Raw genomic sequence first — 282,327 nt, forward strand, 5'->3', positions numbered from 1 at the left:
CTGTGAAAGCAGCCTGGGATGCTGCTCTGCTACCCAGGGAAGTAGCGGGACCCCAGGGAGGATGTGGCTGCTTGGAGGCTTCCAGCGGTCAGGGCTTAGATGTGTTCACGTAGACTACCCACCCCCAAGGAGCCATTGGCTGAGGATTGAAGGTCTGGTGTGAAGCTGACTCAGAGAATCCCCAGGGGGATCCATGTCAAGGCCTGAGTCCTCCATCCCCCATCCTTTCCATGGTGCCTTGGTCTCCAAATAGAATGGACCATTTCCCCCCTTCCTGGAGAAACAAGGGCTCAAATTAGAAATTAAGCTGATATATGAAAAATAAAGTTGCATTTTTTGCACAACTGAGTTTATATGCTGCTTGTGTTTGCTTTACCCTCTGGTATTATTGCTCATGCAGCGATGCATGTTTCAGAAAAAGCTTTACCTTGTTATGGGAACAAATGAGAAGATTAATTCTGAGAAAATTTTGCAAAGAGATATGAACAAATCCTGACAAAGGAAGGGAAGTGAGAAATGTGCTAAGCATAGGGTTTCAGCAGATAATTATGATGCAACATGCCCTAGAGACAGCATCCCAGTAACCTTGTCTCAGGCCCTTGGTCACGCAGACACCTAAGTGAGCACATTTTGACTTCCTCTTTGTGTGCAATTAATTGTAAGCATTAACCATATAAAGCATAAACCATAAAAAACAAACTGTGGTTCCCTGAAAAGCTGTGGTTCTCCTATATAAATATTATTGGTTTTTAGAATTTTGTTTCTTTAGGGAGTAAATCTAAGGAATCACCAACATAAGTTCTCAAATGCCAAATACTTACTTTAACATTTCTGAACTGTTTAATTACCAAACTTTGAAGCTCTAATCAGTAAGGTGTTTAGATACTGAGGGCTTAAAACATACAACACAGAGAAAAATAGCTTCCTTTTCACTTAATATTTTCTTTTTTAAAATTATTTATTTATTTATTTATTTTTTTAAAGATTTTAAAAATCTTTAAAAGAGAGAGGGAACACAAGCAGGGGGAGTGGGAGAGGGAGAAGCAGGCCTCCCGCTGAGCAGGGAGCCCGATGCGGGGCTCGATCCCAGGACTCCGGGATCATGACCCAAGCCGAAGGCAGACGCTTAACGACTGAGCCACCCAGGCGCCCCTTCACTTAATATTTTCAAAGATGGAGTCTGGGAGTTGGGATGATGTATTAAAAGTTATTCTCAAACACAAATGCAGGGCTCTTCTTTTTGCATTTCTTGTTGTCTTAGATGGATTATAGTTCATAAAGCATAGTTTTGCATAGCATAATCTATCTCTGTTTTTCATTTTCAATATTTCTAATTTATTGATTTATTTGAAAAATATTTGTGCAGTGCCTACTATGTATCCAGCACTGGGCTGGGCACTTGAGATACATCAGTGAACCAAAGTGACTAGAGAGTAGCCAGATACATTGTTTCCCCGGGACTACCTCCCTCCCTTTATCTCCCCCTCACCCCTTTATATTTAAGAATAAGTCTGTACACTTACTGTGGGAGTGGTCATTTGATAACCTGACGCGGTTTTACAACCATGACTACAGGACTCCCCTGTGGTCATGTCCCAGGTGAAAGAAGGACTTGGAAGTATTGGCCAGCTTGGAAAGTCAACGAAGTAATCATCGAATGAGCACCCATGTATACAAGGTACAGCATTCACTGCTAATGGTATAAAAAACACAGGCCACGGTCTCTCCCTTACCAAGAACTTTTAAACTATGTTAAGGTACCACACTCACATGAAAATACAAGGCAGGGGGCGCCTGGGTGCCTCAGTTGGTTAAGAGTCTTGATTTCTGCTCAGGTCATGATCTTAGGGTTGTGAGATTGAGCCACCTGGGTGGGGCTCCATGCTGGGTGTGGAGGCTGCTTAAGATTCTCTCTCCCTCTCCCTCTGCCACTCTCCCTGCTCTCTCGTTCTAAAAAAAAAAGAAAGAAAGAAAGAAAGAAAATACAAGGCAGAACATACTAAAGGAAAAAAATAATTAGCCCAGACCTTAAGTGCTATCTAAGTTCACAGGAAGGAAAGAGCAACTTGTCTTTGTCTTGAAGTCAAATGACAACAGCTGTTTCTCCTGTTTCTCTTTCTTCCTGGAAGTTCCATGTCCTCCTCCACCCTCTTGAATGATAGTATCTTAGTCATGGAATCATAATACGCTTCCCATTTAAGATGAAAACATGAAGCTTCACTCATAATTTTCATAATGAATCATCTATGTTTTTGAGGATAACATTTAGTGTGAGAACTGCAGAGACAGGCTCATACCAGCAGGTGGAGGAATTTGCCATTTGAACTTGACATCTCAGGTTATCCAGTGGTTTGGCAAGGTGGTGATTGCAATTTTAATTACTGCTTTATTTCTCTCTTTTTTCCAGATATTTACACACCAAAACACCCTGAAAAAGACCCATAATCCAAAGAAGATAAATCAAAATTGATTATTTTCATCACTCCAGCCAGAGCATAAAGTAGATGGCACTTTCTCCCTTTTAGAATCTTGGATGTAAAATATCAAAATTTAAAGAAATAATTTATTCTGAGACAGAATATTGGAGAAGTCTTAAAATAAAAAAATCACAGGATCTCAACATTTATTTTAAGGATTTTATTTATTTACTTGACAGACTGAGAGAGCACAAGCATGGGGAGCGGCAGGCAGAGGGAGAGGGGGAAGTAGACTCTCCGATGAGCAGGAAGCCTGAGATTCGGGACTCGATCCCAGGACCCTGGGATCATGATCTGAGCCGAAGGTGAGCCGAAGGCAGACTTTTAACCGACTGAGCCATGCTGGCGCCCCCGGGATCTTAACATTCTTATGCTAGGTTTAGAACACACTCAAAGTTGGGTGTGCTAGTGGGATTCCCAGTCAAGCATAAGAGTTTACAGGATTAGAATAGCAGAGTAGAGGGGTCTCCACTGGAGTCTATCCCAGGTTTTCAAGCCCGTGTGGGCATGTCCGAACTGACGAAATAGGCCTGAATGAAGCCAATGTGCCCAGGGGAGGTTGAAGTCATATGGGAGGAAGTGAAGTCATCCCCATTGTGGGGTTTAGGTCTTATGAGCATGTCTAGCAAGCTGTGGGTGGCTGGTGAGGTCTGAGGAGCTTTCTGGGTGACAACTCACCCTAAGGGCATAAGGAATCTGCTGATTAGATTGAGCCGGGAGGAAACCTTCATTGTCAGAAGGGAGCGGTGGGTCTGACTGGGACATTGTGGCCATTTCTTGATTGTGTTCTCTAGTCTAGCTACTTAGAAGCATGTGCTTCCTGGGGACATGGAGGGCTGTTGGTAAAAACTGAATCAGATCCCAGAAACACTGTTTTCCCTTCCAACATGAACAGGTGAGTCATTCTCTTGCACTTCACTCCTGCACAGCTTGGAGGAGGGTCTGGAAGAGCTGCTTGCTCAAGGGGCAGAGGGGTTGCCAGCAGAATTGGGAGCACGTAGAGACACCTTCTGGAGACTCCCAGAAATACAGAACTTGTTATGGTTTGGAAGCAAGACCCAGTGACATTGTGTTGGAGTTAATGGGATGTCCTCTGACTCAGAGGCTTGTAAGAACTGGAGGAATAGGCATTATGGATATACTATTAACCAGGTTCTTAGACTTATAAAACATTTACTAAAAGAATCTTCATAACCATGTCTCTCGTTTGATGTGTACACTCTTTTGCAAAACTCCGTTTCTTGGGTAGTATTTTTACAGCAGTAAAACATACACTGGTTAATAAATCTTAAGTGTGTATCACAATGAAATTTATAAATGAATAACTCATGCAAACTCACCTAGATTGATTTACAGAACATTATGAACAGCCTAGAGACCTCTCTTGGACTACTTCCACTCTCCCTCCCTAAAGGTAATCACCACCCTGATTTCCAATATGACAGATTACTCTTGCCTCTTTTGAACTTTGCATAAATAGAATTATACAGAACATCTATATTCCTTCTTCTTTTTTTAAAACAAAATTCACATTTTATTTAGGTTGAAATAAACTATACAAAATTGATTTTCTTCACCAAAAATAACAGCAATATTTTCTGTATTATTCCTAGATAAACCACAAAACACTTATTTTTGTAGGTTTTCCAGGTTTTGTTTATAAATCAAGATGAGGCAGTAGATACAGTCATGGAAAAAGGCAGAGGAAAACAGACAAATCACTTGTCAGTATCCATGGCCTCTGATCCTGTCTTGACCATGAACAGAGGTATTCAACATATACCTGCTAAAAAGCTTATGAAGCCATAGGTGTTCTACATATACTTGCTAAAGAGCTTATGAAGATGTAGGCTCAACAAAGGAATGTAAACAGCAACAATCCAATGTGGAACAACAGTGGCAGTCTCTCCCATTCACACTTTAACTGTAACTTGTTCCTTTAAGTTTATTTGATAAAGACAAAATCTCTACTGCAATCCTTGCTTGGCAAGCTCACGTGTTTCTCTGTCTGTCTGGTAACTCCCTTAACTGTTCATTACAGATTTTTAACATACTAACACTCCGACTATTCAAAGGTCACTCTGAGCTTCATTGTAACATTTTATAAAATGTACTCCTTCCTCCCATACCTCTTCAAAATCTTTATCTTCTAAGAACTGGTAACTCAATACCTGACAATTGGATCCAGTGACAATAAATGTTTTATCTAAAATGACTTAACTAAAACAATTCCCAAGTGCCATTAGCAGAGATCCCATAGAACTGTAATGTGGCACGTTCAGTGCTATCTTCTGCAACAGGTATGTCTCCAAAGCATGAGAGTTTAAACAGGGGCCATTTAAATAGGCAGATTATCAGTGGCTAATATACTCAATGAGAGGTCGGCAGGTCAAGATATTCAGTGATTAAGTGGCCTACATACACCTGACAGCTTTTCTGTAAGATGTTTTCAAATTTATTACAGATTTTCCCCAAATATCAAACATAAGAGAAAGCCTACTTTAAAAGTCTTTTAGGTATTTTCAATGGTTTCTGAGTTATCTGTAGGAAGCTCTTAGTTGTATAGAGTTTGATATATGTGTCCACCATCAAATCCAGATCATGTTTTATATCAAAATTTATGTTAAGCAAAGCCAAGTTACTTGACCTTTGGTCTGTCAAAGTGTTCCTCAGGTATGCTTTGAGACGCTTTCGCCCATTTTCATAGCGTTCATTCTCAACCTTCATCACAGGAAGAATACATAGGACTTTCAGCAATGCATAAACATTAGGAAAAAACTTAATGTCTGGTAGATGCAGGGCTTCATAAATGGTGGATGGAAGCTCTATATCTTCCCCTCTGTGTTTCTACTTGATTCTCCAGCACTAAAAGAATCTTCGTAACCATGTCTCTCATTTGATGTGTAAGCTCTTTTGCAAAACTCCATTTCTTGGGTAGTATTTTTATAGCAGTAAAACATACACTGGTTAATAAATCTTAAGTGTGTATCACAATGAAATTTATAAGTGAATAACTCATGCAAACTCACCTAGATTGATCTACAGAACATTATGAACAGCCTAGAGACCTCTCTTGGACTACTTCCACTCTCCCTCCCTAAAGGTAATCACCACCCTGATTTCCAATATGACAGATTACTCTTGCCTCTTTTGAACTTTGCATAAATGGAATTATACAGAACATCTATATTCTTTCTGACTTGCTTTACTCAATATTGTGCCTGCAAGTTTCATTTATGTTCTTGCCAAACCTCATGTTTCATTGCTGTATGGTGTTCCATTGTATGAATGTACCACAAGTGCCTTTACCTGTTTTGCTGTTGGTGGACATTTGGGTTGTGTCCAATTTTTGATTATTACGAACAGTGCTGTCATAAAGATATTGGTACATGTTTTTCCTGAACACATGCCCTCATTTCTGTTGGGAATGTAATGGCTGGATCTGATATATAAGTTTTAATGGCATCCTTTTTTCTTCCTGATATAGAAAATGAAGTTTGGCTATAGATGTGCAGTTCTCTTGAAGTAAAGGGATTGAAGTAGTGATGGAAGTAATTTGACCAGAAGGCTAGGAAGAAAGCGTTGGCATTACTTAGACTAGCTAGGTACCGATACTTCTGAATCATTTGTTATCATAAGTTATAATAAATAGTAAGAATGTGACCTATGTCATTGCTCATGACAAATTTAGAAACAATTAGGATAATTTTCCGCTGCTACCTAGAGTATTTTAGGATCTCTCCTACTGGAGGCTAATTTTTATATTAATCTTAGGAAGATGAGCTTAGGAAAGTAATTAAAATTTTTAAAAAATTATTTCTGCCCATCCAATGGAGATGGTTAAAAGTTGGTCGCCGCACTCCCAGTTTGGTGGCATTTACCACTGGAGGCTGAGAAACATTAGTGGGTCTTCTAAACTTTAAAAATTTTTAGTTCATCTGTTTTACATGTTGATCATTGTGTTTCATGAATTTAAGCCATGAAGCCTGAATGGAAGGGAATAGCACTAAGTTTGGGTCCCCAGAGACAAATGTTTTATGCTGTAGGCCTCCCCCAGAATCTCTGTGGCCAAAAATAGCCCTGGAGTTAAAGTTACCCAGTAGCTCTTGGCCCAACACTGCAAATTCTGCATCTAATCTACTAGACTGTCACTTGGATTTGTTGAAAACTAACATTATTTCTACTTGATTTCTAATTATAAAACTAGCATCTGTTTATTCTAGAAAATTAGGATGGCATGTAAAAATATAACAAAAATCTCATAATAATACTTTGTTAATGTTTTGGAATAATTTCTTTCAGTTTTTTTTTTAAAGATTTTATTTATTTTTATTTGAGAGAGAGAGAATGAGAGAGAGGGAGTCCATGAGAGGGGGGAGGGTCAGAGGGAGAAGCAGACTCCCTGCCGAGCAGGGAGCCCGATGCAGGACTCGATCCAGGGACTCCAGGATCATGACCTGAGCCGAAGGCAGTCGCTTAACCAACTGAGACACCCAGGTGCCCTCTTTCAGTTTTTAAATTACCCATTTTTTTACATAGCTCTTTTCTTCAATACATGTTTCTGAGAACTTCCTATGTACTGACGGTGCAAATGAATAGAACCAGAGATCCTGCAATCTCTTACAGGGTCTCTAAGATTTGAGCTTACCCAACAGAATCCAGAACAACTCCAAGATCAGAGATGGCAGGAGCTGGGAAGAGTGACCTCCAGGAGATGGTGCAAGAAAGAGATAATATAGCGGCCCTGAGACAGCTGTCCTTAAAAAGATTTGCTTGCAAGTTTGGCCCTTGTCCAGCATCTGGAAACTTAGAATTCAGGAGTTTTCTCACCATTCCCTAACTGATAAGGATGGTTTACTGTAACCAGCCTAGACTGTTTGTGCAAATGATATGTTTAGGCTGAACACCTCTCTTCTTCCGGGAGTCTGGAATTTTGACACATGGTAGGTCCCTACATGGGGGGCCTCCAATAAAAACCTCGGGTACTAAGTCTAATGAGCTTCCCTGGTAGACAACACTTTGCATGTGTCACCACATGTGGTTGTTGGAAGAATTAATTACATCCTGTGACTCCACTCAGAGAGGTTTCTGGAAGCTTATTCTAGGTTCAGCTGATTCTAGGTTCAGCAGGACTTTGCCCCATGCATCTTTTTCTTTTGCTGATTTTGCTTCGTATCTTTTTGTTGCAGTAAACTGTACCTGTGAGTATAATTATATCCTGTGAGTCCTTCTAGCACATCATTGAACATAAAGGTGGTCTTGGGGACCCCTGATATGGTGACCCACTGGGAAATTAAGTTACCAGATGAGTCATTACCTCTACTTTCATGGTGACCCTTAGGATCAAGCTGAGAATACAACTCCTTGAGTGGGTCTCATCAAATGCGATGCTCTAAAAGTAGAGATTTGGGCAAGATAAATGGTTTAATGTCCCAAGTAACTTATAGCCACAGGAGAGTTGGGGAGACTGAAACTGAGGAATATCGATCTGTTCAATCCACCTCCTCCTCTGCCCTGATCAGTCCTATTGCTAGAGAACAGTCTCACTGGCTTGAAAAAAAAAAAAAATTGCAACTACCAATATAGTTCAATATATCCTCAATACAAATATAGCCAAACATTTAAGGCAGACCAAAAGGATGATAGGCATGGATTCAATAGACAGAAGTGACCCACAGAAGAGAAAGAGTTAATACAGGAATCCGAGGAAATCTAAAAAATAAGGACAAATATGTAATAAAATTGAGAAATTTTTATTTATAGAGTTCTTCTTACTGAGAGCATGGTATGTGTTAGAAGAAATGTGTTGTTTGGGTGCTGGCTTATTCTCAATCAATCCTGGGCAGTTTGGTTTACTTTCGAATCCCCAAATCACTTGGTCTCAAGCACTAGACACTTCTCGCTTAAAATTGGCACTGGTTTATATGGGTAAGAAGCGTCTTTAAAGACTTGGCAGGGAGGGTGGTAATAGAAGAGGATGAGGTCACAGCACAGGAAATACCTTGAAATCGATGATCAGATATCATTGAGACCAAAGACCATCAGACACACTGTGAGAGGGAGTTTCTTTCTGGCTGTTTCTTTCCTTGGGTCCTATTCTGCTTCCATGTTCTTAGAGACCACCCTTTTAGATCAGAGTGGCTTTTCCCATCTCCTCTTTCCCTTGAGACCCCCACCTGCAACCTCTGGGCTGCCCGGAGGAAAAAGAAGTCTCTTAAAATGAAATAAACAAGCAAACCTGTCTGCGCAAAGATGAAACACTCACATTACTGTGCAGAACTGTTTAGCTCCACATTCTCCCAGTCATCCATCCTTGCAGGGCTGGGCTAGGGCTTTCCTTTTACATGATCAGAATTTCCCTTAAAGCATTTTAACAACAACAACAACAACAAAAAAAGCAGGGGGGGGGGAAGCAGTTTCCCCCAGCAGTTGTCTCTGGTGTTCTCAACACCGCCATGGCTGCAGCTTAAGAAATTCTAGTCCTAACTCCCTCCCTGTTGTTCTGCTTCACTAAGAAAAGTAATTTTTGTCATCAAGAATATTAGCAAAACATCCTGAGTGTGGCTGGCCTCTGAAGATCTTCCCGCCTCAGCCTTCATGAGCCAGCATCACCCCCCTGGCAGGGAACCCCCTCTGCCTCCAACGGGGGGTGTTCTGCGAGGTACAGTCCTGAGCGGATACAAAAAGAAGAGGTGGTACCCCACTGGCAGCACCAGGACATAGCTCCCCAGGTATAATTTTGTGCAGGCCCTGGATTTCTGAGCTGGGTGCTGATAGTGGGATGACTCAAGCTCCTTCTCTGTCCTTCCCAGGTATTCATGTGGCTCTGTCCCAGAGGGTGGAGTCTGTTTATTTCAATAAATTCTCTTTGCATCTTGGCCACAGTGATGTTCCACATTCCAGCCCCCTCTGTGCCGATTTGGGGCTCGATACTTTCTAGGTCCTGTCGAATGGTTGACAGGATTTCTTATTTATTTATTTATTTATTTATTTATTTATTTATTTATTTATTTATTTATTTGAGAGAGAGAATGAGATAGAGAGCATGAGAGTGGGGAGGGTCAGAGAGAGAGGCAGACTCCCTGCTGAGCAGGGAGCCCGACATGGGACTTGATCCCGGGACTCCAGGATCATGACCTGAGCCGAAGGCAGTCGCTTAACCGACTGAGCCACCCAGGCACCCTGGTTGACAGGATTTCTAATGCTGTTGAAACTTTTGTATTTCAAGCAGCTTATATGAATATCTTCATGGGAATTTGTAAGAAGCTGTATTGGAGATTATTACCCTGCAATAACCTGGACATTGAAGGCTGGGAGATCTGATTAATGAGGGAAGTGGAGGAGAGACTGAGCGGAGTATGGCTCCTGAGGCAGGAATGGGGTAAGTTACAGATGGTGGAAGCTTTCTGTACTTTGGACACTGTATTCCTGGTGGGGAGGGATGAATGGAAAGGAAAGTGAGAGGTTACCAAAGAGATACCTTGTTTACTTTGGAATTTTGCCTGGAGCTGGCTTTGGTCTTCATCCTCCCAGACACCAGATGGGAAATAGAGCCTAAAGAAGAAATCCTTTTTACACTAGTTTGGTGATCCTCTGAGAGGGCCAAAGCCATGGGCCAGGGTTCAGTGAGACAATCTCTATCAAAATTTCTCCAAGTCTTGGGGCACCTGGGTGGCTCAGTTGGTTAAGCGTCTGCCTTCAGCTCAGGTCATGATCCCAGGGTCCTAGGATCGAGCCCCACAGAGGGAGCCTGCTTCTCCCTCTCCTCTCTGCTTGTGCTCTCTTTCACTATCTCTGTCTCTCTCTCTCTCAAATAAAATCTTTAAAAAAATTTTTCTCCAAGTCCTTCAAAAGAATTAAATTTTATTTTATGGTGGTGAGAACATTTAACATGAGATCTATTCTCTTGACAAATTTTTAAGTGTACAACACAATATTGTTAACTGTAAGTACAATGTTGTATAGCAGATCTCTAGAACTCATTCATGTTGCTTAACTGAAACTTTATGTGCATTGATTAGCAATTCCCCATTCCCCCTCCCCCCAGCCTCTGGCAACTACCATTCTATTCCTTGACTATATGTATTTTAGCATGCTCATTGTTCAATGCAGCATTATTCATAATAGCCAAGGTATGGAAACCTCCTAAGTGACCATCTACAGATGAATGGATAAAGAAAATATGGTATATATACATACAATGGAATATTCTTCAGCCTTAAAAAATAACTGAATTCTGTAATGTGAGACAACATGGATGAACCTTGGGGACGTTATGCTGAGTGAAATATGCCAGTCTCAGAAGAGAGAACACTACATGATTCCACTTATAAGAGGTATCTAAAATAGTCAAATACTTGGAGTGAAACCATTTTCATCTGTTCTAGGAAAAGAAGACTTGTGTCCTTCTGATCCCATACCAGTGTCTGATTCCAGTTGATAACACCTTCATGCCATGTGTGCCGTTCACAGGACCAGAGGGAGCTGAGAAGCTTGACCAATATCAAGAGTTAAAGGAGGGCGCCTGGGTGGCTCAGTTGGTTAAGCGACTGCCTTCGGCTCAGGTCATGATCCCAGGGTCCTGGGATCAAGTCCCACATCGGGCTCCCTGCTCGGCGGGAGGCCTGCTTCTCCCTCTCCCACTCCCCCTGCTTGTGTTCCTGCTCTTGCTGTCTCTGTTTCTGTCAAATAAATAAATAAAATCTTTTAAAAAAAAAAAGAGTTAAAGGAATGTACATAGGTAGATGTGGCTGGTTTGTTCATGTGTACAAGGAACAGCATATAGGAAATAGTTGTTTCCTATTGGAATAATGCTAAAAAAGAAACAGGTCCGTGTCCTGCAAGCATTTATTCACATAAAGTATTTGTCTAACAAAACTTAAAACTCTTTAAATCTATTTTTGAGGACCCACAAAACGCATGTAAATTTAAAACTGGAGTTGTAATTTGTTATTCCACACCCCAAGTGAAACAGCTTTGCATGCAAGAGAGGAAGCTGAACATCCCCCTGGGGGTATGTGTGGATTAGTGCTTCTTTCCTATTGGGAAGTAGAGCAGGATGGTTAGGAGTGAAGGCCCCAGAACCACCATGTGGGGTTTCCAATCCCAGCTCTGTCACCTACCAGCTGTGTGACCTTGGGCAAACTACACAAACTTTATTTGCTTTAGTTTCCTCATTTTTAAATTGGAAGACAACAATAATGCCAACCGCATAGGGATGTTGTGTAGATTATGTGAGTTAATAAATGGAAAGTGTTTAGAATAGTGCTCAGTACATTGAGAGTACAGTAACAATTACTATTATTACCTGCCCTGAGAAACATCGGTGTGAATGATACTCAAGGAATGAAAATCTTGTAAAGTTATTCAAGGCCAAAATCCTTTGCAAACTTCTCCCCCTTCCCCATCCACATTGTAAACATAATAGCAATGCGTGTTTAACTATACACTGACCATTCTGCCTTGCCGGGATCCTAGTGAGGTGGTACAGTAGGCATGTCACGTATTTTTTCACTTAATCCTTACAACCATCTTATCACGTAGGGACTATTATCTCCAGTTTATGACAACTGAAGGCTTACCGAGGTTAATTATCTTGTCTAAGCTCATATTTAATGAAGGGGTGGATGTGGGCGAGGAACCTGGTTTTTATGACTCAAGAGTCCATGTTGAGACAGATTTTCATGGAACACTACATCAAAAAACGAATGATGTAACGTATGGTGATTAACATAACGATAAAACATTTTAAAAAATAAATAAAATTATCTTGAGTTTCAATTATTTACTTATCATTTGCATTTCCCAATTAGAATATCAGGTCTAAGGTGGAGACCTTGTCTGTTTTGTTCGCTGGTATCTCTAGCGTTTCACAGTGTTTAGTGCTTAACGGCTGCCCACTGAGTATGTACTGAGTGAGCGTGTTGTACGTGGTGCGCCCGATGTAGAGCGATCGCGGTGTCCTATAGCCGAGTGGTTAATGAAGAGTGTGGGCTCCGGAGTCAGGCTGGATTCAAATCTTCGCTCTAACACTTGCCTGCTGTGTGACCTTAGGCAAGTTACTTAAGCTCTTTATGCTTTAATTTTCTCACTTCTAAAATGCTAATAATAAAAATGTATAAGTAAGATGAAGATGAAGTAAGCCTTTTGTACATTGCATGGATAACAATGAGGTTCAACATATGACTACCTGATATTATTAGAGTATTTCTCAATTGTAAGAAGCCTTTGTCAGAGACTGTAAAATGCACCACTGACTTCCTATTAGCTCTCATGGAGAAAATCAAAACCAAATACGACATTAAGCGCACACAACTCTAAAAAATCTAATTTATAACATCATACATTTTTTCTCTACAAATACATGCTGTTTCCTTTTTCAGAATGACAATCACACCTGGGGTCGAAAATGCCTATCAAGTACGGCAGTTACATGTAATGTAATGGTAACCCCTGCTGCTGATCTGGACCTTGTTAGCACCTTTGTGATGCTGCAGAATCATTTAAACACATGTCAAAGAATATTGTGGGTTATGTGGGGTTTTGTTAGTTTGTTTGCATTTCCCTTTTGGCTACATTGTGTTGTTGCTGCTAATATAAGTAACTATAAGTAAAGAGCTTTTCTGGGAAGTAGCTGGAAGCTTGTGACAGATTTGGACATCTGAATGATAGTTTTTGACACATCAATGGGTCCCAACAATTGAAACAATTGTAATCGGTTCTCAAAATGTTGGCAATATTCACTGCTTTCAATCACAGCATACAGTGTATGGTTATTAATTTTGTACACACAATTTTTTTCTACGTTGCGTTCTAGTGGAATCTTTAAAAAGACCTCTTAACTGATCACTGTGATGTGAACTGAAGTTTTCCAGCTGCCTGTATACTTGAAACTGATATAACACTGTAGGTTAGCTGTACTGGAATTAAAATTTAAAAATAATAAAAATAAATAAATTTACCACCTACCAGCACAAATAACTTCCCAGAAGTAACAGGCCGATGAAATGATCCATCCCCACATCTTATTCATTTCTCCAATGCACAGGCAGTGCAAACTGTGAGTAAATGCCATCCTCACATTCCCTTCCTCTCGCCTTCTCAAGCCCGGCTGCGCATGAGAATCATGTGGGCAACTTAAAAAAATCCCACGTTCTCAGGCCGAATCCCAGGCCAATTAACTGAGTAGCCTGGTATCACTATTTCTAAGGCTCTTCAGATGATTTCACTGGGCAGTGGGAGGCTGAGAAGCACCTGCCGTACCAGCGGCTGGTGAGTTTCTTTTGACGCATGTGAGATGTGTCTTCATTGCAGAGATGTTAATGTTTGGGGGGGAAAAAAAAAACAAACCATAACAAAAAACCTTTGTATCAGAGAAAGAAGAAAATAGGGTATTATTTTGTTATTATTAGCCTAGCCCCAGGAAGCTTCAGACTACGAAAAATATCATATTGAGTCAGACCCATTTTGTGGAATAATGAACATCCCTTTGTTGTCCTTAAGAGCACCTTTGATATTTCCTACTAGGAAGGTGTCCCAGTGATTATGCTTCCTTTAGTTACTGCCGAAGCCCTGACAAGAGGCTTAAGGATGAAGCCTGACACCTGAGACCTCTGAAGAAAAAGAAAGCACGTGTGGAATGCATCTGACGCTCCTTGTCAATGAGCCTGCACCTGTATCTTGTTCTCTCTTGTCCCCTTGGAGTCCCTGATTTGGAACCCCAAATGCTCCAGGACTGGCCTTCCGAACTTCATCTGATCCAATGGGATCCTCTCTCTACCCATTCCCAAGGCATGGAGGACAGATCTCAGATTCTCTTAACTTGGAGGAAGAGTCCTTTCCACTTGGATGTTAGACAAGCAGCTTACACGCTCTGTGTGTATTGCAGGTGGTAACCGCACTGCATTTCAATACTTGATCTTAGTTGAAATCTTGAAGACATGGAATTTAATAATGGCCTGGAGTTTTGGGTGATCCTCATAAGTCTCTAAGATTGACTGATTGCTTTCTGATAGATATGTGTGATTTTTTTCCTGCAGATCTATCAGGTCTGAGTAAGCCCATCGCTATACTTAGATATTAAAGTTTGCATATTTGCAAAGGCTATTGTATTGCCAACCATGAAACCAGCCTCACAAGAAGCTGCAATTAACCTTCACCTGCTCATCATTTTCAGCCTGCCAACCGATAAGACTGGAGACTTATTCACATCAGACAGCCACACTGCCCACCAGGCAGTTAGGAATATATATTGAGTGGAGTGTTCTTTTCACAGATCCTATGTGGAAATCAGCATTAAAGGAAGCATTAGGATCCTCATTTACCTCAGATAACTTGCTCCTTATAAACTCATTAGCTACTAGGTTAAAAATACTGTCCAGAAACAGAGTGTAGAGTAGTTCATCTTTAATACTTTAATCTTTCCTAAAAAGTAGTTTGTTAGATGATGGCATAACAATAAATCAATACAGCCAATAAATCTATAGTACAGGCATATAGACAGGATAAAGATGGGCCCAGTTAATTAAAGAAGGAAAGAGATGGGCATGATACATAGGCAGAGATAACAAATGAAGGATCTAAATGTAAAATATAAGTTGGAGAGTTTTAGAAAATTGATAAGCCTATTGCATAAAGTAATTTACAGTGATTTAAGCCTCCGTGAGAAAGATCAGATGAATATTTGTAATCTTTTCTGGTTTATTAAAGTTTTAAATATTCTATGTTGCCATCTTAATATCTGGAACATAGATATGATTAAGAATATAGTTTTGCTTTTCAAATAGCTAACCAATTTTCAAATATTTTTCAACATTTTTGAATAATTTTCATTTCCCCCTTTGTGACTCTGTTCAATATCTATTGAAATCTCTATTTCTAAGTTGTAGTTGATTTAGTAATAGTATGGCATTTTGATTATTGTGACTTTGAAAAAGATTTTAGTGTATCATACGAATCAAGTTACTGCTTTTGCTCAGAATGCCCTTGCCTACAGTCTTCCATTAATTTAACGAAAGAATTTAACATTTTGTCAAGTTCCGCAGATAGGCATTGTCTCCCGAAAAGATGATTATATGAATCATTATTGACACTCAGTTGGGATCCTGGTAATAAAAAGGGAGGGGGTGGGATGGTGGCATCATGAACAGACTGCGCACAAACAAATAATCCCCGTGGGTAAGTTTTCATCCCGTGCCCCTGGGCACGCAGCTGGCACAGCCTGGAGCCAGGGCCAGAATTGAGACAGTTACTGCCAGAGGCTGCCCTCAGTCACTATACTTTAGTCCTCTCAGGGTTGTCTGATAATGCAGAGTGTAGAGGTTACTTAATAATTAATAATCACATTTCACGTGTTTTTCATCTCTCTTGCACAAAGCGCTTTTATATGCATGATCTCACGTTGTGCCCCTTTCTTTGTGTGGAATGTATAGAAATGCATAATTGAGCATACTGTCCTTACTAGAGAATTTTAGCCAGAGTGCAAAACCACTGGTTTTTACCTTTATGAAGTTTCTCTCATCACAGTGGTTTTTTTAGCTTTATGCTTTCCTTATTATACACGTTACAAATTGTGGCTATATGTCAAAAGATGGTTTGTAAGTTGTTTAACAGGTAATTAAAATTTTATGTTCGGCCATCCTCATTAGTGGAATGATAGTTTATTATGTTCATTATTAGGGAATTTTAGAAAAAAATATTGGGGGGAAAAAAAGGGCAAGACCAACCCACCAAAATATTAACTTTTTTAGATTTCATGGTGAACATTTATTTTTCCCTGGTGGGAAGGAAGAAAGATGTGAGCAAGACTGATAACCACTGGGGGGTGTAAGAGCTATTTTTAATAGCTTCCTTAATGGGAGCCAGGTTTTCTACTCTCTCCACCATTCTGGACTTCAGCAAAGGGGGAAGTTAAAGTCCATGTTAGAGAGGCTCAAAACAAAATGGAGAGGAAGCAAATTAAAGCCCTTCCACCAACCAAAGGAATATGGGAAGGGAAGCAAAACAGGGTGAGGAGATCAACTCCTAGGTCCCTGACACCCCTCCCTCTGCCTTGGGCTTTATCTCAGAGGATAGCATGGGGGAAATAGGAACAGACTTGGGTGTAGTTGGAGGGAGGCTGTAAGGAGAGTCCTGGTCATGTCCAATATGGTTCCTCACCCTTTCAGAGTGTATGACTCAGTGATTTTTAGTACAATCACAAGGTTATGCAACCATCACTACTAATTCTGTGATAGCTAATTCTGTACCTGAAGCTTTTCTTAGCACAGTTGTGGCAGAGTGCGACAGATAATACATCCAAAAACTAGACTGATCTTTCTGTGCATTTAATTAGGTGCCTCCACTGTTCAGTCTTTTTCAATACCTCAAATTCTGTGTGTATCCAAAATGCTGGTTCTTTGGATGAAGACAAGATTTAGGAAGTCTCAGTTACCTGTGATGTATTATGTCAGACTCAGGTTTCCCTAAACGCCAGCATCAGTGGAAGTAGCTGGCATATATATATATATATATATATATATATATATATATATATATATATATATATATATATTTGAATATATACGCAGGTGTCTTTAGCATCTTCATATAAATTATAAGCTAGTGTGATCTGAGAACTTCTTTAATTACCATAGTTCCTTTGATTCATGATCAAAAATCCTGATTCCTGCTTTCTCACCAGTGAGTTGAAGAGATAAGCAAAAGATTAATGCACACATTAGAGTTAGAAAAAAAGGATCTCACTTCCAGAAAATAGGATGATATCTTGCAAATCACTTCATCATTCCTTGGAGGTGATGCCAGGAATCAGAAGTTCCATTAACTTCAATGCCACGCGACGAGTAGAAAGCGACTCATGTGTTTCCTTAGGTAGAGATCAGAAGGGAAGAAAACTACCAGGGCGAGCAGACCCATGGAGGAAGAAGAAGGAAGTATCAGGGTAGCGGGGTGAGGAAACAGGGATGTGGGGAAACCTGGAGGACACAGAGCACGGCAGCTGCCAGCTCCCTAGTGTGCCGCTCTGAGGTCACAAGCTGGGTCAGGTGCTTGCAGGGGATGGTTTCCTCAAAAAAAAAAAAAAAAAAAAAAGCCACACACACACACACACATACGCGCACACACAACCCCCAGTTCACTTTAAAAGGGTAATGACAAGGGTGCCTGGGTAGCTCAGTCAGTGGAGCATTGGACTCTTGGTTTCAGCTCAGGTCATGATCTTGGGGTCCTGAGACTGAGCCCCAAGTCGGGCTCCACACTCAGTGGGGAGTCTGCTTGAGCATTCTCTCTCTCTCCCTCTCTGCCCCTCCCCCTGTTTGCACATGCTCTCTCTCTAAAATAAATAAACAAATCTTTAAAAAAAAAAGGGTAATGGGCTCTCTCCCTAGGAGTCCAAGATGGTGGAGGACTAGGAGACCTTGGTTTCGTCTCGTCCCAGGAATTCAGCTAGATAACTATTAAATCATTCTGAACACCTGTGAACTCAACTGGAGATCTAAGAAAAGAATAGCTACGACTCTACAAATAGAAAAACTAGGACTTTCTGTAAGGTAGGAGGCGCAGAGAAGTGAATCCAAAGTGATACATAGGAAGCTAAACCGGGGCGCCTGGGTGACTCAGTTGGTTAAGCGACTGCCTTCGGCTCAGGTCATGATCCCGGAATCCCGGGATCGAGTCCCGCATCGGGCTCCCTGCTCGGCAGGGAGTCTGCTTCTCCCTCTGACCCTCCCCCCTCTCATGTGCTCTCTCTCATTCTCTCTCTCTCTCTCAAATAAATAAATAAAATCTTAAAAAAAAAAAAAAAAGGAAGCTAAACCGTGGGAGGAGGGAGCCTCCATCAGCTGGCTACCAGAAGGTGATATAATAGCAGAGTGCAAAACCGGAACTTTGTTGGCTCCAGTGGGGGACGTTCCTGCCTGAAAGGTGCTCAGGTGGTGAAGCAGGGTGGAACCCTCGCTGGGACAGTGTGGTCTCAGGACCCTTGGGGTCACAGAAAGACAGGGGGTGCATGAGTGCGGCAGAGCTCCCAGGTATCGGAGCGGGGAAGCCGGCTCTATTACAAAGCTGTCGTCATCAAGACAGTATGGTACTGGCACAAAAACAGACACATAGATCAATGGAACAGAATAAAGAGCCCAGAAATGGACCCTCAACTCTATGGTCAACTAATCTTTGACAAAGCAGGAAAGAATGCCCAGTGGAAAAAAGACAGTCTCTTCAACAAATGGTGTTGGGAAAATTGGACAGCCACATGCAGAAGAATGAAATTGGACCATTTTCTTACACCATACACAAAAATAGACTCATAATGGATGAAAGACCTAAATGTGAGACAGGAGTCCATCAAAATCCTAGAGGAGAACACAGGCAGCAACCTCTTCGACCTCAGCCGCAGCAACTTCTTCCTAGAAACATTGCCAAAGGCAAGAGAAGCAAGGACAAAAATGAACTATTGGGACTTCATCAAGATAAAAAGCTTTTGCATAGCAAAGGAAACAGTCAACAAAATCAAAAGACAACCAACAGAATGGGAGAAGATATTTGCAAATGACATATCAGATAAAGGGCTAGTATCCAAAATCTATAAAGAACTTATCAACACCCAAGAACACCCAAAGAACAAATAATCCAATCAAGAAATGGGCAGAAGACATGAACAGATATTTCTCCAAGGAAGATATACAAATGGCCAACAGACACATCAAAATAATGCTCAACATCACTCGGCATCAGGGAAATACAAATCAAAACCACAATGAGATACCATCCCACACGAGTCAGAATGGCTAAAATTAACAAGTCAGGAAATGACAGAAGTTGGTGAGGATGTGGAGAAAGGGGAAGGAACCCTTTTACACTGTTGGTGGGAATGCAAGCTGGTGCAGCCACTCTGGAAAACAGTATGGAGATTCTTCAAAAAGTTGAAAATAGGGCTACCCTATGACCCAGCAATTACACTACTAGGTATTTATCCAAACTATACAAACATAGTGATTCGAAGGGGCACCTGCACCCCAATGTTTATAGCAGCAATGTCCACAATAGCCAAACTATAGAAAGAGCCCATCAACAGATGAATGGATAAAGAAGATGTAGTATATATATATAAAGGAATATTACTCAGCCATCAAAAAATGAAATCTTGCCATTTGCAATGACGTGGACAGAACTAATTCAATCAGAGAGAGATATTTATTGTATGATCTCACTCATATGTGGAATTTAAGAAACAAAACAGAGGATCATACAGGAAAAATAAAACAAGACAAAACCAGAGAGGGAGACAAACCATAAGAGACTCTTAATCATAGGATACAAACTGAGGGTTGCTGGGGGTGGGGGTGGGGAGATGGGGTAATTGGGTGATGGACATTAAGGAGGGCATGTGATGTAATGAGCACTGGGTATTATATAAGACTGATGGATCACTGACCTCTACATCTGAAACTAATAATGCATTATGTGTTAATTAATTGAATTTAAATAAAAATAAAATAAAATTTACAGCCCAAAATAAGTAAATGTCAGCAGAAAAAAATTTAAAAAGGGGTAATGATAATATAAAGGTGATCAGTACTGTTGTGATTATTTATTTTTTAGAGATTTTATTTATTTATCAGAGAGAGAGTGCACAAGCAGAGGGGAGGGGCAGAGGGAAATCTGACTCCCTGCTGGGCAGGGAGCAGGGTCCCAGGACCCTGGGATCATGACCTGAGCTGAAGGGAGATGCTTACCCGGCTGAGCCACCCAGGCGTCCCCATTGCGATTATTTAAAAACAATTACATTGTTCAGCCATTCAAAGAAAGGCTGAAGGAACCAGATTTGAAAAAGGCAGTAACACTACACTTTGTAGTACAAGTTCATGGCCTTTTTCAGGAGCAGGTTTGTGAAAGTAAGTTCCTAAGATTTGGAAGGAGACCCAAACAGCATCTAAACTATAGATGTTTCTCACTAAGTTAAGATTCAGGAGGTAGGTACCACCAGGGGATGGTGTCGGTGCTCCCAAGGAAATCAGGTGAGGACCAAGTACTTTCAAGAACTCTGGGGGACTTTCCAGTCACACTTGGCTGAAGACATATTGCGCTGACAAAGATGAATCGTCATCTCAAATAGGCAAAAACTAAGAAATTTTAAAGAGACATATGCGATTCTCCCATAAAAATCTTTTATTGGCACACCAGAAATATCCATTTTTCTAGTACAGTAGCTGTATGCATCTACAATGGCAATTCTGTGTAAACTATGTGTTACAAGTCACTAGAAATCTACTTAGCAGGATGAATTTAATAAAGAACAAGAGTAACTCTGAGTCTACAGCGGCCCAGCCATCGAGTCTCATTGGAGAGCAAATCAAATATCAAACTAGTGTTGCCCTGCAACAGTTTTTCTGTAGCCAAGAAACCAAGATGGACATAAACAGGATAGCACCCATTCAATAAATTAGGTACACGTAACTAGAAAAACACTGTAACCGATAGAGATGAGCTGAATAAAGCACAAAAGGAAATAATTAGCTATTTACATATATTACTTTTTGCCAAAACTTTAGTTAGTTAGCTTTCCCATCCTACCACTTCTCTTTTATCTGTTACTCTTGTTTTTTCATGCGGAATTTCTTGGCTCACTGGCAAGTATTTAGACAACGAATCAGAACCTTTTTTTCCATGTTCTACATTTTCTAAAACTTCATGTCAAACTAGAGAATCTGAAGGGTAACTGTGTAAGTCTATCTCTATAGAGAAGTAATAAGAATTATCGTTCTGCTATCAGTCACAGCAATGACATACAATTTCATTTTCTTCCAAACATTATTTGAACTACTCCAGAAAGTTAGGTTGTGAATGGCAGCAGAGTGGATGGATTTGTCATTTGTAACAGGCACAGATATACATGGAGACAAGTGAGTTTATCCTGAGAATGGGGATGCCGTGGACTGCAAATTAAGATCCCCCATTACTGAAAATGAGTTCTCTCTCTGGTCACTATTTTTTTTTTTTTCCACATTCATATTTAAGGCTTAGTGTCATTGCAGCATTAACAAATAAGAATGCTGACATCATTTCTGCCAAAGGAGGGCTCTGTGATGAATGGCAGCAGGTACCATAATTAAAATAGCATAGCTGAAAAGGCATTGAGTTGGTATGTTTCTGGTGCCATGGCCAGAGTTGGTAGATTTTTAGCATCATTCTTGGGGAACTGAGAGATCTTGCCAATGAGCCTCTTTGCCCCTTGTTTATCTACTTCGTAGTACTTATAATAATTTGTAATTGTCTTATTTTTGGTTTGCTCTCCTTTGAGAACGTAAGCTCCAGAAGGGCGGTAAGCACACCTGTTTGTTCACCACTGTGTCTCCAGTGGCTAGAACAGTGCCTGGTCCATAGTAGGTTCTCAGTTAAAAACTTGTGTTAAATGAATGAACCAAATCATAAACCCCCTGGTCTGCCTCTGTCTAGAGACTTTCTAGTTTGATTCAGTGACCCAGCTCTCCTAATGATCCTGCCTGTGGTGAACCTTTGTGTAGCCATTTGGCTATTATTTTTGTGCATCAATGGATAGTAAAACTTCTCGATGCTGCATTCACTCTGCCCACCTCACAAAGATTAGCTATGCAGGGCTAACACTGCACGAGAGGTAACGGCAAGAACCTTCTAGGAGGTAAACTGCAAGCTCTGAATTCAACTACTTCTTCCCCACCTCTCTCTACGACCTCTTTGTCAGAAAGCTTAAGAAAAAGGTTATCAGGAGAAGATTCTCTTGGCAGTAACAGTTCAGTAAGTCACTAATAACATGATCAGAAAAGAAACAAAATATAACTCACCTACATAAAAAAACTTATGTAAAATAAAAGCAAAATCTGGAAGTGGAAACTAAGTGACAGGGTGGGCGGTCTAGGTCCTTTGTTGGTTAGAGTTGCTGGACTGGACGCAGAAGTGAACGCAGGCATCAGAACAGGAGAGAGGCTGGAAAGGAAGGGGCGAAGCAGCGCTGTGGGGTGTGAGCACGTGGGGACCAGCTTTTCTCTCCTCCTCCCCCTCTGCTTCCAGCTCTCTGGCATCCCACCACATGCTGGCTGAGCTCCTGCTCTCGCTCTCTCAGGCGGAGGTAAGGACGGAGGTAAGGACGGGCAGCTGGCGCCTCCACAGCCCATCCTTAGGCTATTGATGCTCTGCTGGAGTAGAAGTCAGGGACCGGGAGCCCGGTGTGAAGCGTGACCTGGGGGATGAGACTGTGAGTCCTGGAGGCACCGTGGGAACCCTCCCTGCATCTGCCCCTCCCCGGGGGCACAGTGGGTGTGCTCCTGATTCAGCAGGGGACCTGTTACCTTTCTTTAACGTCTATTCTAGTAGATGTTAAAGAAGAATTCTTGTAGAATTCTGCCTGTGCTAAGAGCCTGGGCACCGTGGGGGCTTCCCAAATCTTGATAATATGGTTCTTATCCACCTGCCTCTTTTAAGGATCCTGGGAAGGCTGTGTTCCTTCTGACTGAAGACACAGGCATTGATCTGCAGGTGGCAGAGCCTGTTGGTGAGGGCGCAGTGACAATGCCAAATCCATGGATAGAGAACCGGTGAGCGGAGAACCCTTCTCTTACCACGTGTCCACTACTAGTTACTCCGATTAGGATGAGGCTTCCGTTTGGGGAATGAATAGACGATTGCCAAGTATAAGAAACACGGGCAGGGGTACTGTTCCCCGGTTCCTGTGCAGCCTTGCACCTCGGTGGACAGTTGCATGGATGAGGCCGGAAGTGTCTCCTGCTCTACTGTCCTTCCCCTTCTCGTCCCTGTCTCCCCAGCCCCAGAGTCTTTCTCTAAGGATACTCAGAACATCCTGGAAACCACTGAAGACCATCGAGGACAATATTCTTTGGAAGGGGAAACAGCTGAAAATGGGGAAGACTTTGAAGGAGGTTTTTCTAAGACTCACGTCTATGACAATTTATGGGTTCCTTTCTTCCAATGTAGAGGCTGAACTCTGAGAGATTAGATTTCAGCCTCCCAGAAAACCCCATCTAGTCGCAGGAAGAGAGAAGGGCAGAGGTCACTGGGTTGCAATCACTTTTACTGCACATGCTGATAAACAACAATGGTTTTCTTTTTTTTTTTTTTTTTATAGCTCCCAAGACTATGGTTCTGAACAGAAGAAAAAACACCTGCAGGGTTATGATTCCCACGGTCTGCAGCTGTCTGCCGAATGGTGCGCGGCTGATGAGAGCTCCAGCGGAGAAGGGCAGGGAGAGACCAGCCTAGCAGTGCCCCGCAGGGCGCCCCGCGGCTCTGGTCTTCGCCCCAGCCAGGGCCCCTTGGCCCCGCCTTGCTCCCCTGAGGCCCCTCACGCCTTAGAAACTTTGTGCTGGTTGTTCCCTCTGCCTGGAAAGCTCCACACAGCTCACTGCCTCCAGGGCCCAGCTCACCTGGGACGGTAATAAGGCCCACCCACACGGAGCGCCCTGGCTGAGACGACTGCTGCCTTCCCCACCCCGCACCCCCAATCCCCACCCCCACCCCTGCCCTCGGCCTCGACTCTTTTGCACTTACTGCCTTCTAGCATGTATATCATTAACATGGTCATTGTGCTTATTATTGATCCTATCTCCCATAACTCAAATGCGAGCTCTACGAGGGCACGATTTTTATGTTTTGTTTTCACTGATAAACAACAATGCCTATAATAATTATAATTACAGTGCCTGACATATTAAAGGCACTCAGTGGTTATTTGTTGAATGAATGCATGAGAAGAACCTGTTTGCCTTTTGCAGTAAATTGTAAGTAAGTAGCCCGCAGGCGGGGACTGTTCTCTAGCCCCAGGACCTAACGGATCGGAGGAACAGTGCAGAGAAGATGCTCGGGCTTTCTGGTAACCGTGCTAATACTTCCGTCTCATACCTTCACCTCTGGGGCGCTCACGGAGCTCTGCATAAGTCATTCCTTCTGTTTTCAAGCCAGCTGGTTCAAGGGTTTCATTCCTACTAGGGATGAAACTAGGCCTCAGGGCTGATCAAGAGCAAACCGTGAACTGAGTTCCAATCTCCCACTTGCTGTGAGTGAGACTGTGTCCAAGCTTAACGAAGGGGCTGATGCTGATCTGGGATCATCTCAGTTGTCAACGTTGGTCCCTTTCCCCTCTCCTTTCCTCCGGGTCTCAGTCTGGGCCTTACACGGTTGGCTTCCCTCTCTCAGGGGCTAACGTACCCCCCGCGGGCAGCCTTTGAAGCAGAGCGGGCAGAAGCTGCTGTGAGGCGTGGGGGCACGGCGCTTACCTGCACATTCCTGTTCAGGCTCACCGCCGGGAAGAACAGGCCTTCCACGTTCTCGAAGGCTATGGGACCCTGCTGTTCGTCGTTGATAAAAAAGGTCAAGGTTTTCCTGTTCAAGTCGAGGAGGACCCCGATTGTGGCCCCCTTGGTGATCCCTCCCTCGGTTCTGTGGGAAAAGAAAACAACTGGGTTTCACTTGTCTTCATTCTAGAAGCTCCCCTCTTTCTACTCAATGTACAATCCCTTTTGTACTAACTAGTATTTCTCAGCCTGTTTAAAAATATTGTTCCCCACACCCCAGGAGCGTTTTTAAGTAATATTTTTTTTCCCCTAGTCACCCCTCCTCACATATCATTTTATTACCACAGATATACTCGGTATCTGTTTATGTGTTGTGTGTATATCTGTGTTTTGTAAATAAAAAGTAAGATTTTTTTGCTTACCCCCCACACACTAACTTTCACTCCCGGGAGATATCGCACCCTGTTGAGAATATAGTTTCGACCATCCTGCTCTGCTGTCGTTCACAGTGAACTCATTCCCAGAGGGTCTCTACCTCTGAGCCGTGGAAGTAGAAAACAAATCGTTCAAGTCCAAGAAAAAAACCAGTCGGCTTTGAGCTATGAGCTCCGTCCGCAGCTATGTCGTGCACTTGGCACAAATGGTGGTAATTAAACATCAACTCCAAAATGACTTAATTTGAAAGTCAAAATAAAGAAGCACTTATGCTGAATCGAAAGCATATGCATGAAAAATTGGATGTGGGGCCTTATGCTACCGATTTAATAGAAAAAACTCGTTCCCGAAAGATGTTAATTTTGGGCATGCAGAGTTTAAATTGAGAAGGCTCTCTAAAAAATGACAACATTGGAGAGGATTCTCCCCTGCAAAGCGAAACAATTATATCGTGGAAAATGGAGGAGTGATTTTTAAAGAACCTGCAATGAAATGTCATTTTAAAGCAAATTATGTCTTATGCTTCAATTGATGGTTTCACAAAAGCCATTAACATGGACGATCAGATTTGCCGTACCCCCCAACTCTTCGAGGTCTAGCAATATTGAATTTCATCCTCATCTCAGCAGAGCACAGAAACTGGGTAAGTGTTGTTCTTTCCCCCTGGCATGCAGAATACAGACTGTACATAGTCGTTAAAAGACAGGCTTATAAATCGCATCTGGTTAATTCACAACTTCAACAACGACAGCACAGTTTGCACGCAAGCAGACATGTTCAGCTTTAAGAATGTGTTTCTTTGCATAGTGTGACACTCGTGGTTTTATTTGCTCCTTCACTCCAAACTAAAGAAGCTAGAAGGGAAAAGTGAGCGCGGCACATGGGGGAATGGCATTAGGGATCTGGTGACTGAGGGCTCCTGCAAATGTAAATCACCAAAGACGACCGTTTGTCTACACCTAGTAGCATTTGATATCAGGCTGAAACGGTATGCGTGTTCACTTTAAGTGATAATGAACAACACACACCTGGATGGACGTGCATAGAAAACGTCCAAGGGAATGGGAAGGGGAGGTCCTAGGAATCCTACCGACTAGAGAAGGAGCAGTGATAACCTTCCAGAAAAAGCTGAGACCGTGCTGTCCACCAGCCTACCACTGCCAGCCTCACTTTCCTCTTGATCTGACTGGATAGAGCTGTATTTTTTTTTTTTCTCAAAACACCAAAGAGAGTGTATCTTAGAAAAAATCTTTGAGAATAAGGTGGATGAGGATCCCTGCAAGACACCTCTCAACTTAGGCAAACCAAATGATAAAGGAAGTCTAGGGAAAAAAAATATAATTTGGGTTAAATGATAATTGCCTATATTTTGGTGTTAGAGGCAAACCTGAGGAGATTACTATGTTCTCCTTCCCCAGCAAACTGGATGTTCTGAATTTATATGATAATAAGCGTCCTACAAATTCTAAAGCTATCCAAACTGGCATCTGTAAGATCTAGTTCAATGCATGGCTTCTATCGTGGGCAGTGGTATTGATAATAATCCTAACAAGAACAATGGCTTCTGTTTTCAGCTGCCTCTGATGTGAGGCATTTTCACATATCTTATTTAATCTGGAGAACACTCCTGTCCGGAAAAAATATTATTATCCTAATTGGGTGGATTTGAAGACGAAGGTTCAGAAAAACTAAACAGCTCTCCTGGTAAGTTGTAGGTCTGGATTTTATAATCCTCGGATGTTTTCCTGGGACGGATATGCATGGGGAGTCTCAGTTTCTAGCCACGGTGAAGGGCCTAGGAAAGGGCTCACGTTTCTGGCATTATGCAAAAAAAAAAAAAAAAAAAAAAAAAAAATCCCTCAATCCATCAGTTAACCACTGAGAAAGCCTCAGGTAAGAATAGTAGAACTCCTGTGCCACTTACTGAAGCCCACCTGCCTGGCTGCCTCAATGTTGTCTATTTACTAGGACCTGGAACTCAGGCTCTTGTTTTTTACCAGAAGCCAACGTGAAGAAGGCTCGGTCTGGGGGCTGCCGGGTACCTGTTGGTGTGCGAGTTGTTGTGCATGAACCAGCTCCGGTTATTGTCCACATACATTGCCCAAGCTTTGTCGTCCTTCCCTAACATCACATCCTTCATCACGTCGATGCGAGCCACGCCGAAGGCAGGGTCAGGGTGGTTTTCGTAGCGATCCACGGTTAGCTCCCAGTAGTGGACGCCCTTGGAGAAGCCGGTCTTCCCCAGCACCACCCGGTCATCGTAGCTGCTGCAGGTCACAGTCAGGTTGTCGTTGGAGAAGATGATGTCAGCGTGTGCCGAACCGGGGTCGAAAGCAAACCAGGCCACTGGGAACAAGAGAAGGGAGTGGGGTTACCGAGGCGGATCCGAAGAGCCCTGTGTACCGCAACACACCCCTGCACGGGGGAGGAGTGTCGTGTCCCGTTTTCATGCTGCCATGCAGGAAGGAGGTGTCCGGGGCCACGGGGGGCTGTGAGTGAGCAGACAGGGGCCACGTCCTGGGAGGTGGTACTCTCTGCACCCAGAAGCAGACGGAGGACACAAGACCGATTCAGCAGGGGTTACCTGACTCAGACTGCACTCCCAACCAGGTGATCCGGGAGTGAAGTGGCCTCGATTTTGGAAGGTGCAAGTCCCTTCACCCGGTGACTGGGACAACAGTACACCAGAGACATAAAGGGAGAGGGTGCGCTAAGATGCCTGTGTAACCCTGAGGCGGGGAGGCTAGGATCTACAGTCCTAGATGGAGGAGGGATAAAACACACTGAGTGAAACCAGGAAATAGCCCCTCGGCAGGAATGCTGACATCTAGTCGTTTTGAAAACTTCCTTAGAGCTAGTGGAAGCTCAGAGGCTGCAAAGCTATCGGCAACATGACCTAATTTTCATGAGTGACTGTGACTTTGGACGTGAGACAGGTCGCTTCCTTCATACCTTAAAAATAACAGTTTGCATGTTACTCCTAACGCTAACATGGAACATACTTTGCTGGAGCAGTAGGTATTTTGGACGCTAGGTGAAGACAGAATGACATCTTTGCACACATCGTTACAACCCAAGTTCTAAATGCCGCCTACCAATAACACACTCCGGAGAGATGTCACTGCTGATTTATTGAACCTGTGAGCCACCTCACATGCACTTTGGTCTTTGCTATTTGTAACAGAATAAGGTTATTCCATACCTGCCAACAGCTTTTTAATGTCAACTGTTGTCATTCCAAGTGAAAGGCATGGGAGAGAGAAACAGGAAGCAAAATTGACATTGATAAGAAAACACGTTGCTTTTGATAGACTAATACCAAAAAAGGGCTCAATTTCAAACACTACAAACACTACAACCGTTGGTCTGACTTGTACCTTAACCCACGTTAGCTCTCGTAAAGAGTGCTCTGCATTGACGTATAAGAAAACTGGGGGGAAATGTAATCCTCTTTTAGGTATAAAGTTTAAAAATACGCTTTTCTAAGGAATTGGGGCAGTATTATAACGGGATTTTCATGACAATTAGACAATTTTATTGACATACAATAAGCTGCTGCCGTTTATTTGGTGGAGGATACTGAGCATGCCAATCACACAAGTAGAAGATGACAATCACGATATAGGTGTACTTGCCTAACTGAGAGTAAGGTGCAGACTGCGGCTCAAAGCTGCATCCTATAAAGAGATACTACACATCAAAGCTATGAAGCGGCAACCAGGTGGATAAACAGTATTTGTATACACTTAAAAAGCACCAGCTGAAAAGAGTCACCAGAGGCCTGATTCATGAAAAACCAAAGCCCTTTTTATATTAGTTAACTTTGCTGGGTAAAAATGGTTTCTCTTGCTCTTTCAAAGCGAAAAGTGCATTTTTTTTCCATCTAATAAATCCTCCCCCAGTGGATTCTAAACTACACAGCTTAAGTTTTTATCAGCCCCCAAGCTCAATCTTTTCCACTGAAGTTTCCGTATTAAAGAGAAAGCTTACTGTTTAAAAATGGGAAAAATTCGGGGCTGGAGGAAAGCAAAATAAATAAATAAATAAATAAATAAATAAATAAATAAATAAATAAAATAAAAATAAGAAAAATTCATCCAATTGAGAAGGAGAAATCACTGGATCTTGATAATAATTCTGTTCTATATCACTATTCCATGCACTTCTAACTCTGGTGGTAACCAGAAGACCTTTGTCGTGACTTGGGCCCAAGTTAAATGACACGTATATGTGTGACTGAACATAGAATGTATATGCTAATAAAAACATCTGATAATTTTTAATAATGACATGAATTAAATGTAGTGAAACAAATGACTTCATCTCCTTCTTAGATCATTTTTACTACATCAGTTCTCACCTAAGGGAGGGGAGGGGGCTCTCGTGGAGGTAGGATGGTATCAGGGAGATATTAGAATCACCTGTGGAACTTCTCCATCTCTCCTTCCTCAAGATCTGGATCCCATGAGAAGCTGGGTTGGGTGGTCTTAGAATGTTCAAAGGTGTATAAACTATAGTTTCAAGTGGTGTTGGGGACTGATCTGGAAAATGTATTTTTGATGAGCACTGGGGTATCCCCTAGAGGGGATCATTTAATTTTTTTTTTTAACTCTGTAAGGCCTTTATACACTAATTTCTAAAACAATTGAAGGATAATACACTGAATTAAAAGAACTTTAGAATTAATACAGCAACTTACTATAAAAAAAGGACTAATGATTGAATCAAAAAACAAAACCGAAAGGTATGTCCTTACTTTTGTTTATTTTACTCTGGGATGAATTCACATACAAAAGAATCATTTTCTCCTAACTCATGGCTGATTTTTATGTTTAGCTTCTACCGATTATCACTTTATTCACAGGTTAGAGCGTAGTGAGGACTGAATACAAGGAGTTTTAAAGCTGAATCTCATATCCCGCTTTGGAAATGAATTTATAGAATCTGAAGAGGGCTTTTAAAAATTTTAAATGAATCATGCCTTCTGCAAGTCTTTTTCAAAACAAGCGTTCTGAAATCTTTTTACGCTATTGAAAACATACCACCATACATTTAAGAGTCGATGGTACAACTAGAACAATGCTGTTAAATACAGCCGTCACATCTCCCCCGACCCACATTTCATTTTATTCTTGAGACAATATACATTACAAAGACTATAACAGTATTTCAGTACATTGGACACAAGTGAAAAGAGTTCCATAACAAAGCATGTTTGAAAGCCAGTGGTGCACAGAAAAACAATAAGAAACGTAAAAGCACAAAGAAAAATGTCATTTTAAAGAGAGCTTCAAGTCCCTGCATCCTTTTTGCACTGTCATGCTGTGGCCTTCTTCATTCCAGGATGTGGGATGAGCAAAAAGAATAAAATAAAAAACAAAAGAAACCTTTGGAAATGCGAAATGTGCATCACGTGTATCCACGATTACAATATAGTCCTGAAGAGATCAAATAGGTCTGCATCTTAGATGTTTTAGGATTCTGTTGGCCAGACAGAGTCGACTGCACAGTAACGCATGTCTAGCTTCCCTGAAATCAACCTAAAGCCCTGTCACAACCTGCTTGGCTGTGGGAAACTTGGGGGAAGCCAGCCTTAGCCATGACTTGGATCTTTGGCCCTTAGGCCGGTTAAGGGTTTCTAATTTGGCTAGTGATGGTCCCTCCCCGTGGCTGGAAAAAATCCGCCATGAGCGGGACTGTCCAACCAGTGAGCACAGGCTTTTGCAGAAAATACTTTCATATCTGCTCTCTGCTTTGCCTGCTTTGTGGGATGCATTCTGCTGTTGGTGCGTTTTTACTTTCTTTTTTCAATAAAGATCTCTTGAGTCTATGTTTAATCAGACCACTACGGGCTGGATGCACAGATCCAGTCTCCCAGACACAGCTGGTTTCCTGGATACAGCAGGGTTGCAAACCTCCAGACTGAGGCCACAGCCTCCACTCAGCCAGCGCCTATGCCGTGCTGGGCCACTACGTGGGATGACAGAGCGGGTCATCCTTGGCGGTTCCAGCTGGTGCAAAAAGAACAACTTCACTCGTCACTTTCCAATGCCACTGGACATTGACCACAGCTCGATGGTCGGGCCTTACACCACACAGACAAGAACGCCACAAAGCTCCAGCATCCAAATGCTCCTCATACGGGAAGCGGGCCACAGACAGAGAGACTAGCTCATTGCCCCTCTCCATGCACATGAATGGCAAGAACAAAACAGGTATTTTGGAGATGCCATCAAGGCACAGAGAGATCAAGGGGAAAGATCAGACGAGCTCAGCTCACCCGGTGCATTGAGAGACTGCAAAGAAGAATGCAAGCTCAGCTGGTGGGGTGAGGATCGTAAATCAAAGTAGGATCTCCCGGGAAAGCTGGGTTGTAGATTAAGGGTGGAGGAGAAAGGACTCATTCTACGGAGCGGCAATCTTTCCGAAGGCACTGGAAAAGGGAGTGTCTGTTCTTCTGAATCTGTGTCTAGATGTAAGATCAATGCAAACTAGAGATCAGAAATCTGCTACCTGCCCGAGCACGGTTCCCCAAGACCTGCCTTACCAATGCATTTGCACAAAGCCTCATCCATCCCGCAAGTGCCACAAGGCATTTACAAAACCAAAGTGGCTTGGGGGCCAGGAGGGCATTCTTAGCAGGTCAGGACTCAAGACCAGAGGACATCTCAAACATCACAGACAATTGCTCTCATTTCTCCCAATTTTTTAGTGCTACTGAAGGCATTTTGGAAGGTTTCCTTTTCGTTAAATTTTTTAGAGTTGAATTTAGAAACTTTTAGAGGTAGATTTTATCCATTGATGACCAAGAGTGATACTTTACCCCCTTCAGCTACCTTGGAAGTTATTACCTGCACAACAATGGCTTCTTCAAGGGTTTCTATTTAGGAGATGATGATTTTTTTTTAACCAATTCTTTGCTTTTCCATATTTTTCCCTTTCCTTACTTATATGTATTTTTCCATTTCTGAATGGACGAAATGATTTTTCTATCCTAACACAGTCCACACTTGCTCTTTGAATAGGAGAGGAAGACAGGGCTGAACAAGTGATCAGGGAAGGATCCTTACCTTTGTTTCTGAATTAGGATCAGACCCCAGGGATATCACTTGGACAGCTCTGGTTTTCTAATAATAAACGGTCCGTGGGGCCGTGGTGAGGTGCGTGGGTGGCAAAAATGTCTTTATTTTCAGATACTTGGGTTTGGCATGAAGATCACTAAATTACTAAAATCACTCCTTTCTCTTTTGTCAAACAATAGCTGGTTCTAGGCAGCAGGGTGGTCTGGTCAGAGATGGATGTTTTACCAATCAGGACCTTCTTAGAACACACTGTGACAATAATAATTTAAGAAAGAGAGATGGCATGATAGTAATATTCTATGTCCAAAGCCAAGGAATTATCTTTTCATTGAAAAAATAATTTTGTTTTGGTGGCCAGAGGATGCTCCTGGGAATATTTTTCTCGTTTGAGTCTGTCAGCATGCTTCTCCATGTTGAACATATCCTTGTCCTATCAAAATGCTATTGTGGGCATGTTCAAGCCAAAATAACTGGAGTGTGTGCATGTAACATGATCCTATTTGAAAAGCTCAGAACAAGGCCATTGGCTAGTTTTAACTGAATATTGCTGAGAGTCAGCCCCATTTTAATTTCTGCATTTACAATATTAAAGTTAGCTTTTCAGGCTTTACTTTTATCCTTGGGGAATTTTTTTTAAAGAAAATTAGAAAAAGATCTCAGAGAAAAGGAACTGCTACTTAATGGAGTTAAGGTGTGGTATTCCCAATAATAATATATTCAAAGTTTCTTCTACCTAAACTTCATATAATTTGGATGACATGAAATATGTGGTCATTTCTTCGTTCAAAAATGGCAAATCAGAAATGATTCCTATTATAATTGTCTCAAGGGGGAATTAGTCTTTTAGTTTAACGGGAAATTTGAAACACAACACAGCACCACAAACTGGTACGGGCTTCATTTAGGGAGAGAAGGCCATATACATGTCAGAAAAAGATTTTTTATTAACAAGAATTTGCTTGGAAATGTATTTTTCACCAGGTGGTAGCAATCAATTCATTATATTGAAAATACTTGTTGCTTTAAAAATTAAGGGAAAGGACATACATAGTGAAATGAATTCTAGAGTATATTGAACCTTCAAGTCATCATCTGAAAACCAATGAAGAGATGTATACTGAATCCAGACCCTGGGGAGCATATCTGAGCCATCATGGAACATACTCACCTTTCCTATTCTGAGTACCGAGTTGGTGATGGCACCACTCTGTGGGGCGGGGGCTGAGAGTTAGCTGTGGTTATTCATGGGATTAATAACTCAACACTAAAATAGTTACTGTTTTTTTAGTCTTTTATGTGGATCCATTATTGATGACCCAATTTTCCTTGACTCCTCTCACTTTTGAACTATGCCCTCTTTTCAGGCAAGCTTATTTAATACCCACATTATCCAACCATTTCATCTCCATCTTTTTTTTCCCCCACCACCTATGGCCTCCCATCCCCTTCAGCTGGGCTCTTACCCCATTTTCTCTAAGGAGCTCCTAAAAAAAATTTCTTACCTCATCATGAAAACTTTCCAAATGAATTATGAGAGGGAGAGTGTTTTCCACCTGATCCCAGCCAGACTAAATAAGCAGTGCCCCTTTATGCCCTCCCCCATGGGCACACAGTACAAATGTTGGGTCAGTTGCCTGTAAATCATCTATGTTACTTGATATTATCTTAGATTACAGGAGTCTCAGAGGAAGACGCTTGATCACATCTGAGGAGCACTCATCAGGCTTCCCCTTGAAATATCCTGGGTTGAGGAACTCATTGCCTCTGGGCAGTCCCGTCCAATTTACAGTTATTGCTTATATTCATCTGGATATATTCCCTTTGGGAACTCCACTCGTCAACTGTAGCCTTACTATCTGGGGCCAAGATCACTAGTTCTTCAAGTATTTGACAGCAGTCACCAATCCCCTTTATTATCTTCCCTTTTCTGGGCTAAAAAGAATCTATTTCCAGCCCTGTTTCTATGCTATGAAATTCAAATCTTAACTCTCCTTGTCTTGCCCCACTGGACATATTAAAAAACATGAACCAAAGACACTAAGACAAGATTGGGTATAGTATTCCCACCCCCTGGTTTAGTCAAGTCACACAACTCACAATGAACATACACACAACTACCCATGGATATATTCTATGTTATACCCATATAACATATGGATGCAGGAAGGCTACATCCCACTTCCTCACCTCCCCTTGAAAGCACAACTATTGAGATATTGAGATCTGGAGAAGGCTTCTCAGTCATTAACGTTCTCTGAGCCAAGACAAATAGGAACAGGGTTTATCCCCAACCCCCGACCTCCGCCAAATACATGATACAAAAGCTATGTTTCAGATCATAGCTAATATTTGGGATCACTATTATTAATTTTTAATGTATAGATCACTAGAGAAAGACAAGTAGCACCTTAAAAGATTCTGAATGTCCTGTCATGTTTCATGACATGCAGTGATCCTGTCTGCTGAACAGTTTTGCTGAGTAAAAGCAGCTTATTAAGGAAGACAAATGGGAAGAGTAGTAGAATGCCAGCTGAACACTGGTGTGGTCACTCTAGGCACAGCTGTAACTCTGGGGTGGGGACGGTGCTCATAATGGGAATGTGTCAAGGCACACTTTCCAACAACTTGGTCAATGGCTACCATTTTCCTCTTGCCCTTGACTAGACTGCTTTCCCTTTCCACTCGGGACTGGCTGGATTCTGGAGTCGAGGCCTATGCTTAAAAGAAGCCATCAAAAATAATCAAAACAAAGGTCAGCTGGGGATCACACTTATTATTTACTGACTTTTGGGTTCAAGGTGAAAAAAGGATGTTTAGGTGATGTACTCCTGTTTGGCTAACGGTACATACTTCTTTTATTTGTTTGTTAGTTAACATTTATTGAACAACTACCATGTGCCAGACGTTGTATTAAAACTGAGCAGCTAGGAAACAGGAACTTGGAGAGAGAGCTGACCATACGAAAAAGAATAATTTAGAGAAAATCTTCTAGGGGCAGAATTTCTTGACTGATTCCAACATGTACTGAGTACGAAAGATTTCTGTGGTGTGGTAGAATATTTTGGAAATATTCCTCACCAGTCTGTGAGGTGTTATTTTTGGAATTCAAAGAGAAAAAGCAAACCAACAGGGCTTCCTTCTGACAGCGTATGCTAATGCAGCTTTCTTTGTGACTGGTAGAATTCTTGGTCATCTTTTTGTCTGCTCGGGAATGGCTTTATAACTCAGGCAGCCCTTGGGTGCTGGTCCAGCAAGACAGTTGTATTTCAAAGCCCAGTAAGACAAGATTATGTCAGTAAGAACTGCACAAGCAGCATTAAAGATGAGTTTCAGTTCAATTATAAACCAGTTGTAAAATAATTTGCTTCTGTTGGGAAGATTTTACAGAGACGAATGAAGGAGGCTGAGTCTCCTTAAATGACCTAATAAGTGTCCAAAGGCACAATTACGTCCAACGGGTACATAAGTTACAATGAAAGGTGGAATTTTAAGCTCTCTTAAGTGTGGCATTAACTGCAGTTGAGAAGTGAGAAACAAAGCTGTTTTGCAAAAATTCCTTTTAAGAGAAGAAATAGTCTCTTGAACACCCCTGGGACAGCTGCACACTCTGTCACCAAATCCTCCACTCCAATTTAGAATACCATGGCATTATTTATAAGTAAGTACCATCAGAAGAACTAAAAATTCTTGCATTTCAAATAGATACAACAGATTCCAAAGGACTCATCTGTTCCCCAGAGTGTCAACAGCAAAGCATACTCCCCTGAACCAAAGATAGGGTCTGGATCCAATTCAGTTCTATGGAAAAATTCAGGAAATTCCCTGGGATGTCAAGCATGTTGTCAAAATTAAAAGGAACAGAGTATCCCTCTTTTCTGGGCTCTGAAAACTAGCATGCCTCTCACTTTGGATTTTGTAAAATCTACCCAAATTTGTTCAGGTATGATTTACCTACCTTGAGGATTTTGTCTTGGAAATGCACATTCTTCTAACTAAATAATGTTTTGGGAGCTCTGATGCTCTGAATCAGGAAAAATAAAGCAGAGGCATAGGAAAAATGATCTCTGGTGGACAGTATATTCTTCCCTATATGATCCTTTATCAACTATTTTCTATTAGTGTTGAATTCTCTGTATCATAGGCAGATCTTTAAGACCTATTAAGACCCTTGCAGGAGGCAGGAGGTGTCTTTTCCTGTTTATAGCATTTTCTGAAACAGTTAACAGATTTCAGCAGTAATTTTGAAGAGAGAAACCATACAAGAAATCCAGGGGTACAAATTGAAAAGAACTTGGAGGTTATTTGCTCTAAGTCTATAGTTTTAGAGACAAAAATAAAAACAAAACAAACCCCCCTCCAAACCAAGAAACCCCTCCCAACACTCTCCCCAAACACAACAACAAAATAAAAACTCCTGAAATCCAGAGAGGTTAAGGGACACATCCCAAGTCACACTGCCTGCTGTGGTAGAACAGGATAGGGACCCAGGCAGGATTAATTCCCGGGGGAAAAAATTTTGGAAGTGACAAGGCCATTGCTTCTCTTTTGTGCCTTGGAAATGCATAAAAAGTAAAGTTTATGCCACGGGCTGTGGGCACATTCTGGTGGTCTCAGGGGTGACCAAGGTTTGTGCAGATGAACCTAATATCATTCTTTAAATCCTGAGCCATATTGAGTGAGGGTGAATCTTTTCTTTAAATGGAGCAGTTCTGTGGACTGGGGTGGTAGGGATTGAAAAGCAACGCATCATCCTCCCCTTTGGAATTTTGGTCATGGGGAGTGGTGAGCAGAGGAGTTCCCTGTTGTTCTTCTGAGATTGGATGAGGTTCTTCCCCACCTCCCCCCACAAGGTTACAGCTTCTCTTGGGCGGGGGTGGTTTACTACATCAGGGTTTAAGAGTGCAGTACTTACGTTGCTCCAAAATCACTATAAAATATCTGCAAAGAGATTTTGGACAGATGCATCTGGGGCTATGCTGGGGCCATATTCTGCTTATACCACAGAATATTCTTTGGGTTATTTCTTTCAATGTGTGGGAGAAGGAGCTATCACATTGGAAGGGGTAGTGTGATGCTGATAGTCTAATAGGGGAAAATAAGCATTTTAATTTTATGAATAACATCTTCTATGCCCCCTTTTAGAAAGCATTTTCTAAGATGTAATTTCAAGAATCCTAACCCTTTTATTGTCATTAAGGAAGACAATCCTGAAGTGTTAGGGAGGTGATTCCTGTGGACATTCAACTAAGACGGTGCTTGAGAACATCTTGTCTAAAGCCCGATTCTCCATTTATCACTGTTTACCTGATTCTCCATTTATCACTGTTTACCTTCTCTCCAGTTTCCTCACGGTTGAGATCTGGCGGGCTGAAGCTTTTGCCAATAAAGGGCTCTGTGGTTTCAACCAGAACAGAGCTCCAAGTCCCAGACCTCACTTGGTAGGGTCTTTTAAGGACCTTGCAGATCTGGCTCTGACATTCCTTTTCTTTCCCCAGCAGCCACCTGTCACTGCAAGCCAAGAGCATGTTCTGAGCCCAACAGGGGAGAAGGGCCTCTCTAGGTGAATGCTTACCCTGGGGAGGGAGAGTGGGTGGGTGAGAAAGTGGAGATGCAGAGACAGAAGAAAAGGACAGGACCTGAGTAGGAGCTTAGATTTGAGGCTGGAAAGGACAGCCTCTTCACACCTCCTTCTTAAAGGAAGAATGTTATTTTTTTCACCAAAATTCTAACATGACTCTTTGAAAGTGTTAGAGTCCATTTCTTGCTGGGGTTTCTGGATGAACACATGAGGCAGCTACATAATGCTGCTTCATTTGGACAAGATGTTTTCACCCACTTAGTAAACAGACTTAGGATAGATTTCCCTATTTCCTTCCTTTTAGCTGAGTGCAAATAGCACTCTTCTAATGTCAGCACTGAAGTGCACTGTGCTGGGCAGTGCAGGCTGGAAGGCCAGGGTCTGACATGTCACTTAACCTCGCAAAGGCTCAATCTTCCCAAAGGGAGGATGAGATAATAATTATAATACTTCCTCCTAGAGTGTGGTAGGTGCAATAATGGCTTGCCCCAAAATGTCCATGTCCTATAATCCTTGGAATTTGTTACATTACATGGCAAAAGAAGCTTTGCAAATGTAATAGGGTAAGGATTTTGAGTTGGAGAGATTATCCAGATGGGCCTAAGGTAATTACAAGCGTCCCTATAAAAGGGAACCAGGAGGCCCAGAGTCAGAAAGAGATTGGAAGACACTACATTGCTAGCTTTGCAGATGGAGGAAGGGGTCGTGAGCCAACAATACAGGTGGCTTCTAGAAGCTGCAAAAGGAAAGAGAACAGATTCACCTCTAGAACTACCTGAAGGAATGCAGCCTTGCTGATACCTCACTGTTTGCCTAGTGAAATGCATTTAGGATTCTGACCTCCAGAACTGTAAGGTGATCCATTTGGGTTGTTTTAAGCTACTGAGTTTGTAGTAATTTGTTATAGCAGCGAAAGGAAATTAATACACAGGGTAAATCTGGAATATTGCAGCAACTGAATAGCAACTGCATTAGCCGTGGGCACAGAGGTATAGTCTAAAGTCTTTATAGCTGTTTTAGGGTGAACAGAAAAAATTCCTGGTTTTTCTTTAGGACCTTATGGTGAAACATAGAATGGATAGTTTTTATACAGTTCTTCTACTGGATTTCAGTATCCTTAAAAATATTTGCTGGCTGTCATTTTTCATGGAATCTTTTAGTGGACAACGAAGAAAGTTCTTAGAAGCTTGACACAAAATGAGACCGAGTTTATTGCAATAGTTTTCTGACTGTATTTTGTATTGTGATTCCATAAAGCCTTCTGAGATATACCTAATACCCATTACCAAGGGTTCCAGGTAATATACTGACTTCTAAATGTTAGATGGAAATATTTTTACAATTCATTGTATGCTTTCTTTCTTAATCAGAACACAAGGTCTTAATCAGAACACAAGCCGCACACAACGCTATCTTTTGACTTTTTAGTGTGTGGGGGGGTTCTGTTCTCAGTTTTCCTAGTTACCTTCCCTGCTCACCAGTCTCTCTTCTCTCTTCTAATGTGATGTTCCTAGTCTGCTGTGGTCTTCCCAAGTGGGTCATGAGCTCAGTGGACTCATGCATATAGTAAGAATAAGCAAGAACTGAGGGAGATCAGAGGGCCTGCTGTAAGGACAGCACAGGAGTGTCTACACCTGAACTTTGTCTTCTTTTTTTTTTTTTTTTTTTTTTGCCAGTCAGAGGTCATTGTCACTTCTTGATTGTAAGATGACTATCTAGATTGCAGGGTGGATATCTTAGTTCTAGAGAGGTGAGGTACCATAGTTTTTAGGTGCTCTGAGTCAGGTGCCATGGAGTTCAAGAAGGAGGAGGAGTGGAGCCCATAAGCTCTAGGGCAGGGGCCATGCCTCATTATCTTCATGATCCTGGGCCCAGCACGGTGCCTGACACAACTGAGGTGATCAGTTAATGTTTTTAAATGAATGAGGTTTCGTTATCATAGTCAGCTCAAGGCCGATTTTGAAGTTTTTGCCTTGCATACAGTTATTCCTTGTGTTTGGGTTTCTGTCTGTCCGTCCGTCTGTCTCTCTATACTCTGGGAAGTCTTCCCTCCTTTTTGGATCATATTCATTTTCCCTGCAATATGTTGTAACTTATTACATGTAGCTATTAGATGTAAAGCAATCAGAATATGATTACTATGAAAATATAAACTTAAAAAGCCCTGTTTGGGCGCCTGGGTGGCTCAGATGGTTAAGCGTCTGCCTTCGGCTCAGGTCATGATCCCAGGGTTCTGGGATGGAGTCCCACATCAGGCTCCCGGCTCAGTGGGGAGCCTGCTTCTCCCTCTGACCCTCTCCCCTCTCATGCTGTTTCTCTCTCGCTCGCTCTCTAAAAAATAAATAAAATTAAAAAAAAAAAAGCCCTGTTTTAGGGACACTTTTACTTTTAGGGGGGCTGCTTGTTAGTCAAAATTAAACTCTAAATAGCAGAATTAAGATGATTTTAAAAAATGGAATGATTCATACATTTCTGGTATAAAATCTATCTGGAAAGCAATTGAGAAACACAGATCAAGGGCCTTAAAAGTGTTCATGCTTCTTGGTCTGGTAATTCCAATTCTAAGAATTTGTCCAAGGAAGATAACAAAGATTTGTGTGGGAGAGTACTGAAAAACTCAAAGGTGCCACTCTTCATGTTCTCACTCCCCTGAAGGACTCCCATCTCTGCTAAGATTGTGTGAAGCCATTCCCCTCCCTGAGAGGGGGATCAGAGAGAAACCCTCTCTTTTCAGCCAGCTAATAGTCATAGTGAGTTATTTGAGCCCCAGGAATGTTACCTTTGGTCTATTTCATTTTCTCTCCAGATTAAAGAAAAAGAAAAAGGTAAGTCTGTTTAGATAGGTAGAGGGAAAATAGGGAAAAATAAATAGGAAAATTTCCTATTCTGTTCTCAGCTTCATCTTTTTTTTTTTTTTTAAGATTTTATTTATTTATTTGAGAGAGAGAATGAGAGACAGAGAGCATGAGAGGGAGGAGGGTCAGAGGGAGAAGCAGACTCCCTGCCGAGCAGAGAGCCCGATGCGGGACTCGATCCCGGGACTCCAGGATCATGACCTGAGCCGAAGGCAGTCGCCCAACCAACTGAGCCACCCAGGCGCCCCATGTTCTCAGCTTCATCTTAAAAAAAAAATTCTCTTTCAGGAGTAGAGTCTCCAGACAGAATAAGCTCCAGAACTATGTGGGAAGAAGGCCTTGTTACATAATGGATATTCTTCTGCAGATGGTTTTAAAGACTTGTGACACAGCCATGATGGCTATTAAATGGATTACTTTAAAACTATATACAACTGGGGTTGTGGGCCTCATTTTAAAATTTCATTAAGATTCTTAATTGCTTACAGTTATATTTCTTCTTAAGTTAGGGTAATTTGGTTGACATCGGCAACTGGCTTTATGTGCATGGCTGTCTTAGGTACATTCCCAAGAACTCTGCTTTCGGGGAACTAATCACACTTGAACTCATCTGATAATGCATTTTCCTTTCCTTTTCCCTTTTAATAACACATTCTTTATAATTTCCATTGAATTAAATTATTTTTCATTGTTTCCCTGACTGATTCCCAGATACAAATTATGTCTTCCTGCTAGTCTCCTTTCCTTCCTTCACAGTGGTAATAATAACTTGAAAATATGTAACTAGTTGTGTGTCTATTAAGGCCTGTCTCTCTTCCTAGACTGTGAGCTCATCCAAGCAGGGGGACATCGGCTCACCCCTCTCCACCCACGGTGTAGCACACAGTGAGCCTTTACCAAACACGGCCCAGTAAGTAGATAAACAAACAGAACTGCTTCTGGAAAAAATGATCAGCGTTTATAACAACGTGGACATCTGATCTTCCCTGCATAATGTCACCTTTAAGTCAGCAGATGGTTTTATGATCATTCAAAGAATATAAGTGACAAGTGGTTTAAATCTCGGACTAAATGCATATACATACAAGTGAGACTTGCTATCACGTATGAATTGGACCCTTCTGTAATACAGACATTTGTTTCGAACTTTGGGAAAGGGTTAGCCGTTGCTAAGAAGACCGCAAAACATCTTGTTACAGTAGAAAAGCCGAAATGAACCGCCACGCCATCCCCAAGAGCAGCAAAGAAAACAAACTTCCAGAGCAAACCTTTCCAGGAACTGTAGGAAGGAAGATTAATAGAGTATTATATAAGTTCAGTTAATGTATTAAACCCTGTCAGTGGCATTTTTCTCACTGATTTCTAAAAAAACAAAAAAAAAATATAATTTTTTAATTCTATAGGCTTTCTCTATTGTTACAAGATTGATCAAATCTTTTTTTTTAATTAGCTATTCATTATATATTTTTTCTTGCTTTCTAAACCTTGTCTCACCATGTGAATGTGTTAGAATGAGGGAGGAACAAATAGAACAAACCAAAGTTATGGAGAAAGTATGTGTGTGAACTTTATTTCATCATGAGAAAATCACTTCTGTGCAGTAACAGAGAATACTGATATATCTACACGATGATAAGGTTTTCTTTGTATTTAGATACATACCTTATATTTGTACACAATATATAAAATTCATGGAGGAAATTAATTTCTACAGTACAGTTTCTTTGTTGGAAGAGGACTTGTTCCGTTAGTTTCGTTTAGAAAATGACCCCCAGTTCTGTGACTGTGGTACCAGGGATCGCAGTTCCAATCCTGTAATTTATTAGACACCATAATCTTATGAACAGTGAGAGAAACTGAGAAACTACATCCTCCTGCAGGATGAAAAGAGAAACATGAATGCTCAAGCTGCTATGCTAGTAACTGATTTTAGCGGAAGAATATGATTTCCATGATATATTATGAATAGAAATAGTAGGTCTCATGATACATATTAGCAACATTGCTGCAAACTGTCTCCCTGCTCTGACGGCATGCACTTCACTCTTCAATCAAACCGCCTGGTACGCACGTGGGAAGCGAGGCCATCCTCATGAAGGGCCTTCTGCATGGCATGTGGGCAACTCTTGGAGGGCTTTAGCGTTTAGCATGGGACTCGGGAAAAGAGGCAACTGCTCTCAAGCAGAGAGGTCATCCCAGAGGGAAGTTGCTAAAGGGGTCATTCGGCAGGCTGTAGCTACCGCATCCCTATAACCCGATGGGAAATAGGTCGTGCGGGCATGTTTCCTTCTGCGAATCCTTCTCTTTGAATAGCATCCCTCACAGACTTACCACTGCTCCCCAAGCACGGTTTTTACGGCTAGGGGCCTGTCAACCTTGCTGTGGGATTTGAAGTTGTGCTTGTTTTTAACCATGTGAACCATTTAAAGGGTGATTGGCGCATGCCAAGGTTTGTGGGAAGTGGGAACAAAACACCACCACAGTTCTTTGAGCTAACATCTTGAATTTGAACAAAATCAACACACTTGGTTCTGCAGAGGGAAGTTATGGGGAATGCCAGTGGGGGTGACTTCTATGATTAAAATGACACCCAGAAGGTCTGAAAATGCTCTGGCACCGACCACAATCACCTCTTCATAGGTTTAATTTCATGTGCTGTAATTGCTTTTAAAAGGAAAATGTAAAAATCCTCAGAGGTTATATCTGGTCATCAAAGGCAAGCCCCTCTTCCGAGAGGAATGGCTTGACTCTGATGACCAAAATATGTACAGTATGGCCAAGAAGTGAAAGTTCTCTGGGGCTTGACCTTGTACAGGGGCCCTTGGTGGCCTAACCCAGCCTAGAGGGACAGGCAAAGGTGAAAATGGCGAGGTAATGCGGAGTTGCTGGTCATTTCCTGTTTGGTGCCCACAGGAAGCCTCAGTCCTGGTGCCGCCGGCCTCGGCTTTGGCCGTGAGATGGAAGCGGTCCGCGCTGGGTAAGCCAGGAGTGGCCGACAGGCCCTCTCTGAACAGCTCTAGCACCCCACACCCCTCGGAAACATGTTCAGTCCCACAAATCCACAGCTGGAAACAACCTCGGCCCCACCCTCAGAAACAGGCAAGCACTACAGAGCAATTTAGAATCACCTGGGTAAAATTGGCAAGTGATGTGTGTCGTGGAGAAAGGGAGCCTGCCCTAGAGCCTAGATACATTTGTTTCACACACCGGGGGGACATTCGGGCCTTCATTTTTTCAGCTTCTTCAACTGCAGCTTATTTAGAGTGTTATCAAAGGAAGCCGACGCCCCAGGCCATTTGAACTGCTGCTGTGGACTCTTTGGTTTGATCACATCCACATACCATGGGCTCTCTAACGGCAGGAGAGGAACAGCGGCATTGTGCCAGAATGCAGAGCAAGTCATGGAAACACTTCAGAATGTGGGCAGTGGTGGGGTTACCTCCGGGCTTGCCAGCCACTTTAGATGCCTCGCAGTTCTCGCTCGGAGGGATACTGCTGAAGGGCCTTACCCTCAGACGTTTGGAGGACCAGGGTCTTGCTGTACTGGCTCACTCCTGTTTTGTTGAAGGCCTTGATGCGAGCGTTGTATGTGCTGTTGAAGTGAAGACCGTCCACGGTGCACATCGTCTCCTTTCCAACATACACTTCCTGAGGGGCAACAAACAACAGGCCACCCTTTAATGCCGGCCCTTGTGAGGGGTGAGGGATGCAGTGTCACTCAGTGGTCAGGAGCAAGCATTTTGGTGGAGCCTGATCTGGAGTCAAATCCTGTGGGATACTAAGCTATTTAATGGACTTAAGAAAAATTGTTTTTTAAGATTTATTTATTTATTATTTGAGAGAGAGAGTGAGAGCATGGGGAGGGGAGGAGCAGAGGCAGAGGGAGAAGAAGAGAGAGAATCTCAAGCAAACTCCCTGCTGAGCGTGGGGCCTGTTGCGGGGCTCAATTTCACGACCCATGAGATCACGACCTGAGCCAAAACCGAGAGTTGGATGCTTAACCAACTGAACCACCCAGGCACCCCTAATTGACCTTTTTTTTTTTTAAAAGATTTTATTTATTTATTTGACAGAGATAGAGAGAGACAGCACAAGTAGGCAGAGAGGCAGGCAGAGGGAGAGGGAGAAGCAGACTCCCTGCTGAGCAGGGAGCCAGATGTGGGACTCGATCCCGGGACTCCAGGATCATGACCTGAGCCAAAGGCAGTCGCTTAACCAACTGAGCCACCCAGGCGCCCTTTATTATTTATTTTTAAGATTTTATTTATTCATTGAGACACAGAGATACAGAGAGAGAGCATGAGCAGGGGGAGAGGCAGAGGGAGAGGGAGAAGCTGACTCCCTGCTGAGCTGGGAGCCCGATGTGGGACTCGATTCCAGAACCCTGGGATCATGACCTGAGCCAAGACAGCTGCTTAACCAACTGAGCCACCCAGGCGCCCCCCTAATTGACCTTTTTAAGTCTCAGTTTGCTCATATGTAAAATGGGGACAATAATACCCAGTTTATGAGGTTGCTAGGATGATCATATAAGGAGGTCATGTGTGCAAACTGTTGAACATTGTACCTTATATTTAGCGTGGGCCTGGTACCTTAATGAATGGTAATTACTAGTGGTTAGGGTTTAAAAAATTAAAATTGGGTGCTTATAGTTAGCATTATGCTTATTATTATTAATTTGGCATTTACACATATATTATTATATCTACCGAGCTCTTTATCCATCAGCATGATTTGTAAAAACTGGTTGGGTGGTTGGGACCACTATGCTGTGTCTATAACTCCACTGGTAACTTTAGGAACTGTCACAAAGATTACACTCAGAGTCACAGGAGTATAGGTTTTATCGTGGTGCAGAGGGAAGGGGGAGGAAACAGGGGCGGGAGGAAGAATGACATTTCAAAGGCTTAAAATAAATTGTAGCATAATGCATCTTTAGCATAGGTTAGGCATGTGCCTCCCTCTTTAGCTGTAGGCTTCTGCAACATTATGCTGATGTAATGAGTAAAAATAATTTTTATTCAAAGCACAGCCTTAAAATGATAACTCTCTGGTGGGATACTAACCAGATTGGGGTCTGGGATCCTGGCATGCTAAGAATTTTATATGATGGATTATCTAACTGACTCTTAACAACAATGCATGTGGTATGTGTTAATATCACCCCCATTTTACAAATGAGGTCCTGAAGGCTCAAAGAAATGAAAAATGGGCAGTCACATGGCTAAATGGTGGAGTCCAGATCTGAGTGCAAGCAGTTGGACTGCAGAGCTTGTGGCCTGCATGGGCCTTCTCTTCAGAAGGGGAGGGCAGTTTCTATTCAGAGACTCCTTTGTCCATCTTTGACGGTTCAAGGAGAATGCAGGCCTCAGTTGAAGGGCAGGCAGACCCTGCCAGGATGGTCTGGCCTCAGGAGAGGTGGGGAAGCTTGGCCTGAGACCCCACAATGGGTCCTCTGAGGTGGTCCCTGGCTTTGGTTAACAAGTAGCAGATGCTCTACTTACCCGGAACTGACCACCATTGCCGTCATCCAGCTCCAGAATGTAGCCTTCGGCAGGCACCGTGGACAGGGGTGGCTGTTTCCAGGACAGCGTGGCGCTGTTGTTGTGAGTACAGCACTCCTCCAGCTGCAGGATGGGGGTTGCTGGGACTGGAGAGGAAGCTAAACAGAAATTAGTGTAACCCTGGCTTCTGCTGAGTTGCGAACATTTCAGGATCTTGGAATGAGAAACATCCCCCTGATCAACACGTGGCTCGACTAAGTAGCTAGCCCATGGGGGACCTGAACTGGATCCCTTCCAGAGTCTCTAGGAGTGGGACTGGGTCCTGAGCTGCTGTGCTGCCTTTTCCCAAACTCGTGGTGGCACTTCTTACCTTAACTGTTGGGGAGACAATTGCTCTGTTCTCACCCCCTTGAGCACCGAAGACATCATACTTCAGGGAACTATTTTAATGTGGGATGGGTTTCCAGCCCAGCCCACTAAAGCCCATGTAACCCATAACATGGCTGAAAAATGTATCATAAAATTTATTCTGAGCCTTGGCCCCCAGTGTATAAACTTGGAACTGCCTATTCTGAGCAGTTTGTTTGTTTTACCAGTGATTCTACTCAAGGTCTTGTGCACGTAAGTAGCTGCAACAGTGGATTTTTGAGAACTTAGTCCAAAGGACATAAAAACAGTGATTTCTCCATTTCAAAACTTCTGAGGAACTTGACCTCATTCTTTCATGGTAGCTATGCTAGCCCAGGTCCACTCTCTGCAGGTGCAGAACAGCCAACTGTGAGCCTGGAGAGTAGTATGGGAGCAGAAGGGGCCCAGCAGGGGAGGGTCAAGGTGTCCTTGTGACTTGGCGAGAATCTGCCACAGTGTTACTGGTCACAACATGCCCCTGTCCCCATTTTGTGCTGGGGGTCTTTTCTATTACTTCAAACTGCAGAGCGGTTGAGCCTTCAGACACATAGACATAGAACTGTTAGGTACCGAACAATCCCAGTTCCTAACATATGAACTCAATGTATGTATTTGGGAGCAGTGTTTTTACCAACTGTTTAAAATTTTTTTTTTTTTTTTTTTTTAGCACCAAACCATTAATTTATTTTTGTAGCACTTTAACAACAGGAGAGAACAGTTTGGGCCGCATCCAGGGACATTTAAACGAACAAATGTTAATTATGGAACACCTGGCATGCTGTACCGAAATTGGACTCTGTGTCATTCATCAAATTATCTGCTCCCTGCCATCACCTCAACCCCAAAGATGGTATATTTAATAGCAGTTTAGGAAACAGGTTCTATGGTGGATAAGCTAAAGAGCAATAGCAGTGATCAGAACACAAGAGATGCGAAGGTGAGGCAGGTCAATTATGCTTAAGAAAAGACTTTGATACAAGAAGACCATGCTGGACAATTACGATGAACTCTAAAAAACAAACTGAGAGTTCTAGAGGGGATGGGGGTGGGAGGATGGGTTAGCCTAGTGATGGGTATTAAAGAGGGCACGTTCTGCATGGAGTGCTGGTGTTATACGCAAACAATGAATCATGGAACACTACATCAAAAACTAATGATGTAATGTATGGTGATTAACATAACATAATACAAAAAAAAAAAAAAAAAGAAGACCATGCTGGAGTTACTAGGCAAACATAACAAAATCAAAATTATGACCAGATAATTGGAGGTAGTGAGTGTAGGGACGGAAATCATGTTTCAGATTTCAATGGCATAGGGTTCAGTTGGTCTTATGAGAGAAGAGTGGCTTCTATAGCCTCAGAGGTCCCCGAACATCTAGAATTGGAGGAAAGGAGATAGATTCATTGCCTTGTTCAAGAAATAGACTACAGGATCGGATGGGAAGGGGAGGAGAGAGAAGACGTTACTCTTAATGATCATCTATCCATAAACAGGCATCACCTAAGAGTTGTAATTGGAGGGTTAACCTCAGGTCATCACGTATTAGGAAACCACTTGGTCATTAAACATTTTTCCCTTATAAAAATAATAAATTTTAACATATTAACTATGGAGTAAATTATGATGAGTTTAAGCAAACCATTCTTCAAAGGGCTTCTAGAGACATGGAATGATTCTCCCCGGGGATATTTGCTCTGAGCTGTCCTTATGAATCAGAACCTACCATAAAACAACCTATTCCTTGGACTCTCTTTATTTCATTAGCTCCCCCATCAATCTTCATTTTCCCTTTGTTCATGTCTCAGGCAAGTCTACATTTCATCAATTTTAAAATCAAAGAATAAGATCACAAGATGGTTTCAACTTGAATCATGCAAATGCTTGCAATGTCTTAGATAAGAAACTCAAATTTCCTTGTATAGGCATAGGTATAATTAACAGATTAATTGAAATACATGGTGTCATGTGTAATTAAAACATGGGAACTTCATTTGTAAGTCCTCAGTGGATACACTTTAAAAGACCAAAAAGATAATAAAAAGTCTAACCACTCATAATCTTCAGATTTTAATATTGTCTAGAACTTAAATTAAACAAACAAAAAAGTGAAATGAGGGAGGGAGAGAGAATGGAGAGAGAGGGAGGGAAAGAGAGAGAGAGAGAAACGAAAATGAAGGACTATAGAGACATTTACATGTCTAAATCTATTTCTTGATGTGCTCAGAATTATTTTTTCTGTTTCCTTATTTACCCCAAAGTGACGTGGCCTATAAAAGGCAAATGTGACAAAATTACAGCATCTTCGACAAAGACTAAGGCTGACATTTTAGAAAAACGGATTTTATAGTGGGTGTTATGTTATCCTATTTCACTTTATTAGGTATAAAATAAATGGTCTATAAGAATCCAAAGTATTTTCAAATCAACTTATTATTTGTGTTTTGGAAATGGGTGGCATCACAGTTCCTGGGCTGAACTCTAAGAAATTTTTATTTTACTGAAACTTCTGTCATTGAGCTGCCGTAGCTGTCTTAATCTTAACACTTTCACCACCATTCTTGGACGTCTTTGTTTTTCCTAAAGAACCAGTTTCTCCTGACCTGATCAGAAGTCTATTGCTTAGCATTCTTTTGGCCCATAATATCAAGCTTCAGGCTAATAATTCTCTCCTTAGTTGCAGGGGGCAACCGTTCTTACCGACTTCCTTGCAGGGGACTCGAGCCTCAGCTCAAAATTAAATTCTGCAACAGTGTCTTCTGAAAGTTTTCAAATGTCTTACCTTTTTAAAGGCCATTCTCGTTCAAAGTATAGCTTACATTTTTTGTACTCATTTAATTTTTTTTCCCAAATCCTGCCGATTGTCAACACTCACCACGCTGAGGGATTCCTCTGTGAAAGGTCCCAAGAGTGTGGCGGGGACATGTAAGGACACACGGCCTCCCACCCTGGGCGTGGAAACTAATGGTGGGTGGTGCTTTTTGAGTGCCTGGCAGTGTGCTGAGAGGTTCTACATGTCGTCACTCACGTGATGTTCACAGCACCCACCACGAGAACAAGTGCTGTTATCAGCTCTAGTTGGTAGATGAGGAAATGGAAACAATTTTCACAGCTACTCCAGGGCGGAGCCGGCGTCCAAGGCCCAGCAGGCCGGCCCCAGGGGCTGTGTGCATATTTGCACCATGCTGCCTCTCCAGCCCGGGTGTGTGATAATAGTGAACTGGAGGGAAGTCCCCACACCTCATTCCAAGAGGCATGTTTCCTTTTGCTTCCTGTAATGTGAGTGATAAAGTTCCCCGAGACTTGCTGGTATAGATTAACAAAATATTTCACCATACATAGCATAATGCATCGATTTATCGAATCACTGTGTTGTCTGCACACAGTGTAGACACGCGTGTGACGCACTGGGTGTCAACCATACTTTAAAAATTGTGAAAAGAAAAGAAAGAAATATTTCACCACAAGAGCTATGGTGGTTGAGAATGCAATTCTCCTGAGTCATCTTGTCTAAATGTTCCCTGGTGGACCGTCGTTCCTTTTTGTGGCGGCTGAACAACACAGTGGCATCTTAGGAAAGTTTATACTTTAGAGAACAACAAGCCGTTTCTGCAAAGCTCTCATTAGTACACTGTTACAGAGAAATGTGAACGTGGGTTTTGAGGACATGCATTGCAGGTCTCCAAACCATGAACGGATCATGTGCATGAACAGATGACATGCGAGTCAGCGTGTGTGCTCATCCCCATCCCTGCCAAACCCCTGGGTGCTCTTTCTCTATGATTTATAAGAGGGTCTGTTCACATCACACCGACCTTGCCCATGACCTTGGTGCATACTCAGGGCTCTTACATTTGACATGAGTTCATAAAGATAAATGTGTTCTTAGGTGACTAGAGGCACTTAAGGGATTAACAGCCATTGGTTTATGTGTTAAAAAGGCTTCGGGGAGCATTCGGTCACTGTGTCATATCCTGGTTCAGAATGAACATGCTGGCATTTCTTCTCAGCACTGACTCATGAATCTTGGGAATTGTCTATACTTAAAACAATTCTGGGATAATATTTTTCTGGGGCTGTTTGAACAAAGGTACCAGCATTTTCCACTTAGATTTCAGTTGCTTGAGGGTGATGCAGAATCAGAAAGGGCAGATCAGTTAAATCCTTCGCTCATAAGAGAATAATTTTCTTGCTGAGTAGTAGCTGAGTGGTAATAGTTTAAAAACCAGTAACAGACCTATCTTCTTTGATATCAAGAAAAGAAAAAGGCACCTGAGATGAAATTCCAAAACCAGAGAGATGCTAGAATTTCCAGTTAAGAATGAACAGGTATTTTTGTTGTTAGTTTGAGTCAGAACTTTAAATGCGTATTTTAAGTAGCTTTGAAAATATTTTAACTTTCTACTGTAATCTGCTTAGCATAATTAGGAAACATATGTTGAAGTACATGTATTATATTAATGGTCAGATTATTTTAGCACTGTTCCCAATGCTATTTAAATTTTGGCCATTCTTATGTGGATTTGGGGGTACGGTTTCTTGAGATATTTTTACTGACAAGCTGTGAAAGTGCAGTGTATTAAACTGACCAAGCATATCCTATGGAAAAACACTAACACTACACCCAGCCCAGCTGTGTATGTTAACAGCTATCAAAGAGGCCAGTAGGAGTAGTCTTAACTACAGCCAGTCAAGTTCTGTTGTGTCATGACCTTTTGGCTTTTCCTTTCCATCAAAAACATCTGACAGATAAAAATTATTCAGTGTCTAAAGTGTACTTGTCTCTCACTGAATTAATTAAACTTAACGAGCACAAAGCAAAGCATATAAATTAACTCTGCAGAAGGATACTAATCAGCAGTAACTGAAATTAATATGAAGTGTTAAAAAGAAAAGGAAAATGGAATAATCCAGTCTCATCCCAAATGGCCTATGAGATGAACTTCGTAAATATCTGTTTGGGATCATTTTGTGTTCCGGCTGAACTTTTGCTGTGAGTGTGTTCTGCGTCTTGGCCTTGAGAGCGTGTGGCATTCTCGGCCACGTGTACAGACTTTGGTGGAGTGGACACACAGCCATGTTCACGCATACGTCTGCGGGCAGCCTGAAGCGGCCAAGTGACACTGCTTTAGGAACAGGGTCTGTGAGGCCCAGCACGTGAGCCTGCAGTTCCCATACCAGATGAAGGGCCTCTTCATTCCAACACAATTGTTACCCTCCTGCCAACTGGCCTGGACTCCACTCTGGGCAGATGGACATGATTCAGAAGGACAGCAAATGGGGGAGGAGAGGGATCCGTCAGCTGCTGAAAGCAATTCAAAGCCCCGAGGCTTTTCCCCTCTACCTGCTGCATCACCAAGGCTAATTGGGTTGGCTCCTTTTTTTTCCCCTTCCACCAAAAGCCCTTCCATTGCCCTTTTGCGATGTATTTTCTCCTCTGAGCTATTTGTGACATGACCTTTCAATGATTTTACCTCATTGAGAGAACTGGATCCAGAGAGAGGCTGATTGAGGGAGATTTACCTGGGGCTCCATATATTACTCAGATGGCTGTATTTCACAGACCACCGTGGGGGTGTTTAAGAAAACATTTATAACAGCAAGAAAGACGTGCTGCAACAAAAAGTTAAATTTCTTAAGTTTAAGAGAGGAAATTCGGTTATTCCTCGAAGAAGCCAGTTCATAAGACACTAATGTTTTAGCACAAACCGGAAGTTGTAGGTGCAGTGTCGGGAACTTCGCTTCCTGGCTTTGAACCCCTGCCCTGACATTCACTAGCTGTGTGAATTCAGGCAACTTATCCAGTTTTCCTGTGCCTCAGTTTCCCTAGATACCTACTAGGGCTGTGAGAATAAATTGAATTAATCCACGTGAAGCACTTAGGAGAGTATCTGGTTTGGTAAACAGTCAGGAAAATGCTAAACATTTTTGTTACGGCAACGAAGTACTTTTATTAACAATCTATATACTCTCTACTCCAAAAATCAATTAAGGCAACATCCCAAAGCAATACATAACAAACAAAAAATAAGAAAAGTGAAAATAAAAGTGCAAAAATCCATTAAAGGGGTGAGAGAGGTACCTGGGTACACGGATGAGTTTAGCTATGTGATGTGACTCATAAGTGCAGAGCCCTAAGACTTGCTGGGTTAGGTGCTTCTCTCTGTCTGATAAAAGGAAGCATGTAGATTTTTCTTAAAAAACAAAAATTTTAAAGCACTAAATTCTAAGTCCTTTATGTGGCTGCTTAAATTGGGAGAAGCAAAGAGCAAATCAATTTCTTCAATTTTAAAAAAGATTAGAACATAACAAAATTACAGAAATGAAGAACAGATAGGTGGTTGCCAGGGACTGATGATGGCAGAGGGGAGGGATGTGGGTATGACTATATGACCATGATGGGATAGCATGAGGGAGGTCTCTATGGTGGTAGCTTGACTGCAGCCATGGTTAGATGACTCTACACACCTGACAAAATGGCACAGAGTGATACGTATACATTGTACCAATGTTAGTTAATTCCCGTGTGTGTGTGTGTTTTTTTTTAAGTGGGCTCCACGTTGGGTGTAGAACCCAATGTGGGGTTTGAACTCAAAACCCTGAGATCAAGACCTGAGCTGAGATCAAGACTCAGATGCTTAACCAACTGAGCCACCTAGGTGCCCTTAATTTCCTGGTTTTGATGTAAGATGATAGTTATGCAAGATGGAACCAATGATGGAAACTGGGCTAAGGGTAACTGGACCTCTCCTTACTATTTTTGCAACTTCCTGTGAATGTACAAATATTTCAAAATGAAGGTTAAAAAAAGAATATTTTTCCAATGGATATTACTTACACTGCCATGAAAAGATCGTTGCATGTTTGGTTTTTTATTTTTCTTTGAAAGAGTTATTTTCCTTAAGATAATTTTAGGTTCTTGCACTTCCCCCAGCCACCCAAAAAGTCTCAAAGAGATCTTGCATATCCCTTAATCACATAAATCACATTTAATTTTTAAAAAAGTTAAAATTTATTTCAAATCTTCATTTTCCTTCTGTAACCAGGCTTGCATTTTCCTAACCAGTATTGGCAAGTCAACTCTAATCCTCTCAAATTCCCACTGATTTATGCTCAACCATTTGCTCACCACCTATCCATGTGGAAGTAGTCATTTCAGTTCTGAACTGCCTTGATTTATATCAATATTTCTGGGTTACTTTCTGTAACAAGATTTTATTTATGTACAGTGATCTCCTTATCTTTTTTTATGTCAGCTATTCCCTGATGTTGGCTTGTGACATCTCTAAGACTCTTAAGGAGGCAAGCCTTGAGTTTATCTGGATTTATCTGGCTTTCTGAGAGGTAGGTCACATGGCTACAATGGTACGTTTCTATGTGATAAGCTAGGAGCCACTCCAGATTTTTGTACCATTAACCAGATGTGTATGTGCATTTACTTCCCCGCCTCTTAGGTGATTTATAAACCTGCTAGCTGCCTTTTGTTTGCTGCAATCTGGCACAAAGCCACAATCCTGCTTCAAGCATCAGTATCCACTCGGGATGTTGCTCTATTTGGGGGGGATGCAGGCACACACCTTTCATCTGCACGAAGTCGAGCTGGTGAATGGATTGCAGTAGAGGGCTGTTGTCCAGACTCAGGTCGAAGTCCGTGGTCATCCTGGGAGTGAGCGTGCCTTTCCCCCACTGGTCCTCAGTCAGGTGCACTCTCCTTATGAGGGCGTCAGAAATCTAATCACATCAAAGACCACAGCCTAAGAAATATAATACCGCACTGGACACAGAACCCTGCTCCTACACTCTCCAGGAGCATTACCAAACCACTTTGGGACTCACACCTTTCCTATCTCCATGTAGGCAGTGAGAAGCCTATTATGACAAGGGTCACCCGTGCAAATCTGGGTGCTTTCGTGAGTCGGAGGGAGCCACTATATAATTAGCAGCTGTAAAGTGCTCTAATAGATAAACCTGCCTATGCTAATAATATTTATGACTAATCAACTAAAAGCCAACAACATTAAATAATATTTTGGTGATCTGTTAATCCTAGTAGAACTAACAACCCTAAGTTTCTAATAGGAGGTGTGGGTATTTTGTCAACCCTTGGAAGGAGTTCTATAAAATAGTTTAGAGAGGCTGCATATGGTAATCTGTAAAAGTGGAATTTCTTACACTTTAAGCCTGTCATCTTCTGTATCACTTTATTCTTTGATAGAGAACTCTTCCATTTCTTATATTTAATCTCCCTTTGTCACTCTTGGCCAGTTGGATAAAACATGAATTGGAAGGAATCTATGTATTCCTTAATAAAATCTCCCTTAATCATTGAGATCAAAACATAAGTAAAATTCAGCTGACATCATCACATCTCATTAAAACAATCAACATTGAAAAAATCATGAGAAATCCAAGGAATGAAAAAACTTCAATTTGGGAAATCACTGGCCAGTAGGAACTGTCAAGAAGGTAGAAGCCTTGCATATTTAGACATTTCTAGCTGACAAAGCTGTCCAAGATATTAGTGGAAAGGGACCCAATTCTTAGGCAAGGCAGTAACTCTGCTTTGGAGGAACTTACAGGGAATTACATTTTCATGATTAAACATGAACAAAAACAAATTTTAAGAAGCCCATATACTTCTCAATCTTGTAGCACATGGTGGCAGAGACTTCCAGGAAGTTAGCAGAGTTTTGCTGGTGCCCACATATACATGGCAGCCTGAAAGTGGGTTCCATTGTGGAGGGACCCATGCTCAGCAAGGGCTGCTGGGAGTCTGGTTGTGGCGTTGTAGACTGAGTTTCATGGGACATTGAGAATCTGAAGTGGAAACTAGTTGACACTTACCTGCAAAAAGCCACTAGGATCATTTTCCTTAATGACCTCCAGGCAGTACTCCATGAGACCTGTGGTCTGGCGCAATTTCACTGTGCAGTGAGAGATCTGATCTCGAACCACCTACGATTGATGAGAGAACAGAACAGTCCAAAGTGGCACAGGGTGAAAAAGAAGCAAACTGTGGTGCTGAAGGAACATCTTCTTCAGGTTCCCCTTGCTCCCCATCTTCCAGGAAGCTGACACTGTGAGCTGTTCTAAGCGGGAGGTCATGGAGAGTCTACGAAGGAGCTGAGCAACCTGAGGTGTGGCTGCAGCTTCTGTTCTGCGAACAGTCACCCACCTGCTCCCACCCTGTGCCTCTCTTCTAAAGAGCAAACATCCCCATCTGAACCCAATTCCTTCTCATTCTGATTCTTCTTCCTGAGTGGGTGGTGGGATGGGGTTAGAGGTGAAACTTGCTGAAGACAATGAGCTGATGGCAAGGAAGCCAGACAAACATGAATGCAGAGTTAAGTTTTGAGTATAACCCACTTAGAAGCAGTCACTGCCTCATTTGGGAGAGCAGTTTTTTAAAAAACATTTTATTTACTTATTTAGAGAGACAACGAGAGAGAGAGACAGAATGAGCAGAGGAGTGGCAGAGGGAGAGGGAGAAGCAGACTCCCCACTGAGCGGGGAGCCCGACGCGGGGCTCGATCCCAGGCCCCTGAGATCATGACCTGAGCCGAAGGCAGACGCTTAACCCACTGAGCTACCCAGGTGCCCCTGGGAGAGCAGTTTTAAAGGCTCTCTATTTACCATGCTGTGAGTCTGCTTTAACCTAGAAAGGCATCTCTCTGAACATGCAGTTTCTGCCTCTGGGAAGTGTCAAACATATGACAGTCCTTGAAAAGTTTCTTTCTTCAAAGATTCATTTTCCATGTCCTCTGCTCAGTGACCCAAATCCTCAAGTAGTTTCTGAGGCTAGAGTTGAACAAGAGTTTTCTAGGAACCTCAGTTACTTACATCCTCGGTATTTATATTACTTTGTAAAAGCCTCAAAAATATCCAGCCTTCTGGATTTTATAAATAATAACTAAAATTGAGTTTTAATAATAATTATTGAAAAGCTTTTTCTTTTTTTTCCTTCTTTTCAGTTTTGATTATACATTTTCCATTAAAGATTATTATATCTACTTTCAAAAACAATTGGAAAACAGACCAAAAAAAGCAGTCATCTCATCACTCTAATGCAAATTTTTAAAGCATTTTGATATTTCCTTTTAGGTTTTATCCTTGCACTAGATATATTTATAGTTGCAATCATAATATGTGACAATTTTACCTCCTTCCCACTTAACACTATACCATAGGCATTTTACATGTTGCCACCATCAATAAGTGTTACTGGCTCCATAAATATCCCACTGAGTGGGTTATTGTAATTAAGTAACCATTCCTGTTCCTCTATTTTTGGACATTTAAATTCCTCCTAATTTTTTTTTTTTTAAGATTTTATTTATTTATTTGAGAGAGAGATAGCGAGAGCAGGAACACAAGCAGGGGGAGTGGGAGAGGGAGAAGCAGGCTTCCCGTTGAGCAGGGAGCCCAACCCCAGGACCCTGGGATCTTGACCTGAGCCGAAGGCAGACGCTCAACGACTGAGCCACCCAGGCGCCCTCCTCCTAATTTTTTTTGACAATTCATCCATTTATTATTGCTGGTGTCTGTTTCTAATTTTTGTTTTATTGTTATAAAATATACATAACAAAATTTATAATTTTAGCTATTTTTTAAAAAAGATTTTATTTATTTGAGAGAGAGAGACAGAGATAGTGAGAGAGATAGTGAGAGAGAGAGAGAGAGAGAGAGAACGAGCAGGGAGGAGAAGGAGAAGCAGGCTCCCTGCTGAGCAGGGAGGTGGATGTGGGACTCGATCCAGGACCCCGGGATCATGACCTGAGCCGAAGGCAGACACTTAACTGACTGAGCCACCCAGGTATCCCAACCTTAGCTATTTTTAATTAGATTATTCTGTGGCATTAAATACATTCATATTGTTGTGCAACTCTCATCACCATCCATTTCCAGAATTGTTTTCATCTTTCCAAACTAAAACTTTGCACCTATTAAACAATAACTCTCTATTCTCCCCTCCCCACTGGTCCCTGACGATGCCACCATTCTACTTTCTGTTTCTATGGATTTGACTACTCCAGGACTCTCATATAAGTGGAATCATATAGTATTTGTCTTTTTGTGACTGGCTTATTTCATTTAGCATAATGTCTTCAAGGTTTATCCACATTGTAGCTGATGTCAAAATTTCCTTCCTTTTTTTTTTTTTTAAGATTTATTTATTTTAGAGAGAGACAGAAAGCACGAGTGGGAGGGGCAAAGGGAGAGGGAGAGAGAAACACAAGCAGACTCCTTGCTCAGCACAGAGCCCAATGCAGGGCCTATGATCTGAGCTGAAACCAAGAGTCGGACTCTTAACTGATTTCACCACCCAGGCACCCCTGAATTTCCTGAATGATATTCCATTGTAGGTACAAAGCACATTTTGTTTATCCATTCATCCACTGAGGAACACTTGGGTTGCTTCTACCTTTAGCTATTGTGAATAAAGCTGTTATGAACATGGGTATACAAATATCTGTGAAAGTCCCTGTTTCACTTCTTTTGGGTATATACCCTGAAGTGGAATTGCTGGATCATATGGTAATCCTATTTTAGTTTTTTTGTGGAATCATCATACTGTTTTCCGTAGCAGCTGCACGGAAACATTTTATATTCCCATTAGCAATGCACAAGGGTTCCAACTTCTCCACATCCTCACCAACACTTATTACTATCTTTTAAAAAAAAAAAATAGCCATCCTAATGGGTGTGAAGTGGTATCTCATTGGGGTTTTGATTTGCATTTCCCTAATGACTAGTGATGCTGAGCATCTTTTCATATGCTTATTGGCCATTTGTATATCTCCTGTGGAGAAATGTCTATTCAAGTCCTTTGCCCATTTTTTAATTGGCTTGTTTGTTTTTTTGCTTTTGATGCACAAAATTTATAAATTTTCATGAAGCCCAATTTGTCTATCTTTTCCTTTGTTGCCTGTGTCTCTGGTGCAATATCCAAGAAATCACTGCCAAATCCAGTGTTGTGAAGCATTTGCCCTGTGTTTTCATCTAAGAGTTTTATAGTTTCAGTTCTTACATTTAGGTCGTTGGTCCATTTTGAGTTAATTTTTGTATATGGTGTTAGGTAATGGTCCAACTTCTTTCTTTGGCATGTGGATAGCCGGTTTTTCTGGTGTCATTTGTTGTAAAACTGCCCTTTCCCCATTGAATGGTCTTGCCACCCTTGTCAAAATCATACTGTTTTCATTATTGTAGCTTTGCAGTAAGTTATATAATCAGGAAGTGTGAGAACTCCAGTTTTGTCCTTTACACGATTGTTTTGGCTCTATGGAGTCTCCTAGTTTTTTTGACAGATGATTTGTTACCCCTTTTCCACTTTTAATAAAATTAAAATAAAAAAGTGTAGGATTTAAAATCTCTGTGTCAGAATTGGTGAAAGAAACCAACTTTGATGTGAAGATCGGTTTGTGATTTTGGCGGGGAGAGGGGAGATCAAATTTAAAATTCAGTGATTGACTTATTTTCTTCTGACATCTAGTATTCTATCAAACCACCATCCCTATTTGTTGGTCTGGGCTCATGGAATGCAAATTATTATTATTATTATTTTTAATAAAAAGTAAACAGGAAGATTAAGTTTCTGCTTCTTATGGAGAAAAAAACACAAATTACCCAAAAGCATAAAAAAAAATCCAGGACAGGTGACCTACAGCTAATATGCTACTCCTCTCTGCTATCTTAGGTGTAACTAAATTATTCCCAGAAAATGTTTTGATATTTTGGTAGCCAGTCCATCAACGCTTCTAGGTAGTAGAAGTCTCAGCAGTTGCCAATCACTATCCAAATGGCATCTGTCCTAGGACTGTGCATACATAACCGACTGGTGCTCAAGTCTGAAATAACAAGCACAGACTAGATCTGGGCCTTGTAACCCAAAGTGAGTCTGCTGTTGAGGCAAAATAGACATGAATTGTTGTGTTTATGTTCCAGAGCATTCAGATCAATGATAATTTTATGACCTAAATGTACTGAAATAAATACATTAATCAGGCCTCATAAAATTCTATGTTTGCTTCTCTAAATTTCCTTCTCAAGCAAGATTTATTTGATGCCGAAGGAACTGTGATTGTTGGAGCTCTCTGACTACTCTTAAGAAGCTTCACTGTAGTAAAGAGTTGGTGAGTTTCAGTGGGGGTTGGCCATTGGCTCCTGTATTCCATGGTTCAAGCTTCTTGGAAGGACTCAATATCCCTGAGTTCCTGGCTCTCGACTCCCACTGTTCCAACAATGGATTTTGGCCCATCTTTTTACATTTCAATCAACCATTTCACAATGCTCCCAGTAGCCTGTGATAAAAATCACTGCTAAAAATTAAACTACAAAGTTCCCAGAAGCAGCACTTTTGGGTGTGTTGTAACTGACGTCTAGTTTTTCTTTTCTTTTCTTTCCTTTTCTTTCTTTCTTTCCTTTTCTTTCTTTCTTTCTTTCTTTCTTTCTTTCTTTCTTTCTTTCTTTCTTTCTTTCTTTCTTTCTTTCTCTCTCTCTCTCTCTCCCTCCCTCCCTTTCTCCCTCTCTCTTTCTTTCTTTCTTTCTTTCTTTCTCTTTCTTTCTTTCTTTCTTTCTTTCTTTCTTTCTTTCTTTCTTTCTTTCTTCCTTCCTTCCTTCCTTCCTTCCTTCCTTCCTTCCTTCCTTCCTTCCTTCCTTCCTTCCTTCCTTCTTTCTTTCTTTCTTTCTTTCTTTCTTTCTTTCTTTCTTTCTTTCTTTCTTTCTTTCTTTCTTTCTTTCTTTCTTTCTTTCTTCCACAGAGAGAGACACAGTGAGAGAGGGAACACAAAACACAAGCAGGGGGAGTGGGAGAGGGAGAAGCAGGCTTCCTGCTGAAGATGCGGGGCTCGATCATGACCTGAGCCTAAGGCAGAGGCTTAAACGACTGAGGCACCCAGGTGCCCCTGACATCTAGTTTCTGAATTAATTTGGCAAGATTTCCCATCCTATGGAAATCAGCCAAATAATCAGATCTTTTAAGAGTATAAATATTTTTTCTCTAGTTGAGAGTTTTTTTATCAGCTCTCTTACTTGTTACCTTCCTCACTCTGTGTTATTTCTACTACTATTATTATTTATCTCATGTTATATTTTTTATGGAAAACAATTCCTAGGAAGCTAGGCCATGTCACTTTTCCCTTGAGTTCCACATTTCTGTGCAGTTGCTCTGATCTCCGGAGAAACCATGTTTGCAGCTGGCTGGAGTTAAGAGTTCCTTTTCCCAGGAAGGAAATGTGCAAGTTGCAAGAATGACACAAATAGGGACTGGGAAACAATCTTCCTGCTTTCATCTGCATTATGGCCTGAACCAGCTCTTTGGAGACAATGAATTAATCTTTAGTTCATAGTTTCAGAGAACGCTTTCACAATTTTATTAGCAGTCCCCATCTGTTCGGGATAGCAAGTCCTATTGATCACTTGAACGTTTTTATTTTGTTAAGTGGCAAATTTATTAAGGTCATTCCTTGGGTCAAGATATGTCACTGACACCTATTCGGAAAAGGTGAATTTGAGAATGGACTGTTGTGTCCCTCTGAGTGCTTAAATTTTTTCAGTAGTACAGAGTAATCCATGATAGCTTATATAAGTTTAAAATTTTGTTCTGCCTAATCACAACTACATTTCCCATCCCATCTCTAGTAGACCAATATCTTCCCTCCACTCAGCTCATGTAACACAACCAGCAGCAAGAATTGAAGTTAATCAAAGTGAATTTCATTATTTTATCCAACTTGACCTTGACACCCTTTATGTACCTCCATCCACCCCTCCATCTTACATGTGGCTCTTTAAAATTTTTTCTTTATTTATTCTTTTTAATAAATATATTTTTTTAAAACATATAATGTATTATTTGTTTCAGGGCACTGGATGTTAAATGCAAACAATGAATCCTGGAACACTACATCAAAAACTAAGGATGTAATGTATGGCAATTAACATAACATAGTAAAACAAACAAACAAACAAACAAATAAATAAATACTTTCACTCATACTATTTTCTCTCCTCATGGGATCTGCAGGGATACCACTAATGAATTTTTAGTCTAAGTAAACAGTAACATTCTCTCTCTTGTATTTCAGAAATTCTTTCTTGAGTATAATTTATACCTTCCCATCACAGCTTAAAACAGTTTCCCCTAAGTATAAGGTAGTCCTTTTTTTCTATGTAAGGTACAAGTACTCTTAAGATGCAGGCTTGAAGAATTTATTCTTCACAGGTCCTTTTGGTCAATGGGAGGAGTTTGTACATGTACCATTATTTCTTTTTTTTTTCTTTTTTAAGATTTTATTTATTTGACAGAGAGACACAGCGAGAGAGGGAACACAAGCAGGGGGAGTGGGAGAGGGAGAAGCAGGCTTCCCGCGGAGCAGGGAGCCCAATGTGGGGCTCCATCCCAGGACCTTGGGATCATGATCTGAGCCAAAGGCAGACACTTAACGACTGAGCCACCCAGGCACCCCCATGTACCATTATTTCTAAAGCAAGATGGCCAACTAATGTTTGTGAGTTATAGGTGAAGTGCTTTGGCCATGAGATTCATCTAGTAAAGTAACAAATTCTCTTGTTTTTTTTTTCCTAGAGTAGAATATTATCCCCTATATTATCATTATATTTACTGAAACTTAGAGGCATTTAAATTAAGGAAGAACATTTTTAATTTCTCACATGCCACCATTCCCCCACATGATGATAGGCAAATATTTCCCCCCTTCTCTTGATACCACTCTCTGTACTGTTATTAATTTACCCACATGTCAACTGATCATTTCAAAGACCAGTATTGAGGCTTTGAGTTTTTAATCAAGAAAAGGATACGTTAGCCCTATTGAATAAATAAAACATGTACCTGTTTTGAGGAAGGCTTGAGATTTTAACAGCAAAACTGAACTTTCCATTCCAAAAGTGTGAATGCCACCAAAAGCCTCATCAATAAACACTGAGTGGAATATGCAAAGCGTGCTCTTAGTGTGTAGAATACTACATCCCTGTACAGAGAAGTTGGTGAAGGAATACAAGTCATTTGGAGAGATACGCATATCGGTGTGGTCTACTCACACAGGAGAACATTTACAGTTTATCGTGGGCCACAGTAAAAGTGGTGCATACGACATGGTATTTTGTAGGCTGTGAGGTGCAGGGAGACACAGTAGGTTGCTCTTTCATCTTCGAAGTATGTGTTTAGTGCCCCCTGGAGGTAAGGAATGTCACTCATGTCTGAGTTGCTGCAAAGGGCCTTAAAGAAGGTCTGTGGCTGCCCTCCATTGGCATTGCCCAAGTGGGTAAAGAGGGTTCAGAAGAGCGTCCCCTAACTTTGGTGAGCTCCAGCTGTGTGCGGTGGCATCCTGGTGACTCCGTGGGCACCCGGGCATTCTGTCCTGTACCGTCCCTGTGTGACTTTTGCTCCTACGTAGTAGGAAGCAGAGGATCACAGCATTTGCCAAATGAATTCCCCATTAATGATAGCCTTATAATCAATAATAATTGTGGTTAAAATTTTAGAGTTGGCCTCCCAAGGGCAGTCAAAGGTTTCAAGTGTTCCAGTGCCTAATTTTTCCAAATGTCTTCATTGAAATGGATTTACAGAACTCATTACCAGTAGTTTTATTGGGTTTGAGCTGATTATTGGCTTAAATTTGTTGCTTTTTCTTTCTAATAATGGCTGTAGCCTGTCAAATCCTATCTAATTATTTAAAAAAAAATTGTAAGCTTGGATAGGTCTGTCTTCCACCCTCCCTCCCTCCCTCCCTCTCTCCCTCTTTCTTTCTTTCTTCCCCATCCCCCAGCCCAATCTGAATCAAAGGGTTACTAGCCTGTTTTGAGGCAATGGCAAAATAGCTTAAGTAAGCATTTGACAAGCCAATAATGTCCCTAGTGTAAATGTGTACTCTGACTGATATGCCATATAATTAATTTTTTTAATAAACATAATGGGAACATGACAGACAATACATGGTAAATAATAATAAAGACAATGATGACAATAGTGATAATGATTCTAACAAAACCCAACAGTACATTTGGGTTCAAAGTCAAACATTCTATATATAGTTACAATTGGGGTGTGGGGGTCCTCTGTAAAAATGAAAAGCTATAAAAAACAAGAAACTTTATCATTATCTTTTAGCATTCTTGCTAATTTTGTTGGTATGTTCTTTGGCCAACCACACATGGAAATTAAAGATTAGACTTTTTCAGAATATTTTTAATAACTATAACTTTTTTCCTTCCAGAGAATCTTAGAATTAAAAGGTAACCAAGAAGACTCCTGTCACCTTGTACTATTCAACATATGAATTTACTCTAAAATATTGGAGCAAATATACATTTAAGATGATTGTAGAATTATTTCAAATTCTGAGTGTTACATAAATAAAAATCATTCTCAGAAATGACATTTGTAAGTTTCCTGAGAAAAACATGGATCTCATTAATGGCATATGTAAGCATCATCACAAATTCCCTGTGCAGATCACAGACAGTGAGGATATTTTAAGACCTTACTCAGGTCAGGAAGGCCCAGGAAGAACGGTAACAAAACATATAGTTCAAACAAGATACCTGGGGGATCAGGTTTACTGTTCTTTTTGTGGGGATATTGCCCAAGTATTCCCAAACACGAATCAGTAATATTTCTTGAAAGCTCAAAAGCATTTTTCCCCTTCAGTAGCTTTCTGACATTTGATTAGTTCACTACATCCCCAAAATCGATATTTGTCTCCCAGTGTTGTTTTTTTCAAACCACAGAATAGTATTAAACATAATTTATATTTAAAATATTCTTAAAACATGGTCACAGCTCCATACATATATCTCAAAGCCTTTTTTTTTACTAACTTTAAAAATAGCTCACCAAACTTTGTGAATTATTTTATAGGATGATCAGTTAAAAATGCAAGCCACTTTCCTAGGTTTGGAGGCAATCACACCTGCGTATAGACTAATTCTACACCACTCTGGTATTCTGGTATTAATGGAAAATAAGCTCCTAGGAGCACTTCTTCGGTGTGCTGGGTGCCACCACATTTCCAGGCATTCTCTCTCAGTGCTAACAACATTTCCTGAGGACTGGGCTAAGTGCTTGGCAATGCTCTGTGAGGTGGTGACCATTCTTGGCCTGATTCTACCCGCAGGTGAAAGTAACTGAGCCAGAGACTTGCCCACAGTTAGAGACCTAGTGAGTGATAAAGTGTGTCCTCACATCCCGTTCTCTATGACACAGAAGCTGGGCTCTTCACCTTTCAGCTCTGGCTTGTCTCAGAACCAGAACCATCCAATCTGCTCAAGCAATCCGTGCTTTCAGAGAGGGGAATGAGGAGATTATAAAGACAGTCTTTATCCACACTCCCTTTCCAGCATCCCCAGCCTTTTGGATTGCTCAAGAAGAGAAAGTTGCCAGAAAAATACACACACAACTCTCCTCTTTGTCAGCGAAAAGCAGGCCCCGAGAGAACTCTGCCAAGGGGAGCGGAAGACCATAAGATTATCCCTGCCGGACTGTGAGTGATGGGTCAGCCAACAGAGACAGAAAGAAGTACTGTGCTTGGCAAGGGATGTCTATAAAAGGCCAGTCTTTTCTCACAAATCTGAGTAGCAACAGAAATGATAAGAAAGGGGAAAGGCAGGAGGAGAAAAGCAGAGGGAGGGAGAGAGACTTGGAGGCTGGCGTCCGCTTCTGGCGGTTTTTAGCAGTGACACACAATCCGCTGAAAACAGCAGAGAAACAAATCGCTCACGACAGAAGACAGAGCAGCTTTGCTGCCGTGGGGGACAACCAGCCACCTGCCTCTTGTTTCCATGGCCCTTCGGGATCTGGGGCAGGGCACTCCATGCTGGGCAGGGTGGGATAAGAGCAGGCAGCTGCCTCTGCTCCGAAGCCCCGGGCGCATCGGGGTGCCCCGCTCTGTGGCGGTCACCAGTACAGACAGACGGTCGCCGGACCTGGAGTCTTGGCAGTGAGGAGCAGCCGTTCCGGGGCGGTCTCTGCGCCCCCAGCACAGCCTATAACGGGTTCTCACACAGTCCCAGCCTGCAGGGATGGCACTAAGCGGGGCTCCTGGGGGCCCTCACGCCCCTCTCCTGCTGTTCGATATGGATAAATGATGCTTTCTCAATCTGCGCTTCCCTTTCTGTCCAGACCGCTGCCCTTAGGGCCCCCCACGCAGAAAACCTGCAGTGGCCGCCATAGGCGCCGTATGGCTGATCACAAATGGTTCACCGTGTTCTGTTTGAAGATACCAAGAAAGTGTCTGCAATGTCTTAAAAAAGAGTTTTCCACTGAGGAAAAGTTAACGTTTGGTGACTACATACGAAAATGGTTGGTCTGCTATCGAGAGGGAAAATCCAGCCGCCCAGCTCATTTCCTATAGGCGGTTGTGGTTTTACCTTAGAGAGCTCCGTGTGATTCAAGGGGTATTTGAGTTCCGCTGTCACAGTAAAGGTTTTAGGTTTCTGAAGGGTGTGAAATGAAGGGCTATAGGGGCCATCTGTTAGTAATGTCAGAGCAGGTGACGGAAACAGGTTTGAATCCGTTCTACGATGAACCGAAGAGGGTCTTCCAGTTTAGACCCACCACTAAGAAACAGTAATGGCATCTCTGGAAGGAGTGTTACCATCAGCAGCCTTGGTTTCCTGTCCAAACCAACAGGCTGAGGTTCTCAGAACATTAGAGCCCTGTGCACTTTTCTTGCCCAACTCCTGCGTCGGATTTAACTTCAAGCCGTGCAATTTTCTTCATCAGGGCATCTGCTGTGTGCCCAATCTGCGTGTGCCGCCTCTGCCTCCTCAGGGACGCTCAGAGAGCCGTGGCCCTGACTGAGCACCAGAGGGGGCCAGGCCAGCAGACTTCATCACGGGGCATAGCCCTCAGGAGTGCTTTCCGGCTTGGACCTTGTTATGCCTGCTCTGCCTCCTGCCTGGTGCAGTTCCACAGGCCCTCTCAGCGTGACACCTGAGGCAGGGGGGAAAGGTTTATATGCCAGCCACATCATTGCCCTGACTTTGGGGAAGGAAGAAGCAGGTGTTGGCCCTACCTGTGTTTGCAGCAGGTGGGTGGTGGAAGGGGGAGCCTCTGAGAGGAGGAAGCAAGATTGGGGTTTTCTTACTTTTGGAGAAAACTGTTACGTTTCCCTGGGGAGCAGTTGTTCCAGATCAGGCTGCCTGGCCCCCTGCCTTCTGGCAGCAGCCCCCCCCCCCCCCCCCCCAAAGCTCAGGGTCCCAGTGTGTGGCTGAGGCACACAGTAGAGTTGGAAGATTGGTGATTCTGCTGCTCAGGGCTCAGCACTGCCGGTTTTACTGTGGGTCTTGCCCAGGACTCATGCCCTAGGTAGCAACTAGTTTATTGCCTTGTTTCTGGTCACCACAAGATGGGTACTGGCTCGGCTTGAAGCTTCCCTGCCACGAAGCTTGAGTCCCAAATCTTGTAAGCTGTGTTCTCTTATTTCTTCACTTTGAAACTCTTCCTTGGTTCTCCTACTGGAATCCCATTTGTTTAGAAATGGGCCTTCCCCTGTTCTTCGGGGACTACAGCCTGTTCCAAACCTGCTGGGGGTATCTGATGCTTATGGGGCCTTTCACGAGCTCCCTTGAGGTCGTATCCATTCTCTGCTGCCCACTATTGAAGCTCCATGCTGTTGACTGCCTAACCCCACCAGAGAGCCTGTAGTTAGACCTCACCTCTCCCTCTACCCTAATCAGGCCAGCCTGGCTCCTCAGCTTTCTGCTCTCCCCATGGCACAGCACCCACCTTCAGCTTGTGTTCATGCTCCTTGTTGACACGTGCAAGCAGCTGGGCTTTCCTTCTGTTGAGGGCATCGATGAGGGCATCACATTGGGCTACCAGGCAAGCCTCAAACTCCACGCTGTTCTCCTGTGTGAGACAGTACATATCTTAGCCCCAAAGTACCTGCGCTCCTTGGGATGCCAGAAAAAATAGAGTTCCCCTGTCCATTTGTGGGGTGGAAATCCCTGCTGAAGGAGATGAAAAGAACTCTGTCTACAATGCACATTTAGCCTTTTTAAAATAACCGGATCAATTTCATTCTACAGTGGTAGTGTCCTCTTGAATTTTACATTGAGAAGGATAAATATTACTTAATAAATTCATTTTTACCAAAAGGAAATCATCTCCACAGTTCACATTATATTGTGTAAAATAAAGCTTAGTTTGTAGAGTTGAACATGAATTCTTCTGAGGGCTGGTGTATGTCCACTTATGGATGGTGGAAGGTGGCATTTGGAGAGGCTGGCTGCCTGAACAGATTGGGTATGGTGGAGGCATGAGAGTTAAAGAATCATTCAATTCAAGAGGAGAGAGAAGAAAGAGGATGGCAGTGGTCTTCAATAATGTTTTAAACAATAATCCAATGACAACAGAAGTTTATAAGAATAATCATGGGCAAAAGTACTCGCTCCTTTCATTAAGGAAAGCAAACAGTTAATGCACATAGGCGGTCAAGAACAATTAGTATATGTAACAGTCATCACCCAGCTGTAAAAGTCAAGCCATGAACCAACCGCTTGTGGGAGAAAGCTAACCATATTCTAAATGAATTATAGCTTCTCCATGATGTTTAAATTGAATGCCGGATCTAACTATTTACTTGATTTAAACCTATACATGCCGTAGACATTTCTTTTAAGCAATTCTCTACTAAATCATAAACATTTATGAACAGTCATCTTTTCAGTACGTTACATATGTAATTTTGAGTGTCAAACCATAATCTGCAAAACAATTGTAATTTATAGCAAATGGAAGATGAATTCTCACATATACACGAATAGCACTGAAAAAATAGCATCCAACTGAGTCAACTGTAAGCTTGGCAAGGAAAGAACAGCTTAGCCTATCAAATTTTAATTTATTCCCCAAATCATAAAGAACTGTGTCTCTCAATATGAGGACATACTGATAGGTATCTGATAACTTCTCAAATGCAAGGTCTTCTTTGTTTAAGGTGTGCATTAGTAATTGCTAGAGCAATGACTTCTACATGTGAAATTTTGGCTTTCATGACAATTGCTTTGACAATTGCTTTTGAGCACTCGGAGAAGTCCTATAGAAAACATCATTTAAGAGCTCTCTATGTCCCATGCAGGGTAATATTGGGAGGATGAGGGCAGCCTTCTTACAGGTTCTGATGTAGAGCACAAAGAAAGCTTTGCTCTGTTGAAGAGGCAAAAGCAAAGAAAGGACTGACCTATAACCTCTGCTGGCCTGGAAATCAGAAGGAAGTGTCCAACTGTTAGGTTGTTAGGGAATCAAAAGTTTTAACATGAACATGCATGCAAAAAAGGGTGAAGAAATCAGTGTGAGAGGCTTTGAAAGGCTGGCTTACATTTAAAAAGATATTTCTACCTTGACATGAGTTAAATATTAACTCAGAAAGCAATTTACTGGAGGCCAGAGGGAAGGTTATTTCTGTGAGGCAATCTCAAAATGTAAGAACAGTAAACAGTGCAGAAGGTCATTATTTAAGCATCTCGTGCATTTTATGGCTTCTTCCCTTCAGCAATAGTGGAGAATTCACGAGCTCTCAAATGCTGGCTGATCTGTGGGTCGCTGTGTCCAAATAAAGCAATCTGAAATTATAGCTCCCGGGCGGGTATCTTGGTTGGAAAATATTTAAGTATCTAAGTAGAGAAGAAGCATTACTATGGGCAAGAAGGAAGGAAAGGAGGGAAGGAGGAAGGAAGGAAGGGAGGGAGGGGAAAATGTGACCCCTTTGTTACCATTGGATAAGACATAATTACTGCAAGGTGGTTTGCAAACCTGTAGAGTTTAAAAACTCAACAATTATGACTCCGAATTCACAAAGAGATCTCTTTCTAAATCCACAGTAGTAGAGAATTAGGACCTCAGTGCTGAAGACAGGAGCTATTTGGAAAACCAAGTTGTGTTGCTGGCTGGTTGGCAAAATATAACCACCTTGAGAAGGGGGCATACTTGAAGCTGATCTGTACATGTGTTTGTATTAGAAGAGACAGAGCAGAAAATAATAACTGGAATTTCCCTACAATATAGAAAAGTAGAAGAAACAAATTTCCCCACAACGCAGCTACATCTGAACCCATGGCATTTGCTTTCTGTCTCAGGTGCTGCCGATACCTGGATCTGCTGGACCATGTTGCGGAGCTGCACCAGAAACTCCTTGGCTTCTTTGGCCCTGTCTGATAGTCCGTTCAGCGCCTGGGAGAGCTGGCTCTGTGAAGATAAAGAAGGAAACCGTGGAGCTGTAATCACAGGAAGTAGCAACAAGGTCGTAGAAAGTCATTTCGATCCAAGACCCAAGAGTCCTCAACCTCCTCAGATTCTTCTTGTCAGAGCTTGCGACACCAACATTTGTATGTGAGGATTCTATAACGACCTCCAGACCCCTTCCACAGGCTCCTGAGAACTTTCTCCTCTGAAGCAGGGACAATTCCTGCCCATTGCGGAGGCCCTCACCAGCTGATATCTGCCTGGAATTTCCTCATCTCGTTAATTCATTGATTAATTGAGCAATGATTTATCTAATTTGATATTAAAAGAAGACAGTGAGTCAGATGATTGGTCTGGGCCTGGGGCAGGAAGAAGAGAGAGTCAAGAACAGGATGAGGAAGGGAAAGGTTAGAGCATTGATGTGATACTCTAGGGCCTCTTCAGTGTAATGACAGATACAAAAGCCACGACCACATTCCTCCTCATCAAGCTCACCTTCCTGCTCCCAATTACAGCCCTGTTGCCCTAACTCCTCTCCATTCCCAAACCAAGGCAGACTCTCCTCCCGATTTCACACACTGTCCCGTCCATATGGGAGGCAATTCTGCTGGGGGGCCAGGGGTGCAGGTAAGCACTTGCTTTTTCTCCAGCCTCCCTGCCTGCTGGGGTGGCCATGGGACACACTGCTAACTGATGAGATTGAAGTGGAGCTTGGCTGCGGGTGAGGAAGGGTCTGAGAAAGCTCTTGCTTTTCTGCTCACATGAGACCAGTGTGGCTGGTGCAGCCTCTGCCCTTGTGTTCCTGACTTCATGGCAGATGTCTTATGATTCTCATTGAGAAGGCCAACATGGTAAGGGAGGAGGGGTGAAAGAAGAAAGAGCCTGGTTCCAGGGGCAGCTTTGAGCAGCCGAACAACACCTGAAGTCTCCTACCACTAGGCTCCTTGTCTATGGGGAACATTAGCTCCTAGTTAAGTTCCCGTACTGAGGTTTCCATTACTGACAGCCACTACCATTGTACTTGATGCAAAAGTTCTTCTCCTAGCAGCCTGGGCATATCCTCCCATCTCTCCTGTAAATTACAGAGACAAATTCCTTTCCCACAACACCTTCTTTGAAAACTAAAGCCCACTCCCTTCCTTGCCAACACAACCCCTCAACCACTCTCCCCTTTCAAGTAAAAGGGCAGAATCTTAAGATTATATCTCTTGGTCTAATGAATGTTTCTCTGTCTCTTTTTAAAAACTTTTAAATCCAGTATAGTTAACATACAGTGTTATCTTAGTTTCAGGTGTACAAGAGAGTGATTCAACAATTCTATACATTACTCAGTGCTCATCAAGTTAAGGGTACTTTTAATCCCCTTCATCTTACCATATGATCCAGTAATTCCATTACTGGGTATTCACCCAAAGAATACAAAAACACTAATTTGAAAAGATATATACACGTCTATGTTTATTCCAGCCTTATTTACAATAACCAAAATATGGAAGCAGCCCAAGTGTCCATCAATAGATGAATAGATAGAGAAGATGTGGCATATACATACAATGGAATATTACTCAGCTATAGAAAAGAATGAAATCTTGCCATTGACAACCACATGGATAGAGCTAGAGAGTATATGACTAGCTGAATGTTTTCCTCTTATATTTGCCTTATTAAATACAAAGTTGGGCACTGGATCTCTTTAAAAATATGCATGCCAAATGCTTCACAGAAGCAATGTGGAGTGGTAGAAAGAACATAAGCCTTGGAAGGGCTCAAATTCTGCCTCTACTTTACTAAATGTGACCTTGAGAGAGTCACCTCTGCCTGAGTTACTCCAATGTGAAAAATGGGAAGCAGAATAATGTTTTGTAGTTGGGTTATTGTGAGGGTTTAGTGCATTCACCAATGCAAAAGCTCCTGCTAGCTATGGGTAATGGTTAAGGGAACTACTCTGAATTCATAAATGCTACCAGTTATTGGCTGTTCAAACTTTTTTTACATAGTTTTACCTCCTCCATAAAATGAGAAGAATATTACTATTCTTGGGTATTATGGGCATTGCATGAGATACTAATTTAAAGCCAGAACCCCTCTGGTGCATGGTACATGCTTAATAAATGTTGGTTGTTATTAACTTTAAAAAGAAAGATTTTATTTATTTATTTGAGAGGGAGACACAGAGAGCGAGCATGAGCTAGGGGGAGAGGAGCAGAGGGAGAGGGAGAAGCAGACTCCCCACTAAGCAGGGAGCCCGACACAAGGCTTGATCCTGGGACTCCAGGATAATGACCTGAGCCACCCAGGTACCCTGGTTGTTATTAACTCTTATTCACCTTCTTCCATCCTGCTCACAAACACCTGCAGACTGACTGGGGAGATTTGCAGAGCAGGTTCCTGGAACAGGATCTGTTGGAGAATATCCTTCATCACTTGTACTTTGATCTAGGTACTCAGACTCAGGGAAGCTAGACCAACACAGCTGAGTAAGAAAAAGCACAAAGTGAGCCTATGATGCTGGAAGGGCTACTCAATTATTTATTACCAGGTCTCAGCTGCATCTATTATTTGGGGTAAAAGTTTTCTCCTCAAGAACTTTTTCCAAGAGCCCAGGGAGCGAAGGAGGGTGGGAGGGTCTCATTTAGAGGAGCAGGCAATAAATTAGAGACATATTCTAAAGGAGACATTTTTCATTGTTACTTTAGAATTCATATCCCTTCTTTTTCTGAATGAGCAAAAGTTTGCTGGCTACCATAGTTTTCTTCCCCCTTTTATTATAATCTCTGCTAAGCTTAGTAAACACATTTGGATGTTGGAATATAGAAGCCAAGTTCATTCAGCTGTACAGAACTGAAGCTACCTGATTTCTTGTATCCCCGCCTGGTACTTAATTGTACAATGTAAGTTAGACCTGATACCCATAAAGAATTGTTGACGAGGTCCTGCTGTCTTCTTAGAAAAATAATTATTCCATAGTATACAAAGAGTACTGGCCTCGTCCACTCCCAGCTTTTTATATGGCAAATCAATAAGTGAACTGAAAAAATCAATTCATTTGCAGATTACCTCCCTTTGTGTCTATTTCCAATCCCAAGAATGCCTTCTACCTGGCAAATGGTTCTGGTATTTGATAAAAGACGCATTATAAGATAAAGATCTAAAACTTTTCTCTTAAGCTTCCACAAGCCAACTTGTGGAAACTGAGCAGGAGACAATGAAAAATCTTGGAAACTATCACTAGAAAATGCTCTTTTTTTTTTTTTTTTAAGATTTTATTTATTTGAGAGAGAGAATGAGAAAGAGAGAGCACATGAGAGGGGGGAGGGTCAGAGGGAGAAGCAGACTCCCTGCTGAGCAGGGAGCCCGATGCGGTACTTGACCCAGGGACTCCAGGATCATGACCTGAGCCGAAGGCAGTCGCTTAACCAACTGAGCCACCCAGGCGCCCGAAAATGCTCTTATTATAAGGATTTATGTGTGCGTTGCTTTTATAGGATAATCTTCTGATCACATTTATAAGCTACATCTGATGTAGAAGAACATTATTATTTACTGATTTTGTTTCCCAGAAGCATTTAAATTCCTGCCGTGGGCTAACAGAAATGTTCTGTATTCAGGACCACAGAGCAGCCCTGGGAATTTATAGCAGAACACCACAGATGCAAATACTTAGTGTGTTTTCCTTACAGCACCTTCGGCCATTAAAAGCGGTTTATGAGGCCTAAGCAATGCCATTCTGATTTCCTGTGTAGTTGTCTTCCAATTTTCTGAAAAGCTGTCATGACCAGAAAGTAAATGAGAGTGGGGAAATAATGTAGCCAAGGAGGCAAGAGCTCAGAGCATGCTCTGAATCACCAAGATCTCCCAGAAAGAGTTGCTCAGAGCTTGAACGAGGGAAAAAAGCACTCTGCCTCCTCCTTCCTTCCTGTGCTGCTTTTCCCCTCCAACTTCCACCCAGATTCCCCTCACCTTCCAAAGGAGTGAAGGTTGTAAGGGATCAGCAGCTCAACCTGGAAGCCGTTCGGCAGACGGTATGGGTTTCAGTCCCCCTGAACAACTCCTCCCTTGGCCGAGCCCCCGCCCAGCTGCGGAGGATGCCCACGCGGGGGATGGTGTCTCCTTTCCTCGCTCTGCTGTGAACATCATTCATGTGTCATTTCCTCCCCCAGTTTACTACGAATATTGGATGGAGACAATTGGGACAAATGAAGGAAAGCTTCCTGGCTGTCTGCGATCTGAAGTTACAGGTATGGGACAGGTCAAAAAGGGTCAACCCTAAAGAATTAGTACAAAATAGATGAGGTGACAAACAAGAAATAGTGGCTTGATGGCCCCTGGGACTCTGTCCCAGTGCACTCTGCTTGGGGACTGTGGCCCAGGCCACCGCCTTCCCAGTTACCTGGGTCAACACAAAACACAGAAGCAAAGTGACAATTGATGTGATGTGATTTTGAAGTAAGGCTGCTAGAAGAACAACTTTTTTCTGGAAGGAATGTTGGTTTTTAAGTCTTACTACATTACTGACATTCTATAATTAAAAAGTAAAGGCAAGAAATTCTAATAGTTACAAGATATTGGTCATTTATTATTAACAAGGGACTGGTGGGTGCTTTTAATGGGCATCCTATTTAATCCCAATCACCACCCTGCCATTTTGCAGAGGCTCAGAGAGGATACACCCGAGTTTAGGTTTTATGACTCACATATAAAAGAGCAGGAACACAAACCCTAGTCTGACTCCAAAGTTGTGCTCTTTGCTTCTGCCGTCCAAAGAAGAGAATTCTTCTCTCACTCATGCAGGAAGAAATAAAAACCACCTAAGGTGAGAGCATATAAAACCAAGGAAGGTGAGTTGGTGAGGGGATTATGATTGATTATGAGGAAACCTGATTATGCTTAACAGGCAGATAATAAGCAAACCATAGCATAGCTAGTTAACCTAGCCTTTTTCCTGCATAAAGTTTTTTGGTGAATTTGAAAAGGACCTGTCAATGAGATCCATGGGTCTCATGGGAGAGGGCCAAAAGCTTTGGACTGAGATCCAGCGCTGGCTTTATCACCCCCTGACCTGAGACCTTGGAAGGGACTGGGCTGAGGGTGGAATCAGGTAAAGGAATGAGAAGTCACTGAGTGACTAGAACTTGCGGAACTTTTGAGTTAAACTCAGGGGGACTGATTCTCCTTCTGGCTAAAACTTCTGTTTCTGGCCTGTACCTTTCTTTCCCCCCACAAAGGGATCTCTCCCTTGGTTTCTCTGATGGTGGGAAGACCCTGGATCTACCCCAGCCCCAGCTCACTAGTTAGATGGGCAAGAAGCCTCACAGGCTGGGGCCAGTACACAGGTTGTGATCTGCAAACAAGTAATCTAGGCATGTGTGTGTGTGTGTATGAGCCAGTGAGAGAGAAAGTGAATGTGTGTGAGTGAGCAGACATGAGCACGGAGTATGTGAGTGTATAAGAATGTGTGCGAGAGTACATGTGTGTATGAGACATCCGTGGAGCATCAGGAGGCTCTTGGCTTTGGATAAGGCTGGTACCAGAGGGGCCTTATGGGCAGCTGATTTGGGACCACTAAACTGCTGCTTATTGCTAATTGGTTGTGACCAAGATCCTCTCCGTGGCCAAACTATAGCAGCTTCCTCTGGGCCCTCTTCTCGACTTTGGCCCATAAAGACTTGAACAAAACACTAACATAGTTTCTAATGGCTCATGGCCACATCCCTAGGACGACCCTAGCCCCTTTAAGTGTCAGTCTGAGGAAACTGGAGGCGGCCAAAAGAATTTACTGGTTGTTTCAGCCAACACCTGAAGATAGGGCTCTTGTCACCTAGTCTCTATAGAAGAATAGGAGCCTAAACTCAAAAGCAAGTTAGCAAACCCAGATGGGTTTCACTTGAGCCAACCCCTTCTCACTTTCTGTACTTTCTCACTTCCCTGACTCTCCTGAACCCCAGCTCGTCCCCTCCCCAATCCTTCATTCTCCCTTAAAAAGGCTCAGTCACTTCTGTACAAATTGAAGTTGAGTTCAGTTCACGCTGGACTCCTTTCCCTATTGCAACAGTTATATTACTGATTGAAATCTGTCCTTACCCCTTTAACTGGTGTCCACTTTGTTTATCTCTGACCGTGGCTAGCCTGGCTCTGACCTAGGGGAACCTGGGGCAATCTTGGGCAACGAGCTGACCCTTCAGCAGACCCAGGTTAACCTTAAGGGCAGGGAAGGAAGCACATCCAAGTTCCCCTGCCTGAGCAGGCACATCTCTCATATATTAGACCAATCTTACCATTTTTACTGTGGACGTGACCTATAAGCTGTGTGGAAGATAGAAAGGAGGAAGACATGATGCACCTAACACTTCCATATAATCCCCTTTCCCATTCCTCAGGGCTAGATCTGCACACACAAGTACACAAACATCCACACCAAAAGCTAATGCATAATGCCATTGACCTCCATTTTAATAACAATTCAAATCCAAACATTCTGTTTCAGTCATTCTTGAAACCATAAACATGGACCAGAAATGCTATTTTTTTTCACCAGATAGTAGCAACTGACTGAGATAGGGCAATGGGCACTAATCTGACATTGGGGTTAAGAGGACAGGGTTTAAGGTCAGATGGACTTGGGTTTAAATCCTAGCCTTCTAATCTCTGTGGGACCCTGGGCATATTACCTAAGGTAATGGATACTGTGGTACTCCACCCAGATTTGCGTCCTTCTTCCAGCTGCTGGGAATATCAATGTTAATAGATTACACCAGGCCACATCACATGGCCAAGAATGACAATGGGGTAGAGACACACGCTTTCTTGTCTTTATTGTCTATGGGGAACTGCATTGCTCAGGGCTTTGCCCCCTTCCAGGCTGGGGCCTTCTTGCCATGACTTGAGAACGGGCTATCCCAGCTCCAGAACTCTCTGCAGACTGGGCTGAGGCCTCTGCTCATTCCTGGCCTTCTCACTTCCTTACAGGTGGATCTATTGAGAGCACTAACCATCCCTTCACAACTCTCTGAGTCTGTGTCCAGGAGCCCCAGTCTCAAACGCTAAACTTCCTGGGTTCCAGTTTCCTCATCTGCAACATGAGGATAACAATAGTATCTTCATCAGAGGACCGTAGTGAGGATTAGGTGAAATCGTATATATAAAGTTCCTCTATGCAACACCTGGCATATTGTAAGCATTTAGTAAATAGTATTATTTTTATAATAAGAATTATGTTAAAATAGACATACATATATCATTAAAACATTTTGTCATACCACATGCCCCAATCTGGGGTTTGATCACTTATGATTATTCAGACAGTGCACTAGATTATAGTATTGTTCACAACTGTTTGCTCCCTCCCCATTTTTGCCATATGACTTGTGGTCCCTCCTGTAGGTGGAGCGTGTATCTCTACCCCAATTCATTCTTGGCCATGTGATTTGCTTTAGCCTAAAGAAGCACTGTGATTTTCTGCCAGCTCATTGGCTTTTTTTCTTTGTCACACGAATCCAGTGGGTGTGCCGAAAAATTGGCTCTCAAAAAACAAAAGGAAAAACCCAAATTCTGATTTGTAGTGTTTGCCAGTTTCCAAGGTGTAAATACATACTGGGTTTCAGGCTACCAACATGACATCACAGAATGTGGAGTTAGAAGAGATGTGTACTGTCAACTCTTGAGCAGTGAGCAGGTATGAGCTGATCAGCATACCTGCATACCACTGGGCGTATCCCACACAGTGGCCATGGGCTTTCAGAAAGAAGACATGTGGAACAGAACTTCAGACTACCTCCTATGATAGAACATGAGCAAGGAATAAACCTTTGCCACTGAGATTTTTAGGGGCTGTTTTTTACTGTAGCAAAACTGACTAATACAGATAGCAATTACAATCTTTTCTTTCATGATTTAATTTAATCAATATTCATAGAGTTTTATCATGGGCCAGGCACAGTGATTCATGCTAGGAAAACAATGATAAAGAAAGTAAACACAATACCTTCCCTCAAGGAACCATCACTGTTCTGAAACCACCACCATTCTGAGCTTAATAATGTCCATTTAAAAGTTCTCTCTTATGGGCTCTCTAATGAAGCGGAAGAAGACTAGACTATTCTAACAACTAACAACAGAAATGTAGCTTTTCCACCTCTCAGGGCAAATGAGAACTATCTGCTTTCCTCACCAGACATAGCCAGTTCTGGTTAGAGTATGAACTCCAGATATACTCCACATGGCCTTTATCTACCAAACTTAAAATATTTCTCTGCCTTAGACAGGAAACTCTTAAGCTAGAGATGCAAATCAATGGGTTTTTTTCAGCAAGATGGAAGTCACTTTTTGCCTCAAGGCACGGCAAAAAAAAAAAAAAGAAAAGAAAAAAACAACAACAAACTGTTGCTTCACCCAATGTTCATAGTTTCTTGGGGGAAAATCAATTTGCCACGTCTCTATGGCTTTTGCAGAGTGCTGGAAGCTGTGAAAGAATTCATGCAGGAATTGTTGCGATGGAAGGCATGAAACTTTAATAAAGCAGCAAGCATACAGGCTACAAGGTCAACACCACTCTGCCCGAGGCTCTGTCAGAGAGCATGCCTTTCTATGGATATTCAAAACCAAGATATGTGTGTTGTTAGGCAGTTACTAAGTATTTACAGCTGAGGATCAAAAATATGCCTTCCTTGGGCTAAGCCTTTGTGTAAATATTGGATTTTACATCCCAGAGATGGACTACAGGATAGATCTCCTTTGTGTGTATGCTGTCTTTTCTCTTTGGAGAATTCTAAGACCCTGGTCAGCAGACTCTGAGTCCTCTCCCAGAAAGCTGTTTTCTCTGTGGATCCCTCTGGCTGCCTTCGGGTCCACATTGGTCCGCCATGTCCTTCCAGGTGGTATAGCTTCCATATTGTCTGATACTACCAGGGCACAGTTTTAAGATAAGCAGAACAGATTTGAGATCAATAAATTTTCAGTTCTCCATAGTATTTAAGTGTCCCAGATAGACACTTTCATTCTTCAAACAAGGACTTTTCTCTAAATAATTAAAAACATGCTCTTAGAAATATATATATATTTTTAAGATTTTATTTATTTATTTGAGAGAGAATGAGATAGAGAGAGAGAGAGCATGAGAGGGGGTAGGGTCAGAGGGAGAAGCAGACTCCCTGCTGAGCAGGGAGCCTGATGCAGGACTCGATCCCGGGACTCCAGGATCATGACCTGGGCCGAAGGCAGTCGCTTAACTAACTGAGCCACCCAGGTGCCCTAGAAATATATATGATGAAGTGAAAAATCACTGAACTGTTTTTCACATAAAATGCTTTTACTGTGCTCTTTCAGAGACTCAAGTGTTAAGTGCTAAAGCTGGAATGACTATTATTTATTCCTCGAGTTTCTAGTGATAAGAATGAATTAATTAGTGGGAGCAAGACGTTTTTGTTTTAAAAAATAACTTTCCACCCATATTTCAAAAACGGAACATGCTCCTTTCAGAAAAATCGGAAAATAAAAGACTTAATAGATGAAAAAAATAATCTCACCAGCTATATTAATAGCTTTGATGATGAACCCTTGATGTTTATTCTTGAAATCTTGTATACAATGATACTGCCTATTGATAGGCAGATATGTATGTCTCTATATAATGTGTATTAACTAAATTGGGATAATTCCATATACCCATTGCTCTCTTGAAATCTGCTCTTTTCACTTAATATGCTATATTTTCCCATCTGACTAAAAATATGCTACTTCCCCCTTTGTGTAATAGCTATATAACTTTTGATAACATTTACTATGTGGCAAGCACTGCCTGTAATGCTTTATACATATTAACTCATCTTTTTTTCACACAACAACCCAGCAAATGTGGGTACTATTATTATTCAAAATTTTTGTAAGTAATAGAATTAAGCAAGGGAGGTTTTATGGTCCAAAGTCCTAAAACTGTTAAGCAGAGCAGAATCCAAACCCGTGAAGTGTGTGACCAGAATCTATACTGTTAACCACTAAGCTGAAGGGTAACACACTATGTTGATGCATAATAATTTAACTAATCTCCTGTTTTAGAATGTTCAGTTTGCTTCCACTTTTTGCAAAGAACTGATATGAATTTCATGGAGTAAATCTCTCAACACATTCTTGATTATTCTCATTTTCACAAATGAAACTTCATATTTACTCACATTAAATGTTATCATCTTATCAAAATGTCCCTGAGTGGTCATTTAATTTATACTCCTGATAAAGGTGATGTGAGTAATACTTGCTTATATAACACACTACAAATATTATCATTTGTATTAATTTTTAAGATCAGATAAGCAAAGAATGGAATCTCATTTCTAAAATTTGCATTTTGAAATTACCAAGGTGAGGGGAGGGACATTTTTTTCAAAAGCTTCTTATTGATCTTTTCCTAGTTAAGGTGGAAATTCCCACTGGTGTTATTTGTAAAGCAAGTAGGAGAGATCCTAGCCCACAGAGTGCTAGTAGTGCTACCTAAGTATTTGTAAAGGAAATTAGTTTCTTCCCATTGTTGATGACTATCTGTGAATAAGGCTGGCCTCAGGACACTTGTTTGCTTCCCAAGAAAGCCTTAGGGACCAAAAACTGAAAAACAACCTGGAAAATTTAGGTGGCCTGACAGAGAAGTGAAAAGTCAGGGCTTAATAGTTTTAGTAGAATTTGGTCAGAATGTCTGGTTCACAAAATCTCTACTCTTTAGACTTATCATTAAGTTCTAATCATTATTTTGTGGAAATATAATAATGTGTCTGGTAAACATTCAATGGACATAAGAGAAGCATATATTCTAGGAGAGAATATATAATATAAAGAAAATATGTATAATATAAACTTTTGTAACACATTTGTAAACATAATTAAACTTGTTAACTGGGTTGTTCTGATACCCTATGTTCTTATTATTTGTCTCTTTGGCCTATAATATTCTAAAATAAACAGGTTACTAAATTTCCCACAAAGATTATGCTTTGATCATGTTCTTTATTTCTAAGAATTCTTGTCTTATGTAATCTGTGGCTTTGCTGTTTGTTCTATCTTCTTCGTGCATTCATTTTAACATTAGATCATATCCTTATATGTTTCACTTAGTTCTTTTGGCCTTGTACTTCATTTTATCTGATAGTATTATATATACCCTCCTCTCTTTCTCCTTCTCATATAACTTTGCCCATCCTTTTTTTTTTTATTTAGATTTATTTATTTGAGAGAGAGAGGGAGAGAAAGAGTGGGGAGTGGGGCAGAGGGAGAGAATCTTCAAGCAGACTCCCTACTGAGCGTGGAGCCCAATTCGGGGCTCGATCTCATGACCCATGAGATTGTGACCTGAGCCGAGACCAAGCGTCAGATGGTTAACCGACTGAGCCATCCAGGCACCCCACTTTGCTCATCTTTTATTTTAAAACTACATTTGTTTTAACTCAATATGAAGTTTTTTTTACCTTTTCATAGGGAAATTTGGGCTATTTACATTTATTGTGTTAATTTATACAGTTGGCTTTATTCCATCTTTATTGTATATATTTCTAATATAATCTATTTTCCTTTAAAAATTTTTGTGGCATTATCACATTTCTTTTAATATCTTAAACTACTCACCAATTAATTTGGATATTTTGCTATGCTTTTCTATTTTGCAAGCTGTTAACATCACATCTTTCATCTAATGTAAACCTACATTTGTCTATTACTTAGTCAAAGTTAACTAATAACTTTGACCCTCCTATCCCTCAACATTCCCCCAAATGCTTCACTTATGTTTACTAATCTCTTGCAAATTAAGAAATACCATTTTAAATAATTCCTGGATCAAACAAGAAATTAAAATTGCATTCACAAATTTTCTATATATTAATGAGGAGAATGAGTTTATGAAAATATATTGCTTTTTTTAATGTGAATTTTTGGGCTAGCTAGGCAACTTAAACACTACAACACTCTTCCCTCTAGAAATACTGTTCTTAGATAGCACATAAAAGAAATGGATCAGGGGCACCGGGGTGGCTCAGTCAGTTAAGTGTCTGACTCTTGATTTCTGCTCAGGTCATGATCTCAGCATTGTGAGATCAGGCCCTGCATAGGGCTCCATGCTGGGTGTGGAACCTGCTTAAGATTCTCTGTCTCCCTGTCCCTTCCCCCAACTAAAAAAAAAAAAAAAAAGGAATAGATCATAAAAGAGGTGGCTTTTTTACACTTAAGCGCTTATAACCAAGATGGCTCTGACACAATGTTCTTAAGCTCTAAGCATTCAATAATGTCAGAATATTTTTTAATGAAATCTCAGCTTACTTGAACTTATCTTAGAAAACCTACGTTTTTCAAAAGCATGGGGGTCATTAGCAGGCTGGGAAACATTAATCACAGTATCTGAATTTTAATTCTGACCTCAAGACCCCACTACACCATTGATGCAGACATTAGCACAGATTCTTTTTCTTTTTTAAAAAACTTTTTAAAAAATTTTAAGCAAACTCCACACTCAACATGGGGCTCAAACTCACAACTCAAAGATCAAGCATTGGAGTTGCATGTTCTATTGACTAATCCAGTCAAGCCCCCCCCACAGATTCTTTAAAAACAAAGGGCACCCAAGGAGAGACCACTACACACCCACCAGACTGACAACATTGAGTGCTGATGAGGATGGGGAGCCTCACACAATGATAGTGGGAGTTAAAATGGTAAAACCATTGGGAAAACTGGCTCTTTCTAATAAAGTTAAATGTATACCTACCCTAAATGAGAGCATATGTCCCAAAAAACTTGGATAAAATGTTCACAGAAGCTTTATTTATAATAGCCTCAAAGTGGGAAACAGTGCACATGTCTATCAATGGTAATATGAATAAATTGTGTATATTCATACAATGAAACACTGTTAAGCAATAAAAAATGCAAGCTAATGATATACACAAAACATACATGAAATTTAAAAAATTATACTGAGTAAAAGAAGTCAGACACAAGAAAGTACATATTGTTTTTATGTAAATTTCAAGAATAGGCTATTTTAAGAACCAATCTGTAATGATAGAAGTCAGAAAAATGAGATTGACTGGAAGGTATTGTAAAGAAATTCTCTGAGGTAGGGATATGTTCTATATCTTGATTTGGGTGGTAATTATATATATGTGTATATATGTATGTATGTAAATATATACTCATACATATATATGTTAAAGTTTATTGAGTTGTAAATTTAAAATTTGTATATTTTACTGTAGATAATTTATGCTTTTTAAAAATGGATATTTTAAAAAATGGATATTTTTGATCCTGAATAGCCAAAGCAATCTTAAGAATAAAGAACAAAGTTGGAGGCATCATACGCCCTGATTTCAAACTATATTACAAAGCTATAGTAATCAAAACAGTATGGTATTAACATAAAAACAGACACACGGATTAATGGAACCAAATAGAGAGCCCAGAAATAAACCCACACATATATTAATTTATGACAAAGGAGCCAAGAATATACAATGGAGAAAGGACAGTATCTTCAATAAATGGTGTTGAGAAAACTGGACCACTATCTTACACCATATGCAAAAATTAACTCAAAATGGATTCAAAGACTTGAACATAAGACCTGAAACCATAAAACTCCTAGAAGAAAACACAGGGTGTAAGCTCCTTGACATCAATTTTGGCAATGTTTTTTTGGATTTGACACCAAAAACAAAGGCAACAAAAAGCAAAAATAAACAAATGGGACTATATCAAACTAATAAGCTTCTGCACAGCAGAGAAAACCATCAGAAAAATGAAAAGGCAACCTGCTGAATGGGAGAAAATATCTGCAAATCATATATCTGATAAGGGCTTAATATCCAAAATGTATAAAGAACACATACAACTCAACAGCAAAATAACAAATAATCACATTAAAAATGGGCATAGGATCTGAACAGACATTTTTTTCCAAAGAAGATACAGAAGGCCAACAAGTACATGAGAATATCACTAATAATCAGGAAAATGCAAATCAAAACCACAATGAGATATCACCTCATACCTGTTAGAATAGCTTTTTTTTTTTTTTTTTAAAGAGAGAGAGAGAGCAAGCACAAGCAAGGGGAGCAGGAGAGGGAAAAACAGGCTCCCCACCAAGCAGGGAGCCTGATGTGGGACTTGATCCCAGGACCCTGGGATCATGACCTGAGCCGAAGACAGAAGCTTAACCAACTGAGACACCCAGGTGTCCCTTGTGAGGACAGCTTTATCAAAAAGACAAGAAATAACAAATGTTGCTAAAGATAGGAAGAAAATGGAACCCTTGTGCTTTGTTGCTGGGAATATAAATTGGTGCAGCCAATGGAAAACTGTATGGCAGTTGCTCAAAAAATTAAAAACAGGACCACCATATGATCTAGTAATCCCACTTCTGGGTATTTATCCAAAAAAGAAGAAAACATCAACTTGAAAAGATATATGCACCCTCATGTTCATTGCAGCATTAATTATAATAGCCAAGATATGGAAACAACATGTCTGTTCATAGATGAATGGATAAAGATGTGATATCTCTCACACACACACACACACACACACACACACACACAGGAAAGTTATTCAGCCACAAAAAATGAAATCTTGCCATTTGTGACAACACTGATAAAAGTTGAGGGCATTATGCTAAGTAAAATAAGTCAGAAAGAGAAAGACAAATACCATATGACCTCACTTACATGTGGAATCTGAAACAAAACAAAACAAAACAAAAAGACTCCCAAAGTCATAGATACAGAGAACAGATTGGTGGTTGCCAGAAGCTGGGGATAGGGGATGGATGGTGATGGTGGGTGAAATGGGCAAAGGGGGTCAAAAGGTACAAACTTCCAGTTCTAAAATAAATGAGTCATGGGGATGTAATGTACAGCATGGCAACTATAGTTAATAAGACTATTGCATATTTGAAAGTTGTAAAAGAGTAAATATTAAAAGTTCTCATCACAAAAAAATTTTTTTTGTAACTATGTGTGGTGATGGATGTTAACTAGACTAAATGTGATCATTTCACAATATATTCTTTATCATTAATCATATATTCCTTATTATGTTGTCATACACCTGCAACCAATATAATGTTGTATATCAGTTATACCTCCGTAATAAATAAATAGGTTAAAATAATGAACACTTTTCCCCAAAGGTAAGTGAATACTCAATATATAATTAATCTCTGTTTACTAAGACCCCACGCTTTGTAGAAAAAAATGTTTTCAGATGGTCTTGTTTTTTCAGTTTAATCTCTGAATTTAAATAGAGACCCATAAAACCCTCAAGCATCTTATAATGGACCAATAGAAATGTTTCACTCAATTTTGTTTAAGTCTCACTCAATTTTGTTTAAGTCTCCTTGAGACTGGGAGCCCTCTACTCACAGGCTCTTATTGCCTTGGATGAACTCATGTCCTTCCCCTGCTCATGTTGGCACTTTTCTTCTGTTGCAGATACCCAGCAGCCCCTGGAATCCAGTTACCTGGCCACTGCTAACTGGTCTGTGTGCCCTCTCACAATGATGTGATTTTAATATTAAAGATGTGTCTGGTAAAGGTCAATTAGGAGGAAAGGTATGTCTAATTTGAAAAGTGGCAATTCCTCAGAGGGAGCAGGAATGATTGGCGCCATGGAGTAAGAAATGGGATGACACACACCACCTCTGCCAGTATCTTTGCCCACCCTCAGAAATGTCCTATCCTTTGGGAAGGCACAAATGTCATAAGGCTCATAATGCAAATGTGCCCTTTTGGGTCAACTTATGATGCCATAAGTTATAGGAAGAAGAACTTGTGTGCAGATGTTCTTGGTTCCTTTACTTTGACTATGAGTTTGAGAGGCATGTGATCCTTTTGTTTTGCTGATAAATCCACATATTCCCTCTCTGACAGTCCTAACATTTAATTTATAAAGCCCAAATATAAGGAAATTAAGTTATCCTTAGTATTCCTCTCCTTTTCACTACCATTGCTCCAGTTACTCTGAGAACAAAGTAAAACACAATCTTATTCTAATAAATGATCCTCTTTGGCAAAAGAGAAACTATTTGGGATTTCTTAAATAGCTTCTAAAACATATTTTGGTTTTTTCCCCCCAGTATTGAAAGATTTGTTAGGATCCGGTACTTATAGGTCAATTTCCATCCAACATAAAATTAATAGTGATCATAAATATTGTTCAGGAAAATGGATTCAAGCCATGTCTGATTTCTTTTCACCCCTTCCCTCTGCATCTCTGTCAATCCATCTCCATGCAAGTCAATTGCAGTGCTAGCCTAGTGAAAAGGGAATGGTTTCCATGACAACAGATTTTCGCTCTGTTAGTTAGAATCTAAGATTTGACTCCCACAGAAATAGATCTCACCATGGGAATTGGTTGATTTTGTAAACGACTAAATAATTGTGCAATCATTTCCAAAGAAAAGCCTGTTAAAAGCTTGCATGAGCAAGGGTAGGTTATGCGAGGTGACTGCTGAATCTGCCGCTAACATCACACAGACAGAGCGACGGGCGGGGAAATGTCTGTTTTGGGCTGCAGCTTGCTCTGTTCTGCACCCACCAAATGTGGGCTGCATAGCCTGGCCCTCTTGTGAATTTCAATGATGTTTTAATTCCAGGTGGAGGGAATAGATTTTAGAGCACCTCATAGGAAATGACAAGTGTTCATCCCCGAAAGTCTTTCCTCTTATTTCCAGAAACTATTAGTTCCTTGAAAGGACACGATTCCCAGAGCTGTGCTTAAGGTATCCGGCATGGTATGAATTTAATTGCTTATTGTCTATTTCTCGGTTAAATTAGGTGCTGCTATTGTTTCAGAATACTCTTGTCTCTTGACTATCATTTCCCCCTTTTTAATAATCTGTCTTATTTATTAGTTAAAAATATATAGAAACACTTTCAGATTTTTAATTTTCATTTTAAAACCTAACATGATGCTGTGTTCCAAATAATGGTTTATAAACATATTTTCTTAATAACATTTATACAAATTATAATGGTTAATTCTGATCTGTAAGAAAATAATTGCTATCAACTGAGTGGTATATAATTAAAGTGAATTCCATTAGTTCCATTCCTGGATCCAGTAAGCCAGGTTTCCTTCTGAACAGTGGGACTCATTGCTGAAGCAGGAACTTCTGTTGTGGTGAGGTGGTATCCTCAGCAGAGATGTGAAGATGGAATGAGTGTGTGGCTTTGAATAAGGATGCAAATATTCAGGACTGTGATGAGGACGCTCTGCAAAGTGCAAACTCAATATCTAAATCAACTCCCTCCCACCCCAGCACATTGATGCATACAATTATGCTCAGTGAGCTGGTTTTAAAAAGCCATTTCAAGTATGCAACAGAAATCCCTTAGTACCCAGCCTGTCGCTGTCCCCAGTCAGCAGAAGATAATTATGGCTAAGGCTGGTAAAATCTGCATCTTCATGTGGTACACCTTCCTTGTCTCCTCAGGCTGTCCCCCAATGCTAACTCTCCTTTTCCTTCCTCCTCTCAAAGCTTAGGAAGGATCTAATACCCCTCCCTTAAGAATGATGAGACAAGTAGCCCATTAGCCTTTCATGGAAATTAATGCATATTAAATTTTTGTCTAAACCAAAGATTTCCCTTTTACATTTTTCATTTCTAGTTGTCAAATGAAGAACTTTGTAGTTAAGGAAATTTTCAGTAATGTTTAGAAAAGTGGGAACAATTTTGCTTAGGAAAGGGGACCTTGAAATTATATTAATTTCACCTTGCTGGCTACAAAGGCAAACCTGATATCATCTTTTCAGAACGAAGTCTCTCTCCTTCCATCCCTCCCATTGGGCATCTTCTCCTTAGGGGAAGAACATCCCTCTGAGGTCACTGGAGGCCTAGACCTATCAGCAGGTAAGAGTGGGAGGAACTGATCCCTTCTTTATGAGCTTTTCCCAGGAGCCAAGCCTAACCTGGTACAGACATGCCTACAGTTTGTCTTCTTGCCGACCTGTCCTCAACCTTCCCTGGGTGAACAACGGGCTGGCCTCCTTCTCTGCCTCCAACGGGCTGGCCTCCTTCTCTGCCTCCTCTGCTATAGGACTTGGCATAAAACATGATCTAAGCTGATAGTTAATAATGGCAATGGCATAACTTACTTACACGAGGTCCTAAAATGCATATATTTTATCTCCTATTGTGTTTCTACCTCTGAATTTCTGACAAAGATTGTTGTTACTGGAGTGCATCAATTTTATAACAATTTATAGACTGCATCTTCCTGAATGTCTTACATTTAGAATATCACCTTTTGCCTGTTTCTAGTTATATATTTAAAATGACAGAACTCAGGTATGCAAATGGCTAATCAATGAGAGTTAAGTGTGGCGAGAGGTGAAGTATTGGGGAAGGTAAAAATGAGCGTGTGTAGAACATGTGGTCTCATGAGCAGACTACGAATGAGACATCAAGCTGGGAGAAGGAATATTATCCAAAGGAAGGAGACAGGGAATGGTAGGAACAATGGAAAGAGGAGAGAGGTAAAGAGAGACAGAGGGAAGATGGGGAACAAGTTAGAATCAAATATCAGACCATCTGGAATGTCAGGGAAAGGCCTGTGGTCTCCAGAACACTCTTGATCAATTCCATGGCTGGCCCAGAAAGCTAGGTGAAGTGGCATCAACTGGGTCTAACCTTGAGGGACCAGCGATGCCACAGAGGTTATATGAAATCTGGACAGAAAATCAAATATTAAGACTTACAACTTAGAGATTTTTTTTCTCCCACTGTGTAACTTAGAGATTCTTCATCTGTTTCTGTATGACGTGCAATCCGAGTTAGCAGAAGTAGGCAGCTCACTAATTATATGCATATTTTTCAGCTCATGGTCGTACAAAGAAAGCAGAAGAGGTGGTAGCTTCCTAATGTGTCAAGGTAGGTGGAATTACATCCCCCAGAATTCCCTTCCCTATATGTACAGGTAGGGTGGGCCACAAGAAAGATTCCTGTGGGAGATTTGGAGGAGGAAGTGAATTATCAGTCATTTTGTAGCTCACACACATTGTCACATCTGCTGTCTCAGCTAGTTGGCATGAGGCAGCAGCTGAACCAGCAACTGCTCCACCTTCCCTGGGGTCCTCCTTCAGCTTCTCCAATTCTTGGGCCAGGGGTGTGTGTGTGTGTGTGTGTGTGTGTGTGTGTGTGTGCATAGTTTAATGACAAAAGGCCCCAGATTCTACAGGACACCTGCATCACATCATCAAGGTCAGAAGCAAGAACGGACATGGGTTTCAGTTGGACCTCATGGGCTCCAGCTTGTGCTTGTATGGTTCAGCCTTCTCTAGTGCTGCCCTGTGAACTTCAAGCTCCAGGATTAGATGTGAAGACAAAGCCTTACAGAGACTGCTTAATCAGTTCATCCCACAAATGTGCAAACTCAAATCCTTGTAACAAGCCACCTAATTAACTAACTAACCCACCAGCTATATTGCCTAGTGGTACTGCTTCTTTGATTGGATCCTGACTGATACAGAAAGGTGAGAAGGGTTCTGAAGACATTTAATTCTAGAATAAGCAAATTAAGTCTTCTTTAATGACCAAGAACACTATGCATATAAAAATCAAACCAGGGGCACCTGGGTGGCTCAGTCAATTAAGCATCTGACTTTGGCTAAGGTCATAATCTCAGGTTGGAGCCCTGAGTCAGGCTCCATGCTCAGTGGGGAGTCTGTTTGTCATTCTCCCTCTCCCACTGCCCCTCCCCCATTCATGCTCACTCATGCACACGCTCTCTCTCAAATAAATAAATAAAATCTTAAAAAAGAATCAAACTAAAATGTGAGTCAAAACACATCGATTCACACCCACTAGGATGAGGATAATAAAAATGACAGTAACAAGTGTTGGAGGATGTGGAGAAATTAGAACCACACTGTTGGTGGGCATGTAAGTTGGTGCAGCCACTTTGGAAAACAACTTCCTCAAAAAGTTAAACATAGAGTTACCAAAAGACCCAGAAATTCCACTTCAATTCCAAGAGAACTGAAAACATAGGTCTACACAAGAATTTGTACAGAAATATTCATAGCAGCATTATTCACAAAAGCCCAGAAGTGGAAACAATCCAAATGTCTATCAACCAATGAATGTATAAATGAGATGTGACATATCCATACAATGGAATATTGCTCAGCAATGAAAAGAAATAAAGTACTGATGTATGCTATAATATGGATGATGTAGTAATTTGGATGTTCATTAAAAAGAGGACAGTTTGTCCTGATAAGAGCATGGTGAGCGTGATTATAGCAATTAAGTCCATCTAGTGAGCATGATTGCAGCAAATAGTTCCATCATTGGTAATAAATTGTTCTCATTCATCTTTCTTTGGTCATCAAAGGCAGACCCCAATTCAAGTGTAAAGAAGCAACATTATGCACAAGGAGATATGTTCATGAATTGTTTGTAATGGTGGGAAAAAACCTTGAACCAACCTCAATGTCCATCAACAGAAGAAAAGATAAGTAAGTCAGGGAATACCCACATAGCAGTTACAATGAACAGAGTGACATACATCAACATAATGTATCAATTTTGAAAATATAATGTTCATTGGAAAAGAAGCAAATTGCAATATAATGGATGGGTTAAAAAGTCAGGCTTTGCAATGATAACATTTTAGAAATGATGGACAGTTTAGTGGTTGTCAGGGGTTAGGGATGGGGGTTGGAGCATGTTGAGGGGGTGAAAGTGAAAGTATGGTTTTTTAAAAGGGCAACATGAGGAATCCTTGTAGGGTTGGACCTACTGATCATTTTGACTGTGGTAGTATCTATATAAATTTATACAAGTGCTAAAGTTGTATAAAACTTAATGTACACATACACACACGAGTAAAGTAAAATTGGGAAATCTGAATAAAATTGGTGGGTTGTATCAATGTCAATACCCAGTGATATTATGATATTGTATTATAGTTTTGTAAAATATTACCACTGAGGGAAACTGGGAAAAGTATAGAAGGGATTTATCTATATTATTTCCTACAATTGCATATGAATCCACAGTTTTCTCAATTTAAAAAGGAAGAAAGAAACATTGCTTCAAATGTGAAAAACCTGGAAAATATTTTTGATCTCCTGTTCTATGATAGAAATTTTTAAAAATTCACCCTCACAGAAAAACAGGATGATTCTCACTAATAATATTACTTTTAAAGCCAAGGGTAAAAAGACTCAGGCCTTAGAACCAGATTGCTCTCCCACTTATCATTTGTGAAACTTTGGACAAATTAAACTCTGAACCTTAGTTTCTTTCTTAGTAAAATGGGATAACAATAGTACCCATGTCATTGAGTTGTTGTGAGAATAAACTGGCTCGATATATGTACAAAGTCCACAATAGTCCTTGGCACATCTTAAGTGCCCAGTAAGTTGTTGGTTCTTATTATATGAATGCTATGATACCACTGATATAAGTTTGAAAACAGGTGATACTAGAATAGGAATCCATATGTGTACAGTGAGACTATAAAGAAACACATGGAGGTGATAAATACAAATTCAGGACAAAAATGTCTCTGGAAATGGGGGGGGGGGATGCCCTGGGGAGGGACACACAGGGATCACCATTTGTCTGTATAGAGTGTTATTTCTCAAGTCCTGTAGTTCAAACACACCTCCTATGAGATGACGTCCTTGATTGCCTTGCCCCAGGTGAGACCATCAGTCCGCACTCTGACAGCACCTTCATCCATCCATGCACTCTTTCTTTCTTTTTCTCTCTCTCTTTCTTTCTTTCTTTCTCTCTTTCTTTCTTTCTTTCTCTCTCTCTCTCTCTCTCTCTCTTTCTTTCTTTCTTTCTTTCTTTCTTTCTTTCTTTCTTTCTTTCTTTCTTTCTTTCTTTCTTTCTTTCTTTCTTTACATGCACTCATTCTTCTATGGCTGTGTATTTCACTGGACCTCCTTGACAGCCAGAACGGGTGCATTATGCAATGGTTGATTACTGAGAAATGAAACCATTATTCTGTAGGATAATGAAATCATGGGACTGATTTATCATCAGAGGTGTCGCAAAGTTAGGAAGCAAGAGAGAACAATGAACACTCTGCAGCAAGTTATTTGATGGGTAATTAATTAAAATATTCATGGTGCACCTAACATGTGCAAGGCACTGGTCTAGGCCCTGCTGTACAAAGACAAACAGGATAAGGCACATACTCAAGGGATGTATGGTGTAGTACAGGAAAGACTTGCACATATGATCTGTCTCTGGTAAGAAAAATGGCCAAAGAAGGGTATCAACCAAATGTTATCGGTGAATCTGAGAGAGTCTTTTTTTCCCCCCGAGTGAGAATAACACAACACATCTTAGAGAACAAGAACACCACTTTCAGTGGAAATATATAGCTTTTATATTTTATATAAAAAATATTTTCAGGGCATCTGGGTGGCTCAGTCGTTAAGCATTTGCCTTGGGCTCAGGTCATGATCCCAGGGTCCTGGGATCGAGCCCCTCATCAGGGTCCCTGCTTTGCGGGAAGCCTGCTTCTCCCTCTCCCACTCCCCCTGCTTGTGTTCCCTCTCTCACTGTGTCTCTCTCTGTCAAATAAATAAATAAAATCTTTAAAAAAATATTTTCAATGGAAATATATAGTCTTTAACAAAAAGTTATATTTTATTCTAATTTAAAACCCCTAACATAAAAGAACACTCTGAGTATATATATTCTTATGTAATTTATTATTTTAAAAAATCCCCTTAGCCAATGTTATAACCATGCAGTATATGCCTTCATTTGGGCACCCAAAGGTAACATTTTCCTTCCTGATTAATAGTTGTTCCAAGATGCTATTTCCTAAATTTTACTCCCACAAGATGCTGTTGTTAAGTTTAGAACAATGAATATCTAGCTGTACCGAATTAAATTCCCCAATTGTTGTGCAGTGCCAAGGTTTTCGGAATTAAAATGGTTGTTGGCAGTGTACGAAGAATCACTGCAATGGGCAGTCTTTGCCTCGTGAACGTTCAGCTGTGTGTGATGTAGAGGCTGTGCTGAATACCACGCAGCTCTGGCCCTGAAGGCCAGTCCTGAGAATTCTCATCTCACAGGTCTTCTAGATAGGAGCTGGATTCATTATGCCAGTCTAGGAAGAGAGCCCCCAACCCTTTTCTCCAGGGAGTAGGATATCAGGATGAGTAAGTCTTCTCTCATACTTTCAAGACCCTTCTTAGTAGAGCACTGTTAAGAAGGTTCACACATTTGTCTGCCTGTCTATCTATTTATCTATTATCTATCTATCTATCTATCTATCTATCTATCTATCTATCTATCTATCTATCTATCTAGCAAATCTTCCTGTTGAATGTGTCCTATGCAAAAATCATTGGCTTCTTGATGGAGATACAACAAGACCAATAAGACCCAGACTCTGCCTTCAAGATCCTGGTGATCCAGGAAAGGGCAGGCATGCAAAATGTTAAATGTAAAAAAGTGTTATAGTTCTGTGAGAAGTGTGCGTACAGGGTACCGTGAAGTCAAGAGAAGGAAGTAACTGGTTCCACTTTGAAGTGGGTGTGGGTTAAGAGAGGCTTCAGAGAGGAGGTAAGCTCAATAGTTGTAGCATTCCCCAAACAGGGAACACAGTGAGCAAAGGCATGGAGGTGTAAGACGGCCTGGCTTGGCCAGGAATGGTGAGCAGTTCAGCATGGCTATAGCGGGGCAGTGAGGAGACATGGTCCAGAGATGCCTTGGTGCTTTCTCTGCTTCCCATAGCAAGCACAGCCATCGCTGATGAAGTTGTTGCTAAATTTCTTAAATTAGCAAGCATGGGCATTAATCTTGATTGTATGCTGCTGGCTTTCAGAAAAGGTCTGACCTGTCATCTCATTAGCAGGACAATTTGCCTTGGACCCAGTGATATGCAAGGCAAGCCTGCCTTTAAAATCTATTACAGAATTCTATTTACCCTGAAGTTTTAATCCTTTGATATAGCATCATTAAGATAGCACTCCACCATTTCAAAAAGCCTCAAAGACTGTTGATTTTGGCATAAATGACAAACAAATTAAAAAACAAATTGCTGGGTTGGATTCTGAACCCACAGATTAAAAGTCATCCCATCTTTGTCTTATTTGCATTAACATAGTTTATGTGAGTGCCATCATGGGCCTTTCTTATTCATTCATCGAGATTGAAAAGATGATAGCAGGTCCCATTATGAGTTGCAGTAATGTCAATGCTTCTTGGCAGCTAGAATCTGTGCATGCATTGGAGTCCTGCCCTGCCTAATCCTCCCAGACACATTCACAGCGGTGCTTCCACCGCTGGTCAGAGCCACCTGGGAATGGCCTTCAGAAAGAGTTACTATCAGTTTGTTTCTTCATCCACTCATTCAACACACACACACACACACACACACACTGAGCACTTACTCTGGGGTGGACGCTGTTTCATGCACTGAACAAAACGAGTTCTTTCCTTTAGTGATAGGTGCCTTGAAGAAAAATAGAGCAGGGTAAGGGGAAAGTGAGGGAGAGAGAAAGAAAGACAGTGTGTGCGTGAGCACACTAGGTAGTGTGGGGTCACTGGGAAACTTTTCTCAAAAGGCACCTTTTAATCAGAAACCTGAATGAAGCAAGAAAGCAAATCATGTGAATATCTGGGAGAAAAACTAATCCAGGCAGATGGAATGAGCTTGATAAGTGTGAGAAGTGGTGAAAAGAGAGTGGCTGGAAGGGGGTAGGGTGTGGTAGGAAAGGGGTTCACTCCGAAGTAAGGCTTTGTAGGTCATATAAGGCTTTGTAGGTAAGAAATTTTGGAAGTAATTGATAAGAAGCCATTGGAGAGATTGATATGATCTGATTTACCAGTTATATAAAAGAGTTATAACCACTTAACCATAGGAAATCTTCCCCCTGGAAGACTATTTTTTCTAAAGTTGGCCATATCTATGTATTTATCTCTTCCTAGATATACTTCGAACAATATGATCCTCCAAGAGAAGGAATCCATGGAGTCTGGAGAGGCTCTTGGAGTATGACAGAGGTGATCTTATGGACCTTCCAAGGCTCATAAAAAAGGGAAAACTTCTGCCTGGTTTCCAATCTCAGTCTCTCTCTCTCCCTCTTGTTCTCTCTCTTCCTCTCCATCTCCCCCCTTCTCTCCTCCCTCCCTCTCTCTTTTCCCTTTTCCTTTCCTCTTTCTTTCCATAGATGCTTACCACTGGAACTCAGCTGCCAGCTTGTAAGGGAGCCTGACCTACCTGGAGAGACCTATGTGGAGATGAACAGAAGCTTTGTGTAAACAGCCAGCACTAACTTGTTAGCCATATGTATGAGTCTCCTTGGGAATGGATTCTCCAACCCTACCCAAATCTTACGATGCCTTTGGCACCAGATAACAACTGACTGCAATCTCAGGAGAGACTCTCAGCCAGAATTATAGGCCACTCCTGATTCCTGACCCACAGAAACTGTGAGAGATAATGAATTGTTTTTAGTTACCAAGTGGTGCCTAAGAGTAAGATCATGTAAAGCTTTGTAGATTATGGTAAGGATCTTGGATTTAATTTTAAGTTTGATGGAAAGTCATTGGAGTATTTTTAGTGAGGAATTGATATGCTCTGATTTACCAGTTTAAAAAAATGATCATAACCAGATAACAAAGGAAACCCTCTTTGTCCCTAAAAATTTTATGTATTTCTTCTCTTTCCTCCTATTTCTTTATTTCTTCTCTTCCATCCTTGTTCTCTCTTTAATGTCTCTCTCTCTAGCTCTATCTCTTCCTTCACTCCTCTTGGCTCCCTGTCCTTCTCTCAGTTATTCTTATCTCAACCCATCCCTCATTGTCCTGCCCAACGCCACTCAGAGGAACATGATGCTCTTAGCCAAACCACCACTGTGGAGAAAAGATCAAAGAGGAATTTGGGTTGGGTGGGGTGGGGGCAGGCAAATCTTGCCTGGCAGGTCTCTGTTGCACATTGGGATTGGAAGATCAGAGATTTTTACACAAAGCACCCAGGAAGAGATGCATTCACTTAATTTGCTAGTGGGGTGTACTTGGCAGAGAAGTATAATGCAAATAGCTAAATCACCCTAAACTTGGATTGTTAGTGAGGTATAAACGTGGGCTCCCTGAAGAAAAAGATGGCAGTCAGACAATCCATACTTAAAGTCTTTTATATGATAGTCACAATGATCCAGCTACTGAATTCTACTAATATCCTTATCTGGCTTGGCATTAAATTAATTCTTACAATATATATTTTTCCAAAATCATTAATATGGTGAAAAAAAGACCTATAAATCCTGTAAAGCAAACTGCCAACTCCCTAACACTTGAAGAGACCCTTGAAAAATCACAAAAGAGCCAAGGTCTGTAAACAAGATTAGAAATTACTTTTTAGTTAATAACAACTCCTCAAAACATTTTTACCCCCTATTGTGTGTCTGCTGGAATTCCTTTTCTCCTGGGAATTAAATGTGATCATCAACAGCCTCATCCTTTAGTATTTTGGCCACTGTTGCTATTAGCAACATTTAATTTGTATTTAATCCCTACAGATTTGATTCTGAAGGGGAAGGAGACAATGATTTGGATTGCCTGAAGCACACCATTGAACTGACATATCATCACTCTTCAATGATATGAGTCCTTGATTTCAAAGTAGGGGTTTTGGTGTAGGCAGAGAGGTTGCCAACATTGCGACACTCAGTTTAGTTGCTGCCACTATGCACTCAGACTCTGTTACATAAGTAGATTTCTTCAGCCCTCATTTTAGACTCCAGATACAGACACTATTGCCTATGAACTCCACCTGTGGAGGGTTAGGGTTGGGCAGGTCACACCACTTTACTGGTGCACCATACAAGCCCCATACCTCATTTCTGACACTGACAGATGGAACATGTCATTTTAGTATCTTTCGAGCAAAAAAAAAAAAAGAAAACAAAACTCAGAATCAAGAAAGATCTTGAAAAATGCCTTGTGCAAAGCAGTGCTACTTCATATTTCTGAAATGTTTTATTAATGATAAGATAAGCTTATTTTAGGTACTCTCTTAGTATGTATCAGACTGCTAAGAGTCCTAGGATGAGTCAAGTTAATAAATACTCATCTGCTCCCAAGGTCTTAAGGGTAATCCTCTGCTTCTCTCAGTACTTTCTTTTAAAAAGAGTTGAGTCTTTCTGGAGGGGTATGGGTGTGTGTGTGTGTGTGTGTGTGTGTGTGTGATGATGGGGAAGTGATACACAGTGCACACTGACAACAGGAGACGCTTCAATTCAAATGTGGAAAAGTTCATTCAACACTCAGTTTGTAGTGCACACTTCATGCTCTTTGGGAGTGCCTCAGACACACAACTGATCAGAACAGGTATTCTTATGGATGGTAGGGCTTACATTATCATCCAAACATAAAGACTATAAAATGTAAAGGAAATATTTACGGTCAAGGAAGAGTCTATAAGGTTCAGCTATCTTATAATCTTTAACAAAGGAAATTGTCGATTTAATCAGCTACCATCTCTAAAGATAGATGAATGGCCAACCTGAATAATTTTAAAAATTCATTATTTTAAAATTTGGCAACTGAAATCCAGAGATGATCACAGAATTTATTCATCTTTCTCTAGAAATCATTTTTTTTAAAGATTTTATTTATTTATTTGAGAGAGAGAGAATGAGAGAGAGAGAACACCTGAGAGGGGATAGGGTCAGAGGATGAAGCAGACTCCCTGCCGAGCAGGAAGCCCGATGCGAGACTCGATCCAGGGACTCCAGGATCATGACCTGAGCCGAAGGCAGTCGCTTAACCAACTGAGCCACCCAGGCGCCCTCTAGAAATCATTTTGACATCATTCTGAGAGTATGACTTATGACTCACACAGAAGAGAAAGAATTGAATCTTACTTACACTGATTTAGTTTATTACTGTGAAGCTACAGTAAGTTATTTCATTAAGTCTAAATGCCATCAATTGTAAGAAACATCATTATTTTATGTTCTGATAAGAAATAAAAGAATTGCCAATTAAACTAAGAAGCAATATCTTCTTACCACATTGATTGTAAGATGTACCCTGTTCGTAGAGATGATAAAATGTGAAAAATAAGATGTGGTAGGCAGAACAACGGCCCCCAAGTATGTCCACATCTGGATCCCTAGAATGCATGAATATGTTAGGTTACATGGCAAAGGAAATTAAGGTTGCAGATGGATTTAAGGTTGCTAATCAGCAGATGGGGAGATTATCCCGGATCATAATCACAATGTAATCACAAGGGTCCTTAAAATAGAAGATGGGTAGAAATGTCAGAGGGAGCTGTGATTACAGAAGAATGGTTAGAAAGAAGAAATGTTGCTAGCTTTGAAGTTAGAGGAAAGGGCTATGAGTCAGAAATGTGAATGGCCTTTAGAAGCTAGAAAAGGCAAACAAATGGATTTCCCCTATAGCCTTTAGAAAGGAATGCAGCCCTGCTGCCACCTGGACTTCAGCGCAGAGAGACCTGTATCAGACTTCTAACCTAGAGAACTATAAAAGATTATATATTTGTGTGGGTTCAAGCCACTAAGTTTGTATAATTTGTTATAGCAGGGCTAGGAAGCTAATAGAATGTACATCTTAGAATCAATGAATACAATATAACTGGTACAAATTTGAAATTGTAATATTTAACTTTTACTAGATACATAAATTCATGAGAATTCAACTATTATTCATAAATAGTTTTAGACAACCCTGAAAAGCTTAATTATGGTACTCCTCTGCCTTAGGGGATAACTTTCATTGGTATGCATAAATTATATATTAGGATGTATAAATTATAAATTGTATGTTCAAAATCCCACCTCACTACTCAATACTCCTTTCAGGTCTCTGATCTTTTGTTCACTTCTATTTATTGCAGATATGGAAAAGCAAATCTTTACAATGAGGCAAAAATTATGCTTATGCATTCATAGTCCTTGATCCAGCTAAGAAGTTAGAAGATTCCAGAAGTATTAAAACCTCTCTAATTAGAAATTAGTTTTATAGTTAGTGAATCTTTACCATGCAATGGACTGAAAAACATTAATTGGCATTTTTTAGGTTTTAACTATTTAAAAAATATCAAATTCTTTGTTAGCCTTTGGTCCAGCATGTAATACATTAATTCAATACAAATGCATAGTTTGCAACCATCCTACCTAAATCCAAAGCTGAATCTCTAACAATAAAACAATAAACAAACTCATCATGAAATAATTACCAACACCAGACATGCTACACTCTAAATCCTAGATCTCATAATCTCACATATAAAACTTTGACATTAAACAAATGAGTCTAACATTTTTCAGGCAGCTTGGAAATGTCACCTCACATGTGCACAGCAAGCTATCCATCAGAGAGCAAAGCACTCTGAATACAAAACAGACAACCCAGGCAGTTTGTTTGGATCAACAGCTCAGCGAACCATCAAAAAAGGCTATTGCAGTATTTTGCTTTTTTATGCCATTATCCTTCTTTCCAATTTCACAATTCTGGGATCTTAACTGCAACTGGTCCAAGATCTTGATCTTTGTGGCAACCGGTTATTTTCTTTTCATTTCTTTGTTTCCTCTATCACTGCTGTCTTGTCATATGGAATACAATTTGCCCAAGCTTCTCCCTTACCTCCTTCAAATCAAAGGTCAGTGTGTCCTGCTTCTGGGATCAGGAAGCAAATATTTATTAAGGTGAGAGATTCAAGGCAATATCTTGTACCTGTTAACATTCATCTGGCATGGCATGGCTTAGCTTCTGCCTATCAGATAAGAGAATGAATAATGAACCCATCTCGCATTCATTAACACAACCATTCCGGAGCCTTTTACTTTCTGGAGCATTTGGATAGGCAGCATGAGGTGTCAGACATATTCTATCCACCTCACTACTGATGCCATACTCTAAAAACCCCATCACCCTTTGGTAGAAATTGCTGCTCACACTTTCAATGGGAAGCAAATTACTTGGGTGGCCATGGCAGCAATTACTTAGCTAATGAATTGTTCTAATACTGCCTAATTATCAGGAGTGTTTCTCTTTTTACAGAATTAAAATGTTTCTGTCTTCGAAAATAACCCAAAGAAATTTACAAATGTTTACAAATTAAATATTCCTTTAGTTATCTTCAGTGATGATGATTATAATGAAAGTCATACTATTTCCTCTTATGGATGAAAGGATTTGTTTTCTTGAAGTCATCACAATTGATATTATTAAAAAGAGCTTCCCTTTTACAGTAATACTGTATCTGCTAAAATAAAACACTCAATTTAAAAGACCGCTTTGTTATTTTTGAAAAATTTTCTTAGATTTTTTTTCACCTTTAAAATCTGCCTATCTACTGTTTGACACACTAAAAATATGACATCCACAGGCAGAGTAGCATTGTACATTGGCAGTTTTCAGAAGGTAAGAAAATCATGTTTTATTTTTGTTATAAAATCAAAATCATGATCTTTCAATCTGATTTATTCATCTTTCTTCTAGTAATGTACTCTATTTACTTAAAAAATAGGCCAAGCTTTCAAAATCTATAAGTTAAAAAATTCTTTTGAGACTAAAACATTTGTATAAGACTAAACCTTCTCTCTGGAATTGAAGTAAGGAAGAAGAGGTCAGTGGAAATGATGCCTGAGGAGCCAAGTTGATACCCAAGTTCATCCACTAAGGACCACTTAAAGATAAGTTACTCAAAGGAGAGAACTTTGGGCTCTGATGCCAAGCCGATTTACTATGATTTTAAATTAAATTCTAACAACCTTGTTTATTTACTTTCTAAGTGTACAACTTATTGAAGGTAACACTTCTATAAAAAGATTACAGAAGAGGCAACAGCTGAGAGTCTGTCAGTAAAGAGACTGAAAAACAAGTGAAAATTAAAAAAAAAAAGCCTCTGGTAATCCAGGGACCTTGGCTAGCACAGTAGCCTGAGAATGTCCCAGCCTTACAGCACAACATGGTCATGCACTGGAACTCGGAGCTCAAACCAGAGTCTAGTCTAGACATAACTACTTAATACCTGAGTACTCCTGAGTGAATATGCAGGGGCTGGGAGCCTGGCACCCGCAGAAAGGAAAGAGTTATTTCTGCCTTGCCTACTCCTTCAACGTTACTGGTTGGGAAGACCAACTGAGATCATATATGTATTAGTTAGGTTATCGATTCAGCTTCGTGTAAATCCTCTCTACCAGAATAAAGACTGCATTTCTTAGCCTCTCTTGCTGCTGAGTGTGGTCCTAGAAAAACTCTGGCCACTTGATGTGAGGGGAAGGCATCCTCCAGAACGTGCCCTCCTTTTGCCTTTTCCCATTGCGGTGGTGAGAATGAAGGTAGGGTGGTGAGCCAACCTGAGACACAAGGAGGATGGCAACAAGACCAAAGGCACCTGCATTCCCAATGACTGCTTCAGCAGAACAGATACACTCAGCTCAGACTCTTACCTGAAAGAAAGAAATTTCTATCTTGTGGAAGCCACTTCAAGTCAGCTGCATGTGGTGTGTCTTTCTCACACCAAGTCAGAATGACAAATGTCCTGAGGATTTTGGATGGGATTTGTTATAAGATGCTTGAAGAATAAGAAAAATATTGCTGATTCAGAAGCTGAAATAGGTTATATTCTTAGCTCTCCACATATAAGGAAGAATTCTCTTGGGATCATTTGCATTTTTCTTCAGAGACTGTAGTAATACACAAGGATTCAGGAACCCTTGGGCTGACTACACAGTTCTCCATGTTCTCTAGGGCAGGTCAGAATATGTCCGTAAAGAAAGAACTGATGAATTGGAGGCTTAGTTGGCCAGGCCTAGGACCAGCCTAATATCAGCACAAATCCCTGCCTCCTTCCCATGGTGGTTCTTGGGAAATCAACTCTTTCCTCCAAGGAGAAAAACAGTGGAACATAGAAGATCAGAGAGCAGAGGAAGGGCAGATTTTTCATTTTCCCTAAACACCACTTCTACAACTTTGCCTCATGTTACCATGGTTACCACAGGACTTTGGAATTAATTTCTACAGAAACAGCCATTGTGGCATAGCAGAGCATAGCAATTACCCAGGTGCCCTCATTATTAATAGAAAATACAGGCTATCTGTTAAAAATACACACGACATATTTTTCTTTTCTTTTTTTTAAAGATGTATTTATTTATCCCAGAGAGAGAGACAGAGAGAGAGAGAGAAAGAGAGAGACAGACAAAGCATGAGGAGGGGGAGAGGAAGAGGGAAAGAATCAAGCCAACTCCCTGCTGAGCATGGAGCCCGCAAGTGGGCTGAGATCCTGACCCATGAGATCATGACCTGAACCAAAACCAAGAGTCAGATACTTAACCAACTGAGCCACCCAGGTACCCCACATGATATATTTTTCAACATTTACTTTTAATTTTGTTCACCAATATTCAAATTGGAGGCATAGAATTGGGGGCACAATGAACAGAATGGGAAAAAAATACAGCCCTATTCCTTTACTATGGCTTTGAATATCTAAACCTTCAATGTAGCTTCTGTAGAATATCGGTTACTGGCAAAGCCATAAAACCAGGTTCCAAATAACACAGTAAGTGGAAAATATGAAATAAATTTTGTAAAAGAAATGTTTTATCATAACTTGAAGATTTTTATAGGCCTTTCATTCAAAAAGAATTCCATCAAAGCAGAATACACAGAAGAATCACCTCCTCCTGCCTAGAACACATCAGAATTTGTGATGGGTTTTCTACCTTTCTGTTTCTTCATTCTATAAGTCAAACTGCACTTGTGAAGACAATATTTCAGAAACATTTTCATCATATTATTTATCTATCAAGAATCTAAATACTATTATTTTGTTTGGTCAATTCTCACTCCCTTAGACTACCCTATATTGGCCCATCTTCCTGTTACTATCTAGTTGACCTCTTTACCCCCTCAGTACTCTGAGGTCAACATCAGAGCATTCTCTGCATATATCATACTTTTTCTATTTTTATAGAACCATACAGTATGTGTTCTTTTGTGTCAACTGCTTTTACTCAACATAAAGTTTTTGAGATTCATTCATATGTACCACGAGTTCATCCCTTTGTATTGCTGAGTAGCATTCCATTATGTAGATTTTCCACAATTTGTCTATCCATGGTCCTATTTATAGATATTTGAGTTGTTTACAGTTTTAAGCTATTAGGAGTATGACTACCATGAACATTCTTGTACAAGCCTTTTGCGGACATATGTTTCTCTGGGGTAATTACCTAAGAGTAGTACTGTTGATTCATAGCATAGATAAATGGTTAACTTTACAAGAAATTAGCCAGTTTTCCAAAAGTCAAGTTATTCTTCTACCAGCAGTGGATGAAAGTTCTAGTTGCTTCATAATGTTGCTAATATTTGGTATTGTTAGTCTTTTAATAAAAAATTATATAAATATGACAGAAAATTTAATGTATAATATAAAATGGTATCTTACTGTGGTTTTAATTCACACTTACTTGAATGATTAATGATGTTGAACACCTTTTTGTGAGCTTGCCATTCCTATTTCTTTTGTAAAGTGTCTGCTCAACTATTATCATTTTTATTTGAGTATAGTTGACACACAATGTTACACTAGTTTCTGGTGTACAGCTTAGTGATTTAATAAGCTTGTACATTATGCTGTGTTCACCACAAGTGTACCTAACATCTGTCCCATTACAACGCTTTTACAATGTTGTTGGCTGTATTCATTATGCCGTGCCTTTTATTACTGTGACTTATTCCTTCCATAACTGGAAATCTATATCTCCCTCAAGTCTTGTCATTTTTAAATTGGATTGTTTGTTTTTTATTACAGTAATATATATGCCAGATTCAAGTTCTTTGACACACATTTTATTTTTTCCTAGTCTGTGTCTTGGTGCCTTTTGATTTGTAAGAATTTCAAAATTTTGATGAAGTTAATTTATATATTTTTTTCCTTTATGGTTAACACTTTTTGTGTCCTCTCTAAGAAATTTTTGCTCTTTCCAAACTGACTATACATTCTCCTATGTCTTTTAGCAGCTTTACGATTCTAATGTATACTGTTAGGTCTATGATTCAATTCAAATTATTGTTTGTATATAGATTGATATAAGACTTTAGGTTTGCATTGTTTTTATCTATCTATCTATCTATCTATCTATCTATCTATCTATCTATCTATCTATCATCTATCTATCTAATTTATTTTTGCATACAGTAGCCAGTTGTTTTAGCATCATTTATCCTACTTAGGCTTCTGTTAGTCTTTTTGGATCCATGGGTTGAAACAACTCTTCAAATTTGGGAAATTCACAGGCATTATCTCTCCAAATATTTCTTCTGTTGCATTCCCCTTCTCCACTATTCTGGGGCTTGGCAATATGTATGTTAGGTCATATAATATTATTCCACAAATTTCAGACCCTCTGTTTTGGATTTTCGTGTGTTTGTTTGCTTTCCCTTATTTTTCCTCTTAGTGTTATAGTTCAGATGATTACTTCTTCGGGTTCACTGGTTCTTCTACTGTCTAGTCTGTTATTAAGTCCAGTTAATAAATCCTTCACTTACGATAATAGTACTTTCCATTTCCAATATTTATATATATTTTTTTATGATTTCCCTCTCTCTGCTGAAATTACTCATCTGTTTGTGTATGTTATCCAACTTTTCTACTAAATCTTGTAATATGCTTATCATACTTATTTTGAAATCCCTGATGATGTTAGTATCTGTGCCATCTTTGTGTCTGCTATGTTGACTGCTTCCTGTCTTGACCGTGGTCATGTTTTCTTGATTCTTCATATGTCTCAATTTTTGTTTGTATGCCAGCAATTGCATTAAAAAAAACAAAACCAATAGAATTGCCAGCTTTGCTAATTGTGGAATAGCTTTTATTGAAATAACCCTTGTACAAGTATCAGTTATAAACCACAGGAAAAATGTGTATTTAAAAAGTATTTGAGGGGCAGCTGGGTAGCTCAGTCAGTTGAGTGTCCAACTCTGGATTTCGGCTCAGGTCATGATGTCAGTGTCCTGAAATTGAGCCCTGCATCAGGCTCCGTGCTCAGCACAGAGGATGCTTGATATTCTCCTTCTCCCTCTGCCCCTTCTCCTGCTTGTGCGCGCGTGCGCAAGCGTGCACACGCATACACACACACACACACTCTAAATAAATAAAATCTTAAAAAAAAAAAAAGAAAAAAACGTATTTGAAGGCATTGGAGAGCATCCAAAACTAGGCACAAACCATTCCTTATTCACTGCCTCTTTCCAATTGCTCTCCATCTCATTTTACTATTTTATTTTATTCTTAGCACCTGCCCTTATCTGAAAATATATTATTTATTTGAGTTTGTGTTATGTCTCTTTCTTCCAACAGAATGTAAGCCTCATGACAGCAGAGATACTCTTATTTATTGCTGTCTCCCCAATTCCTAAAAGTTACTGACAATGGTAGGTGTTCAATACTTGCTGAGTAAATGAGTTGAAGTTTAAGTGATAATCAAAATTTATTGTACATCAAAATCACCTAGAGGGCTTGTTAAAATACAGTTTGCTGGGCCCCACTTCCAGAATTTCTGAAGCATAAGTCTGGAGTGACACCCAAGAATTTGCATTTTTAACAAGTTCCCAGCAGATGGTCTAAAGACCCCATCTTGAGAGCTGGACTAGTTTTTACTGAGGGTCAGCTATTTTTTTAGCACTATGCTAGGATCATGAGGATTAAGAAGAAGTAAACACAGGGTTCTGACCCCCAATAAGCACAACTCTAGTTAAAAAAAATAAAGAGAGTTTAAGGGCGCCTGGGTGGATCAGTCAGTTAAGCATCCAACTCTTGATCTCAGCTCAGGTCTTGATCTCAGGTCGTGAGTTCAAGCCCTGCATTGGGCTCCACACTGGATGTGGAGCCTACTTAAAAAAATAAATAAGGAGAGTTTATGTGTATATGTGTGTGTGTACATGCATGTATGCGCACATACACATAAAATAAAGTCAATATATGTGAGATGTCAAATAGGCAGCATAAGTGGTAAGATTAATAAGATCTCACAAGAGGAAGGTACAATAAGAATAAATACCATGTGACATTTATTAAGAGCTTCCTGTGCGCCTATAATAGGCTTATAGTATTTTACATGGAAAATATTAGTTAAGTCTCATAACAACCTGGTATGTATTATGTTTAATTCCCATTTTACAGATGACAAAAATGAGACTCAGAAAGGTTAATGAACTTCTTGAGAATTTTAACCCTAGTTTGCATATCTCAAAACCCAAGCACTTAGCCAGTCACTGTTCTACCACCACGGGTGGGTTGTGAGTTGAGAGGGATAGAAAGGATGGGAAGTTGGGTAGAATTAGAAGAGGAGGAATTAGAAGAAGCTAGCCCAGGGGCTCCTGAGTGGCTCAGTCGGTTAAGCGTCTGCCTTCAGCTCAGGTCACGATCCTAGGGCCCTGGGATTGAGCCCCGCATTGGGCTCACTGCTCAGCGGAGAGCCTGCTTCTCCCTCTCCCTTTGCCTGCCACTCTGACTACTTGTGCTCTCTCTCTATCTCTCTGTCAAATAAATAAATAAAATAAAAAGAAGAAGAAGCTAGCTTGTGATGGAGCCAAGGCTTAGTCCAGGGTTCCTGGCATTCTAGAACCCCTGTTGATTCTATTGCCATATTTCCATGCCTTTTCTGATAAGCTCTTACAGGAGTTGTTGGGTGCTTAGCAATGATTTCTGTTAAAAGAAGCACTGTTTAACATTTTCGATGAGGGCTGGAATGGTATGAAGTTAACAACATGATAAATTAAAAAAAACCAGTGTTTTGGAATATTAATTAGGAGTGATGGTCTGATGGAATATAGAAAGGGTGGACTAGGGTATTGTGCCCCATTAGGAGACTATTTCAGTAGTCTAGATGGGAGGACATAGGGGATTGAGGTAAGGATTTTTGTAATAAAGGGAGAGTTGAATGTAAGAACTGCTAGGTTTAGAAATGGAATCCATATGAGAAAGGGAGATATCCAAGTATTTGGAAGATTTAGGCCTGGATAATCAGGAAAGTGGCAGTCTCAGGAACAAAAAAAGTTGAGTCAGAAGTGCCTTTATAGGGCGCCTGGGTGGCTCAGATGGTTAAGCGTCTGCCTTCGGCTCCGGTCATGATCCCAGGGTCCTGGGATCGAGTCCCACATCGGGCTCTCTGCTCCTTGGGAGCCTGCTTCTCCCTCTGCCTCTCTCTCTCTGTCTCTCATGAATAAATAAATAAAAAATCTTAAAAAAAAAAAAAAAGAAGTGCCTTTATATGGTCCATCTGTCTCAGTCTAGACCAGTGGTTCTCAGCTGGGGGTGATTTTGGCTCCTATGGGCCTACTTGGCAATATCTGGAGGCATTTTTGGTTGTCACAGCTTGGGGGTAGGTGGTGAGACAGATACACTATTGGCATCTAGACAGCGGAGGTCAGGGATGCTGTCAAAGTCCTACAAAGCATAGGACATCCACCTTCCGACAGAGTTACCCAGCCCAAAATGTCAATAGTGCTGAGATTGAGAAACTCTGCTCCAGACTACAGGGACGCATTTGTAAACCTGAGGCCCTCAGGCAAGTCAGACAAGATAAGGAGATGTGTTTAGTTTGTTCTATGGTGCTGTTGTTTTTAATTTAAATCAACATCTAAAACCAGGAGTGTTCACATTAAAATGATCCAGATGGCAGGCTTCTCTTGGAAGATGTGCCAACTCTGGCTCCCAATTTTTCCTGGATGATATCTGACTGTAACTGACTGCGCCTTCCTCGGTTTGCCAGCCTCATGACTCCCATTTTCTCTCTTACCATGGAGACCAAACTCAGACACCATTTGTCTTTGTGTTTCCTACTATTATTTTCCTCATGGTGCAATGATGCAATCGATCCTTATTATTCGCAGATTCCACATTGGTACATTTGCCTACTTCCTAAAATTCATTTGTAACCTGAAAATCAATACTCACAATACTTTCATGGTCATTCATGTACAGAGCAGTGAAAAAATCTGAGTGGTCCAATGCACACATCCTACCTGAGGTAGATGCCCTGCCTTCTTCTGTCAACTCTCATACTTATAAACAACTGTCCTTTTCATGTATATTTAGTGCTATGGTTTTTGCATTTATATGCTTTGTTGGTGATCTTGCTATTTAATATGACCTCCAAGTGTAGTGTTTAAATTTTGTCTGATGTTCCTAAGTGCAAGAAGGCTGTGATGTGCCTTATGGAGAAAACATATGTGTTAGATAAGCTTCGTTCAGGTGTGAGTCATAGTGCTGTTGGCCATAAGTTCAATGATAACCAATTAACAATATGTATTAAACAAGGAATCTATAAATAGAAAAGCACATAAGACAAGGTTATATATTGATCATTGTCAAAAATGTGACCAGAACTCACAGGAACCTAACCCTAAATTTCCACAGGAGCAATGGTTCAGTATTCACTAATTCAATGTTCTTGGTGACTTTATACAATATAAGTACCTTGAATAATGAAAATAAACTGTATACCTTTTTCAAAAGTGGATAAACCAAAGGTAGACTAAAGGCCACATGTTACTTGAAAGATGGGACAGTGTATTTTTTTTTCTTTTTAGATTTTATTTTTATTTATTTGAGAGAGAGAGAATGAGAGACAGAGAGCATGAGAGGGGGGAGGGTCAGAGAGAGAAGCAGACTCCCTGCCGAGCAGGGAGCCCAATGCAGGACTCGATCCCGGGACTCCAGGATCATGACCTGAGCCAAAGGCAGTCGCTTAACCAACTGAGCCACCCAGGCGCCCGGGACAGTGTATTTCTTTCTGAAGGTGAAGGCTACTGCTGTCCTTGACTAAATATGAAAACCTTGCCTGTATCATCTGGTCCCTTTAGGCATTTGACTCATAATCCTAGGCTTTTTTTTTTTTGGTTGAGATGGAAGATGTCCAGAACCAGGATAGAAAATGATGAGTCAGAGATTCAGACAATAAGAACCATCATATAAGGTAATGTAAATAATCTTGGGAAAAGTAATACATTTACACTTTGGGGCTGCTGCAAAAGATGGAGTAAGAGTCATATTGCCTAAGAAAGTGATGGCAAGTAGATATCATCTTTTTAAAATTTTTAAAAAGATTTTTATTTATTTATCTGAGAGAGTGTGTGCTCATGCAAGTGGGGGGGCAGCAGAGGGGGAGGGAGAGGGAGAGAATCTCAAGCAAACACTGCACTCAGTGCAGAGCCCCATGCGGGGCTCGATCTCACAACCCCGAGATTATGACCTGAACCAAAACCAACTTATTTATTGCTTAACTGACTGAGCCACCCACACGCCCCAAGTAGATACCATCTTAAATGCCCCCTCTGATGGATTGGTACAGGTCTCTTAGTGTGCTGTGTTAAGAATTCTGAGCTGCATTTGGGTTACACCTGGACTCACTGGGAAAAGGGCCACGACTGACGATGATGGTTGCCATGGGCCAGAACAGAGGGGTGGCAAGGTGCTTTATATTTGCCAATCCTGGTCTCAGTAATGTGAGGAAGCACCACGAAGGGACAGCACAGGGACAAGAGAAGCAGAATGCACAGAGGGGAAATTTTCCCTTCTTCCCAGTTTTGCTCTGGGCTGTCCATGCTATGTGCAGTGAAAAGACACACATGGCAGGACCAGTCAGGCCTAGCCTATGCGGCAATCTGCCTGAGCCTTCAGGTGGTTTTGAAGATATCCCCAATTCTTTCTGGAACATCTCAGGAAATTTCTTTTCCCTTCTTCATGGGGAGACTTAACTCTCCTGAAATAGTAGTCTTAATACTTTATTCTATTTTGTTATATGAGAAAGAATAATAAGGAGGTAAAGCAGTTAGACTTCTATGAAGAAACTGTTTGGTATGTTTGACCCACATTCGGTCATCCAAGGAAAGTTCCTTAATTTCTGAAATAGTGAACCATTCTTTAACATTTTCTATATTCTTGCCATAGAATCAGTTTTTGATGAATAGATTGCACTCCCATATCTAAATAAGGATTTAAAAAATAAGACAGCTCACACAATACATAGGAGGAATTCAATTTTTAGTGAACATGGTTTTTTAAAAAAGGACTTACAGATAAGCAACAAGGTTTTTCTATTGAGATAATAGAAAGGAAAATGAAGCCTTACCTCTGGAAACTTTTAAAATTCATATTTAATATGAAGTCAGAATTACTTTTTAGAGGTAATTGAGGCTTCAATTTATTTTTTTTCTTACAGACTATTTGAACAGCTCTTACTTGCATTTAAGAAAGAATTGTTCGCTTTTGAAAATGCATTTGCATTTGCACTGTTTGTTCTTAAAAAAAAAAAAAACCCTTTCCCCCCAAATTGCTTTATAATATTTCTAAGTGAAGCTATGAAATAAGCACAAAATCTGATAGAGACTTCATAAAGAGCAATGTACAGTGTAGGAGAAACTCTACGTTGAGAAAAAAATTACACGAGGAAACAGAGGGGGCAAATCTTTTCTAATTAGTTACCCTTGGCCCACAGGGAAGAGCAGCTTATTTTATTTCAGAATTAAGGCTTTTTTTTTTTTTAGTATTTATGGGTAAAAAAAGAGATCTAAAACACAAGTAAGAAAAAGGCAGACAACTCAATGAAAAAGTGGGCAAATTACTTAGACTCCACATGAAAGAGGATATTCAGAGGACCAGAAAACGTATGAAAATGTGCTCACTGCCACTGGTTACCACAACACCGTGCGCTGCCGTATACCCACCAGGATGGCTCACATGAAAACCATTCATAGCAAATGCTGCTGACAATGAGGAGTACTACCGGGGGAATGTATTATGACACCACCATTTGGTAACACTATTTGGCGGCATGTACTAAGGCTGAGCTTGTGCATACTCCATGACCCAGCAATCTCCCTCCTGGAGGTATAACCCACAGAACTGCTTACATTTGTGCACCAAAAGACATGTTCTATAGTGTGTACAGCTGCCCCACTCATCATAGCCAAAACCTGGAAACTGCCCAAATGCCCACCAATGATAGAACGTATAAATTGTGGAATATCCCTTAAATAAAATACTATAAAACAATTGAGAAGGAATGATCTAAAACTACATACAACAATGTGAATGAAGCCAATGAACATAAAGATCAGCTAAAGACGCCATGCTGTAGGGCATGCTGTCTGAGTACATTCATGTGGAACACAAAACCGGACAAAATTAACATGCTGTTCCAAGGCAGGGTACTGGTTACCCTGGGCAGGGACGGGTGCGGCTGTTGGCTGAAAGGGAGCATGGGGAAGGCTTCTGGGGAGGTGTGGGGCATGGGCTGATAATATTGTTTCTTGATTTTTGCTAATTACACAGGTGTGATAAGTTTGTGAAAATTCATTGAGTTGTACATTAATGATTTCTACACTAAAAATTTCTGTATCTTTTTTTTTTTTTTTTTTTTTTTTGCAGCTGCAGGCTTAAATAATTTTAGAAAACTTGCAATCTGGCACTTCCTCCAGTCTGACATAAAGCAAAAGAACCAACAATAAGTGGTGATGTGCTGGAGCTGGCTTGTTCTGACTCTCTTCTCAACTTCAAGGTCAGTGCCCTCATGTCAGGGTGGCTGGAAGTCAGCCCTGGCAAATGTTGCAAATCAAGGGTTTGCATATTTCCCAGCACACCACTGAATCACAGCCATGATAATGACAAGAAACCAACTACCTACTTCTTTTGCATAAATAATAATCACTTGAAATAGAAGGAATTTGGAAAATACCTTACTCCCCCTAGAAGTATGGCACCAAACTGGATCTTCCCCTGAGGTAAGGAACTCTAGGCCAGGTTCATATCAACACTTAATCTTCAAAATCCCCATGATGGGGGCGTGAGAAGGCATAAGCATATTTACCCATTTTGTTTCCATCTTTGACCTCTCTCAATTAAATCTTACTTCTCATTTCAGGAAGTAAATAGTCAAAAACAGCTTGTTTATTCCTTCTTGAACACCCCCCTCCACCCCATGCTTTTCTTCCTCTGCAAGGAAATGATAGTGAGTATCATCTGTAGACAAGGGTCATTACAGGTCCACCAGTGGGTTGTTCCACCTGGGATGGAGAAGCAGAGGCCAAAGCTGGGCAGCATGTGCTCACCTCTGCCCACTTAGCTGCCTCTGCCCATTCCACCTGCACTGTCAGCCCCTACCCCGTGGCTCTGGCGCCCTGGTGCTCTGCCAAGCCAGGGGTAAAATGAGGGGGATGGAAGATGCTGCTGCTATCTGGTCCATCTTCCTTTGATTTCCAAAAGTTGAAACCCCAACTGGGAAACTTGAAACAGGAGGAAAATTAAAGCGTCTCTTCACAAAGGCACAAACAGCAGGTAGCAGATAGTTTTATCCAAGAAACTCTTCTCAGGAACTGAGCCAGAGAAACATCAATAAATGTAGATCCCAATTAAATTTGCCCCTGACAGGGACCTTAGCTCTCATCTAATTCTATACCCTTATCCTATACACGAGAAGCTGGAGGTCCAGGGGAGTCAAGTTTGTTGCCCAAGAGGTAGATACAGGATCAAAACAGAAGCCCCTAGCTCCGTGTCTCTTGTTTTTTCTATTCTATGTGGTCACCAGCATTCTCAATTTCTTGATGGATCCCAATCCCACTCCTACTCCACGTTAATGTTTCTGAAATTGGGATGTACCTTACAATTCTTTTTAAAATTCTTTTTTTTTCTAGAAAACAATTTAAGAGGCTATTATTAACTTGTTGGTGTCCTGGAATCTAGTCATCATGGCTTTGTAATAGATATTTATGTCTGAAAAAATATATACCAGATTTCTTTATATTGAGAATGTCTTAGTACATTTAAAATATAGTTTGACTTACATAAAGTTTTTAGGAACACATGCCCATCTGGGGCTGCGTTTCAAAAGCAACTTGTTGCCTGTCAATCTTTTTTTCCCATTTTTGCTGCCTTCCTGGAAGTCACTGCCCAAATTCCTTGCAAATACCCAGAGGTGAGTGAGAGTCAGGAAGCCTCTGAGCAGGCCCTGGGCAAGAACAAATGGGCAAATGCAGGTAGCTGAGCTGCCTTAACTCTCATGACTTTGCAGGGAGGAATCTGATCTATCTCAGTTTCTCATTGCTCTCGGCCAACTTCTGACTAAACCAATGTGATGGTTAATTTTATGTGTTGACTTGATTGGATTACGGGTTGCCCAGATATTTGGCTACGCATTATTTTCGAATGTGTCTGTGAGGATGTTTCTGGATGAGACTAGCATTTAAATTGGTAGACTGAGTAAAGCAGACTGCCCTTCCCAGTATGTCTGGCATCATCCAATGTATTGAGAGCCTGAAAAGAACAAAAAGTGGAAGAAAGGAGAATTTGTTCTCTATAACTGATTGTTGACCTGGGACATTGGTCTTTTCCTGCCTTTGAGTTTGGAAATTACACCATCAGCTCCCCTGGTTCTCAGGCCTTCAGACTCAGACTGCACTATATACCACTAACTTGCCTCTGTCTCCAACTTGCAGATCAAAGATCATGGGACTTTACAGCCTCCAACTTCATGAGCTAATTCCCTATAATAAATCATATATATAATATAAGTAACATAAGTTATATTTTATAATTATAAATTATATCTATAATTTCAAGTCCCATTTCATAGGTAATAATAGCTCTCGTTAATCATGTACTTGTTCTGGCCAGGCTGTGTTCCAATGGCTTTGTATCTACCATACCTGTCATCCTCACAACAATCCTTGGGGTCTGGCCTGATTTTAAAACAATTTTTTAATTCCAGTATAATTAACATACAGTGTTACATTAGTTTCAGGTATACAGTGATTCAACAACTCTATATGCTCTGATGATGATCTCCATTTTACAGATGAGAAAACTGAGGCACAGAGAGGTCAAGTAACTTACCTAAGTTCACACAGCTAAGCAGTGGAAAAGCCAGGGGTTAAACACAGGCAGTCTGTTTCAAGGCCCGTGTTCTCAGCCCTTCGTTGTGTTGTCTGGATAATAGTGGACCCAGGAACAGACCCCGGCTCTTTGGGCCCCATACCAGTGAGCTGCACAATACGATGAGGGCAGTCTACACACACTACAGCTTTATCACAAAAATGCCTCTTCAGCCAGGCTCTAGTCCTTTGGCCCTAATTCTCATTTTAGCACTTGCTATAAAAGGGCTTAACCAGAGACTAGTTTTTGCATTTCTGCCATGCACATTCTATTTCCTGTTTCTCTTGACTATTTTATTATCTGTTACCTGAATTCTTGCTGTGCATATTCAATTCTCCTAGCTTACATACAGAGTCAAAATGCTTGTCATCATTTGCGCTCAGCTAGCCAGGCAGGCACTGGTGTGGCAACCACAAGTGGCAGGCATGATCGACTACTTTTAGGAGCAGAGAGGAAGGAGTCCCATGTTTCGTAGGAGACATAAGAGCCTCAATAGTGTTTTTTAAGCTTGGAGGTAAGGTGTGCATGAGCTGTCAGACTTAAGTTTCGGTCCTTGGTCTCAGCTTCAATATGCACAAAGCCCTCCTAACACAGTTCTAATGATCCTTGCTATGAAATCAAAGAAATAGTTCATGGTGGAAAAGACACTGATACGAAATCACATCTCACAGCACGGTTCACGCAGTAAATCCTGTTCTAGCACCAACTGTTCTATGACCTTGTTTTTTAACACATTATGAGAACAAGTTCTTCTTAGAGGTGCTTGGGAATTGACATGGTCATACACCATTATCTGTGTAACCATTATCCACTCCTCTTTCTGGGCACATAAAAGTGCTTTGTCTATGTGGTCAAACTGGAAATCTCCCTGACTGTGTGACTTTCCCCATCTGAGCAGCTGAATAAACCTGGAGCTCGGGGCACCTGGGTGGCTCAGTCGTTAGGTGTCTGCCTTCTACTTGGGTCGTGATCCCAGGGTCCTGGGATTGAGCCCTGCATCTGGCTCCCTGCTCAGCGGGAAGCCTGCTTCTTCCTCTCCCGCTCCTGCTGCTTGTGTTCCCTCTCTCACTCTCTCTCTGTCAAATAAATAAATAGAATCTTAAAAAAAAAACAAAAAACAAAAAACAAAAAAAACCCTGGAGCTCAGGGCCAGCTAAACAGCCAGTGGTCTATGCTTCAGTATCCTGCAGTACAATTAGCAACAGGAAGGGCCTCCCTCAGCCCACACTGGGCCTTGTGGTAGTTACGTGAGGATGGAGATCTGATTTCTAAATCCCTTAACATGGCTGGGAAGATTAAAGAACAGCAGGACAGGAAGGAATGTAGTGGGTTTAGTATCCTACTGATAAATATGATTTAATCCCTGAAGAAAATCACGAGATATGAACAAATACTAAATGAAGTTAATTTTCAAATCTAGTATTTATGTAGTTTTTATACCAATCTCCTCAGATATATATGCTAATTAAAGAATTTCTCTAAAAACATTGGGTTAATTTTTGAGGGTTATAGCTCACAATAATAACCTTTTGTACATATAATTTTAGAACACTTAATAATCGATCATTACCTAAAAGCCATCGTAACATGCAAATTAAACAATATATAAATGGTAAATTGATGACATTTTTTTCACATAAGTAAATAGAAGACCCATGGAGGTAAGACTGCAATATAATTGAACCATTTGGCTCTACTCAGAAGACAGTAATTGACCAGTCTCTGGCTAGCCTCCAAATTGGGTAATAATCTTCTACTAACTAATTCATTCCTTCGCTGTTTTGCAGATGAAATTTGTAAATTATTTTTTACTTTCTGCCTTCAACATAAGTAGAACTTCCAGGTCCAACTAAATATCTGTCATATTTCATTTCAGTGGTGGCTATATGTCAATGGATTCTGCATTTGTATTTAGCTAAATCATTTTATGGCATGTTTCAAATGAAAAGAGTTATGTGAGTGCATTTTTATACAACCCAGATATATATGTTATAATCTTATTTTAACATTACAGGTGATGGGCCAAGTACATTACAATAATCTATTGTTGGGATCAGTGCCAGCTCTGAAGCTGCTACCCATGAGGTATGATTTGAGGAGTTGTCAGCACTGGGTCCTTCACTGGGAAGGAAGCCAGCGTGGGGAAAACCAGTGTCAGGCTAGAGGCAGAGGGTGCACAAGCCAGATGGGCTGGACAGAGAGACTCTCCCTGGAAGTGGCTGGTCAAGGGTCTGGGGCTGGATGAACAGACTGGACACACAGTGGTCAAAGCAAGGCATGGAGATGACCAAACAAAGGCACATACATCAGAACCAAAGCTGGGCTTGCAGACACGTAGGCAGAAACCAGAAGATTCAGAGGAGAGGGGAGGGGAGAGGAGGGGAGACTGACTGGTGGTCAGTCAGGTGCCAACAGAGTTGGCAAGTACTGTACCCGAAGGGGGAGAGGAGAAACTGGAGACTCTCTTTTGCTTCATCCTATAAACTTCTTTTGTGCTTTTCGCTAGGGCAGGAGCCAATCAGAAAATCAATCCAAGGGGACAGCCATGCTGCAGTGCAGCAGTTCTCCTTTTGTGAGGGACAAAACAAAGCCCACTTTCTACAGATTCTTCCCTTTCCAGCTTTTATGCTGAAACTCCCACATGAGATTGATCCTTTGAGTAAAGGCACTGTCTACTGAGGGCCAATGTTAAAAAAATAATATATATAATGAAGGAACATTAATTCAATAGTATAGACATATATAATTTCCCCTTAAAGAGAGGACAACAAGGTTCAAGTAAACTTTGATAGCATGGTCATGGAGTATAGAAAAAAAAAACTGTGATTATGGTTGTCTGGGGGCATGGGAGAGCTTCCAAAAGAGAATAGGTGTTTTAATTGAGCTTCACTGAACACACACACATACACACACACACAGAATCAACTGAAAATGGGTCCTCGGATGTTCAGAATTCTTAATGTAAGTTCTAAGAAATCAACGTGTTTTTTTGGTGATACGTGCTGGGTGATTTTGGTAATTTACTAAAGTATTCTGGGATTTATTCCTTTGATTTTGGAGGGGGTTGGCAAGTGATCTCAAATATCCAGTGTCTCAATTCTATCTATTTATAACTCTCAAATACAGGGGAAGAATCCACCATTTTGACACCTGGAAGTGATTTTTTTAAATACCACAGTGGTAACCTGTAACAGAAACCATAGCACCACTGGAACTTTCTTACACTGAAATGAACCCTATCGCCAAAGTTGGCAGAAGGGTAACTCAAGTTAAGGAGGAAGCACAGCCACCATATCCAGGTACCTTGATAACCAAATTATTTCCTCCTCCAACTTTTGGACTTTCCCATGTATCCTATTCATCAGGAATCACTTCTAGTAGAGCTTATCTGAGCTCTGCCTCAGAACTGGCTGATGAGGTTATTGGGCAAGAAATTACCAGTAGGTCGTGGTGGGCCAGCCTTGACAACTTTTTCCTCACACTCAGCTATGTGTCTGTTTTTTATTTTCTGGGTTTCCAAGAGAAGAGAGGTCTACATCTCTGTCCCTTCCATTTTAAATGAGTGAATAAGTGTCCAGAATATATAAAAGACCTCTTACAACTCAACAATAAAGGAGAAATAACCCAACTAAAAATGGCAAAGGATTTGAATAGACATTTCTCTAAAAAAGATACAAAACAGCCAATAAGCACATGAAAAGATGTTTAATATCACTAGTCATGAGAGAACTGCAAATCAAAACCATATGAGCCCTCCCTTTGCAACCATTAAGATGGCTCTAGACAAAAAGACAGATAATAACAAGTGTTGGTGAAAATATGGAGAAATTAGAACCTTCATCTATTGCTGGTAGGAATGTAAGATGGTGCAGCCTCTTTGGAAATCAAGAATCAAGGATGTTATCAATGCCAGCAGCATGAATTTTCTCTTTGGTTTGATGGTTTTTAAAATTAATGCAAAATATTTATGTGTTGATTTGCCAGTTAACACCAATATTTACTATTATGTTTCATATGTACATAACGGGACCTCACTATCAACTCAAATTTTTTCACAACACTTTTATATGCAGTGACCAGAGCAATCAGAAATCCATGTCCTAAGTCTAGGTGTAAAGGTGCTACTTTTGAACACTAACAGAATGGTAGTTACACTCAGTACCCTTGCTTATCATGCTTGTTGAAGCCAGCCTGGAAATTTAGTGCTTATCCAAATTTCTGTATTTCCATACCTCTTGTTTCTCAAAGTAGAAAGTAGAGAAAATTTTATTTAATACTGAACAATATTTTAGTTCCACTAATGGCAGATTTGCTTCCACAATGGCAGAAGGTAGCCGGATAACATGAGTTGAATGTAAACATCAAGCTTCTTCACACTGTATTGATTGTGTGCTGAAAGCTCTTTATCATATTTCCTTGCTAACTCTGGGCCAGATGATTGATGGTCAATGAAATCAATAACAACGGCTTGTTAAAAGCACCACAGATTTATCTGCACCATGTAAGATTTATTAGATTGGATGGGAGTCCGATTTTACGTTTGATTTGATGTGACTGATGCTCTTGGGATCCCATTTCATATATGTAGGAGTGGGACGGCAGAGGCAACACCATTTTATCATGTTATCCATTTTATCGTGAACTGGTGTGTCTGGGTGATGGCAGAAACATCAGCAGAAGCACTGTGCAATGTACTACACATATCCATAGGAAAATCAGCTGTTGGTTGTTTGTAGCGATGATAAGAAATTACAGTACAGACAATAAAAAACAGTAGATTATATTATAGAGTTATTTCCCTTTGGCTTTGGGTGAGTTGTAATTGTAGTTGAGCCTGTATATGTTTGACCTTCCAAGCATTTGCTCCCTACAAAATCAAAAAGCCTATGAAGAAGAGCTGACTTAGGTAGAAAATGTTTGATCCCCTATATTCACATTTACTTCCCTCTGCAACCTGCTTTTTCAGAGATTCGATAATGTCTTAGGCTGATGTACAGCATGGGTCAGAGCAACAGGGCCCTCTCCCCGGCTTTTCCTGGAGCATGGGAGAGAGAAGTAAGTATTTGGTATCCAACAGTTGCTTCTTAAAATGCAAGCTGCAAGCAAAGTAAGAATAAAGAGAGGATGAACAAAAATCTCAATAAAGCGGAATTGATACTATCTGGCTGGAAAGTCAGCTTCACATGAATAAATCAGCAGTAGATGAGAATTAACCATCTATGTGTACTGGCTAATGACAGAAGGTGGCTATTCCCACACCAAAGAACAATGTTTAGCATTCTCCTTCCAAAGCTAATTCTTTAAGGAACAGTTTCTTCTTTGAGCAGAGCTCTGAGTATAAAACACACAGTTCTGGTTCTATGCAAGGCTTATGAAAAACAAACTTTATTTGGCAGTGCTTAAACCCATTCTTAAACAATAGGCTTTTCCTATTCACACATTCCTTTTTGTATTTATGGAAAAGGTGGGCCAGGCATATATTCTTGAAAAGGAATATATGTATTTTCTTTTAACCACCTCAGCAAAAGGCCCAAGAAAAAAATGGAAAGTAAACAGAACAGATACTTTTTTATGGGTTTCAACATATTTTTGTGCTTTCCAAGATAGACTTATAAATGTTTTAGATCTGCAGAAATAAAGATGCTGAAAATGCAAAAGAAAACCCTCAACCTAAACTTTTATGTCATTTCTGTCTATAAATTTTAAGATGGTGATTTTGTTACAAAAGGACAATAAATCAATGGCTGAGCTGATAGAACCGCACTGCATATCTGCTGCTTGACAGGCTCTGACAAGGAGGCAGGACAGACCCCTCCCAAGGGAATCTGCCCTACCCTGTGTGCCTCCGAGGATCTGGTCTATGGAATATTCAACCTACTTGTCTTTCACTTCCTTCTGCCCCATATTTTCCTCTTTAAATTTATTTTGTCACAAGGAAACTTAGGGGACAAATGACTTAATTTTTCAGTAATTTTCATGCATGAGAACTAATGGAACTCAGTTTACTTGTTATGCCATTATAATTTATAGGACCACAAAACGGTGCTTTCTAGGTCATGCATTTCCTGTGATGATCAGACAGTAGGACAGAATAGCGGTTCAATCTGTGAACTCTGGAGTCAGACAGCCTGGATTCAAACCTTGGCTCTGCCTCTTACAACCAGTATGACTTTACGATCTGTCTGTGCCCCAGTTTTCTCAGGAATATGTGTGAATTCTGAAGATTAAATGAGAAAGTGCCTGGAAACAGCTTAGAACAGTTCCTGGCATGTAGTAAGTTCTCAGTAAGTTTTTAACAAAAGTATAAAATTGAAGGCTTTCAAATTTAACCATTATTATCAGGCTAATATGAGAAATTTAAAATAGTGGACTATTTGCTAATCATTAATCTTCTTATTGACTCTTTTCTTCATTAAACCTTTTCAAACATCTACTAAGAGCATTAATGGAGGAAACAAAGGTAGATAAGAAATAATCTATGACTTTGAGTTCATAAGGTCCAGTGGAAGATTCTAACATATGCAATTATAGTACAGTGGGGGACGCTCAGTGTTGAAACTCAGAGATGGGAGCTAAGGAGATGGGTGGACAGAAGATAGAAGAGAGTTTGGGAACACATTGTGAAAGGGAATGGGACTGAGAATGACCTGCTCTGTTTCAGATATTCAGGTGCAAGGAACTGAGACCATGGGTAGGTGAGTCTTTAGGGACAGGCATGTTGAGGAAGAGGGAAAAGTCAGTGATGCTTATTTATTCATGACTAGAAACTCAAGACAAGTGTTCTTGATTTGTCAGCATAAAATGAGTGAGTCAAAATGAAGAAAACTCTCTTTCTACAGTTAAGAAAAAAATGTGTCTCTCATTCAACCCAGCTGGGGTGGAGTGCCGCTGGTGCAGGAGTGACTATGGGGGAACAGGGAGCAGCACTCAGCTTTCCGATGGCAGGCTGGTCTGCTGCGAGGCTGGTGAGGTTGGCTCAGTTGATCTGAAGGTCTAGTTTAAGCAAATGCTGGAGGGCAGGGCTGGTGGACAGGGAGAGGGGTCCGTGGGGAACCTGGAAGGCCATGTAGGTCAAGAAAGAAGAGGTAACTTAGACAGGCAGATGGAACTATGGCTGGATCCGTGGCCAAAATGCTGCACCATAAGCCACACAAGTTAAAAAGATGGCAAAGCCAGGGCTAAACCAAAGTGAAGTGTAATTGTGATGATTTCCCTGATGATGTGTCAAGTGCATTCTGGGCATTCTGCTTGGGTTTTTCTGAATAATGTCACTCTGAGATAGTTCTCAGTTTAAGATAAGGTTAAGGTTGGGAAGAAATTGCTTGCGAGAACACCCCGGAGAAGTGTTTTTGGCTTTGAGATGTCTTTTGGGGGATATTAGACATGCTGCTGACAAAACCTGGATCGTCTCTAATAATCTAGGTACACTACTGGGGGCCATTTTATCACTAACTCTTCTTCCAAGGTTACAAACTGACTCCAGATGTCATTTTGAAAATATTAGCAAAGCCTGGAATGTAACAGGCAAAGCACTGCTCTTTTAACTTTCATAAATTGTTGTGATATGCTGTCACAGGTGCACCTGTAGAGTTTTAACCTTCAAGCTAAATCATCTTTTTTGTTTTAATAAGTAGTTTAAAAACAATCTATTTCTATCTACCACAATTTAATGGCAAACCCAATCAAATAAGTCATTTGGCATCATGTACACAATGCCTAAAAATAGTCAAAAATGGATCAAAGCAGTTAATTCTAATTTATTACATTAGTATTACTGATGCTTAAACTATTTTTTCAGTTATTTACAATAAAACGGGAAGCAACATATATTGAACATATGTATATAAACACTACAAAACTTGTATTAATTGCTTTTACCTCTATTTTTGGCTTTAATATTCAAAGAATAACAAATTTAACTTTTAATACTTGTTTTAAGGATTAACATAAGATTTAAAGATAGTCTTATTTGGGACAGTTATCCACAGGCTGGAGTTTTATAGTCTACTCCATACACCAGAAATTAAGAATGCTTACTTTCTTACTGACTTATTAGCTAATCATTGTCTAGAATAGTGTTTCCCAAACTCATTTAGCACTAAAAAAAAAGTTTCTACAACTTAAGTGTCCATCAGCAGATGAATGGATAAAGAAAATTTGGTACACACACACACGCACACACAGAGGAATATTATTCAGCCATAAATTTTAAAGAATTTAAAGAATTTCCTTTAAATTCTGCCTTTTGCAACATCATGGATGGACCTGGAGGGCATTATGCTAAGTAAAATAAGTCAGAGAAAGACCAGTACTATATGTTCTCACTTACATGTGGAAACTAAAAAAGCTGAACCCAAAGAAATAGAGAATAGAATGGTGGTTGTCCGGGGCTGAGGATTGGGGAAATGGAAGATGTTGGTCAAAGAGTACAAATTTCCAGCTGTAAGATGAATAAGTTCTAGAGATCTAATATACAACATGGTGACTATAATTTACAACACACTTTTATATACTTGAAAGTTAGGAGTGTAATTCTTAAAAGTTATCTCCACACACATACAAAAAAGGTAATTATGTGAGGGGATGGAGGTGCTAACAAGCCTTATTGTGGCAATCATTTCACAATATACACACGTATCAAATCATCACTTTGTACACCTTTAACTTACATATGTTATATGTCAGTGATATCTCAATAAAGCTAGGGAAAAATGAGAAAATAAATAAATAAAAAATAGTTTCCAAAGTCAAATAAGTTTAGAAAATTCTAGATTAAATCAAGCAGGTTTCTTTGCTGCAGAATGGACCAGTACATTGATATAATAATGTACAATGTGAACCACCAGGAACAGGTTTAGAGTGGAGAGTTACAAAATTATTTAAGTATGGAAACTTCGTGGGAACACAGTTTGAGAAATTCTGACCCAAGGAACAGGTCAAAGCAAGATGTATGTCTTCAGAGGTTTCCTGCCTTCGAAAACAAATAAAATTGATTATTGGCAGAAGTTTGACTTCAGAACCTCCCTGTCCAGACTATTGCTCAATAAGCTAGTACAGGACACACTGTTAGTGAACGGGTAAACAGCATTAGATTAAATATCATATGATTTCTGCTTCATTGAATTGAAACTGCTTTCCATTTGTTTTTTGTTTTTGGGGGGTTTTTTTTGGCATCAGAATGCAGCTTTCTAAGTATAGTATTCTAGAGACAATATCTAGAATGAATATCTTCAAATACAAATGTTCACATGTGTTAATTCATATGCTTTTATAAGTGAGGACCTCTCAGTTGAAAGTAGCCGATACAAACTAGCTAAAGCAAAAAAGGTGGGGATGTTTATTGACTCGAGTAACTCAAAAGGCAGGAGGGGGTAGCTGGCCTCACTCATGATGGGTTCCAGAGGCTCAAATACTGTTCTCAGAATTCTCTCTCCATTTCTCAGCTCTGTATTTCTGTGGGTTGCCTTATTTTCTTCTACTGGTGTAGTGGTAGGAGGAAGCGGCATGGACACAGAGAGCTCCTGGCTTCTATTATTTCAACTGCAGCACACCCAGAGGAAAGCAAGACTCCTCTGTCCCTGAGTCGTATATATAAACCTCAGAAAAAGACTCGGATTGGACTGGCTTGAGTTACGTGCTAATCTTTTAAATTAATCACTTTGGCCAGAGGGATAGGGTATGACAGTTGGCCAGGCCTATGTCCCATGCCCTCCCGCTTGGCCAGGTAAGGCAGGGCGCTGGATTGGCAGCCCACCAGAATCACAGGGACTGGGCAGAGGCAGGAATATGGTGGGGAGGGAAACATTTAACTAGAGCAAGAAGAGCACTGCTGGTATGAAGCCAAAAGACAAAAAACACAAAACATTGAACTCCATGGTTACTAACGCTCTTCTTTCCTTCTAATAAACAGATAATATTACAGACAGGAAGCTATGCGGTTTTATTTTTCTCCCACTCCCAGCCCAACCACATGATTTCGTACCCAAAGTGAATACAGAATCATGTTATGACACCTTCTGTCCTCCTTCCTCCACTCAAATATAAGCAAAATGAGGGACTGCTTTGCTCTGACATGACCACGTTCACCAGAGTATGCGACAGAGATAACAACACAAACCACTTGGTGCTGGAGCATTGCTAGGGAGAGCAAGCACTGAGCTCCAGCTCTCAGTGTTCTCTATACTTTTCTGTCCTTTTTTTCATCATCATCAACTCTATTGCTTCACTGTCAAAGCAGCTCAAGAAATTAGTGCTGTGGCTAAAACACGGAAGGTCCAAGTAGAGCAAAAGGGCTTTCTTCTGCACCCAGCATGGCTTCCTCTGAGACCGTACCAGAATGCTGGTCAGTGCCTCCCTGCCCCCGCTGCTCTCTGAAGCATTCTGTCTGGAGCTTTTCTCGAGCTGAACAGTAAACTGGGAGCCAGGTGTTGTACCAAGTGACTCTGTCCCTCAGGACTGGGACTGGGGGGAGGGGAGTGAGGCACTCTCCTCAGATGTGGAATTTAAGGGAGTGCCAAAAACCTCAGGAATCAACATCAATACTATTTTAATGTGGTATTTTTTAAAAACAAAAATCAATGCAAAGATTCTATGAGGAACAAAGGTTAATATTTTAAACAAAGATGGGACCGATATTATTGATTTTTCCTTTTGACTCAGGGTCCAATATGGCTCAGCATGGCACTGTTAGTGATCTTGCCTTTATTTAAAATGTTGACATTTTGTTGATCATGGATTTCTTTCATTCATTTTTATTTTTTAAGATATTGCATTACAGTATTTTTTTTATCTTGATTACTGAGTTTTGGTGCCCCGTTAAGTTTTGCCCCTGAGGTGAGTGCCTCACTTGTCTCAACCTAGTCTACATCCACCTCACCAAAGGGGTGGGGTCATGGCCCAGACAGTCATCAGTCATTACCTGATGCAAGCTGAGCCAATCAGATTCTTTCTCTAAAGTTGAAAATGTGTAGAGACACTTTAGTTAGATGACAGTGGACACTTGCACTGAAATGTCATGCTGTCTTGGGGCTGGAAGAGTCCTTCAGATCTTGTGTAGGCCAAAGAGGCCCATTGCAAGAGACAGAAGCACAGGTAAGAGAGTTAAACATGTGGCACATTGTATTATTTGTTCAAAATATTCTCTAGCCCCCACTACAGGGTCCTTATCTGGTGCCTCTCTCTGTGGGAAGAGTGTATTCCTTGCATCACGGAGGCATGGCCACATGACTTATTCTAGCCAATCAATATAAGCAGAAATGACACACCACATCTGAATAGAAACTTGAATACCATTGAGTAGTTCTGTTTTGTTCTCCTCCCTCTATCATAAGGTTGGCATGTTCCAAACATGCTCTTTCAGCTGAAGTTCAAGAATAGGAAGATGTGGAGAAGGGCCACAGCTGATTCTCAGTGGGCATTGAGGAGAGTGAGAAATTACTTACTATTGTAATTCACTGAGATTAGGAAACTGTTACTGTAGCATAACTTAGTCCAACCTGACTGATAACAGAAAATAAACTTAGTTTCTAGCTTTTCAGTTCCGCTTTCCTTGAGAGTTGACTTGTTTCATTCCCCACGAAATCCTCTGAGATCACTTGAGTGGGTTTTCTGTTCCTTATAACCAAGAGTCCCTGATAAAATTGATAACAATATTATTTAGAACTATCTTGTTCTTACTTTTTTACCATGTAATGGGTTCTATCCTCAATAACAGGTAGCTATGATAACTTTCTCTTTATGCAAACTGTGGCTTGCCCTGAAATTTCAATTAATAGCATCGTTTCATGGTATATACGGGAAGAACAATTTCTGCTGCTTCAGAGGGATATAACACTGTCTTCACTGGAGAATCTGAAAAAACTGAGTGATATCAACTAGCATTTTAGCATCACTACTGAAAAACAAAATGCCTTTGTTTAATATATAAATAAATCTTTGTGTAGTGTTTTTATTCCATGAGCTTACTTCAACTGAATATTCTCTGGATTCATGAGGCTGTGGCTCACCCTTCTGGGGCACCTTCAAGAGTAGCCTTTTACTGCACTCTGTGCTCTGAAAGGAGCAAGCAAAATATCCCATAAAAGAGGTTCTATGAAATAATTGTTGACTAGTGAGACAACTTCTGTTTTATATAAAGCTTTCTCTTGTGCCAAACTGAAATGAGTATGTTACACACATTTAAATTATTTTTTCAAAATATTTCCATAAATATAGATTTGTGTGTAGGAAGAATGGAAGTCAGTGGCAGCATCAGGTCTGGAATGGGATCCCCTGTCATCTAGCTCTTTCTATTATGCCTCAGTACAAAGAGGAACAACTGACTCCTCTGATACATTCTCCTTAATATTTGTACCACCGTGCACAGAATGTTCTGACTGTACCAGATGTAAATTTAAAAAATATAAAAAAAACCCATGAAGATCAGCTACCTGTTATATTTATCATAGGAACATCTAGATTATATTGTGTTTACTGTTGATAGTTAACCAAATACCATTTTGGTTACATTAAATAACACTTTGCTACACAGATATTTGATAAGATACCAACATATTACAAAGCAGATATTTTTTTTCAGAATACTTTGAAAATGAAAGCATAACTGATAAAGTTTATTTTAAAATGTCGCTGGGGCACCTGGGTGGCTCAGTTGGTTGAGCATCTGACTCTTGGTTTAGGCTCAGGTCATGATCTCAGGGTCGTGGCACTGGGTCCTGCCAGGGGTGCTGCATTCAGGGTGGGAGTCTGCTTGTCCCTCTCCCTCCCCCGCTGCTTCCCACCCCCACTCCCACATCCTAGCTCTTTCTCTAAAATAAATAAATAAAATCTTTAAAAAATAAAATGTTCCTTAAATTGCAAATCTTCTAAGAGAAAAATAACATTTGAGACAAGATTCAGAGTGGTTAATACAGAAAGGAAAAGAAAATCTTTGCTCAATAGCACAAATACAACAGAATGGTTTCAAATGTACTGATTCAGAGATTGATAAAACACACCAGGAATTTAAGGATAATGTTAGATTTAGAAGTGTGAATTGCTAAAATTACAGAATAGTAATAATGGTTCCAATTGCCTATTTGAAAGTATCTACAAAATGATTTTTTTTGTAGCAATTCTTTATACCAAACTAAATTGGATAAAGGAATATAGCAAGTGCTCCTACTAAATGAAAACTGTTACCAGGTATTTGTCTTATATGGCTACTTGATGCAGTATTACTTTTCATGGATTTTGAAAGTCATATATGTGTAAGAAATATTTTAATTTGGTCAACTGACAACTAGTGAATTTCAACCAGTTGTTTTAAAAACCTCTTTAAAAATAAATTTCAGCCATTTTGTCTTAAATGTGTAAGATGATGACTTAGAGCTCGAGGGAAATACTTATTCACAGAATTTTTTATCCCTAGAAATGACTAATTAATATGGTAGAACATTAATGAAAACTTTCAGGTCTAGTAATAATGTGTGTTGATAACTTACTGCCCAACTTTGGGGAAACTACTTAATGTAATTCTTTGCTCTCTTATGTTTTGAAGGGCATAGAAATTCTGGCCCATGAGCTGTTGTGGAAACAGAACATAAATAGACTATATGAGAAAATCCAGCGTTAACCCATTAACTACTTTATTAAGAAGATAAGATGGGGGAGAATATTTGTTGTTCACCTAAGACAGTAAGCAAATGTTAAAATCTCTCATCTTTCTGCCTTATTTTTTTTTTGGCAGTTTAATAATTCTGATATTGACTGAACAAAAATTATACCTATTCACTATTTTGGAAAAAGTGTGCAAAAGATCAGAGAAGAAATGTTTTTTTTTTTTTTCAACAAACCACCCTTCCTTTTCTAGCTTACTTATGTCATGTCTCAAGGGCTTTGACATTATTGGTTTTTTAACAGACATCCAAATTTCAACCCAGTCCACACCAGTGTCCACTCACAATTTCCATTACCCATAAAATCAACGATTTAACATTTCAAATCTATACAGGGCTTGACAAAGATTAAAAGGTTGCTTTTGGTTTTAATGGAAAACGTATAGACTCTTCACAGAAAAATTATGCTGTGGTTTGACCATCCTAATTAATGTGTGACTCTTAAGTTCTTTTTTCAGTCAAGGAGATTAATTTCTTAGTTCCAAGGATAGTTTTGAAAGGTAACTTAACATAGGCTATAGTTAGCAGTTTAAGAGTGAAATCATAACATGAAGGAAAAAATTGGCCATGAACTCAAGTTTTGAAAACTTTCAAAATAAAATATCATTTAAAAAAAGTTAAATTGAAATTGCTTCAAAAATAGATGCATATGCCTAGTAGGGCTCAAATTTGTGCTGACTTAAATTTCCATCAGTATGAATAAGATTTAATAGGTTATATGTGAGAACCCAAATAACCATAAATACGGGTCACATTCAATTAAGACTGAATTGAGAAAACCTCGATTGCTGAAAAAAGGTGATATCTTATTTCTTTTCTTGCTGTAAATAAAATATCACTGTTCCAGCCTGAACCCCATGGTCTCTCTCAGAGACTAGCCTTTCTAGTCTCCAAGAAATGCTGGGAAACCCTTAGTGGGGCATAGCTGAGGCCTGAACACCGTCTTTACTGCCCTACCTGATCCTTGGGCTTGCAACTCGATGTGAAGAAAATCTCCACAATAATCCTGAATCGCTGCCTTACCCTTTGCATCCCAACCAAGCAAATTATTTAAAAATTACAAGTGAAATTTATACACATCTCCTCAAGAGTGGTTCCCTTCCTTCTAAGCAGGGTGGGCATAACTTATAAAGATCTTTTTCCTCATGAAGTTTATTTTCTAGTATGTGTGGAGAGGAGCAATAGATAAATACAAAAGTAACATGATAATTAAAATACATAGCATGCCACTTAGGGGTGTCTGAGACTAGAGGCAGCAACTGTGTTCAGAAGGGTCTCACTGCAAAGGTGACATCTGAGCAACAATCTAAGGAGGCAAGAGAGTGAGCCATTCGAATACAAGGTATTTATTGGGTTAGACTGTCCCAAGCGTAAAGAACATCCAATGCAAAGGCCCGGGGGCCGGAAGGTGTCTGATGTTGGTTGAGGGACAGTGCAGCTGGAGCAAAGGGAATGAGTGGGACGAAATGAGGTCGATGAGGCCAAACATGAACAGGTCAAGCAGGTCCTAGTGGACCATTCTAGGGACCGTCTAAGAAATGTGGGGGACAATTGGAGGATTCTGAGCAGAGGAGTGGCTTACCTAAACGTTGTTAAAGGCACTCTTCTTGAAGCTGGCTTTGGTGGAGGCGCCATCAAAAGAGATCAGAAAGGTAAATCTGGTGGTAACAGGTGCCTCAAAGCTTTCAAAGACAACTACTGAAAGAGGAAAAGGGTTGAATCCTGGACAAATTCGTGTGTGGTGGTTGGGAGGATGGGGTTACCCTGGGATACACATCTGCCTAGCTTTCAGGCCTAGACCACACAGAAACCTCTGGCCTGCTACTTCAGCCCCAGGTCCCTAGCCCCGGGGGGGGGGCGTGGGGGGGGTGGTCAGGACCCGTAGCCATCAAGCCTTGTTGCCGTGGCGACCACAGGATTCTTTTTTCCTCGGCTGCACCACCTCCGCCACCTGGGAGCAAAGCACCCGGTCCCGCATCTGCTCCAGCGCGGACTCCGGGTCTGGGCCAGGACGGACTCATCAGTATTCCACCCGCGGAGTTCTCCCCGCCCCCGCCGCGAGTCACAGCGCCCGCCTACCCCGCAGCTCCAGCCTTTGGCGTTTCGCGCCGCCCCACCGCCCCCACTTCGTCCCTGGGGACCGCAGCCGGATCTGCCCTGGAGCGTTCCTGGCAGCCCCAGGCGCTGGCGTGCCTCTGCCCAGCTCCGCAGCGCTTTCCACTACCCCGGCGGCGACCACAGGCTGCGCCTCCGCCGCGGAGCGGGGACGCCCCGTGCTAGGCAGTGCTCCCGGGGAGACCGGTTCTCAGGCATCCCCGCAACAACTCTCTGGGGATATTTAACTCCCCTGCCCTCGGTTTAAGGTCCCCCTGCGCTTCTGCAGTGCACCAGACGGGGGAAGCAGATACAGGAGAACCTGCATTGCACCCCCACTGGGATGCACTGTGCGCAATAGGGAGACCGTCTGCTGCAAAACCGGAGGATCGGAGGCGAGGGGAGTTAGGGGTGGATTTTCTTAGGACTCACCTTGTGCAGTTTCCACATGGCCCCCAGAGCTTTGACTTCATGGCTGGAGTGTTTGCCCTCCTCCAAGCACTGGTAGCACACAGGCATCTTGCACTGCACGCAATACATGCTGTGGTTCTCCAGCTCGTGGTCTGTGCAGGTGGAGACCTTGCGCGGGCTCAGTCGCCGGCTCACGCGGCCCTGGGCCGGGGGTACCAGGCGGTGCTTGGCTAGGGGCCCTCGGGGCGGGTGGCAGCGCAGGCGGCACGGATCGCAGTAGAAGACATCGCACTGTTCGCACATGACGGTGGCCTCCTTAGGCGCCTTCTCGCAGAGCTGGCACTTGAGGGCTGCGGCTTTGCTCTGCTGGTAGCGGTCAATTACCCCTTCCAGGACGCGGTTCTTGGGGAAGCCGCGGAGCCCCCGGTCATCCAGTATGAGGCTGCGGTGGCACTGGGGGCAGGTGATACAGGAGTTGCGGGGCACCGGGGCCAAGGCCGGTGACAGGTGGGTGGCCGGTGGCGGCATAGCGGGGGGGAACACGCGGACGCCATTGGGGGACTTCTGGCACGGGGTAGTGGGGGCACTGGCGAAACCCCCGTAGGAACCATAGCCGCTGTCCGCTTCGCTGTACAGGCTCATCTTGTCCAGGTCCAGATAGTCATAGTCGGAGACCCCGGAGCCCGAGGCCCGACGGCTCTGGGGGGATTCAGACTCCGGGGTCTGTACCAGGATGTTGCGGGCGCACGCTTGACATAAATTGTGAGAGCAGGGCAGGATGATGGGCTCCCGATAGAAGGAGCCGCACACAGGGCATTTTAACTCTTCTTCCATCTCTTCCATGAGGACCGGGCTGGGAGCGAAGCCGCGGCAGCTGCAACGGGTGCCTGAGCTGGCGAAGCGGTCGACCGTCCTGTCGTCTCCAGCACCTTGGCCAGCGGCGGCGGCGGTGGCGCCTTCCCGCGTCGCTTAGGCGCCGACTCCCTGTGAGGCGCGCTGTCTCCGAGCCACTCTCTCTGTGAGCCACGGGAGCGCGACGCCGCGCGCCAGCCCGGGACCGCCCCCCTTCGAGTCCCGCCCTACCCTGTAAACAGCGGCCCATTGGCCGGCGGCGAGAGGGCGAAGCTCTCATTGGCCACACGCCCCGTCCTTCTCCTCTCTTCTGCAGGCCACAGCGGGTTTGGTAGCGGACTCTGAGGATAAGCAAGTCTTCGCTCCCGGCTGCTCGATCTCGGGAGGGGGCCGGCGTGCGGAGGCGAGGGACCGGGAAGGAGGAATTAGGCGGGATGACTCATCCCTCGCCCCGCTTCCTTCCGACCTCCGGTGCAGTCACCCAGGAGCGGGGGGCGTGAGAAACCCCTCCCCGCAGCGAGTAGGCCGGCGGAGGGGGCTGGTGCTTCTCGCCAACTGTCTGCGTTTGGCTTCCAGCTCTGGTCTCCGCACCGACCTACCACGGGCGAGGGCCGCGCGCCTGCGAGACCCCCCTTCTCCTTCCGCTGCTGGCAGCTTGGGCTGGCGCCTCACCCAGGCCTCGGTTTATGTGCCGCAGCCGGGCTTCTTTCCCCTCCAGGAAAGCGGAGCAGCCCGCCCCGGCCGCTCCCCACTCCTGGGAGTCTGGCGCGCCGGGCATTAAGTCCCAGAAAGAGCCTCTTTGCTTCTTTCACCCTCAGTCCCTCGGGTCTAAGAGGGGATTAATAATACCAATTTCTTAGTGTTGCTGTAGATTGAAGCTAGGTGACCGATGTAAAGGTTCAGTATATTAGTTAAAATCTCTGCCCCTTAATTTCCCGCTTTAAATTCAGGCTCGGCCCAGAGGCTTTCTCATGGCGCGGTGTGAACCTTATGGTGTGAACGTGCCTCTCTCCCCTCTTCACTCTCCCTTCCTCCCAAAGCTGTGCTGTCACCCTACTCTCAGCACCTGGCTGAGCTTTCGCGAGGCCAGCAGTACCTTTGGCTCAATACGGGTTGCCTATTTCTCAGTGCCCACAGTTTAGTAAACTAGCTGCAGATGAATCACTGTGTCACTGCGGAGTCTCAGTGTTTGAATCCAAACAGCATTATTCAGTGTCACGTGGCCTGAGCATTTACCACAGCTTCAGAATGGTGTTTTTTTGTTGTTGTTTCCTCCAGTGAAGTGCGTGGGGTGATGGTGCTGGTGGAGGGGTGCAGGTAGGGGGATGGGGGCGAGATCTAGTGTTAGTCCTCATATATTAAGCACCCTTCTTCTCTGTCTCCAAATATTGATGAAAATATCTTGTCCTGTCCCTTGCCCACAGAATTGTTGACTTGATGATGTAGGAGGAGGAGGAACTCCTCCCCGCCCCCCCCCAAAAAAGAAAGAAAAATCTTTGAGTCAAGTGACAGTGACATTCTGAGATAGCAGCTTATTTGAAATAGTACATGACTGCCTTTTGCTGAGTGATTCATAAATAAATGGCAAAAACTCTTTCCAAGGTCTAAGAAATCTTCCATTTTTCATCTTCCAAAAAAGAGATAACTTGATTATATGCAGCAACATTTACAATTTAAAAGCATTTTATTGCCCAGTAAAAAATGACCCATAATGCTTGCCCTTGGAGAAATAGTCCAATAAACTAGATTATCTTTCCAAAACCTTCCTCAGTTGCAATGAAAACAGCACTTGATTATTGTTGGGGGGGCGGTTCTCATTGTTACTTAAAGTTATGCTAACCACAAATGCTATATGATTTCTTTTTAATCTGGTTTTTAACTAGCTAAGTCCAGAGCATCCAAAGGCATATGTATTCTGTTTACAGCCATATAATTTCTTCATGTGGACTTGGAACATTATCTGTATCTGCAGGATGTATCCAATTTATGGGTCCCAAGAGAATTCGCTAATACCAAATAGTTAGTTGTTGAGAAACTGTTAGAAAAAATTGTCAGTACCACGCATAATTTAATATATAAAAATACATAAAAATCCTTTCCAGGATTTTTGTATGCATTTGGCTGAAAGTCACAGTAGCCTTGGGCCAGGGCTATGGACATTTCAAAGTGAGCAGCAAATATTCTCTTTATGAGTTTGACTTTGTTTATCATAGTATACCATCTGCTATAGATTCAATGTGTCTCCCCAAAATTCATATCTTGAAATCCTAACCCTCAAGGTATTAGGAGGTGGGGCCTTTGGGAGGTGATTGGGCCATGAGGGCAGAGCCTTCATGAACGGGGTCAATGCATTTATAAGAGTGGCCCAAGAAGCCTCCTTTGCCCCCTTCCACCCTGTGAGGTTACCATGAGAAGCCACAGTCAATGACGAAGCAGACCCTCACCACATGGCAAACCTGTGGACACCCTGATCTTGTAATCCTCAGCGTCTAGAATGGGAGAAATAAATTTCTATTGTTTATAAGCTACCCAGTCTGTGATATTTTGTCTTAGCAGCCCAAACAGAAAAAGACACCATCTGAGAGGGCTGCTTATTAGCAGAAAACATATCCTAAGTTAAAAATAAAGAATAATCTTAGGGAATGTCTGCTGTGTAATACACTGTTGGTTTCACAGAGACTCAACAGAATACAGATTTATAATATAACCAATACATGAAGAATGACCTATTATGAAATATATTGAGGTGATTTAATTGTTAGATCTATTTGGCCAGGAATTAGCTAAATCAGTCCCAAGAGAGCTCTTAAAATGACTGTGATTTGTTAAGTGTTCATTCTGTTTTAGGCAGTGGGTTTATTTATTTACATGGATTACCCAGTTCAATCCCTGTGATAACAAAAAGAGGTGGGCAGCCTTGGTGGTATAGTGGTTAGCATAGCTGCCTTCCAAAAAGACGTGGGCATAATTATCCTCATTTTAAAGATGAGTAGATAAATAAAGTACTCAAGGTCAAATACTGGTGAGGCTGGGATTTGAATCCAAGCACATGTAATTTTGCTTCCTTGTTCGTTCGTTCATTCATTCATTCATTCACTCATTCATTTGACAAATGCCGAGTTTTCTCTCTGTCAAGCTCTGTGTATAAGAAATACTCAAGGGGCGCCTGGGTGGCTCAGTTGGTTGGGTGACTGCCTTCGGCTCGGGTCGTGATCTCAGGGTCCTGGGATCGAGCCCTGCATCGGGTTCCCTGCTCAGCAGGAAGCCTGCTTCTCCCTTTCCCACTCCCCCTGCTTTGTTCCCTCTCTCACTGTCTCTCTCTCTGTCAAATAAATAAAATCTTTAAAAAAAAAAAAAAAAGAAATACTCAAAATGATCTTTGTTAATTTCTGTTATTCTGTTTACCTTCCCTGAGAGTTTATGGTTTTTCTTGAATTCATTTCTCTAAAAAGTTTTTTGTAAACTTTTGAAGATTTCCTCCTCATGCTGCACTATGTGGTCATAATGTACATTAAAGTCCTCCAATGAGTTGGGTTTAAAGGGAAATAAAAATCTGAATGTAACTGATGGTATCATAGAAATACGGTAGGGAATATCTTCCTTCTTCCAGCTGGTGATCAGCCAGTGCCCGGAAGCATGAGGATTCAGAGCCCTGTAATTTTTACACTCCTGGGGTGACTGCAGATGTTCTCATTTGTGTAAAGTGCTTTATTATCCTCTAAAACTTACTCAACTATGCACCCAAATGATGTTTTTTTTTTAAAGATTTTATTTATTCATTTATTTGAGAGAGTGAGAGAGAGAGAGAGAGCACACGAGAGGGGGGAGGGTCAGAGTGAGCCACCCAGGCGCCCTAAATGATGTTTTTTTAAAAAAGATTTTATTTAGTTATTTGAGAGAGTGGGCACGCACAAGCTGGGGGGTGGGGAGTGGTTGAGGAAGAAGGAGAAGCTGACTCCCTGCTGAGCAGGGAGCTCTACACACCCCAATCCTAGGACCCATGCTTTTCTTTTTCACACAATAGTAAATAAATATGTGCATTATGAGACCTGCAAAAGGAAATATAATTATTGACATAATGGAAAGCACAATAGAACTCACAATTAACAAACACTGGGAAAATACTATGTGAAACGCTATGACAACAAAATTTAAAGCCTAAAGGAAATGAATAAATTTTCAGTCAAAAATATTTTAACTTGGGACGCCTGGGTGGCTCAGTCGTTGAGCGTCTGCCTTCGGCTCAGGTCATGATCCCGGGGTCCTGGGATCCAGCCCCACATCGGGCTCTCTGCTCCGCGGGAAGCCTGCTTCTCCCTCTCCCACTCCCCCTGCTTGTGTTCCCTCTCTCCCTGTGTCTCTCTCTGTCAAAATAAAATAAATAAAATCCTTAAAAATATATATTTTAACTTAATTAATCCTTCAAATCTAGCATCGACAGCATTAGATTTCTTTACTGGTGCCCAACTAAATATTCTCAGAATTGGATACCTTTATATTTTTATGGAAAATGAAGTTTTGGCTCTTTGTCAGTAGGTCAAGGTTGATTTTTTCCTCATACAGAGCACTGAACAGTCAAGGATATTAAATCGAGCTCTTAAATTAATGGATTCCATGTAAGTTATACAGTCTTAATTTTGTACTTGTAAATAGCACTACATAGGTTCTCTACCTATAATACTCCAAGAAGTAAGGTAGCACAGGTGTTTAAAAGGAACATTTTTAAACAATCAGTTAATTTACTGTGTAAAATTGCTGTAAAGGACAATGTATACAGATTTTTGTTCAAATATTCTACTGTAAACTTGTTAAGACTGTTATGTTTCTATTGCTTTTGTATGGAATGACATTGCAAAAGTTTCTTCAAAAAAAGATGTTCAAATGCTCTCAAAGTAGAAAGCTTGAGTAGACCAACTTCCAGAAAACAAATTTGAAAGGTAATTTCAAATTAATCATTGAAAAAGATAGGATGGTTGCATGGATGAGTTCTAGATAACTTTTAAAAAAACAAGTAATTTTAGGGGCGCCTGTGTGGCTCAGTCAGTTAAGCATCTGCCTTCCGTTCAGGTCATGATTCTGGAGTCCCTGGATGGAGCCCCGTGGCCCTGTGTTAGGATCCCTGCATGGGGAAGTCTGCTTCTCCCTCTCCCTCTGCTTCTCCTGCCTCCGGCTCGGGTTCTCTCTCACTTGCTCACTCTCTCTCTCAAATAAATAAATAAAATCTTAAAAAAAAAACCAAGTAATTTTAATGTTATTGAAATAATCTAAATTAAAGAAAAATATAGAATGTTCCCCAGTCTGCTCTATAAAGCCATCATAACTTTAATAATTTTTTTTTAAAGTAGTCCCCACACCCAGCATGGAGCCCAATGTGGGGCTTGAACTCATGACCCTGAGATGAAGACTTGAGCTGAGATCAAGAGCTGAAGGCTTAACCTACTGAGCCTCCCAGGTAACCCAATAAAATCTGATAATATAGTTAACAGAAAATGCAATAAATAAAAAAACTATAGGCCAAAATCACCTAAGTAATAGATGCAAAAGTGCTAAATAGGATATTAGCAAACAGATTCCAGCATTGTATCAAAAGATTAATAAACGATGACCAAGTAGGGATTTTCTTAGGAATCTAATGTCAGTAAAACTATCAACACCATTTATTACACGAAAAATCAAAAGGGCACAATTCTGTCTTTGGGCCATATGGGAATAATCCTCCTTCCATAAAAACCAGGATTAACTATAGGAAACAGGTATTGTCAGACACTGGATAATATGCAGTGTAGCCCTGTCATTCCTGAGAGAAGGCAAAGAAGTGAGTCCTACCTTCAGCCAGGCTTTCTACCAGATGGTAGTTTCTAGACTGCGGTAGAGGGAAGAGGAACCCAAACAAAGCCCACCAATCTCTTTGAGTTGGGGACACAGACTGGATTTGGGGAAGGTCAAGGAAGCTAGAATTTGCAAAGAGGAAAGAGTGAGACAGAGCAAGAGTTCCAGCATAGAGATTTGCTTGGGTCTCTGGTTGAATATAATGTGGGCACGTATAGGGTGAACCTCCACCACCAGGTTGCGCAATAATAACTTCCAAAGAAAGAGCGATTACTGGAATTGTAATACAAACAATTTTCAGAGTACACACAGGACCAGAAGTCATTCATATTCCCGTCAGTCAGGTTGAAGAGAACTCATTGGATATACAAAAATCAATTGTATCTGTAAATACTAGCAGTGCACAATTAGCAATTGATATTAAAAACTGCACCATTTACAACATCATCAAAAAACGTGAAATTGAATTAACAAAATATGTGCAAGATCTATACATTGAGAGCTATAAAACATTCCAGAGAGAAATTAAAGGCGACTTTAACAAATGGTGAGATAAGCCATGTTCAAGGATTAGTAGACTCAATATTGTGTAAGACAGCAATTTCCCTCAAATTGATCTATAGATTCAATGCAGTTCCAATTAAAATTTTCAGAAGACTTTTTTGGGGAGAGGTGTAGAAATTGACAAGCTGATTTTAAAATCCACTTGAAGATGCAAAGAAACAAGAATAGCCAAATGTATTTTGAGAAATATCCTACTTGAAAAATTTATATTGTTTTAAGACTTACTATAAAACTACAGTAATCAACATGTTGTGTCTGTGGCTTAAGAACAGACATAAATCAAGGAAACAAAGAATCTAGAAACAGACTCATGTACCTATGGCTAATTAATTGTAGGTAAAGCTTCTATAGAAGCTGTATGGAAACATGTATTAAAGTCAAAATAACAATTTAAAAAAGTTGAAAAGTTCAACTCACCAATTCCATTATCAGGAAGCTATGTTATAAAAAGGATCAATATGTAAGAGTATGTGTAGAAAGACTGTAATGGGAAAAACTTAGTACACTTGACCCCTTGTTGCTTCTGTCTCCCCTGCTGCTGTGACCTATAGGTTAGAAACTTCTGTTTAGCCTTGTACATATGCATGTTAATCATCGAAGGAATTTCGCTTACAGCTAAGATTTGCAAAAACTGCTCTTTACCCGAAACCTATCTCCCCAAGGAGATAAGGAAGTATGTACAAAAATAACAACACTATGTTTAAGATTTACAGTAAGGACATGACCAGATTCCTGTTTGCAAAGATCAACTGGCCAAGGACAAAGAAGTTACATGACTTTCCCTGGACCCTTGCAGGCACCTGAATGCCTATAGATGTCAGTTACTTTTGACTCCAACTGCCTGTCACTTCCTCCTCTTCCTAACACTAAAAGCTTGCATTTCATGCTGAGTTAAGGCAGTACTTTAGAACAATAGTCTGCAATCTCCTTGGTTTGCCAGATTTCCAAATAAAGCTGCTTTCGTACCCTTACATCTTGCCTCCTGACTTACTGGCCTGTCGTGCAGTGAATGGAACCAGCTTGGACTCAGTTACAAGATCTTCATATTGTCCCCAAAGTAGGAAAAAAACCTTCACTGATACAATTATATTGTATCCATACCATGGAATATGAAGACATTAAAAAAGAATTGAACTGGTTAGCATTTACTTGATTTACAGGGATTTCTGTTAAGTATTGCTGCTTCAGAAAAGGGAGATACACGGGCGTGTACACAAGATGATTTTGTTTTTGGTAGGTTGACAATGACCCCTGCTCAAAATATCTATGTAAATATGTTTGCATATGATTATATAAACATGTAGAAACTCATTAAAGCATGTCCATCAATTGTAAACCATGCTTACCAGGGGAGGTCAGGGATGGATTGTAGGTGGAGATACAGGGAAAGTACGGAAGTCATTAAAAATGTACCAATTCTATTTTCCTAGCACATAGGATATCCCACTTATATAAACAAAGTTTATGAGTGTCTTATGTATTTTATATGCACACACGTACATTTTTAAAGAAAAATTACCTAGATATATAGATACTGACATATATGGTTATCCCAATATCCTTTAAAATGAAAAAGAGCAAATTGTAGGCTAATGTGCACTTAGGATTCTCTTTTGTTAAAGACCAACCAACCAACCTTCCCACACACCACTAGGTATAAATGTATTCACTTGAATATATATGTATGAACAAGAGAAAGGGTCAGAATACCATATCATCAGCACTGCTTCTGAGTTGGGGCTGGGGAAGAAGCAAAGAGAGAAATGATCAGCTTAGACTTTAAACCTCTATGTACTAGATTATTTCATTTTTATAACAAGCATATGTTACAAACGTGTTATAATTTGAAAAACATCTACTAAATAATTTTTAGAAGAATTTTGAACGAATTTCTGAAGGAGTGTGAGCACTTCTCCTGGAATTCCCTTTCTCTGATCTAATCTTCATTGTCACATACCAGAATTCAGAAAGCATCCCTTACGTTCCTGATCTTGTATTTTGGAATTCTACTTTCAATATGCTATTATGGTGTTAACCCGACTTTACACCACTTACTCTGTCTCTGTTAGAAATCACACCTGCTTTCCCCTTAAACCTCCCAATACAGTTCCAATGCCATTCTCTGGAGCTGTCTTCCTGGTGAATTTCCCTACATTCTGTAAGTTTTCAAATATTTTTTCCCCTGACTTTATGAAGAAGATAGCTTGCTAGAAAAACAAAGTTGCTGGCAGAATCCTTTTTCTTTATGTGTTCAGTGAACAGTACCCTAGGCTCGAGAAGATGTTTAAGTCTCAGAGGCAGAGGTCATTCATATCATAATTTCTTTTTTTCAAAGAAGAAATCAAAAGACATTTTATCTTATTTTAAAAAATTTTTTTATTAGTGTCAGGGGTAGAATTTAGTGATTCATCAGTTGCATATAACACCCAGTGCTCATTACATCAAGTGCCCTCCTTAATGCCCATCACCCAATTACCCCATCCCCCCACCCATCTCCCCTCCAGCAACCCTCAGTTTGTTTCCTGAAGTTCAATGTCTCTTATGGTTTGCCTCCCTCTCAATTTGCATCTTATTTTATTTTTCCTTCCCTTCCCCTATGATCCTCTGCCTTGTTCCTTAAATTCCACATATCAGTGAGATCATATGATACTTTTCTTTCTCTAACTGACTTGTATCGCTTAGCATAACACCCATAGTTCCATCCATGTCATTGCAAATGGCAAGATTTCATTCTTGATGGCTGAGTAATATTCCATTGTATATATATACACCACATCTTCTTTATCCATTCATCTGTCAATGGACATCTTGGCTCTTTCCATAGTTTGGGTATTGTGGACATTGCTGCTATAAACATCGGGGTGCATGTGCCCCTTCAGATCACTATGTTTGTATCCTTTGGATAAATACCGAGTAGTGCAATTGCTGGGTTGTAGGGTAGCTCCACTTTTAACTTTTTGAGGAACCTCCATACTGTTTTTCAGAGTGGCTGTACCAGTTTGCATTCCCACCACAATTTCTTTTAAATTTAGCTGTTCCTACTTTTGGTCATGCTAGAAGACACTGACTATAAGAATTCTTCTCTTCATGGTTTTGAAATTTGAAGATGGAAAGACTGAGTACATTAGTTGGGGGGGGGGGTGGCTAAGCATAAAGAGTGAGAAGTGTACCAGAGGCCAAATTAGCCAATATGGTTATACAGAAGCTAAAGTTTCGAGGAACTTGTCTGGTGTGGTAGATATTGCCAATGCATAGCAATACGTAGGTATCTCATCCTTCCCGTGCATGTGAGAGAATATGCATCCCAACCCTTTGTTGTTGGGAAAACTTTGTGACCAGTTCTGGCCTAAGAAATGTGTATAGAAGTGATGTGTGTTACTTCCAGATGGAGTCAGTGAAAAGCTCCTGCACAATGTAATGGAAAATGTGTTGAGATTTTGCTGAACCATAAGATCAAAGCTGCCCAGATTACTGAATCACCACATGGGAAAACAGTTATCAGAATTGTTTCACTGCTTGGAGAACAATGGGGGAGAAATTAACTTTTGTCACATTAAGTCAGAGATGTGAGAGCGGTATGTTATTGTAACATAGCATGGCCTAACCTGACTGATACAGTATAGTAAAGGGAGATGAGTGGAAGACACAGGCAGAGACCAGTCATGGTCATGGGTATGGCCCTTGAAAGAGACAAAGCAGCTACACTGCTTATTTCATTACAGGTCCCATTAGACCTGGCATTACTTTGGTTTCTTTATTACTCTGTGTGCTCACAAACCTAATAGTATCTTTTTAATATATTCAGCTTTTCTTGGGTAGCTAAAGGGTGCCTTTTTTCCTGGCATTCAAAAGACCAAAATCAAATTATTCAGTTAGTCACATTTTAATTACTTACATATTCAGATCTTCACTGTGGCAGATGCTGCTGGTGCTCTTAGCATGTACCTCTTTGTGCTGAAGGCTGCTTTTTGCGACAATCTGTGAGTTTTTGAAGGCTTTTTCTAGCTGAGGGAGCATGCTCAGTCAAGACACAGGGCAAACCAGAGATGCTGGAGAGTCAATGCCCTGGAAACAGCCCCAACAAATGATGGTGGGTAGGTGAAGGTTTTGGCATTTAAATACCTACCTTCCTAACATCCCTTGGTTGGGATCATTTTGAGGCATGTTCCACCTTGTCTCCCAGAGTCCCCAGGGGGATCAGCTCAAGATGCCCAACATGGCTTGATAACTTCTTGTCTTTCATTATTCACTTCCTTAATTGTGTTCCTTGGGATCATCCCCCAAATAAAGTACTTACACTTAAATTCATGTCTCTGGGTATGTTTCTCAGAGGAATCCAAACCAAGGTAACTATTTTGTATGCATAAGTAGGCCAGGAAGGGGAGCTTCTTCTCATGAAATTGTCATTTATTCCTCCATCGTTAGTGATGCTCTGCCCATTCTGCCTTTTATACCACCTAATTTCAGCTCCAGAATTTTCACTTGGTTCTTTTTAGTTTCTACCTCTTTGTTTATATTTTCATTTTGTTCATGCGTCATTTTTGTTTTGTTTTGTTTCATTTAGTTTTCTGTGTTTTAAGCACATTGAACTTCTTTAAGACACTTATTTTGGTAGCGCTTGGGTGGCGCAGTTGGTTAAGCATCCAACTCTTGATCTCAGTTCAGGTTTTGATCTCAGGGTCTCTGTTCAAGCCCCACATTGGGCTTCACACTGGGCATGGAGCCTAGTTATAAAAAAAAAAGGCACCTATTTTGAATTCTTTGTCAAGTAATTCACAGATCCATTTCTTTATGGTCAATTTCTGGAGCTTTCTGTTGTTGTTCCTCTGATTGGGCCATGTTTCCCTGAAAACAGCCACCTCTTCAAGTCTTTATGGTAAGTTCCATACAGAGGAAGACCTTCCCCAGTCAGACTAGCCAGAGATTCTGGGAACCTCTGAAACTTCTTTAGGGGATGTGTCTTTTCTGTTGTGCACATAATTTCCCAATTAGAAAGGTTTGCTGGCTTATTTTTTAGGAGCATATATTCTCTTGCTCCTTCTGGTGTCTGTTTGTGGTACTGCAGGTTCTCTGGGCCTACAACGAGCCCCAGAACTCTCTCTCTTGTTCTCTGGCCCCCTCAACCAAAGTTTGCTGGTTCCATCATCACTCCAAATCAGGCAAGACAGAATCCAGTCTCTTGGGCAATGTTTCATGCACAATCCACTCTTCTCTCTATTCTAAAGGAGAAGCCGTGAGTTAGGCTTTTTCTCCCCTGGGCTGTGTCAGCTGAGGGGAGGGGCAACTGCAGACAGAATGCTGGAGGGGAGAAGGGTGGGGGATGGGGTACCTGGGTAACGGACATTAAGGAGGACAGGTGATGCAATGAGCACTGCATATTACATAAAACAGATGAATCACTGAATTCTACCTCTGAAACTAATAATACACTATATGTTAATTAATTGAATTTAAATTAAAAAAAAGAATTCAATGGCTTTCCTAGACTCTTAACTATAGAGAACAAACTGATGGTTACTGGAGGGGAGGTCGGTGGAGGGATGGGTTAAACAGGTGATGGATATTAAGGAGGGCACTTGCTGTGATGAGCACTGGGTGTTGTATGTAAGTGATGCATCACTAAATTCTACACCTGAAACTAATATTGCACTGTATGTTAACTAGCTGGAATTTAAACAAAAACCTGGGAAAAAGCCTTATATCTACTGAAACAACATGTTACTTGAAAGAAGGTTTAGACACAGTGCAGTTTCAATGAGTAAAGCATACAGCCATTCCCATATGATTCTACACATACGTTTACTAAGACTTGTATCTTTTCTAAAAAATTTTTTATTAACATATAATGTACTATTTGTTTCAGGGGTACAGGTCTGTGATTCATCAGTCTTACACAATTCACAGTGCTCACCATAGCACATACCCTCCCCAATGTCCATCACCCAGCCATGCCATCCCTCCCAACCCCCTCCACTTCAGCAACCCTCAGTTTGTTTCCTGAGATTAAGAGTGTATCTTATTGAAAGAAGAAGTTAGCTAGAGGATGCATTACATGCAGTGTAGTTGCAATGAGTTCACCACACATTCTCATATGCTTCCACACACATATTTAGAAACACATATCCTAATGAGAGAAGATATTAGTTGACGTATGCTTTTACACAGTGTAGTTTCAGTGAATTAAGCATACAGCTATTCCCGTTGATTCTACACATACGTTTACAAATATATGTATCTTTTTTTCAGATTTTATTTATTTATTTGAGAGACAGGGTGCCAAAGTGGGTGGGGGGCAGCGCAGAGGGAGAAGCAGACTCCCCGCTGAGCAGGGAGCCTGATTCTGGGCTCAATCCCTGGACCCTGAGATCATGACCTGAGCTGAAGGCAGCCGCTTAACTGACTGAGCCACCCAGGCACCCCCAAATACTGTAACCTAATGAAATAAGATGTTAGTTGAAGGATGCATTACACACAGTGTAGTTTCAATGGATTAATCATAAGACATTCCAATATGCATCTATACTTCTGTTTAGAAACCCTTATATCTTAATGAGAGAATACGTTAGTTGCGGGATGCATAATACACAGTGTACTTTAAGTGAGTTAAGCCTACAGCTATTCCTTTATGCTTCTACACATAACTACAAACACTGGTAGCATAATGAAAGAAGATGGTAATTGAAAGACGCATTATACAGAAAGAAGCATTGTTTCAGTGAATTAAGCATGCGGTTATCTGCTCCGCTCCCCGTCCCCTCCCCAAAGGAATGCAATGGCTTTTCTTACCCATTTTAACGCAGCTGATCTTGGCTTTGCACTCACCTGGGGTATCATGACTTAACCAGCTTCTGGAGTTCTCATAAAGGCATTTTGGTCCATATATTGCTGTTAAGTCAGTGTCTTTGTGTAGGAACTATACAGCTGGAGCTTCCAATTCTGTTATCTTTCTGACATTATTCTTATCTTCTATTTGTTTTTAAAGATTTTATTTATTTATTTGACAGAGAGACACAGCGAGAGAGGGAACACAAGCAGGGGGAGTGGGAGAGGGAGAAGCAGGCTTCTGGCATAGCAGGGAGCCCGACATGGGACTCGACCCCAAGACCCTGGGATCATGACCTGAGCCGAAGGCAGACACTTAACGACTGAGCCACCCAGGCGCCCTGTCACAAAAGTCTTAAAATATAAATGTTTGACCAAAGAGAACCAATTAAATAAACTGTATACTAAAACAAAAGAGAAGAAAAGAAAAGAAAAGAAAATGCTAAAGAAAGTAACGCCATACCTTTCACATACCAGGTTTCTAAAAACACGACATTCTTTACATTCTCAGATCAAGGTGCACCTAACTATATCTTTCATTAATTAATTCCTTTTTTATTTTTATGACTATATAAGTGGCTTTAAGAATATGTGGCTTAACTTCAGTAGGTCCAAGAACACCATGAAAATGTGACTTTACATGGATTGGGAAAACAAACCATTTATTGGCTTTGTAGCTTTTTGCTGGCCCAGCCAAGCAACTACACTGAGAGAAATGGAGACGATGCTCAGAATGAGAGTGGGATGAATCAGGGATTCTCTCCCCTGTGTCTGTGGGAATACCAGTGGGTTCATCTGTTTTCAATGACAGGATCAACCAATTTAGTTCAACAAAAATGAAAGCAGACTAGTTGAACCAGACTTTTTCCACGGGTGCAGCTCAAGTTAGAAATAAGTCACTTAAGGGCTTGCTGCCTTTATTCAATATAGATAAAACTCCTATACTGATAATTCCATAGAATTTTATGAAAATTCAATCCAATAAAATGTGTGCCAAGAGCTATGCTAGATGCCAGGAATACAAAAGTGAATAAAAAACTTAATTCTACTTTTAGATTCAGAATAAGATTTGCAAGTGACAAAGATGATATAGTGAAACTGCCTTGTATGTATCACTTGACTTTTGAGAATAGTTTAGTTATGCCATCAAAAGTGGCTACTCTTAGGCCCATGGCTGGATAGGCCTTTGAGTAGCGGAGGTTGGCTCAACCTCAGAAATTAAAATCTCCCGGGCGCCTGGATGGCTCAGTCAGTTAATCGTCTGTCTTTAGCTCAAGTCATGATCCCAGGGTCCTGGGATCGAGTTCCACATTGGCTCCCTGCTTAGGGAGAAGTTTGCTTCTTCCATTCCCTCTGCCCCTCCCCCTGAAAAAAAATAGAAGATAAGAATAATGTCAGAAAGATAACAGAATTGGAATAATATATAATCCCCCTGATTATATATTATAAATAAATATAATCTTAAAAAAAAATTTAAATCTCCAACCACCACCATACCCTAGATGGCCAGTTCAACCTCTGGCCCAAGAGAAAGGAAAGGTTCCTTTCTCATCCTCATTGTAAGACCAACCCGTATTCTGTTCAAAGATCACTGGCAATGGGATGTCCTTTTCTGACCCCAGAGTTTCTGACCCCATTCCCTTTAGGAGAAAATCCATATCAATCACAGCTTCTGGCCCCAGGTCTAGACAGTCCAAATAGTTGATAGTACCTTTCCTAAAGTCTGGCCTATTCAGTTTTTTAAAAGTACTAGAATAAATAATACTTTTCAAAGACAGTAGAGTCTAGGGCTAAACTTAGGTAAACATTTTCTTCTATAAGGGCACAAATAGAGTCAACACATTATTAAAACAAAGACTAAACATCTCAATTGGAAGTATGTGCATTCCAGTTAATGTTGACAAGGCAGAGTTTTCTGTCAAACAGTAGGTACATATTTGCTTCATTTGGAGATCTTAAGACAGATAGAAAGAAAGAAGTTCCATTGATGTTACTACTGCTAAAGACAAAAGAAGCTTCCCCCCTTTTTAAAAAAGATATATTTATTTATTTTAGAGAGAGAGAGAGCATGCATACACATGGTAGAGGGGAGGGGCTGAGGGAGACAGAAAGAGTCTTAAGCAGACTCTGTGCTGAGCCCGACACAGGGCTTGATCTCAAGACCCTGAGATCACGAACTGAGCTGAAAACTAAGAGTAGGATGCTTAACCTACCACACCACCCAGGTGCCCCAAGAAGCTTTCCCTTTTAAGTGACACTTGCCTCATTCAAGTTCTCACCATCACCTGTGGCAGGGGATGGTAAAGCCTCCCATCCTGAGTATCTGCAGCTTGTCAATGACTGCATTTTCTGAGGGTGGATACCCGAGTCACATTTTGGTATCTTCTTTGTCTCTTAATCTGTTAATGAGTATCTACCACATGCTTACGGGGAGCATTGCATTATATTTGCTGCTTTTAATGTCATTTTTAACCTCTGCTTTTATTCCTTTGGTTACTGTCCTAGGGAATTCTGTGATTGAGCTAGTCATAATTACATGCTCGAGTGGGTTCTTTCCCATGTACAATATAATAGATCTGCCTGTGAAAGCATGAGAAGATTTTACCAGGTCCTGCAAGAGATGTCGTGGATGTTCATGGAAGCTGTCACATCCAGCAATATCAATCCAAATTCCTCCATGAATCAGTAAAAAAAAATTCAGAGGATTACAACATTATCAGCTTCTGTCTTCTCTCATCAGTATAGCCTAAGAGAATTTTAAAAATAAAACATACTGACTGGTCGATAAAATCGATTGACAAATCACAATGTGATGAAAGGAGAGACTGCCAGTAAAGTCAGGTCAGACACAAAATCAGTGATGTGGGTACCTGCTGAATCAAAGACTATGGGTGTGCACTTGCAAACCAAATTTACCCATGAATAGCAAAGCTAGCCTACAGAGTGAGGTCGCCTGAACCGGCAGAAAAGCTTCTTGGGGATGGAAGGATGCAATACAAAGGAAATGAAGTGTGGCCCTGTCTTCCACCTCCATGATTTACCATGAGATGTGAACACAGAGAGGCTAAGCTGAATAAATCTACTGATTTATCATTACTTAAGAAAAGCAGAAAACAATTTAATTTTCTGCTGGGTCCAGCAACTCAGTGAGCAAAAATACATATGCAATGAAGTTTCCATTATACCATGTATAATAACCACAAGGCAGTCTTCTTTTCTCTTCTGCTAGACAATGGGGAGGTGTCACCCTAACAGATGCTAAGAGAACACGTCCCTGTGGCCATTCTGTGCTGATGGAGATGCTGAGAAACAGTTTTCTGCAAGTCTTGCGTACATAACCATTCACAACAGAGAATTTCACTTCAATTCAAAGGAAGTTATCATGCTCTTATTCTTCTTGAAGACGAAATCAACTATAAAAGAAGTCTAAAAAAATCACAGGGCACATGGCTCACTGAGTTGGTTAAGTGTCTGACGCTTGATTTCGGCTCAGGCCATGATCTCAGGGTCGTGAGATCAAGCCCTACGTTGGGCTCTACACCGAGCATGGAGCCTGCTTAAGATTCTCTCTCTCCCTCTCCCTCCGCCCCTCCCTCCCCCCACCACATACGTACTCTCTCTAAAAATAAATAAGTAAATAAATAAATATTTAAAAAGAAGTCCAAAAAAATCAAACTTTTGTCTATTTTTGTTTTGTTAAGGCTACTTCTCCAAAGATTTTAATGTGTATTTTTTTGGGTCAGTTCTAGATTTGGGGAGGTTTTGATTGACAATCTAATGATACACTCTCAACAGCTGTGCTGCAGGAACTCCCCAGAAAGAGTTGATAGTACCTTTCCTAAAGTCTGGCCTATTCAGTTTTTTAAAAGTGGGACCCAGGTCCCCCGTTCTCTCAGCCTCTCTGCTCAGGATTTCTGGAATCGGTTGTACAGTGTGATCAGCTGTATTGCACAGGGAAATAGGTAAGAGATAGATAATTGAGAAGAGGAGGGTGTAGTGGGCTTTGGGCACCAGAGAGTGGAGGAGAGGGCCCAGCAAGAGGAACAAGGGGGACAGAACAGAAAATACAGCTGCAGGGCAGGTAACATTATGGACGTAAGATAAATGAATGGAGAAATTTCCTGCCACAGTTGGGGTAGAGAGACAAAGATGGGACAGCGGGGGATAGAGTGTGCACACTGAGAACAAAACTCAGAAGGAAGGCTGTATCAGTTTTTTTTTTTTCAAAGATTTTATTTATTTATTTGAGACAGAGAGAATGAGAGACAGAGAGCAGGAGAGGGAGGGGGGTGAGGGAGAAGCAGACTCCCTGCTGAGCAGGGAGCCCGATGCGGGACTCGATCCTGGGACTCCAGGATCATGACCTGAGCCGAAGGCAGTCGCTTAACCAACTGAGCCACCCAGGCGCCCTGTATCAGTTTTATATTTTAGTGTTCTGTACCTGGCTGGTTCAATCTCAGCCTTACTTCCATTAATTGATAAAAGCTTGGGGAAAGCATTAAAATATGCAGTTGATGCTATTGTGCTTGCTTCTAAAATCCTAGAACCCAGAGGTCCAAAGAGGCTCTATTCCTGCTTGCTGGTGTGATGCAAGGCAACATGACACATTTGTACTGACTATGGAGAATGCCTTGTGGGTAAATATTTTGCGTGATCTGTTTTATACATCTTTTTGTGAAACTGTAGGGTAGGGGATATAGTATTAGATGTAGTGAGGTCTTCCCTTCCCTTATCAGAAGTTTTGATCGCTAAAGAAGCCATATATACTAAAAATAATTTAAATGTCAAAATTCAGAATGGTTTTTTGAAATTTAATGTGTCTGGGGGCACCTGGGTGGCTCAGTCGGTTGATCATCCAACTCTTGATTTTGGCTCAGGTCATGATCTCAGGGTCCTGGGATCATCCCCACATTGGGCTCTGTGCTCACTGGAAAGTCTGCTTCTCCCTCTCCTTCTACCCCTCCCCCCCACTCATGTTCTCTCTCTCTCTCTCAAATAAATAAATAAATCTTTTTAAAAAAAGGAAATTTAATGTGTCTGACCTGAAACAATAATTATCACATAATTGTTCTACAAGTCAAGACATTTATCTGAGAACCTACATTTAAGAGGCTTTCTCAGAAAATTGATTAGAAGCAAGCTGCTTCCTTATTAGTATTAATCATTTAATAAACTATTTGTCTAACCACAATCACTGATAGTTCTATAAGTTTAAATTTATTTCATTTGTTGGTGTAGACTCTTTTCACCTCCTTTATTGCAGGACGGACTTTACTTATATTTTTCCACAATTCTTATCTACATTTTGAAGATCAAGTCCACCTATAGCTTGCAATGCCATCTGCATGGGAATTAAGGGCCCCTTAGGAGTGAGAAGCCACCAGGGCAGTGTTATCCAGGAATGAATATTTTGTGAGTATTTGCAGTAAAGACAAGTGATAGTATGAAAGTACTGATCTCATCCATCTGTATCCAGTTAAAATTCCAGTATAAAAGTAGTAATAGTAGTAACAATAATACTTGATGAAGTGCTAAGTGCCAGGTACCATGAAGGTACTATGCTAACCAGTAATGTATAATGTCTCATTTAATCCTTACAAGCACCCCATGAGGTAGGGATTGTCATCTCCATTTACAGTTGAGAAAACTGAAGTTCAGAAAGTTATCTGCCTGAGATTTCACAGTTACTAAATGGAAGAGTTGAGATTGTAACGTAAGTTGGACTGATTTCAAATCTACTTGTATTAGTCTGCTTGGGCTGCCATAACAAAATACACAGACTGAGTGGCTTAAACAACAAGAATTTATTTCCTCACAGTTCTAGAGGCTGGAAGTTCAAGATCAAAGTGTCAGTTAGGGTTGGCTTCCTCATTCCCTCCATCTTCGAGTGGTCTTCCCTCTGTGCCTGTCTGTGTCCTAATCTCCTCTTCTTATAAGGACATGAGTCATATTGGTTAAGGCCCGCTCCAATGACTTCATTTAATTACTTCTTTAGAGACCCTATCTCCCAAAACAGCCACATTCTGAGTTACAGGAGGCTAAGACTCCAACACATGAATTTGGTGGGGACACAATTCCGCCCATAAGTCTTTAAGCCATGAAGTCTGTGTATTATCTATAAGAGGAAATACTAAGCCACTAGATATTTTCACTCTGGTATGAATTAGCTTTTCCCCAACTAATTTCCTGGGGGAAAATTTGATGATGAAATTGATGGAGAAATTTGAGGCACTGGGTCCTTCAGGAAATAAAGAAAACCCACCAAAAATGGGAATAAGAAAGGGGACCCGGGGATGTGGGAAAGTTGGCATCTCCTAATTTGTTTTTAGGGGGAGGGCCAGACTTAAATAGAAGTAAATTAAACACAAGCCTCACTTTCTATTTTTACTTCTGTATTTCATCTTTTTAGCTTCTTCACATTTTTGTTCTGAAGGTATTATTGCTATTCATCCAAGCCAGCAGGCTCCCCAGCTATTGGAAAAGCACCTTAATGATCTCATTGTCACTTCTAAAATGGTACCAAAAAAAGTATTAATCTGCTGGACTCTCTATATTGAAATTAACAAGTCAGGAAATGACAGATGTTGGCGAGGAGGTGGAGAAAGGGGAACCAGGCGGAGAAAGGGGAACCCTCCAAACTGTTGGTGGGAATGTAAGCTGGTGCAGCCACTCTGGAAAACAGTATGGAGGCTCCTCAAAAAGTTGAAAAAAGAGCTACCCTATGACCCAGCAATTGCACTACTGGGTATTTACCCCAAAGATACAAATGTAGGGATCTGAAGGGGCATGTGCACCCCAATGTTTATAGCAGCAATGTCCACAATAGCCAAACTATGGAAAGAGCCTAGATGTCCATCAACAGATGAATGGATAAAGAAGATGTGGTATATATATACAGTGGAATATTATGCAGCCATCAAAAATGAAATCTTGCCATTTGCAGTGACGTAGATGGAACTAGAGGGTATTATGCTAAGCAAAATAAGTCAATCAGAGAAAGACAAGTATCATATGATCTCACTGATATGAGGAATTTGAGAAACAAGACAGAGGATCATAGGGGAAGGGAGGGGAAAAGATGAAACCAGAGAGGGAGACAAACCATAAGAGACTCTTAATCTCAGGAAACAAACTAAGAGTTGCTGGAGTGGAGGGGGGTGGGAGGGATGGGGTGGCTGGGTGATGGACACTGGGGAGGGTAGGTACTATATGGTAAGTGCTGTGAATTGTGTAAGACTGATGGGTCACAGACCTGTACCCCCAAAACAAATAATACATTATATGTTAATAAAAAAATTTTAAAAATAAGTTATTGAAAATTATAGTCCTCTGTTGATATTGATTGGAGTCCAGAAATTGTTAGGAGGTGTTTGGAATATTTAATGAGAATTCAAAGGGAGCCAATCATGAGGGATGATTTTTTTCCAATTTCCGTCAGAGCTATTACATCTAAAGGAATATACCAGAGAATAAATCAGAGCACTGCTCACACCCTGCCTTCTGATAGTCCTGATTTTATAACCTCTTGGGAGCCAGACCAAATGGGAGGAGGCAGGGCCTTCCTCTCTACTCTCAATTATCAAGAACAGGTTCTCCCATTACTGTTCTTTCTCCCACATTAATGGGTTTGTTCATGGATGTATATTGCTGAATATACCACTTGTCCAGAAGCAAAATTAACTACCAATCTCCTTTTGGACATCAAGCTCAATATTAATAATCCTTTCTGACAGCCTGTTAAGAGTTTCCTGAATCAGGAAGGGCTAATAGGCTTCCATTTGCACACCAACACTGAATGATTGATTGTTAGTGAGAGGGTGGTGTTACATGAAGGTTGTGAAGCCATTTTTTTTTTTTTTAGAGAAAGAATGGTATAATCAATTAGTGAGGTCTCCTAGGCGAGAGGGACCAGTGGCACAAGGATGAATTATCTTCTATCATTAATAAATTCAGAGCTACACTTTATTGAGAGCTTACCTTGTGGCAGGCCCTGGGCAAAGCCCAGTACATTCATCATCTTAGTGAATTTTCACAACTCTGCAGGAGAGGTGCTTTATATACTTTATATGCTTTGCTAGGATAAAGAAATTCAGGCCTAGTGGGATTCAAGAATTAGCCCAAGATTACCCAGCTGCTAAGAGCGGGCACAGGAATTTGTACCCTGGCAGTCATGACTTAGACTCCCTGAAACAGTGTCCCAAGTGTGTGGATGAGGATTTGAGCTGAGGCTACACCACAAACAGAGCTACAGTGCCCTAATCACCACGAGACTACAGGGCACCGCCAATGGCCAGGGAGCGCCACTGCCTTGGATGTACCCTCAGTAGGGCCTTTCTGGCATGGAGATGGGGGCTGGGGCTGGGAGTGAGGTTTGTGGGCAGGAGGACCTGTCTCCCCATAGTTAAGTCCACACATGTTTATTAAGCACCTGCAGTGTGCCAAGCATCTGGGAATGTGGCAGAGTTGCCTGCCCTCCAGGAGCTTATGTCCAAGTTAGGGAGACAGGTAACAAACACATAAGCAAATAAGATATCTTCAGGTCCAGATAAATGTTGTGGAGATGCTTTAACAGGCTTACTGGGTGGGATGGAGCAGGGGACTACTTTAGCCAGGGATGAAGGCCTCTTGAGAAAGAACCTGAAAGATGGAAAAGAGACAGCTGTGGGGGAATCTGGGGACATGCACTAGGTCCTGCATAAGGTGTGGACTCCAGTGTCTTGCTGCTTAGGTTCAAAACATGGCCCTGCTACTTAGTTACGGGGGTGACCATGGGCAAGATACTTAACTGCTCCGTGTCTCTGTTTCCTCATTTGTGACATGGGGTAAACACAGGGGCTGCCTCACAGGCTGATGTGAAGATAAAGTGATTAGTTACATATACATACTTTGAACAGTACTTGGCACAGGGTAAGCTCCCTAGAAGAATTCACCATAAAGGCTGAAAGATGGAGGTGGGGAGAGTTTAGCTAAGAAACAGCACTTGTCACTTACATCCTGATGGGACAAACACCAGCACATCCTGCTCATCACCCACGTCGCGCAGCTGGGGGAGGCGTTGAGGCATGGTGGCTAGATTTGCAAACCTACCTCCACTGTCTCTCTTGCACCTGTCAAAACTACAGGGGATGCTGAGCAACACATGAAATACCTAATTTGCAATAAAGTAATTTTTTCCCCCAAATACATCTGTCCACACCTGAAGGTGGCAAAACACACTTGAGAATTTGCAATCGCGCATAGAGGGTATGAACTTGTCAGCTTGTTCTGTCAACAGGCTTGATGTCTGAGCATTGTTGTCCTCGCAGAGCTGCTTGTTATCTGCCAGGCTTGATTGCTTCCCTCTCAAGTGGGAATTGGAAGGTTCTCTAATGGAGAAGAAAGCTTTACCAAGCCCCAGATACAATTAAAAGCCATAGCTCTTGACTTTGTAAAGTGGGAGGTTTGGTCTCTGCACTCGCAGCTGCATTTGACTACATGGCCCTGAGGCCCTTCCCCTTTGTGTCATTCCCCCACCTTCACTTTTCATTCCTTCTCCCCTTCCAAGGCTGTCTAACAGGGGACAGGAGTCAGGTCAGCTTTGTTTGCCACTCAGTATTTGTCAGATTAAGTTACTGTTTGTTGCACATTTATCAGGTGCTTACATACAGGACCTTGTTTAGTTCTTAACAACCCTCTGAGAATTTGAATATGGGCCTGCTTGATGATGGTATTTAAATCCTGCTGCGGGCAAAGAGCTTGCCTGTCTTGCCTGGAAGTTATGGAAGCTTCCGGTTGTGTAATAAGGGACTGTTGTTTAATTGTGTTACTTACATTCTGGTCACCTAAAAGGGGTCAAAGGTAAGCGAGTTGTAGATTAAATTAAAAAGAGGAGAAAACAATCCTAGATCCAGAAATTACATCAGATGAATCTCAGTGGTTTCTCCTAAATATCATTCAAATAGGTTATATTAAAATCTGGGTAGTAAGAGGAGACAAATCACTGGCTTGGGGCCAGACCCACGTGGGATCAAATGCTAACTCCATATGTGATCTTGGGCACGTTATCTCATCCATTAGAGAACCTTAATTTCCTCAACTACAAATCAGAGATGGTATAGCTACATTACAAAGTGGTGAGAAGGGTTAAATAAGCTAACATATGTAAAGCACCTGGCTCAGGTTACCATAACCTAGTTTATATTTCCCTTTCTTTGAATTACACCTCTCTCTCTCTCTTTTTAAAAGATTTTATTTTTAAGTAATCTCTACACCCCACGTGGGGCCCAAACCCACAACCCCAAGATCAAGCATCACAGGCTCCACTGACTGAGCCAGCCAGGTGCCCCTGAATCATACCTCTCTTTAATGGACATAGAAGGGGACCTTTTCCAACAACCTCAAGAACCACAACATGAATGTGATTTTATTATTTAAAAAAACAACATTCCTTTGCCATGACCTGCCCAGATGGGTAAAAAACAAACAAACAAACAAACAAAAACTACTTAAAATATGAAAACAAAGGAGACTAGGAGACTAGTGAGGCCCCCCGAGAAATGTATTTTTAATGGTGGCATTCCACCATTGAGTAAGAGTGATGTGGGGGCTGCCATTACAGCCTTCTCAATTAATTTTTTTTTAAAGGTTTTATTTATTTATTTGACAGATTGAGACATAGCGAGAGAGGGAACACAAGCAGGGGCAAGTGGGAGAGGGAGAAGCAGGCTCCCTGCGGGCTTGATCCCAGGACCTTGGGATCATGACCTGAGCCGAAGGCAGACGCTTAACGACTGAGCCACCCAGGCGCCCCTCAATTAATTTTTTTGGGATACCATTGCCAAATCGTAAAAAGAGATTAAGGTCAATTAATAGAGTTTTCAGCTTCTTAGAGGAAGCTCCATTGGTATACGACATAATTGCCAGAAGTGAATATCCCTTTTGAGTATTGGCAATGGCCTCAGGAGATGCAGGTTGGACTTAGAAAAAGCAATGTGATTAGGTCATTTTGCTCTGGAAGGTTCTAGTTTCCTGTCTAACTGGTGATACCCAGTTTCAAGGTTGACTATCTTAAAAAATAAATGATGCAGATGTGAGTAGCTTCCTGTAGTTTTTTGATGTAAGAAGGGCATATGCATGAGCCATTCATTGGTAACCTACATACCATAAAAAGTCACTTAGGAATATTGCTTTTTCCATAGACTGGCTTTGGGAATAGTTATTTTGAAAACAGTGCTCCTAAAAGTTATTCAATTGTAGGTAAAAGAGTAAGTGAAAATGTTAGCTGATGTCCTGGTGGAAACAGAATCAAACTTCAAAACAAAAATATGTTTAATGAGGATTTAAGAACTGTATTTCTTTCTTTAGAGTTACTGTTTATCACTTCCTCTTGACAACTTCTGCCATGTCAATTTTAGTAATGACATATGGATAAATTATCAAGTTTCATCCATTAGGTAAATGTGATTTATCTTTTAGTTTTTTAAACGAAATGGCTTGGTGGTTTCCACAGAGGGAGATGTTTTGCTCGTGTTAAATGACTAATGATACAATTTGTTTTACATTCCAAAAAAGGAAAGTATTTGACTTGAGAGCTTGTTTGCAAAGGATTTTTGAAGAAGCATTTCATCTTCTGAGAATGGGGCAGCTGAAGCACGAACAAAGGTCCTAATCAATCTTCCTCTGTTTTGAAAAACTGAAGACTGTTTAAGGAAAAAAACACAAAAAACAAAACAGAATTCAAGGAAAAGACAGATTTTAGAAAAGGTGCTGAGCAGGAAAAAAAAAACAAAAACAAACCTGATGGATTTAAAAGTCTGTTTTCCATAGGCTTTTAAAAGTATAAAAGTGGGTTAAATCAATTTGTGTTATGTAGCATTGTAGAAAATGCTTAAAGTTTTTTCAGTATCCAAATAAAAGCATATTCATCTCTATCCGAAAGGCTCCTGCTTTTTAAAAATCTTTTCTTACCATGGGTGATTGGTTGTGGGTATACCTCATTCTCTTGTATTAGAAACCAGTTCTGTGTCACCTGAGGTCCTAAGCTGCTGATGAAAGTGGGGTAGGGTGGGAGAAAAATGAAACCCCTAAACTGGTGACTTTAGGAACTCCTCTTCAAAGGTTTTTCTCTTTACTTGGTTCATAATCATTATCCTCTTGATGGCCACACTATTGGTCTAAAAAAGACTAATAGAGGGGTGCCTGGCTGGCTCAGTCAGTGGAGCATGCAACTCTTGATCACGTGGTTGTGAGTTTGAGCCCTACGTTAGGCTTAGAGCCTACTTAAAAAAAATTTCAGAAAGGAAAAAAAAATTAAAAAGACTAATGGAAGTTGATTTAAGAAGACTGAAATAAACAGCTAAATTCTAAAAGAAAAAATCCAGGTTTGTAGAAGACACAATAATTAAACCACCATAAGGATAGCAGAGTATCCTGAACTCAATGGTAGATTATATTTTTAGAATATTTTTTAAGATAGTGGGAATGCTAATTAAGAAGCATGAGTAGCTTGGGAAAAGCTACATATTTTTGAAAGAATAAATTGGCAGGTGTATCAGCTATTGCTGTATAACAAACAACTCCAAACTGTAGTAGTTTAAAACAACAATCACTTATTATTTCTCATAAATCTACATGTTGATTGGGTGGTTCTGCTGATCTTCACTGGTTTAGCCAGTGCTTTGATTTTAGCTGGGGCTTACTCACTGGCCTGACAATTAAGTGGCAATTTGCTGGTCTACGATGGTTTCAGCTGGGATGGCTGGACTCCACTCCACATAACTTATTCTCAGCAGTTTAGTTGAGGCACGTTTTTTGGCAGTCACGGTGGTCCACCAGAAGTGTGTAAACAGAGGAAGCAGAAATGTGCAAACTCTTGTTTTAAGTCTGCGTGTGTATGTGTCTCAGATTTGCTTTTTTCCTATTGACCCAAACAGGTTACATGGCCAAGTCCAGATTTAAATTGGGTCAGAACCACAGAGTAATAAGGCAGAGAGCAGGCATATAGAGTGGCCACTGATTGGGACCATTAACACCATTAATACAATCAACCTACCACTTGAGGGTAGTAAAAGTGAGTGAAAATTGATATTGTGGGTAAGACCCTAGCTACTAAAGAAACCATCACTAAAATATGGAATAACCTGAGATTTCCTGAAGGAGGAGAAGGAAGGGAAGGAAGACCATTTCAGGTGGGAGAAAGCTATATTGTGGGAATAAATAATATTTAATGGAGACAGAATAATTTATATGTTACTAATTCCCAACTGATAGACATGTAAGTTGTTCTACCTTTTCTCTATTTCAATTAATGGTGATCTATCTAGAATCTATGTATCAATCTATCTTTATAACATATAAAGATAAATGGTGTATTCACACACACACACCACATGCAAATACACTTAAAATATATATCCTTTAAAATGGATTTATTAATTCAAGTAGCTTTATAAGTTATTATGGATATTGTCAAATTGCCATCTAAACAGGCCATAGAAATTTATATTCCTACCCACAGTGTATGAGACTGACTGTTTTCCCCAAGTTTACACTGGATATTATAAAAAAACTTCTAAATCTTTGCTGATCTAATAGGTAAGAAATAGTATTTCGTGATTCTTATTAACTGTTTTGGTTGAACGGAGACAAAGCTACACTATTTTCACAGACATGGGCCATCTGTATTGCTTGTAAATTATCAGTTCGTCTCTTCACCACATTTTTTTTTAAAGAATTAAGCCTAACTTTTGTGATACTTTAGTATCTGAAAATTAAAATTCTCAGTTTTAATTTTCAATGTGGTTTATTTGAACTTTTGACCTTTATGTACTTTTATGCTTTGCATTCTTTCCATACTACTATTTTTCTTCTTTACTCCTAAAAATTGGTTGGTTTTTTCCTATGTAAATGTCTTTATTTTGTTCCTTTTAATTTTTAATTCTCTTGTTTTATAACTAAGTACTTGGTTTTAACCTCTCCTTAACCTGCTACTAAACTTTTGTTCTCTGAGTCACAGCACCACAGGGTAGGATGGAAGCTACCTCTGTTACTGCCCTGTGGTACCCCTGACCCCCTTCATCGATCTCTCACCCTTTCCCCTCCACCTTGGGTTCCTCAGAGAACTAAATAGCCACATTTGCCCAGCACAACTCCTATTTTCTCTTGGACAGATGGTGCTCTTGTTTTACTGAAATGGCGATAGTCTCAATTACTTGCACCACCCAGAAACTATTTCCAAAAATTACTTCTGAGGAGGAGTCGTACTGGAAAGTTTGTGAAGGGGAATGAGGATCTCTGCTTTGTACTTGCACTTAGCTGTACTGCTTGGGATGTTTCCATAACCATGCAATACTTTTGTAAAATACACAAAGGAAAAACTAGTAAGTCTTGTGTTCCTCTATATTTATAGGCAATGGTTATAGGACAAACTGTGTCACTAGCACACCAAAGGGGACATGGGAAGTCAATACTCTGACACTGGGGAGAAACCTCTTGATAGATAACCTGGGATGTAGCACTACAGAATGTCTGTACCCAGGAGGTGGACAGACCCTAAAGTGACCCACAGTGATACCTGTATTCTGGTATTCATGCCCTATAAATCCCCCCACCCTGCTTTGAGTGTGACTGAGACTTAGGACCTACTAATAATCAATAGAATATGGCAAAGGTGATAGGATGTCACTCCCACAGTCATGTTACATTAGATAAGACCCCTCGCTGATAATTCTCTTGCTCTCCTGCTGGCTTTGTAAAAGCCAGTAAACTTTGCCTTTTCCTTCACGGTCCATCCTGCACCCCTGTCCCTGAACCACATGGCCTACAGTTTCAGGTTGCTGCTCTGGCTGCCAGTGACCCGTTTTCTGGCACAGGAGATGTGCCTATATTGTGTATCTGTTAATTTGGCTTTGCGTTTATAAGAATTTTTCTTGTATTTGATAAGCCTTTTCTAGGAGTTGCAGTGGTTTTTTTTTTTTTTTTCAGGTTTCTTAGTCTACTGTATTGCTAAAATTGGATCAATCAGAAGTAGATTTTTCTAAAGATCTAAGTGGGTCATATTCCCTATCTTTAGGTGCCTTAATGTTTTGTTTGGTAATAACCACTTATATGCCTCAAGGAAAGCACCCTGCAGTCACCTTGCTAACTTAGCATCTCTATGCTCCTACATTTGACCACAGATCACAAGATCGGATGCCACCTGATGAAGTCCCACTGCTTCCTACCCTCAGATACAAGACCATATATGAGCACATGCTCCACATACACACATCTTCCTCCCCTATCCAGAGCTTCTGAGGGGACACCAATAGGCCAGAAACCAGGGAGTAACCTGCAGCCATAAGGAACTATATATACTTCATTCCCTGAGAATGCCGTGTTCTCTTGGATCTTCTCTGAACTTACTATTTCCTACTTGGCTATTTGCCTTTCTCCCTCTTGGCAAACTCCTGTTCATCCCTCAAAACCCAGTTCAGTGATCCTTTCTGCAAAGTTTCTCCTGCCCTTTTATTGCCTTGCACATCCTTCTATTACTGGATTCATCATACTACACTTTTGCACATAAATGTCTATTGTTCTCACTAAGCTATGAGCTCTTTGTATCTCTAATGCTTGGTACCTTGCCTGGTTCATAGCAGGCATGCAACAAGTGGTTACTGGCTTTAAATTATCAGGGTTTCAGTTTGACATCAAGGAAATGTACTGACCGTTGACTCATGGGGTTAGCTCTGCTGGCAATCTTCCCCCCTGCACTTTGAAACTTGGGAAAGTAACACAGAGGTTATATCTTCCCAAAGGCATTCAAAGGAGACACTCGGTGGGAATGTAAAATGGTACAGCTGGTGTCATGCCAGTGTGCATTGCCCCACTGTGCAAACTATGGAGAACAGTTTGGTGGCTCCTCACAGAATTAAGCAGAATTACCATATTCCACTTCTGGGTATATACCCCAAAGAACTGAAAGCAGGGACTCAAACAGATAATTGGCATCCATGTTCATAACAGCATCATTCACAACAGCCAAAAGGTAGAAACAAACCAAATGTCCATTGACAGTGGAAGAGATCAACAAAATACACATACGATGTGTTTATGTTGTAAATACATAAAATGGAATATGATTCAGCCTTTAAAAGGAGGGAAATTCTGACACATGCAACAACATGGAAGAATCTTGAAAACATTACACTAACTGAAAGCCAGCCATAGAAGGGCAAATATTGTATGACTTATATAAGGTACCTAGAATAAGCAAATTGATTGAGACAGAAAGTAGGAGAGTGGTTGCTAGGGGCTGAGGAGAGGGAGTAATGGGGAATTATTTTTTTAAAGATTTATTTATTTATTTGAGAGAGAGAGGGAGTGTGCACCTAAGCAGGGGGAGAGGCAAGGGGACAGGGAGAGAATCCTTAAGCAGACTCCCCGCTGAGCATGGAGCCTGACACGACCCTGAGATCATGACCTGAGCCGAAATCAAGAGCCAGCCACCTAAACAACTGAGCCACACAGGTGCCCCTGGGGAGTTATTTTTTTAATGGGTACAGAGTTTCTGTTTGGGATGATGAAAAAGTTCTGGAAATGGATAGTGCTGATGGTCGATCACAACATTGTGAGTGTACCTAATGCCATTGAACTGTACGCTTAAAATAGTGAAAACGGTAAATTTTAAGTTACGTATATTTCACCACAATAAAAAAAAAAGTAACTTGATCTCCCCTGGGGTGTGGGAAGGGTAAAATTTATCTAGAGAATGGACCCATATCTCAGGGTCTGGCCTCTTGTCCCAGGGAAAGAGTTGACATCTGCAATGAGAGCCTGATTTGCCTCTGCAAGTTACTTAAAGGAATAAGAGAAAAAGAACTATTCCCTTGTTGCTTTTTCTGAAATGAATTCAGATTCAAAGCACATTCCCCTGCACTATCTGGAATAGTTCTTAATATTTCCAAATAATAGTGTATAGTGACCCAATCAGATATCTGTTTTGTTTTGTTTTGAAGTAGGCTCCACACCCAACATGGGGCTTGAACTCACGACCCTGAGATCGAGTCAAAGCTCTACCGACCGAGTCAGCCAGGCGCCCCGTGACCAAATCAGTTTTACTATTAGATCAATCATTCTGCAGCTAGAGACTGGCAAATGTAGCTGGAAATTTCAGCCGACCAGACTAAACCTGCCTCAGCGATTGGCTTATGCTCCATTTCCTGCTCAAGCCGGGAAGAAAGGCCCGAGCCTTCTTCACTGCCGACTAACTTAAAGACCCAGGTCGGACGGTTCATCACACTCGCCCCTCCAGAATTTCACCAGATAATTTTAATGCAGACTGACTGAGGGACTTGGAAAACAGACAGTCTCTGTTTTCATTCCGATGTGGTAAACGCAGACAACATGGGATTGCATCACACACTCTTGAGACAGACCTGCATCTGGAAACCTTTTCTGGTCCTTTTGCCGCTGCCATGGCAACTGCTAGAGCTTTTGCCTCTGGCTTGGCCTTTCCTCCAGCACTTGACCGCTGAAGCGTGACTTCTCTTCAGTGCTCTGGAAAGCCCAGTTTCAAAGACTGTATTACAGGCTCTGAAAATCATAAGTGGAATGGTGCCTTCTTCGTACCGCTCACAGCAAAGTTGTTATTTGGGGTCTGATGTCCTCTCTGTGTGGGTGCTGCTCAGACGATCTGAGCTGCTCCCTGCCAGCTGGGCGCTTATGTCACCTGGAGGTGGGATGGGGCCTGCTCCTCTTTCATGGTATGACCCCTACAGTGGAGAGATAACTATAGTCATGGTGGTAAGTAGCAACGAGGTCAACTCTTTGCAGCCTGGTGTCATAGGACAGACAGGCTTGTTTGGGGGCCAGATCTCAAGGGGTGGTGCCATTATAATCTTTCAGGATAGAAGCAACAGCCAACACGGAGAAATATCAGCAACAATTTAGAAAATGTTGCTTTCTACTTCTAATTACAGTAACATGATTTTCTAGGTTAGTGGATTAAATAGAATACAGTCTTAACAAATCGATTAAAAATCTTTTTAAGCTTTGTTTTAATACAAGACATTTATAGGTCACTGTGATATGTGACTTGCACAATTTTTAGTGCTGGAGGACTACTGTTCACTAATGTTTTGTATAAAGGGAAATGATTTTGTGAAAAACTAGGAATAAATCTTTATATTTAAAATAACTCCTTTCTGGATGGACCTGAAGAGTATTATGCTAAGTAAAGTAAGTCAGACAGTGAAAGACTAATGCCATGTGATTTCACTTATATGTGGAATCTAAAAAACAAAACGAATGAACAAAATGGAAATAGACTCATAAACACAGAAAACAAACTTGTGGCTGCCAGAGGAGAAGGGGCAGGGGTGGGAGAAATAGGTGAAGGGGATGAAGAGGTACAAAGTTCCAGTTATAAAATAAATAAGTCATGGGATGTAAAGTACAGCATAGGGAATATAGTCAATAATATGGTAATAACTTTGTATGGCGATAGATAGTAACTATACTTCACTTCATGAGCATTTTGTAATGTATATAAATGTGGAATCACGATGTTATACATGAAACTAATATAATATTGTATGCCAACTAGCCAACTATACTTTGACTAAAAATAAAATTTTAGAAACGACTTTCTTCAGATTTTAATTATTTACTTAATTAAAATTCATAGATGTACTCAAAAGGCACTGGATCTAGGGATGGTCAGATCTTAATACAGTGAGAAGAAATCAGTTTTCTGCATAAGGGCTTAGGAATTTATAATTCATGGCCTTTGTCACTTCGCTATGCTTCATAATTTTGCATTGCTTATCACAGTGTATTAATGAATATTCATTAAATCCCTGTGGACAAAATCCTGTGAGTTAAAAGACTGATATCATCACTGTCTTACCTACTTTGTCAGAGGAGAGAAATGAAGATGGATTGAGTTTACTCTTTCCTTCCTAGAAGAATTTGGCCAGAATAATAATTCACTTGCTTGCTTCTGTCTGGAAAATGTGTGAGGAGGTGAAAAAGATGTTGGAGGGGAAGAAGAAAGCATCTATATTTTAAGCTTTTACTTGTATTCCACACACTGGCGATTTGAAGGCAAGGTTCCTGGCTTTGTCTTGATTTTAGATAATGCTGCTTCTGCGGGTGACTGTGTAAATGAATTCATCATGTTTAACACATCCCAACTCACGTGCCTCTTCTGTTTTCTTCACACCACATTGCAGATCTGCTTGTTTGTGTTCTCTCAGTCTCTCTGAGGCATTCCCCTCAGATGGCTTAACACCAGTGACTCCTTCCATTAAAATGGTGGAGGGTGCAGCATGGAAGCTGATACCAGGCCTCAGGGAAATGCGCAGCAGGGAGAACCCCTGAGCACATGTTCCCAGCACAGTGGTCACTTCACCTGCTACACAATGGACCTTCTGTTAGGTGACCCCTGGGAGAGAGGGCTAATGCCCGACAAAGCAGTTGCCAGCATGAACCATCAGTTTATCAAACCCTCTAAGGTCACCACCACTCTTCCTGGAGTCAACTTTTCATTGTTGCTGTTGAATAAGAAGCCTTTACTAAACTCTTGGTTACATTCTGTATGTGAGTAGGATAGCCCTGTTTTGAAACCAAAGTTCAATATTACACTTTTCTTACAAGATTCATTTACACAGAAAGGATATGTACTGATGCATATGTATGTGTGGCGGAAAAGTTTACTATTTTGAGGCTTTACGGAGAAATTAAAGAGGCACAGGAAAAAGGAGGAAGACAGATCTCTTTTGAGAGAGTGGAGAGATGGAAGTCAGGCCTGTCAGAGATGGCAGGTGACTTCAGAAACAGTGATTTCTGAAATACACACACACACACACACACACCCCAAAAATTCACATGGTTCAAAAATCAAAAATTGAAATCTCCCTCCAACCCCCACACCCAGTTCGTCCAGACCACCTCTCCTACTTTCCTTGCCCTAGTAACAACTGTTATTATTTTTTCAGGGAGTTTCTAGAATTTCTTTGTGCATATACAAGCAAAGGTGAATAAATCTATGTATTTATTTGTTCATTCAACAAATTACCAACTCTTTAGGCAAAAAACAAACACAGATTCCTGTCCTCAAAAAGATTACACACTAGCTGGAAGAGACAGACAATAATCAATAGACGTAATAAATGTGAAAACAACATATTCCATTAAATTACTGGGGTTAAGGAAGAAGAAAAGAGTAAGGAAGAGGAATCAGTACGGGAGGTGGGTTGCTATTTTCAACATGGTAGTCAGAGGGGCCCTCCTTGAGGAGGTGATATTTAAGCAATGACTTGCATTGAGAAACCCTCATGGGGGAGAACAGTTCAAGCCCATTCATGAGAAAAATGATTTCACCTGTTTCCTGTGCATACACAGGTGGCATTCATTCTCAATCACAGGGGAATGGCCGGCACTCTACGTCACAGGAGCGGATACACACATTTCCCCCGCCAAGCAATCCTCCCAGAAAACCACCTCTCTTTCTTGGCATCTCACCCGTGTCGGGAAGGGGGACTCACGCATTTTATGTTCCTGATGTACAACTTTCGTCCTCTTGGAAGAACCCAGAAGAAACTGCTGCAATTCAGCTGCGGTGACCACATCTATGAGGTAAAGAGACAAAGCAGGAGCAGCTCAGTTCCTTTGCTTCCCCGCAGTGGTCAACAGTGCGTGGGGAGCGTAATACAAAGTCCTCTCGTTTCCTGAGCGCTTACCATCCATCGGGAGCCCTGCTAACGCACATCATCTCACTGGACCTTTCTAACAACGTTTAGTTGTTGTGGGATAGGTATTTCTATCCTGCTTTTATAGGTTACTTTTGTTAATTTTATAGATAAAAATTGTAGACTCGGGTTATGGAAACTGGCCAAGGTCACAAAGACCCTAAGTAGCTAACTATGAAGCCTGAGGTTCTGGAGTGAAATAGACTCACTGTAGTCCTTGCTTTGCAAAATAAATACCAGGCAGGTGAGTCACTTGCCTTCTGTCCTTCAAGTTTAGAACAGCTTGGTAGTGGCTCTGGGTAGACCAGGTAAATATGTAGGTTACCTCCCGAAAGGCCATTCTGTGATTACTTTCGGAATGCAAGGTACTTGGCACTTGGCTCAATATTTTCCCCCTTCTATTATAAAATACCATATCAAACCCACCCTTGTGAGGCCATCAAAGGTCCTCATTGGCTGTCATATCTCTAAGTCTACCTGTAGATTGCTGGGCAGTTTTAAAATTAATTACAGGGTTCCCACATAGAACTCACAGAGTCATCATTTTGTTACTATGATAAAATAGTACAGTTGTCATTTAAAAGTTAACAGTTTTAACAACACACAACCTCCACAACACACGCATAGCTTCCATAACATTATTTGTCAGGTTTTTAAGTTCCTTGGCTTGTTGCCAACAGAGTTTATAGGAGAAGAAACAAGTTTTTAATAAAGTAGATCCTATTTACAATAATGTTTACTTTAAAATTATATCTCTGAGCTTCCTATCTCTATCTAAATTCTAAGTACTCATTGGAGGTCAGACACAAAACATCTTTGTGGGATAAAACCCATTCCCAGGCCAATGTCAGGTGCCTTATTTGAGTTGTTGAAGCTAGACTGTCAATTCTATAATTAAAACATCAATATTTGGTCCTTCAAAAATGTGGTCATTTTAATTTTCTGCTGTCATTCTCTTTGATTCTTAGAAAGCAAGATTTAAAATAAATTTAGTTTGTAACCCAGGTAAAGAGTTGATCCAAACACTTCTTTCTGTTGTTGAAGACTTATTTTAGTTATTGAAATGTCAGCCTTGGAAGTATCATATTTTGTAGAAATGAAACTGAGAAACTTCTCAGGATACTTTTATATGTGACTGATTTATCAATCATATGCATGTGTGATTTCAAAAACATAACTTTAAGAGATCTATTTATTATTTCTCACTATGCCACATATTCATTGTTCACTGTAAGATGCTTCAACCGTAAGTGATGCTCACATAGGAACAATTTAGTGGGGAGGACAGAGATAGAAAATGAGTTTCTGACATTCTGGTATTTTTTTTTTTTTTAAGATTTTATTTATTTATTTGACAAAGAGAGAGACAGTGAGAGAGGGAACACAAGCAGGGGGAATGGGAGAGGGAGAAGCAGGCTTCCTGCTGAGCAGGGAGCCCGATGTGGGGCTCGATCCCAGGACCCTGAGATCATGACCTGAGCCGACGGCAGACGCTTAACGGCTGAGCCACCCAGGCGCCCTCTGGTATGTTTTTAAAATTACTTGGAAGCAATGCTGAGAAATATTCCCTAAGTAGATGTCAGCTTTCAGCCTGCATTTTGTAGTGAACTCTAATTTGATGTCCAAAGACACCTCCCTACAGGAGGAAAACACAAAAATCATAAGTATAGATCTATGTGACACTTCCTGGAAATTCTTACCAGCTGCCAAATAGTCCTATCCTGTAATGCAGAAAATAAAACAACAGAAATCACGTTGTGGGGCTGGCTGCAAAGGCAAAAAATGTCCTGTCTGTCTTATTGTTGTCCTCATCATTATGATCATTGAGCCTCAGTTTAGGAAAACTGTTTTCTCTTGGCTTTAGGTGTGTCTTTGGTCACTGGCACATGGTAGATGTTTGATACCCACTTGTTGAGTGAATGAATGAATGAGAGGTCTATGTTTCTGACTGAAACGTGGAAAGAGTTGGAGGATCTTAAAGCATGTCAGAGCTGTTGCCTGAGGCAGCATTGCCACATGCATGCTAAAGAGAATCTTTCAGAGTTCATCTTCCCCCAAGTTGTTTCCTGCATGAATCATCTGAAAGTTCTCCTAGACACAGTGGGGCTCCCAAATGCCTGTGATGTAAAGCCTCTGCAGCGTGTGAACGTGTAGGAAGTGTTTTTAAGATTTTCTTTCCCAATCATCTTGCTTTTTGGCAGATGACACAATTGAGGTACAATACGTAGGTGGACATTTTCTAAATTATAAAATAAAGGAGGCCAGTGGGTGACTGCAGAGGCAATGACATTAACAAAGGAGAGAAGGTAAGGTTTGAGAGAGAAAGCAAGAATTCTTTCACAATTAATAAAGAGCCATGAAACGTGATACTAATAGAAAGGCTAAAGCAACCATAAACATACACCCAGCATGCTGCAAGAAGTGCTAGAAAGGCAAAGATCATTTTATTTTTGAACCCAAACTTTTATTTTGGTTGCTCTTCCACTAACCTAACTCCTATTTTCAGATTTCACACACACACACACACACACACAGCTATATACAAAAGTATAACATGAGCATATGTGATTTATAAAACAAAATTAGACCATGAAGTACCTTCTAAATATAAAATGGAAACTGGACAATGTCCTCTTTGTGGAGGATTCCATATGGTAACATCGGGTAGTTCAATCCCAAGTCACTGAACCAGGGTGCACGCCACTGTGAATTTAGCAGCAACGGTGTTTCAATCCTCAGCCTTGAAGACGACATCAACAGGACCAACTCATTCTCTCAGCGTAAAAAGACCAAGAGGAGAAGTCAGGCTGGCACCCGAAGATTGTATGAGCATGGAGTTAGCGCGCGGGAAGTGAGATTAGCCGATGGTATTTTGCAGGGGGGGCAGCGTGTGTGGCCAACACAGATGCCTTTGGGGTCCAGGCAGGTGAGAGAGCTGAGTGAAGGTGACTGATTGGGGAGTGAAGCTTTTACTCAGGACTAGCTGACTTTTGCCACATGAGAATGTGGGCTTTTTTAAGAAAAGCAATAAATGGAGAATCTTAAAAAAAAAAAAAAAAAAAAAAAAACCTTAAGAAAACTGTTTCTAGTTAGTTTGAAATTTAAAAAGAAAACCTACAGGATCCAGACAAATCTGTCTGTGAGCCATGTTAGGTGTGTGTGACCTCTGCCTTGGGTTTTCATAGCCTGATGCATTTGGCTCACAGGAAGACTCGAGTAACTCAGAGTCACTGGCTAAGGTTCTCTGTCCTCTGAACAGTACTTAGACATGCACAGCCAACGCTTACCCTAGTGACACTCGCTTTTCTGTATTTCTGTGAGCCCCTCCCACACACCTTTGGATGAACACATTCTTTAGGTACCATATTATATTCATTTGTCCTAGCCCAGTCTTGCTGACCTGACAGCTGCTTGGTCTCTAAGCAGATCTGCGCTGTCAGCTCTGATCACCATGTATTGATTGCGTGGTTTAGCGCTCAAGTCAATCTTTATTTCCCGTATTTGCAAGTTCCAAAGGGACAGAGCATTGTATCTAGATGAACGGACAACACTGCCCTCTAAAACATACGTCATTTTGTCCAAGTCCTACTTCCTTTTTAGTTCGGCCCATTTGACTTGGGATAAACTATTTTTCCTACCACTTGATAAAAACAATGGTCTCCCTGGTGGCTTGTTTAAAATAGAACCCATCAAATGGACCATCTGTATGATATCTGTATCAGAGTTCTGTAAAGAGAGAGCAATATTTGAGAACTGTTTAGGATGAAATAAGCTGCAGAAATGGTTAATTTTTTTCTCTATTCACAGCTGGCTCATTAGATATGTTATTTTTAAAATCAGCAGCACGGTCATAGAAACATTTTCTTCTCAATTTGCCCTGCCAAGTAGGCATATGGTGCTGATGCCAACGTGATAAAATTGAGGCAGAGGCCTTAAAAAACAACCCATATTATTATGTTTTCCTTTGGGTGCTAACTTGAGATTGAGCAGCTGTTCAACAAGTGTGGGAGGTGTTTCAAAGACAGATTTTGGGTCTGGGCCTGAAACTCTGCAGAATATGGAAGGTTCTGTCCTATAAGGTGCACCAGTCTGGGTGTCAGCCCCCAGACAGTACATTCACTGCAATTTAGCTTGTGCTTCATGGTCTCCAGACCTCCAGAGAGAAGTTAAAACATGTTTTATTTTGCCAGTCTGGTGTGAAAGAAGCATTGGGATATTTGGTATTCACCTGGGTCTGAAGTTTGGGTTTTACTTAAATAATCATCCCATGTAGACAGAATTTTCACAACAGTTCATTGAAAAGAGAGGAAGCTGCTCATGCAATCAACATACAGATCTTATGGGTCCATGTTTCATTTGCTTGTGAACTTACCCATCCAAATCATGATAATAAAAGAAATTTTTTGTTATGGAAAATTTCAAATATGCACAAAAGTTGAGGGAATGGCGGTGCCTGGGTGGCTCAGTCGGTTAAGCATCTGCCTTTGGCTCAGGTCATGATCCCAGAGTCCTGGGATTGAGCCCCACACTGGGCTCCCTGCTCAGTGGGGAGTCTGTTTCTCCCTCTCCCTCTGCCCTTTCCCCTGCTCCTGCTCACTCTCTGTCAAATAAATAAAATAAAATCTTTAAAAAAATTAATTAAAAAAGTTGAGGGATGGGGTGCCTGGGTGGCTCAGCTGATTAAGCATCTGCTTCTGGCCCAGGTCATGATCTCAGGGTCCTGGGATAGAGCCCCGTGTCGGGCTCCCTGCTGAGCAGGGAGCTCACTTCTCCCTCTCCCTTTGCCTGCCGCTCTCCCTGCTTGTGCTCTCTCTCTCTGTATGTCAAATAAATAAATAAAATCTTTAAAAAAAAGTTAAGGGAATAATATAATGAACCCACATGTACTCTGAAACCAGTCTCACCAATTAGCAACATTGGCCAATTTGTTTCATTTATATCCCTACCTGCCATTTCTACCCTCAATGGATTAAAGTAAATCTCAAATATTATCTAAAATATTCCAGTATGTATCTTTAAATAATAAGGACTCTTTTTCTAAAACACACAGTAGTATTATCACATCTTTAATTAAACAATAATCCCAAATGTCATCAAAGATCTAGTCAATGTTCTAATTTTCCTGATTATCTCAGAGATATTTTATAATTGGCTTGTTCAAATCAGGATCCAAACAAGGTCTACATATTATATTTGTTATTGTGTCTCCTAAGTATCTTTCTCTCTTTTAAAACATGTGGGTTTTTTTTTTTTTTTTTTTGGAGTAAAATAAAGATATAGAAAACTACACAAAAGGAAATATGGCAATGAATTTTCATAAATGTGAACACCTTCATAACTACAACCCGGGTGAAAATATAAACCTTTGCCTTCCACTTCAGGAGCCCCTTTCCATGAGACTCATCCCAATGATGAACACTGTCTTCCCCAATTACTTTTATAGTAATTGCTGCTTTGCAAATAGTTTCATCCCCCAGTTGTGATAAAATGTTTCTGGACATTATAATTTAGCTTTCCCGTTAAAAAAAAAAAAGATGTCTTTTAAGTTTTAATCTAATCATCTCTTTTTCTTACTTTTGGGTCCTTTGACTGGCAGAGTTTCCCATAGCCTGAATTTTGCTGATTACAAACTCACGGTATAATTCAACATGTTCCTCTGTCGTATTTCCTGCGAATTGGCCTCTGGATCCAGGGACTGGATCAGTCTCACGTTTGATCCTTTAGGCAAGAGCGTAGGAGGTCTTGGGCAGTTCTATAGGAGGCACATCTGGTTGTCTCCCTCAGAGTGCTGTTAACAGCCACTGACGATTACTGCCTGTATCTAGTAGTTCATTTCCTTTACAAAATGGACATATTCTAATTTTAATAATTTCTATTTCATTTGTTAAATACTACTAATAAAGAGATACTTCCCCTAATCTGTTATTTGGCCACCCAGTGGTATAGTTTATATAGGAAAGCAGGATCTTTGTTTTTATTTATTTATTTATTTATTTAAAATATTTATTTATTTATTTTAGAGAGAGACAGAGAGAGTGAGCGGGGCAGAGTGAGAGAATCTCAAGCAGACTCCCAGTGGAGCACGGAGCCTGGTGGGGGCACAATCTCAGGACCCATGAGATCATGACCTGAGCTGAAATGACCCATGAGATCATGACCTGAGCTGAAATGACGCTCAAAAGACTGAGCCACTGAGGCGCCCCTCTTTGTTTTTATTTAAATCATTTTTCAAGATAATGAATTGATTCCTATCACATTCTGAAGGTGATCAGTTCTTTATATAGGTATATATAAAAAACATACATAAATACATATATACGTATATACATATTATATATGCACACACACATATACATATCATTATGACCTCATAGATGTAAACATATTTAATTTGTTTCAGTCCATCAAAATTACTATTATTGTGATGAAGCTCCACTTGTCTCATCTTTGACCAGTGAAAACTTTATGTTGTCTCCTGAAATTTTTTGAGGTGACCCTAGCAGTCTAATAATTTCCTTGGTATTTGGTAGACAAGATATTCCAGGCTTATCTTGTCATTTTCTGCCACAGACCTGGAATCAGCCATTTTTTCCCTAGAAACTCCAGTTTCTTTTAGTGAAAAATATTATTTCAAGACAACAGTTTGGGCACTAGAGATGCTTATTTTTACTAGGTTGGTCATTATTTCTATTCTCTGTCTCTGTCTCTATTTATATTTACATATGCATATAACTTTTATATGCTACATATAATACATAAAAATATATACCTTATTAATCATTTAAAAATAAGTTATAGCAGCACCTGGGTGGCTCAGTCAGTTAAGCAGGTGCCTTCAGCTCAGGTTATGATTTCAGGGTCATGGGATCAAGTCCCGCATTGGGCTCCATGGGGAGTCTGCTTCTCCTGCTCCCTCTGCTCATCCTCCTGGCTTGTGCTCTTTCACTCTCTCTCTCTCTTACTCTCTCAAAATGAATAAATAAAATCTTAAAAAAAATAAAAATAAAAATAAGTTCAAATATCATGACACTCCGCTCCAAATGACACTCTCAGTAACATTCAACCCTGTTATCATTTACAAAATTTTAACATTGACTTGATAATATCATCTAACATACAGTCCATATTCAAGTTTCCCCTTACTCTCCAAATGGCATTTACATATATTTTAAAAATCCAAGATGAAATCCAGATTTATGCATCCTGTATGACTGTTAATGTCTCTTTAGTCCTCTTTAACATAGAATAGTTTCCTGACATTGACATTTTGAAGTCTGAGCTGTTGTCTTGTAGAATGTACCATAATTCTTTGTTGGCCCTAGGATTAGATTCAAGTTAAATATTTTGGCAAGAATACTACATAGATGATACTATTTTCTTTTGTAGCTTATGAGAAAGAGGTGTAGAATGTTAATTGTTCTGTTATTACTGAGAAAGTTTGATGACTTGGTTAAGGTGTGTCTGTCAGATATCTTCACTGTAAACATCTTTTCCCTCTTTTTAATTAAAAAAGAGTCTTGTGGGGTGATAATTTGAATAACATAACTATCTTCTTCAACAAACTTTCACTGAATGGTATTAGCATCCTCTGTTTATCCTTGCTTGAATCAATTATTAAATAAGGGTTGCAAAATGGTGATTTCTCACTAAACCATTTCTTCTATACTTATTATTTTCTCCTATATATATTATTTTTCTGTAAAGGAAATCTTTTCCTCTTTCCTCTTTTTCTATCCTTCTCTCTGAGTTTCACCAAGGGAATTACGGATATTTAAGTTTATATTATTCAGTGTGGCCAGTGGCAGAGCCTTTGAGCTGGCTCCTTCAGAGAAATGTTTGGTCCACTTTAACTTTCTTGTCACAATCAGAAGGACACTTTGTAAAGTATACAGAAATGCATAATATAAGGTCACACATCATATATCAATATTGGGCACAGTGACCAGTATCCTATTGAAATGAACCAAACTTGCACCCTCCTGAACCATGTCCATTCTTAGTGGGAGTCAAGCCAGTGAAGAGCATTTTCATTTTCTCAAAATCAAACTCTATACCCATTAAACACTAACTCCTCATTCTCCTCTCCCCCAGTCCCTGGTAAATACCATTCCACTTCCATGTCTATGAATTTGACTACTTTAGATACTTCAATAAGTGGAATCATATAATATTTGTGTTATTGTTCTTAGTTTTTAACAGATCACAACCCTATTTTATTATTTAAAAATATTTTGTTGCAAAAGGAAAAAAAATGCAAGGCAGTATAAAAGATTGACAGTACCATCAAATTTATTACACAGTTTTCAACTTATCAGAAAGACGAATCACTGACAACATGGGGAACAAGGCCCTTTTTTCCCTTGTTTGCTGTCAGGAATTAAAACTAAAAATTGTATAATTGAGTAAAAACAAAACAAAAAATGGGGAGAAAAAAATTCCCCAGGTAAATGGTTTTTCTCACATTCTATATTTTTTCCCTTAAACTATCACCTTACTTGGTTGTCTCTGCATTTTAAAAAGGCATGAGATGCTTGCAGTGGATATCAGGGGGAAAAGGAGTGACTCCAAAGCTTGAGGAGGGAGGTGGTGGGGATGGAATTGGGGGTGGGGGCAGGTGAAGGGCTGAAGGAGGGCAACTGAAGTGGGGCAGCATATGTGGGGCCTATCTCCCAGGTAGATGAGGGTACAAGGTCCTGAGGGTGTGGTCTATCCATCAGCAGAAGCACTAGAATCTCAGGAGTGGTTCCATGGAGATATCCCCCTTCTTGAGACTCAGATACACATTTCTGAGACTATACCTCAAACTGTGACAGGTTCTACCAGGTGGTTGGCCTCACGTCCACTTTTTCTCCATTAAGAACTTTCCTTGGGGGCACCTGGGTGGCTCAGTTGGTTAAGCGACTGCCTTCGGCTCAGGTCATTATCCTGGAGTCCTGGGATCGAGTCCCACATCGGGCTCCCTGCTTAGCAGGGAGTCTGCTTCTCCCTCTGACCCTCTTCCTCTCGTGCTCTCTATCTCTCATTCTCTCTCTCTCAAATAAATAAATAAAATCTAAAAAAAAAAAAAACTTTCCTTGGGAGGAGTTCCAACAATTTGTGAACAGAGTTTTCAGAAGCTTTTACCACCTCAGCATACCCTTTAGATTGGCCATTTGCTCCATTCTCTGCAAATTTCAACTCTATCACATCATAGATTCCTACCAAGTGAATGACCTGGATCTGCTGCTGGTCTGTGGTCCACCAGGAGAAGTTGCCCACATAGTTCACCTATTTCGTAGGCTGTAGGTATGCAGAATTGCAGGGGTCTTGTTGCTGGGCTTGGAGATGGCTCCTGGCAAACAGTAGGAGGTGACTCCGTGTTGCTGCTCCTGTCATCTGAGGGCTGTGAGGTGGCCATTAACACATCATCATACAGGTCAATCTGATCTGTATTGCTGAACTCCAGGTTCTGATTGAACTCTTTGTCAGCATATATATCAATCAAGTTCATTCCTTCTGATATGGCTCTAAAAGGAAGATTGAGAGCCCAGAGAGTGGCTTATTTCACTTAGCATAATGTTCTCAAGGTTCATGCACATGGTAGCATGAAAAAGGATTTCCTTCTTTTTTTAAGGCCGAATAATAACCCATTGTATGTATACACATGTGTTTTTCCATTCATTAGTCAATGGACATGTGGATTGCTTTCACCTCTTGGCTACTGTGAATGGTACTGCTATGCACATGGTTGTGCAGATATTTCTTTTTTTTTTTTTAAGATTTTATTTATTTATTTGACAGAGAGAGACGGAACATAAGCAGGGGGAGGGGGAGAGGGAGAAGCAGGCTTCCCACCGAGCAGGGAGCCCGATGCGGGGCTCAATCCCAGGACCCTGGGATCATGCCCTGAGCCAACAGCAGACGCTTAACGACTGAGCCACCCAGGCACCCCTGTGCAGATATTTCTTCAAGACCCTGCTTTCAGTTCCTTTGGCTATATACCCAGAAGTGGGATTGCTGGAGCCTTTCCTTCCTTCTTAAGGCTGCATAGTATTCCATTGATTGTATATACCACATTTTGTTTATCCATTCATCCCTCCATAGACATTTGGGTTGTTTCCATATTTTGGCTATTGTGAATAATGCTACCATGAATGTGGGTGTACAGATCTGTTTCTGGGTTCCTTCTTGATGAATGCCTGCAGGTCCCTGTTCATTTGTTCATTCATTATGCCTACTATGTGCCAGGAACAGTTGTAGGCATTAGGATACCTCAGTGATCAAATCAGACAAAAGCACCTGCCCTATTAGAGCTTAAATTTCAAGGAGGGAAGGCATTCCATAAAAAATAAATATAATAAATAATGTATTAAGTGAGATTATGATACATGCCTTGGGGAAAAATAGGGCAGAGTTGGAGTGATAAAATGAGATGGATGGGTTGCAATTTTAAATGGGATGCTCAGGATAGGCCTCACTGAGAAGTGACATTTGGGCAGAAATTGACAGAGCTTAGGGAGGAAAGCCCAGAAAATAAGTTCTAGTCAGCCGTCAGGGAGAAATGATAAGAGTATCAGTTTAAGTGATTTCTTAACCAAAATTAGAAATGTGTAAAGAATTGAGTTTTTAGGATTATGTCAGTGGTAATCTTTTCTCTGGTGGACATCATTTAGTGCAATTATATATAGAATACAGTTGTGGCAGAGACATTTCTCTGTATTCATCGGACTCTTTCATTTCCCTCCTGGGCTCACAGGAAGACTACTTTTCCCAGACCCATGTCTAGGTGGGACCATGTGACTAGTTCTGGGTGAAAGAATGCAGATAGAAGTCATGTAGGCCTCCAGGTCTCCACCTCCCAGGTGGTCCTCCATCCTTCTCTCTCTCTCCCTCTGCACTTGGGTTTGATGGAGGCAAAGGATCTAGTGGAGGACTCCAAGGCTCAGGGGACAGAGGAGCCACAATATGAAAGAAGCTGGGGCCCCTGAGTCCCTGCCAAATTGATGGCATTATGAGATGAGCAAGAATTAAACCTTTTGTGTGAGTGTAAGCCATTGAGATTTGGGGTGGTTTGTTACAGCAATTAGCCAATTCTAACATGTCTCCTACCCTAACATAGAGCTGAAGCCAGCTGGAAGTTATTTCTTTTCTAGTTATGTGTAAAGCAAACATCCCTACATTGAGTCCCAGGTAGACAGCTCCCTGGACAGATGGTGTTGCTGCTTTTCTTGCACAACTTTCTGCTGCTCCCACCTGAGGTTTGCTGGGGGTGAGAGAACAAGGCCTTCCCTACCTTGAATAAGACTCTAGATTCATAGACTTTAGATGCTATGAATGTTTTGCCCCTCTGTGCAGGACTTCCCATGCAGGACACCACAAAAGGTGCTTCCGCCAATGGCAGGGCCTTCAGGGTAAAACTGTATCCAAAATAATCTTAAATACATCGACTCCTAGCTTCCCGACTTTACCTCAGAAGTAAAGCGTTGCCTGGTATCTTCCAGTCATTTCCTGTTCTTTTTCATCCCACTCAGATGGAACGATCACTGTCCCCTCTTTGTAGTTTATTCTAAAATGTCTTTTGGGTGTTTTGGGGGGCTTTTGTTTGTTTGTTTTTGGTCCCGGGAAAGTAAAACACTTTTCTCCATGGGTCTTAGCTTTAAATCATTGGCATACCTCAAGTTTTGACTAAAGAAGTTATTTTAATGAATTTCAGGTTTTGGGGAATGGGTTGATTATCCAAGGCTCTAAAATGTCTGTCAGTTTTCCTGAGTTCCCTCTAGTTCACTAATGTCTTGTCACAGACAGCTGGAGTGCCCTGAGCCACACTCCTGGCCTGCCTGATTTCAGTAGTCATACGAACAATTCCACGTGTATGGACAACATCCTACCTCAAGTGTACGCATGGTGTCTCTCTGCTTTTCTTAGTGCTTTCTCAGAAGCTGTGGAAGTTGGCTCAATTGGTATGTGGGTTTAGGGGAAGCCAAGGCAAGACAGTTGGAAATGGAAGTGCTAGAAAAGGCAGACCCTCAGGATGGGACACTGAAACTGGTGAGATGAAAGCAAGGACCCCCGTGCCAGTGGTGTGTGCCATGGAGGGAACCTCTGGTGAGCTCATCCTCATAAATGCTAAGAATCTCACTAGCGGAGGACTGGCATGAGGTTTAGGTAGAAGGGGAAAGCACTGACTTCCACAGTACTTATGAGGGTAAGTATGAGGATGGTGGAGTCGACTGACTTTTATTATCTGCTCTAAAAACCTGGAAGAAAGAGAATGGTCTAACTATCAATTCAGGGCATGCTGTGAAGCCCAGAAAGTGTTCATGGCAGCATTACAGAGCTGCTTATCAACTGGTGGGTGACAGATGTGCTAGTAAGGAGACTGCTCGTCATTGACAGGTTTCCTTTTGGTGAGATCAGAGCCCTTATAAGGAAGGTATAGGATGTTGAGGCATGGGATGGCATATTTCGTGGATGTACCTGAGAATTCTGAAGCCCTATATTCTTCAGAGTGGGAAGAAACATTCCCCTCCATCTTGCTAGAGAAGAGCAGCCCCCGTTTGCCAACAGATGACACGAAGCCTTCACCTGAGGAGGAATTCAGATGATGCTCATCATTTTCCGGGTCTACCCACACCTTCCACCATCGCCATCAGATGAATAATTAGGGTCAGCTCTTGGCATAGCCCAAGCAGTCCCTGCTGCAGGAGCAGACAGCACACTTCTGGAAGAACTGCAGGATCTTACTAATATGTCCTGGGAGGAACCTAGAGATGTGTGTGGGAGTAGATCTTGAGGGTGCTGGGTAGAGGGAGTGGAACACGAAGTTCTGTAGGGAAGCATTTATTGACCTGGAAGCACCTTCCCATGATGCAGGATTTAACTTCCTGGTTAAGGACCCTTAATAGGTTGCTAGCTGGGTTCTTGGGTAGTTGATATGACAAGAGCTTATAATAAACGAGGCAGAAATGCCACAACTGCCTGGGCCAAGTATGGAGAGAAGAGCCAGAAGGGCATGTTTGAACTGGTTTACTGAAGGACACCAGAGAACCTAACCAATGACTGCGTTGCCCAGGAAGAGGGACCCTTCACTAAGACAAGAAGGAACACATTAATGAGAGTGGCAGTGGGTGCACTGAGTCAATGGTGGCTGTCCTCCACAGGCTGGAGACCATGGCTCTCCACCCCTCAGACCTCAGGATGGGACATGGGAGCTGGTCAGTGGACTGTCCCTGTAAACGGCCCATGTCTCACCTCAGGCGTGCGCTAGGGGATCGCTCTGCTTTCTGCTTTAGGACTTCCTCCAAAGTCTTTTTGGTCCACATAGATGTGATCCAGAAGTGTGGGGGAAATTAATGCCTTAGGGGAGAGACTTCAAGGAACGAGGAAGACGTTAGGGAGTGAATCCCCCAGGCTCCCTGTCCTTCAGTGGGATAACGCTGAGACACATTCTCCATGGTTCCTTTGAGGGTCTGTAGTGGGACCGAGTGGTCCGATGTCCACAGCAGTAAAAAGTCTCCCTGTTTTGGCCTCTTTTTTGCTCAGAAAGTCACCATGTGTTATTCCTTCTCCTGTTCTGTCTCCCTGTCTCAGCAGCCTCATTCCTGCTCCCAATTCAAATACCACACCCCAGTTCTTATCTCACACTTTGCTTTTAGGGGAGCTCAAACTAAGGCTCTTCTGCGCTAGAATGTCAAGTTCCTAAAGTTCATATCTGGGTAGCATAGTACGCTGGGCACAGTTAGCCTATTAAAATATCCTCATTTGGAAAACGTATCCTAGCTTAGCATTAGCTGATTCTTGGTACTACTGGCATTCTCAAAATTATAGTACATTTCACTCTCTTTACCTCAAGTCCATTTAGGAGGAGGCAATATTTTTCCTACAAATATTACCCAAGCCCCACAGAAAGTTCTTGATAGCAAAGCTGAGACAATATAGGGAAAGCAAGATGGACTTAACTCCTGTAAAGTCGCTGGTCTGAGGCAAGGGTTAAAATCTCCATAGACTTAGAGACAAATACCTCCTGGGAAAGAGAACAAATGACAGATAACAGCCACCAGGTTGTCTGGGCAAAATAAGAAGTAACAATTCAAAGCCTGCTTGCACAAATATTTCTATTTTCCAGGAGCCCTAAAGAACATCGACCACAAAGGCATCCTGTGACTCTCTTGTGTCCACTAAAAAGTAACAGCCACAAGATAATGACCGTGGGACTGAAGGATGCTTCCCCACCCACAGCCCCTCACCCTTTGGAAAAGTGCCTTTACAAGCCTAGCAAGCTACCCCTTCAGGGAGTGACATTCCTCTTTCTCATCGGCTCCTTGTATATAAGCTATCTCTAATAAACCCCACCTGCTTTCTTTGTCTCACGTTCATTTCCATGACATTGAGACTCAAGAACCTGGTCTTGGGGGTCCAGTAACAAAGCCAGATAAAGCTCACAATATGAGTGAGCAAATAGCCGGAACCACTATATTTCATACAGAGCAGGTGTTATTAAAAGCAGTAAGGGGACCTAATTAGGTCTAGTGCAATTGAAAGTAATTGCATTTTCTCACGTAAGCACTTCAGTGTGTCCGCATGCTGAGCCTTAGTTCTCCATGCTAACTCCCATCACTTATTTGCACAGCCATTTGCTAAGACCCGCTTTGCCTGAATTATGTTCATCTGTTAGAGTTTGTATCTGACTTACTTTCGATCTGTACATCAGATGTCTCTGTTTCCACCTTTATCAGGAAAAAATCTTTCCTGATTTACATCTCAGATCTTGAAATATTCTCTCTCTGTAGACCCAAGCCTTACCACTTCATTTGAAAGCCTCCAGAATCTCATTTTGTCCACATTATCTTCTCTCTTAGGAGTGCAAGATCGCACTGGCTCCAGGCTCTCCAAACTCAGAACTCCTCTGAGCTCTCCTTTCCTGCCACCCCCAGATAGGCCCTCAGCGCCAGGCAGGCAGTAAGATTCAGACTGGTTGTTTAGATGTTCCTTGTCCTCACGGCTGTGGTTTTTCACTAGAAATTCCTTGATGTTGAAAATAACATCTTTGTAATTCAGTTCCTAGCACAAGGTCATGCACAAAGAAACACTTAATATAATCTTTTTTGTTGTTGTTGTTTAGTGGGGAGAGAGAGAGAGAATCTTAAGCAGGCTCCCTGCCCAGCCTGATGCAGGGCTTGATCTCACAACCCTGAGATCATGACCTGAGTGGAAACCAAGAGCCAGTCACTTAATCCACTGAGCCACCAGGGTGTCCCTTGATATAGTCTTTTATAAATGAAGACTGAGGGGCACCTGGGTGGCTCAGTTGGTAAGCATCTGGCTCTTGGTTTTGGCTCAGGTCATGATCTCATGGGTCCTGGGATTGAGCCCCAGGTCTGGCTCTGTGCTCAGCACGGAGTCTCATTCAAGACGCTCTCCCTCTGCCCCTTCCCTACTCTCGAGCTCTGTCTCCTTCTCTCTCTCTCTCTAAGATAAATAAATAAATAAATCTTCAAAAACATAAATTAAGACTGAGCCAGATTTAAATTTAAAGAATGTGAAAGAAAAATTTTAAATGTGACATTTTAATATAATCTAACAAGTGAACAATATTTTGCCTTGGGTTAGTATTAGAAGGTTGGTGAGCAGGTTCACCTAGCTATAATATACTTCTTAATACTTAGAAGCCCAAAGTAATTTAAAAACACAAGAAAATACTAAGTTATATGAATTGGAGAAAGGAGAGTAACAGAATCATGAATGACAGAGATTATCTAATTCAACTCCCTGATTTTACACCCGTGGACTCAGAGGTAAAGAGACTTGCTTAGGGCACTAAGGTAGTTAGTGGAATAGTGAGTCTTCTGATTGGTAGGACTGTATTCCTCTACCGTGTTGTGTGGTTGTAGGGAATAAGCCTGTTGGTTTTTCTCAGCTGTAGGCTTACCAGGAAGTCAGGAAGGACTCCTAGGGATCTAGATAAAGGGGGGAAACTCTTCAAATGTAGACTAAAGTTTTACGAACAAAGATATTCATTATAGACTGTTTATAATAGCCAACAAATTAGAAATTATCTGAATCCCAACAATAAGGAAAGAGTTAAGTAAATAGTAGGATAGTGGAATAACAAGATAACGCACAATGAAATACTATGCAGCCATTAGGAGTATTCTAGAAAAAAAGTTTAACACCATGAGGGAAAAGCAGGATACTAAATTTATATATAGTATTATCTCACCTGGGTAGACATAAATATAAGGTATAAAAAAGATAGAGACAAAAGCATACTGAAATTATAACTGGTTGTCATGTATCTCCGGGTGCTGAAACTAGGTGGTGATTTTTATTTTTTTAAAGATTGTATTTATTTATTTATTTATTTATTTGAGAGTGAGAGCAAGTGCAAGTGGGCAAAGGGGCAGAGGGGGAGGAACAGGGACAGGGAGAGAATCTCAAGCAGGTTCCACACTGAGCGTGGAGCCCCATGTGGGGCTCAATCTCATGACCCTGAGATCATGACCTGAGCTGAAACCAAGAGTCTGGTGCTTAACTGACTGAGCCACCCAGGCGCCCCTGATTTTTATTTTTTTAAAAAATAATGTTCTAAGGGTGCCTGGCTGGCTTGGCCAGTAGAGCATGGTACTCTTGATCTCAGGGTCATGAGTTCAAGCCTCATTCTGGGCATAGAGCTTACTTAAAAATAAATAAATAAATAAATAAATAAATAAATAAATAAATAAATAAATAAAGTTCTAAACCTTTCATAATGATTTTTCTAACAGGAAACACTTTTAAGCAGAAACAATATGATGATCTAAAATGTATTAATCAAAACCTATCAATTTTTACATGAGAGTTTCAATATCTCTGCATCAATCTTTGAATAAGAGAGGGTGTATATCAGGAGAAGCCAGACTTTTCATCATAGTAATGTGCTGCTGTGGATATTTTTGACATGCCAAATATAAAGGAAGTAACATCAGAAAATATCAACTGGTTTTATAGCTAATTTGTGAAACTGACAAGAAAACTAGTAAACTTTCAGATTTTGTTTGTTTACTCTAGGTCCAACATTTTTTTCCTTATTTATTTATTTTAAAGATTTTATTTATTTATTTGAGAGAGAGGGAGAACGGGCATGAGTGGGGGGAGGGGGGTGAGTGAGAGGGAGAAGCAGATGCTGCCCCCCGCCCCGAGCAGGGAGCCCAATGTGGGACTCAATTTCAAGACCCTGAGATCATGACCTGAGCCCAAGGTAGATGCTTAACCAACTGAGCCACCCGGATGCCCCTCTTTCCCCATTATTTAAAATTCATTCACAAACATCTTGATTTTATCTTGTGTGATAGTATGAAAATCATTGTCTTTGTGAGTTCAGGTCCTCTGAGAAGCAGATTCCAAGATGGGGTTGGATGTGCAAGAGAGGGTAATGGCTGTGAAGGATGAGGAGGGGAGGGCAGGACTAGGCAGGAAGAGCCTTCAGATGGAAACAAAGGTCCAACTCCTGTGGAAGCAGACAGGAAGGTGAGGTTGGGTAGTAAGAGTCTCGGATTGTAGTACAGTTCCAAGAGACATTCAGCCAGGCTGACAGGGAGTCCTTGAGCCAAACTACCCATCGAAGGAGTCTTGAGTTTCACACGAATAGGGACACATTTGTACCTCACCATGCTCAGTTACTGCCTGGGGGCAGCCTGTGGGAATTGTGACGTTGGTGCCTGGGCAGTGGTACATTCAGAGTGGTGGCTATTAGGGCCAGAGTCAATTATGGTCATCACAGCTGGGTATCTGGCCAGCACAAGTTCAGGGCCACCACAGTCATTAAGATGCACATTACAAGAAGATGGCTGGCTGGCTGGTTCCCTAAGTCTTTGAAACACAGAATGCGTGAACTTGACATGTTCTTTTTTTTTTAATTTTAATATTTTATTTAAACCTAAATACCTAAAATATTATTTCAATGTATGTAATCAATATAAACCTTATTTATGAGATATTTTACACTTTTTTTTTAATATTGCCTTTGAATCAGGTGTGGATTTTACACTCACAGCACATCTTATTCATACTAGCCACATTTCAAGTGCTCAGTAATCACTTGAGGCTGGTGGCTACAGTATTAGACAACACAGAAGCACTACACTGCACATTTAAGGAAATATAAGCTGGAATCAGGAGGTCTGGGCTCTAGGACCCTCTTTGATTAACATGGTTCCGACGTATTCTTGAAGTTTATCACTATCTGCAGGAATGCTGTGAGGCAACGCCTCAAGTAACTTGGAGTGAAGCACATCTGAATTTGTGGGCTGATAATGCATATCACTTTCTAATTGCCTCACACATTGCAGAAATAGTTATCGTGTGCATATTTAACTTCTCCAGATGAACTTTGGCTGGGGATACACAGCTCATCTATTCTGCTGTACTTTGGTTTTGTTTTTGCTAATTCTCTATTTCAGGTAAATATAATGAAGATAATAATATATTGCAAATGAGATACCAATTCAGAACATTTCACAGTATTTCCTTTGGAAGTATTGGCTCAACAGAGATTATAATTACTGGAAAGCAGAAATGTAAAGCTGTCATACAAACTGAAGTGTTTCTACTTCAGCTGAAGCAATCAACAAAACCAGTTGTTTATTGTTACGCAGTCCAAATTGCCTACTGGCTAACTGGGTTTCTTCAAATTTAATTGACTAGATGTTGAACTGCTGTGATAACATACACCAGCATACCCAACTTTTAAGGTGGCAAGAGTGCTGAAAAGTCACTATAGCTAATATTAATGAGTAAAACTCCTTTCAATTATTTTACACTTTGAAACAAAAACACCATTGAATTGTAAAATGGTCAAAATAGCCAGTAAGCTTGGATAATATAGGTGTTTATTAATTTTTAAAATTACCTTGCTGTAGCTAAGGAGGGACTCAGATTTTTGTCTCTGGAATCTTCTTTTTCGGTGTGCCTTTGTGTTACCGGGGCAGAGTAAACCCTGTATGGCCCGCTCACGGTAGGAGTTCAATGACTACCTCTTTTTTTTTTAACTGAAGTATAGTTAATGCCCAATGTTACATTAGTTTCAGGTGTACAACACAGTGATTCTACACCTCTATACTTTATGCTGTGTTCATCACAAGTGTAGCTACCATCTGTCACCATACAACGCTATTACAATACCACTGACTATATTCCCTACTATGTAATTTTCATCCCTGTGATTTACACACTCCATAACTGGAAGCCTGTACCTCCAGCTCACCCATTTTGCCTATCTCCCACCCCCCTCCCCTCTGGCAACCACCAGTTTGTTCTCTTTATTTATGGGTCTATTTCTGCTTGTTTTGTTCATTTTTTTCTTTTTTAGATTCAACATATAAGTCAAATCATATGGTATTTGTCTTTCTCTGACTTACTTTACTGAGCATAATACCCTCTAAGTCCATCCATGTTGTTACAAAGGGAAAGATCTCATTCTTTCTTATGGCTGAGTAATACTCCACTGTATATATATACCACATCTTCTTTATCATTCATCTATAGATCAAAACTTGCGTTGCTTCCATGTCTTGGCTATTGTGAATAATGCTGTAATAAACATAGGGGTGCATATATCTTTTTGAAATAGTGTTTTAGTTTTCTTTGACAAATACCCAATAGTGGAATTACTGGATCATAGGGGATTTCTATTTTTAATTTTTTTGAGGAACCTCCATACTATTTTCCACAGTGGCTGCACCAAATTACATTCCCACCAATAATGCACAAGGGTTCCTTTTTCTCCACATTCTCACCAACACTTGTAGTTTCTTGTATTTTTGATACTAGCCATTTTATCTGGTATAAGGTGATATCTCATTGTGGTTTTGATTTGCATAACTTTGATGATTAGTGATGTTGAACATCTCACGTGTCTGTTGGCCTTCTGTATGTCTTCTTTGGAGAAATGTTTATTCAGGTCCTCTGCCCATTTTTAATCTACTTATTTGGGGGGTTTTTGGTGTTGAGTTGTGTAAGTTCTTTATATATTTTGGATATTAACCTCTTATTGGCTATATCATTTGCAAATATCTTCTTCCATTCAGTAGGTTGCCTTTTTGTTTTGTTGATGGTTTCCTTTGCCACGCAAACAATTTTTATTCTGGTATAGTCCTGACAGTTTATTTTTACTTTTGTTTCTTTTGCCTGAGGAGACACACCTAGATAAGTGTTGTTAAGGTCGATGTCAAAGAGATTACTGCCTATGTTTTATCTAGGAGTTTTATGGTTTCAGGTCTCACATTCAAGTCTTTAATCCATGCTGAGTTTATTTTTGTGTATGGTTTAAGAAAGTGGTCCTTTTTTTTTTTTAAATTATTGTGGTAAGAACACTTAACATGAGATCTACTCTCTTAAACTTTTAATGACTATAGGCACAATGTTGTACAGCGGATCTCTAGAGCTTATTTGTTTTGCTTAACTGCAAATTTATGCCTGTTAATTAGTAATTCCCAGTGTCTGGCAACCACCATTCTACTCTTTGAGTCCATGAATTTGACTATTTTAGATAACTAATATAAGTGGAATCATGCAGTATTTGTCTTCCATGATTAGCTTATTTCACTTAGCATATTGCCCTCTAGGTTCATCCATGTTGTTGCGTATTGCAGAATTTCCTTCTTTTTAAAGGCTGAATAATATTCCATTGTATGTATATACCACATTTTCTTTATCCTTTCATCCACTGAATGCCATTTAGGTTGTTTCCACATTTTGTGAATAGTGAGGCAATGAACGTGGAAGTGCTAGTATCTCTTCAAGATCCTGATTTCAATTCTTTTGAATAAATATGCAGAAGTGAGGAATCTTCATACTGTTTTCCATAGTGGCCACACTATTTTGCAGTTTGACAAAACTGTCCTTTTCCCATTGTGTATTCTTGGCACTCTTGTTGAAGATCAGTTAATCATACATGGATGGATTTATTTTTGGGCTCTCTTTTCTGTCTCATTGATCTATAGGTCTATCTTTATGCCAGTATCATATTGTTTTGGTTACAGTTGCTTTGTAATATATTTTGAAATAAAAAAGTATGGTGCCTCTGGTTTTGTTCTTCTTTCTCAAGACTGATTTGCATCATGGTCTTTTGTGGTTCCATATGAATTGCAGAATTATTTTTTCTATTTATGTAAAAAATTCCAATGGAGTTGTGATAAGGACTGCATTGAATCTGTAGATCATTTTGGATAGCCATGATATTTTAACAATATTAAGTCTTCCAATCCATGAACACAGGATGTCTTTCCATTTGTGTCTTCTTTAATTTCTCCCATTAATTCTTTGTAGTTTCAGCATGCAGGTCTTTCACCTCCTTGGTTAAACTTATTCCTAAGTATTTTATTCTTTTTGGTGCTATTATAAATTGAATTTTTTCAGTTTCCCTTTCAGATTGTTTTTGCTCATGTATAGAAACACAAGTGAATTTTGTATGTTGATTTTGTATCCTGCAACATTACTGAAAGAGTTTATTAATTCTAACAGTTTTCTTGTGGAGTCTGTAGGGTTTTCCATATATAGTAAGATCATGTTATCTGCAAACAGGGATACTATTACTTCTTCCTTCCCGATTTGGATGTGTTTTTATTCGTTTTCTTGCCTAATTGCTCTGGCTAGGACTTTCCAATATACTGTGTTGAATGAAAGTGGCAAAAGTGGGCATCCTTGCCTTGTTCCTGACATTAGAGGAGAAGTTTTTAGTTTTTTACCATTGAGTATGCTGTTAGCTGTGGGCTTTTAATATTTGGCCTTTATTACAATGACTATACCTCTTGAAGAGAAAGAATAGATCAGACCCTTTCAGTCTGTGATTCATTCTCAGAGTGTGGCTCCTGGACCTAGCAGCAACAGCATGCACCCAGGGAGTTGTTAGAAGTGCAAATCCTCAGGCCCACCCCAGACCTACTGAATCTGAAACTTTGGGAGTAGAGTCAGCAATTTGTGTTCCAACAATTCATCCAGGTGATTTTGATGCATGCTAGCAGGAAGTCTAGATAACACCATTTCCCACGTATATTCTTCAGAAAGTATTCTGTGGCATATTAACAAGTGTTATGCAACAGAATTCTTTATTTTGAATACATTTGGGAAATTCTGAGCTAAAAAAGCTAGGTAGAACTCATGCACCATACTCACAGAGGCCCCCTACAGGTCATTTCTCCTGATCTGTCACTATTTACAGGAACCTGCTTATGTCCCACAAATAGCATATTCCATGTCCTTTCTCCTAAGAGCCTAGTTTCCCACACCTCTCAGCCATTCAGAGAGAGTTCTCCTTCTATCATTCCAAAGCCCACCTTTCTTTTATCCACCCCAGTGTGACTGACAGCAGGGAAACACAGTGTAGTCTGATGCCCCACCCACTCTACTGCAGGGCAATCACAGTATAATTAACGAGCAACATATTAACTAAAAAGTAGGTTATTCAGTCCTAAATAACTACTCCTTTGGGACACAGTCCAATATATATTTAGAAAAAAGGCATTTTTTTTCTGCAAGGACACAGTCTTGCTAAAGACATAGCCAATTCCTATTTCTAAACTGAATGAAAACATCTCAGTCTGAGGCATCTATATTTGTGCTATTTCAGTGGTTCAGTGCTCCCAAAATTAATGTGGAGTTATTTGCTTTACATCTATCTGCAATGCAGAACCTAGCAAAGGCCTGCCCACAGAATAGATTCCAGTTTCCATTTTAAAATGCAGAAATTGGTTATGGGCCCCCAGATAGCAGCTTTTCCATTTCAGCAACTTAGAATTCAAACTCTCCCTACAGCAACAGGAAGAAATTCAGGAAGCTTAAATATACTGGTTTTCCCTGATACAGGACTTCCATGAGAGAGTCCAAATTACTTTTTCACTTAAGAAAAAAAAATTAATATATTCTAATGTTTTCAAATTTTAGTTTAGTTTCACTGTCAGTTCAACATTGTAAGCCAAAGAACAGGAGGAGAGCATGTAGAAAAAAGGATTATCCCAGACTATAAAAAAACAATACTGCATATCTTGTCTGCCTTCCTTGGATCAAGATATAACCCTATATAATCAAGTACAAACCTCTAATGGCTGTGTAGGAAAGAAGTCTTCCAAAGCTCAGACCCTATAGAAAGTAGGTAAAATCTGGGTGAGATAGAACTTGGGAATGAACTCAAGAATGACTTCAGATTTAAAACCTCTTAAAGGAAAACACCAAGTTATGCCAAGTTGCTTGTGCCCAGGCCTAATGAGAACAATTCAGTTCTAAAGGAGAAGGGGCATTGATTTAAGGACTGTTGGCCTGGGGAACAAGAGATGACGTGTCATCCCTTTATGTCCTGTAATAAGAGCGTGTCATCCCAGCCTTTCCTCTAGCTCCTCTGACTCAAATTCATGCATTGTTAAAAACTTATTAAAATGCACTGAATCAGAGCACTGCAGACAACAAAAATAGAGACAGTTTTTGACGCCAAGCCAAATAATTTTGGCTCTTCTTCCCAACGCTCATGTAAACAAACTGTCAGACACCCGTACATACGAATGGAAAATTATTCACAAAGGGGGCTGTTGACTGAGGTTCTCAGAACAGTTATAACAGTAGGGAATTAATTCACTGACATGTTGTCTGCAGAGAGCTGTTCCTTCCCTTGGTGTCATATCACATTAACAGGTATTTCATCTCATGGTGTCCACAACTAAACACAAAACTCTCATGTAAATTACAGTAATTTAAACCCAGGTCTTTCTAAGTGGAAACAGTAAGGCATTCCCCTGTGCTTCTGCTTCTTTCTCCATGAAAAAAAGGAGAAAGATGCAGAATAATTGTCCTGAAAGTTTGGAGGTCAGATCTTAGAAAATAATCATCAATAAAGCAGTTACATCTATTAAAAAAGGGGTGAAGGAAAAAAAGGCGGTGTGGAGCACCAAAAACTCATCTGGGAGCCTGAAGAAACTGAATCTAGGGAGATGACAGCATTACAAACATAGCTGGATTTAATTTTTTTTAATTTTTTTAATTTTTTAAGATTTTTTTTTAATTTATTCATTTGAGACAGATACAGAGAGAGAGAGAGAGAGAGAGAGAGAGCATGAGCAGGGAGAGAGGCAGAAGGAGAGGGAGAAGCAGGCTCCTTGCTGAGCCAGGAGCCCGATGTGGGGCTCGATCCCAGGATCCTGGGATCATGACCTGAGCCGAAGGCAGACGCTTAACCATCTGAGCCACGCAGGCGCCCCCATAGCTGGATTTTAAATGTGCTCAATAAATACATGCTAAAGGTTTTGTTTTGACTGGATGACGGTTATAGATTGTAATCCATCCTTGAAGCAAATCAAAAAATCAAAGTTTTAGTTGTAGTAGAGATTGTCAGATGCTCCCCAACATCTATCCTCCCATCTTCTATAGTATAGGATTTGTAGCTGACTACAGGCCCACCAGTTTGCCTACATATCCCAGGCCCCCAATAAGCCAGCTGTGACCTAGGATAAACTACTGTTAAAAGGGATGCAGACAGAATTGGTCCGCGCCTCTCCCAGCCTGTCCCCTGAAGAGAATAAGCATGCCCTCCACTTCCACTTCCCCTTGTCCACAGGCTGTAACGTGGATGAGGATGTAGGTACAGTTGAGGGCGACACCTTAGTGATGAGGACCGATAAGACGGAATCCAGGGTCCAGAGACTGGTGTTGTCAAAGCAACCCCTGACTACTCACATATAATTAGAGAAATAAACTATCTTGTTTAAGTTATATAGTTTAGATTACCTGTCATAGAAATTGAATGTATATTCTATTGTTGCAAGGCAACATAAATGTTTAAAATGAAGGATGTAGAACTTTTAATCCTCTCCAACAAGCGCTGGTAAATGACAGCCCCAGGCCAAATCTGGCCTGCTGCTTGTTTTTGTAAATGTTTTACTGAAACACAGCCCTGTTCATTCATGTATATATTGTCTCTGGCTGCTTCCACACTATAATGTCAAAACTGAGGAGCTGTGACAGAGACCGTATGGCCTACTGAGCCTAAAATATGTATTGTCTGGCCCATAACAGAAAAAATGTCCATGCTATAGAGGGACAGAAAAAGAAAACCTGGTTATCCAGTACAAGTCAGGAAAGATGGAGAAACAACAGCAAATAGCAAATCAAGAAAAAGAGAATTTAAAATAAAAAGTCAGGAATATGACTAAATGGGTTGGTCGTTAAAATAAATGTGAGTGGGCTGAAGTCCTCCACTACACATGTTGACATTCATCAGGTAAGACAATGAGTCAATCTGGAGTTGTCAGGAAATCTGGGGCATTTGGATAAAGAATTTCAGAGGAGCAACAACAGAAGGGATTCGGTGTTGGTAGAATTTTCCCAGGAGAAGAGGAACTTTACTTTCAAGAAATTCTGTGTGAAAAATTCCGGGTAGCTGTTAGTAAGCTGACTAAGAGAATCAATAATCATTTCAGCTGAAGAGAAAAAGACGGGGAGAAAGCCAGCCTTGCTTCTTCAGTGTTCCAACAGCCCTTGGTGAAACAGTCTCAGGGCTGAGCGGCTATAGGAGAGGTAGAAGTGACACAGAAGTCATTTCTACCAAAAACACATGCCAAGTCGATCGATGGGATTAAGGGCTGGGAAATCATCTAATTAGTATATACTATCTGCTGAATTTATTCCTTTACATTTAATAAAAAAAAATTGTATACTTAAGTATCCTAAAGAGCTCTTACCACTGGAGAAATGCTGAGAAGGAGCCATGATTCCAGTGATGGGTAAAGGACAAACTCTCGTCCTCTGGGGTTACCCAAGGGCGGAAATGGTGAGGAAGCCTTCTGCCTTGGAGCTTCTCTGGGCTTCTTCTGTGTTTGTGCTGCCTGAAGGAGCATGCTAGGCATTCTTGTCACTGACTGTGGCCTCGGTCATGCCTTCTTACAGGCGGGCACTGGGCTGGACTTCCTCCTAAAGCCAGCACCTGCTATGATGTCATCTCCCCAGCCTCAACCCTTTCTACCAGAAAAGATTACACAGATTCCCCAATTATCTACAGAGCCAAATAAGGGGATGCTGACATGAGTGGAGCAGCTGCTGGGACAGGCATGGTGGGGGGGATGAAGATGCAGAGAGGGCACCTTGGCTCCCCTCTCGTGCCTCCTTAGAACTAGGAGTCTTCCAAATTTGTGATTCAGTAACACTTTAAATCCAGTGTCAGGGTGAATTTTTCTGGGATGTTAGAGGTTATAATTTGAAGAACTGCCCTTATTATTAGTTCAATTCAGTAAGTATATCCTAAAGGTCACCTGTATGTAAGTATTTTGTGAAGTATTGAGGATGCTAAGATGGATAAAATGTGTCCCCTGCCTTTGATGAACTTATAGAATAGAGGGAAGGGGAGCTTATCACTAAACTCCTCTGATATAAATATTCAAACCTAGTTTTCATTGGTTTAAAGTGCTATTTTTGTGTCTAAAATGATGCCCTGTGGGAAAAAAATCAGGGCAACTAGGGCATGGCTGTGAACGCCTGGGACTTTATAACAGTTCTAGTACTAAGTAAAGGTTCTGTTTCTTTTATTCACCACCCCCCCAACCTAATTCCAAGCTAGTTCCCACCTAACTCAGAACAAAACCTTCATTTAAAAAGCACCTTCACTGTGGATCTCCTTTACATGATGTAAATGGCCTCTTTTAGAATTTAAATCTGCACAGCTGGACAAGCAAGGGGGTGATGCAGGTTGCCAAAGAAACTGCTGTTGGTGCTAGGAGTCTTTATACTTTGCTCCTAAAAATAAGATGTAAAATGTACCGAGGGTGTGATTAGCGAAGCACAGAAGGGAATTTCTAAAAGGAGAGGCAAGCCTCCCGCCCCCACAGGCACGGGGGTGTTCTTCATCGCTGAAGGACAGGACAGAAATCCGGGAGCAGATGCTCAACACGGCTCCTCCCTCAAAAGGTGCAGGGAAAGACAAATGGGAAAAGTGGCTTTTGAAGAAGAACAGTCTTGGATCAAGCATAATTCACATAGATTTCAAGGTTGGGATGTCCTGAAATTACCCAGGGAGGAAATAGACTGTTCTTCCTAACCTACAAAAAAGCCATAGAAACTTGGCCAAGAATCTGGATCAGAACATTGTAGCCTGGTGTCTTTCCCAGTACGGGAGGCTGTCTTCTGTCAGGTGGTCCCTCCAGTCAATTTGGACATGTTCAGTAACCTTTATTTCCTTAGCAAACATCTAAAAACTGGACTTCTCCCTCTAAATATTGTTGGAGTCTGCCCGTCTGTAAGATCCACTCACTTGCTTTTCTTTACCCTCTGGAGCAACCAAGGAAAGTCAATTGCCACCTTATTTTTTTGGTCCTTACATGATAATTCTTCACTTACTACCAAAATGGAACAATTAACCCAAGTGTCTACTCGCACTCAGGGAGGCTCAACAAGCTGAAATTTCATAGATCTCTGGCTTCCATGCAAAATGAAATGCCATTAAAACTGTATTGTTTCATGATCACATGCAGAGAATGTGTATGTGTTTTCAAGCACATTCAGCAACCACCCTGTGCCAGGCACTGTGCTAAGTGCATACATTATTTCATTTTATCCAGTTCCATGGGGAATTTATTATCCCCATTATATAGAGGAAGTTCAGTTCAGTGTGAATGGCAGCATCCTCATGGGCGTGTGCACACAGGAGAGCGGCAAGGGTGTAGACTCCCGAGTTGGGGGGGGGGGGGGTGAGCTTGAACACCAGTTCCTCCACTTGCTAAATTTGTGAACTTGGATAAGTTATGTAACCTCTCTAAACTTCAGGTTTCTAGTCTCTAAAAACTGGGTTAATAAAATGTCACGAGTTAGTAAAAGGCAAGAAAAGCACATGCTTAAAATGTCAAATGTATAGTGGGTGCTCGATAAATCCTAGTTTTCCTTCCCCTCCCTTGCAATCCTAGAGGCCCCACCAGGGTTGTATGGTGGAGCTGTCACTCAAAAGTCACCTTAGATCCATGTGCAATCAAGCCTGGAGAAGCTACCTGTAGAGATATTAAATAGTCTGAGCAAATGAACCATTAAATGACTAAATCCTTTGCAGGCAGAATATAGTGAAATGATATGAGCTGTTAACATAAAAGAATTTACCTCTTCCAAGAAGGTAATACAGAAATCTCACTGACTGTTAAAAATGGAAGGAAAAAGTAAATACGCACATGCCATAGAAGCAGAGGTTGAAATAGTCTTTGTGCTATTCTGTGTTGTGACTTCTCCTCCTTCTATCTTTCCCAGCCTTCACTGTGCCTCACCTCTTCTTCATATCCCTAGAGGGACAGGCGACTAGTCCCTGGGCTCAAAGACCTTTGGTCCTTTTGCCCTCAGTCTTCCTACCTGGTTGGACCCCACAGACAGTCTTATCAGTGAGACTTAGACTCCTTCTCTCATGATCACTGCCCTTTGCCCCAACTCCAGAGACAATGCCACCTACCTCCCCTTCCCCTGAATGCTCATTTCAGTGTGAAAAGAGGATAATGAAAGCCTGGGATAGAAAGGACCCCTCTTGACCTTCAAGGGCATCTAATAATTATAAATTCTCAGGAATGATAATATTGTTTAGGGCCTCATTTTTTTATATAAGTGTGAAACTTGTTTAAATAAGAGACACATGTATTTTGAAACTCATTATAGGTCTATGGCAGACAGACCTGGGTTTAAATCCTAATTCTGACACTCTGAGTGTAGGCATGGGTCATCTATTTAATCTATCTGGGCCTCAGTCTCTTCATATGACAACAACAACAAAAGAACCTAATAGTAGCTAAAACATGTATAATACATACTTTAAGCCAGGTACTATTCTAAGCTCTCTATAAAATGTATGCATTTAATCCTTGTAATAACTATAGTCCATAGGGTAAAAGCCAGAGTTGCTGTGAGGAAGAGTCCCATTGATGCAGAGCCTTAAAGAATAAAGACATCATGATTGTTAATTTTACTTCAACGGGCTCAAGGATGCCAGATAGCTGGTAAACATTTCTGGGTGTGTCTGTGAGGGTATTTTGGGAAGTGATTAGCATTTGAATCAGCAGTCTGAGTAAGAAAATCTGCCCTCACTAATGGGAGTGGCATCATCCAATCTGTTGAGAGCCCAAATAGACTGAAAAGATGAAGGAAGGGCAAATTCTCTTTCTCTTCTTGAGCTGGGATGTCCATCTTCTTTTTTGAGAGAGAGAGAGTGCAGGAGCAAGGCGGGGAGTGGCAACGGGAGAGGGAGAGAGAGAATCTCAAGCAGGCTCCACACCCAGCGTGGAGCCTGATGTGGGGCTCAATCTCACAACCCAGAGATCATGACCTGAACTGAAATCAAGATTGGACGCTTAACTGACTGAGCCACCAGGCACCCCTGGGATGTCCATCTTTTGCCCCAGACATCAGAACCCCTGATTCTCAAGCCTTTGGACTTAGACTGAATTGGACTTACATAGTGCACTCCCTCACCCCGTTCTCAGGCCTTTGGACTTGGACTGAATTACTGAAAACTGGTTCTCCAGTTTGCAGATGGCATATTATGCCATCTCTCAGCCTCCGTAATCACATGAGCCAATTCCCATAATAAATCTCCTCTTATATATCTATACATATCCTATTGGCTGTTTCTCTGGAAAACTCTGGCCAACAAGGACATTGATTTCTCTCACAACAATGCAATGATGGTAGATGGGCTGTTCTCCGCAGAGTCATCCATGAACCCAGGCTAACAAGATGGTTCCGCTCTCCTCCACATCAAGCTCTACCATTATCATTCATCACCTGTAATCACCATTTGCAAACAGCTGGGAAGAAAGGGAAGGCACAGTATAAGTCCAGGACAAGGAATTTCTTTTTAACCAAGTAAAGCCAGGGCTGTACATATTGCTTCTGCTCTCATTCCACTGGTGAACACTTTGTCATATAGCTGCACTGAGTTAGTTCTAAGGGAGGTTAAAAATATAATCTTTTTTTTAATATATATTTTTAAAGATTTTATTTATTTATTTGACAGAGAGAGACACAGCGAGAGAGGGAACACAAGCAGGGGGAGTGGGAGTGGGAGAAGCAGGCTTCCTGCTGAGCAGGGAGCCCAATGCAGGGCTCAATCCCAGGACCCTGGGATCATGACCTGAGCCGAAGGCAGACGCTTAACGACTGAGCCACCCACGTGCCCCAAAAATATAATCTTTAGTTGATCAGCTATGTGCCCAGAAAGAGAATGGATGTGATAAGACAATCAGGACTCTCCATCATGACACTATATAAGATAGTCATATTATTATCCCTGTTGTACAGATTTAAAAAAAAAAAGGCAAAACAAAACTGAAGCATAAAGAGGTGAAGTAACTTGTCCAGGTAAACTAAGTAAACAACAGTGGGGCCAGGATTTGAAACCCAGGTAGTCCATAGGGTTTGCTCTTACCTATAATACTCTTCTGCCCTCTCAGAGTCTACTGTATATTGTGGCATTTACTTTTTTTCTCTCCACTGTGCTATATTAGCTCCCGTTGACAAGATCCCACTGATTTTTAAATCTCCTGCATTGTGGCTTTGCATATAAAGGGTGTGGCGGTTTGTTCTCACTTGCAATGGAAACAGTTGCAAACTCTAGCTAGTTTAAGCAGAAAATAAAGGTAGCAAATGATGTGAGTAGCACACATACTCTTCCTGAGGACCAAAGAATCAGGTTGAAGGTTATAGAGACTGAAGCAATGTGCAAATCCTACCACATGATGGTCCTGTGGGATTACCATATGGAAGCAACACCACAGCTCATGGCTGCCCATGAGAACCAACTAGCTTGTAGCTGAACCCTGGCCCTGGCCACCTCTGGATGCCCATGTCTGTGCAGTTACATACCCCAGAATGAATTTGTATAGCACTAGCTTAGGTGGGGCACCAGTTTCTGAACTGGGGTGTCACATGTTTTTGATTGGGGTGGCCTCTACCACTCTCCCACATGCTGGTACCTGGCTGCATGGAGGGTGGGAAAGAGCTTGTCTTCTGTCATGAGAAGGACAGGACTCAAGAGATAGAGAATTTCTCAACATTGGAAGGATGTTCCAAGGAGTAGGGCAGCCAAAAATATATTAACCGTCTACCCCATGGGGGCTTGAATAAGGTGTTTTTTTCCTTCTAACTTATCTAAACCTTGCTTTTGCCTGAGAAGTAGATTGTCTGAAATATTGAGATGACTTTCCAGTGGCTGATTAAGGAGAAATTTTTAGAGTTCAAAGAAACCTCAGAAGTTTCCAATTCTACCTGGTTGTTTTTTTTTTTTTTTTTAAAGATTTTATTTATTTATTCATTAGAGACAGAGAGAGAGAGGCAGAAGGAGAAGCAGGCTTCCTGTGGAGCAGGGAGCCCAATGCGGGACTCGATCCCAGGACCCTGAGATCATGACCTGAGCCGAAGGCAGACGCTTAACCATCTGAGCCACCCAGGCGCCCCTCTACCTGGTTTTTTGGCATCGATTTAGTAGGACACGGACAAAGGTAACCTAGCCCATTTAGCTGCTATAAGAAGTAATTAGCAACCTAAATGGTGCCAGAATTTTTAAACAGACTCTTTGTCCTCTTCACCTCACTTAAAAAAAAAAAAAAAAGCAGTGAGGTTTTTCTTCCTGTCGTTTCATCTACAGCCTACTGATAGCTACCTACTGATTATAAAGTTTCACTACTCTTGTTGATGTTTCACTAATTTATAAATTCATCTAAGAGAGAAAATATAAATGAATGAAGGAATAAAAAATGTTCTTTGAAAACATTAAGTGTTGGGGCGCCTGGGTGGCTCAGTCGGTTAAGCGGCTGCCTTAGGCTCAGGTCATGATCCCAGGGTCCTGGGATCGAGCCCCACATCAGGCTCTCTGCTCGGCGGCAAGTCTGCTTCTCCCTCTCCCACTCCCCCTGCTTGTGTTCCTGCTCTCGCTCTCTCTCTCTGTCAAATAAATAAATAAAATCTTTAAAAAAAATTAAAAAAAAAAAGAAAACATTAAGTGTTTAAGATAGCGATTATTGTTATGCACAATACCATATTATCAAGGTATAATAAAATGAGATTAATCAACCAAACGTATTCTAATAATCTGTTATATTGAGCAGAAACTTGGAGATACAGCAAAATTCTAAAACTGACTGCCTGAGTTTGGGTTCCCCTAATAGCAGACAATGACTCAAGTATGCGTAGTTGATTTGATCCAAGTGAAGAAATGAGACAAAGAAGGGAGGGAAGCCAATAAAGGATGTGTTATCAAGGTAGCTATCAGTGTGGGAGGCTGAGCTCAATCCTACTGGAGGAACTTGGGGAGCCAGCTTATTTCTCACACACACCTCAGAGTTATCCTACCTAAGGAATGAGGGAGTGTTTGAGGGCTGCTCCCAGGGAGTGTTCATTTTCCTGCCTGCTGACCATCACAAAGTGATGATAGTAAAGTTTCATCTGGTTGATTCTAGCGGCAAGAGTTATTGTCCTTAGGTAAAGAAATGGAGGTGCTGGAAGTTGGAAATCATGCTAGAGTAACTTGGTGGGTGCGGGGACTGTGGGCAGGACACCAAGAGTGTCTGCTACCATGATTCCTAACTGAACTCTTATAACTCCACTTACATAAGATGTTGACCTAGTAGTTAATCTCTTTATCTGTTAGGAGAAATATGTTTCGGTCAAATGTTTTCTAAAGTTTCCATGATATTCTTCAGTTTCTTCGTCTGCTTAAACTCTGCGGCCAGAGTTAATGCTTGCTTGCTATTACAATATAAGTGGAATGCCTAATGCTTCTTCTATGAAGGAAAACTCAAGTTCTAGGATATTATTTGTGGTATATGGTATCAAAATATCTGATTTCTTTTTTTTTTTTTTTAAAGATTTTATTTATTTATTTGACAGAGAGAGACAGCGAGAGAGGGAACACAAGCAGGGGGAGTGGGAGAGAGAGAAGCAGGCTCTCTGCGGAGCAGGGAGCCTGATGCGGGGCTTGATCCCAGCCACCCAGGCACCCCAAAATACCTGATTTCTTAGTGGGATCTTTTGGGATGTTATTATGAGTCTATCCCAGTACATTTTATTGCAATAATTTCCTAGCCATGGGTAAGAAAAGATGTTTGTTACATATTTATAGAGGCTCATTTTGGAGAAAGTGGATACTGGGAGATGTTACAAAAACATTTTTCATAGTAAGAAATCATTCTGGGCCTACAGCTTGACCAGAGAGCACAGATGTAAATGCTTGTCCAGGTGCTCCTTTCGGGGGCTGGATCATTAAGTTTATCAGATTCTTCCTCTGATGAGCATCTGATCATGATTTTTGAGATGGGGGATATCTTTGCTTTGGAGTCAGAGATGGAATGGCCATGTGGTTCCCTTCTGGTGGGCAGAGGCTCCATTCTCCTCCTGCTGAGCTGGTGAAATGGCTGCATCCTCACCAACCATCTGGTGGCTCCATCCTCCTCCCCCTTTTAGTTTCTGTCATTCCTCTTCTGTCCTCTTCCTTTCTTGTTCTCTTTTCTCTTCCTTGTATTTCCTTCTATCTCTGTCTTCTTGGCTTCTCCCTCTTTTTCTTCCTCTACCTCTCCTAGGGTTGGGATACTCCCCTAATCTGTTTCTTCCATTTTTACCAATTAATTTCAGTCCTGGTAACATCTGGAAAAACTCCCAGCTTAGTGCCAGGGTTTTTTTTTTTTTTTTTAAGATTTATTTATTTATTTGAGAGAGAGAGAGAGAGAGAGGAGGGAGGGGTAAGGGGAGAGGGAGAGAAGCAGACTCCCCACTGAGTGTGGAGCTGGAGGCAATGTGGGGCTCAGTCCCACAACCCTGAGACCAGGACCCAAGGCAAAATCAAGAGTCAGATGCCCAACTGACTGAACCCCCCAAGGGGCCCCTAGTGACAGTTATTTTTATCTGGGTTACATTTTCTTTCTTGGGTAAAGTGGTTGGGATTGTTCCAAGGCTTTAGAAAAACAAATAGACGGGGCGCCTAGGTGGCTCAGTTGTTAAGCGTCTGCCTTTGGCTCAGGTCATGATCCCAGGGTCCTGGGATCGAGCCCCGCACCACATCGGGAGGGCTCCCTGCTCAGCGGGAAGCCTGCTTCTCCCTCTCCCACTCCCCCTGCTTGTGTTCCCTCTCTCGCTGTGTCTCTCTCTGTCAAATAAATAAATAAAAATCTTAAAAAAAAAAAAAGAAAAGAAAAACAAATAGACAAGAACTTTTTTGGTTTCTCTTATTATCTAGGGTTGCCAGATTTAGCAGACAAAAATATAGGACACATTGTGAAGTTTGAATTTCAGATAAACAGCAAATAATTTTTTAGTATAAGTATGTCCTGTGTGGTATCTGGGACACACTTGTGTAAAAGTATTCATTGCTTATCTGAAATTCAAAATTAACTGGACTATATTTTATCTGGTGGCCCTAGTCTTAACCCACTTTAAAATCTGCTTTTGCTTTTATTATGTCACTGGCCTACCAGCAATAACTGCAGTTCAATTTCTATTTCCAGCTCCTAAGGCCAAAGAGATATGGGCATAATCTCATAATTTGTGGTAAAAACGCAATTATTACAGCAGATGTACTTCATTTGAAAAAGTTTTCCCTCGCCTTTTTTTTTTTTTGAAACTGAAGTATTTCCAGGATTATGTGGAATAATAAAATGAAAAGTGAAATTATTATGGTGTCAAGTTGTGAAATGGAAATTAAAAAGCTATTATTAAATGCAATTCTCATCCATCACATATGGCCTTTGTGATTACTTTGTGTGTGATCTTTTATACTCAAGGAGTTTTGTATACTGTCTGTTAGAATACAGGGAATTTAATATGAGGCGCCTTGGTAGCTCAGTCAGTTGAGCATCCAACTCTTGATTTGGGCTCAGGTCGTGATCTCAGGGTAGTGGGATCAAGCCCTGTGTCGGGCACCGTGCTCAGTGAGGAGTCTGCTTCTCTCCCTCTCCCTCTGTCATGAAAAGACATTAGGAGGCATAGCTGATGCTGGTTGGAGGTAGACGCTCTGTGATGAGGGGGTGCTATCCTCAGGTTGAAAATCAGAAGCCATTTTATAGTACTATGTCCCAAACAGGGAGACCACATGGGGTAGGAAGTCAAGGGCCAGCAGTAGGAACAGCACTGCTCTCCATTATTACCAACGACCCACTTGGGGACTTTGTGCTTCCCATTCTCACAACTTTTGGCCCTGTGGGTCCAGAAGTCCTTCACCTACAGAGGATGTTTCCAATAGGGAGTATATCAAGATACCCACTAAACTTATTGCTATGGCTGCCATCTGGTCACTTAAGGCTCCTTGTGCCAGTAGACCGGCAGACATACACAAGAGTTCTCACACTGCCAGATATAATCAACTCTGCTCATTATGAGGAGGTAAGCCTGGTACAAAATGGAGGTAGAAGGAATATATTTGGTACTCAGGTGATCTACCGAGGCATCCTGTGGTTCTCCCACATCCAATTTTAACTGAAAATGGGCAAGCATAAGACAGTAAGGTGGAGCCCAGACCATTCAGGATGTAGATCTAGGGCACTCCACCAAGCAAGCCACTTAGTAAAAGTACTAGCCAAGGATGAGGGGAATCTAGAATCGGTGGTAAAGGAGGGTGGTAATGAACATCAATTATAGCTTGGGACCAAATGCCACAGCAGAAATCTGCTTTCTTGGGTGCCTGGGTGGCTCAGTTGGTTAAGCGACTGCCTTCGGCTCAGGTCATGATCCTGGAGTCCCTGGATTGAGTCCCGCATCAGGCTCCCTGCTTGGCAGGGAGTCTGCTTCACCCTCTGACCCTATCCCCTCTCATGTGTTCTTTCTCTCTCATTCTCTCTCTCTCAAATAAATAAATAAAATCTTAAAAAAAAAAAATCTGCTTTCTTCCTCTAACCTTCCTCGTAGAAGCTTCCAAAGGAATTGTGACTAACTAGAATCCTGGAGAAGTTGTATCTAGATGGAATGAACTTAATGTGGGCAGCCAGTGGATCTGAGCACTGCATAGGATGAACTGTGGTAGATGCTGCTGGTGCTCCACTCAGATAACCTATACTAGACTTACACACATATATTCTGCATTCATCAAGTCCCATGGCTAGGATGCTTGGGAGGTTATATACTCCCTTCCTGGGGACAGACAATGATAGTCTGTTATAGGCAGGACAACTCTATGTGATTTTACTCCAGAGCACCCCCTCCCCACCTCTATCTTCACACACACAGGCGCACACACACACATACACACACACACAAATCAGGCCCAAGTGAGACTACCTGAGACCACATCCTTGCTCAACTCCTTCCCCCCTCCCTATCCTGCCTCCCTCCTCCCTTACAGACTTTTTTCCTGAAGAGCATTCCCTCAGCAAAACACTTGACCCAAGCTCCTCTCGCAGGTTCTGCTGTTAGGGAACCTAACCTGATACTGTGTCATTTCTGACTCTAGGAGGCAGAAACTATTTTTAAGTTGACTTAGACCAACTGCAAGACTAATTCAGCGATGGGTGGATTTTAGAAGAGAAGACCATCCCATGGTATAATTACAAGAGTTAAAAAAAAAAAAAACCTCCTCTCCAAACAGGTATTAAACCTACAGAAATATAGGTTAAGCCTAAACACTGGAGAAAAAAAAGAACTAGCTGTTGATCTCAAAAACCAAATATTAATTAGCAATGACAGTGTTATTGTTTAAAATATTGTTAAAAATAGAGATATGTTGAAGAAACTTGATGTCTGAACAGTCAAGAATAAGTCTTCCAGTATTTTCTGAATTGGTCAGATTCTTAATAAAATAGTATACCCTATTTGGTTAACACAGAGTGTGGAGAAACTAGAGATCATGTATGATACAGTCCCAAAATTGACTGAAGTACAAACAGTAGGTTCTGTGTGTGTGGAAAAGATTTTTTGGGGGAGAGAAGTATCTTTTTCAGGGAGACTTTATCACTGACACTGTTTAGAATTGTCAGTGATCAAATGGTGAGTAATAATAACCAAAATCGGACTGATTTTTAATGAGTTTTATGATTGCTTAAAAATTCTCTACAGACAATACAACTTCTATTGCACATGCCCAGGTGGTCTGCTCCTACCTCTCTGCTCTTGGCATGACAGTGATGCACACACATGACAAAAGACTGAGATAAAGTCACAAGAATGTTCAAGAATAGTGCTATGCAAGACACGGCAGAGAATTAGTGCTATGCAAGACATGGCCTATGTTATGATGCTGATTTATGACAAAGTAAGTACAGAAATTGAGAGTAAGATCTTAGCTGTTTCTTATAGCAATTTGATTTTGCTGATATCCAGTATTATCTTCTAGTAATTAATTTTCTTTGTATTTCACAGAACTACTGGTCTGTAACAATGCAAAAAAATTTTTTTAAAGATTTTATTTATTGGGGTGTCTGGGTGGTTCAGTAAGTTAGGTATCTGCCTTGACTCAGGTCATGATCCTGGGGCCCTGGGATGGGGCCCTGCATCGGGCTCCCCACTTCTCCCTCTCTCTGCTGCTCCCCTAGCTTGTACTCGCTCTCTCAAATAAATAAATATAAAAATCTTTAAAAAATCTTAAAATCTTAAAAAAAAATTTTATTTATTTGAGAGAGAGAGATCAGAAGCAGGGGGGAGGGGCAGAGGGAGAAGGAAAACACACTCCCCACTAAGCAGGAAGCCTGATGCCGGGTTTGATCCTAGGACCCTGAGATCATGACCCGAGCAGAAGTCAGACGCTTACCCACTTACCCAGCTGAACCACCCAGGTGCCCCACAATGTGAAAAATTTTAAAAATTATTCTTTACTCCAAATACTTTGAGAAAATTAGTTTACGTTTCCTGTTGAAATACAAGATACAGGGTCGCCTGGTTGGCTCAGTTTGTTGGGCGTCTGCCTTCGGCTCGGGTCATGATCCCAGGGTCCTGGGATAGAGCCCTGCGTCAGGCTCCCTGCTCAGTGACAGCCTGCTTCTCCCTCTCCCTCAGCCTGCAGCTCTGTCTACTTGTGCTCTCTCTCTGTCAAATAAATAAATAAAATCTTAAAAAAAAAAAAATACAAGATACACATGAAAGTCTCTTGATTAAACAAGATGGTGAATAAATTTGTGAATCTAAAAACATACCAAATGGCTGGGCTTAAGAAGAATGGACTAGAAGTCACTGAAGCCGATTATATCAGAACATAACATGTTATGTTAGCACGATTTTGAACATCAGACCTTATCCTGGAATAAACTTAATATGGTTCTCTCAGTGTAGAGCTTATTCGTGTGAAGAAGATCAAGATGTGAATGTTTGGACGGCTGGTTTCATTATTTGTTTACCTGAAGGCAATAGATTGGAACCAGATAATTCCTCGGGAAGAGTGCTCACCTTGACTTCTTTCATCGGGCAGAATCTGGGTAATTGGAAGGATGCCAAGAATAAAATTAGTACTATATGGATGATAATGTGCAGAAAGAGTAGGAGCGATTCAGTGTTAATTCCAGAGCAGTGATAATTGAGATGACTAAGGCAGTGTATAATGGAAGACATTTCTGATGGAAATAATTAGATGAATGAAAGCATCAATGTCTTAGTGACAGGGATTTCTTTCTACCCCAATTTTAGTCCTGATTCTCCCTTGGTTCTTCTGTTGTCTGAAATCTTCTTAAAACAGTTTGGCATTTCCTTTTCAAAAATGCCACCAGTCATGATTCAAGCAGCGACTTAGCCCCACAATGTTATTTTCTCTGTAGTAGAACACAGTGGAGAAGGTAGGTATGTTTATCACATAGGGGATTTTAAATCTGTGACTTTTATAATTTCTATGATAGATATTATGGGGTATAATTATTAGTCATCTTCACTTCATTATTCATCCATCCATTACATACTTTATGGTGTATTAGGAAATAATCCTTTGGCAAATGAATGGACTAGATGAATAAAAAATAGATTGGAATAAATTTAAGTCTGAGGAATGCTAGATATTCTTGCCTTTGGTAAAAAGGAGATTTTTTTCCTTTTCGAATCTATTATGTTTAAAAAAACAGCCTGAGAAATCCATTGTTCCAATCATTCAGCAGTCAACTGGGCTAAAAAAATGGAGGTCCATCAGGGTCCAAATGCTTTATGAATAGAATGTCTTTAATGAACATAGGCAGGTTTTACTGGCTTTTTGAAAAAGAGAGATCAGAGATATTTTTTACATAATCATATTTACCGCAAAAAACCACTTTTGATCTGATAACCCGTTATCCAGTGTTCTGCCTATAGTCAAGTTGCTACTATGTCATAAAACACTGTCATATTTTTAATAAAAGTTATATTAAAAAATGACTTCTATTAGATAGGTATCTCATGACCTTGTTCAACAGCCAGTTTCAGTGTATAATCAATCTGGCCTCCATGAAATTCTTTGTATGCCTCGCTTGAAGTTTTCAGGTAATCATCGAATCCCTTTATATAACTTCTTTCTTTTTTTTATTTTTAAAGATTTATTTATTTGAGAAAGAGAGAGAGTGCACTTGTGCTTGAGAGGGGGGAGGGGCGAAGGGAGAGGGAGCAGGGAGCGCAACTCCCCACTGGGCAGGGAGCCCGACTGGGGGCTCCATCCCAGGACCCTGAGATCATGACCTGAGCAGAAACCAAGAGTCAGTGTGGCTCAACAGACTGAGCCACCCAGGCATCCTCTATACCTTCTTTCAAGAATGACTTTGGTATGCCATGTGGCTGTAGGACAATGTATGGGACCCATATTCACAACTACTTGATAGTTTTCTGATTGAACTTGAAACTTGCTGGACTTTTCTTACCCATCTATATAACACAGGAGGCAAAGCAGGACTCTCCTGATGGAAGATGCAAAGCAGAACTTGTGGGAAGAGACAAAAGGAAATAAAGATTGGTGGAGGTGGCTGTGTCTCCTGAGAGTTTAGACCCCACAGAAGGCTTTAAATCTCTAAGGTTTCCTGTCCATAATCCAATACTCCCCTGTAGCTAATGATTTTTGACGGTTTTTCACATATTGTTTCCAGAGGGAACATTGCTCTTAACAATAAACACCATGTTATATCAAAAAAAGACCTGTAAAAATGGCAAGTGGGTAAATGTAGAACTTACCAGCTCACTTGTTAATTATCCCTGGAGAGGTAAAGTGTGGGTGAGCTGAATAAAGCTTTTCAGAACTAAATTTCAAATGGCTGATAGATCTCCACAGACTCTGTCAACATGTAAGTAGTATAATATTTTCATTTATCATAACTTATGGAATTTTAAGAAAATGTTTTTAAAAGTATGCAGCATGATCTACTGAACATAAAATACAGGATCCTTTCTTCCCATTAACTAAGTTAGAGCTCTTTCATTTAGAGAACCTTAATAAGGTATTCTAATTTGGCATTAAATGACACAATAAACTATTGTTTAATTTTCCTTCTCCCCCTAAAGATATTGAAATCTAAGATGTAACAAATTGTTGGTAATTGTCATCAGTTAATTGTTATATGAGGCTCTACAAATGAAATTTATGTGGGATTTACCCCCATATACTTTAAGAAAAAATACATAGGTTCAAATATTAAATTAGTAGAAAGGTTGATTTTTGGATTCTGTGACCAGGGACTTTGGAATTCCTAACTAATATGTTCAATTTTGATATGTAAAATCACAGTTAATCTCTATTTTTATTCCTTTTTCTGTTTGCTTTATTTTTGTTTTTGAAAATTAAACCTTTAAATGAGTCCAGATTTCTCCCTACAAACTTGGATTGAATGCAGTATATAAATATCTTATATAGTATCTCATTGAAGGATGATTACTATACTTAATATTTCTCTTGATTAATTTAATTGCTCTTTGTCACTGTTATTTCATATTAACTAAATATAAATGATTGCATATTATTTTTATTACATTTATTATATTTATAGAAAACAGTACAATTTGTATTAGGAACTTTTACAAACTTTAATAAAATGCATTTTAAATATACTATATGTTTCACTTCTTTGTGAAAATTCCAAACAGAAAGAAGTGTCAATGAAAACTAAATTCAATCTGTGTAAATTTCCTTTGTTATTTATTTATTTATTTATTTATTTATTTATTTATTTATTTGAGAGAGAGAGAGAAAGAAAGAGCACAAGTGGGAAGGGCAGAGGGAGAGAGAATCTGCAGCGGACTCCAAGCTGGGCGCAGAGCCTGACATGAGGCTTGATCTCACAACCGTGAGATCAGGACCTGAGCCGAAACCAGAAGTTGGTCGCTCAACCGACTGTGCCACCCAAGTGTCCCTCCTTTGTCACTTAAGAAAAATTAATGATTGAGCCAGTTCATTCATTTATCACATTTGAAGTCCAGCACTCTTTTTTTTTCCATAATGAGAAAGAAATGGCCATTTTTCTTAGCTAAACAATTTTTGCATAGAGCTTTCTTTTTTTAATTATTATTAAAACAGAAATGGTAGACTCTCGGGCATGGCAAGCATATTGTTGGTCTGCTTATAGCTACCTGTGTGTGTTCCCTGGTTTCAGTAGTATTTGAGCACAGCAGTCCCCTCTTAATAGAAGTGAGGAAGAGTGGAGATCTCTTAAAGCCATGGGGGAACAATGTGCACCTCTGCGTGGAATGAATGCCTCCCAGCATCCAGCACATAACATGGCAGAGGGCTGGGAAGCCCAGACCCACCTGCTGCTCTAGTCCAGCCAGTCTCCTCCAGGAGGAACCATATCAAAGGCAGGTCAAGAGTAGGGGCAAATCATATGGTGAAGAGCAGCACGGTCTCCATTCCCTGCTGGAGCTCGTTCCTTCTTACTCTTTGCTGCTTTTAATTCCTTATTAACAGAGGCTGCACCAGTGGCCACATGGGCTGGAGGTGGCAGGAGAGAAGGGATGTGATGAAGGATCATATCTACTCTGCCCAGGGAATGTATCACTGTGGCCCAGCTTGAAAAATGGAGATGTACACTGCATTTCCTACATTCAGTACCTAATGTAGTATCAGGCACACATCTTGTGTTATCCCAGAAGTCAGTGCTAGCAGATGGCACCAGCTTCCAGATTAATAAACATTACCATCTCCTTAGACATCAATTCAGATAACTCAGTGTTTCTAAACTTGAAGGTTCTAGGTGGCCAAGAGACCTCCTTTTAGTGGGTGATTTTTCTTTGAGAATTTTATTGTCTCTTGAACACATACAAAGATGAAATATTTTCAAGTGTAGGTCACTGGCAGCTACAGTTAACGTATGTTGGGAAAATGAAAGAGCAGACACTTACTTAGTTAAGGTCATTTGAATACAAAGAGCCTGAGATGAGTATCGACCGTAAATTCTCTCACCTATTCATCTTATGCTCATGTCTCATTTACAGGGTCTATTCCTGAATTCTAATAGTCACCTTTTACAGCAGTTTCATTGATTGTCTCTCATTTGTTTTCCAGAATGTGTGTTTTCTTCAAAAATACCTCATAAATCACTTTTACCCATTCTCCCATTTGGGCAGGATATGTGGCACAATTTGTTCTCAGTCCAAATGATATAAAATTAGCTGTGAGCCACTGCTCAAGTTTCTATTTTTATATATCTCTCCTTAATTTCGTAAGGAATACCTCGTATGAACACAGCTCAGATTTCTGTTGTTAGCAAGATGCATGCAATATCTTAAACTTTTTTTTGTTTTTAGAACTATTTTTAGTTTATCTAATTTTAATAAACCTTGCATTTCATCAGGGTGAGCCAGAATTTCTGTAGAATCACATCATCTCACAAAGGAGCATCTAACAAATCCTTAAACTGTTCTTTTACTTCTTAGGAATGACAATTATCTTGAACATGGACTGCCATCAAAGGCTGATGCTGCAAGGGGAAGCCCACTGATTCGCTGGCATCGCTGGCAGACTGTAGTCCTCTGTGAAGAGGAGCAGGTCTTTTGTTTGGGAGTTTGGATTTCAATTTATGCAGGGAGTTGCTAATCTGCCAATATCTGTTCTATAGACTTTGTGTACATATAAATAGGGTCTCCTCTCTGGTCTGACTGCAAGAACTCTCCATCTCTCCTGTCTAGGATCAGGATGGGCTCTTCCCATGGACAGTGGCTGCTGGGCCCATCCTACCCGTCTCCTTCTCTTTCTCCATCCTTTCTCTCCATCCCAACTGCTGCTTCCCAAAGGCCTAGACCAACTGTGCCTTGAGACTCAGAATGATGAGGCAGGAGCCTACAAAGCATTTGAACAGACGGGCAAAATACCCTTCAACTTGCCAGAACCCCAGGGGTCTGATCTCAGCTCCTGTGTCCTTTGCAAGAAGGAGAAGCAAAGCCCCAGATAATAACTTGAGTTTTGAGATGGAACTTGCAATAAATGTGCATAAACCAACAATATTACCGATGATGCTTCTGGTTTCTAGGACTATTAGCACATCATTACGATTCACTTGTATAATTCCTGTGAGAACTGGAGAGATCCAACAAAGGAAAAACAGAAAACACGGCTCTGTTTTCATATGACTTCCTTCATGGAGAAGAGATTTTCTAATTTCACTGAAGATTACCAAGAGCTATCAACGCATTACAGATCCCATTACTCCTGAGCTCAGTTTATATCTCCCAGCCTATTTCCTATGTCTCAGTGGCATTTTCCCTTCAGAAAGGGAAATTGTAATCCGATTATAACATTTTCCCCAGTAGTGGTAAAGTGTTTCCTTCAGTTTCTGTCAACCGTATTTCAAGATGGAGAGCACAACCAGTATTTTGCCAGCCTGTTTGAAAGATGTAAGAGCAGTAGACAGAGCACTCGGATAACACATAACATACTTCAAAAAGCAATATAATGGCTGCAAATGGTTCTACACCTACTTACCTCAAAAATATGAATAACTTCTATGAGACAGAAATGTCATTCAGAGGAAGCCAAGACAAAGTAATGGTGTATTTCGTAGTAAATTTTGAATATACTACATTCATGAAATAGAATATTGAATTCTGGTGATACTGTAAAAAAAAAAATCCAGGTTAAGATGGAAGAATCTTTTTACTAAAGAGAGAATCTTATCTTTGGGAGATGTGCTTTCAGGTAGAATATTGTTTGATTGCACTGTATTTTATAGAAGACGATATTTTACATTTTGAAAGATTAATGTCATTGGATCTTCATGGTATGTAAGAAAAAGTAATAAGTGAATGGAATGGGCATTACTTATACTCCCAAATATGACACCCTAAATCTCACATTAGGCCACACCAAGCAGAACCAACAAGTTACAGATCTATCTAATTTCAGCTTCATACCACATTGGGCACCATTTCCTGCAACTGCGGTGTTAACGTATTTTATGTTAGGTATTAATCAGTGACGTTCTTATGTGTCAGGCAGCCAGCTGTACCCAGCAGGTTCCCACAGCCTAGCAGATGGTCCACCATTGAAACACACTGCAACACCTGTTCTTTAGGGGACTTCTAACCCAGGCCTTCTCCCTAAACTCAAGGGATTTTTTTTTCAACTTTGTGTGGAAGTCATTCTATGATCTTTTATTACACACACATACAAATTAATATTTCATGCATCTGTTGGGAGTTGGGGAGGTAGAGATGGAAGAGAATGTTTTGGAGCCCCCGGTGGAGGGAGAAAGTGCATTTTGTGGCTTGTAAGCAGATGAAATGGAGGGCAGGCTCCCTGGAGCTGCCCTCTGCTCACTGCACCATCTGCTTTGCAGCTGGGACAATAGCAGGGCCTGCGTTAGACAAGTAACTTAGCCCTGTGGAGGGCCACCTTTAACCTAAAAAGCAACCAAATAGCCCCAGATGGTGGGTTAATGCCAATCCATAGCCTATTTAAGATGATCTGGGTAGCAAAATTGAGATAAAAGGATTTGATTTTTAAAAAACTTTTAAGGGACTAGGTCATTAAAAAAAGTTCTTAGAATTTCATTTTTTTAAGACACAGGTTTACATATTTAGCTAAATTAGCCCCAGTGACACAAATAAAGGAGCCAGTTATGGATCCCTGAACTATTTTGATCATAAAGAACACTGGGAAGATCACTGGGAATTGTGGCAAAAGACATGCATAAAAGTCCTTTGGATAGTTCTCTCTAAATTTTAGAATCTATAAATGACTCTGTTTACTAAAAGTATAATTACAGTTAGCTATACCATAGCCAATCAGTATTTTTACATATTCAACTGTAACTCAGAATTCAGGTCTTACTGTTAGTTTGAATTAGGACAAAATGGTAACCTATAATTTAAAATAGAACGCAGCCAAGACATAGTAAACACCAAAACTCAAAGTTCTTCATTAAAAGGCAAATTAATGAAAACTGAATTAGGCCACGGGGCAGAAGGAATTCTAATTGAAAAATGCACTAAAGAAGGTCATTAGATTGACAAACAGGATGAATATCTGATTCTCAAAACCATAGCCAGTTTGACAACAATCACCACATCAAAAAGCTCTTGACTAGACATATAAAATGAAGGATGAAGGGCAAAGATGAAGGGCTGCCAGAACTGAGGACAAACGAATATCTCAGTAAGTCATTATATGTGCATATTTCTTCCCAGAATAGTCTACAGCTGTTTACAGCTGTCTGAGGTAATTTTAAACAAATCTACTCTCGAGGACATTTTCTAAAACCTTTCTAGTGAATCTTGGGAGTAGTCTGGGAAGGCAACAGTGTTGACATGCAGCAGTTCTAACAGCAGCTTTGACGTTCTAGAACTATGGTCTCCTGGCCAGCCCCCAGGTGGATCTACAAAGCTGGGATTATCTGGGGGCTGCTACTTGGCAGGCTCATTGTTTGGCGCTGGGGATCCAGGGCTAAATCAGATATGTAGTCTCTGATCTGATGAGATTGGGGTGAAAGTCAAGTTAGTAGAGATCAGGAGGAAAGAAACGGAACTAGAAGGATTGCCAGTCATTGTCATATCTCCCCACACCCTGTGCTTCAGGTTTGGGGTGAGGGAAGGGAGAGCGGGAAGGAGAAAAGAAGTAGAAATGAAGGAGTAAGGGAGGAAAGAATATAGATGCCAATAATAAGATATACACAACTCAGAAATAATAATGGCTAACCCATTTTGAAAACTTACAGTGCCTGCCATGCTATTTTTTTATATATATACCATAAATCTAATATATTTACATTTCACTATATATTACATATTTAATAACATATATTTAACCAATGTTTTTTAGGATGACAAACTCTAAAAACACTATGAGGAGTGACATCCTGGTGTACTGATAAATGTTTAAGAACCAGCTCTCTAAAAAAAAAAAAGCCTGGTTTATAGCATCTGTCATTTTCCATGTGTAAATACTCCGCCACCAAGGCCAATTTCAAGCAACAAATCTGATGTCACTGAACATAGGAGTTGGGTAGAAAGCTGCGGCAGCCACCATTATATGCTTTGGTGTCATACAGATACAACAGATACAAGTAACTTCAAAAACATAGATAATGGTAAAATGTAGTAAAATAACTAGTAAGTGATAAGTTTTGAGTATTACCTTTGATTTAACATGACTCATTTATTAAATTATATAATTTAATTTTTAATAGGGACTGTGTTTAATAGTGACATGCAACATTTCCAAAAATTTAACAACTGGCTTTTGCAAACAGACATAAACCCTCACACCACTGTTTGTGAAGTAAGTACTCTTATTATCCCTAGTTTACATTAACAGGAAACTGAGGAACAGAGTTTAGTGAAAGTTTAGTGGTTTGCCTAAGGTTCCGTGATTTGTGAATGGCTGAGCTGGGATAGCAAATTTAGGCTCCAAAGTTTTCCTGCTCCTCTGATGGGGAAGTATAGACTTACAACAGTCCCCAGGGGCCCCAAATTCACCTCTATTTACATTCTAATTACTAGTTGTGGCAAAACTATTTTGTAGATCTTTAGTGGGGTGGATAATTTTAGGGACAAATGGATGATTCTCCAGCCTAGATGGGTAGAAGACTGGTTAGAGGGACACCCCAAGAAGCTAAAAAGGATTGCTTCTTCTCTCCTCTGCACCCCAGCATGAGGCTGTGTCTGAACTCAGGCTAATATGCAGAATCTTGTGGAATATTCTTTGGGGAGAATAGCAACAAAGTTACTCTTCTTAAATTTATAGAAGTCATTTCTGGCTAAGATGAATGAATTTATAGACTCATAATAGTCATTTAGGCTAAATCCATATTTTCTCTAGAATCCTCATAGACATTTCTGAGTCAGTCGTAATTCCAAATGAGAAAGACAATATTTAGGGGAAGAGGGCGCCTGGGTGGCTCAGTTGGTTGAGCGACTGCCTTCTGCTCAGGTCATGATCCTGGAGTCCCGGGATCGAGTCCCGCATCGGGCTCCCTGCTCAGCAGGGAGTCTGCTTCTCCCTCTGACCCTCCCCCCTCTCATGTGCTCTCTCTCTCTGTCTCTCAAATAAATAAATAAAATCTTAAAAAAAAAATATTTAGGGGAAGAAAATATTACCATTCAAGCAAAGAGTTTGTTATGAGAATTAATTAAATATTGCTGGTCATAACCATTACTAACACTACACTGACAACAGTCAATTACTTTCTGGCATGAGTTTTAGTGGTTCTCATTTTATGTATATGTTTTGAAATAATAATTATTATTCTGAGATTTAGAACAGAATTATATATGTCCTATAGAATATTGGGTAATTTCGAACAGAATATTAACATTAATCTTGATATTATATATAAGATTTTTTATTATTACTGCACATTTTAATTATCTGCAACTGATAAAAGCAGTGATACCATTAAATTGCTTTTTTTGTTATGACATTTTGTGATGAGCTAATTCATAACTTTAGGCTCATAAAATGAATATTTCAGTGAATTAATCTTATATTTATAACCTATGATCCTGGACTGCATATTTATGAAACTCAGGCAAGTAAAAAAAAAATCCATATTCATTTTTGACAAAAATATAAATCACTTCAAAAACTATTTGAAGCAAATAAAGTACAAGAACATTAATTGCTTGGAGGCTAATTCATTTGGGTTATGAATTTATACATTTATGCGTCTCCTGTGGTCTCCATGGTAACAATAAAACAAGTTAACAGAAGAGGTTCTCTTAATCCCCATAAAAGAGGTTAAGGCCCTTTTACGACATATTCAAATTTAAGCCATCAAATCAAATTTATATTCAGTCAGCTTCAAAGATTAAAAAGGTGATCAATACACTTGAATGTAATTTTCAACAACCAAGAACCCAATTACCAAATTCAGTGCTAGGCACAAGTGTCCTTCATGGCATAAGGCTAAAAACAATGTTTTAATCTATTGCAAATATCACTAAACTATGCATTAATACATTTGCTTAATGAACCCATAACCTTCCTAATTTTCTTGTCCAGTTTTTCAGTTTTCATTCTACTAATGAATACTGGCCACATCGATCATGAGTTCTCTGGCTGTCAGAGGTGGAGGCCAGGTCACGCTAGAGGCACTGGAAAATGGATTCAGAGGAGAGCTGGAAAGATGGCAGTAGAGTTCATTATGGCATTGGGCACTGCCCTCAGTGGAGTCAGGTAAAACTGAGCCTTTGCTTCAGCTACTGGATGTCCATTTTCCCTCTCTCATGCCTCTACCCAAGCACTGTCTGCTCTAAAGCCTCTGAGAGCCATATAACACGTGAGGCCTCCCAGTGGCAGATTTCACTAGAGTCTACTCTAAAGGTTCAAAGATTAGGCATGGTAGCAGGGCAAGGCTGTGGCTTGAAAATCCTGCAGTCCCAAACTCAAACTGCTTCTGCACAAGGTAGACGTGAGAGTTGCTGAAAGTAACCTTTTTCATAGGATAACTACCGTGGACTTGTCAAGGTCTGCCACACGTTCAACAAAACCTTTCCTTTACCTCCGTCACAGGCCTATAAAACATTTCCCAGCCTCCCTTGCACATGACTCAAGTTACAGCCAATGAACGAGGGCCAAACCATGTAGACCATTTCCAGGCCTGTCCCACAAACTTCCTGTGTGATTCTCCACATCTCAGTTCCTGTTTGCCTGCTGGATGCAGAGGATTCAGCAGAGAAGTCTGAGATCCTAGCAGATGATGGAGTCCTACACGGGAAGGAGACGGCTTCCCTGAGTGGCTACACTGAAGGTTGTCCCCCAACCCAGAATATCCTCATTAGACTTTACTCGAGAGCAAAAAATAAACTTCTATTGTGTTAAGCCACTGACATTTTGAGATTTGATTGTCGTAGCAGCTAGCTTTACTTACTCTAGAATATCGGGAAAGGGGAAGCAGTCTAATACAACATGAAATTTTTTATCTTTGATGCTTTTGCCACGGCTGCCCCTGTTTGTTAAAACTACACTACTATTTTCAATGGATTTGGCTCCTGATGCGTATTGGGTAACTAAAAATAGCTATTTTAGTAGGAAGACAAAAGGCATTCCAGAGGCCAGAGAAAGGGAGAAAGGTACGAATATATAAAATGCCTGACTCTTAGTGATTTACTGCATAACCATACACACACACAAATCATACAAGACATAAAAAAGCAGGCAGTAATCTCTTCCTAAACAATTAATAGAGTAGAATATTATCTAACAGCTACAGGAAATAAGTAGGCCAAAATAATATTATGCAGGGTGATTACATTCTAAATGCATGGTATTTTAAATTGTAAAATTAGAAGAGAGATGTCTTTTGACTGAAGAAGTCTCTCAAAATTGCTGTAGGTAATCATGACCTCTTAAAAAAAGGAAAAAAGGAGCTTGTACCACTCATGAAAAATCAATTAATCAAGTAAGCGACAGTAAATAGCCATAAACCGCTAATTCCTAATTCTGCTTATTTCTTTAGCTTAAGGAAATAGTAATATTAAAAAGTTGTCAGTAAAATTTATAATCAGTGTGATAGCAATTTTTCCTCCCAAATTCCTACGATAATTGGATTCTTTTTTTTTTTTTAAGATTTTTATTTATTTATTGAGAGAGAGAGTGATAGAGAGAGAGCATGAGAGGGGGAGAGTCAGAGGGAGAGGCAGACTCCCCGCCGAGCAGAGAGCCCGATGCGGGACTCGATCCCGGGACTCCAGGATCATGACCTGAGCCGAAGGCAGTCGCTTAACCAACTGAGCCACCCAGGCGCCCCGATAATTGGATTCTTAAAAGTTTTATTAATTTATTTTGTTTTGTTTTTATAAAAGTTCCTCATTATATACATTCGCAACGTATTGGCACATTTAAAATGTACAGCCATAGCAGACATTTAAGTTTGACCAACATAAAGTTTGAATATTTAAAAGGAAACCAAAAGAGGAGTACTATTTTTGAATTTTCATTTTGCCTATTATAATTGGAGGACCTTTAAAAATGAAAAATAAAAAACACTAAAATCTAGTTTAAATAATAATACAAGTAAGTATCATATTTAACATCCAAAAAACTACCAACATCCAATGAACTACTAATTGCCATTCTAATCTGTTCGCTTCTCTCCCTTCCCTATTTCAAAGGATAAGCTGATGGTTTTGAAAGCATCTTCTAAACTATAAAGCATTTTATGAATGTAATGTAAAATATCATCATTCAATCTAGATGATTTGAGGATAATATTATAATTTAACAAGTAATAAAGACATATGAGACTCAAGCTTCCTTCTGTTGGCCTGCACTCCCACCTTCACGTCCAAGAACATGAAGATTTGAAGATGCTCCTCCTTTGATTCAAATAACAGCTGTGTAGTAGGTGTGGGATATCACCTTCACCCCGTCCCCCGCTCCCCCGGATCTTTTCTTTTTCCAAAGAAGAAAACATATAAAAGAAACACAAGGATAAAGACACTCAGTAAAACTTTACAATTAGAAGGAGGACCAGCCATAGCCCTGTGAAATTTCTACATGATCACTGCCCCATTTCAGATTGATGTAACAGTCACATATTGCCACAAAGCTTAACAGTAACCAATATTGTGTCTATAGTCTCTCCCTTTTCCCATTACAGTGTATATCTTTAAGATTGTTGTTAAGTGTTATTTAGGAAATTTTAAAAAATGCTTCTTTGATGCCTTATGTCAGCTAGAGGCTTTAGAACATGGTGTAGTTTTCTGAAGATAAACAGAATGGATTGCAAAATCTATTAATGACTGTGTCATCTGATTTCACTTTATTTTCTATATGTGGTCATCAACACCATTATAATATTATTCTTGTCAATTATGCTGTTGCAGGGAACTTAAAAATTTTTGGTTAGTGTGGGAATTCACTGTGCCTGGACAGACAAAATCTAACTCGTATATGCCACCCTGGATGGGACTAATTGAAAAGCAAAGGATGAGTGCCCCAAACGCTGGGCCTCCTTTGAAGTTTCTTGGCTGAAAGTGGTCAGATTCTTACTGCGGCTCAAGGTTCTCATCTAGGGAGTCAATGTTTAAGTTTTGAAGAAAAACAGGCACCTGTGGTGGTCATATACTTCACGAACTTCTTGCCTCCTTGCCCTTATCACACGCTGCCCCATATATTATTGTCCTGACCATTAAGGTTACACTTTCCTCCTTGCTTTGTGCTTGCGCCTGGTGTGTTGATAAGACCCCAGTAAAAGTGGAGACAAAGCTTGTCTTGAGGCCTTTCACCACTAGAGTGTCTGGTCCCCAGGCCTCTCCTTTCTCCTACTAAGGTGCCTGGAGTAATCTTTTCATTCGCCATCTCAGGGTTTGCTGGCCAAACCTGATAGGTTAGAGAAAGATCTATAAAACAATGGAAAAATTGTCTTTCATTCATAAATTGCCTTTTCCTGGCATACAGGTATAATGGAAAGGAGGATCTGAGGGAATAGATTAAATGTGATGAATAGGAATTGGGTTCAAATGGTCACTAAATGGGAAAAAAGAGAAGAGGTTGGGCCTACCCACTTGTAAAGTCCTTAATAAACTTTTTATTTTGTAAGGTTTTTAAGGATTAAGCTCACAGATATTCATGTGACATCTAAAATATTAGAAAATATCTAAAGTCAACGTATGTCTAAAACTAATTATAGCATAGTTAATCCTTCCAAAAAGATTTAAATATTCTCCCCGTGCTGAGAGTCTGTTGTTAATCCCTCAGCCTCTGGAATCCAACAAACCTGGTTTGAATCTGACCTCCCCCGGCTGTTGTGAGGATGAAACAGCAAAATGTGTGGGCACCTCTTAGTTTGGTATATAGTAATCATTCAATAAATCTTTGTGGTTTTGGTATTATTGTGGTTGTTACTAAAATATAGCCAATAAGCCAAAATTGCTAATTGCAAGGCCATGGGGCTCTAGTGCAACATGTTAACCTATGAAGTCTATAGTGTGATGCTTTTTATGTTTTCCAAAACCTGTTTCCCACTGAATTTTTTTTTTAATGTTTTCTCATTATATATCAAAAAAAGCATCCTCTGCCACCTAGTGGCTCCTTACGACCAGTCAAGAAAAACATAAAAGACACCAAACAACCCCCCCACCCCAAAGCAAGCCAAAAACCTCACCATACTTATTTTAAACTAAGGAATCATGCTGTAGATTTTCAAAAGAAACAATATCTAATAGGAAAAAAACTGCTTAAATTTAAAATATTAAAATATTATTTTTTTCTCCAAAATATTTTATCAGTCAAATTGCATTTGAATATTTAATTCTAACAGCATTTCTGCAGAATGACTAGTAGCCCTTGTGGCTTTTATGCCACATTTAAATTCCTTGGTTTCTTCATGGCATAGGTGGTACATAAACATAAGGATTTTATTTGCCATGCTTTTATTTTATTTTATTTTAAAGATTGTATTTATTTGAGAGAGAGAGAGGTAGCAAGAGAGAGCATGAGAGGGGGGAGAGGGAGAAGCTGGCTCCCCGCTGAGCAGGGAGCCCGACATGGAGCTCGATCCCAGGGTCCTGAGAAGAAGGCAGATGCTTAACCGACTGAGCCACCCAGGCGCCCCTCTGCCATGCTTTTAAAATATAAATATCACAAATGCTGATTTAAAAAAAATGTGGGATGCTCAGGGACCTTCTATTTCTGTTTCTTAACTTGGGGGTAAGAAAATGTTTATTTTATTATTCTTTAAACTAAATATATATGTGTTATGTAAAAATGATAGTTCATTGGGCAAAAGAGGCAAAAAGGGTCATCTAGGCAGAGGGGACACTGGATGCAAAGGCCAGTTATGTGTAATACCAGGTTTTGGAAACCGCAAGTCATTCTACATATGTGGGCTACAAGGTTCAAGGTGAAAGGTATGGATAAAAAAGTGGGTGGGGCCTGATTCCCAAAAGCCTGGAATGTGAGGTATCTTGACTTTAACCTGTGGGATATTAGGAGCCATCATAGAACTTTACAGCAGAAAATATTGTAAGGATAAAAGCTACCACTAAATAATCACCTCCTATGTGCCAGACCCCTTTTGTTCTAAAATTATCTCAGTCTTTACAATAACCCTTGAAACTCTCCCCCCTCAATTTACCTACTAGAAAACCGACGCTCCTAGAAGTTAAGTCACTTTATTGAGGTCACACAGCCAATAAGTGAAGGAGCCTGAATTCAGAGACGATCTATCTCTAAAGCATGACTCCATCCCGGTAAACTAGAAGGCCAATGCCATGCTTCCTGACATGGTCACATTTGTTTTAGGACATTACGTGGCATTCTCTTCTTTTGATTGACTTTTTGAGAATTAGGGAACATACTTTGGGGCTGGGGACTGTCTCTTCAAATGTTTTTGTCTAGCACTGCACACAGTGAGTATTCACCTGCTTGCTGAATGATTCAACTCTGAGTCCAGAAAGGGTGGGTGGAAGACACTGAAGTGAAGCATTCTTAGATGGAACTGCATTTTCCTAAACGCTTGAGGAAGCATTTTGAACAATCTTCCTAGGTTTTCTAGTCTACCCTATATTAATAAATAACATGTATCGAGCATGGATTTTATATATTAGCTCATGTAAGCCTCACAATGACCCAAGAATGAGGCAAGAGAGATTATATCACTTGCCTAAGGTCTCAGGTTATTAACTGGTAGAGGCAGGATTCAAGGCCAGGGCATCTGACTTTAGAACCCTCACTCTTAAGTGTTTTGCTCTGCAGTCCCCACTGTGCTAGACTGCCTCTCAGTGAAGACTGCTGTACTCAGTATGATTTAGCAGGGTGGTCACCTCGTAGGATGACAGTGGAGATATGTGCAGCCTGCAAGCTGCACAGAGGGAACAAGAGATGTCCCTGGCCTGCCACTGTGCTCTAGGGCCTCCAGCCAAGGGCTGAGTGGGACTCAAATTCAGCCTGTGCTTTGTTGGCAAAGCCATGTGCCCTGGCTATTGTCCACACCAAATCAGGTCCCCTGCAGGGTTCCTTTGCCAGGACAAAAGTTTGCCTTTTCCTAATTAACATGAATGCACAATATAGGCAAGCAGCCCTGCATGGTGATCTGATTTGCTAGAGACAGCGAGGGTAGATGAAGGGGATAGTGAGTGTGCGAAAGAAATCACTAAGCTTCTAGGACAACTCCCAGGTCAAAGAGTCATAAAACATGATTCTCTGCTTCAGAGTTTGGCCAAGAAAGATCCAGGGCATTACCCAATCACTAAAGACTCTTTTAAGAGTCAAATCTTAAAATGAACTTAAAATTATCTGTTCATAACAGACTCATTTGTTCTAAGGAAAGCCTGCTTATTTGCAGGGGGTGGGGGGAGAGGGGAGGGGGAAGACCAATTCTCAGGCAAGGTCATCTAAAAAAAAGTCACATATAGGAGACAAATCCTCCCCTTGCACTTCCCAGTTTCATTACTTGTCAAATCATTTCAACTATACCTACACAATTACAGCTTTGCCTTAAAAGTATTACAACATATTCTCTATAAATAACAAAGGAATTTGAAAACTGTAAAGTACATATATATGTGAGAGAATAGGATGGTCAGGGGATGATGGGAGGGATGCTGATGATGAGATGTTGATGATGATGAAGTTGAAGTCTGCTAAGATTTATTGAATTCTCATGATGCCGTGGGTCAAGCAATGTGCTGAGTAACTCATATGCATTATTTAATTTTTAAACAAATATTTTTGGAACACCTACTGTAGTAAGCCGGGCATACTTCTAAACACTAAGATAAGATGGCGAATGAGACACAGTCCTCATGGTAGTGACATACTAATGAAGGAAAGCCACAATAATCAAAATAGGCAAATATATAATATCAAGTAGTGGTAAATGCTAGAAATAGAAAAGTAAAGAAGGATTAAGGGATAAAAGGAATGGTCAGGGAAGGTCTTTGAGGAGGTAACAATTAAGTAGAGATCTGAATGAAGTGGGCAAATGATCCATGAAAACATAAGGGAAAAGTGTTCCAGGCAGAGGGACAGCAAGTGCAAAGGCCCTGAGGTAGGAGAGAGCTTAGCATGTTTGAAGACTAAGGAGACCAGTGGATAAAGTGGAGTGAGGAAGGGAGACAGCAAGAAGAAACGAGATCAGTTGGTGGTGGTGCTAGTAGAAGTAGCAGCAATAGTGGTAGTAGCTAAGTCAGTTGCAGGTAGGTCAGGATCTGGTAGACCAGTTGAATTTCTAAGTCTGAAGATTTTGAGTTGGGAAATGACATGATCTGATAGAAAGGATTATTCTGTGGACATTAACTCATTTAATGCTTACAGCAAACCTATGAGGTGGATCTATCATTTCCACACAACAGATGAGGAAACAGAGGATTGGCAAGTATAAGTATGTAGTGCAATTAAAATTGGAATACTGGTCTGTCTGACTCCAGAACCAGGTTCTTAGCCACCAGACCTAAGCTATCATGACATTGAAAATGGAGCTGTTAGGTGTAGCGGCCAGCCTCCAAGATGTCCCCCAGGAATCCTTGCCTGTTTGTATCATACTCTCGTGTGGTCCTCTCCCACAATGAACAGGTCTGACCTTTAGGACCAATAGGATGTTGTGGAAGTGACCAACAGTGAGCTGCCTCTGAGGTTGGGTCATAAAAGACATCACTGCTTCTGCCTTGCTTTCTTGGATGGCTCACTCTGGAGGAAGCTGGTCATAAAAACCTCAAGTGGCTTATGGAGAGGGCTTCGTGGAAAGGTGCTGAAGCCTCCTACCAGCCAGCATCTCCCACATGTTAGCCACATGAAAGCCACTTTGGGAGTGTATCCTCCAGCACCATTTAAACCTTCAGATGAATGTCCCTCGATCAACATCTTCTAAGCAACCTCAGAAAGACTCTAAGCCAGAACCACCAGGAATTAAGTCATTCCTGAAGTCCTGACACACAGAAACTGTGAGAGAGGGTCGTAGGATCAAGCCCTGTGTTGAGTTCGATGCTTAGCCCAAAGTCTGCTTGAGATTCTCTCTCTCCCTCTCCTTCTGCCCCTCTCCACCCCTGCTGTGCACTCACACTTTCTCTCTCTCCCTCTCACTAAAATAAGTAAATAGAATTTAAACAAAACAAAACAAAAACCAAAAACATATTGACTTGCTCCTTTTAATTTGTTAAAATGACTGCCCTAGTCTGCTTAGGCTGCTACAAGAAAATACCATAGCCTTGGTAGCTTAAACAACAGACATCTATTTCTCACAGTTTTGAAGGATGGAGAGTCTAAGATCAAGTTGTAGAAACTTTTGGTTCTTGGTGAGGACCCTCTTCCTCATTTACAGATGCCTGCCTTCTTCCTGTGTCCTCACATGGCAGAGAAAACCAGCTCTGGTGTCTCTTCCTCTTCTTATAAAAGCACTCATCTCATCATCAGGATTCCATTCTCATGAACTTACCTAAACCAAATGATCCCCCAATGACCCTACCTCTTAATACCATTGCATGGGGCCTACGGCTTCAACATATGAACTTTGGAGAGATACAAGCACTTAGTCCATAACAAAAATTAAGAGGTCATTTTCTATAATTGCTGAATTTCAGAGAGATACTTAAGTGTAAGTGTGGTATATCAGTATACATATATAAAACTTGATACTTAACCTACTATAATTAATGTAATAGGTAAATATAAGTTAGTATGCAATGTTGCTCTGTATTAACTGCCAATTCTCCTGGGCAGGGAAACGGTGACATCTGTGGTGTGCTCAGATAACCATCTCTGTCCAGGTCCAGTTCAAGCATTTCTTGTTGTCCTGACTCTATCATTTATCATCCTTTCTCTGCCCTCAGCCATCTGTGCAGGAAGAGCTGCTACTGTGTCAAAGATTTCAATGCTAAGTGAACACACTTCTCTTTCTGCTTTTGAAATTGACCAGACTTCAAAATTTAAGTCTGGTGTCTGTGGCTTTAGCTTTCCTTGTGCCTTATGAACATCTGCAATAATATATATCTTAAAGCTAATCTCGAGCTACAAATCCCCTCTAACTTGCCAAGTTATTATGTCAGTGATTATAATCCTTCAGATGGCCAAATCTTCACTTAACTCTAACTTAGGGTTTCATGTGATAGTATCCCTTTGAACATTTGGAATTTTCTCTAGTTTCATTTAAACATTTTATGCATGAATGAGGACATTATAAAATATTTAATATGCTTCTTTAAAGTTAAATTTTAAAGTCAACCTCATAAATTTAGAATGGTCCTCACTTTTGCCTTTCTGCATCTAGATGGGAAAGGAGAATAATTAATCTTCCTAATCTTGGCTTAGAGAGCTGTGAGACCATCTAAGGATGTTATCTCACAGTGTAGTTGTCAGAGAGTTTAGCTACGCTACTCTATAATATTGCTGCTTGGGCATCTTTTGGGGTGGTGAGGCAGCCTACAGGGGCCTTGAGTTGACACTAGGCCTCCTGTGAGCGTATGCCCTAGATAATAGCTCACTGAGTCATAAGTAAACTTAAGTTCCTGATACGACTCCCTCAATGGCCCTTGTGATAAACAATCCCCCACCCTCTTCCCAGGACTTCCACTATGTGCACCCCCTTAGATAAAAACCCTGTGAAATTTACCAAAACCCTGCTTTTTCTGGTGTGAGTTGACCAGGAACCCCAAAGCACTCTACCCACTGACTCTCAAGGCATACTGTGTTCTTCTTCCAGGACTTGTGAGTAATAAACTCTATTTTAATTTCCCTTGTGGTCTTTTATTAAACTGCAACTTGCCATCTGATAACCCAGAGCTCTAAGAACAGTATTAATTTAACAAAGTCACAATAAGTGGCTATACTAATATCAGACAAAATAGACTATAAAACAAAGTTACGAGATATAGAGGGAAATTTTTTTTTTTTTAAAGATTTTATTTATTTATTTGAGAGAGAGAATGAGATAGAGAGAGAGCATGAGAGGGGGGAGGGTCAGAGAGAGAAGCAGACTCCTCGCTGAGCAGGGAGCCCGATGCGGGACTCGATCCCGGCACTCCAGGATCATGACCTGAGCCGAAGGCAGTCGCTCAACCAACTGAGCCACCCAGGCGCCCACAGAGGGAAATTTTATAATAATAAAAGAGCCAATCCATCAGAAATGTGTAACAATTATAAAAATATATACAGCAGAGCTCTAAAATACATGAAACACAAACTGTCAGAATTGAAGAAAGAAATAGTTCAACAATAAGAGTTGGATGGGACGCCTGGGTGGCTCAGTCGGTTAAGCGTCTGCCTTCAGCTCAGGTCATGATCCCAGGGTCCTGGGATCGAGTCCCGCATCGGGCTCCCTGCTCCGCGGGGAGACTGCTTCTCCCTCTGCCTCTGCCTCTCTCTCTCTCTCTCTATCTCTCATGAATAAATAAATAAAATCTTTAAAAAAAAAAAAAAGAGTTGGAGACTTCAGTACCCCATTTTCAATAATGGATAGAACACTTAGGCAGAAGATCAGCAAGGAATTAAAAGACTTAAACACTATACACCACCTAACCTAATAGACATCTATAGAGCACTCACCTAACAACAGAAGAATGCAAATTCTTCTCAAGGGCTGGAATATTCTGTGGACTAGACCATATGCTAGGCTATAAACCGAATGCTCTTTGATGATAATAGAATGAAATTAGAAATTAATAACAGAAAGGAATTTGGGAAATTCAAAAATATGTGGAAATAACACACTTTTAGGTAACCAATGGACAAAGAAGATGTCAGGATAATTAGTAAATACCTTGACATCAATGAAATGATGACATAACATGATAAAAGTCAGGGGACGCAGCTAAAGCAGTGTTTAGAGGGTAACTTAGGGGTTCAATACCAACATTAGAGGGTAACTTAGGGGTTCAATACCAACATTAGAAAAAGCAGAAATATCTCAAATCAATAACCAAATCTTCCCCCTTAAAATACTGTAGAGAGAGGGGGGAAGAAAACTAAATCCAAAGATGCAAAAGGAAGGAAATAATGAAAGAGAGGGAATTTTTTAAAAATAGAGAAAACCAATGAAACTAAAAGATGGTTCTTTGAAAAGATCAATAAAATTGACAAACCTTTAGCTAAACTGACCAAGAAAAAGGAGAAAAAACTCACATTATTAAATTATTAATTAGTAAAATTAGGAATGAAAGAAGAGACATTAATATTGACCTTACAGATATAAAAAGGATTATAATGGGATACTATGAACTACCGTAGGCCAACAAATTAGATGATTTATATGAAATAGACATATTCCTAGAAAGATATAAACTACCCAACTGACATAAGAAAAAGTAGAAAATCTGAATAGATCTATAACAAAAGATTGGATTAGTAATTTAAAAACTACCCACAAAGAAAAGCCCAGGCCTAGATGACTCCACTGTTGAATTCCACCAAACATCTAAAGAATTAGTAGAATTCTTCATATACTCTTCCAAAACATAGAAAAGGATGGGACACTTTCTACCTCATTTTACCAGGCTAGTATTATTCTGATATCAAAACCAGAGAAAGACATCATAAGAAAAGAAAACTACAGGTCGGGCGCCTGGGTGGCTCAGTTGGTTAAGCGACTGCCTTCTGCTCAGGTCATGATCCTGGAGTCCTAGGATCGAGTCCCGCATCGGGCTTGCAGCTCAGTGGCGAGCCTGCTTCTCCCTCTGACCTTCTCCCCTCTCATGCTGTTTCTCTCTCGCTCGCTCTCTAATATATAAATAAATAAAATCTTAAAAAAAAAAAAAGAAAACTACAGGTCAATATCTCTTATGAATATAGATGCAAAAGTCCTCAATAAAATACTAACAAATGAAACTAGCAATATAGAAAAAGAAATAAACACCATAACCAAGTGGGGCTTATATCAGGAATGCAAGGTTGGCTTAAATCAATTAATACAATACACTATATCAATAGAATAAAAGACAGAAACCATTGATCATCTCAATAAATGCAGAAAAACCACGTGACAGAACTCAATATTCCTTCATGATAAAAATACACAACCACCTAGGAATAGAAGGAAATCTCTTCAAGCTAATAAAGGACATTTGTGAAAAACCCAAACTCTCATTATACTTAATGATGAAAACTGAATGCTTTCCTCCTAAGAATAGTAACAAGACAGAGTTCTCTAGACTTGCCACTTCTGTTCAACATTGTACCAGAGGTCTAGCCAGCGAAATTAGATAGGAAAATTAAATAAAAGGCATCTAGATTGGAAAAAAAGAAGTAAAACCATCTCTACCTTTAGATCACATAATCTTATATACAAAAAAAATCGTAAGAAATCCACTAAAAAGTATTAGAATTAATAAACATATCCAGCAAAATTGCATGATACAAGATAAATATAAATTCTATTGCATTTCTATACAGCTGCAATGAACAAATCAAAAATGAAATTAAGAAAACAAGTGCATTAATATTAGCACCAAAAAGAATAAATACTTGAGAATAAATTTAATAAAAGTGCAAAGTTTGTAATTTGAAAACTATAAAATTTTGTTGAAAAAAATTAAGACATAAATCAATGGAAAGACCTCCCATATTCATAGACTAGAAGGCTTAATATTGTTAAAAGGGCAATACTCCCCAAATTGATCTACAGATTTCATGTAGTTTCTTACAAAATTCAGCTTGCTTTTTTATAGAAATCAACAAACTGATTTAAAAATTTATATGGAAATTCAAGGGTCCCAGAATAGCTAAAACGATCTTAAAAAAGAACATAGTTGGAAGACTCACACTTCCTGATTTCAAAACTATAGTAATGAAGACAGGGTGGTAATGACATCAAGGGAGACCTATAGATTAATAAAACAGAACTGAAAATTCAGGGGAAAAATAAAAAAACAACCTCATACATTTATGACCAACTGATTTCTGACAAAGTTGCCAAGACCATTCAATTGTGAAAGAATAGTCTTTCCTCCCTGCTCAGCGGGGAGTCTGTTTCTCCCTCTCCCTTTGTGATTTCTCTCACTCTTGCTCTCTTTCAAATAAATAAAATCTTAAAAAAAAAAAAAAAGAAAGAATAGTCTTTTCAACAAATGGTGTTGGGACAATTGGATATCCACATGCTCCAGAATGAAGTTAGATCTCTTATCCCACACCATACATAAAAATTAACTCAAAATGAATCAAAAATCTAAATGAATGAGCTAAAACTATAAAATCCTTTTTTTTTTAAGAGAGGAAGAGAGAGAGGTGGGGGAGGAGCAGAGGGAGAGGAAGAGAGATAATCTAAAGCAGGCTCCATGTGGAGACTGACATGGAGCTCAATCCCACAATCCTGAGATCATGACCTGAGCTGCAATCAGAGTCTGACACTTAACCAACTGAGCCACCCAGGCGCCCCAAACTATAAAATTCTTATATGAAATCTAGGTAACCCCGGATTAGGCAATAGTTTCTTAGATATTGTATCATAAACACTTTCATTTCAAGGTGGGTGCCCATGAGATATGAGAACATTATGTCCCCACAAAAACTTGTACATGAATGTTCATAGTAGCATTATTCCTAATAGCCAAAGAGAAAAACAAATCAAATGTTCATCAACTGATGAATGGAAACTAAATATGTTCTATTCATGCAATGGAATGTTCTTCAGCAATAAATAGAAATGAAGTACTGATACATGTTATAACACAGGTGAACTTTGAATACATTATGCTAAATGAAAGAAGTTAGTCACAAAAGACCCCATATTATATTATTGCATTTCTATGAACTATCCAGAGTACCCAAAACCATAGATGCAGAAACGAGATTGGTGGTGGCTTAGAGCTGGGGAAAGGGGTAGTTGGGTGGAAATGGAGAATGACTGCTAATGAATATGGGGTTTCTGTTTGAGGTGATAAAATATTTTCTAAATTTGACTGTGGTGATGGTTGCACAACTCTGTGAATACACTAAAAACCATTAAATTGCACATTTTAAATGGCTGTGCTCTATGATACATGAATTATATATCAATAATGAGATTATTATTAAAAAAAGGGAAAAAAGAAACCCTTCAAGATTCCAGAAGAAAAAAGATGATGGCATATATCAGGGCTGTGACAGTGGGATGAAGAGATAGATTTGAGATGAGTTTAGTTGTTAAAATGAACAGGACTTGATGATTTGGTTGATTGGTTAGGAGGGTTAATTTGATTTTAGTAACTCAAATTTAAGAGTATTTCTTTGAGAGCTTTTGTGGTAAGCCATAGCAGTGAAGTTAGGTCAGCAGTGGCTCCTCCCCACAAGCCTAATGAAATAAACCAAAACAGTGCAAAACTAGCTCTCAGAGGAAGAGGAACTGCTCTAGCCTGGGATAAGTCTTCAGCTACATTGTGACAGTAAAGCTGCACCAGTTGTTAAAATATTGAAATACTTGCTCAGTAAATAGCTGCTGCCTGGAGCCCAATGGGAGGCTCCATCACCGGGCTTGATCCCAGGACCCTGAGATCATGACGTGAGCTGCATGCGGATGCTTGACTGAGCCACCCAGGTGCCCCCATGTATGTGTTTTTTTTTTAAGGAATAGTTTATGTGCATAGAAAAAGTCTGAAAGCATACAAAAGAAAATGTTAATAGCAGTTGCCTACAGGGTGCAAATTCTCACAGGAGATGGGAAAAGATTTTAGAGGGTATTTCTTTTCACTTTACAGTCTTTGGTACTTTGCACATTTTAGTCATAAGTGCATTTTTTTGTAATATGAAAAATTCCCTTAAAATGAAATTTTAATAAATTATCTTGAATGACTTACAGCTTACAAAGAATACTCATTTTGAATTCTTAATCTCAGGAAACAAATTGAGGGTTGCTGGAGTGGTAGGGGGTGGGAGGGATGGGGTGGCTGTGTGATAGACATTGGGGAGGGTATGTGCTATGGTGAGCGCTGTGAATTATGTAAGACTGATGAATCACAGACCTGTACCCCGAAACAAATAATACATTATATGTTTAAAAAAAAAAAAGAAGATAGTAGGAAGGGAAAATTGGAAGGACTATGGACTCTGAGAAACAAACTGAGGGTTTTAGAGGGAAGGGGGGTGGGGGGATGGGTTAGCCCAGTGGGTGATGGGTATTAAGGAGGGCACGTATTGAATGGAGCACTGGGTGTTATACACAAACAATAAATCATGGAACACTACATCAAAAACTAATGATGTACAGTATGGTGACTAACATAATAAAATAAGAAAAAAAAAAGATTATTACCCTCCAAAAAAAAGAATACTCACTTTATCCTCTTATCAACCCTGTGGATATAAACAGCAGGTATTTTCTTTATATTACACATAAGAATATAGTTACATTCTTCCTTAATACAGCTCATACATTATAATAAAAGCATGGCGTATCTGTAATTATGGTTTTCCTCATTCATTCAACAAATATTTATTGAGCATTTATTATGTACTAAGTTCTAATAGTGGCTAGGCACTATACCTTAGAGATTATAGTAGTGAACAAAATAGAGAAGTTTTCCACTGTCATGAAACTTATATTCTTTTTTTTTTTAAGATTTTATTTATTTATTTGAGAGAGAGAATGAGGTAGAGAGAGCATGAGAGGGGGGAGGGTCAGAGGGAGAAGCAGACTCCCCGCTGAGCAGGGAGCCCGATGCGGGACTCGATCCCAGGACTCCAGGATCATGACCTGAGCCGAAGGCAGTCGCTTAACCAACTGAGCCACCCAGGCGCCCTATTCTTATTTTTTTTAAGATTTTATTTTTTTATTTATTTGAGAGAGAGGGAGCATGAGCGTGGGGGGGAGGGGAAGAGCAGAGGGAGCAGGACAAGCAGACTCCGTGCTGAGTGTAGAGCTGGATGTGGGGCTCCATCCCACAACCCTGAGATCACGACCCAAGCTCAAGAGTCAGTTGCTCAACCGAGTGAGCCACCCAGGCACCCCGAAACTTATATTTTTATTGAGTGAAGAAAGAAATCAGATCAGAAACAAGGACATCAGTTTAATATTAGGCACAGCTTTAGAGTGGACTAAGATGGATAATATGACTTTTAAGAGGTAACATTTGAAATCAATGACAAAATGGAGTGATACGAAGACCAGTGGGTAAGTAGTCTAGGCAGAGGGAACGTCAATGCCAATTCTCTAAAGTGGGAATGAGTTTGGCATCTTCAGGGAACCACTGGGGTAAGGAGGAGGAGGGCAAGTACTACATGAGGGAGTAGTTAGGCAGGTTTCAGATCATGTAGGACTTCTTAAGTGATAGTAAGGAGTTTAAGAAGTTTGGATTTAATTTTAAGTAAAGTGGGAAGCATTTGGAAAGCTTTAAAGAGAAATGGCTTGATCTTATTCAGAGAAGTAAGAGAGGACACAGGGAGATCAGTTAGGAATCTATTATTGTAGTAGAGGCAAAAGATGATAGAACTGTGGACTAGGGTGTTGGCTGTGGAGATGGAAATTAGTGCTCAGATTCAGGCTATGTTTTGGAGGTTGAGTTTTTGGGACTTGCTGATGGAGTACATGAGGGAGGGTGAAGAGAGAGAGCAACAAAGAATTAAAATGAAAATTTGTGTCTTGAGCAACCTGATGGGCCTTGGGGCTCTTTTCTGAGAGGAAAGACTAGGCGAGGGAGAATCAAGAATTTTATTTTTTGGCCACGTTATGTTTAAACTGCCTATTTGATATCCAAGAGATGTCCAGCAAAGAGCTGAATACATATTTCCCAATTTCCCAGAAGGGTCAGAATGGGAATGACAGGTATACAGCCAGATTGAGGTTACCTGGAGAAGTGTGTGGATACAGAGAGAGGGAAGGGCCAGTACAGCATCCTGGGGCAAGCCGATGTCTAGAAATCACATACAGGAGGACCAGCCAAGAAGCAGCACCTAGTGAGGAAGGAGAAAAAACAATCAAGTGAGGCTCAACTGAAGGCAAGACAGTAAAGCAGCTTCACGGAGGTAGAATGCTGCTGGCCAGTGGAGTAAGATGAATACTGAGAAGAAACAATTAGCTTTGTTAACATGCAGATCACTAGTGTCCTCGAAAGAGCCTTTCAGAGGAGGGAGGGGTGAGCAAGTCAGCCAACTGGAGTGAGTTTAGGAGAGAATGTGAGGTGAGGAGACGTAATGGCAACCACTATCGTTTGACTAATACTTTCTAGAGACAGTGCACATTTTGGCTTGCATTTGCATTTACAAATGCTTGAGAGAAAAAAATCTCAAATATTTGTTATAAGCCTATGTGTTTTGTTCCCATGTTAAATTTCAGATCTCACATCTCTATAACTACTACATTTAAAAACAAACTGAGGGGCAACATACATCCTAAAGTGCATAAAGTGCACTAATCTCAACATGTACAGCTTGATGGTTTTTAATTTTTTTTTTAAGATTTTATTTATTTGACAGAGGGAACACAAGCAGAGGCAGAGAGAGGGAGAAGCAGGCTTCCCACTGAGCAGGGAGCCCGATGCGGGGCTCGATCCCAGGACCCGAGGATCATGACCCGGGCGGAAGGCAGCCGCTTAATCGACTGAGCCACCCAGGCGTCCCTTGATGGTTTTTTTATATGTGTACGCTCGTGTAACCAACTGTTCATACCAAGATAAAGAATGTGAAAAGCATCCCTTAAGGTTCCCTTGTGCACCTTTGCAGTCTATAATCCCCCATTAGTAAACCAATATTCTGATTTACATAAACATTCATTAGCTTTACTGCAAAAATTTTCAAAACAAACAAATGAAAACTAAAGGGCAGTTAACTGGAAATTGCTTTTGTGTAAACTTACCAATTGGCCTAAGTATGAATACCAATTATTTGGCGCCAAAATTCTGAAGCAATTTTGAAGCCTGTCATCTCCGAAGCCCCGCCCCACTTCCTTCGCCACGCCTCCTGTTTGCTCTTCTCCTTCCCAAAAGTCCTGGGGCTCACCAGGCGGTGGGAGGAGACCGCTTTTCTGTCATGCGCACTAGGGATAGGCGCGCTTCCCTCTTTTCCACAAACCAACTCACTAGGACCCGGCCTCGTCATGCGCATTGAGAGTTCCCAGGAGCGCGCGGTGAGGCGCATGAGCAGATAAGCTCGCGAGGGCGGAAGTGAGCAGCGGCTGCGCGGAGGTTGGGGCCGCCGCGCTTGCTGTGGGGTGGGCAAGCTGTAGAAATGACGCCCCCCGGGAGTCGCGTGGTTCCAGTGGCAGTGTTGCTGCTTTTGCTTTGGGGGGCTCCCTGGACCCACGGGCGGCGGAGCGACGTGCGCATCATCACGGACGAGAACTGGAAAGAGTTGCTGGAAGGAGAGTGGATGATAGAATTGTGAGTGTGGGGGGCGGTTGTCTCGGGTCCCCTCGGTGGGCCGGAAAGTCCGTGTCCTAGATCCAAGTCTGGACACCCGACTTCACCTCCATTCACCACCTCCTGCGGGTCCCAGGCTCGCCAGTACTCCACTCCGAGCCGTGGAGCCGGCGCCCCTGACTCCTCGGGATCCCTAAACTCCTCTTCGGATCAGCTCGGTCCCACCCCCTCCTCGTTTCTTATCGGGAAATACTAAGTTTCTTCTCAAGTGTGTACCCCCAGTTTCGTTTCTAGAGCTGTGGTGCTCGTAAGAGACGGCGTTCAACTTGGAATTCTCTCAACTTTTCATGACTTTGGGGCTGGAGGTTGTTCGTCTGACTAGTTTCTATACGTTATCTATAATAGAATGATCTTTCAAAAACTTCTAGACTTACTTTTCACCAAATTTTACAAAACAGGAAATTGAGCAGAACCTCACTTCTCCTTTGGTCTAATTATCCTTTTTATTTATTTATTTATTTATTTATTTTTAAGATTTATTTATTTATTTATTTATTTATTTGACAGAGAGAGAGATAGCGAGAGCAGTAACACAAGCAGGGGGAATGGGAGAGGGAGAAGCAGGCTTCTTGCCGAGCAGGGAGCCCGATGTGGGACTCGATCCCAGGACCCCGGGACCATGACCTGAGCCGAAGGCAGACACCCAACGACTGAGCCACCCAGGCGCCCTGGTCTAATTATCCTTTAACAGTCCATTTACAGTGTTGGAATTTGAGACTCTTATTTTATGGACTGGGTATATTTTTATTTTAGGTGCTGAGTAAATTCAAGTTGGGTTATTGTTAAATTTTCTTTATCTTTTTTTTTTCTTTTCTCTTTCTATGCATCTCAGTTTTCCTTTGGATGTGTGTTTTTGCCAAGTACTGAATATCTTCGATTGTTACTCTTACATTCAAGTGTTATTGCATTAAAAAATAAAATTAATGTATGATTGTGATTATAAACTCTGAAGACCACCGGGTCATCATTTACTCGTCAGAGGAAATCATATGTCTGTGGTGATTCTGTTATAATGTCTCTTCTGCATGGGTAGAAAATAAACTGCCAGCCTTTGCTTTGGTTGCTAAATTGGTGGTGGTGGTGATGATGGTTGTAGTACTATTGATAATAGTAGGGTTAGTGGTATTAGTAACAAACACCACTATTGAGTGTTAACTGTACTAAACACTGCTAAGCACTTTATATACACTATCCTATTTAATTCTCTACAAATTTTGTAAGATGGGTATTACTTCCCGCATTTTACAAGTGAGAGAAATACCTAAAGGCTTTAATTAATCTGACCTGGTATTGCTATACCGGCTTCCTTTCCGTTTTCGAAGCCTAAGAGTAGGTATGCAATAATTGTTAGAACAGCCCCCTTCTTTAACAGAGTTCAGGTGAGTGTTTTCCTGTGTGCTTGGGTTACCAGTTAATGGATGGAGGTGGATGTCCCTAAAGGAGAGCTCAAAAGGCCAAATCAATAACTCTTGAGTCATAAAATTAAAAAAGGCATAGAATATTTATATGGAGGAAAAGATAGGGGAAAATGTTTATGTAGTATACGTATAATCTGTAACTTAGTGAAATGAATTTTCAGGCACTATTGAAGCTATACAGGGGAGAGGAAGTATAACCAGAGACAACATTTGGTTTTTATTGTCATGAATAACTTGTTTTAGATTGTGCCAGTAAAATATTCACAGTTTCATGAGTATTAAACAATAGTGATTATGAATTTATATGCAAAATACAGTCAAGTAATACTTAGGAGTTTTTTTTTAAACTCGTTTGATCAAACTGTAAAAATACAATGGTCAAAAATTTATTAGGGGATTTGAATTAGAACTTCTCTGTGAAATTAGAATATACTGTAGTACTTTTTCCTTTAGCTTACTGAGTTTGAGGTTAAGACTTAAAAAGCGCCTAAGAAACAAAAGGAACTTGAAAGGGGGATCTAGTACTAGTCTTAATGATAGTCTGCTCTTGTTACAAGTCTGTTATATGCATTACATCCATCCTGATCAGTTTTGTTACAGAGATATTTTCATTGAAATACAATCTCTTGTTAAGGACTTTTCCCTTTTATGTATGGTACTAGTCTTGTTCCACAGTGCCACTTACTTTTAGGAGTTCTATTTTCATAAAATAAGTTCAAATATAATGAAATGTAGAAACTGTACTCTTGTGTTCAAGTACACGCTTTATTCTTCTTGGTTTCATTAAAAAAAAATGAGGCAAATTAAAAGACGATATGCAATAAAGCGAAGAATAAAATCCTAGGGAGAAGTCAGGGCCTTGAAAGATGCAGAATATCAGAGGAGTAGTTAAAAAGCTAATAAACTTACCCATAGATTTGTAAACCTGAGGTCTTAGAAACTGGCTGACCAAGGGCTGGCCAGAGGAATTTTGTTTGGCTTGCCTAATGTTTGTGTCTGGGTTAACTTTTGAGGTAACATTTTTACATAAAAATGCAGATTTTCAGCTTTTAAATAAGATAGAGCCTGCTTCCTAGCTGTAAATCCCTTCCTGGTGGTCTTGCTGAGTGATTGATGGTGCCCCTCTTAAGCAGGGGCATGCATTTCCTTGTTCACCTCAGCCGTGGGCACTTCCTATTTTTCTCATTTGTGACTCATGTAGTGCAAAGTATTAAAACTGGTGAACTCCAAATTTGGTTTTGAGGTTTCTGGTTGCCACATATTTGGGGAGAAATTCAAATTTTTTTTTTTTTAAGACTTTATTTTTTGAGAGAAAGCGCACATGTGGGGGAAGGGGCAGAGGGAGAAGCCAACTCCCCGCTGCTGAGCAGGGAGCCTGACTCGGGGCTCCTTCTTAGGACCCTGGGATCACCTGAGCCGAAGACAGATGCTTAACCGACTGAGCCACCCAGGCACCCTGAGAAATTCAAAGGTTTTTAAAGAACCGTTTTGCATGTGAACTTATGAACTTATTTTTGTGTCTTAAGAACTTATTTCAGAATTACTTTTCTGTGATCAGCGTTATCAGTTAGTTTTGATTTCCAGAACGTTAGACCCACAGTTAAAACTTTTTCATCTTCGCAAAATTAATCATTTTGCTGTTTTGTTTTTAGTATAAAATATTCTTCATAAATTATACACTTAGAATTTTTATGTCCATATGGTCATATTAGATTGCTTAACTTTTTTTATACTGTTTCTTAGTTATGCTCCATGGTGTCCTGCTTGTCAGAATCTTCAACCAGAATGGGAAAGTTTTGCTGAATGGGGAGAAGATCTTGAGGTTAATGTTGCAAAAGTAGATGTCACAGAGCAGCCAGGTACTGTAAGTCTGTGGTTAGTCTTTGCAGATTGGGTTCATATGTTCATCCTGTTTGCCACATCACTTGGTCTTAACTACCTTTTATTAGGTTTTGAAAACATAACTGTCTGTAGTACTTAAGCTGACTCACCCACCTCTCTGATGAGGGATCCTTGTGCAGTGGCTGCAGAAAGCAGATTCTGTGGTTGTATATGCAACTCATTCCTTTTATGTGTGGCTCTAAGGGACCTTGGAGACATTGCCCTCTCCCCATTCTTGCCCGTTTAACTGCCTCTGATCTTTTTTTCCTTTGTATCCCAGGCCCCAGAATAGCGTGTAAGATGCCTTTGAGAAGTCCTAGAATACTGTGGTTTAGGTGGACATTGGAAAAACCATCATTTGCATCCATATCAAGCTTCAGAATAAGGAGCATGTGGTTGAAGTTTTTTGTAGAGCCAAGGGCACATTCCCTGACCAGCGATCCGAATCTCTTAATTGGGTTTCAAATTTAATATCTGTGATTTGAGGACATGCTTTTAATACAAAGACCTCAAGGTTGTGGGGTCAAATATACTCCTGACTTGGCCCCCTAAATAAGTGGCAGGCTCTGTTCTTAAGAATGCTCCTTTCTTAGACCAGCCTCATCTTATGTGTTCTTGGTCACAATAAACCTGGATATGTTGACTCCGTTCCCACCCCAGATGGTAATAATAGCTAATATTTATTGAGTGCTTACCTAGTACAGATATTGCTCCAAGTGTTTTGCATTTATCCTATACAACCTTGTGAGGTAATATCCCCATTTTACAGATAAGAAAACTGAGGCATAGAGAGATTAATCCTTAGTTATATTATTGCCTAACACATGGTTAATAATGTTATTGTTATTGCTCATCTTACGAAAGGTTCAAAATATTTTCCATTTTAACAACATGTTAGACTCTGCCTTTGTTTTTTGAAGTCAAATGCAATTTCATTTGATTTTAGACCTTTCTAAAACTACTGTTATATTGTGCTGCCCCATTACTCATCTTATCATACAGTGGTATAATTGATCAAATGTTAATACATATATATTCACAGATACCTTCAGTATTCAAGCTTTTACGTACTTTTAGTTGAGATAATATGCAATAGTGTTTATTTATTAATTTTATTTTACTGTTATGTTAATCACCATACATTACATCATTAGTTTTTGATGTAGTGTTCCATGATTCATTGTTTGCGTATAACACCTAGTGCTCCATGCAGTACGTGCCCTCTTTAATACCCATCACCAGGCTAACCCATCCTCCCACCCCCCTCCCCTCTAGAACCCTCAGTTTATTTCTCAGAGTCCACAGTCTCTCATGGTTCGTCTCCCCCTCTGATTTCCACCCCCCTGCATTTTTCCCTTCCTACTAAGTGTTGATTTTTTAAAGTTTCTTTCAGTACATAATTGGGATTTTTTTTTATTGTTTGTTACAAAGCTCAGCTATTTTTAGGTATAATTTCATATGCTTTCCCAGTTAGTATTTAAATACAGAATCAACTTTTAAGTAGTGATTGTTGGCTTATATAAAACCTGTTGTGTGTTCTTTCTTGTATTTATTTCTAATCTTTATCATTTTTAGGGCTGAGTGGACGATTTATCATAACTGCTCTTCCTACTATTTATCAGTAAGTATTTGAAGATTCTGTAATTATGGAGAAGGATGCAACATAGTATAATCAGAATAGTAGACCTCTGGCCTGGGTCATGTTTAAAGAGCATTATATTCAGTAAGGCTCATTTTGCTCTTAGCACTATCCTAGGTGTCTTTAGGTAGATGGTTGAGGTATAAAACAGTCCCTGGTTGGGGTGCCTTGGTGGCTCAGTCATTAAGCGTCTGCCTTGAGCCTAGGTCATGATCTTAGGGTCCTGGGATTGAGCCCCGCATCAGGCTCTCTGCTCCGCGGGAGGCCTGCTTCTCCCTCTCCCACTCCCTCTGCTTGTGTTCTCTCTCTCACTGTGTCTCTCTCTGTCAAATAAATAAATAAAATCTTTAGAAAAAAAATGAAAAATAAAACAGTCCCTGGTCTCAGAGCTTCGTAATTATTTTGGAGGGTGGTGTTCACATGAAATCGTGTGAAGCCATATAGCATTGTAAATGATTATGAGCCCAGAGCTGTTAAGTCTTGTAGAAAGTTTGGTAAGGGAAAAATCACTGGGCTAGTAGGGTGGTTCCTGGAGAATATGGGGATGAAAATGCAACCCTGAATTTTCAAAAGAGTGCAGAAGTAAGCATTTCATCCTTTGAATAATCTCATGAACAGTCATAAATAGGGAAATTGTATGTTCAAAAATGAACTAAGAAAGGGCTATAGCTCAGTCTTCGGACAGTAGTAGGTGAAATGATTGAGTGCTAAGTCAGAATGAGCAAAATTATGTAGTCTTCAGTATCAGGTCTTTTAGTTTGAATTTATCTTCTAAATTGGGGATAGGAAGTCTCAAATCTGTACAGGCATACCTCATTTTATTGTGCTTCCCAGATATTACAGCTTTTTACAGATTAAAGGCTTGTGGCAACCTTGTGTCAAGCGAATCTATCCACCATTTTTCCAACAGCATTTGCTCACTCTGTCTCTGTGTCACATTTTGGTAATTCTTGCAGTATTTCAAACTTTTTCATTACTCTGTTTCTTATGGTGGCCCATAATAAGTGATTACAATTTGCTGAAAGCTCAGATGATGGTTTACATTTTTTAGCAATAAAATATTTTTAAATGAAGGTATGTACATTTTTTTTAGACATAATACTATTGCATAGCATTAATAGACTACAGTATAGTAAATATTTATATGTACTTGGAAACCAAAAAGTCTTGTGACTTTATTGTGATAATTGTTTTACTGGGGTGGTACTGTGATATCTCCGAGGTATTGCCTGTACCTGCCCGATACCTTAAAGTTCATCTAGTTGGTGGGTTGAATGCCAGGAGGTACTTCTCATTTAAATTATAAAAGCAAGCTGGCAATTTTTTGTGTGTCTATATCTCACTTTTCTTTGTCATTTTTCTTTTTCATGTTTATGTCTGTTTCCCTCTACTTTTGTATTCATCCCTACTCCCTTTGTGTCTTTTCATGTCACCATAAGTATTACTGTCCCTTTTCACTCAATCCTTTTCTCCACATGTCCCTTAACTGGTTCTGATTGTGTCTCTCATCTTCCTTCTCACTTCTTAACATCCCTTAAACTTACCTGGAATTTCCTGTGCTTTTTTAACTCACATTGTTTATGCCCATTCTTTTGCCTGTTGAACTTCTACCTATTCTTCAAAAACAGCTCAAAGGCCATTGCCTTTACAAAACGTTTTTTTGAGTGGGGGCTTCCTTGTGGTCTTTGGCTTTGGATGGCTAAAGGATCCTCTAACCCTACTGTAGGTAGTAGGGAGCTCTTGAAAGTTTGCACTTAAGAGATAAAAATAGAAGTATTGTATAGGATTAGACTGGCAGTGTTATTGAGGGCAGTTTGAAAATAGTGAAGATGTGGGAGGAGAGAGAGAATTTTTGAACCTATGAGAACTCCATACATTGGGAATGGGAGGGAGGGAGGGGCCTATCAGGAAGAATGCAAAGTAGACTGTAAAATACAATCACTGAAATAGGAGGAAAGGAAATATGACCAGATACCTCTGGCAATTTAAAGTAGCATGGCTAAGATGATATGATTAGTGCTGAAAATTCCAGAAAAATGCCTTTAATTTTTAACCTAGATAGCTTAAAAGTAGCTAATAATTAATAAGTGCCAGACACTATTCTAACTTTACATATAGTCATTCTTTTAATATGTTCATTACACATTTATTGAGATATATGTTCATTACATATTTATTGAGATATAATTGACATATAACTTCTGTGTGTCATTGTTTAGATAATAATAGTCTTAAGGCTTATTATTGTTTATAACCCCATTGTTTAAATAAATTTGGAGCTAAGATGTTATGAGTAGGCAATTAGTAGAATTTGTTACTTGTGCATTACTAATGATTTTGAATATAAGGATTGATTGTAAAATGAGGTTAAAGAAATAGCAAAACAAATACAGATTTATTTGGTTCTGTTTAATAATGTGATTCTGATCCTCTTTAGTTGTAAAGATGGTGAATTTAGGCGCTATCAGGGCCCAAGGACTAAGAAGGACTTCATAAACTTTATAAGTGAGAAAGAGTGGAAGAGTATTGAACCTGTTTCATCATGGTTTGGTCCAGGTTCTGTTCTGTAAGTATGAGGATTTTTCTTTTATTTATTTCAGAATTAACTGGACCAATTATATTTTGTGGAAATAAAGCATTTATATAGACCCTTAAGGTACATTCATATTTACTGTGATATTTTTAGCTTGACTTTTTCTTCTAAGTCAGATGCTTTGATCCTTGTTAAGCTAGAAGGAGGCATTCACTAGAATTGAAAGCCTTTTCAGGAATATTTTAGCTCTGTAGATCATGGTCATTTCATATCAAAATCTAGTCAGTCTTACTGAGCAATATGATGGGTAAAGTTATCATTTGAGCTTAATATTTGAATGAGAAACCTCAAACATACATCTCCTCTTGCTACTTTAGATTTCAGTTCTTAATGTGATTAAATTATTCTACCCATCTGATAGTATTTTGGTTGAACAGTATGGATGAACAGTGCCCTTAATGGCATGAGTAACCACTGGACTTTATATATAGCTAGATATATGGAGTAGTAAGGGTTGGAGATAGCATATTTCCTGCTAGCTGTTGGGGTGTAAGGCCTCACAGGTCATTTGAGAGACATCTAGAAATACTGAGTTTTGCTGAGGTCCCCATGGACTCATCCTGGTGTGGCTAAGCTATCTCTTCCTGTCTCCTCACCACACTTGTTCTTGGTATACACACCAAGATCTACCAATGGTATATACACACAAATGGTATAAGAGATAAAAATATAAAGAGATAGGAAAATATAAAAAGATATACCAATAGTATATACACACCAATGGTATAAGAGATAAAAATGCTCTGGATTCTGGGAGTGGAGGAAAGATCAGCCATAAGCGATATTTTGAAATAGAATTTTGTCTTCAGCACCTTTCCCTTACACCTCTCTTCCTGTGAAAATCTCTGAATTGAATTGTCCTGTAGCTGTCAGAATTCCCTCTACTGAACCACCGTGCCAACCTAGTTAAGGCACCTAATCTTCCTGATAGAGCCTAATTAGTGCTGATTGTAGTGAGGCTCTACGGTGCTTTATGTTTCAGTTCTTGTTCCTATTCCCGTTTTGCAATTTAAACAACAGAAACATGATTGAACCACCTTTCTATGTTCAACTGAAAATGCAACTGATTTTTGTTAATTTGAAATCTCATAAATGACTTCTCCCCTCTCCAGTAGAAGGGGTTGCTTGTAAGACTTTGTTCAAAGAATCCTCAGGGATTCAGCAGTCCATGCCTTTTGTGTTGTGGACTGAATAAGAGGTACTTCCAGTGTCAGTGTGTTCACCTACCCGATGATGGGCAACAGATGGGTCATCCTGCCTACAGGAACTTTGGCTTAGGTGTGAATTAGTTTTATGTGTTGGTGGCAACACTTGCTCTAGAGGGGAAACAGTTCGGAACCCACAAACCGTTTTTAGTTCTGGAGCATGCCTTTTTCTAACTTTCCATCTAAACTATTTGGGTTTATGTGAAAATAATAATTTTTATTTATATTATTACTTAGTATTGATTTTCAGTGTAATTTCTTTGTATATCATTAAACTATATCAAGCTAATGCTATGATAAGTTTTATTTAATTTTAACACAAAAGGTGGGTAATTCTTAGGTGGGAAGGATCAGTTCAGCAAGTGCTCCCAGTTCTTCCTTCAGGCTCCCTTCTCTGCTCACTCTTTGGAGAATTTTAAGTGTCAATAAGAGTTGCCATTTGCTTACAGTACGCTTGACTTTAACTGGTTCCACAGAGCTCGTAAGCTGTTATTCAGAGTATATTGGAGAAATCATCAGGTGAAAGGTGAAAGGCTAATGGCAAAGCAGTAGGGACAAGGAAAAAAGTTATCAAGTGTTTTATTTATGAGGACATCACATAGTGACAGCAATTCAAGAACTGTTAATTTTCATTAATGAGCCTTCTTAATACAGGCTTGAAATCAGTGATGTATCACTAATCTTGATTAACACCAGCAATAAAATCTGTCATGTTGGGGAAATTATAGACTGAAAACTAGAAGGTATAGATAGACACACATTCTGCTTCAAAGCTGTGTGTCTTACTCAGTTTCTCAGTCCTCTCTCCTTTCTTTCAGGATGAGTAGTATGTCTGCACTCTTTCAGCTATCTATGTGGATCCGGGTATGGACTAAAGTTTTATTTCTATTTTAAACATTTTTGACACTACCCTTTTATTTTAAACAACCAGATTTTTTATTTATTTTTTCTTTTGATTTTAGACTTGCCATAACTATTTTATTGAAGACCTTGGATTACCAGTTTGGGGATCATATGCAGTTTTTGCTTTAGCAACTCTGCTTTCAGGACTATTACTAGGACTCGTAAGTATTTCATTTTTCAGAGTACTAGGAGAAAACCTTTTACGTCTGGTAATTTAATATAGTTACACGAGCTCAATCATATACATTCAGATTTCTTGTGTTTATTTTTGCAGTGTATGATATTTGTGGCAGATTGCCTTTTTCCTTCAAAAAGGCGCAGACCACAGCCATACCCTTCCAGTAAGTATATTTTTTAGTATTTATTTATTTTTTTTTTTGTTCACTGTAATTCTGTTCATTTCTGTGAGCACAGTCACACCTGTAACAGGTTGCCCTTCCAGCTTAGCTTTCTAAATGTGGAATGGTAGGTTATATTGGAAGTGGCAGGGGGATATTTATTTCATGTAAGAATGACAGCCTGGTGGATTTTGGAACATAGTTATTTTCTTGGGTTTTATAATGTAGAGAATTTTAACATTGCATATAACTTGTCGATATTTAATGACACTGATCTGATGTCATTTTATTTGAACCATCATATTCCTGGATCTATTTGAGTATACTTGAATCAGAAGAAGTTGAATATATTCTACTCTTGAAGTCATTCTTTATTATAGTGATCACATTTGAAGATTTTTCTTTGTATGCTAGCCAAGTCTAAGTTTTTATGGTAGGGTATTGGGAACAGTAATTCTCGTAGCTGATTTAGGAGTGGCATTGACACTGGATTACAAGATGAGTTTATATAATTAGAAGTATTCATTGATGTCTGTCTTAGTATAATTGCCTCTCAAACATGCATTTAATCTTGAAAATTACGGTGTTATGGAAGCCTTCCTATTTGCTGTTTATAAAGAACTTTCACTTTGTGCCATCCCATTCACTTTTCCGTAACTCTAGATTTCATAAGTGATACTCTTTCCATTTTGTGGTTGAGGAAAATAAGGCTCAGAGAGATGAATTATTTTTCCAGGGTCACACAGAAGTGACAGAGTGGAAAATAGAGCCTAAATTAGATTGTTGGCATGACATTTTCATTGTGCTGCCTTTCATGACTTAGGATTTATTGAGGTCAGAACTCGTGAAATGATATCAGTGCTGAGATTGCTGATAACTGACAGGTTGTCTTTTCTTAGATCATTACATCAATACTGAAAAGGACATAATAGGGGAAGGAATCATTTTATCCAGCAAGAGCCACTGACATGTAGGGAAAGAAATGCAAGCACAGATGACTTAAGAGACAATTTAAAAGTTGGCGAATGTACATTTAATATTTATATCACTTGAAACACTTTTAACAAATTTGTCTCTTTAAGTAATCTGTGGCACAACTGATAGATAGTAACCCATACTTGAATCTGATACCACCCTTTCTATAGCAGGCCACATGATTTGAGTTGTTTTCCAGGATGTGTTTAGCTTAGATTTTGAGTTGCTAGGGAAAGACCCAACTCAGTCCAGCTTTAAGCAAAATAGAAGTTTATTGCTTCAGGTAGCAAGCAAGTCTGAGGGCAGAGATGGCTGGATCCTAGGCCTCAAATGTTGAGATGTTGTGTTTCTCAATTGCTTAGTTGTCCATGCCTTAGCTTGCTCCATTTTTGGCTCTTTCCAGTCCTTAGCATAAAATGATTAAGAAAGCCATAGCTCACAATCCAGAGTAAGAAGGAAATACACTTTTCCCCTCCACCCACCTATCTTTCAGAAAAATTCTGATGCACTCCACTAGTGTAAAGAGCTCACTTGTTTGGAACAGTCACTGTAAACCAGGGTTTCTCAACCTGGACACTTCTCACATTTGGGCTAGTTACTTCTTAGTTGTGACAGACTGTCTTTTGTACATTGTTGGATGTTTGGCAGCATCCCATTGGTTGGCGGTAGCACCGCTCCTCTTAGTTGTGACAACCAAAAATATCTCCAGATGTTGCGGAGTGTTCTTTTGGGTGGGGCGGGTGGGGGGGAGGCGCGTGTGTGCAGCAAAATCACCCCTGGTGGAGAACCACTGGGGTGAACTGTAGTGCTCACCACAGCTACATGGGATGTGGTACAGGGAAGGGGCTATTAACCCAACAGAAAGAGGGAGGCCCGACCAAACAACAGATTGTCTACCATGTGGTAATTGCTTCTGGTGTTTTCTTCTGCCTTGCACCCTCGCATCTCCCTACTCTTCTGAATTGCCTAAGATTAGGGGCAGTCTAGTATCACTGAACAGACTGACGCTCATTGGCCCAACTCTATGTTCTGTATCTCTCTGTTACATGGTGTGTTCTAAGTTTAAGTTAACTATCAATAGGCCTTGTTAAAAAAATGGAAAGGGTATGTGTGTGTAGACAGAGTTAAAAAGTCATTGAGCTGTACACTTAAGATTTGTACATTTCATTTGCAATTATATCTTAATAAAATTATATCTGTAAAGAAGAACATCTGTGAAACTCCTTGGAAAAAACCTGGATAAGAATATAACCGTCACGGGCGCCTGGGTGGCTCAGTTGGTTAAGCGACTGCCTTCAGCTCAGGTCATGATCCTGGAGTCCCAGGATCGAGTCCCGCATCGAGCAGGGAGCCCGCTTCTCCCTCTGACCCTCCCCCCCTCATGCTTTCTCTCTATCTCATTCTCAGAAATAAATAAATAAAATCTTTAAAAAAAAAAAAAATATATAACCGTCAGTAGTAAATGTCTGATTCCTGTTCATGTGGGAACTGAAACAAGGGTAGTGTTGGAGTCTGTTTCAGTGTACTTGTTCACTGGAAGATTTAATAGCAAATTAAGATGGTTCTGTTGAATGCTGTGTATTTTCCACGTTCATAGCATTAATTTTGGTTTATTAATTTCAGTTCAGTTTATAAACAGGCAGGTAATTATAATGAATTTGGTAAGTAAAATGGATCTTTCAAACCAATTTTTATTTTTATGGTGTCACTCTTAAAGATAACTTTTTCCTTTTGGAAATCTAAACTTATGATTGATAAATAAGTGGCAAAGCAGTTTATGGGCATAGAATCGTGTCTTGATTTTACTCCAGTGCAAATCTGTTAACAGCAACAACAACAACAAAAACCCATTTCTGGTCTTGATCTTTTTTTAATGCTCACCATGAATGTTGTTGTCTCTTGCCATACAATGTTATTGAGATATTACTGACTATATTCCTGATGCTGTACTTTTCATCTCAGTGACTTATTTATTTTATAACTGGAAGTTTGTACCTCTTAATTCCCTCTGGTCTTTATCTTTAAGAAAAATTATTACCTGAATCTTCTCAACCTTTGCAAAAAGTGGAGGAGGAACAAGAGGCTGATGAAGAAGATGTTTCAGAAGAGGAAGCAGGAAGTAAAGAAGGAGCAAACAAAGACTTTGCACAGAATGCCATAAGACAACGTACTTTGGGTCCTTCATTGGCCACAGATAAATCCTAGTTAATTTTTCTTAATATCATAATATTATTTTGGCAGAAAGAGAAGATTGATCATTTGTTTTGGTTTGAAGTGAACTGTGACATGCTTGTACATTGCAGGGTTCAGTCTAGATTATCATTAGATTGAACAGACTACCTTCAGAAAATAAAAGTAGCACTACATAAAAACGTTTGAAATAGGATTTAAGAATGGCAATATGATGGTTTAAACAATTCTTTAATTTTTGAAAAATCTGGTGCCAAGCAATAAGATTTGAGTATGTTTGTTTAATAATCGGTTTCAAGTTTTCTGAGTTGAAAATTTACATTTCCCGAATATTGCATTATTGAGGTATTTAAGGAGATTACTTTGGAGAAAAAGATTTCTCATTTGATATAATTTTTCTCAGTTTCACTGTGTGAAAAAACGAACATATTTCCCATAAATGGGAACTTTGCCCATTGTCTCAAGAAATGTGTATTTGAGTGACAACTCTGGTCATTTTAGAGAGATAGTTCAAGATTTCTTCATATTTTTAGATTATGCAACTAATAAAAACTACCTTGTTTAATTATAGTTTTCTACATGTGATAATACAGGATATGCTACTGATTTAGGAAGTTTTTATATAAGTCCATGGTGTTGTCTTGATTCCTATAAAGGTTGGTTACCTTTTTTGTTCCCCTCTGTTCAGTGTATGATTTGTATTTTTCTTAACCATGGGTTACATTTTTCATTTTCCAAATTGGATAATTTTTGGAATGTTTTTCATTCTTTAATAAATAGTCCTTTTTTGTTGTTTCAAACCGAAGTTTACTGAGGGATCCTTAAAATTGAAGAGCTGTCTACTGATGATTTAAAATTTTGGCCATTCATTTCAGATTTTATATCATTCTGTTGAACCTCTCCTTGAACCATGTTTTTTGTTTCTGTTTTTTTTGGATATGAAGGTGAGCATTCCTGATTTTTATTTGATGTGGAAAAGCCTTGGTATTTTACATTTTCAAAATTCATAGAAACTTAATTTGATATAAAATAAAGTTAGCATTCTACTCAGGAAAAAGTATCTTATAGTGTATGTTTTCAATGTATATTCATCACGCAGAAAGTTCCTAATTAATTTTACACAGTCTGTATATGCTTGATGTTTAAAAATCACAGCATTCTTACGTTTTTGAACACACAAAATCTATATTCTGCTGTACTTTTTTATTGTGTAGTATTTCATAGGTGGGCATCAGCAGGATGGGACATTTAAAATATTTTTACTCCTCAGAGAGTTAGAGCACAGAGTTTTCACCTTACAGTGAAAGTAGGGAGGGGTGCTGGGTGGCAGTAAGAACTGTATTACCTACAAGAAGGGAAAAAACCATAACTCAGAGTGAATCCCTTGTCCATTTATGTAATAGACAATTTCTGTAATGTCCCCTTTTGTCTAGATTCTGTTGCTGTGTGAATCCATTAGACTTATGCAGTATCATAATGTACAACAGTTTTCTTGAAAGGCCTTGCCTTTAGAATATTAAATATTCTACCATTGAAGAGTTTTGGATGTATAATAAATAATTCTGTGATGCTTTAGAAAAATAGTCTAAGCACAAAATAAACTTTTCTAAGCACTTCACTCAAGCTGGAGACAAGTGTGATTTCTTGTTGCATATTAAAAGCTTAATTACTTTGTATTTAATGATGTTCAGATGAATAGTTATGTCACTGTGTGTGTTCTTGATCTGCACAGTCAAAAGGCTAGAGTCATACACATTTTTTTCTGTTACTTGAGATGATAGAGGAAAATAGTACTTATTAATCAGGCATGCTGTTTTCTAGTGTTCTAGTATACACGGCATAGATTTTAAGTTTCTAAGTGATTAGGAAATAGTATATATGTAGAAAATTAAAAGTAGCCCGAACAGGTAGAGACTTGATATTTCAGAAAAGATAATCTTGCATTTCATAAGGACTCTTGCATCTCTCCAGTGACTCTTCAATCACTCTAGACATCTGAATAAACAGTTTTCTGTCACACCAGCGGCGCACAGAAACTATAGGGATCGTTTTACCTTTAACAGACCCTTTTGTTTCCATTATTGGGTTAAGGGTACTCTATATGGCAGAGAGATAAAGGTGCAATATCAGCGTCCTAGAGAACTCTGCTCATCACTGCTCCCCACCCCCCCCACTCCCAGTAATTATTCAGTGCTTCCATGGAGGTGTAAAATCTGATCACTCCGATGGAAAATGCAGTTCTACCACATACTGAATAGATACTTAATGAGCAAGAATGACAAGAGTTGTAATGAAGAATCCTGTGTATATAATAGTAGCTTCCATTCACGAGGGTTCTTTTTTCTCCACATATTGGCCAACATTTATCTCATCTCTGAGTCTAGTCATTCTGACAGGTGTAAGGTGATACCTCATTGTGGTTTTGATTTGCATTTCCCTGAGGATGAGTGACATTGAGCATCTTTTCATGTGTCTGTTGGCCATTTGGATGTTGTCTTGGGAAAATTGTCAGTCAGGTCCTCTGCCCATTTTAAGCGGATTATTTGGGTGTTTTTGGTGTCAACTTGTATAAATTCTTTAATATGTTTTGGATATTAGCCCATTACTGGATAGATCATTTGCAAATATCTTCTCCCATTCAATAGGTTGCCTTTTCATTTTGTCGGTGGTTTCCTTCACTGTGCAAAAGCTTTTTATTTTGATGTAGTCCCAACAGTTTATTTTGCTTTTGTTTGAGGAAACGTATCTAGAAAGTGTTGCTAATGCCAATGTCAGAGAAATTACTGCCTATGTTTTCTTCTAGAAGTTTTATGTTTTCAGGTCTTACATTTAGGTCTTTAATCCATTTTGAGTTTATTTTTATGTATGGTATGAGAAAGTGGTCCAATTCCATTTGTAAATGATGCTTTTGAAAGCAGTTTTCTGTCAAGTGTGTCCTTATTCAGCCCAGTGCATCAAAGGCATAGTTCTGGATGCAATTACATTATGAGATTAACATTAAAATAAACATTTTGACTCATTTTAGGGTTACCCAGGATATTCTGATCCATCACAACAGTTAAAGGTAGAAGTCTTTCAGTAAGTTATTTTTTCCATTTTATTGAGGTATGATTGACCAAACAAATTACTTTTGTTAGGGCTCTTTTATTAATAAAATAATTGACCTGGGGTGGAATTTAAATGAGTGGTCCTAACAGTAAATTTATAGTTGTCAAAGTAAAATTTTAAATATCTTACTTGCAGATTTAGATTTGTATTGTATATCTAGCAACTTTTGCATTTGTTTTAAAAACCATTAAAACAAGAACAACAAATTTAAATTGGAACTTTGATAATATATAAGTAGTAAGGTCAAATTCAATACTTGAACAGATCTAAAATATATCCTTTTTTTTTTTCCCGTATCATTATTTTTAACGTCCAGCATTTACAATACGAGGGCCAGAGCTTTCTCCCCAATTCAAGTTTATAAATTCTCAATTGGCTTGTGAGGCCAATAGGAATACTTCTTGTCTAATTTGGTTTCTGGGAAGACTTCATTCAGGTCCTCAATGGTCATCTGATCAAATGGAATTATGTTCCTCATCTTCTCCAGCTCTTTTTCATATTCCTCAATCCTGGCCTTTGAGAGAGACATAAACTCGGCACAACTTTTCACATCTTTTTCTTCAGCATCCAACTGAACAGTATATTTATCCTCTGGCACAGGAACCTTCAGGGCATTAAACTTCTTCTCAAAGTCATCTACCAAACCAGCCTTCGCCACATTGGCCTTGTAGTAAGCCCAGTCGATAGCAGGTGGTTTCTCAGGGAGAGCAGCCAACCTGGAGGTAAGTGTCTCATTCCAGGATTTCAGGGAGTTAACAATGGCCTTCTGGTTTCAGGGTATGATCTCCCCAAAAGCTACCCAGTCAATGGTTTTTAGAACAAGTTTTCACACAGCCATCTTGAGATCCTTCACCGACCCCAGCGGCCCATATATCCTTTCTTTTAATGATTGTTTCTTTTGAGTCATTAATTACAAATGGTAGTAATATCAGTATTGTGGCCATTAATGAAATCAGCTATCTCTCTACCTATCTGGCTGTGTGTGATATTATTTTTACGCCTATTTTGGTTGTGTTTTGATAACTCAGACTGGTTGTATCCTGAAAATGAAAATATGAAAAATGAAAATAGAAGAAGTCAATTAACCAAATAGAGGTTAGATTCTCTGAAATTTCTTTCAAATCTAAATTAAGAGTCAGTTTTGAACTGAGTGAAAATATACTTAATTTTGAAGAATAACTTAAGTACTTTTAAAAAACTTTCCTAGGTTCAGTGTTGTTAATACAGCAAGTCACAGAAATAAGGTTGCCAGTGGATTGGAATATATTAAGTTCAGTACTTAGGAAGATTCAGCTTATTGCTACCTGGGCATTCTGAAGAAAATTTCTCTAAACTTCAGATGTTTCTGCTTCCACAGAAGCATACATACTGTATACTTGGTTGGAAAATTTAAATGTAATCAACTTTATCTCCCCGCCCCAATGTAACTAATACTCCTGAAACAATTTTAACAAATCCTCTGTTCTGTGAACATGTTTCACATTCCATCTGTTGGTTTAAGAGTCAGCTCAAATCCCTTAAGTCCTTTCTTTCTGGCCCACAATTGTGGTTTTTTTTTTAAACTAAACTAAAATGTAGGTTTTCATCATTCCCTGGCAGTTAAATCACATTCTGTCTTGTAATATTTCTTCTCACATTTATTATACCAATTAACTGAGTGACACAGAGCAAATCACAGTACATCCCGTGGCCTCAATTTATGAGTTAAGTGATTTCTGGGGTTCTCTGCCTTTAACAAGATAGTCACTGTATTCATAAATTGTCTCTAAAGCCTGATTGTCATCACCTTGAGCCCTGGAAATAGTTTGAAACAAAGCATACTGTTGTGCAGAGACTTGGCAGAAGTCAGGAGACCTGGCCTCAAGTCTTTTCTCCGCCCCTGACTAGGAATGTGACTACTACCTCTCTCCACTGATTTTTCATTTTTGTGAAATCAGTGTAAGTCGAGTAGTATAGTTGTTGGATAAATTACTTTGAGGAAGTTCTTGAAATGAACAATGAAGTTATTTGCAACTTTAGTTTCCTGGGCAGGTTTCCTACAATATTAATGCCATGGGAATGAAGACAGTTGAATAGTCAAGTTGTTCTTGTTGACAGTAAACTGTGGGTGTCACTAGGCACCAACTTGGGTCCTCCCGTCTACTGAGATGGGGGAACAGGAAAAGAAAAAGGCTATTCTGCCTTCACTATCATTGCAAACACTGATGCCTACTCTACTCTCTAACATTCATGTCCTTCACATCAGAACCCAGATTTTCCATTCTCCATCTTTTTCTCTTCAGCCATGTGCTTCAAGATAAGCTGACTCCCTCCTCACCTACTAGGGTTGAGCTTGGATTATTAAGACACATGTGGGGTGCCTGGGTGGCTCAGTTGGTTAAGCGCCTGCCTTCGGCTCAGGTCATGATCCTGGAGTCCCGGGATGGAGTCCCGCATCGGGCTCCCTGCTCGGCGAGGAGCCTGCTTCTCCCTCTGACCCTCCCCCCTCTCATGTGCTTGCCCTCTCTCATTCTCTCTCAAAAAATAAATTAATTAAAAAAAATCTTTAAAAAAAAAAAAAAAGACACATGTGGTCCAGCTTGAGCCAGTGAGGAGGTAGGGGCTTCTTCTCATAAGGTCTCGGCTTAAAAATAAGGACTCAAAGGAGATGTCTTTTTCTTTTGGAGTTGGCCATTTTCTTAGAATTTTGTGACCATCTCAGAGCCTGAGGATGGAATGAACAGACAGGAGGGCAGAGCCAAGGGAATCAGAAAAGCAAAGCTAGAGCTTTGCCAAGAGCACATCCTACCTCCAGACATCTTGTTATATTAGAGATAATTTTTCTTATTACCTAACTGTGTTGAATAAGGCTTTTCAGTTACTTGTAACTAAAGTATCATTATGGTTCTCACCTTTCTGGACTTTGTGAACAATGGTGTCTTGATTTGGCCTAACTCGGCTCAATTCCATGTAACTTTCAGATTGCTCACCTCAAGCTATGGTTTACTTTTCTTCCTGTGACATTCCAAGGTCAGGAAAAAGAGTTATCTTTATATATGTGGTTGAAACTAATGGGATAAGTCAGTTGTACTCTAAACAGACTTGGTAGTGAAAGGTTAAGTGAGTATAGTTTTCATTTTGGGGAGCTATATTTTTTTCTTTAATTTTGCTCACATTTTATTACATTAGTGTTAGGATCTGTAAGCATTAGAGGTGAAATCCTGGAAGCTAAAAATAGTGTGTTGAGTGTAAGTATAGCTAGCTATTTAGTGTTAACTCAGGCTTTGAGCCTAAAATAGCCTTGTTTGGCTTGTAAAATACTCTTACTTGGATTTTGTGTTTAGTGAGCAAATTTCTATTTTCATTTTTGACAGTAACTTGAGTTTTCCACTGAGGATGAGAACAATATAAGTTTGAAGATGGTAAAGAAGGAATTATTTTGCCATTCTGTCTCATTTGAGGAGGAGCAAATAAAGGATGAGGTAGTAAAGGGTGAAGTTTGTTTATGTCTTCTGGAATGTTTCTTTTCTAAGTTTATTGTTTGTTTATTACCAAGATTAAATGAAAATGTGAAAATGTCAATCATAACTTAGCACATGCAAACAGCTTGATATGGAAGGTTTCTAATCTGATGTTTATGAAAGGGGATTCCAGCAAATAACCGTACTGCTTAATAGACTGTAACTTGCATTGTAGTTTGAAAAATCTGTCAAGAATGCACTTTTTTTGAAGTGCGAGCTCCTTGTCAATGCATGCCTAGATGCCTCATTGTTGGGGGGAGCCGGACTCCTTGCTAACTTTGAGTTCTATGCTGTATATAAAAATTTTTAGTTATGTTCACTGTTCAGGTATGAATCCAAGTTGTTAAATGGCTCCAGCCTTCAGGCTGATTTTTAATCTGAGGATATGCAAATTGTGTAAAATGATGTGTTACTTATTCTCACCCTTGGATATGAACTTCCAGGGAGATTATAGTATACAAAGACAAGACACTGATGAGTTTTTCATTAAAGGGCTATCTTTTATTCTGTGATTATAGCCTTCTTAATGTTTTAAAATGAAAAATGCCAGATTTTTAAAAATGACCTTACTTTAGTAAAGTTAAGAATTGACAGTCTCTTGTGAGTATCTTAAATTTGGAGAATTTTACTGGACCATAAAATTTTGAAGTCTGGGAACCACTCATCTTTTCCAAGATGAGTAAACTGAAGTTTCTTCCCTAGACAGCTCATGAAGGGCAAATAGTAAGAATTCCAATCTTCTCACAGTTGATTTCTTCTTTCTTCATAAAATTTTCTCTGAGTGGAGTTATTGGAAGCTATGCCATGTTATACAACGGTAAGCTTAAATGTTCTGTTCACATTGTTAAATAGAACCCAAGTCTGATCAAGCAGGGCTGTTGGCTTATAGGAGATCTATCCAGTCACAGTTTGTATTTACTGTGCCATGTAAGCCTGTAGTAACCTCATTTTTCTGTGTCTCTGTGTTATGTTGGAATCATCAAGGAGAATAATTGAATTTTAGCTTCATCAGTAACATTTCCACCTGTTCATATAGGGAGATCAAATTAAATCTGATATTGGTGCTAAGGAATAGAAAGTGCACCAGTTGGGTACACTGAGGGTCTGTAACATTATTTTTTTCTGGTTGAAGCATCATTATTATATATAGTAATGAGAAGTACCCAAGTTAAGTTCATGTCAGTCACATTCTGTCCTGGCACCTCGTACAAGAGCTCAAGAAATGTTTGCTCAGTATATTTACTTAGCTGGTTACCACTGATCTTGAGGTAGACAAAGAAAGCTCTGACTTTGCACAAAACAGTTTTTATTAGAATATTTTCCATTTTATTTCACTAATAATACTCTGTCCTATGATCCCCATGAATTTACCTTATCTCTCCTGTGAGGTATTGTTAAGAACACTTTACTCATGGGGTGCCTCGGTGGCTCAGTTGGTTGAGCATCTGCCTTTGGCTCAGGTCACGATCCCAGGGTCCTGGTATGAGCCCTCCGTCCCCAGAGCGGGGAGTCCGCTTGTCCCTCTCCCTCTGACATTTCCCCTGCTCATGCTCTCTCTTGCTCTCTCTCTCAAGTAAATAAATAAAATCTTTAAGAAAAAAAAGCACACTTTACTCGTGTGTACTGCTGTAGAGTTTACAAAGTGCTTTCACAAGCTTTGTCTCATTTGACTTACCACATCCTTAACGAGTGGACAGGGCAACTATTATTATTATTTTACTGATAAGGAAATTGAAACCCAGGCCAAAAGACCTGCTTGAGGTTACACAACCATTAAGGGGGTGGATTTAAGACTTGAACCTAGGTTCACTTAACTTTAGTAGAGTTCAGTGTTTCTCAGATTATCTTTAGCTCACTAGTCCCACAAGATGTTTCATGAAGAGTCTCATGGTACAATGAGTTAGGGAAAGTTTGTATATGCTGTTCCTTCTGGATGTTCGTAGTACAGACTAAATCCCTGTACCAGTAAGACCAGTTTACCTTTGTTTAACCTGATGCTTCCCTATAGAACCTCTTTTTAAATTAACATTCTTTAAACATCTCAAGGTATTAGTTTTCCTTAGTTTCCTTAAAGTACACTTTGGGGGAGTGTTAGTATAGGAACTTCGATACCATGCTACCCTCATCTTATATGGGGCTTTTCTTTATGGTACCTCATAATTTAAGCTTCTTACTCAATTGTTGAATGCTGGCTTCCTGAAAATATACCAAAATAATCCTGTTGATTAAGCAAAGCTGAGTTTATTCTTTACTATGGTTAGGACAATCACTTCATTGACAGAATCTTAGTATACTGTGTTCTGGAGAGAGGGAGAGCAAAGGCAGATTATTTGAGTTCTTTTGGGGTCTGGTTTAAGGTGGGTTTCTTGATTTGAGGTCTTCTTTATGATTGGACAAATTTGGGACTAGGATTTTAAAGTAAATCTTGAAGTGTAAATAGTCATTCAGTGCTACCTGTTCTGAGAAGGGAGTATATACTTTGTTGAGGGGAAGTTGAACAGTGTTCAGATAAAGGACTTTGAGGAAGTTCTTGAAATGAACAATAAAGTTATTTGCAACTTTAGCTTTCTGGGCTAGTTTCCTAGAATATTAATGCCATGTGAATGAAGACAGTAGAACAGTAAAGTTGTTAATGTTGACCGTCAACTGTGTGATTGCAAATAGTTTCAGTTCTCAGTATCACCCCCTTATTGCCATTCTTTGGTCTGAGCTGAAAGATTCGTAATGGAATGTGGTCCCACAATCTTTACTACAGATCTTCACTGCTGTTTGTGGTATCATGATCATGTATCACGGTTCCCAGATGGTGGTTTCAGCATAGTGTTAGGGTTTTTTTTGTTTGTTTTCATTGATCATTTGTTTACTTATGTGATGGGACACCAGGTGCTGAGCAGCATTTAAAACTTGCCATCACCCATCTGAGACGCTGTATAGCAGACAACTTCTAGGAGAAGGGCTATGATCAGTTTGTGGAGTCCCTTTTAAACCCTGAGCCAGGAGTACCCAAATTAAGATGGAAGAACAGTTTTCATTTCCATTGTGATGAGTCTGCAGTACTGGACATGAGATTATTAGCCAAATTACCTAATTTTGTGATTTCTATGTTAGCTTATCAGATCTCTTTTAGAAGTGTTAAAGATGCCAGAGAGGTCTGCAGGGATATAATCACACCATTTTCCTCTAAAACAGCACAGGCTTCCTTTCAAGACACCAGTATTGTATCTAATGGGCTCTAACTCAGTTCAGTTTCCTGAACCTCTTGGATGAGGATTACCTTGGTGGAACTTTATAGCCTTAGCAGCTTTGCCTAGCTCTCCTGCTTTTTTCTCTGAACCATAGCATGTAAGATGTCTCCCTATTTCTAGGCCTCTTGCAAAGTGAAATAAAGAGTCTAGCAAAGAAAAGAAGGCAATCTAGAATCCGCTGTGAGTGGCTAAGGTTTCAGTTTTCAAAACAAGGCCCAATTTTTCTCCTTTCACTAATTTACCTAATTACTTTTTCTAAGGCAAATTGATGAGTCACAGTGGCTGGTACCAGACTATTCTGAGGGCAGGTGTCCATTTACCATGGTAACAACCCCTTGTCCAGTTTGCAGTTAGTAGCCAGTTTCCATGTTACAGATCTAATTGTACTACAAATTCAATTTTATGTTACAAATGGAGTTATTGGTGGCCCCACAGTCATCTGTTTTTGGTTAGAATACCCTTATGGGGTTGTCAAATGGTTTTTATGATTTGGGGCCATCTGGCTCCAGGTGTTGAAATTTATAGTGTCAAGATCATCAGTTAGGCGTATCTAAAGTAAAAAAAATTGTGTGTTTTACCTGTAAAACTAGATAAAGATACCAAAGCTAGCTCCTACAAAAGGTCCCAAATATTAGTTTTGGTGGATACCAGAACCTTTTTTTCTACATATAATATCATAGAGGATTTTAGATTTATGGTTATCCATGTGTTGTTTGCCATCTAAAAAGTTGCCTAATGAAAGGATTGAGTTTAGTTACCCAGAAAGTTACCAGATTTCACTCAAGGAAATGGAATCAAGGGAAGTGGGATAGTTCCTCCCAAAGGAAAATGTATAATTCCAACAGTCAGTTTGGTTGTATGGTTTACCAGTTCAAGAGTAATTTATCTCTTCCAGAAGGCCAAATCTCTGGGTCTTAGGTTGTGCACAGTTTAGGAGGATTCTGAGGCAAGTCTCCTCATACCTGTTGATGGTAAGATTGGATGTATTGCATGAGCCCCTTGAAATATTTGGTTGTCTCCTTGCTAGTAGCATGTAGAGTCTAGAATCAGATGTTATATTCCTAGATGCTTGGACAGGCCTATTACTCATGAGGCAAGTTGATGAACCCCAGAGGAGTCATTAAAGCCAATGAGAATATCTTCAAACCGTAGAACTTGGAGAGTCTCTGAGAGCTTTGCTAAACTGAATTTCAGAATTCCATTTGTTCTTTCTACTTTTCCTGGAAGTGGGGACAATGCATAGCAGACTGAGTAAGTGGTAATAACTCTTTAATAATAGTCCCAGAAAAATTGGTACCCTGTTCACTATAGAGAGAGATTGGGATTCCTCAGGTTAGGGCATGAATCAGGTAATATTTTTTATACTGTAGAGCTAGAGGTCTGGCACAAAAGGATTTCAGTATATATATGTGAATAAGGCTAGAACAATGGCCAGAGCATATTTAATACTCATACTAGGGTATAGTTGTGTGAAATCCATTTGGAGATGTTCAAAGAGGACCTGACTTTGGGGCTCTTGTCCAAGGTCAACCTTTACAGTTTTACCAAGATTATGTTGGTGACATGGAACATATGTCAGAGGTACCACCAGCAGTTTTAGTAAAGTTTCCCCACTGATGGTTAAATTTATGTCACTTGACTGAGCTAAGGGATGCCCACATAGCTGGTAAAACATTATTTCTAGGTGTGTCAGGTTGTTTCTGGAAGAGATTAGCATTTGAATCATTGGACTGAGTAAAAAAAGATCTGCCCTATCAATGTGGGTGGGCAACATCAAGTCAGTTCAGGGCCCAAATAGAACAAAAAGGCTAAAGGAGGGTGATTTTCTCTCCCTTTCCCCTTGGACATCGAAATTCCTTTGGGGGCAGTAACAGATCACAGGACTTCTTGGCCTTCATAACCACATGATCCAATTTCTGTCTCTCTTTCTCTTTGTGTGTGTGTGTGTGTGTGTGTTTGTGTATTTATTTATTTGCTTCTGTTGCTTTGGATAACCCTAATACACCAATGTTGTTTCAGTACAGTGGCCAATTTTTCCTTATTGTAGTGAGTAGTTTCATGTAAACTTCTGACAGGAAGTGGTTAAGAGAGAGGTTAAGAGATTATCCATATGCAATTTCCATCCAGATTTCTTCCAGTAGCTTTCTTCTACCTCTGTATCTAATTGCTGGCATCTTGTAAAATAGCCTCACCTCTTTAAAAGTTTGGTCTTTTGGGATTTCATGGATGCTAGGATTTTAATAAGGATACCTGTCTCGCATTGTGATCAGCCAGGGTAGTTTGTTTAGTGTTGTGTTATCCCTTTTGAGACGAGTTCCAACCATTATAATAACCAGTACTTTAGGAAGTATTAGAGTACTTAAAAGTTCTTTAATCTGCTAACTGATCTTAATTAGATTTTCTGTTGAGATCAAGACTCATACCTGTTAATCAGTTTATATATTGATTCTCTTATGTGTAAGTAGCCAACAAGGTCTGGTGAGTATAATGAGGCAAACTTTACCTCTTGCAGGGTGTCACATCCTAGAGGTGAAGTGTGAGACTTGTTATAGTGTGTCTCCCCTAATATTTTTCTATGTAGGGTCCATCAACAAAGAAGTTTTAAGTCTGTATTTTCTAATAAATCAATTTGGAGCATAGGTCGTTCCTGCACGGTAAATAGTTATGAGTGTCTTTTTCAGGTAATAGAAGGGCAGCAGTATTCAAAGTATTGCAACAGCGGGTGTAAATGCGTGCAAGAGAAAATAATAGGAATTCATAGAAAATAGGATCATCTGCTGAGAAATGTATATTTCTAGCAGGCAGCAAAGATTGTACAGCATGAGACACCCTCAAGTTTAAAGGAGACCCTAAAACCAAGTCTGCAGAAGCCTCCACTAGGTTAGCTGCTGTAGCTGCTGTCCTTACCAGGTCCATGGGGTTTGCTACTAGGTTAAGAGGAAGACTGTAGTAGCACTTGGCCTCTAGTGATTCCCATGAAATTGAATCAGAACATTAAAAGCTTGTTCAGATTCCTCTTGTACAAATAGAAGGGTTATGATAATTAGGAAAACCCATAGTGAGACATTGTTGAAGAGCTCAACTTTGCTGTTGTAGTACAGACAGCCTAGTGTAATCTGTAAATGAATGAGTGTTGGTGTGTTCCAATAATACTTTATTTATAAAACAGGTGACCGGATATGGACATTTTCTCTTACTGAAGAATTTAGTCTTTACTATTTATTGTGGTTACTAATAAATTTGGAGTTCTTTCCACCATCTTATTATACTGCTTTTAAGTATTCTTATATACATATTTTTCCCTTTCTTTTGGATACAGATTTTTTAAAATTTTGTTTTAAATTCCATCTTTCTTCTCCATTGAAAGTGATGCTATTTTGGGCGCCTGGGTGGCTCAGTTGGTTAAGCGACTGCCTTCAGCTCAGGTCATGATCCCGGGGTCCTGGGATCGAGTCCCACATTGGGCTCCCTGCTCAGCGGGAAGCCTGCTTCTCCCTCTCCCACTCCCCCTGCTTGTGTTCCCTCTCTCTCTGTGTCTCTCTCTGTCAAATAAATAAATAAAATCTTTAAAAAAAAAAAAAAGTGATGCTATTTTAATTTTTTTGTGCTCCCAGAAATTCTAAAAAGCATGTTTATAACTTAACAGATTCAAAATTTAATTGCTATTTTTGCCCCATTGCCCAAGTTATATACTATTATTTTTTATTTTACTTCTCTGTATTTAACCCCACAATTTTGGTATGATTGTCACTGCCCCATACAGTAGTAGTTTAGACTTTCTTATGCATTTTGCCTTACCTTGCTCACCATTGGTTTTTGCATCACAGACCATTTTGGGGAGGGTCCATTTTACTTCTTTCTGGAGTAGGTCTTCTGATTTTTAGGAGCCAGTTATTAGACTGATTTCTTTGATGTAATCTTTTCCTCTACCTGCATTAAGATCTACCCTTTGTTCTTCTGTAATGTCTAGTTGTGAATCTATTTAAGCATTTTAGGATTCATCGAGATTCATGAATCTGAGGATTTGTTCCTTTTACCAGTTTTGGAAAATTTTCAGTGGTTATGTTTTGAATATTGCCTCATCCTTATATTATTTATTAGCTCCTTCTGATAGTCTTATTAGAGGTGTGTTAAACGTTCTCCCTCTGTTCTCAATATCTATTAAATTCCTTTTTTTTATCTCTTATTATTTTTTCCTTCACTCTGAATAATTTCTTCAAAATTATCTTTAATAGTAATTCTAAAACAATGTCTAATCTTTGTTTCATCTCTATTGAGTTTCTAAATCCAATTATGTGTTTTAAATTTCTAGACACTCTTCTTACGAAATATGCCTGTTCATACTCTTAAGTACTATCTTTTTGTATTTAAATATAGTCAGTGTAATTTTTTCTAGTCTTTGTGAGTCTGATACAGTTGTGTTCTGTTTGAGTGTCAGTCATGTATGTTGATTTGTTTTCTCTTATGCTTTAGGATTTTTTAATCTTAATTTCATAATTTACTTTATCTGTAGATTTTTGGGGCCTGGCTTTAAGGTACGTTCCACTAGGATTTGTATTTATTTCTGCCAGTCACTTGGGAGTGTTTTAAATTAAATTCGCACCTTGGAGTTTTTCACCCCCAAAGGGACTATAGATTTTGTTTGTGTGCCAGATTGTGGAGAAACTCCCAGAGGAATCTTCCCTGCTCCCAGAGCTAAGGTAAAATAGGCACATTTCCTTCCTTTTTCCTTCTGTGTTTATCTTATTTCTGAGGGAGTTGTTGGTGGGTCTCATCTCATCTGACCTGTCACCCTAGGTCCTAGGTTTTTTCTCTAGTGCCCTTGTTTGTATAAAGACCAAAAAGCTGGAATCCACTAGCATCGATCAGCAGAAGCATCACTGCTGTTAGCTCTTACACTTAGCTGTCTCACTTGCTTTAAGTTCTTGCTTCATTTTTGGCCAATGGAGTATTTCTCCATAATGCCCAGCCATGAATATAAAGAGATTTAAAAAAAAAATTTTATCCAGAACTTTTAGTTGTCTGTCCCAGGAGTTTTTAAGTTACCCATTCCACCAAATCATTTTGCTTGGAACAGAAGTACTCTCCTGTTCTTTTTGGTATTGTGGGTTTACACTTAAAAAAAAAAAAATCTCTTTACCGTTACTTTAGTAGAGTTTTGAGAAAATCAGAGATTAACGAAAGCTTTTTATTGTGGAAGGTCTTTTAGCTATTACACTGGGGACTTTTTTATACTGAAGCATGTGGTGGTGATGTCACAGACACAGAATTGAATTTAAATTTATAGCTGCATCCTGAAATTAATTGTGATGCTTTTGTTCCTTTTATTGTCAAATATTTTTATTAAATCAGTTGGGTTTGGCAGATGAATGTGTGTATCTAAAGGTAAGTTCTTGTGTCATTTCATTCAGTTAAGCTGTTAAAACTGATATATTCGGGCGCCTGGGTGGCTCAGTTGGTTAAGTGACTGCCTTCGGCTCAGGTCATGATCCTGGAGTCCAGGGATCCAGTCTGGCATCAGGCTCCCTGCTCAGCAGGGAGTCTGCTTCTCCCTCTGACCCTCCCCCCTCTCATGTGCTCTCTTGCTCTCTCTCATTCTCTCTCTCAAATAAATAAATAAAATCTTTAAAAAAAAAAACCTGATATATTCAATTGATAAATTCTGCTCATTTTCATGAAACTTTAAAATGATATAGATATCATAAAGTTATAAATGTTGAGACTTTTACTCCTAGATATGCTGTCCATAATGTTAGCTCTTTATTAAATTTTAAAGGCCAGAGAGTGACCTTTTCATGGGTCAGAAGAGAAATGAAAATTCTTGAGAGTTACTGTCTTAAGATCTTATTCAGATCTTACTCAGATCTTATAGTAACTTACTCAGTTACTATGTTTTGTAACAAAGGACAAAATAGTTAATTAACTTGGTAAAGATAAATTTTCTTTTACCTTGGAAAGGGCACATTTGTAATTAGTTTTATGCCTGAGGTAGGATTGACTCAGCAACAAATTCTCAAAATGGTAAAATGCAAACCTGATTTATTTGGGTAGAAACGAATAGAACAGAAGGGTCTGAACTTGTGATCTGGGGGTTTGGGATCCCCTGAAATTATGTACAGTTTTACATATGTATTTATATTCATGCATTTTCCTGGGCCCAACCCTCCTTGGCCTTCACATCCTTTTTGGCATATACATTTGTGCAGTGTACAAACTGTGTAACTGTATATGGCAGTTAGATTTCCCAAAAGCTTGCATCCCATAGTTTGAGAAACTGAAAAAGATAAATGAAAGCAACATGATTTCACTTACTGAGGAAAACTTGTCTTATGGGGTTGGGATTTAAAAACTTAAAAGTCATCTTTATCAGGTGTATTAAGTGTGGAGGTGATAAGAGTGAAGTCTCTCAGTCAGATGTTAACATTTCTTTTTTGTTTATTCTAACATCCTTTTGTATGTGTTTACCACACCTGGGAGGGGCTATTCATCCCTGGAGAAGTGGCTGTCTTGCAGATCTTTAAAAAAACTTGCTAGGGGGGATGCCTGGGTGGCTCAGTCATTAAGTGTCTGCCTTTGGCTTAGGTCACCGAGTCCTTGCTCAGCAGGGAGCCTGCTTCTCCCTCTCCCTCTGCCTCTCCCCTGCTTGTGCTCTCTCTCTCTCCGACAAATAAAATCTTTAAAAAATAAATAAAAACTTGCTGGATTTCTTGAAGACTGGGCTTAAAATGTGCCATGCTTAGTGGCTCATTGTTTTTTCCAGCTGACATTTCAGACTGGCAAGGAACTTGGGCACTGGTTAACCATAGTTTTAGTTCACAATTCTATTTTTTCTTTTTAAGGGAAGTAGCTAATAGATCTTTTAAAGACAACAAACATTACCAAAAGAAAGGAAACACGGGGAAAAGAGCAACAAAAGTTTTGTGTGCCAAATATAAAATGATATGATTGGCATAAATTGTTAGGCAGCTGGTTTGTTAAAAATTATTTCAAGTATCAATAGGGCCAAATTCATTTTTATTAACAAATTAAATGGAAATTTTGCTAAATTGTATTTCTTTTAGGCTCCTCTGCTTTTTTGTTCTTTGTATAAATCAAATATTTCCATTCTCCCTTAAAAAATGTAGGACTTAATATTTCCTATCAACAAGCTTGAAATACACCTTTCTCTTTTCCCAGGTAAAATGCTTTCGTTTTTCATCTTTTTGCTGGCTAGTGATAGACTTCTTTAAGAGCTCATGTAAATAAGTTCTTGAGCAGTGCTGACTGCAGTTTATGACAGTCTTTTTTCCATGTTGGCTAAAAAAAAAAAAACCCAGCTTGATTTGAGTCCTGTGTTGTCTGTCCATGGATGTGGGATACTCTCTTTGCTTATTCAATGACTCTCTCAAAGAATTAATACTCATCAGGGATCACCTCACAGTCTACCTCCATTTGGAACAGATCATTTAAGGGGTAAAATTCTCATTTGTGAACATCTTTAAGGCTATTTTATGCACTTAGTAATAGACTCCCACTGATTGGTATCTACTTCATGTTTGTGTCAGCAGCTCATACTTCAGGGCAAGCATGTATCTTTCCCTTAGCTTGGGTCTCCACCATCCCTTCCCCTACACTCCCTCAAAGCAGAGCCCATGGCAAAGACTGGTAAATAAGTCCCTTTGGGAGTGATCCCATTGAGCAAGAATGAGGGGTCAGGAGAATTGAATAGGGAGAGAGGGGAAACTAATCCGGTGATACATTATGGAGCGGTCCATCCCTATAGGTGACTCATGCAGTCTTGCTAGGGCGTTCTTTTAAATGTGTCTCAGAGGGCGCCTGGGTGGCTCAGTTGGTTAAGCAACTGCCTTTGGCTCAGGTCATGATCCTGGAGTCCCTGGATCGAATCCCGCATCGGGCACCCTGCTCAGCAGGGAGCCTGCTTCTGCCTCTGACCCTCCCCCCTCTCATGTGCTTTCTCTCATTCTCTCTCTCAAATAAATAAATAAAATCTTTAAAAAAAAAAATGTGTCTCAGAACTGTTTGCTTGGGGGACAAGAAGGGGAAGCTTTTATTCATTGGTTTCTGCTTCCTGTTTGGTAAGGCTGGATTTGCAGTGTGTGAATGAGGTGTCCAGTAAAATGTTGTGAACTTAATTCTGAGCACAAACTGCGCATCTAGTGACTACTTACTGACTTGAAAGTTAGGGTTCTATCTCTGCCAATAGAAATAGCACAAGTAGCACATTTGCATTCCTATTTCCCCAAATACAAACAAATAAGCTGTATTTCATTTTACAGTGTTTTAAACAAGATATTATTCTGCTGATGTTTTTTCTGGGGTCCAACATTCTTCCTATAGAATTTACAAATCAATATCTGCAGAGCTTACCTCCAGCATTCATAATAAGGCATTGCTCATGTAATACCCTTCAGAATGTGCTATGTGGACATGTGTTCACTTAATAGAACCACTTTAAAAAAAAAAAAATCCTTTAAAAATTTCCTTATTTTGAAATAAGTGTAGACTTACAGAAGAGACTGGCAAAAATAATATAGAGAGTTCCCATATAACCTTTACTCAACTTTCTCTCCTGTTGATACTTACTCAACAGAATTAATAGGGAAATTAACATCGACACTCGACTATTTACTAATCTGTAAACCTTATTTGAATTTCAACAATTTTCCCACTAATGTTGGAGTAATCCTCTGCTCCCAGATCTAATCCAGGATCACACACACATTGCATGTATTTGTCCCGTTTCTGTCTCCTTTGTCTTTCATGACTTTGACCTTGACACTTCTGGAGAATACTGGTCAGTTATTTTCTAGAATATCCCCCAATTTGGGTTTGTCTGATGTTTTCTGATGATTGGATGTGAGATGATGTATTTTTTTTTTTGTTTTACAAGAACACCACAGAAGTTGTGTTGTACCCTTCTCAGTGTATCCTGTCAGGGGCACATGATCTTGCTATGCCTTATTACTGGTGTTCACTTTGATTACTTAAGATGTATGCCAGGTTTCTGCCCTGTAAGGTAACTATTTTTGCCTCTGTAATTAGTATCTTGTAGGGAGATACTTTGAGACTATGTAAATATCCTTTTTCTCATAATACTTTTGCCTCCTGATTTTATCATCCATTGATGGATCTTCTATGCAATAGTTATTACGTATGGTATTTGCCTAATGGTGACTTTGTTTCCTTCATTCCTTCCACATTTATTAATTGGAATGCTAAGTTTTTAAAAAATTTTATTTATTTATTTATTTGACAGAGAGAGAGCACAAACGGGCAGCAGCAGGCAGAGGGAGAGGGAGAAGCAGGCTCCCCGCTGAGCAGGGAGCCTGATGCGGGACTCCATCCCAGGACCCTGGGATCATGACCTGAGCCAGAGGCAGATGCTTAATCGACTGAGCCACCCAGGCACCCCACCCCTCCAATCACTTTCTATAGGCAAAACTCATTAATTTATGGTTTATCCTTTTGGCATTTCTTTTGAACAAATGAATGAATATATATATATATAATGAATACATACAGTGTTGTATCCCCTTTGTCTTACACAAAAGGTAGCATACTATAGATACTCTTCATTTTGCTTTTTAAATTTAATTATGTTCTGGAAATCACTCCATATCTTCATTTTTTTTTTTTTTAATAGCTGCATAGTATTTCACTGTGTGGATGGCTCAGTTTATTCAACAACTCCCCTGCTGATGGCATTGAGCATCTAGGTTGCTTCTAATATTTTGTAGTTACAAACAGTGCTGCAGTGAATCACCTTGTGCTTATTCATTTTGTATTGCTGGAGGTTTATCTTCAGAGTAGACTTCTAAAAGTGGGATTGTTAGGGCAGAAGTTACGTGCATCTATAGTTTTTGTTAAGTGTTGTCAAATTTCATTCCAGAAAGCGTTGTATCAATCTTCATTCCCACTGGCAATTTACAAGAATATTTCCCCACAGTTTTGCCATGTATTATCATACTTTCTAATTTTTGCCAGTCTGATAGATAAAAATGGTATCTCAGTGGTTTTTTTTTTTTAATTTCTCTAAGATTTTTTTCACATTTTTAAGGACTATTTTATATTTCAGGGGTGAATTGTCTCTGTATCTTTTTCCCCTTTTTTCTACTGGGTTTTTGGTCCTTTATTGATTTCAAGAACTCTTTACATATTACAGATATGCCTTGCAAATATTTTCTCCCAGTCTGTCAGTTGTCTTTTGTTTATTGTGGGTGAGGTTTTTTTTGCTGTTGTTATTATGTATTGTATTTATTTTTATGTGGTCAGATTATTAGTCTTTTCTTTTATTGCCTCTTTAAATCTTTGTCTCTACACCAAAATTGAAGAGGAATTTACTCTATTTTCTTCTAGTACCTGCATAGTTTTATTTGTCAGATATCTAATACATTTAGAGTTCATTCTTTTGTATGGAATGCAATACAGATCTAATTTTACCTTTTACTCCAAACGGCTCTCTTCTTGTCCTGACACCATTCAAAAGTGATTTGAGATGTCACTTTTAGCATATACTAAATTGTATCAAATCACCTTTAAAAATTCGATTTTGCTCTTTTTGCACTTTGCCATGGTGTGGTTGGTGTTATCTGTTCATTGCCTGTGGCCACAGATGATGCTCCAGATTGGTGTTTGTTCTTCTGAAAGAATAGTTAATTAAGCCAGAGAAATTTACCTTCTGGCTATGTACTTATTAAACACTGTTACCTAAATTGAACCCACTGCTGTGAGGCATTGCATTGCTCCTTCTGCCCAAATGTTATCTGAGTCAGTTTCTGTTGTATTGTAAAATCGTTAGGCTGAAGTGAAGCTTCCTAAAATGAATCTCAGGGCTGCTGGTTTGGAACTACTGCGTTGAGACCTTGAAGAATGGCCTCATGAGCACTAGCTTTTTTGAAGGTTCATTGGCTTTGGCTCCTTGACTTGTTTTCTTAATTCAGCTGCTAGATCTTGGGAGACAAATTTTAATACTGTGATTACTGCCAGACTAGTCATTAGAAAATGAGGTAATTTAAATTTTGCATTACACCTACATCTAGAGTACAGAGTTGCCTGGCAACAATGACATCCTTGTTAAAATACAAAAAAATCTGAAACAAAGTCCAGACACTGTCCTTCCAAGATGACTTTACGTTGATGTGAGGAGAAACACTATCCTAGGGGTGCCTGACTGGCTCAGTCCATGGAGCATGTGACTCTTGATCTTGGGGTTGTGAGTTCAAGCCCCATACTGGGTGTAGAGATTACTTAAAAATAAAACCTGGGGTGTCTGGGTGGCTCAGTCGTTAAGCATCTGCCTTCGGCTCAGGTCATGATCCCAGGGTCCTGGCATCAAGCCCCGCATTGGGCTCCCTGCTCGGCGGGAGGCCTGCTTCTCCCTCTCCCACTCCCCCAGCCTGTGTTCCCTCTCTCACTGTGTCTCTCTCTGTCAGATAAATAAATAAAATCTTAAAAAAAAAATAAAACCTTAAAAAAAACCCCACCATCCTAAAAAATCTTCCTGTTTACAAAAGAAACAATGAGCTGTTTGGGGAAATAGATTAATGTAGGCTAATGCAGTACTGTACCTTTTCCCCATCCTATAAGTCCTGTCTTAAGTATTTGATTAGTGCTGTACTGTGGCTTTGCTTACAAAGCACCTCAAATTTGTGGGTTTCAAATTTGAGAATATATGGAAAGTGCCCAAAAGCCAGAGGAACTTTTATTTCTTGCCCTTATTTTGTCCTTTTATTTTATTAATATTTTTTTCTGACTTATTTTAAAGTGAAGAAAGATGCCGTCCAAATGTAGCTGAGGTGTCGCTTAGTGATTTTTTTTTTACAGACATGTTATTCACACCCTTGACCTCCAGAGGGAGCAAGAGGGTTATAGTTAAATAGGAATTGTTCCTGAAAAAGAACTTTCTACTGTCCTGTTCTCCCCTCCACTCCCTTGTCTTCCCTTTCTCTTTTACCCTACCTACATAAACATGTTGATTTTGAAGAATCATGTCTTCTTTATCATTTTCTATTTTCCTGCTTCTTTTGTGTAACATCCACATAGGTTTCCCTAAACCCTTATTAAGCATATCTGTTTTCTAGTTGTTAGCCTTCCATTCCCCTGTGGTGGAGGGGGTACCTTGCTGTTTCAACAGTGATTCTCAAGGAACTCAGATAGAAATTTGTTTCAGCAATTGGGGATATTTCTTTGGAAATAGTATTGGTCCTTTCGCCCCCATCGCTGCACTCTGCCCCTCCCCCTACTCAGAGGGGCCTACACATTTTTTTCCCTATTCCTACCCAACAACAGAAATGTTAGAGTGTATGGTGAAACTCTAAACCATAGGTCCATTTTGGGTAGTCAGAGAGCCCACCCTCTAGGTGGCTTCTGGGCTGAAAAACTGGTCCATCCCAAGGTCCTTTGTTGATAGAAAGGTCAGTTATTAGGGAGTGCTTTGTTTCTCCGTGATCTCCGCGATGAAGGATCCCAAGTGTTTATTTTCTCTCAGATAAAATTCTGTACAAAAATGATTACCTAGTTCCCACATACATATTTTCTCTCTCCTCTGTGGTTGTAGCTAAAATCTAGATGGGTTTGTGATGACCGAGTCTGGACCTTAAATGTTACACTGAATCTTGAGAGCTTGCCTTGAGGTAGATTTGGATTGGGTCAGGATTGTTCTTTTTGTCCCCCTTGTCCTAACGTAGCTTGACCTACAGAAGCTTCCACCTCTGGTATAGTCTGTGCATGGACCTACCTTTCTTCATAAGGTTTTAGGCACCATCTGTATGCTACTGACTCCACAAAGTTTTTATCATCTGTGGGCCCCCTTCTAAGGGGCCTGTTTGACACGATCACTTAGACGTTTAATTGAAATTTCAGATTTACTGGGTGTAAAACAGAATCCTTGACTTTTCTTGCCCCAAACCTGTTTCTTCTCTAGTATTCCCAAATGAACCATCTGTCTATTACTCACTTAGGAGTCATTCTTGGTTCCCCGTTTTCTTCACCCCCTACGATCTCATCCTTCAGCTAATTCTATTTTTAATTCCAAAATATTTCCTACATCTGCCTACTTTGCTCTCTCTCTCTCATGCTCTCTACTTCACTTGAGCTTTCTATGTTTCTCTGTCATCCAGACCATTAAGATAGATTCCTAACAGGTGTAATGATGGCAGTGACTTGGAAAAATTTAATGTGCTTTTCTCTTTTTCGCAAATATACCTGCTCAGAGAGGGGATAAAAGAATACAAACCGAGGGGCACCTGGGTGGTTCAGTTGATTAAGCATCTGCCTTTGGCTCGGGTCATGATCTCAGGGTCCTGGGATGGAGCCCCGCATCAGGCTCCCTGCTCAGTGGGGAACCTGCTTCTCCCTCTCCTCTGCCCCTCCTACCACTTGCGCTCACTCTCTCAAACAAATAAATCTCTAAAACAAAACAAAACAAAACAAAAAAAACAAACTGAAAAAGCTAAGATTTGGCTTCTGACATTAAAAAATAGGGTCGTACAGAAAGACCGTAGACTTGAAAGCTAGTTTTTGTAGGGAGAGAAAGGATTTTATGAATGTTTTTAGTGCCCATTTACATAACAGAGATCAGGACTAAAAGACTAGATTATAAATTTCTTCCATAATACATAGACGGTCTGTACTATTCACTGTTCATGCTGAGTGAGTGAGAAGGCTATTCAGATGATGGGGCTATGGTAATGAAGCCTGCATACCTGCCCTCGTTGATTTTTGGAGGAAGAAGACAGAGGGAAAGAAGACAGGAGATAATGGTCAGTTAAGGATTCTAATCTTCCCTTGGGGCTGCAGCCCAGAGGGAAAGAGAAGTGAACTAAATACCTGGAGGAATACAGAGGGCAGAGGGGCTCCTCCTTGGCTTCTAGTCTGGGACACTGGGAGAAGTCACCTGAAGGCCCTGTGAGGGGCCTTCCTGGCCAACCCAGAGGGTGACCACATGTAAGTACGTTCAGAGATGTGGTCAGAGAGAGTGAGGATCTCATTTGTGTCCCCAAGCCTTTGTTCTTCCAAGGCATGAACGTGGAATTTCGAGCCACCAGGGCTGGCAGGGGCCTATTGAGGTGGGGGCTTCGAGGTATTCAGAGGGGCCTGTAATGCCAGTGAGAACAGAGGTGACTACTAGTCCCACCTGGCTGAGAGTTTGTACAGACCAAGATGTAGACCAGCTCAGCCTCGGCTGCAGCCCCTACTGACACCATTGTAGGCTAATGACACAGGGGACAAGGGACATTGCTGAGGAGCCAGAGGACCCTGCATGGTTTTGAGGACTCTTTTCCCACCAAATCCATAAGGTCATGCATGCTTCTCTCCCTCCATATACCATCCTGGAGGGCAGGGGTGGTGCCAAAATCTAGAGACTTAACATGTCTAACCAAAGAGGCTGACTTTTACCTAAAAAGACTACTTAAATCACTGTGTTGGCCTAAGGGTTGTGTCCCTGCTCCTTTTATTTTCCTATAGTTGATAGGAGCTAGTGAGCAAAAACAGATCAACTGTAGACCAAGTGGAAGTCTAATTTCTCCACATATTTGGGTTCTGGGCTGAGTTCTTTGTAACCCTGCTGCACCAGTTGCTTCTACATCACTCTTACCGCCCCTACAGTGCCTACTCCACACAGGAAGCAGAGCAGGATTATAACACCTTTCTACATCTTCCAAAGTCTTCCCGTTGGGCACAGAATGAAGTACCTCACCTCAGCATACAGAACCCCATATGATCAGGGCCTGTCTCCTCTCTGTCCTCATCCTAAACCTTGTCCTCTGAGCTCCAGCTCAGTGGCCCTTCTGTTCCATGAACAAGCTCTGCTCTTTCCCATCTCGAGCCTTCATACTTGCTGTTTATGCTGATGCCTTCCCTTTGCCCTTTCAGACCCAATGTCTATCCTTTCTCACTTTGTTCTGTGACCCCCTAGGCTGACCTATGAATTACATCAGTGGACATGCTAGTGTTCTGGCCTCCTACTGGAATTGGCCAACGGGAAGCACTAGCAGGGTATCAGACAGAGGGAAAAGATACTTATTCAGGATATTTATTCTCCCCGCTTCTTTCCGGCTAGGTCACCGGGGATTGGCTGTGTCCCGGGAGTGCCCTGGTTCCCCCCACCTTTGGGAGATCCCACTCTCTCTCTAGTTTCATTAAACTCTGTGCTTTTGTCCAGAGCCCCCTTTTGGGTGTCAGCTGCTTCCTGCCAGGCCTCAGCTGTCACACTCTTCTGGGCTCTCCGCATGCTGGTTTCTTGAGTCTCTGCTCAGATGTCACTGCCTCAGGGAGAGCTTCCCTGACTGCCTCCCCATCTCACTGCCCACCCCCGTGACCTGCCTTTTGTCCTTCACTCTTTATCACCACATATTTTTAATTTCTTGCATTACAGGGATCAAAATCTGATGCTATCTTTGTTTTGTTTTGTTTTGTTGTTTTGTACTGGTCTCTTTGATTAGGACTGTAGCCAAGAAGAGCAAGAAGCTTGTCCGTAACTCCCTCTTGTGTCCCCAGTACCTAGAATAGAGCTTGCACGTAGCAGGCAGCCAGTGCGTGTTTTTTGAGGACATGAAGGAAGGCTGATTTTCTTGCTCACGAGAAGCCTGGATCTCAAGGCTGGGTGTATGTGAGGGTGTCAGGCAGGTCAGGAAGTTGTCTCATTTCCTTGTACCTTTATTGCATAAGGTGCTAACACTGCTTCTCGGGTACTATTTATTTGCCAACTGACTCAGTCACCAATGCTCAGGAAGTAGGAAAGAAGATACAGAATAAGCCCTTTGAGTGGAAACATGGAAGGGTCACTGAACCATCTAATACCTCTGTCTCTTTTACCCGGTTTAGGTTGTGTCTGGTCTCAGCTGCATACGGAAGCTGCTTTGTGTTTCTTTGGAGTCTGGGGATGGTGCTGACAGAGTATCTCAGAACTTCTTCCTGAGAGGACGGTTTTAGGATGCCTGGGCTGCATAAGGAGAGCAGGGCAAGTGCCTAGTGGAGGCACGCTCAACATGAGCTGATTGTCAGAGTCCCCCATGGAACTTACCCAGCTCTCTGGTCCGTGCCCCAGGCCCACGGAGTCCTACGTTCCAAGGGATGGGCTCAGGAATCTCTACTTTTTAAAAATTGTACAGGTGTTTCTAGGATATGGGCCAGGTGAGAGCCACCGAACTGGCATAAAGAAGAGGGGCTTTGCTTAGTTCCGTGAATTCGAGGATCTAATTATGTTGTCTTAAACTTCCTGAACCATTCGCACAAGGCTGGCTGATGAGCCAAGTCCATTTTGTATTTGAGTCCACTGATGTTTCCTCTCACATCTTTGGAACTATTTCTCAGTGGCAATAGGGGTCTTGAAAACTTGTCATTTGAAAGCTGGTATTACTTTTAAGAAAGTGAAATCTGGAAAGGTTAGCAGACTTCTTCGGCCACCATGGCCCTGAGACCACTCTCCTTCTCCTACTAAGTTATGCTATAACTCAACAGCATAAAACTCTTAAAATGTGACACCCACCTGGTCCCTGTAGAGTTTTCTCTTGTTCCTTTCAGTGGTCATGGATTTCCATAAAAAGCTACTTCATCTACCAGTTTGGTGTTGTCGCAAGCATCTGCGAGCCAGACGGATGCGTGCATTGGCCCTCGTCAGCTGTGGTCCTCCGTGTACATTCGGGCTGTAAGATTTACAGTCATGTCACATCTGGGATCCTGTGATAGATATCTCCCGTTTGTATTATGCCATGGCTATTTTGAAAATTTATTGAAGTAGAATTTACATATCAATTATACCAATTTAAATACAGGTAGTTGAATTTTGACAAATGTATGTACCCTGTAACCACTACCACAGTCAGGACAACAAGTATCTCTTTCACCCCAGAATGTTCCCTCATACCCTGCCGTGGTCAGTCTCTCCCTCCACTTTTGGCCCCGGGCAACCACTGATCTCCTTTCCATCACTACAGATTTTGCATTTTCTAGAATTTCACACAGATGATACCCTTCATAGGCATGATTTTGTGTCTCATTTCTTTTACTCAGCATGTTTTTATTTTTTATTTATTTTATTTTTATTTATTTCTAATTTATTTATTAGAGAGAGAATGTGTGTGCCCTGTGAGAGCATGAGCTGGGGGAGGGGCAGAGGCAGAGGGAGAAGCACACTCCCTGGGGTCATGACCTGAGCTGAAGGCAAATGCTCACCCTCCTGCCCCTTAAACCAGGTAGCTTAAGCTTAGTATGTATATTTTCTAGCCCTTCTATCAATATTCATACAACCATGTCCACATACAAGAGAGCCCAGATGATTCGGTTTGTAAAAGGTGATCCTCCGTGAACACAGACTAGAATAGCAGAGGGCTGAGAATGGATTTGGAAGGGCAAAAGGACAACAATCAACAGAGGTAGGAAGGTATTCCTGCTTAACCGATGAGAACACTGGGAAACTCAGAAGGCACCTACGAATGGCCACTGGCCGAGGCAGCCCTTGGTGCAGCTCTTCTGATTCCAAATCCCACATCTCATTTCCCTGCAAGAGGTCTTTTTGTTGTGTTTTGTTTTGTTGCTCAGTAAAATTTTGAAGGCCCCAAAGGCAATGAAATGTAAGGAAATTTAGGACCTGGAGCAAAGATGATGGTGTTAGTGATGATAATGGGATGGTGATGACGTCAGCAGCTGTGGAGGTGCGGAGGATGATGGTAGCAATGGCGAAGGTGTTGGCCATGGCGGTGACAGTGATGATGGTGTTGGTGGCGCTCTAAAGAATCCCGCTGAGATCCAGGGGGAACTGAAGAGAACCGGAAATAAAACCTCATCTTTTTACAGTGCTTTCACCTACTTTTTCTCATTTCAGCATCATAACAATCCTTCAAGGTGTGTATTATTATCATTCCCATTTTAGAGGAGGAACCTAAGGGCAACTCAACCATTGGCAAGAGAAGCGGGTGATGAACATTTGGTCCACTCTTTACAGTAAGGGGTTGTGAAAATCAGCAAGCGTTTTAGTGGCATATATGAGGCATTGGACAGGTTTGAAAAATATTCCCAATTTTTCATGATTTTTTTTTTCCAATTTTTCACCCTTAAAAACAAATTTTCTTCATGCCAAGTTGTTGCTACGAAAGAATGGGCTGATCTGTATTCACTTGGAGGGATTTCTGTTTTGTTGTTAATGTTGTCCTTAGGTGGAGAAATGAAGATGCAGATACATGTATATAGTAGGTTCTGTTTTCATTAAATGAATATTAAACATATTGATCTCTGGCTTCCAGTTTGGTTTGGCTAAGCTGAGGCTGGTTTTCCGGAGATGAGCAGGTGGGAGGAGAGAGGTCAAGGGGTTATCCCCCCGCCTCTGGCCTGCTCCCTCGTTGCTTGGCTCTGGTCTAGGCAGGGGATCACCGCCCCGCCGGTCTCCCCTTTCCCACAGCCTTGACCCGCAGGAGGTCCCTATAAGGTCATTCCTTCCTCTGGCCCCTTAGGCTCGGGGTGGTGACTGCCTCCTGCTGTTCCCAGTTGGTGGTGGTTTTACCATTCCCTTGACCTTGCCCCACGCCTCTTGTGCCCATTAATTAAGCTAATACGGCTCAGCTCCTAACCCTTCTGTGCCCCACTTTTTGGTGCTGGGCCGGGACTTTGCAAATGACACCCCCCTGTGCTAGTAGCTCCCTGTCAGTTCTGCCAACACTGGGCGCCACATGTGCCCAGTGCATGGCCGAGGAGGAGGAAGGACCTGGGCCTCCCTTGGCTTGCTTTTCCTGCTCTGGTGCCCTCACAACAGCCAGGGTTTCCCGAACCGTCAGCACAGCTGGGTAACCTGGACCAGCCTGGCCTCGCCTCGGAGCTTCCGGGTCGTAACAGCCCTGAGCTCATCCCTTGCTTCCCTGGCCAGAGGAGAGCTAGCCTCTCTGCACACTAATTCGTCTGTCTGTCTGTCTACTGCTTACTTATTTAGTAAGTAATCTCTACACCCAGTGTGGGGCTCAAACTCACGACCCCGAGATGGAGTCTCGCGCTACCCCGCAACTGAGCCAGCCAGACGCCCCTTGGCGGCTTCTCTGCAGTTAACTTTTCTGTGTTACCTCGGGGAGCCCTTTCACATATTCAGCTCTCCAACGCTTTTGTTCTTTTTCTTTCTGTGGTAAAAAAACACATCAGATAAAATTTGTTGCCCCTTTTTTTTTTAAGATTTTATTTATTTATTTATTTATTTGAGAGAGAGAGAGAGAGAGAGAGAATGAGAGACAGAGAGCACGAGAGGGAGGCGGGTCAGAGGGAGAAGCAGACTCCCCGCTGAGCAGGGAGCCTGATGCGGGACTCGATCCCGGGACTCCAGGATCATGACCTGAGCCGAAGGCAGTCGCTTAACCAACTGAGCCACCCAGGCGCCCCCATCTTGCCCATTTGTAAGTGTACAGTTCAGGAGTGTTACGTGTGCTTACAGTGCTGTGAAACAGAGCTCCAGAACTTTCTCCTCTTGCACAGCTGGAACTCTACCCATTGAACATCTCCCCTCCCCCAGCTCCTTGCAACCACCATTCTGTTTTCTGTCCTTATGAATTTGACTACTTTCTATACTTGGTGTAAAGATCTCCAACTCTTTTTTTTTTTTTTAAATATATATATATTTTTTAAAGATTTATTTATTTATTTGAGAGAGCGAGAATGAGAGACAGAGAGCATGAGAGGGAGGAGGGTCAGAGGGAGAAGCAGACTCCCTGCCTATCAGGGAGCCCGATGCGGGACTCGATCCCGGGACTCCAGGATCATGACCTGAGCCGAAGGCAGTCGCTTAACCAACTGAGCCACCCAGGCGCCCGATCTCCAACTCTTTTAAACTAATTCTTTTTTATTAAAATAATTGGCATAGTTTCTGTTTTCCCGATTGGACTCTGGTATATCTCTGTAAGTTGTTCCTTCTTTAAATAATTTTCAATTAAACTCTTTGAAGGTGCCCCTTGATTCCTGTGCAGTCGCAACTGATACTCTAGCTGGAGAGGAATAACAAATGTTAAAATAACAATAAAGGCGAAAGCCCTTTTAAAACCAAAAGCACTGTATATTATTACTACTAGTAGTAGTATTCCAAATGAGGCCACATCTAAACTTCCTTTGTGTGTCGCTTGAAGCACTACATCCAGAGAAGAGGAATGACAGGCACAAGAAAATGCATGCAACCTCAGAGTTTCAACCAACCCCGTGGCTCTGGGCCTGAGGATCAGAGCGAGAAGCCAAATGGGAACTGTCCCCTTTCCTGAGAGAGGGTGCAGGAAATATAACAAAAGCCCATATTGACGTTCACAAGTTAACATGGGGAAGAAGCCAGGGTGTCTGTGTCCTTACATGATACAGAGACTCTGGCTCTGGTCAAGATGAGACTCCAGTCCCACATGTCAGCCCCCAGCAATTCAGTGACACCTCAGCAACCTAATAATGTCAGATGAAAGATCTGGTTGCTTTTACAGAGTAGGAAAAGACTGGAAAATCCCACCGCCAGCCAACTCACAAATGCCAGAAACTCCTTGTAGCCATAGCCCTGGCTAGAGATGTCCCTGGCAGGGTGGGGTCCCCAACCTCTTTAAGAGGAGCCCTCCTCTCTGAGGAGGTCAGATTTTAGAATGAGGCCCCAGTGGGTCTCGCCCAGGGGCTTTAAAGGTGAAAGGGGTGCGGCTGGGGCAAGAAGTATTGTGGGCAAGTCCAGCAAGGAGGGCCTTGGCTTTTCTGAATAGTGATTTGGTTGGCCATGTACTCTGGAGAATACAGTCAATCCCTGCCAGGAAAGAAGGACTCAAAACACAAGTCTGAGTAAGAGTAAGGTGTTTTCTTTTCTTTTTTTTTTTTTTTAAAGATTTTATTTATTTATTTATTTATTAGAGAGCAAGTGAGAGAGAAACAGCATGAGAGGGGAGAGGGTCAGAGGGAGAAGCAGGCTCCCCGCTGAGCCGGGAGCCTGACGTGGGACTCAATCCCAGGACCCCAGGATCATGACCCGAGCCGAAGGCAGTCGCCCAACCAACTGAGCCACCCAGGTGCCCCGAGAGTAAGGTGTTTTCTGTAGCAGCTATTAATCAAGAAAACCTTGAGCTCCAAGGACAGGATATTACTCCCTTCTTAAACTATTTGACTGACTTGGTCTCCTTGTATTTGGGTAGGACTAGCTATGACAGAAAGCTCACCCCCATGAATTTCGTGGCCGGATGTTCCAGAACACACACCTGAGCTATTTGTCCAATGTCCAGGAGCTCTATAAGCCCTGAGAAATTATTTGCCAAATTGTGTGGGTACATGGGGATCTGGAACAATTTTCTATGACCTATAAGTGTCGTCTGATTCACGAAAGGGTCCATGCCCCCTCTCGCCTCTCCATTCCCAAACCGAGAACAGCTCTAGACTATGAGTCACTGGAGGGCAGCGCCATAACTTTCATCCTGAATCTCCAACAGCATACTGCTTGGCGTGCTTTGTGCACAGTCTTTGAATGAGTATTTACTAAAACGACCATTTGTAAGCAGACTTGAGCTTCTAGGAATCCACAGTAAAGAAGGTGGGCTAGTGATGGGTGACCCTTTCGGGGATCTCAGTGAGAGTTGCTTTTCTTTGCAGGGTGGCTCTTTCTATAGGGGTCTTGAAATCAGAGAAGAGTAAACACTTGTTTAGGAGGCTGCATGCCAGTGTTGTTTCCCCCGCCAACACTGCAGGCTTTCTTTCCAATTTCATCATCTGAAACATCATAGTCTCTTCCTGTCTCTACCACTCAATGAGGTTATTATGGGGATTCATGATAAAAATGAGAGGAAGGAATTTTATCATAAACTCAGTCATGGTACTAGTATTGATAAGTGAAATAGGAGTTGATCTCTTGCTTTCACTTCCACGTTGTTAGAGGGATAAAAAAGAGACAAATTGAGGGAGAAGAGGTGTAATGAGATACTGTTATTGAGATCATAGTAAAGTATTATGACCTAGTGTAGGAGAGTGGGGAAGAAAGATAGCTTTGAGTCCCTCAAGTTAAGACAGAGTAATGGAAATGAGTCAAAACATTATGGGAAGTGAAAACATTGTTATTATTTTTACCATTATCCTCTTCTTAGTTTTTTCTTTTCATTTTAGTTATGACTGTTGGTCTGTTGGAGACATTGAGATATGGGGGGCAGGGGTAAGGAGTGGGAACTATATTTCACTGATTCTAGAGCACACATTTTCCACCTTCCAACATCTCTGGGAATCAAATGGTGTCTGCTAAATTCAGCAGAGATGCAGTTACTAATATTGCCAAAACTTGGTCATTGCTGCTCATATGGTCATCACTTGGATTGAGGTAAGTGTGTTGTTGTTACTGTGGGTGTTGAGTTGAACTGCCATTTAAAAGGTCCCAAGAAGGTCACACTATGATTTGGCACAGAAATGAAAAATGCTGTTGCCAAAAGGGCAGAAACAGCAGCAGGACTTGAATTTAATATTGGTGAAGCAGATAGGCATGGTTGGAGGAACGAAAAATTGCCTAGTTTTTGCAAAGTCACAACTGACTGCTTTCTGGAACCTAAGAGCAGAAGAGCCATGCCTCAAGTAGAAGAAACTCTAGCTGAGATCCACAAAAGAGTTGGCCATCCTCACAAGCCCAGCCAAGTGACGGGAGAAACTGCTAACTCATGTCGGGGGCATGAAAGAGACGTCAAAGCAACGAGAGGCTTGCACCACTGCCGAAGACTATGGTTAAGACGTGTTGTCATTAAATGGACAGTGTTTTCTCCTGTGGGGCATAAGAAAAGGTGTGTCTACAATTAATGGAACGTGGTACAAAATGCAGGCTGAAAAAGTTCAGGGAACCACTACCATTTTACAGGAAAAGACAGATCCAATGCCGCCTCTGCTGGTGGGCCTACAATTAGGAGATTCAGCATAAGGTTGGCTGATTGATGACCAGGCACTGTGTGAGTAGGAGGGGGAAAGAACCTGTCCTCTTAGATGTATGGACTTGAGATGGACAAAGGATTTTTTAAAAAGTACAGTTTTTTACTTAAAATATTTACAGTTTGGGGATGCTTCTTATACAATAGCAAAAAATTAAACCTGAATTCTTAAAAAGCTTCTCAGTTTTCATACCCCACAGCAAATATAAGACATTTTCAAGTAAACTCGATTAGTAAATATTTAATTGTCTTGAAGATTATATCTTTAAATTTGCCAAGCATGATTATTTTATGAGCGGAGTAAATTCTATATAGTCAATTATTAATGTCCCTAAAATAACAAATTACTTCAGATTAATAAAAACACTAGAAAGTTAAATATTGCATATATCTACATTTTTGCCAAATTTCTATTTACAGAACATGAATAAAAAGAATACATATAACTTGTTTCCTTATGCATCCCACCCCATCCCCACCTTGACTTTCCTCATGTGTGTATAAAAATTTTTAGCCATTTCTGGTTCTTAATTCTCTGTCATGTTTTTGGTAATTCTTAACCTGGGGCTAATGGGCAGAGGTTCATGGATGGGCTCAAAGGAGCCTGTGCACCCCTGAAATTATATGAAAAATCTTGGGGATTATATGCTTTTTGGTGGTATTGAGGAGAGGGATTCTGGTGGTCATCAATTTCTCAAAAGTGTCCATTTTTTAAAGAACAAAAGAGTCCATGAACTACCAATCAGAATTTTGGATCAGTTGTGACCTGGCCCTGGGCCCCTCCCGGCAGTGGGAACTTTTGGCAGATATTTGGCTGTAGAAGGAGGAGGGGCTAGACCCAGAAGCACCTGAGCGGGTAACTGGGAAATGAAATGGGCTTTGTGATTTGGCTGCCAAAATGTCCCTGCTTGTCCTCAAAATAAACAAAGAAAAGCCATCACATTCCTGTGCCTTCCAGGCTCAATCTGGTACTTTGAACTGTGTTTTTAAGTGACAAAAACCAGGTCCTAATCCTTTAGTTTTCTTCTCACTCTGGTAGGTCCGAGATACTCTGACTGTGATAAGGATAAGCTTGGGGGAGGGCTGAAGAGGCAGTGATCCAGGCCACTTGCCACTGGGGGCAAGGAATCAGGTTGGATGGAGTCTCATTTAGTCCCATGGAATTCCTCTACCTCGAAGACCTGGCTTGCTTAAATTGATGCTCAGCCTCTGAAAGTTCTTGGCTAAGAAGGGACTTGAGAGCTAAGAGCATCTTAGACTTTAGCAAGCATCAGAAATTTGTTGGAGAGCTTGTTCAAAACAGATTTCTTAGATCATCCCTGGAGATTCTGATTCAGTAGGTCTGGGGTGGAGTCCTGGAATTGTTCTGTTTGTTTTTTAGATCAATATCTCCAAGTGATTTTGAGGAAGGGGCCATAAAGAGTTTTGCTTTTCCAAATGTCAAGAGCTTGGATGAAGAGAAGGCCATCTGGACCATCAAACATTCTGCCCTCCATGAGTTCATTCTGTTGGGTCTGGGTGCTCTCCTTATCTTCAGAGAATGGCCTGAGAGGGAAGCCCTGGGTCTGTTTTGATTCCTTACAGATGTGAAGCAAGGCAGGGATGACTTGGGTCTTGGTGCCATGGCTCCCTCAGTCTTGGCAGGGAAGAAACCTCTGCTCAGCCCTGCTACCTCCAGCACTTCAGGATTTCTCCCCAGCCAAGGGAAGAATCCCCTGAAAGGGCACTGAGTGTGGGTGTAACATCTTAGCCAACTCAACCAAGAATTGTCTGTTGGGGGCTTTGTGTTTCCAAGCCCCTGCCCCCACCAAGGCTGTGCATTGGAGATCTGCAGAAGACAGTGTCCAAAGTGGCAGTTGCTGTAGCCTTCTTCCTAGCAGGAGGGGGAGTGGTATAGTGGGAAACCACCCATCTAGGAGGACTAAGTCATACATCCATTCATTTATCCATTCGCTGAACAAATGCTGCGGCGCTTGCCATGTGCTAAGCACTTGGTTAGGTGCTGGGATTCAAGAGTGAGCGAGAGAAATAGTCTATGCCTTCATGGAGCTCTTAACTCTAGTCAGAGTGGAAGACGTTAAAAAAATGGTTCTAAAGTTCTACATAGGAGGGAATGGGGGTTTTCAGAGAGAAAGGGAGTGGCATAGAGGTTCATCCTGAAGGTGATTTTGCACTGCAAAATGACTTCTCTCACATTATCTGTTTGTTTGGGATGGATGGTGAAGAAGAGCTGATGGAGATTGTCAAGTGGTCAAAGACACCTCGCTCCCAACATAACACAAAACCACCTCTCAGTGCCAACATCTGAGAGTAAACAAATCATTATCTAATTCATTTACTCAGTCAATCAATCAGTCAAGTGATTAGTTAATGACAGCCATAGTGCAAAGAAGTATATGGCCTAGTGGGAGCTCACAAAAAAGATAATTAGTCTAGGGTAGGGCATGAGGAAAAGATTTCTTAAATAAGAGGTAACTGAAGCTGAGACCAGAAATAAGAGGTAAGAATGGGTGTAGAATGAGCAGTGAGTTAGGGTCCAACCAGGGTGGCTGTAGCTGAGGAAACGTGGGGAAGAATGTCCCAATGAAGTTAAAAGCAGGGTGAGCCTACAGGGCCTTATGGAGGTTTTTTTCATTATACTTGTTGATATGTGATCTTGAGTAAGTTTCCTAACGTCTCAACTGTAAAACGGGGGGACGGAGCCAACCTGACAAGGCCACAGCAAGGATGAAACATTGCTTCGTCAAACGTAATCTTACAAAAACAAAATGATTATGACTGCTCAGTGTCTAACAACTCATTTTCCTCCCTTAAAAATGGCAGACTGGTTTTGGCAAGAGCCCAAATGGGACCCTCCTTAGCTCTTCAAAAGCCTTTCTGTGTAGGGAAGGAAGCAAATCTGACCTGTTCCATAAACCCTGGCTCTGATGGCCATGTCTCTTCAGACTCTCCCCTGGGCCCATCCAGAGCCGGCATTTCCTCCAATGGGCTGTCTAGCTTCTGGAAGTTTCTGTTTCTGGGTATGCCATCACTTTCGTTTACCTTTATGGTTTCTCTGGCTTAACGAATTCTAGCCCTTGTATTTTGTTGACTTTTTAAAAGTAAGTTTGAGAACAGCAACCTGTGGTTAGACATTCATTTTTCATGTCTCAGTAGATCCATACGGCATATTAATGGAATCTGTAGACCTTGATGAATCAACATGACATTTAGCAGTGGTGTCACTCAACAGGAAGTGTACCTAGCACTTATTTCGGTTTTATTTATGAAGTTCCACAAGGCACACAAATGGTCAGGGCAGAGTCTTTGGTGAAATGAAGGTCTGTCTACTCTTTATTCCTCTTGTCCTTGTCTCCTTTTTTAAAGTCAAGAGAATACACACTTGCAAAAGGCCTAGATTAAACCTGATTGTTCGCCCTTAAGATACGTTACTGTCAACTTCAAAAGAGTTGTTATAACACTTCTTTTCCCATGGATAGGTGCATCGCCACATTAGCATTTTTTTTTAAAGATGTATTTATTTGGGGTACCTGCATGGCTCAGTCAGTTAAGTATCTGCCTTCGGCTCAGGTCATGATCTCAGGGTCCTGGAATCGAGCCCTGCATCAGGCTCTCTGCTCGGCCAGGAGTCTGCTTCTCCCTCTCACTCTCCCTCCATGCTCTCTCTCTGTCTCAAATAAATAAATAAAATCTTAGAAAAAAATAAAAAAATAAAGATTTATTTATTTTAGAGAAAGAGCACAAGTGGGAGGGACAGAGGGAGGAGGGGGAGAGAGAGAGAGAGAGAGGGACAATCTCAAGGAGACTCCCCTCTGAGCATGGAGCCTGATGTGGGGCTTGATCCCACGACCCTGGAATCATGACCTGAGCCAAAATCAAGAGTCAGAAGCTTAAACCGACTGAGCTACGCAGGCGTTCCTTAGCACTTCTTGATTCCATATGTGTTTATTGAAATCTGGTCAGGAAGGAGGCATGGGAAGAATTTCTGGGCTGGGAGTCAGAGGCCCTGAGTCCTAATGTTGGCTTATCCACTTGCTAGCTGTGTGACGTTACACAGGATGGACAAGTGGTGTCTTATACAAAAAGAGATTTACTTACTTGTAAATGATAAGAAAGCTGAAAGTAGGAAGTTATTGGCTAGATTTCAGCCACCAGCTAAATGATGTCATCCAGGACGAAGGTCCTTGTGTCTTTACCTATTACAGCCCTTATGTGGCCCTTTTATCCTCATGCTTGTAGCTTTATTGTCACAAGAGGCCCATCCTAGCTCCAGACCCCACGGCAACTCTGGCAGGATGCACAGGGAAGGACAGTACATCCATGTCTGGCTTACTCTACCAACAAAGCAGATTTGCAAGAAAGCCTTAGGACTATCATGTAGTCACTCATAGCAGCAAAGAAGACTAGGAAAATATATAGTTGTTTCACATTGTAAAGTGGAGAGTAGCAAGGGAGGAGGGGTTGGAAATACCTATAGGATTAATCAAGGGGCAGCATCTTTTCAGACAATTTCAGGACAATTTATATTCTTCTGGACATCAGTTTCCTCAGTTATAAAGTGAGGGAGTTTAAACAGAATGTACATGATCTCTGGGGTTCCTTTAGTTCAAAATTCTTAAACTTTTTTTTTTTCCCCCAAGGAATTCTTAAACTTTAAAGTGCATACAGATCACCTGAGATCTTGTTAAAATGCGAATTACCAGTGGAGGTATGAAACCTGAGATCCTGCATTTTTTTTTTCACTTTTATTGAGATGGAAGTTTAAGGCGTATAGCATAATGACTTGACATACATATATTATGAAGTGATTACCACAGGAAATTTAGTTATTATCCATCGCCTCATGAGATTCTACATTTCTAATAGGCACTCAGGTGATGGGAATGCTGCTGGACCACACTTTGATTTGCAAGATTCTAAAGGTCTATGAGTCCTTTGATATATTTTTCTGCTTTTCTCAATGGACAAGCCAGCTTTAAGCAAAGCCCATACAAATTTCTTAAGTTGCCTAGAAGGATTTTGGATTCAAAGAAATGTTTCTTTTATCAACAAGTGTGCACATTCTTACTGATTTTTTGGCATTTCTAGATCTAGAGGAGGTAAGAGTTAGACCCTCAGTCCTAGTTAGAAAGAGAATAGGGAAGAGGAAAGGACTTTTCTAATTTAATTCTCACAGCAACCCCGTGAGGCCAGTGTGATTTTACTGTTAAATTACTTTCCTAAGGTCATA

The 282,327-nt window shown here is 40.5% G+C and overlaps 2 protein-coding genes, 1 long non-coding RNA gene, 1 other non-coding gene and 2 pseudogenes across 14 annotated transcripts; 3 read left to right on the forward strand and 3 right to left on the reverse strand.

Annotated features, from left to right (window-relative positions):
• Positions 1 to 20,208: 20,208 nt before the first annotated feature.
• TRIM9 (tripartite motif containing 9) lies at positions 20,209 to 130,914 on the reverse strand. Of its 11 annotated transcripts, none has more exons than XM_045900843.3 (14): positions 129,923 to 130,914; positions 69,727 to 69,822; positions 67,363 to 67,485; positions 55,461 to 55,571; positions 54,194 to 54,347; positions 46,209 to 46,366; positions 44,214 to 44,352; positions 43,338 to 43,368; positions 31,470 to 31,660; positions 28,825 to 28,866; positions 28,392 to 28,415; positions 27,286 to 27,535; positions 24,737 to 24,899; positions 20,209 to 22,686 (listed from the first exon to the last, which is right to left on the reverse strand). In XM_045900843.3, the coding sequence occupies exons 1-14, from the start codon at positions 130,742 to 130,744 to the stop codon at positions 22,624 to 22,626; spliced, it is 2,367 nt and encodes a 788-aa protein (XP_045756799.1). In that variant the 5' UTR covers positions 130,745 to 130,914; the 3' UTR covers positions 20,209 to 22,623. The 11 variants fall into 11 exon arrangements, with proteins under 11 accessions (XP_045756799.1, XP_045756796.1, XP_045756797.1 ...); XM_045900840.3 differs by having other exon boundaries at positions 27,232 to 27,535; XM_045900841.3 differs by lacking the exons at positions 28,392 to 28,415; positions 28,825 to 28,866; positions 43,338 to 43,368 and having other exon boundaries at positions 27,232 to 27,535; positions 31,470 to 31,658; positions 46,209 to 46,354.
• LOC123861586 (uncharacterized) lies at positions 87,625 to 94,834 on the forward strand. The gene is made up of 3 exons (XR_006795062.2): positions 87,625 to 87,700; positions 88,668 to 88,720; positions 94,757 to 94,834. It is a non-coding gene; the product is annotated as an uncharacterized LOC123861586 (long non-coding RNA).
• Positions 130,915 to 173,188: 42,274 nt separating the features above from the next.
• LOC123862180 (cleavage and polyadenylation specificity factor subunit 7-like) lies at positions 173,189 to 174,401 on the reverse strand (annotated as a pseudogene).
• Positions 174,402 to 230,946: 56,545 nt separating this feature from the next.
• Positions 230,947 to 244,543, forward strand: TMX1 (thioredoxin related transmembrane protein 1). Its single transcript, XM_045900844.3, has 8 exons — positions 230,947 to 231,186; positions 234,387 to 234,502; positions 236,100 to 236,145; positions 238,601 to 238,729; positions 240,780 to 240,825; positions 240,924 to 241,025; positions 241,139 to 241,205; positions 244,204 to 244,543. The coding sequence occupies exons 1-8, from the start codon at positions 231,035 to 231,037 to the stop codon at positions 244,380 to 244,382; spliced, it is 837 nt and encodes a 278-aa protein (XP_045756800.1). The 5' UTR covers positions 230,947 to 231,034; the 3' UTR covers positions 244,383 to 244,543.
• On the forward strand, positions 234,612 to 234,745 carry LOC123862688 (small nucleolar RNA SNORA70). Its single transcript, XR_006795367.1, has one exon. It is a non-coding gene; the product is annotated as a small nucleolar RNA SNORA70 (small nucleolar RNA).
• A 3,258-nt stretch (positions 244,544 to 247,801) lies between the features above and the next one.
• Positions 247,802 to 248,313, reverse strand: LOC123862437 (ATP synthase subunit d, mitochondrial-like; annotated as a pseudogene).
• Positions 248,314 to 282,327: the final 34,014 nt, after the last annotated feature.

This window comes from Mirounga angustirostris, unplaced genomic scaffold (genome assembly GCF_029215605.1).
Source record: "Mirounga angustirostris isolate CCGP_5_RB_7025 unplaced genomic scaffold, mMirAng1.0.hap1 SCAF_9, whole genome shotgun sequence".
NCBI classification, from domain to species: Eukaryota; Metazoa; Chordata; class Mammalia; order Carnivora; family Phocidae; genus Mirounga; species Mirounga angustirostris.

Excerpts from the sequence above, each read along its gene's own strand:
- TRIM9 (XM_045900840.3), bottom strand. The coding sequence starts at position 130,744 with ATGGAAGAGATGGAAGAAGAGTTAAAATGCCCTGTGTGCGGCTCCTTC. Across the intron at positions 28,867-31,469 it reads GCAGTCTCTCAATGCACCGG|GATGCAGCTTTGAGCCGCAG; the intron begins GTGAGCTGAGCT and ends ATCTCTTTATAG. Across the intron at positions 27,536-28,391 it reads CATTAAAAAGCTGTTGGCAG|TGGCCTGGTTTGCTTTCGAC; the intron begins GTATGGAATAAC and ends TCTTGTTCCCAG.
- TMX1 (XM_045900844.3), top strand. The coding sequence starts at position 231,035 with ATGACGCCCCCCGGGAGTCGCGTGGTTCCAGTGGCAGTGTTGCTGCTT. Across the intron at positions 238,730-240,779 it reads TTTGGTCCAGGTTCTGTTCT|GATGAGTAGTATGTCTGCAC; the intron begins GTAAGTATGAGG and ends CCTTTCTTTCAG. Across the intron at positions 241,206-244,203 it reads ACCACAGCCATACCCTTCCA|AAAAATTATTACCTGAATCT; the intron begins GTAAGTATATTT and ends TTTATCTTTAAG.